This window comes from Diceros bicornis, chromosome 15 (assembly GCF_020826845.1).
Source record: "Diceros bicornis minor isolate mBicDic1 chromosome 15, mDicBic1.mat.cur, whole genome shotgun sequence".
NCBI lineage: Eukaryota > Metazoa > Chordata > Mammalia > Perissodactyla > Rhinocerotidae > Diceros > Diceros bicornis.
Window position 1 is genome coordinate 51,683,520 of NC_080754.1, and position 265,088 is coordinate 51,948,607.

Sequence of the window (265,088 nt, forward strand, 5' to 3'; positions counted from 1 at the left end):
AATGCCTAAGACAGATATAGTTTGCCAACCCCTTATTGAGAGTCCATACTGGCACTGTCCAGTAGAACTTTCTGCAATGATGGAAATCTTCTATATCTGCACTGTACAATATAGTTGCCATTAGCCACACACGGCTATTGTGTGTGCTAATTAAAGTGTGACTAATACAACTAAGGAACTAAAATTTTAATCTAGCCCTCCTTTCCATTTTTGTAGCCCTTATCATTTCTCCAAGGATTAATACAGTTTCTCAATTAGTTTCCCTATCTCCATTTTCACTTTCCTCCAATCCATCCTTCACAAAGCTAGAGGGATTTTTCTAAAAGCAAATAGGATCCTAGCAGTTCTCCAAGGTAATGGCTCCTGGAAACTTTAGAAAAAAGTTCAACCCGCTAGCATGCCACAAAAATCCTCTCCTTAGGAAATCACAAAGAGGTAAAACACCTTCCTCTGATCAAATAAGTGACGGTAAATTTCTTAAGAGTAGTCCCTCATCATACTTCGTCTCCTCTAACATTTCACACAGTGGCTTGCTGAATGATGCAGTGAAGAAAACTTGGCTTTGGGGATGGAAAGCTTAAATCAGAACCCCACTTCTAGTACATTCTACAGGCACTTAATCACCTTGAGCCTTGAGTATATTTCTGTGCTAAATTGGAATGATGATAACTATATCACAGCGTTGTTGTGAAGATCAAAAGAGTTTGTGGAAATCCTCTGCACTTAGTAAAAGGCTATACAAATGTTAGCTGTTGTTATAATAAATATTGAGTTTTGAAACGTTTCTGAAAAGCAATACTGGTCTGACTTTACCTAATATATGTTTTGCACAAGGTGACAATACAGATATAGGCCTTAGATGTTCAAGGGAAAGAGGGATGAAAAGGAACAATTTTGGCCCATTGATTCCAAACATTTCTCCGAATTATGCATTTTTCATCTTTAGGTCTAAGACTGTGCTTTCTTCACATTTGTTTTTCTAAACAAAAATTTCAGTAATACCAATAGACAGTTGATACTTGAGAAGTGAATGACAACGACATCATATGAGCACGTCAGAAAAGAAAGAAAAAGTAGTAATATCTTGTTTTTAAGCATCTATAGGGACTTTTCAAAGGGGACTTTCTCAGTGAGTTCTTGTAGGGGGAGTAGAAAAGGCATTGCTCAGTGAGGAAAATAAGGTAAAGAAACAGTGTCATCAGGTGGGGAATGGAGGTAAAGGGGCAATTTAGCTCACATAGGAAGTGTTCTTTTCTCTTCCCTAGGGAGATCCCGGAACACAAGATTCCTAAGATTAAGTATACTTTTCATTAGACCACAGTACACTTCATGATGAACTTATATCAATACTTCATTTCTCAGTTCTTAAAATTAGTGCGACTCCACCATTTTAAGAAATGCAAAAAGACGACATCACTGGCGATCAGTATGCTTTTTTCTGTGAAGGCCAGTAAAGATTTATTATTCCTTGAGCTTAAGGTTTCCAAAGCCCTTAATGGATCTGTTTCAGAACACTTATCATACTGCATGGATAGCTCTATAAAACCCATGCCACTCTCCAGATCAAGATTTCCTGAGACAGGGTCTTTTTATACTCATCTTTGTATGTTCGTCTCATCCTGCCTTATATAGTAAAGCACATTAGCAAACTGGTGGCCATTCCTGCTTGTTCCCTATGGTATTCAAGTTTGCAATTTCTGCTAAGCGCTCAGTAAATTCATGTGGAGGACATGAGTGATATTCATAGGGTAATCAGGGTGATTCCTTAACCACCCAGCTCATGGCATCCGGAACACTGTCTTCGAGCCTGAGAGGGACTGCTGGTTCGGACCTCCAGACTCCAATGCGCCCCCTGTAACAAGCCCTGCAGCCACCTGGCATTTCCTTTCCGTTTGAGACCTCAGCACCCAATCCTCGTAGTATTTTCTTCCATCTCGCTCTTTGCAGTTTGCGTAAACTTTGGTATATTTTAGATGTTCTTCAAATTTTTAATTTAACAGTCTTAAGCAGAACTTTTCATTTCTTGGTTACAGACCCCTCCCCAAGAGGAAGAAGACCCTAGGCAAGAGGAGGCGAGGGGCTGGAGGTGAGACACTGGTACCTCAACTGGGGAAACCTGGTCACTTTCCAGACACACCACGGTCTGAGGTGGGAGGGGGGATAAAAAGCCGAGGACCCCACGTGACCTCGGGGGCCCGGGGCTGAGTCGACCCCGCCCCTCCGCCCGCCGCCGGGGGGCGCATGCGCAACCCGTGTTAGTGATGGAGGAGAGAAGATGGCGGAAGCGGAGTGAGTGACTTGCTGGTGACTGATGTCGTAACTGGGGGGCGAGTGGGGGCAGCGACACGTACCCCGGAGGGGAAAGCTCAAGGCTCGTTCACGGGCAGTGCGGGGAAAAGGAGACTCGAGAGCCTCCTTGTCGTAGAGGAGCCCGCTTGGCCCGTGTCGGGGGGCGGCGGCGAACTGTAAGGGTTCAGTTACCCCCAGGCGGGAGCGTCCTTCCGCCGTCTGGTCCCGGCTCGGCGGGGCCCTGCGCGCAGGGTCACTCCTGGGACCCGGACCGCGGGGATCTTCCGGGAGATGAGCCCCGGTGGGCCCCTCAGGCGCTGTCATCCCTGCAAGTGGGCCCCGCGCCCGCGCCGGGGGCCCGCGGAGGCTGGGTAGGGCTGGGCGGGCACTGCCAGGCCTCCTTCGCGCTCCCCTCCTTCCCGCCCCGGCGCCACCCCACTCCTCCTCAGCGGGAGAACCGAGACGTGGGGCGGCTCACCGCCCTCCCCGGGAGGCGTGGAGAGGTGTCCCAGCGCGGGCCTTACAGCGCCGGGGGCTCCTGCGGGTCCGGCCCGGCTGAAAACACCCTGGAAGGAAAGATCTTTCCCTCGGGTCTCTGGCTGCAGTGTGGATGCCTCCCTAGAGGGCCACATTCTTGTGTGGCGGTGTGATGGTATGCTTAGTGTGCGACTCAAACTTAGTGTTTCTGCGTAGGCCTCTTGTGCACCAGGACTGCCGGCTCTATTTCGCAGGCTTACTATGCATAGACGGTGGAGTTACCAAAATTGTTCTTTTGTGTCAGATCTTCAAATGCAATAGAGTGGTTTGGCCAGTTCCACTCATCGATGTTTAGACTTGTGCCTCGAATTTGGATTCTCTGTGACCATTTTTGGTTAGTTACTGAACTGCTTACCATAGGGTTTGGGTTTGACTTCATAGTTGAGCAGAATAGCACTCTAAAAGGATCAGAATTTAAGTTGGCTTTGTGCATATCACTGGTACGTGGTTCAGAAGCGTTGTGACAGCCAGTAATTTGGTGAAAAGTTTACCTTATGTACCACTAAATATGTATGATGTTGAACGGTTACCGCGTGATGCTGTGATTTGATGATTGGAAGGCAGTGTGAAACTGTTGAAACAACAGAGAAGCGTAAAGCTGTATGAGTCATTTACTAATCAAAAAAGTTAGCAAGTGAAGAGTCAGCTTTTCCCCCAACTTTTTTCTTTTGCTTTTCCTCTTATTAAATCGAGATTTTTATCCATTTGAATCTGGAAGAGCATAGAGATACTATTTACATAAATGATGTAAAGAACAAAGAAAATTTGTACATAAAAGGACACCATATGGGAATAGTGTATGCATACACAATTAGTGCCAAATTCCTTTGTCTTTTCTTGAAGTGGAAAGTGTTCTTGTTACATTCTTGTCAATGCTGCTAATGTGAGGTGGGTCAGATTTCGCTTCTCAGAAGAAAAGATGGATAAGAAAGGCAGATAAAACCATTATATTCTCACCATTGTGGTGCATTTCTAATTTTACAAAACTACTGTAGTTCTAGTTCCTAACAACATTGAGGCCCTCAGAATTGACTTAAAATAAAATGTTGTTTGAATTTATCGGAATACAGATTCTGTATTTAGTGGAATTTTGTACCACAACAGTGAAGTGACTTTGTAATATTGAAGTGAAAAGAATCAGAAAGTCTGGTACAAAAATGTACTTTACTGTCGATACATGAGGAAAGTGACATAATTATGCGGTTTTCAAAATTTGGATCAATTTTGTGAAAAGAGATTTTTGTAAGGTAAAGTGGGGAAATTGTTGTCAGCTGCTTCTGTATTTCCTCAGTCAGAGTAATCTGATTATAAGTATAACTTAGAGTTATTAGATGAAATAAGGACCATGTTGTAGACTAATTAGGGGAAAAGCCAGTGTGAGTTAATAAAACATTTTTTTATTAACTTATTTTCTAAGAGAACTTATTTTTAAAGCAAAGTATATATGGTACCCCAAAACAAAGCTAATTAACACAAGTCCTTAGGCATCCTATTTTAATGTATAGATAAGAATGACTAATTTGTAGTAGTGTGGTCAAAAGAATGTAAAGAAATATTTTAAAGTACTCCCATGTTGCTTAAGTTTTTATTTTCCTAGATAGTTTATTACTTCTCATATCACCTGTTTTGGTTTCAAAACACTCATCTTCTTTCAGTAATGAAAAGATAAACTTCAGGCAAGGCTTTATCTGAGTTACATATCGTGAATGAATTGAATTCAAATTTAGTAGATATTAATTATTAACTATACTATATATTTGTGAAATACTTTTCCTTTCTAAGTGTGTATGTTGACTGTGTGCTATCTGTATTTTATGAGGGCCTTCTTAGAAATTTAGACTGTTGCTTATTATTTCTTTGGAATAATTAAATATTCTTTAAAGCCCATAAGATAATGCTTTTGCCAATACAAACCCTTTGTGTTATCTGCCAGATTTAAGGACCACAGTACAGCCATGGATAGTGAACCAAACCCTGGAACATCTTCTGTGTCGACAACAACCAGCAGCACCACCACCACCACCATCACCACTTCCTCCTCTCGAATGCAGCAACCACAGATCTCTGTCTACAGTGGCTCAGACAGACACGCTGTACAGGTATTTCGGTTATAATGATGGGTAGGCTAAGACTTAGGATGTCATTACTTTTTGCTTAAGCCAGATGAATTTATTGTTTCATATCCTCAAATGACTTACATGATATCCTCTAAATGACTACAGTTAGAATTGTTAATGTTTGAAACAACCAAAAAGTTATTTAATAATCATTCTATTGAGAGGGCTTATGTTTGTCAGCATTTAGCTGATAAAATGATATGTCAGGAAAATTATGATTGGAAGGTCTCTAGCTACTGCTGCAGTGTGGAGACACTCAACCTAGTGCCCCAGTATGCAGAATGGCTCTAGGTTTTTCTGGATTATTTTATATTTGAACCCAAAATATAGACTTAGGGAGATCTATTTGGGTCTGTAGATGTGTTAGGAGGTTTTGAACCCAAGTGACCTAGGAACTGTAGGAAAAGGGGCTGTAGGAAAAGTCTTAGGCTCTTCACTTATTTGAGAAAATTAAGTTTACTTGGTTAACCTTTATAATAATGCAGGTTGAGGTAATATGGTATTGTATAAAAAGGGCATGGACATTGCAGTCTGATATGTTCTTTGTTTGAATTCCATTTTCTTTATCACTAGTAGCTATGTAGCCTTGGGTGAGAGGCATAATCTTGAGCCTTAGGAAACTGTAAAATGAGGGTGAGACCACCTACTTCATTAGTTATTATGAGGATTAAAGGAAGCATCTAGAACTGTGTGGACCACATTATATATACCTAATAAATAATAATAGCTAGTATTTACTGAACAATTGCTGTGTGCCAAGCATTTGATAAATGCTTTACATGGATTATCTCTTTTAACCCTCACCACATCTCTATGAAGTAGATACTATTATTATCTCCATTTTACAGATGGGAAAACTGATGTTTTAAATAGGCTAAATAACTTTCCTAAACTCACATAGCTAGTAGGTTCTCTGACTTTAGAGTTGTGCCCTTAACCATTCTGTGAGTTCTTATTTTTTCCGTTATACCTGCTTACTGTCTCTAGAATCCCCATAATTGCATTCCGTCCTGAAAATAATTTACCTGTTTGCAGTATGGTCTTCTCCTTGCTCCATTTTCCTTGAGTGAATATCTCAGTATAATGGCTGTTGAACTGTTCTGTGGTTTAGGATTCTGAAGTTACCATGGGGTAGAATCAGAATTGTTGGAGACCCAGTCAGTTCAGCAGAAATTCAAACTGGATTGCAGAGCTTGTTTTTCATGTTCTTCACCTTTCTCTGAGGTGAGAGATGTAGGGAAGAGTATCTAGGTCTTTGAGCATACAAGTGGTGTGATATTTTAATATGCCGTTTTGTTCTTTAGTTTTTACCTAAGCTGTATGTGTTAATAAAAAATAAAGTGTTACTTGGAGATGTGTAGATATATCTCACAAATAGCACTAACACTAGTTCTTATGAGATCATAGAATTGCTTCTCTTAAAATGCAATCCAGTCAATATTTATTGAACTACCTAAGTAGTTTGTAATGCCTTCCAGCTTTGTTTTTCAGGCCTGTGAATTCTCTTTTCTCTCCTTGTTCCTTTAGAGGAACAAAATAAGAACAGTGTGCTGTACCTTTAACTTGTATTTAAAGAGTCTCTCTCCTGTGAGTATGGCATTGAATGGTAAAGACTGCTGACAATAGAAAAAAATTACTGCACTCTGACAGAAATGTGTCAAATAGCTTAGTCATTTGTTATTTCAGTTTGATTTTAGAATTTTGTTATGGAATTGGATGAACATGTATAGATTTACCTGACTAAAAAGACATATTGTTGTAATTCTAAATCACTTAATACTGGTCTATAGCCCCCTGCAACTAGGGGTCAAATGCCTACATTGATTTTGTGACAGGAGTCTGTAGCATGTATAGCAATCCATATATAGATGAGATATGAACACATGAAAGTAAACAACACAAGGAAATATGCTTTCTTGGTGTTTGGATAAAGAGATTCGTAGCTTTGTGGTTCAAGGTGTCCTGACTCAGACCCTCAAGCTGTAGGATTATGGCTCTATTACTCCCTTAGCTCTGTGAAAACTCTGTGGTTTGATGCTGAGATTAGGGTTCTGTACTGTTTCAGAGTCACTGTGGGCATGATGTGACTTTGGGATATGGTTGCAGAGGACTGACGTAGTCTGACTTAACCGGTTTGGACGGATAAAGGATTTTCCTCTGTTACTGGAATACTTGACTTTTCTACATTTGTCTGTTTGTGAAGTTTCAGACTCAGATTTTATATTTTACTAATAAATATTCACAGTAATAAACACTTTTTCAGGAATTTTTTTTTAGTAAGAATAGTTTTATTCTGTGTTGAAGCAAGGAATGTGACATTTAAAAAACATTGTAAGACATTTGAAAAAGTAATTATTTATAGTAATTTTCTTAAAGAGAGATAGCTTTATAGTTTTATGTGGTTATTAATACAGTGCCTACTCATTGTAAGTTTTTTCAGACACTTAAAGAAAAGTACAAATGAGAAGGTAAAAATCGCCTCTAATCTAGCTACGCATTGGTAGCCTTTTAATGTTTTCTTGAATATTCTTTCAAATATTTTAATATAAAAATGGTGTCTTACTCTATACACTATTTAGCAACCTGCTCTTTTCACCTAATGATATATTTAGGAATTTTTTTTGTTAATAAATATATCTGTGCTGTTCCATACAGTAGCGACTAGCTGCATGTGGCTATTTTTATTTAAATTAAAATTAAAATTCAGTAAAGTTAAAAACTCAGTTTCTTAGTTGCACTAGCTGCATTGTAAGTGCTCAGGAGACACACGTGGCTAGTGGCTACTATATTGGACAGCACTGATCTGCATTACTATTTGTCATGGCTGCAAGGTTATCTGTATTCCTCTCTGCACCCAAGCCCTCAATTCTACCAAGTTTTATCCATAACAGTTATACCAATTTACATTCTTACTAACAGTGTATGAGAGTATCTGTTTCCCCATTTAGTAGTAGTAGTCTTTTAAATCTTGATCCATCTGGAAGTTGGAATAGTATCTTGTTTTAATTTGTAAGTTTTAACTACTAATGAGATTGAAGATCTGTTCAAATGCTTATTTGGCCCTTTTTTCTTTTGTGAATTACCTCTACTGGGTAATTTTAATTTGTACAGATTAGTGACGCCTAGTGATATGAAACTAGGAGAGAACTATGTTAATAAGCTTGATGACATTGAATATTAAAGTAGTGAAATTTTAAACTGCCACTTGTTTTATACTTTGTTTTATGGGTAAGATTATAGTTTGACATGGGTCCAATTGACTTATCACAGGTAATTCAACAGGCATTGCATCGCCCCCCCAGCTCAGCTGCTCAGTACCTTCAGCAGATGTATGCAGCCCAACAGCAGCACTTAATGCTGCACACTGCAGCTCTTCAGCAGCAGCATTTAAGCAGCTCCCAGCTTCAAAGCCTTGCTGCTGTTCAGGTGAGACTGAAAGAAATTAAGAACTTATGATGCCAAAGTTGACATTATCTACAGATAATTACTGAAAATAAATACATTGGGTATTTCAGAGTTCTCAAATGTCTTGTGATTATTTTTTCTTAAGGAAATATAATAGCCTGCCAAATAGAAGTTAATTAAAACAACAATGGATGTGTTTTATATGTTACTCTGTTGCTAGCATTTGTCTGACTGCTTTTTAATCTACATTGCTATGCTAGTGTCATGGTTTTGTGTATAAAATTCTAGGTACAACAGCGAATACTTAGGGATACATGAATTGTATTTACATTTTAACAAAAAAGATTTTTTTTTTATGTAAGTAATTTACACTCATTAAAAACAGCAAACAGTATGAAATTGTTTATAAGAGGTAAAGTAGAGGTGTTCCTTTTCCACACCCACCGCTGTTTTTCACTCTTCAGTGGTGGCCACTGTAACACTTTACGAGGTATCCCTCCAGAAATTTTCTGAATGAAAATATGTATATGTACCTTCTTAAAATCCAGTCATACTATTTTTACTGGTAACAGGATGATTTTGTGATTAAATGCTTATTTTTAAAAAAGATTTTCATTATTATTCTACTGTTTTGTTTGAATAAAACTATGTGTGAGACTTAACCTTAAATCTCCTCACTAGAGGAGGATCTCAGTTGGCTGAACCTGAAAAAGGTTTATTTCTATTATAAACACATCCCCAGCTGTTGCTTCTTCTTGGTAGTGTAATTTTAAATAACATTGTGTTCATGGTACTAGTTAGGAAACTGAAACCCACTGGCACTTGATGTAGCTCTAGTTTCTTTTTCATAACGTTGGAGTGGTGATTCCGCTTCAAAGAAGACAAAGACGTGTAGAGTAAAACTGACAATACGTGCAGCTATTAAAGTAAGATTAGCTTTTGGGTCTTCTGTTTTCACCATTCAGCTTTTCCTTGATCTGTTTGGCTAAAGCTTAATCCATGTTGACTATAAAATGAATTGGTTCATACATAGACATTTTGACTTTTATTGTGGTTTTGTGGTATCCTGGTACCAGAAAGTTTTTAACTTCAGGTTTCTGTAGACATATTATAAAGATCTTATTATTTTAGGCAAGTTTGTCCAGTGGAAGACCATCCACATCCCCCACAGGAAGTGTCACACAACAGTCAAGTATGTCCCAGACATCTGTAAGTGCCCTAAATTTTTTCCTGGATTTAAAAATTTTTATTATTGCTTTCCAAAAGTAAACTGTTAAAGTTACAAAGCTGTTATTGTGTATTTGTTGAATGCTATTTAAGTAACAAGTGCCTGGAAAAAGGAATGATAAGGTGCAGGAATTCAGAACTGATGTTAAAATTCTGAAAACCTGAGTCTTGAAAATGCTTTTGTATTTCTTATACATGCTTTCCCACTGATTATGTTCAGATCTTATGTGATTCTAAATGATTGCAGTTTTCATTGTGTACTGAAAGCCTAAAATATACAATGCAGGGGTATTAGGGCATGCATTTGCTGTGATGTACTAAAGAATGTCATGTCCTTGGTAGATGTCTAAATGTTTTTAGCTTTTTCTGTGCAGTTCACAGTTTAGAAATTATACTTTTCAGCTCACACTTATTTGAGTTATCTGGGTCCAATTTACAAGTATCCATTCAAGAAAGTGTAATTTATTTTGAGACAAGAGTAAAAAGAAAGCTGATTTGCTATATTGCACATATATACTAGGAAATTGTGCAGTTTCCCAGTTAAAAGAACTTTATAGGCGTGACAATACTTGCTTAACTTTTTATTTTGATATAATTTCAAATTGCAAAAATAATAAAAAAAATTTTTATATACCCTTTACTCAGATTCACCAACTGTTAGCATTTTGGCTCATTGCTTTATCATTCTTTCTGTCTACATATATACATATTATCTTTTTATGAACCATTTGCGGGTAAGTTGAGACATGTTCCTTTATTCCTAAATACTTTGATACATATTTCCTAGGAACAAACTCATTCTTTTACGAAACCACATGAAAATGGTAAAATTCAGGAAATTTAACATTGATACAATGCAGTCTGTATTCAGATTTCATCAGTTGTCCCAGATTTCTCAACCTCGTTACTATAGACATTAGGGACCAGATAATTCTTTGTTGTAGGGGGCTATCCTGTGCATTATAGGATGTTTAGCAGCATCCCTAGGTTCTACCCACTAGATATGGACCTCCTCCTTCCCGCAGTGTGACAACCAGAAATGTCTCTAGGCACTACCAAATGTTTCCTGGGGGACAAAATTGCCCCTAGTTGAGAACCACTGAGTTAAACCTGATGAAGTTCTTTCTAGCTATTTTTTCCTGATCCAGGATGATAATATTTTGATACTTTGTAAAATTGACTCCAGTAGAGTATAGTTTGTAGGTTGTTAAGGAATTGAAGATGAACTTGTGCTGTAGTTAAGCTAAGGGTATGGTCTTTGCTGACTAAGTACATGTATGGTGAGCATATAGTTATTTTTCTAGCTATTAATCTGACATTTTTAATTAAAAAATTCTTTTTTAGCATGAAAATATCCTGAAACATGAATAAAATTAGCTAAAAAAGAAGTTACTTATGGCTTGAAAACGTTAGACTGAAGAAAATGAAAAATTTGAGTAATGTAATCTAGCCCTAAGCGTTAATACTATTGTTATGGTTATCAATGTCAGATATGTCTTTAATTAATACATTGGTAGTTAAGGAAAGGGCTGGTAGACATTTTTTTGGGCTGGTTAAAAAAATTATAGACGAATTCTTCTATGAAATACTGAAATAACATTAGAGTATATATGTATAGATATATGTGTTCTTGAAATTTTTTTTCTTTATGTTACTAAAAGGTATCCTTTTAAACTTTTTTTCTTATTATGATTTGATGTATATGACCTTCACAGAAATTACAATTCCAGTGATCATGCTTATTTTTTATGACATTGTTAGTGCTACTTGTCATAAACCAGGCAGCCTTTTACAATGAAGTATGGTAGAATCTGTGACTGGCTGGTGAGAGAAAAGAAGTAAGTGGAGAGAACAGATGCTCAGGAGAGAACAGATGCTCAGGAAAAAAAAAGGAATAATACATCGCATTTGTTTTATTTTCTGTCCTAGCTGAACAACAGCTCAAGTGAGTTGACTAGCAGTCCAAATTATGATACCCAAGGTGGCTTAGTAAATTTGGATCAGTCTCCAAAAGAGAGTCAGAGAATAGTAGCAGAAATCTCTAGGTAGTGATAATGATGAGCCATCAGGGGGTAGTCTAGTAGTTTTCAGAGTTTTGGTTATTTTGAGGTAGGTTTCCAGATAACAGTGAAAGCCATGGGGAAGAAGAGTCTAGGCTCCATTAAAAAAAAAGGGCTACAAAGTAGGTTGTAAAGTCACCAGCCAAAAGCTTAGGGTTTAGAGGAGGAGTGTGTCCCAGTGTGGAAATGGAATATTGTATTTTTAAAAATGGAGTCAAAAGTCCAGTCATACCATCTGGGGAAACTATATATGTGGAGAAGATTATTTTAATTGAATGTATAGATAGATAGTGGGCGCCAGCATCCTGTTTGTTCCCCTCGTTAGAACAGAAAAACTAATTCTAGACTCTTACCTGTAGCGAGAGTGGTGATTTTATTATTGATGGGCTCTAAAACTCGTTGGGACTGAGTCTTTAGGTTGGTATCTTTGTTCTTCAATTGAGTGGGACTAATATTTAGTTAAATTTGATTTGCTAAAATGAAATCTAAACCAATTAAAGCTCTTCTGCAAAAAAAAAAATCAAGTTAAAAAATAAAATGGTTGAAAATATATTTACACCAATTATGTCAACCAGTTTATATTTGTGAAATACTAAGGGCTCTTTTATATTAGTAAGATAAGCAATGAGAATTCACAAAAGACCTGCATTGGTAATTTTCAAAAGAAAGACTATTTTTGGCTTATAGACACGTGAAAATATATTTACCGTACTAGTAATAAAGAAATGTATGTAAAAACGACGACGTATTATTTTCACCTCTCAAATTAGAAAACAAGGGAAAACATTGAGACAGTATCCATTGTTGGCAAGGATGTGAGAAAATAGGGATACTTATATACTATTAGTGGGAATGTAATTGGTACAACTTTTCTGGAGGGTTATGTGGCAACGTGCATGAAAATTGAAACTGCATGCTCTTTCACACAGCACTCTCATTTTTAGTGATGTCATTTACTAAAAATGACATAGTTATGCAAATATGTATGGTTTATAATAGTGAAAAATTATAAACAATGTAAGTGTCCATTGAGGATTAAATAAATGATAGTTAATTCATACAGTGGAATACTATAGCTACTAAAAAATGCTGTATATATATATATACAGAGAGACTTAGATGTTCATTAGGTATTAAGTGAAAAAAAAATCAAGAATGTATAGTATGATCTCATTTAACTTATTTATTTAGGTTATTCTATTTTTCAGTTCTAAAATTTCCATTTGGTTCTTTATCATCTTCTATTTCTTTGCTGAGTTCTATTTCTTTGTTTCAAGTGGGCTCGTAAATGCGTGTTCAAAGCATTTTTATGACTACTTCAAAACCTTTACCAGATAATTATAATATCTGATTGTCTTTTTCATTCAGCTTGAGGTCTTTCTGCTTCTTGGTATGATGAGTGATTTTTGATTGAAACCTGGACGTTTTGAGTATTATGAGACTATGGATCTTATTTAAACTTTCTGTTTTGGCTGGCTTCTGAAAGGGAATGTGTGCCATGTCTTTACTGCCGGTAGGAGTAGAAGTTCACACTCCCCATTTGGTCTCCGTTGACGCTTGAGGGGGTGCTCGTCATAATTGCTTTGTGGTGGGTGAGAGGTCTGGCTCCTCACTAGGCCTCCACTGATGCCTCCCTGGCTAGGAGGGATAGGAGTGCTGAGTTACTGCTCCCGCGTTGTCTCCACTGATACTGCAGGAATGGGATGGGTTGGTAGTGTGGTAGTCTATTACTGCCTGCCTATGATGAAAGTCTTGGCTCTCTACCTGCCTTCTCTGACACTAACCTATTGGAGGAACTAGGGAGATAAGGGGGTGCCTTATTACAGCCCGGCGAGGGTGGAAGTCTAGGTCTTTGCTGGTGTGGGTGTGGCTGTGGTCACAGTGTGTTCTGTGGTGTTTGGCTGGAGTAGAGCAATTATTGTCTAAAAGTTTTCTGTGTTGCTAGGCTGTCCCTTTCCTAGTCCTTTGGCTAGAAAGAGCAGGCTTCTGTTGGGGCTTTTTTTCTGTCTGCATCCATTGGTGTTTCTGGGTTACCGACTTCTTTGGCTCCAAGTTTGGGTTATATGAGACAAGAAAACCCAGGGAGGGGGGCCGGCCCTGTGGCTTAGTGGTTAAGTGCGTGTGCTCCTCTACTGGTGGCCCGGGTTCGGATCCCTGGCACACACTGTTGCACTGCTTGTCCGGCCATGCTGAGGTGGCATCCCACATACAGCAACTAGAAGGATGTGCAGCTATGACATACAGCTATCTACTGGGGCTTTGGGGAGAAAAAGGGAAAAAAAAAAAAAAAAGGAGGAGGACTGGCAATAAATGTTAGCTCAGGGCCGGTCTTCCTCAGCAAAAAGAGGAGGATTGGCATGGATGTTAGCTCAGGGCTGATCTTCCTCACCAAAAAAAAAAAAAAAAAAAAGAAAACCCAGGGAGCTCACAACCACCTTGTTCACTGGGTCCCGAGGTCCCTAGCCAGTCTGCTTTTTTCCGAATCTTCTTATGTTTATTTTATATGTAACATCAAGGGTTTTTAGTTGTACTTAGGGAGAGGAATAGGGAAAGGTATGTCTATTCCATCTTCCTGGAGACAGAATTCCTGTCATTTAACTTATTTTTTAAAAGTTATCTCTATATATCTGTATGATTATGCAGAAAGAAAATCTTCACTATACAACAAACTGTTAATCAGTGGTTATCTCTGAGGAAGTAGATTGAAGAGCTTTATTTTGTTAATTTTTATATTGCCTAAATAAAACATGAGTGTACCTTGTTGTCTAAGAGACAGAGACTACAAATGTGTAGAGTAAAAGTGACATCCCCCTTCACTAGTCCCTTTAGCTCTGACACAGTTTTGTGTGAAGCTTTATCTTATTACTGTGCATTTCTATACGTAAATGTAAATAGATAGGCCTGTGGTTAATTTTATTTGTTTTAATGTAAGTGAAGTGCCATCATTCTGTCTATACCTTCTCTTCTAAGTCTTTGGGCTTTTTCAGCTGGAAAGGATTATGTGGCTGGAAATTGCAATCATAAGTCTGTAAATGACTCAAGGGCTGTTTGTATCTCATTCCTTTTCCCTTTCCTTGTAATTTTTTGGCCCTAGAATCTACATTAATTCCAGGTGTTTTGACTTTAATTCACTGTACTATTCTGTCAAAAGGGAAAATTATTTTTGATAGCTTTCTAGTTATGTTGCTAGACAAGATAAGTTTTTGAAGCCCAGTTTAGTTTTATGACTGTATTCATTCATACATTCACTCATTCATTCAGCAGATATTTATGGAGCAGTTAGTATGTGCCAAACATCCTTCTAGGTGCTGGAAATACAGCAACACAACAGACAAAATCTGTGTCTTCATGGAACTAGGTAGAGACAGACAGATAGTAAACCAGTATATAATATGTCAGATGGTGGTAAGTGCTATAGAGAAAAATACAACAAGGAATGGGAATGGGGTGAGGGAATTTGCTGTTTTAATTAGGGTGGTCAGGGAAAGCATTGCTAATAAAGATGGCATTTGAAGGAGGGTGAAGGAGGCAAACATGCTCCGGGAACAAAGGAGGGCAGTGTGGCTGGAGTGGAATGAGAGTGGGAGTATGGTTTAGAGATGACATTAGAGAAGTAATTGTAATCCAGTCATGAGGAGATTATAAAACCCTTGGGTTTTACTCGGCATGAGTTGGTAAGCTTCTGGAGAGCTATTTTAGTAGAGAAGTAACATGATCTCACACAGGTTGAGAGAAGGTTCTAGAGGGCAAAGATAGAAGCAGGGAGATCAGTTAAGTGGTTCTTATAATAATCCAAGAGAGAGATATTGTTGGCTTGGACCATGATGGTGAGAGTAGATGAGTGAAAAATGCTAGCCAGATTCTGAATGTTTATTTTTATTTTTTTTGGTGAGCAAGATTGTCCCTGAGGTAACATCTGTTGCCAGTCTTCCTCTTTTTGCTTGGGGAAGATTGTCCCTGAGCTAACATCTGTGCCAGTCTTCCTCTGTTTTGTATGTGGGACGTTGCCATAGCATGGTTTGATGAGCAGTGTGTAGGTCCGAGCCTGGGATCTGAACCCGTGAATCCCGAGCTGCCGAAGCAGAGCATGCGAACTTAACCCCTGTGCCACCGGGCTGGCCCCTTTTCTCCAATATTTTATAATAAAAATTTGGATATGTTTTGAAAGTAGATATGCTAACAAGATATGCTGATGGATTGAATAAAAGATATGAGGAAAGACAAAGAGTCAAGGATAACTGTAGTATTTTGGCCTGAGCATCTGGAACGATCTGCCAAAGCAGGTGTTGGAGAAGAAAATCAGGAGTTCCGTTTTGGACATTTTAAGTTTGTGATGTATATTGGACACCCACTTGTAGATGTTGAGTAAACACTGGATATATGAGTTTGGAGTTCATGTGGGAGGTCTGGTGTTCAGTGATGTCTTGTGTATCTCACTGAAAATTCAAGACACAAGAGTATATGATATGATGACTTTACTATCAATTGTGGATTATCATGAGAGGAAGTTTGGTAGAAGGGAGGAGATGAGGGGCCTGGGTTCTTGTCTTAATTCTGTGACTGACTGGTGGCATGACTTAGGGCAAGTCATTTAACCTCCTTGCACCCTAATTTTGTTTTATGTAAAATTAAGTTGTCTAATTAGATGATTTTTAGTCTTTTCATCCAGATGTCCCTGGGTCTAGATCAAGAAGGTTCAATAGATGGTGCTATGCACTGAATTGCATCTCCCCAAAATTCTTATGTTGAAGCCCTAAACCTTCTGACTATATTGGAAATAGGGCCTTTAAGGAGATGATTAAGGTTAAATGAGGTCATAAAGGTGGAGCTGTAATCCAGTAGACCTGGTGTCCTTATAAAAGAGAAAGAGACACCAGAGATCTCTCTCTCTGTGCTGTGGGAGGACACAGTGAGAAGGCGGCCATCTGCAAGCCAGCTCGCACCAAAAACTGAATCAGTTGACTCTGATCTTGAACTTTCCAGCCTCTAGAACTGCGAGAAATAAATTTCTGTTGTTCAAGCTGCCCAGTCTGTGGTACTTTGTTATGGCAGTCCAAGCAGACTAAGATAGATGGGCTCTAGGCCTTACCCTAAGCTTTAGACAGAGTGGTTCTGTGATCTCTTTGAATCTGGGAGTTCTGAATAAGATTGTGTTTGAAGAAAGGGTTCTATTAAAAAAAAAGTTTGAGAACTGGTGGTTTAAATGTTAATCTAAGATTTTGTCAGGTTTTCTTAAAAAAGTTTATATCCATTATAAAAAACACTGCCTGTCACATAGTAGGCATATAATAAATATTTGTTGAAAGGTGAAATTATAGGAATTATAATCAACTAGAATATATAATGTGTAATATTACTTCTTGATTACTGCAAGTAGATTTTCTCCAATGCATTTTAGGATATATTCTGATTGCCTGAAATTGTAGTATAGAAGAGAGTGTAAATCCTGACCTCAGTGATGAGATTCTTTTGTTGCCAGTTGTGGACAGGCAGCCAATTAGCAGCTATCTCCATTGTCCAACACTGCTAGTTGCACTAGGGGTACACATGAGTCAAAGTCCTTTCCTGCAGGGACACTAATATATATTTGAAAAAGTAGACATATCAAACAGTACACAACACAACAGTATATAATCAAGTGATAAATGCCGTGGGAATTACAGAAAAGAGATCTCTGGGGATTGGAGTAGTTGAGGAAGGCTTCTTCTATGGGACTTAAGCTGAGCTTTAAAAAATATGTATTTAAAAAATACGGCCCGGTGGCGCAAGCAGTTAGGTGCGCAGGCTCTGCTGCGGCAGCCCAGGGTTCACAGGTTCGGATCCCAGACATGCACCAACGCACCGATTGTCGGGCCATGCTGTGGCGGCATCCCATATAAAGTAGAGGAAGATGGGCATGGCTGTTAGCCCAGGGCCAGTCTTCCTCAGCAAAAAAAAGAGGAGGATTGGCAGATGTTAGCTCAGGGCTGATCTGCCTCACAGAAAAAAAAAGAGTACGTAGACTTTACAGAGAAGAGGACTCATCATGAGCTCATGATCCAGAAACAGCAGAGCTGAGTTTCAGGGATTTATTCCTGAGTGGGGTTCTGTGTTAGTCTCCCACACTCGTGAGGGTAATCTATGCCAGTATTCCTTATTGAATGCCTACTTGGTACTAGGCATGGTGTTCAGTGCTGAGGATTCAAAGTGAACAAAGGTCTTAGGGTATGGTGGGTACAGGACACAGACATGTAAATAGTCAGAGGCACTGTGATCAGAGTTTTGTTTTACTGGAGCATCTTCTAATCACTTACTTGTAAAGGGTATGTGGATGGTAAGAATCCTTGCAGGCCTAAAAATTCCCTCGCCATTGCTTTTTTATTTTTACATAAATTTTATATTGAAGATAATCTTTCTTAGGAAATTTGAAAGCAAGGACCATTGTTTTCAAAATTTTAGTGCTACTGAAGAAAAAACTGTTAAGTTTCATTATCATTCCTCCGGTGTAATTGGTTCTTTCTTTCTTCAGTCTTTTAGCTTTGCCTATTTCTCTAGTTTTTCTGGAGTTTTGTGAGGATGTGTCTAGATGTCATTGTGCAGGACACTTGGACCCTCTTATTGCGAAAACTAGGTGTTTAGTGTGCATGTATGTGAAACTAAAAAAGTTTAAAAAAATTTATTTCCCTCTATTTTCTCTGTTCTCTTTCTGGATCTCTTTAGTTGGATGTTGGTCCTTCTGGATTGATCCTTTATTTCTTTTATCTTTTTACTCATTTTCTGTCTTTATCTTTTTATTCTGTGTTGTGGGATATTTTCTTGCCTTTTTTTTTAACCCTTTCGTTTTACATTTAAAAAAAATTTTAGTTCAGCCATTGTATTTCCAATTTCTAAGAGAATTTTCTTATTCTTTTTGCATAGTATCCTGTTTTTCTGTTATGGGTGAAGTATTTTAGATCTCTGTTATGATACTTATCAGATTTTAAAACACTTTTTTTCTGTTTCCTGAATAATTTATTTTCCTTATGAACTATCTTGGTCTTTTTCAGTTCATGCTGCTGGTTTTGCTCTTGTAAGAGAAAGCAGTTTTCTCTTAAAATGCTTGGTTTTCTGCTTGTATTTAAGAGTGAATCATTACATAGATTAATCAAGGTGTGTTTCTTTCACTGCTCTGAAGATAGGTCTGCCCCTGGTAGACCTCTTTCTTTAGTGGAGAGGCTGATTAGAATTTCTGTATTTGCATGTGGGAATAGCAGTGGTGGTGACAGTGGGAAGGATATACCTTTGGCAGGTTTAGAATTGAAGGTATGCAGTAGGAAGCTGGCCTTTAGGCTGGGGAGCAGCAGTTTCAGAGTAAGGAGGGTTTTACTTCAGGGTCCAAATACCCACTCTAGAAGCCTGGCTTTTCCTCAGCAGTTCTTTGACTGGTTTAGAGAAGAGTCCTTTCTTTCTCGGTCTTGATGCCTGTTGTTCTAGGTTGGATGGGGTGGGGTTATACCTGGGTGGTGTTTCGTGGGTATATCTATAGAGAATCCTTCAATTTTCAGCCCCATTTCTTACCTCGGCTTCCATGTCCCTAAATTCTGGGTCTAAATCTACTCTGGTCTATTTCTCCCTATATTCTGGACCCCAGCTTCCTTCTCTCTGTTTCTTCCATCAGTATGATCCTATCCTCTTCGGGTCTTATAGAAATGTGATGAAATATCTTGATACACATGGCACCCTCCTCTCTCTTTCTTTTTGCTTTATGTTTGTTTTCTTTTTGTTTGATGTTGTTATTCTTTTATCCCCCGTTTTTAAAAAAAACATTTAAACGCACAGAAAAATGGAAAGACTAAGCAGTAACCCATGTGTACCCTTCATGTAGCCATCTACACCAGTTGTTAAGTTGACCATATTTGCCGTATCTCCCTCTCTATCTATACATATACTATTTTCCTGACCATTTGACAGTAAGTTGAAGACACCATGACAATTCAGTCCTAAGTACTTTAGCATGTATTGCCCAAGAAGGAGATTGTCTTACATGGTCACAGTACCATATCACACCTATGAAATGAAGACAATAATATCTAGTTTATGTTCCATATTTGGATTCCTTCAGTAGTCTCTAAAATACCTTTTATAGCCTTTTCTTCCCATCCAGGATTTAATTAAGGATCATACATTGCATATGGATGTCCTGTTTTCCTTCAATATAAAAAGGTCTCCCTTTTTTTTTTTTTTCTTTCATAACATTTGAAGAATCCAGGTCACTTATCTTATGGAATGTCCCACAGTCTAGATTTGTCTGTCTGTTTCCTCAGTCTTTTTTGTTGTTGCATTAACTGCTATTTCAACAGGTTTTAGTAGGTGTGCTCGGACCATTATCTTCTGTATGTTGTCGTTAGTGCCGTCAGTCGATTCTGACTCCTGGCACTCCTGTGTACAGCAGAGCGGAACCCTGCCTGGTCTTTACCCATCCTCTCACCTTCTGGTGCTGTATCAGACAATGTGCTGTCACTATTCATAGGGTTTTCATGCCCAGTTTTTTTGGAAGTGGGTGGCCAGGTCCTTCTTCCTAGTTTGTCTTAGTCTGAAAGCTCCACTGAGACCTGTCCGCGATGAGTGACCCTGCTGGTATTTGAAATACCAGTGGCATAACTTTCAGCATCACAGCAACATGCAGCCACCACAATATGATAACCAACAGATGGGTGGTGTGGTTCCCTGACTGGGAAACGAACCCGGGACCGGGGTGGTGAGAGCGCTGAATGTTAACCACTAGACCACCAATTATCTTCTGTATTTATTATTTCATAAACATGAGTTTTAATGGCTATATAATATTCTACCTTTTTTTAAAAACTATTTTCTTCTTGCTGGCAGTTTTAATTTTTCCTTTTTTTTTGCCATTATCAGTAAACCTGCATTGAATATTCTGTTACATATCTTTGTATACATGTCCAGTTGCTTTCTTTAAAAAAAATTTACTAAGAGTACACTTATTGGGTCAATGAGATTGTTTTTAGATGAAGAACCTTGAAAATTTTCTCTAAAAATGTCTAAATCAGATCAACCACATATCAGATGAATCCATTATGAATTTATCTGAGAGAAAATTACTTGCTTATTTATTATTACTGAGAAGCAGTCATTCTCAGTGTTCTATGGCTAATGTCCTCATCCTCTGTTATCTATTTTAGGAGGTACTTTAAGTTTTAAAACTCGTTGTTTTTGAGGATTTCTAAAAATATAATTTCAAATGATTGAGCTTAGAAGCCTATTCCAAAACTTACTGCTGGTCTAAAATAAAATTCTAGCCTGAATATCTGTATGGTTGTGAGAAGTTTACTGCATTCTTATAAAATATCCCAATAGTACAGAAAAAGTAAAAAAGTATTGTCCTCTTCAGCCTCCTTTCCCCTTCAGTCCTTCTGTCTCCTCAGTTTGCTGGATATGCCTTCAGATCTTTACCTATGCATTATGGACATGTATAGCATAAATAAATGTGTGTATATGTGTTTAACATACTTTTTTACACACTGTAAACACAGGTAGGTATTCTGCATTTTGTTTTTTAACTTAACAGTGTGTCTTGAGATCTTTCTACATTAGCACACAGAGCTCAGTGTCACTCACTTAAGCTACTGCGTGGTGTTGCACAGTATAGATGCGCTTTATCTTATTAACCTTCATGGCTGGACATTTAAAGTTATTTCCAATATTTTAATTGTTTCAGCATTGCAACTTTTCTTTCTAGGGTGTCAAAATCTGAAAGCAGTTGGGAGATTGTGAGGCTTTTTTGTGTTTTTTTCTGTTGTTTTTACAGCTTATATTGCAGAAAGTAGAAATAATGGTTTTCTATGATAGGATAGGCATTTTATTTCATTTCATTATTAAAAATGTGCAGTCTCTTAAAAAGGAAATCCTTCATGAGTAGCTATCATTACACGAAATTTCTGTATAGTATTCTACACTCCTAGATGTTTGAATTACTCGCATACAAATTCCTACTGAGTAATGAGGCAGGAATTTATATGTTGCTTTAAAGTGATAAAAACGATATGCTAAAGTAAACATTAAAAAAAAAAAGAAAATAGCATTTCCTCTCTGACTCTAAAGTTAATACCTACTTAGAAAAGACAAGAAATTTGAAAAGGAAAATATAAATCATTGCAAATTTTACCCCTAGTAGGCATTATTCACCTTTAACATTTTGGTGACTGTTGTTCCAGGGGGTAATGTGTGTGTCTGTATCTATATCAAATCTAATTATATACAGGTTTATGAGTATGCATTATTGTATGTATATACAGTGCAGTCACTTTTTTCTTAACATGTTTTTCACATGTGTGATATGTATACGTACAATCATCCCTCAGTATCCATGTATCCATGGGGGATTGGTTCCAGGACCCCCGCAGATACCAAAATCCTCAGATGCTCAAGTCCCTTATATAAAATGACATAGTCTTTTGCATATAACCTATGCACATCCTCCCATATACTTTAAATCATCTCTAGATTACTAACCAGACCTAATACAATGTAAGTGCTATGTAAATAGTTGTGACACTGTGTTTGGAGAATAATGACAAGAAAAAAGTCTGTACATGTTCAGTATAGATGCAACCATCATAGGCCTTTTGATCCGAGGTTGGTTGAATCTGCACATGTGGAACCTGCAGATATGGAGGGCTGACTGTACATGCACACAGACATTTGTATGCAGTTACACAAGTGGGATTGTACTGAACATGTTATTCTGCAGTTTTTTCACTCACCAGTGGGTCATAAAGATATTTTCATGCCTTTGAATACAAGTATCCATCTTTCTTTTAATTGCTGTGGACTATGTCTCTCTGAGGATATACCTGCTGGATTCTGATCAGTCAAATGGCAGCGAATGGGCTTTGACTCTAGGGAGTACTCTGGGCCAGAGACCTTGTGTAACCTCCTTTTCGAGGCACCAACAGGTGGTTGGGAGTTAAGTGGCTTTTCTTGGCAGACTTGCTTTTCTCTACTGACTCTTGGAATTAGTGCCAATGGGGAGAGAGCTTCCCGTAATAGGGCTCAAGGAGTGAGTTCCTTTATGGAGTGTGGGGCTTGAGGTATGAGGTGACAGGATTGACCAGGGCCTTAAAGTGAAAGGGAATTAGGGGTGTTGGGATGGAATTGACAGAGAAAATAATGGAAACAATTAAGGGCATCTGGTTCAGGTCAGAGCAAAGCAGAAAAATAGAAAAAAGTCTTATCAGCTGTGGAAAAGAAGGGACCTTTTTTAGTTGGGCTGGCTGTGGTGATGGACTTCTTGCGGAGATGGCTGCTGACCTACTTACCCTCGTGGGTTGGGCATTCATTAGTAGTAGCCTGAAATGTCACTTGCTGTATGGAACTTAAAAATAAACATGATATTTGTTCTTTGATCTCACAGTTTAGACAAAGTGGAATGTAGGTGGGTAGGAAGTTACTATTTACTTTTCTTCCTTATTTTCTTTTTTAAGAAAAAGAAAAGCATTCAGTTTGTACTTCCTGTTCTACTTCCTTAAAGAGCACTCTCAGGCATTTTAGCTGTCAGCCAATCATTTTTTTAAAAAGACTTTTATTATGTTTTTGTTTAAAGAGTGTTTGGTCTATCCTTACTAAAGTACCTTTCTTTCTTTCTTTCTTTTTTTTAAGAATCACCGACTGAAAAAAAGTGCCAAGGCATTATTATTGCAGAGTGAGCCAAATTAGCAAGCTATCGGGGTATAGGAAAGCACCCTGAATGCCAAAATCCATGGGTCCAGTTTTACCCTGCTAAGTGATTTAACCTTTGCATCAAGGCTTTATCCAAATTGTCCATTTGTAGAGTAGTGTAGAAAAAGAATAAGTTTTGGGGAGGCTTATTAATAATTTATTATATAGCACATCAAAAATAGAATTGAACTAATATCACCACACTATCTCTGCATTTTTACTCTGCTTTGTTAGAGGCTCTACCAAAATTGTTTTTTTTTCTCTCTCTCATACATACACACTCATGCTCTCTGTGATGGGTTTATATATTACATTAAAACTATGAAGTATGCCTTAAAATAACATGACATTCATTAACTTAACTTATTGGTTGAAGACACTTTCATAGATACTGGATATATGAAGATGAATAACACATGATCCCCTCCTTAAATTGTTGTTTGGAAGAGTGAGATAGAAGTATATGCTAGAAGTATATGGAAGATAACAGGCAAAAAGGAGGGGGAGTAGTCAGTTATATGGGATCTAGAGATGCCTGAAAAAGCTTATTAGAGCAGATGATTTTTGACAGGGAATTGTTCACTATATAGGCGGGGATGGGTGGGGTGGGGGGATAGATGCTCAGTTCAGTCCAGAGCATCATTACCAGGGCCATAGAGGCCTGAGGCATCATGACATTGCAGTTAGCTTCATATTGCTAATGTGAAGGATGTGTATGGAGGAGTGGGAGGAGATGATGCTAGACAGGTAATCAGGGGAGGTTGATTGAACATTATCCAGAAGATTTTTAAATGGTTAATTAATATTAATAAAGTCAAGGAGAGATTATCTGGCAAGTAGGAGGAAACATGATTCCAGGCAGGAAGATCAATTTGCAGCTGCTGAAGTGAACTAGCTGGAAGTTCCATGGGCCCAAACTCTCAAGCTAAGGGATTAAAAATCAAAATGAAAATGAGGAGAATAAAGGTGTAGAAATAATAAGGTTGACTGATTTTGTATGTGTGGTAAAGGAGAGGGAAGAATCAGGAAGACTCCTAGATAATTTGTTTTGGGGGCTTTTAGAAGTTGCCAGTGGCCATTTGAAGAGAAGCTGGTTTAAAAAGGAAGAATAATGAGTTTGGTGTTTGAACATGTTGGCTTTGAGTTGGTAAGAGACATCCAGAAAGATGTGTTGTAGGATCTTTTGTTTGGATCTGAAGCTCAGAATAAGAGTTTATCATCAAGGATTGAGAGTCATTAGGATTGAGTTGTTTGAAACTGTGAGAGTAGATGTAATAATCTAGGAATTCAAGAAGAAAGTGTTGAGGACAAGACATGAACATTTTGGGGTAGACCAGAAAGAAGAGCTGGTAAAGAAGATTGAGAGGGAATGGTCTGAAAAGAATTGACTGAATTTGTCAGATAGAGGGCATTGGTGATTATTGCTAATGGGATTTTAGTGGTGTGCTGGGAGTAAAAGTCAGATTGCAGAATAATTTTGTGTATTATATTAACTGTACTTATGCACTGAATTACAGATTTAAGTATTTTATTAAAATTAAGAAATACTTAAAAGATACAGAAAAATTTAAAGAATTAGTTAACCAACTCTTGTATAGCCACTATACAGTTTTTTTAACTTTATTTTTAAACAATTATAGATTCACAGAAAGTTACAAAAATAGTACGGAGAGGTCCTCTTGTATAGCCTTCACTTGGCTTCCTCCAGTCACTTGTTCAGTTTAACAAATGTCCTGGATGAGCGCAAATGCTAATGTTTTGGGATGGATTGTGGAACTGCAAGTAGTGTAAATTTGGATTCTGCACGCCCACATGGCACAAGCCTGGAGTTTTGATTCTCGGAGGAGCCTCTCTCCCTCCACTGGGAGCAGGGCAGATGGCAAGCTTCCTTGCTGCTTCTCAGGGCACAGGAGTGGAGCTTTTCCAGCTCCCTTTTCGCATATTGAGCAGCCGTTTTGAGGATCTTGGTTCAAAATAGGGCTTTACTTCCAGCGCTCCCCTGAAATAGGCTCAAAATCAGCTCTTCTACCTCTGTAGGCCGGTATTTCTCCAGAGTGCCTTAGTGTCACTGGCGCTTACGCCTCTGAGTTTCTTCCTCTGGCACCTGGGAATTTCCCTCTTCTATCCCCTTTTTTGAGTTTGGCTATATATTCTCATTTTTCATGCCGATCTAGCATTTCAGTGAGTGTATTTGGGCACATGGATGTATTAGTCCAGTCTGCCTTGTTGCTTGAATCAAAAGTCTAATAAACTATTTCTTTATTTCTTACTTCTTAATTTTATTCTCTGCTTTGTCCACAAAAAGGATGTGAGGTTGGATTATATTACTCTTGTTAAAAATATTTATTTTTAAAATGGAAATAATGCATATGTGTGGTATGAAATTGGAAAGATAAAAAAGGGTATACAAGACTCCCTTTTCCCTGTTCCTTACCTGCCCCACCCAGTTTGCTTTCACAGATAGTTACCAGTCCCTTATGTATCCTAAGACTACACTAGTTTATTCTTTAACAGCAGTTTTAACTTTAAAGTAGTGTTTATAATTTAATTTTGTAACCAGTATTCAGGATTTTCCCATCTGTTTGACAAGTAGCAATTGTACTTTTTTCTTCTTCTCTGAGAGTTTTTGAGGGAGAATGTTATACTAATTATATGTTACATGTATGTTTTTATATATGTGAATGGATTATCTGTGTTTTAGTTTTTGTTCACTTCAGAAACCCATCAGAACGTGACAGAATCCAACAAAATCTTGTAAACAATTTGAATGTTTGATTTGAATGTTTTAAGTTATTATTCGTAATATTAAAATAATGGACCTTAGCCCTAATTTTTGGGAGGTAGTGGAAGTGATACTTTAAGATACTGGAATCCTATTGAAACACATTGAAGATACCCTTAAAAAGTGTCGTAATTACTAACTAGTACATGCTATTGTTTGCATATGTGCAAATAATTACCCAAAGAAGTGAGAGGGTGTGTCTGTCAAAGAGGAAGCCCTCTCTTTTAGATTCCTTAGCCACAGTTTATACTACTATTGATTGCCTAACTGCAGCTTAGTGAAATTCAGTGACATGGAAGCAAGAAATGGAAGCCTATGACCTAATATGTTTTCTTCCTTAGATCAACCTCTCCACTTCTCCTACACCTGCACAGTTAATAAGCCGTTCCCAGGCTTCCAGTTCTACCAGCGGCAGTATTACCCAACAGACTATGTTACTAGGGAGTACCTCCCCTACCCTAACGGCAAGCCAAGCTCAAATGTATCTCCGAGCTCAAATGGTAAGATATGAGCAACCAAATTCTTTCAGTGTTTAAGGACTTGAGAGAAATCAAAATGTTTCTTGATTTGATGCATTGAGGCATTTTTAATATTTAAGGAACGTTTAACAATTTTTGTGTGTGTGTGTGTGTGTGTGCGCGCTTAGCTCTTGTACATTTATGTCATGAAAAATTCTACTTTTAATTGGTAGGCCTTCTTGGTGTAATTAGCACCATTGTAATGAATAGTAATTAGCAACTTTGGGAAGCTAACAGATTCTGTAACAGGAGTGATTATTTTTTAATATCAAATTTCATTATTTCACACCTTTTTTCACATTTTAACATCTCTGAAACTGAGATAACATTTTATAATTGATGGTATCTTACAGTCATAATTGGTTCTTATAGTGATACATAAAATCATTGTATATCTTTGACATCTTAGATTTGATGAAATAGTTGGAAATGTTAAAAACTTGGTTATTAACTATAAGTTAGAATTTATATTGTGGGATCTTCTGAAATCTGGGTTGGAGTTCCTAGTAATTTACCAGATGATTCTTAGCTTTGGTTATTCTCATCTCAAATTCTGTAAGGTGATTTGTGTTCTTTGCTCAGTTTGATCTTTTGTTAAAATAAGAATGTTAATTTGTCTGTTCTGTGTTTGAGTACCTACTGATTTCCTAATTTAACTTTTGAGCTTTTTTAAGGATTGTAGAAATTGGTTGACATTTACTTTATTTCATGTCTTTACAGGTAGCTAGACAAGAGCTTTGGGCCTAACATATATTTATTTATATTCTTTTTTGTCCAATGAACTGAATATATATCTGGATCCCCGCTAAAATTGCACAGAAAGTTTCCCATCATATTTCTAATAGGAAACAATGACATGACCCACCTTTTTTTTTTTTTTTAACAGATTATTCAGTAGTAATTAACATATTTCTGGGGTTATTTTCCCCATGAAATCTTATTTAATTAATAATATGCTTCAAAATTAGGCTGAGCCATTTGAAATGGTTGCTATTTAATCATTTTTGACTTCTAAAACTGGCAGTTTCATATGGTTCCAGCTAGACAGAACATCTTCTCTTTAGGTTTAGTGCTTTCAGCTGTTTGTACTGGAAATTACTTTCTTGTGAAAGTTATACTTTGTTGTTTAGTTCATTTAAATTTAGTATATAAAGAACTGAAGCGATCAAAAAGATTGCTTAATTGGTCATTTTAAACAGGAATGGTTTTTGAGGAACTGAGTAACTCTTGATGCGATTTTGAAGTAGAGCATTTATACATTCTTGGAAACAACTGTCATAATTTACTAAATTGGACTGGATAATTTCTGAGTGGATTGTACTGCCTTTTTAAATTAAATGGCATTCTGTTTCAATATTGAAAAAAATTTTGAAAAGAGGTGATAAGTAAATAAATTGTCTTTATTTTTTTTGATGTGAAGCTCTTTTGCAAGCTGTTTTGTTGCTGAATTTTGACTTGTGGCGTTTACATTTAGAATGAGTATTTCTTTACAAATAGTTTTAAAAACAAGAGCAACCTAGGTTTGCACTGTAGATCCTTGGTGACTGAGTGAAATATTATAGTGTAGTATGTGGCATAGTTAATCCTTTGTGGTAAAGAGGATTGAAAAGACTCTTTGGTGTTTCTTTTCGTGTTTCTCACTGAAATTTAATTTGTATTCAAGAGTAGTGACTATGGTTGTCTATTATAACTTCCATTTTAGGAATCCTGCCACAATAGTTTTGAGCTGGGAAAAGTATAATAGCTTATTTGGGGCAAAATTTGGTATGAGGATTTCATATTACCAAAATACATTTTCTTTTTTGAGCACTAATTTATTTTTCTACTCATCAAAATCATGAGCTATTTCAAAAATGTATATGATTTTTTTTTTGAGTTCTCTCTTATCAGAAACTTCTCTCTGTCATGTAAAACCTTTTGCTTAGGAGACAATCCTAAACTGCATTGTCTTTCTGTCACAAATTTCAGTCTCTTGCCGCTATACATTTTGTGTGGGACATGTTCTTTTGTCTTAGGGTATTTTTTTGGTTTTTCTGTCTGTACAGCTGATTTTCACACCCGCTACCACTGTGGCTGCTGTACAGTCTGACATTCCTGTTGTCTCGTCGTCATCGTCATCTTCCTGTCAGTCTGCAGCTACTCAGGTGAGCTTGTCTAGCTTCATAATGTGGTACTTGAGGTCTGGATCTCCGGGTTAAAGATAAGCATACATTTGTGTTTAAGTTACTGATGGTTTCAGTGCTCTTTGCCATACATTTCAGATTGAAATTTAATAAAATACAGTGAGAACTTCAAGAAAGTTTTTTTGTTCTATAGAAATTATAATACCATTAAACAGATATTTAGGTTATCTGACATCAGTGAAAGTTAATGAATTTTTGCTGTGACATTATATGTTTAGTTTTATTGTAAAGCAGATTTATTTCTTTTATTATGTGAGATGTATTCTTTTGTGTAGATTCCTTTGCAAGCAGTTACGTAATAACTAAGTCAAGATGGATTTTAAGTTTAAAAATGAATTAAATTGGGTAAATTTTAAATTTAAAAAATTGAATAGAATATTACTTTGTTTGGTACTATGGAAAAAATGAACCTTAACTTTCTCATCACACCATTCACAAAAATAAACTAGAAGTAGCATGTAGACCTAAAGGTAAAAGCCAAAACTATAAAACCTCTAGAAGAAAACATAGGGACTGTCTTTACAACTCTAGAGTAGGCAAAACCTTCTTAGGACACAAAAAGCACTAACCATAAAAGAAAATAATGACACATTGGACTTTATCGAAATTAAAAACTATTCTTCAGTGATGTTGTTACAAAAATGAAGAGGCAAGCCACAGACTGAGGGAAGATGTGCACAATACATATATCTGACAAAGGAATTGTATCCAGAATACATAAAGTGTGCTTACAACTCAATAAGGTAGTTAGCAATTCAATTAAAAATAGGCAAAAGATTTGAACACTTCAAAAAAGAAGATATACTAAAGGCCAATAAGCACATGAAAAAAAGCTCAACGTCATTAATCACTATAGAAATGCAAATCAAAACCACAATGAATATCACTACACACTTGCTAGAATGGCTGAAATGAAGGGACTGATAATACCACATGTTAGCAAGAAGGTAGAGCAACCATACTCTTGTACATTGCTGGTGAGAGTGTAAAATGGTAAAACCGCTTTGGAAAACAGTTTGTCAGTTCCTTATAAAGTTGAACATATGCTTAACAAGTGACCCAGCAATTCCACTTCTAGATGTTTACCCTGAGAGATCTGAAAACATATATCTAACATAAAGATGTATAAATGAATGTTCGTAGCAGCTCTATTCAGAATAGCCCCAGACTGGAAATAACCAGTGTCCTTTAACTGGTGAATGGATAAACAAATTGTGGAATGTTACTTAAAAATAAAAAAGAACAAACTACTGACACATCTCAGAAACATTATAATTAGCAAAAGAAGCCAGACACGAGAGAGTACATACTCTGATTACATATATGTGAAATTTCAGAACAGGCAAAACTAAGCTATAGTGAAAAAAATCGGATTGGTGGTACCTGGGGCAGAAGGTGGGGGAGATTGACTGGGAAGGGGCATGAGTGAACTTTTTGGGTGATGGAAATGTTCTATATCTTGATTGGGGTCGTGGTAACATGGTATATGTATATGTCAAAATTTATTGAACTAGTTCATTTTATTATATGTCAGTTACATCTCAGTAAAGTTGATAAAAATAAATTGAGTAAATTTTAAATTAAAATAATTGAGTAGGATATTACTTTATATGATACCATTTTGGTATTTTTCCATAGTAAATGTTTTAGACTACATATGGCAGAAATTGGTATATCCTAGGTCATCCTTGGCTTCCTGTTTTTAATTTAATAATCTGAATCTCCTGGTAAAACGTAAAAAATGAGATAGTAATATTCTTTGGTACTTTGCATGGAATCTCTTAATATATTATTTTATTTAGTAATAAAGGCCAGTTTTCAAAATCAGCGCACAAAGATGGTGATCAGTTAAACTCAGGTTTCTCCTAATGTGTTCTGTGGCCCTCCACAATTCATTAACTTTTTTGGACATTGGTTTCTGTATTTATAAAATGAGACCTTTGTCTTTGTTAACTTTAAGGTTCTTTCAGCTCTAAATTTTTATAATGTCTCTTTGTGGAATGAATTTGTTGAATTAATGATCTTTCTGTTTTGTTTTGGTTTTATTAAACTTAATAGAGCTAGACCATTATCAACTTCCAGAATATTTTAAATTTTATTTTTTATATATACTTGACTTTGTTCCAACTAAGATTTTGATTCATTTACAAGATGCATACAATAAAACAAGATAAAATAAATTGAAAGCATGCAAGAAAAAAGCACAAATAAGAATAGGAAAGTGGCATGGAGCTAGGAGTGAGGTTGCTATTCAGATTAGATGCATGAGATCGTGCATGGACCTTCTTAGTTGTATGGTTTTAGACAAGTTACCAAACATCTTTAATAGTCATAGATACTTGTAGCCTAAGTTGAAGAATGAGTAATGTGTATGTTTAGTGTCTAGAACATTATAGGCACTCATTAGTACTTTTTTTGCAAAGAGGGGAATAGGAAGACCTGCGTTCAGATTCTGACTTCAGCAACAACAATTGCCAGCCTTGTCACTTGCCAGTTGATTAATTTTAGAGAAGGTCGTAGTATAGCATAGTGTTTATAAGTTTGGACTCTGGATCCAGACTCTCTGGGTTCAAATACATGCTTTACGACTTTCTCATTGTATATCTTTAGGTCTTGCCTCAGTTTCAACAATATAAAATAAAAAAACAAAGTAATTAAAATGCTTCATAGAGTTGTAGTGAGGATTGAATACGTTAAATGAAAAAGAACAGTGTCTGAAACATAGCACTCACTAAATGTTAACTGTTATTATTATTACCTATGCTAAGCCTCAGTTTCTTCACTATAAATGGGAGTTAATAGCTCAGAGTTGTTATTAAGGAATAAATGAAACAATAATCATAAAGTACTTAGCGTAGTGCCTGGCACATAAGATATCACATGCCACTAATTACTATTTTTGTTATACATTGTCTAAAGACAAGTCTTGAATTTGGTTCTTAGCTTTCACCTAGCTAATGGTGAAGAAAGAAACACCATTTAAAGGATTTGCAGTTTTCAAGGTAAAATAAACAAGTTGTTAGGAAAATACAACTAACATGCTCTGTAGAGAACAATCTGCCTTGTGGATTCTCATGGAGAAAACATCTTACAGTGTCTTTAATGACATCTTTAATGTGAGCATAGTCAAAGTAACTTATAAAAGTGGCTCTTTGAGGTCCAGTTTGCTGTGATACAGGTATGTGGCTCTGTGATAATCTGACTTAATTCAAGGATGGACTGTGAGGAACAAGAGGGGTGGATTGACCTTTTGGAATTTCTCTACAAATGTTTTTCTTTGCTGTTCTTTTGAAATGGCAGTGATTGAGGATTAGGTGATGCTAATATTTTGAATATTCCAGTGATAGCTTTCCTTGAGTTCAAGGCTGTTGGTTTTGAAAAATCTGTGCTCTACTTTTTTAATTTTTAAACTTATATTTGCAGCTTTTAAACCAGTTTTTTTTTGTAATTCAGAAATACCAAATTTGAAATTTTATTTTAATACTCCTTAAGTGACAGATGTCAGTATAACAGTTAATTTTTCCTTAGTATTAAAATTTATTTATAGCATACTGTCAAAAATGAGATATTTGGAATATCTTACCCTTATTTACTGTTTTAAATGCTGTATCCTTTCTCCCCACCATGCAAAAAACAAAAAAAAATCTGAGTTTCAGAAAGATATCATAGGACTAAAAGTATGTTTATAGAAAAGTAAGAAATCTTACTTGTCAAGGCTATCTAGGAAATGCTGTTAGAATTGAGGAGAAAACATAGGCATTACGCTCTTTGACATCGGTCTTAGCAACATCTTCTCAAACACCACGTCTGACCGGGCAAGAGAAACAATAGAAAAAATAAACAAATGGGACTGCATCAAACTAAAAAGCTTCTGCACAGCAAAGGAAACCATCAACAAAACGAAAAGACAACCTAACAATTGGGAGAAGATATTAGCAAACCATACTTCTGATAAGGGGTTAATCTCCAAAATATATAAAGAACTCATGCATCTTACCAACAAAAAAACTACCAACCCAATTAAAAAATGGGCAAAGGACCTGAACAGACATTTCTCCAAAGAAGATATACAGATGGCCAACAGACACATGAAAAGATGTTCAAAATCATTAACTATCAGGGAAATGCAAATCAAAACTACAATGAGATATCACCTCACGCCCGTCAGAATGGCTATAATTAACAAGACAGGAAACAACATGTGTTGGAGAGGATGTGGAGAGAAGGGAACTCTCATACACTGCTGGTGGGAGTGCAAACTGGTGCAGCCACTATGGAAAACAGTATGGAGATTCCTCAAAAAAGCAAGGATAGAACTACCATATGATCCAGCCATCCCACTGCTGGGTATTTATCCAAAGAACTTGAAAACACCAATTTGCAAAGGTACATGCACCCCTGTGTTCATTGCAGCGTTATTCACAATAGCCAAGACTTGGAAGCAACCTAAGTGCCCATCAAGGGACGAATGGATAAAGAAGCTGTGGTATATATACACAATGGAATACTACTCAGCCATAAGAAACGATGAAATCCAGCCATTTGTGACAACATGGATGGACATTGAGGGTATAATGCAAAGTGAAATAAGTCAGAGGGAGAAGGTCAAATACCGTATGATTTCCTTCATTAAGTAGTAGATAATAACAACAATAAACAAACACATAGGGACAGAGATTGGATTGGTGGTTACCAGAGGGGAAGGGGGGAGGGAGGAGGGTGAAAGGGATAATTCGGTACATGTGTGTGGTGATGGGTTGTAATTAGTATTTTGGTGGTGAACATGATGTAATCTATGCAGAAATAGAAGTACAGTGATGTACACCTGAAATTTTTACAATGTTATAAACCAATGTTACTGCAATAAACAAAAAATTAAAAAAAAAAAAAAAAAGAATTGAGGAGAAAACAGTGCTTTGGATTTAAAAGCTAGAAACTGAGCTCTACTGCCAACAATGTGACGTTAACTCTTAGTTTCTTGATCTGCAAAGAAGGGATGCTATGATATAATTCATACAGTATTTGTTAGATCCAAATTAAATAATTGATGTGAGAGTATTTGGGTAATCCACTATAATAAAAAATGTAAGGTGCGAAATTAGCAAAAATATTTCATATGAGACCTAGACTTTTTCAAAAGTCAGAAAGTTTCCATAATTTGATCATAGGAAAAGTTGAGTGAAATGAAAGTTGGACATTAGAGTGCCCTAACATTCTTTGTGTTAGAAAGGGTGGGTTCTCCTGAGAAGTGAAACTCTGTCAAAGAAAACCAAATATGCAATCTTTCTAGTAACAGATAAATTAACTTTGTAATATACTTTAGGAGTGTAGTTTACATGTTTGAAATTGATTATAAATGTTTAAGCCAAGATGCCCGTAGATATTATAGCCATATTCTAAACTTTATCTATTCATATAAATAATATATAGTATATATTATATGCACACACATGCAATTTCTTTCAGAATTCCAGAAAACAAAAGGAAAATTAGAAAAAAAAATATTCTATAGAAATGCACTGCTGCAGGTTTTAGGGTTTATTGTGTCAAATCTTCATTTATTGTGAATATGCTTTTCATTTGAAGGAAAGTTTTCAAGTGTTTCAGACTGTAGTTCAGCCTTTGGTTATTATTATTGTGGTCTACTTTATAGATCATTTATGGCAGTTAAATTTTATGCTGTTTTTTCCCTTGCTTCCTGAGAGATTTTAAGATATTAGATGTTTGTTGAGATTTTTTTGGTTAAATATGAACAGATTTTAATGTTAGCCTAAGAAAACTGTAAATAGAACTAAATACTTAACAACAACAAAAAAACCATGTAAGGTATATTTCAGAATCAGATATAGGAGAATACTTCAGACTTGTGGAGTTTCTGTTATGTCTGCAGCACTGAACTGCAGGGAGTACAAAAAGGAATGTCAGATGAGAGCTTGCCAGCCAGTCTCAGTATTTCACAGACAGACATTAGTAATTCTATACTAAGCTAGACGTTTGTCAGTGTTATAGGCCAATATGATCTAAATTCTATGGGAAAAGCATTATAGAGGGGAGGAGAAATTATTTCTAACCAGGGACTTTGGGGAGGTTTCTTTGGGAGAGTGAATGGGATTTTTACTGGGCCTTGAAGAATGGGTCGGGCTTCAGGAGTCAGCGTTGGGAAAGAATGGCATTTTAGGCAAGAGTAACTTGAGCAAGGGCTCTAAATGAAGGAAGGTATGTTTGGAGAAAGGGTAAGGAGAACAGTTTGGCTAGAATATGAGTATTGGGACTGGAGTAGTGGAAAATGGGGCTCAAAGTGGTTTGGGCCTAGACTGAGGGCTGAGTGGCAAGCTGAGAAATCTGGATTTTATCATATTTTCTTTTTGCATTACATTTCAATGATATAGCACTTATTAGTCCACTTATATTCCTATGAAATATTTGACAAAAATCAGAAAAGACACTCCATATGGTCTCACTTAGAAAATTCTTTCGGTAGCTTAGAATAGAGCTGATTAAAACCTCTACTGCTCTGAAGTAAACATTTATTTAGCACTCGCTATTGGCTGAATACTGCATTTGGCCCTTAGAAAGAGAAGGTATAGCCTTTGAGCATCAGTTAATGATATAGTTGTAGAGACAAAACACACATGAACCTTTATAAAGAACATTTATAAAGCAGCAATATATCATTTGCTTTGTCAGTTTAGAATCTCTTTTACTTCAGTTTCCCTCCGAGGGCCAGTGCTAGCATAAATGTATTTGGTGCATTCATTCCCGATAGGCAAAAAGTTTGGCAGCTGTTAGAGCGGCATTTTCTGCCTTGCTGTTTGGAAATGTTATAACCTTCAGGTGAGAGTAACTGGGATGATGCTTGCCACCATCCAGACTTGCAGTGTGTTTAGAATAGCCCCGGATGTAAACAGGAGCCATCACATAAACGATTTTAAGGCCATGCACAATCTTTTCAGTTCCTGAGATCTCGTTCTCAAAGGCAAGTGAGTATTCCATAACAACAACACAATAACAAAATCCAGCTAACTTAAAAAAGGGAGTTAATGGGAAATGCTTTTCACAATTATCACAATGGTGTGGGTGATTTGATGAATTAGTTTTCTTAGATTAGTGTTCCCTTATAATCTCTATAGAGTTGGTAACTTTTTGTTGCTCTTCTCTCTTTCTGATCTTTATTAAGACAGCAATATTTTATCCACGCTCTCCTAATTGTATGTGGTAGCTTCTCACAAGTTTATGAGGTACTTGTAAGTAACCTTAAAATGTTTTACAATCTCCTGGCGTGGAGAAGTCAGAGTGAAGTTGAAGGAATTGCTCATTCTTCCCTACACACCCTGGGCCCTCCCACCTCTGCAACTTTGCTCAAGTTTTCCCCTTTACCTGGAATGCCCTTCCTCTTTTTCCCTTTTGTCTGTCTCCCAGCTGGTAACTTCAAAATGCAGTATGTTGCAAAGTAATATCCTCATATTCATAGTTCATTTGCAATCCATGTATATTCTATTTTCGCTTAGTTCTTAATGAGTCTTTCTTTCCCTTAATGTCTTTTTAAAAAATTGCAACTTAATTTTTAAGATATCATTGCTTAGAATAATAACTCCCCTTTCCTTCAGGATTAATCAGTTGTTTCAAGTGCTTGGAGCTTTATGTATGAAAAGCATAATATAACTGTGTTGTCATTGTTGTTATAATGATAATGATTAACACGTCAATTAATACCATCTGTTTCATCCTTATTTTTTGTTATGTGGTTCTTAGGTTCAGAATTTAACATTGCGCAGCCAGAAGTTGGGTGTATTATCTAGCTCACAGAACGGTCCGCCAAAAAGTGCTAGTCAAACTCAGTCGTTGACAATTTGTCATAACAAAACAACAGTGACCAGTTCTAAAATCAGCCAACGAGATCCTTCTCCAGAAAGTAATAAGAAAGGAGAAAGTCCAGGTCTGGAATCACGAAGCACAGCTGTCACCCGGACATCAAGTATTCACCAGTTAATAGCACCAGGTGGGATAAAACTTTTGTTGAAAATAGTTGCATTATTCATTTTCTTAGCAGGCAGAGCAGAATAAAAGATGTCCATTACTTGAACAAGAATGATACTTTAAAAACATTTTTAAATGTGAATTTCATAAGTTAAAAAAAGAACATCTTAATGTTGTAGCTTCAAAAAAGAGAAATCAAAAGAGCCCAACAGCTAAAACAAATTATAATAATAAAATAGATTTTTTTGGTCAATTGACATTTGATTAACATCTTCATTGTGTGCTGATCTCCCATTATATCGAAACCTTTTAGTTTTAAAACATATATTTGCCTGTAGTTTATTTAATATGCTTTAGTGGAACAAAATTAAAAGCTTTTTAAAAAGCAAGTACATTTTTTGTTTAAAGTTCTCATTAGTGGGAGGAATTTATCACTTTCTAAAAATAAGGATTATGCATAATTATTTTCCTTACCATGTTGCTTTTTTTCCATCTCTGAGAGGAAGATGTCAGGGAATCAACTAAGTCGTTTTCATTCTCATCAACCCTTGAATCCCATGTGTGCTCCCTCTGCTATCTACAGATAACCTTGCTTCGTGGTTCTCATGCTGAAAATGTTGGGGCCATCCAGAGTGAGTTTCCTTACTACCTCTTCTGTTCATCTCAGAATTTCTGAGTGTTGAGCTTTCTTCACTTCTGAAGAGATAAGGAATCATGTGCTTTCTTTTTTAAAGTTAGCACTTTTAGCTTGTGTCATTGATTGCATCTTTTTTTACTGGCTCCTGACCTTCTCTTGTAGTTATTACAGCACTTTTGTCTCTCTCCTGCTGGATCCATCCCTTTGCTTCTCAGGTATACTTAGGTCTCCCCTATTGCTAATATGTCTGCATGTGTTTTTATAGCAGTATTAACTATTGTTTATTGAAAGTATGTGTGTGTGGCATGCACTGGGCTAGACACCTCACGTTTCATTAAAAAAAAAAATTCCTCCTTTCATTCACCCTCATCAGGGAAGCTTCCTCTTCTATCCTTTTATAGCTGTATTAGTTTTTAAAGATTCATTTTACACTACTGAAGTTTGCTTTTTCTCCACCTAAACCTATTTCTCTTTTCATGTTTCCTCTCTGCTAATATTGCCAAGATTCTCTACATCACCCAATCTCTAAGTCTTGGAATTGTTTGATTCCCCTAGTTAGAAATCTCTCTTGACTCTGAACTTGTGTAGCATTTTTATGCTCCTTTGTGGTACTTTTTCTTTTATAGTTATCTATATACTTATTGATCTTAGCTTTTGTACTAGACAGTAAGGTCTTGGAGGGAAGGATAGTAATATCAGGCACTTATGTGTAAAGTACTTTACATTTATTCACTCTTTTAATCCTTTTTCAGGTTCACCTTTTCATCCTTTTGTCTTGCCAGCACTAAGCTGTGCCTTCTGTGTACTTATCTACAATAGGTAGACAGTAAATATTTGTTGGATTAATAGTTTTTTTTCCATTTGAATTTTGGAAGTTATAGCGCAATATTTTCCATTTATATTAATTAGGTATCACTGCTTAGAATTATTAAATCTGAATCTTAGATAAGTGCAGGCTTTCCTATAATGTGTAAGTTAATAAATCCATTCATAGTATAGTTAGATGTGAATTCTTTTTTATAAACATGTGTGCACCAGATCCTGCTCTCTCTATGGCTTGATAACAGGATTTTTGTACTGTATTTTCCAGAGTATTCTCAGCCTCAAACCAGCCTCTGGCCAGTGTTGATAGGAGTCAATGTGGAGCAGCAGTGACCCACTGTGCTTGGAATGACTGCTCAGGGGACAGTTTCTAGTGATTCCTATAGTTTTGATAGATTATAGTGGAGAGTAGGTTAATTTCCTTCTGCGGAGAATGCTACCTTCAGAGAAAGCTGGGAAGTCTTTCAGGGTTAGTTCAAGCAAAGAGATCTACTTTCAGATTTTCAGTCCGCCTGAACTCCCGATGCCTGGTTCTGGTTGACACTTATTCTTCCCCCTTTCATTGATGGTGTTTAATATCCTTAGAGTTGCTGTCCTCTGATGGCCAATATTTTATGTAGGTGTGGAGGAGACTACTAAGCTAAAACCATCAAAGAGCCTCAGGACAATTGCAATTCCAAATTCAGGTCTTACGTGTATGAACCAAACTCCAGTTTTCCATGGCGTTATTGATTAGAAACAAAACCAAATGGAAGACCCTAAGCCACGTAAACCTTTGCAGCTACCAAACTTGTAAATTCATTCAAGCCTCACCCTGCAGTTAGTCAAAGCAATTTGTATCTTCTGACAAGGCAGCAGCTATATTTTTCCACCTTTTTAGTTTTTCTGCTCTTGTTAGTAGGAAGTTAGCCTGAAGCTAAGATTTTTTTTGGAGATTCTTGAATTGGTAATTTCTCCTTCTCCTCAGTTAGAAAAATGCTTGTTCCTATAAGTCACTTTCAAATATAAAAAAATTTACTTATATTCTAATGTAGTGATAGTCTAATAATTATTATAATGGACATGATTATTGTTTCCTTATATGTATTTTTAGGGTGCTTAAATCATTTGATTTTCTTCATCATTTCTTGAAGGTAGAGTTCCCACTTGATAGTTAATAGTTCTATTTTTTAATTTAATTTAATTTATTTTTTTTTGCGAGGAAGATCAGCCCTGAGCTAATATCCATGCCAATCCTCCTCTTTTTTTGGCTGAGGAATACCGGCTCTGAGCTAACATTTATTGCCAATCCTCCTCCTTTTTTTCCCCAAAGCCCCAGCAGATAGTTGTATGTCATAGTTGCACATTCTTCTAGTTGCTGTATGTGGGACACAGCCTCAGCATGGCTGGAGAAGCGGTGCGTCAGTGTTCGCCCAGGATCTGAACCCGGGCCACCAGCAACGGAGTGCACGCACTTAACCGCTAAGCCACGGGGCTGGCCCAGTAGTTCTCTTTTTAATATATAAAATAAAGGCAAACTTTAACCAAATGTCTGGAAATTACCATGAACTATATTAAAGCTCAGGTTTTTTATAGCAGTTTTTAAAGCTTTTATGAAATTAGTTTAGTTGGAAAAAATATATACCATTTTTTGCAGACGTTAATTCAGTGTGTAGTGAAAAGCCTGTATCCGTCTCAGGCTGCCATAAAAAAATACGATAGACTGGGTGGCTTAAACAACAGAAATTTATTTTCTCACAGTTCCTAAGTCTGGAAAGCCCAAGATTAGGTCTGGCAGTGTTTGGTGTTTGGTGAGAGCTCTCTTCCTGGCTTGCAGATGGCTGCCTTCTTGCTGCGTCCTCACATGGCCTCTCATCTGAGTGCTGAGAGAGAGGATAGTGAGCTTTCTGGTGTCTCTTTTTATAAGGGCACTAATCCTTTTGGGTCAGGGCCCCACCCTTCTGACCTCATTTAACCTTAATTACTTCCTTAGAGGCCCCATTACCAAATACAGTCACATTAAGGGTTAGGGCTTCAACATATGAATTTTTGGGGACACAAACATTCCCTCCATAATAGGAACCCAGACTCAGCTAGGACTATGGGTTCTTTTAGACCCAGAACTGCCCCTTAATAACCAGGTGATTTCAGGCAAGTCAGTTAACTACTCTGAGTTTCTTCACCTGTAATATATTGGATTAGTATAGTACCCTGCCTACCTCGTGGGGTTATTGTAACTATTGAATGAAATAATGTATGTAATAATTTATAATAATATATTTATTTACAGTAATTAAAGAGTTTTACTACATATGTGAGAGAGGATGCCAATCATTAGTTCTCCAAATATAAAGCCACCTTGACAATAATAAAATGTTTATTAAAAGCAGAGAAATTAGCATACATGATATGATTCTCCAGGGCACTAGGGCTTTTCTTGTACAGAAGTATTATTTCAGATAGCCTCACGATATTTCTGTAATATATGTGCTTATCATTTGGACTTATGGACTAATATAAAATATATAGACTCACTTTGATTTCTGATCAAAGAAAAATTTAATCTGGGTGACAGGATAGACTATTAATTTATTGAATTATCAGCTCTAGAATATAAAAAAAGATTGCTTACTTGAATTTTTGTTCTTGTAAATATAAAATCCATTGTACTTCAAGAATATGGTAAATTTTAATTATAACTTAAAAAATTGGCCGGCCCTGTGGCTTAGTGGTAAGTGCGCGCGCTCCGCTACTAGCCTGGGTTCGGATCCCGGGCGCGCACCGACGCACCACTTCTCCGGCCATGCTAAGGCCGTGTCCCACATACAGCAACTAGAAGAATGTGCAGCTATGACATACAACTATCTACTGGGGCTTTGGGGGGGGGGAAATTAAATTAAAAAAAATTGAATTAAAGTGGGCCTTTGCTGTTATGCCTACAAAAACTCTTATTTCTTTATCTATAAAAGGGGAAGAATAATACCTACCTATACTACACGCATTTTGTGAGTACAAATGAGAGAGATGTGAAAACACCTTGAGCCCTTTGGAAGGCACTCGATAGAAATCCAAGATTTTATTGAATACTCTCCTATATAGAGTCTTTAGCAACACATTTATAAAGTGCTGACATAAAATTTTCAGTCTTAGTTTGAAGTGCTATTCTAGTTATGTGAAAATTATTTTGTTAGATGAAATTTTAGACCTAATTTCCTTTTTTTTTTTAACAATTAATGGATATTTGTTGAATCTTCTAAATGCCTCTTTCTTGAGATGTTAATCAGATGTTAATTTCCTTAAAGGTTCTCCAAAATTTTAAAATAATAACCAACCAAATGCAAAAATGTTTTAAAAAATTGTTAAAAGTTTTTATAAGGCCTTTGTCACAAATGTGGTTGAATATAAAAACAGATGCAAGATGTAATAATCTTTATCTTAACGTTCTGAGATTAAGAAAAATTTTTGCCCTGTCTTTAGATCTGTTTTAAATGTATATAATTTTTACATGATATTACTATTAAGCAATCTTTTCAGTTCATCTTCTAGTGAGCCCAGTTTCCATTCTTATTTAGATAGAGAGGATTTCACCAGCATCTCCCTCTGTGTAAACCTATGCACCAGTACACAGAAGAGGCATCATGATGGGGAAACTACTTACTACTTGATTTTGCTAATTCTTATATATATTATTCCCTGTTGTGAGTGGCTTCTCTCTGGAGAAAACTGAATACTATCACTTATAGATTACTGTAGGGTTTTTTTTTGTGGGGAGGAAAGAAGTAAAGCAAGATCCTTTGTTTAGACAGTGTAGACTTCTGATTGCCTAATTCTCTGTGCAAGCAAAACTAGTGCTCTCCTGGATTTGGAATGGCTCTTGAAATTTCATTTCTTAGTTACAGTGATTATTGAACTGTGCTATAGAATTCACACATGTGTTTTGCTTAACTGAATTAACTTTTTATACAAAACATTTTTCTCTTTCTGGGTCAAATAATACCAACTCTTCATCTTGGCTCAAATTTGGAAACTTATTTGGGAAGCTTCAAAAGTAATTACATTGACTATTAGTTGGAAGAATGTTTAGACGTAGATTGAAAAGGATGAGACCTTTATTTTATGAGTTTTAATATTGTATTTTTATTATTTTGAAGTTATATTTATATAGATTATACTTGTTCAGTGATACTTCCCCTCTTCTCCCCAAAGAAAGAATTCAAGTGGATAAACTTTGTTAAAAGTTAATTTAGATATTCTGGTGACCTCTAAAATTTAATAAGAATAAATCATGTGTAGATTCAGATTGATGAATCAATTGTTTTAGGCAGTTCTCTTTTGGAACTTATTACAGTACAGCTTATTTTATGAAATCTTTATAATTTTCTAAGGAAAAGGTTTCATCATTACATTTTCAAGACACTCTTGTCTGGAAGATTTGTAATAGATTTCTGATGATTATGACCTTCTGATATGAAAACTTTCCTCCTTTAGATTTATTTAAGACTTTCTATGACATTTTTAAAATAAATACTAATTGTCATTTTTTTCTCTCACAGCTTCATATCCACCAATTCAGCCTCATCCTCTAATAAAACATCAGCAGATTCCTCTTCATTCACCACCTCCCAAGGTTTCCCATCATCAGCTGATATTGCAACAGCAGCAACAGCAAATTCAGCCAATCACACTTCAAAATCCAACCCAAGACCCACCACCATCCCAGCACTGTATACCACTCCAAAACCATGGCCTTCCTCCAGCTCCCAGTAATGCCCAGTCACAGCATTGCTCACCAATTCAGAGTCATCCCCCTCCTTTAACAGTGTCTCCTAGCCAATCACAGTCAGCACAGCAGTCTGTGGTGGTGTCTCCTCCACCACCTCATTCACCAAGTCAGTCTCCTACTATAATTATTCATCCACAAGCACTTATTCAGCCACACCCTCTCGTGTCATCAGCTCTCCAGCCAGGGCCAAACTTGCAGCAGTCCACTGGTAATCAGGTGCAACCTACAGCACAGCTGAATCTTCCATCCCATCTTCCACTTCCTGCTTCCCCTGTTGTACACATTGGCCCGGTTCAGCAGTCCACCTTAGTGTCCCCAGGCCAGCAGATTGTATCTCCAACATCACACCAGCAATATTCAACCCTGCAGTCCTCTCCAATCCCAATTGCCACCCCTCCGCAGATGTCGACATCTCCTCCAGCTCAGATTCCACCACTGCCCTTGCAGTCTATGCAGTCTTTACAAGTGCAGCCTGAAATTCTATCTCAGGGCCAGGTTTTGGTGCAGAATGCTTTGGTGTCAGAAGAGGAGCTTCCAGCTGCAGAAGCTTTGGTCCAGTTGCCATTTCAGACTCTTCCTCCTCCACAGACTGTTGCGGTAAACCTACAAGTACAACCACCAGCACCTGTTGATCCACCAGTGGTAAGCCCTTGGAAGCTCTTTGACTTTCTTGCTGAACTGAAAGTAAAAACTATTTTCTCCCACATTATGTTATATTGCTAGATCGAAATTCCTATGAATTTAAAAAGCTTGAAATTTCCATCTGTCAGTGTCTGGCAAACATGCTGTATGGGCAAAAAAAAATGCCATTTGTTGTAGTATGGTTGCATGCTTGATAATTTGTGATGGTTATTAAAGTCCCTCGTTAATTTTATTACTATTTAAACAAATCCATCTGCTATCTTTACAGAGTTGATTTTTTTTCCCCAAGGGAATGCATTTGAACCAGTGTCATCTGCACAAAGTTTTTTCTCTTAAGGTGATTATCCTTCATAGATCCCTTCTGTTGGCTTGTATGTTCTTAAACGTATGATTTATCTAGCTAACCTTTTTGGTTGTATGCATTCTGAAGTCCTGGGCCTTTAGGGGCTTTTATTTCAAGGTGGAAGTATGCTTGTATGATGTAATTTTTTTGGTAAAATTATATTTTGTAATTAAAATTTTGTAAAAAACATTTATTCCAGGAAAGACTCCAACTTTGCAAAAATAGTTAACTGTAGACCATCTTTTAGAAGTATTAAACTTCTGATTTTTAGATTTCTACTAAGGGAAAATATATCCTTAAAATATTTTTCATTAAAAAGCTAAAAAAAATCTCAGTGGATGAATTGAGTACTGAGGATGAAAAAATCCATTGGGAGGAGTAAAAATTTTGAATAATTGAGATTGTGGTGAAATTTATCAGAATAAACCTCTAAAAATGGTGCGTGTTGCCTACAAAGGAAAATTACCCTGAAAAATATTTTTCTTTAAACATTCTCTAAAGGGCTTTTTAAATTTATAAAATAATTTACAATAAAAATTGAAATAAAGTCTCTAAATGTTTAGGCAGAATGATCAAATTCATAATTTATAACTGAGGAAAACAATCTTCTCAAAGATCAAACCTCACTGAAGAGATTTTATTATTTAAAAGTTAATAACCATTAGCTCAGAAAGGAAAGGAGTTTCAGAGTCTTTCCTTAATAGGAACTTTGGTTCTCAGGATGCAAATTTATAGATTCTTTATTCTTGTCATTCTGACTGATCTTAATAGGCATAAACAGATTGAATTTCACTCCTTATTCACTTTAATTAAAAACAGAACTTGACAAAAACAACAATGGGCATCTAGAAATCAGTTTTTCATTCAATTATCATGTCTCTATATTTTCTTTTAATGGATTTTTGAAGAGTTTGCAATGGATGTTGTAACATAAAAACACAGGCTTTGAAGTGTTCAGTACCTTCAAAGAAATCAAATTTAATTTAAATTTGGTATTCTCACTTTCTAGTTCAGTAGACTTCATTTTTAACAAGTAAAAAGTAAATTTCTCTGTATGCCTTATATTTTTCTAATTGTTTTTGTTAAGGGAAACTTTGGAGGAACATATTTGGGATAGAAATATCAAAAACATAATAACACTTTAATTAAATTAAAGCTAAAAATATTTAAGGTTTTATTTTGTTACTTCCTGCCCTCTTCTCTTAAAAACATTTTTTTTTTCATTTTATGTCATCTCACTTTTGGATTTTTTTTTTCCATGAAAATGATAACTTTCTTATCTATCACTGGTATGGTCATACTTGCTATAGATGTTCTCATGTTATTTTTCTTTTACCTTTGAGTACCATAGCCTATTTATTTATATTGCTGTATTTTTCTTTTACTACCTGTGATCAAATCTATTTCTTTTATCAAATCACATTTCTTTATGAATTACACATTTCTTCACATATTCGTGGTTGTTTCAAGTATTTAAAGGTAGAAAGAGAGATTTACTTTTTAAGAGAGGTAAAATTTTGAAAGATTAGTATGAATTATCAAAGTAAAATCAGTATGTTTTTAAAAAGATATATTTATAAAATATAAAATTGGTATGCTTTTTAAAAGATATATTTTAAAAAGATACAATAAAAAACTAAGATTTTTCATTGACATTTGGCTATAATAAGTAAGATGTGAGAGTGGATAATTTAGAACTAATAAATGTTCTACAGTTTATTTAGGAAAGGGAGACAGATGTGACTAATATACTTTTTTGAGGTAAATTTGGCAGTCATTGCTAGTTTTAGAATAGTTGTAGTTATGAGCTAAACAGAAATTGTGATGTGCAGTTTCCTGATGACCTTGTGAGCAAAACCTCTACTCCTTTGCTTTTATTCAATATTTTAGTTGTTGCACTTAGATTTTTTTAATGGTGATGGTGCCAGATGTCTGAACAGATCTGTTTTTCCTACTTCTTTTATTCATTAACTTATTTTGCCTTTACATGGGAGATTTGAAAGAAAGTATGTATAGTTAGGCTTGACTATAAATAATGAAAAGTATTTTACAGTATTCTTTGATGGATTATTTCAGAATATGCTATTTGTGTGATGCCTCTTTTTATCCTTTAAAACTGTTCCATTGTTTTTTAAAAATCAGAATTCTGTGCATGAACAAACTTTGATTCCTTAAAAGCTACTGTAGTAGGTATTTGAAAAACTTGACAGCATTAATATTAAAAAGAGAGTTTCTGCATTTTAAGAAAGGTAATGATCTTTGGAAGAAAAGTAATACCTAACAAAGGAATGCTACATAGATGCAATTGAACTGGTTGATGAAACTGTACTTGTCTAATTACCTCTGAATCAGCATCCCCACCACTCTACCAAATTAAGGTAATCACTACTACAGCAGATGCCCCTCATTAGAAGGTTTTTTTTTTTTTTTCTTTAACCCCAGGACATTTTTTTGGATGACTTTCCCTGTATTGGACATTATCATCATTTTTAAAAAATTATCATGAACAGACACTAGCAGCTATCATTGTTGCACTGTACAGTAACGAACGACTGCCTCCACTTCTGAGGATCCAGACACGAGGCAAGGAATCTCTCGTGGTGAAACAGGCTTCCAGATGCAGGGCTGTGAGCAAATAACTTTTAAAAACGTTGCCTACTTAGTAGCTGATTCAGATCACAATTCTGGATATTATATTTGATACAAACTTATCATTAACAACAAGATTTTTAAATTTTTTAAAAGGCGCAGAAGAAAGGATATTTTATTCTTAGTAGAGGCTTAGAAAGTTAGTGGTTTTTTTCCCACACTGTTGTGGTTGTTAGAGATGCCTTTGTAGATGAGACTTCGTAGTCCTTTATATAATACATGGTTTATGCTGGTTTAAGAAGTCTTGATCATTTTTATATTTAATTTTATATACTTCAAATCATAAAACTTTTTCAATGGTTTGATTAAAAATATATACAATATTAGATATCACTTAAGGTTTTTTATGAATGTTGTTGAAAAGTTTTTTGTTTTAACATTTATTAGAAGTATTAATCAGTTTGGGTAAGTAATCTTAAAAACTCACAACCTTTGTGAATTTAAGTAGTAAGCTTTGTATGTAAATGAAGGGGGGTGAGCTGCTTTGTGGCTTTGTATTTAGTAACCTATCATCTTCCGAAAATAGTAGTTAAATAAATAACGATGACAAATTAAAATATCTGTGTCAGTCTCTAGAAGTGGACTTTGAAAGTTTAGCTTTAAGTTTAATAAAAAATCAATAATAATTTAGTTATTTTTAGTTATATAGTTCCTTCTCAGAGTGCTTTTGAGTCCATGTTTTCTTCTTAAGTATAGTCTTTACTATTGGATACCAAGGTAGTTAAATTAAAGACTTAAAAACTTTGCTCTATAGGTATAGAACAATATTAAAGAACTAAAAATAGTGTGTCAAATGGCTTAGGATGGGGTGTGTGTGTGTGTGTGTGTGTGTGTGTGTATGAATTATTGCAAGGACAAATACTTTCTGTTTACCTGATATTAGCTTATAAAAATGCATTAGATTCTTGAGCAGATCAGAAATTAAAGAAAAGATGTAATTGCATACCTTTTTTGTAGTTAGTTGGACATTACTTTTCATAATTTAATCTTTAGTTCACATAAATATAATAAAGACGACCCTGGGATGTAGTCCTTTAACCAGTACATTTCCTGATATATTATGTCTCATTTTGGAGATTTACTTGGTGTGCTTGTGAAACATGTTAGTATCTATTTTGATTTTGATTTATGACAATTAGAACTTAACAGAAACAATAGTCAATTCCCAAAATAGTTATTCAAGTATATAAAATCAAAACATTTTTCTAATTCTCAAAATTAAAAATATGTTCTGACTTGACAATTACTTTTTCGAAACCTTAGTGATTTGTAGCCTAGATATTGATCCACAACTTGCTTTTAGTGAATATTGTCAGGTATTATGAAAAACTTCATTTAAGTGATTTGAAAGTTTTCCTTTCAACCTGTCAAGTAGTCATTTTGCCTTGTTTTTAAATTTAAAACACTTAGAATTTATTTTTTTTAATTAAGGTAGGAGCACCTTGTTAACTTTTTCTGGAAAAATTTTAAGGCAGTGTGGTTTGTTATTGCAGGTTTATCAAGTAGAAGATGTGTGTGAAGAAGAAATGCCAGAAGAGTCAGATGAATGTGTCCGGATGGACAGAACCCCACCACCACCCACATTGTCTCCAGCTGCCATCACTGTGGGGAGAGGAGAGGATTTGACTTCCGAACATCCTTTGTTAGGTGAGAAAATACTTAAATTTGGGGGAGTTTTCTATTAGATAAATGTTAGTGATGGGAAAAGTATTTTTTTTTCACTAGAGATGATACTAAACCAATTTGTTATGTAATTAATTGCAGCAAAACATAGATTAGAATTCAAGATTTTTTTTTTGATAAGGAACAATTAGAACAGTTGATGAAGAACCACCCAAATGAAAAACGTATTTTAGCCTTCTAATTTTTAGTGGTTTGTACGGATCTGTTTCAAAGGCCCATTCAGATTCATGTGTCAAGCTATTTCTAGCTTAGAAATTAGAATAAATCAAATATCTATCAAAAGATTTCAGTTATACTTTCCCCAAATCACAAAGCATTCTAAGTCGTATTTGACATCCTCATAATTGCTTGTGATCCAGACTGAGGAAATGCTTTTAAAAGTGTTCTTTTCCAGACAGTACTTAAATTAAGCCTCACTAATTCTTATTAGAGACATGGATTAAAACATTCTTGAGTTTAAGCATTCAAATTCTTATTCACTACTTCAGTGCTACTTATGAGTTCAGGTAAATCTTCTGTATGCTCCTCCTCACAATATCAAAGTGACTGTGAATCCTTGGTAATGTACTAAAACATTAGTATGACTTGTAGCCCAGTGTCTAGGTCCTAAAAAAGATATATTCTGTTAGGGTTTTTTTAATTTATGAATATTTTATTTAGATCAGGGGTTGGCAAACTATAGCTCAGATCTTTCCTGCTGCCTGTTTTTGTGAGCTGAGGATAGTTTTAAAATTTGTAAGTGGTTGAAAAAAATTCAAAAGAAGAGTAATATTTCATGTCATGTAAAAACTATGTGAAATTCAAATTTCCTTGTGTTCAACACAGCCACGTTCATTTGTTCAAATATTTATCTATGGCTACTTTTGCACTACTGTGGCAAAGATGAGTAGTTGCAGAGACCATATAGTCCTTTATAGAAAGTTTGCTGACCCCTGATCCAGATAATACTAATCTTGGCTCAGGCTTCGTTGTAAGTATTCTGTTCTATTCAGTATCTCATGGCCTTCGTGATAGTTTTCAGTTCAGAAGAACCACTATAACAGGCATGGAAACAAATTGTAATGGGACACTGACTTTGCTACTAAAGCTACCCTTGCTCTCTCTTTTCTTCAGCATGCCACATCTCTAACACTTCTCTTCTCTCCAGCTTTTATTCCCTTACGACAAGTGTGAATCTCTGGGAAGCATAGAAGGGGGAAAATCAATTTTCTTGCAACTATTTCCCCCTCCTCATAAATAGAAAACGTTTACTCAATAAAATTATATATAAAATATTTGACAAGTTTAATATTATTGCCTTTGTTTATTCAAAGTAATACCTCAAAAGATTTAAGAAATTGTTGAAGATTTAATAATCTTTGTAGTTTCTGTACACTGAAAATGGAACCTTCTGTACACTGCAGATTTCCTGGAGTTTTGATTTAAAAGCAGAAATATAAGTTTAATTGGATACTAACTTTGCATTGTCTCTGTGATTTAATTACCTAATAAGCATTATAATGGTACTCAAAGAAAATTTAAACATTTTTCAAATATTGGAACACAAGAATATCTTCACATTTTTTCCTCAGGAATATAGTCTGAGATCCTATCAAGAATATCTCTCTGGCTAAATTGTCTGAGTACAGTGTAGACTTTTGAATCTTCTATAGTTTACTATGAAGTAAATACTTAATACTCTTCTGTAGTGTATGAGGAAGAAAAGCAAGCACAGGTTGATGTTTAGAATAACTCTCATCAAACCGTGAAATAAACTAACCTGCAAAAATAGAAGAACTTGTTTCCATCCAGGATTCAGTTTTCATATATCTATAAAAATTCTTTAAAGGAAGATGCATCCATTTAAAAAGTGGAAAAAGCCCATAGATCTTGCTCAGAAAATGAGAGTGAATAGGCATAGTAACCTGTGGCAAAATCGTATCAGTTAATTGGGTTTTCTCTCATAGTTGTCTTAAATCTAGAGAGTACAATAATTGTGTTTTTTTCCTACTGTAATATGTTGCTGTTTCTTATGTTTTTGATTTTAACAGCTGATTATAATCTGGCAAGTAGTAACTATTAGCTTCTTCAAAAAGTCAGTAATTTAAAGCTGTTTTTTTTCTTTGCTGAGGAAGATTCTCCCTGAGCTAACATCTGTGCCAGTCTTACTCTATTTTGTATGTGGGTCCCTGCCACTACATGGCTAATGAGTGGTGTAGGTCCCCGCCCGGGATCCTAACCCAAGAACCTGGGCTGCTGAAGCAGAGCACGTGAACTTAACCACTAGGCCACAGGGCTGGCCGCAAAGCTCTGTTTTTAACACAATTTAGGACTATGTAAGATTGGCACATTTGTATGTATGATCTAAAAATTAATTAGAACATATACCAAGCAGTATTTTCTGAAAAAACCAAATTATACTTTATTCAGGTTTATATTTCTAAAGTAATGGAGTATCTGTGAACTATAAGGGACATTAAAATTTTATCTTATTTTTCAGTTCCCCACAGATTTATATTTTCCTTCCAACAGAAAAAATGCCTTTCAGTCCCACTTCAGAGTTTTTTATCTTTTATCTCTTACTCTAGAAGTATATGTGAAGATTGGGTATGGGTAGGATATTTGTGGAGTTTCTCAGTTTGGTAATGCATGTGTACAGTTGTGTATTTGTTCCCAGAAATTAGCAAACCAGCATTTTCTACTGACTTTCTTTTTTAGTTTTCATAAGGGATTGTGTGACTTTAAACAGGTTTTCCAGTACAGTTTATCTTGGTGGATTATTTGGTGAAACTAGGTTAATTTATGGCTATAACAGTGCTGTGATAAGGCACATAATATTGATCACATCACAGTTACTAAGTGTGAACTGTTATCTTTTCCATTTCTGAGACTACACAGATAAGATGATCACTATACTATTTTATTAGCTGAAATTTTTATTCTCTAGGGATTCTTATTCTTTCTTCTCTAACTGGGCTATATTTTGAGCATCTTTGATAGTGGTGTCAATCCTTTCATAACTGCTGGTGGAGAGGAGTTAGCATAGCAATTAAGAGCATTGTCTCCAGAGCCCCAGCTCCACTACTTATTAACTGTGTGCCCTTAGGCAAGTTACTTTATCTTTCTGTGTCTTGGTTTCCATGTCTATAAAATGGAGATTAAAAACAGTACCTACGCATAGGCTAGTTTAGAGGATTAAATGAGTTACAACCTGTAAGGCATTTACACAGTAGCTGGCATATAAGTGCTCAGTAAGTAGTAGTAGTATCTTTACACAATGCTCTTTTTTTGTTATTTTTCTCAGATATCTGTACTCACTGATATTCCTAGCTATCAGCTGGTTCCATCTTTCCACTTTAGTACATGCAGTAAAGGTTCTTCGGTGCTATCGAATGGGTAGGTAAAATCTCCATCACAGGCTGTCGGGTCTACTTATTGTGGTCCTCAGAGTTTGAAGGGGAGGAATCACAGTGATCCAGCCCATTGTTTTGCACTTGCCTGGTACTACAGTTGTTGCCCCAAATTGACATGTACAGTGCCACTGGAGAGTTGTAAAAAAAAAAAAACAAAACCAAAGAACATTTGTGCATGGAGTTGGATTAGCCTTACTGCTTGAAATAAAGGTGATCTGTGTAATTCATCAAAATCTCTAATTATTCTATGGATTTCAGGATCCTTTTTATTTAAGCATACTTTCAAAGTACATTTTTCTTCCATACCGTTTGGAATATATAAACAGGAACATAGGAAATTTAATATCTGTGTAGCTTAAAATTTTTTAAAAAAGCAGTTATTTTAGTAATTATTCTTAAATTGACGTTCTAAAACATTTTCATGTTTTATGGGACAGTTCTTTTTAACCAAGGTTGGAATGATAACTTTGAGCAAGCTACTCCCTTCTTCTGTAAAGTAGGGTTAATAGTAGTTTCTGTCTCATAAAGTTATTGTGTAGATTAAATGAGATAATAAAGTTCTTAGAATGGTGTTTTAAAGCACCAGATATTAACTGTAATTAATATTTATTCTTGAATTTTCTTTCATATTTGCCTGGGCAGAATGCTAAAGATCAAACAAAATGACTTCTTCTTTCAGAGCAAGTGGAATTACCTGCTGTGGCATCAGTCAGTGCTTCAGTCATTAAATCTCCGTCAGATCCTTCACATGTTTCTGTTCCTCCACCTCCACTCTTACTTCCAGCTGCTGCTACAAGGAGTAATAGTACATCCATGCCTAGTAGCATTCCCAGTATAGAAAACAAACCTCCACAGGCTATCGTTAAACCACAGATCTTGACCCATGTTATTGAAGGCTTTGTGATTCAGGAGGGTTTGGAGCCATTTCCTGTAAGTAGCAATTAAATTTGTATTTTTTAAATTATTCGTGTAGCCTTATTTTTAAATTTAGTCTATCATTGTCCTCTAATAAAAAGGTTGTAATCTTATTTCAAAAAGTTGTCAATCTTTTTATCTAGAATTTCTCTCTCTATGTATATCCTTTATATATTTCCAAATATACTTCCAGAATTTTAAGCTAGCTATTTAGATGTATAAACTAAGGAGAAAAATTTCAGGATATAAGGATACCAATTTTATAATTTTTAGAGAAAGATACTTGGAAGTTTACAACAATGAAATAAACTTTTCTATTTTATCTTTTTAAGGAGGCTGAAATGACACTTAGTATATTATTTTTTAAATGGTGTTTCTTGTGTAATGTGATACTTTGTAAGCTTTAACTTGAGTACAGAAAATAACTTCCCAATGACCTAATACTTCTGAAGTTACCAGGTTGACGGTTTAAAATTAGCAAGTAGATTTTCTCGTTTATTCTTAAATCTCAGCCTTCAGATTTTTAAAATGCTTTAAAATGTTCACCTCAAAACGGAGGTGCCATATCTATCACTAAAAGTCTTATAATCTGAAACTAAGCTGTATATAATTTGTATGCTAATAGCTAGAGATGAACATTTTTTCTTAGAAAATAAATCAAAGACAGGTGGCCAAAATTAAAGCCAAAATCAAAGACAAGAAAACAAAATAATTTATTTTGAAGGCCTTTGAATCATCTGGTTTTTCAGATTCATGGGAGATGAAGATCTTGCATTGTGATAGTTGGTTGCCTAATCGATTGCCTTTGTTTTCAGTTTACTGTGTGTATTAAACTTGGATCTCCTATAAGAATTCTGATCTAGTGAGTGGAGGAACCGTCTTTTCTCTCTACTCCTCAGTGTTTGGATCCTGGTTCAGCTGCAAACTGACTGTGTAACCTTTTTTCAAGTCACTCAACCTTTTTTGATTTTTGTTTTGCTCATCTGGCAAATGGAGATCATACTTTGTTCTTAGGGTTATTGTGAAGATTAAATGTGTATAAATTGTTCTGTGTAGTGCCTGGCACTTAATAGCCATTGCTATTATTATCAGTTATTACTAGTGACAATTACAACTTTTTTTTTCATAGTACAAAAGTAATATGTATTGTTCTTTAAATGGAAAGTTTGGGAAATGTACAGAACAAATAATCCCACAATGTGTATATTTACATATACATATTTTTTTATATGATCAAGATGATTATTATATATACAGTTCTGCTTCTTTTGCTTAGTATATCTTGAGCACTTATTTTCTCATATGATTAATAGTACTTTGGAAAGATTTTGAAAGGTTCAATAATATTCCGGTATGGACAACCATAATTTTTGTAATCCTTCCATTATTGTTGGACATTTAGGTTTCCATATTTTCACTGTTGAAATAGTCCCAAAAGGAATATCTTTGTATATAAATTGTTCACATTTTTAATAATTTCTTGAGCATAAATTCCTAGAAGTACAGGTATTGGATCACATTACATATGTATTCATAAGACTCTTGATAAATATTGCCAAATTATTTTCTGGAAATATTATGTAAATTTATTCATACACCAGAAGTGTGTACCCTTAGCAGCACTGAATATTAGTTTTTTCAGCAATAACTTCCGTAAATTTTACTTGAAACATATTAAGTATACTAACTGAAATGAACAAAATTTAAAAGTTTGTGGGTGATTATTCTCTAAAGTTAGATGTAGAAATTTCCAATAAGCTATTGTTCACCATGTGTGGCAGATATTGGAGACTTAACAAGCATTCTCAAATAGTGTAAGAGGTTCCGTTTTTTCAGATTTGCTGAGGGTTCACTAGTGAATCAGTAAATATTTTTGGTCTGGATTGTTTTTGCTGAAAACATTTCTAAAATAAGTAGTATTCATGTGTTAACCATATATACTGAACATAAATGAATAATTTTTTTGTTGATTTTAATGTTAATGTTTGAGGATTTTTCCATTTTTGTGTGTGTGATTATAGTGGATTAAGTTGCAGACTAGAGTCAGGAGACTTGAGTTCTGGTCCTGATTCCGCTTTTGTAAAGAAATCACCTAACCACTTTGAACATTAGTGCTCTTGTCTTTAAAATACATACAATAACGATCCATCCTGAGGAAGTAATCCTACAAATAAAAAGCTTTGTACAAGAAAAATAAATCTTAAAAGTTGTTGCAGAAAAAAAATAAATTAAGGATACTGGCTAATCAAAATTTATTACTGATTTCTTAAGACTTTTTTTTAACTACTTGCCTAAACTAGGACACTAGGTTCCATTTGACAGAGACTTTGAAGCATCTGTACTGCTGATGACCTGAAATATAAAGTGTTTTTGTCCAGATTGCCTAACCTTTTCTCAAGGAATAAAGCACTTAATGAATGAATCTGATCAGTTGAACAAGTAAATTATCACAGATAGCATTCATTTCAAGAGGTTTTTTAACCAAGTTATTTCTAAAAGTCTTTTAAAAGATTATTTCATTTTATTCTGTCTTTTATAGGTGAGTCGTTCATCTTTGCTGATAGAACAGCCTGTGAAAAAAAGGCCTCTTTTGGATAATCAGGTGATAAATTCTGTGTGTGTTCAGCCAGAGCTACAGAATAATACAAAGCATGCAGATAACTCATCTGACACAGAGATGGAAGACATGATTGCTGAAGGTTTGTGGATTTTACTTAAGATACCCTTTAAATTAACTTTGATTTTTACTGCTTGAAACAGAACATGGATTTTTATTCTACAAAGATTTTATTTGAAGTATTCACTTTTATTCTTACATAATACATGATTTGACTAAAATGGGAAAGGTAACCAGACTCTTAATGGCCAAATAATTAAAATAGCAAGATTGTTGTTAATTTGCATAATGTTAGCTTGACTCTTGAAGGAGTGTGGGTGGGGAAAGTTCCATTATATATGAAAGTAATGCAAAATTTTAGCATGAAAACAACCAATTCTCTGTCTTTCTTTTTCTAAGCAGACTTAAGTAAATGACTATTTTACTGAGTTTGCTTAAAAGTTTAAAGCTTATGGGTTATTTGGTTTTAGACTTTCCGTATTCTGATGTGTGATACCAGGTGGGTATTACAGTTGCATTAAGGATGTGCTCTTTATTCAAGAGGTGATTAAATTTGTTCAAAGAAAAATATCACTAAATCTCCTTAATGTCAAAGAATCCTTTTTTATAGACTTTGTTCTAATAGTGAATATTCCATAAAAGTCAAAGTGTTATACAAAATGACTGCAGGAAAACAAACAAATGCAAAAATGATATATTTTATCTTTTACTGACTCTGAGCATGGCCCTGCAATTGATACAGTTCAGTTTAATTGAATAGTATTTAGTATAGTCAGGGCTCTATAGTAGTGTATTAATTAACATCTGTGTCTGAGTAATTATCCTCAATATCTTAGTATATTTCATCTAAAATTAATTAGTCATTTTGCAAATATTGAGCATATACTGTCTGCCTGTACTTTGCTAAATTAAGCAAAATAGCATGCTAGTAGGCAAAATAGATATTGTCTTAGCCCAGTTTTCCTAATGCTTAAAACGAAGGCACCTCTGTCATTGTTGGTAATTTATAAACTGTTGCAATGTATTCATCACTGTTTTACTTTTATTTGAATAGCAAAGAATATGATAGTTATGATAGTAGTATAAAATTTGGTTTTTACTGTTAACTTACATTGAATTCAACTTGATGTTTTTTTATTTAAAATTAACCATGAAAAATTTCAAACATACATGTAATGAGAGAGCATTGTATAATGAATCCCCACTCACCCAGACTTAACAATTTCAAACATTATTTTGCCACACTAGCTCGCCCATCCCTTTTGTTTTCCTCCCTCCATTTCCTCCTCTCTTTCTCTTTCTCTGTTGCTTTTCCTCTTTCTTTTCTTTTCTTCCTTTCTTCTGCTTTAAAAAGAAAATCATGGGCTGGCCCTGTGGCTTAGCGGTTAAGTGCGCGCGCTCCACTACTGGCGGCCCGGGTTCGGATCCCGGGCGCACACCAACACACTGCTTCTCCGGCCATGCTGAGGCTGCGCCCCACATTCATCAACTAGAAGGATGTGCAACTATGACATACAACTATCTACTGGGGCTTTGGGGGAAAAAAAAAAGGAGGAGGATTGGCAATAGATGTTAGCTCAGAGCCGGTCTTCCTCAGCAAAAAGAGGAGGATTAGCATGGATGTTAGCTCAGGACTATCTTTCTCACACAAAAAAAAAATTATAAAAAGAAAATCATAGTCCTCATTGTATTTCACTGGGATATAGTTCATTGTGCATCTCTAAACAGTGTACATTGCATTAAATAACTATAATGCTGTATCACACAAAACAATAATAATAATAATTCTTTGATGTCTTCTAGTACCTGGTCCATACTCAGATTTCCCCAATTGTATAATTGTATAAATGTCCTTTTATAGTTATTTTGTTCAAATCAGGATTCAAACAATGTCTGCATTTTGCTTTTTGTTATGAATTTAATTTCATTTAATTCCTGAATATTTGCTTTTAGTTATGTGTAACTTTTATCTGAGAAAACTTTTCATTTGAGATGGAGTAGTGAAGATGAATGTGCAGGGATTTTTTTTTCCTTGCCTATATCTGCAAGAAGTGTATAAATGAAAGTACTATGCTAAAAAACATATATAATGTTCTGTCTTGTGTGCACATTAAAGAAAAATGGAAAACTGCTTAGGAGCTTCACAGCATTTTTCATGATACTTATGGTTTATAAAATAATAGACATACAGCACATGCTCACTGTGCTAGGACTTGAGAGGAACTTTTGATCTAGTAGGAACTAGTGAGTCTCCATAGCAGAAAGATAACTAAGGAGCAACATATGGAAAGTTTTACATGAATTATATAGACAGTAAGAACTTGGGACTTTAAAACTAGTTGAGATTATTGCTAGTTTGGTGAATTTTCTGTAGAGATGGGATTTGACCTGGGTCTTGAATGTGATAAAGCGTAGATTTAAGATAGCAAACAGGAAGAAACTTTCAGGTTAGAACACCGTGAATAAATGCACAAAGGATGTGCCAAGTGCTGTGTAACATCAGGAGGGGGCAGTGAAGAGTAGGCATTTGGGTTAGAGAAGTAGTGGGAAGTAAGACTGGCAGAGTCAGGTTCTAGAGTACCTTGGATATTCGACTAAATAGTTAGGAGTTATCTTGTCGAGAGGATGGTTGCTGAAGATTTTTAGGCAGGTGACATGAACAAGAGTGTTTTTAGAAACTCTGCTGGTCATCTGGAGGATGACTGTAGAGGTTTGGCATGTAATTGATACTTGCATTCACGGTGGGAAGAGGAAGGAAAGGATTGATGGAAGACAAGGCGAAGGGTAGTTTAACAGAACAAGCTATGAGAGTAAGGAAAAGGAAGATTTAAGGGTGGTTAATCCATGCAATGAGTGGTGAATAAGCCATAGAGAGCTAATGCACAGTGTAATGAATATAGACAATCATATTGTAACTACAATCATCAAACTTGCTAAGAGACTAAAAATTATCCCAACTGCTAAAAAGAAAGGATAATTATGCAGTGTGATAGAGGTGCTAAACATAATTAAAACAGCAATCATAATATATAAATGTATCAAATTAATATGTTGTACATTTTAAATTTACACAATGTTAAATATATTCGATACAAATAGATGATTAATCTATTTCATAGTGGAGATATATTTACATAAAAATGTGCCAAAATTTTAAATAAGTCATAATTTAATTTCCCAAAATAATTTTATAAAATGTTTCTATTACTGTATACCTCACTGTTTATGGTAAGCACTAGAGGGTGAAATGGTGAGGTCACTTATTTAGTGGCTTTGGTTTTAGTAGTATATATGGTTTAACTCAGTATAAAAAACGTAATGTAAAGCTTTTTCTCTTTTTAAAGGATAAACTGTGTTTGTTTTTTTTGCTGGGAAAGATTCGCTCTGAGCTAACATCTGTTTCCAATTTTCCTCTTTTTTCCTTCCCCAAAGCCCCAGGACATAGTACATGTTGTATATTCCAGTTGTAAGTCCTTCTAGTTCTTCTGTGTGAGCCACCAACACAGCATGGCAACTGACAGATGAGTGGTGTGGTTCTGCGCCTGGGAACTGAACCCTGGCCGCTGAAGCGGAGCGTGCCAAACTTAACCTCTAGGCCATCAGGGCTGGCTCTAAACTGTGTTTCTATTTGGACTGGTTCTATATCCAGAATCTCCAACCCATAGATTGTGATTTACCAAAACATCTTATGTCTGCCCTGATAAATCATCACACTGATCATGGTTTCTGTCTCATTGCCTCTCTCTTTGCTGCCAATCCTCAAGTGATCTCAAGTCTTCAGGAAAATTAAAAACTAACTCCTCCTCACACACAAAAATTGGGCACCTCTGTTAGTTAGGATATATGTTTAGCCACTCCGTTAGAGATCTAGAATAATATTTGATTAAGTAAGATAGAAGTTTAATTTTCTCTGACATAGCCCAAAGGTAAGCAGTCCAGGGCTCCATGGTGTTGGGACCTAAGCTCCCAGTGTCTCTTATGACTCTGCCATCCCTAGAATGTTGCTGTCATTTCCAAAATAGCTGATCTTCACAATCACATTTGAATCAATGAGACGGGGGAAAGGGCACCACTGGAATTTGCAAGCGTTTCCATTCTTGTGTCACTGGTTGGAAATTGGCCATACCTAGGGCAGAAACTGTAGTTTTTATTCTTAGTGGCCATATTCCTAGCTAAAAATTAGGATTTTGTTACTGTGGGAGAAAAGTGATGAATGGATGTTGGAGAATTACCAGCTGTCTCTGCCATGGAATCCCATCTTTGTTAGCTAAGCCAACAGTTTTTGAACTCATTTGGCTCTGTAATTTTTTATTCACAAATGTGAAAAAGTAGCCTTGGTAACATTACCAAATTTATGAAAATTCTGACCAAACATTCTAGAACAGGGATTTTTAAAAATCTGTTCACGTTACTCTCTTCTTTATGAAAAGTAAAATCCATGTTCTATTTTTGTTAGGTTGTTAACCCTTAGACCGTACCTGTTTGGGATCTCCCCCTCTCACCAGCAAAAACATTTCCTTCTCCTTGATATGGTATTCTAACCTGTCTTCAAGTGTTTCATATTGTTATGTTAATTAATAAAAAGTTTTGAAATAAAGCTTTCAGGTTAGTCTGGACATGGAACAACTTGAGGAATGGATTCTTGGGGGCCCGATTGGTGGCAGGGGTTGTTGAGTGAGAGGTTCTGTCTCCGGTACAGGCTTTTCAAGGTCAGGTCAGGTTACAAGCATGACCAAGTAAAAACAATACTCCTGCAAGTTATGACATCAGGTCCCAGGAATGTGTTGTTGGGCCACAGCTGTGAGAAAGCCTTCTCTAGGTCATTAGAAGGAGCAATTTTTATTTTACTTGTGTTGAGACTGTTTCTTCCTCAGTGCTACCAAATAGATGACTTTTGCTTATGAAGGTAGTCCTGATAATTTTCTTAAAGTGTTCATTTGCTAGTTCATGATTTGATCAGTCATGACAGCGTATTTGGATGTCCCTTGGAACTTCAAATATTATTTCACAGTATGTTTTTTAGTAGCCTTCACTTGCTTTAGCACTTTCCCATTTGCTTCTCTAGTAACATTAGGATAATGTGAGTGCTTGAACTTACTGAGAACATGTCATCAATGTCTGCATTTCAGAGTCCCTTTCTTCAGCTTAACAAGTCTTGGTTAAAGGAATAGCATAGAAAAGCACATACGGAGCTCACAGCTAAAAGCTTTTAGTTACTGGAGTGCTTTATTTACTTATTTTATACGACTTGGCATAGGAATTATGATGCAAGAAAATAGCAAAATATGGTGGATTTAAGAATTTAATAGTTTTCATTGAAATATTTCTTAAGCACTTATTACAGGTCTTGGTACTCTTAGTTCTTATGTGGAAAATAGGAAATAGATTGTCACTTTTTTGTGCCTACTTCCTATTGGGCACTCACTTAATCTTCACTGAAGTTCTTGGGAAAGGTATTATAAACCCCATTTTACAGATGAGAAAACTGTGGGTCATGAAGATTAAGTTGCTTGCTTATAGGTGACTCCTGCTGAATACCTGAGCATTTAGGTAGGAAGTTTCTTTGAGTCCTGTGGTATGGCTAAAGAATGTTATGGATATAAAGGTGGAGGAAGGATATAATATGGATTTAGAGGTGGAAGAACTAATAGCACCCTGACAAAAAGGACCAGAGGTTAGAAATTGCAAAATTATTTGTGATTTTTAAGATTAAATTATTTTTGTTTTAATAGGATATAACTAAAAGGGACTGTTTTATAATTAGATGTATACATCTTTATTCTATCGTAACACTTTGAGAGTGTTATTTTATTAAAATCAGACATCTCAAAATTTGACCTTCTTTTTTGAAGTCATCCTCATTCTCTCCAGTTTGAGTTATGTGTTCTCTGCTGTATGTCCCCATAGCACAGTGTACCAGCATTCATATCCTACACAGTGCTTTTTGAATGTTTCTCCTGAAGGGCAGTGATTTTGTCTCATTCATCTTCATTTCTCTTACAGTGCTTAATAAAGTTATTTGCACATTTTAGATATGCTGGATTCTTAGCAAAATGAACCTGTAAAAATGTATCATTTATTTATATAGGGAAAACTCTATAACATTTTTATGCAGGAGCAGGAGGGGATTGGTGGAGGGGTTGTTCTTGCAGGCTTTTGGCCTGCCACAGTGGCTGTGGACGGGAAAGTTAAAAGACTGCTCCTTGAAATTTCCTGGATGGTTTGAATTAGCAGCATCCACACAAAGTAGAGGCTAAAAGAAAATTTGCTACAATTAAATTTTTGGAAGTTTTTTCCTATGTTTCCTTCTTTTTTAGAGACATTAGAAGAAATGGACAGTGAGTTGCTCAAGTGTGAATTCTGTGGGAAGATGGGATATGCTAATGAATTTCTGCGGTCAAAACGATTCTGCACAATGTCGTGTGCCAAAAGGTATGTCTTTTCTTTTGAATTTCATAAAGCACAAACCAACAACCACTGTAACAAAACCAAAAAACTTGCAGAGTTTACCAGTAGTCAAAACTAGATATCTTTTTTTTTTTTTTTTTTTTTTTTTTTGTGAGGGAGATCAGCTCTGAGCTAACATCCGTGCTAATCCTCCTCTTTTTGCTGAGGAAGACCGGCTCTGAGCTAACATCCATTGCCAATCCTCCTCGTTTTTTTTCTGCCCCAAAGCCCCAGTAGATAGTTGTTATGTCATAGTTGCACATCCTTCTAGTTGCTGTATGTGGGACGCAGCCTCACCAAGGCCGGAGAAGTGGTGCGTCGGTGCACGCCCGGGATCCGAAGCCGGGCTGCCAGTAGTGGAGCGCGCGCACTTAACCGCCAAGCCACCAGGCCAGCCCAAACTAGATATCTTCATGAAGAGGAATAATATCAAATAGGCATTATCTGGAGCTACTTTGGTATTGAGTTATTAAATATTCCTCTGTGAAAATTACGTATTCATAACACTTACAGTGAGTCTTACAGCATAAGCTAATACTGAAGTAGCAATCTCCTGTGGTAAGAATAGGCTTAGGAGAGTCCCTCCTGTGACTAGACTGCTAGTCCTGGAGGTAGCAAAACAATATGTCTTTAATCACCTGATTGTTTTATCAATATTGACATATCTGAGTTTACTTTGTTTTGTTTTAAAATGTTTTCATTTGTTTTAACCATATCTTACTTAAGTTTCTAAGTGGGACAGTTCTAGCATAAGTTCTCCACACTGTTATATTATCAGACAGCAAAATATCTGTCTTTTCTAAATCTGTATTTTCAATAGTAATATTATAGGTAAATAGTATTAATAACAAAAGAAATGTTTAGTATCTTCATTGATCTTGTTGTCAGTTTAGTTTACAGTAAAAAAAAAAACCCTCTGGGCTGGCGCCATGGCTTAGCGGTTAAGTGCGCACGCTCTGCTGCTGGCAGCCCGGGTTCGGATCCTGGGCGCGCATTGACGCACCGCTTCTCCGGCCATGCTGAGGCCACGTTCCACATACAGCAACTAGAAGGATGTGCAGCTATGACATACAACTATCTACTGGGGTTTGGGGGGGGAAAATAAATAAATAAATAAATAATTAAAAGCTTTAAAAAAAAAAACCCTCTGATTCTGATAATAAATTCTAATATAGGTATTTACTATAGGTAAAGGTGAAGTATAGACTCAGGTTGATTATTTTGAAATTGGTTCTCTGTTCCAAAAAGTGAGTATTCTCTCAAAGATTTTAAGGTCTTAATTGTATGGATTTAAGGAATTTCTTGCTTGAACATATTATTTAGTATGGTGCCATTAAAATATACTTTAAGTAAGTAATAAAGTATTAAGTTAAATAAGTAATAAAGTATTTTCCTCCAAAAGTGAGTTCATTGGCTTCTCAGTTGTCAATCTCTTATTCAAATATTCTTTCATGTCATTGATAGTGCTAATCAAATTATGTAACTCCTGCATTAACTTGGGAGTTTTCTGGTTTGCATATACCACAAGAAAGAATAGTGGCTTTCTGATTCTAAGTGATTAAAATTTCTGAGGGAAAAGGACTGCCTTTCTGAATATTTTAAACTTCTTGACATTTAGGAATATTTCAGGACATTTTACACTATCATCACCCTTTTCCCAGAGATGATTGCTGAGTTGTCACATTATTATATCTTTAGGTGAATCTCTTTAGAGGGTTGGGGTTCTAACATAGGGAAATGCAGACGAGAGCACGGAGGAGAGGATAAATTAGGTCAGGGAAGAACTGCTGCCGTTTGCATGTCTGTCTAGTTGCCTGTCTTGGAGAGCTACGTATTTAGGGACTAAATAGCAAGTGTAGTCTCTCTTCTCTGTTCTTTAGTCAATGGGGAAAGAAGTTTTGTCAATTGATATGAATGGAAATCAGAAACCTACAGAGCTGAGCCCAGAGATGAGCATCATGAACACAGCAGGAGCTTTTTTTGAATTCTTTTAGGGTAAAATGAAGTGGCCATCAGGATACCTTTTTCTTTTTTATAGTTTTAGGGGAAAAATAGCCTATTCATTCTCATAGTACTCCTTACTTCCACCTCCTGATATTTTCTTAAAACATAGATGAAGAAAATTTATTTTGGTATCTGTATATTGGTCCTAGAATAGTTATCAATAGCAAAGTTTATTGGGATTTATTCCTGTCATTTTCCTGAGAAATCTTTGTAGAGCAAAACAGTTTTGAAAATAAGAAATTACATTGGCAGTTTTATATGTGTAAAAAAGGAACTACATGTATTTTTCTTAGCCTTTCTGTAACTTTTCAGAAATTTTGTTTCTTAGATTATTTCTTTTCATTCTTCTTTCTAGGGAAGGGGTTGGCAAACTATGCCCAGGCTGAATCCTTCTTGTAACCTTTTTTTGTATGGTCCCAGAGCTAAGGATGGTTTTTAAATTTTTAAGTGGTTGAAAAAAAATCAAAAGAAAAATAATATTTTGTGACACATGAAAATTATGTGCAATTCAAATTTTAGTGTTACTAAATGAAGTTTTATTGGGATATAGCCATGCTCATTCATTATTGTCTTTGGTTGCTTTTATGTTACAAATGCAGAGTTGAGTGGTTGTGACAGACACTTGTATGGCCCACAAAGCCTAAAATATTTACTATCTGGCCCTTTATAGAAAAAGTTTGCCCGCCCCTGTTCTGGGGCCTTGGAATCCAATAAATGGCATAGGACTCTTTTAAAGCTGTCATCATGCCTTATAAAGGTCTATCTTCAAAAATATTAGACCGTTTATTTTGATAAAATAAAAATCTTTCAGCCAACTTTAAAGAATTACGTGTTTTTGAGTTTCTTGAATGAGAGCTAAGAATTCCTTGTGTAACTTTGAAATCTCAACTTTATGTTTTCACTTTTTGATTTCAGTAATATTTGAGAATCTTTTACTGGCTGTTTGAGATTTCCCCCTCTCTACTATATTAGCTTCTTTTTAGTAATCTCTCTTCAGAAATGATTACTTGGGGAAAGTATCAGTTTGAACATCTAAATAGTTAATTCATAACTTCTTTTTCTCCTGGAACCTTGAATTATTTTGCTGTTATAAAAATTGGTTTTCCTATGTATTTTGCAGAAAGTTTCCCACTATTATGCTGTTTTTAGGAGAAAATATCAATACCTTGTTACAGGTGTCCAGTATTACATTGAGAGCTGTATTATGATAGATACAGAGGCCATTTTTTGACTGTTAGCATAAGTAAATCCATTGAATATTATGGTTTTACTTTCTGAGGTATTATAGTTCTTAATGAAGTGTATGGCAGTTACTGATTCACAATTGCACTTTGAAGTCATAATTAAATACTAAATGGAGTATCTCATGTATCATTTAATGATTTTTCTTACTTGAATTTCTTAGGTACAATGTTAGCTGTTCTAAAAAATTTGCACTTAGTCGTTGGAATCGTAAGCCTGATAATCAAAGTCTTGGGCATCGTGGCCGTCGTCCAAGTGGCCCTGATGGGGCAGCAAGAGAACATATCCTTAGGCAGGTCTGTAGAAACCTTGCTTCAATGTACAATACCCTTTTCAGAAATGCAAGGAAAGTGCAATGCTGTATTTTACTTGTACTACATTTTCCAGCTTCCAATTACTTATCCATCTGCAGAAGAAGACTTGGCTTCTCATGAAGATTCTGTGCCATCTGCTATGACAACACGTCTGCGCAGGCAAAGTGAGCGGGAAAGAGAACGTGAGCTTCGGGATGTGAGAATTAGGAAAATGCCTGAGAACAGTGACTTGCTGCCAGTTGCACAAACAGAGCCATCTATATGGACAGTTGATGACGTCTGGGCCTTCATCCATTCTTTGCCTGGTATGTAATTCACCACTTTGGCCTTAATGTTTTTCTTGTGCATTCACACATAGGAATGATGTTAGAGCCATCCACACCTGTTGCACAAAAGGGCTAGAGAAGTACTATGTGGATGTATTAATTAAGTGGCATCTGCTATTGAAATGTGATCTGTTTCCTCTTGCTTATTCCCTCAGCACAACTGGGTATTTCTCATACGCCCCAAGTCGATAAAAACTGACTAGTCCTGCTTCTGCTGTGACACCTCAGCCAGTGAAGATATTAAAGGTGCTCTCTTCTCTTCAGTCTGATTTCTCTCGAGAGGTCAGTAGAGAGATTGAGTCAGACACTTCTTCCCTTCTGCTCTTCTATTTTTCTATTCTATTTCCTCCTTATTTCCTAACTTAACTTTTTTTAAATGAAATAAGAGAGACCATAATTTTTTTTTACATTTTTGGAAGCTAATCAAGACCTTTTAGAATATGGTAAAATTTTGGTTGCTTTTTAAAAAAGCTGGTTCTTTTAAGGGAAGCTGCATTCTTTGATTCTTTGCAATGAGTAGACATCAAAAATGCTTCTGAAATTTGATATTTTAAGTAGACAACTAAAATTCAGTTATGATACCCCATTCCAATTTTAGGGTAACTTCCTTATTTATATTTTTCTGCTCTCTCATTTTGGCACTCTTTCCGCCAGCTTAAGTCTTTATGTTCTGTATCTTTTTTCTTTAATGCAGCAATAATCTTTTGTATCCCCTTTCTCCAAGGGGCTGGCTACTAAAAACAGCTACACCTTTGCTCATGATGAGACCCACACTGGTTATATATGTTAAGACAGTATATTTTTTTAAATCAGCAAATCTTATCATTCACTTTGACCTTATGAATATGGAAAACAAGGAGATTTTTTAATGTTGTACCATTTTGGTTTATTTGTAAATTGTACCATCTCTTGACCCAAGCTTTCCAGAAAAATACATCGCCTTTGAACTTACCGACAGACTTATTAAAATTAATCTAGCTGTTTTTGCTAATTACTCTTTCTATGAAGGTGACCACTGACTCAGAAGCAAACTTATAGCTTCTGTGCTCTGTGAGTGAAGAAAATATATTCAGAAGTATTACTGCTTTTTAAAAATATCTGGCAGCCATTTTACCTTATATACAGAACTCGATGAAGTTTTATTGAATTATTTTTTCAATAACTTGTAGAAATGCTAAATAAGTGTTTTTTTTTAAAAAAAAAACAAGATATGGTCACTTTTAAAGAAAGATGAAATTGTTTACAGAGGGGATACATTTTTCAGGGGATGATTTTTGAGTATGCACCTAAGAAAACTTAGATGTGAGTTAAGTGCTAACACGTGGGTTTAGAATCTGCCTTGCAAGTGATGTATTAGGGGGTGGTGAGTCTTCACTGGTTGTGGTTTTAATATTTAATGAAATAAATTTTAGTGTTTAGACCAGCGTAGGTATCTTGAGAATTAACGCTGCAATCTATACTGATCCCCTGGGGATGGACTTTGATTCTGTTGTCTTCAGAAGTAGTCTCAGTCTTCCAGATGGGCCGTGAGCTGTTAGCATGATTTCTCATTTGGAGGAAAATACTCCTTTTCTTTTAGGGAGGAGGATTGGTTCATATCCTGAGGGAAAGTAGTTGACCATATAATTAACAAATAACAGATATTGCTGATTCTTCTATTACTTCATATGCTTTTTTTTAGGGCTAATTTTCCTCAGCATCCATTTGCCATGAGGCTACTCTTGGCTGCTTTATCAGAACAAAGGCTAACTCCTTTGTCTCATTTTTGCTTCATTTGAGTTAAAAAAAATTATTATTGCTTCTAACTTGAGATGCTTGTCTTATTGAGTTCATCGAGACACTTAATTTTGTTGTCAATTGTTTAAAGAACATTACATATCATTAAAACGAGACTGATTTATAATTTATAATTGCTTGCTACTGTTCAGGAGTCTGCTTAATATAACTCTGCTTTTCTTTGATTAAATATTGGAGTATTCCCAAACAGTTTATTTGGAGTATTCCCAAACTGCTTTGACAGGGTAAATAACAAGCTTATTTTTGTGATCAGTTATATCTTCTTTCTCCAAGTTTTTCTCTGAATAATGCCTGTAAGGTAATTCTCATACCAGAAAGGTAAATCTCATACCAGAAAAAGCCTTTGTCTTCATTTCTCTATGCTTCTCTGGCCTTTGTAAACTTCCTTTTGAGCCTCTTTCAGCTCATTCAGGGCTGGTATTTTCTTTCTGAGTAGTCTACTCCCAAGCTTTTCTCATGGAATGAACAAGCTTGTAAATTTTGTAATCTCTTATATTTTCTTTCTTTCCAGTTGAGGATAGGCTTCCCTCTTTTATCAGGGCACTTATATTTACTCCTAGAGCTTGCTCTTCTCTTTGTATAATGTCATCTTGTGAACCATACTAGAGCTGGTATGCAATACAACCAAATCTCAGAGCTGTTAACAGAGTGAAAAATTCTTTTCTCCTAAATTTTTGTGCATTAAAAGTTCTCTACAGGAACGATTCTTTTTATTTTCAATTAACTGCAGTTATCTTCTTTGATGCTTCCTTGTTACAGTGAACTGCCTTTTGCAAAGATCAGTTTATTCTGTGTTTATTGATCTGTGGATCTACAGTAGATTTGGTTTCTTTGTAGGCATATAAAGTGGGAATCGTCTAAAAACATATGACTATTTACTGGTTTTTATAATACTAATACTGGGAGTTGTTTACTCTGTAGTATTGAGCGGCAAGTAGCATCTTTTCACCAGCCTTACTGAAGTCATTCTTTGTGCGGCGTGTTTTGTTTTGGGTTTCGGCTGGAAAAGTAACTAGACACTTGTGAGGTTCATTTGGGACCTGTGACCTTGTGCAGAGGTCCATGCCCGTCCTGACAGCTGCTTCTAGTGATGTGAAGCCAGCTGAGCTGACTGGTTGCTGCAGTTGGGATATGTTTTGTATATGTCCCTGGGGCGCCAGCCATTTGTAGAACTAGATTCCAGTATCAGAAACTCATAGAATATTAGCTCAGTATACCTTGAGCATCTAGAATTTTTTTTTTAAATTGTTTTTCTCTAATGAGTTTCTGGAAGTGTATTTGCTTTTGCTTTTTTCTTTTTCCTTTTTCTTTTTCAAGTCACTTTATTTTTTCATTTCTATACTAATGTATAGTATAACTGCCCTTTTTTGGGGTTGGCTTAAGTTGTGATCCAAAATTCTGAAGATAATGCATTCCTATTTGATCATGCTGTTTCCCAAAATGCTTTTTGTTCTTTATTATTTTGCTAATACATTTACTGTCCACCTACAAGAAGACATTTGAAGAGCGATCTCCTAATACAGAGGAACAAGAACATGCTGTATATTTTCCTCATGGAGAACTCCTTGTTTCTATTCCCAAATGTAGCTCTTATGGTCTTCATTACTTCTCATTGCTCCTGTTTTCTGAATCTAAGTAAGTCCTACCCTATCTTTCTCTCTCTTCTTTTCTTTCCTGTGTTCTTGTAAGTAAGACTGAAGAGAGAAGAACATTAGTTCTTTCATAAAAAGAAGGATGAAGTCACAACTAGATGCAAGATTAGTCAGTTTTGTCTGCCCAGTTTTGAGCTACCTCTGGGAAAAGAAAAGGGGCTTTTCTATGGTGAGTAATCTCATTTTAACTGTATAGTTTCTTTTATATGGTAAATGGGCAAAACCGTCAAAATTTTGCATAGGGTACTTTTGAAATGTCAATTTTAAAAGTCTGAGAAATTATTAAAAGGAAGAAATTGAAAAGCTGGCTGCTATATAGGGTACAGGAAAGATAGAACCAACAGAGAAGATAGGAAAAGAAATAAACCAGGAGAAAAGATGGCCGCACAGCTGAATACAGAAAAATATGTTTGTATTACTCTTACAGATAGCTCCTCTGTAGCAGATTCTATTTTTGTTCATTGTTTATTCATTTATTCAGTCCTTCACTTATCCAAAAGTACATGTATTTAGCACCTACAGTGCTTTGTGTTTGGGTTATAGAGGTGACATCATTATCTTCTATAAACAAGAGGATGATACATTTGCAATAGAAAGATAATCATTCCAACAAAGTTGTGGTATCCAAAGGTATAATGTAACCATTTCTGTATCTTTGTCTTTTCCCTTAGAATGCTGATTTGAATAAAATAGAAAGACGTTAAGCTGTTAGTTTTTATTCTTAATTTCATTTTTGTAATTTTACTGTCTCTTATAAGGAGGTTTCCACATTTTTTCATTTTCTCCTCTCTTGGCTCCTTAGTTCATTACTTTCCCTGTGATGTCTTTACCCTTGGTGCGGAAGTTTAGTGAGTAACCTGGCTGTGCAAAATTTGGTAGATGATAAAAAAACGTTTGAGGTTCAAGTAGATGCTAGCGTTCTTACCTGCTACAGCACCTGGTTTAGACTAAGAGCTAAAATATTGATTATTTGGCAAGAGATTAGCCAGCAAGCTCGTAATTTCAATGAGAAATAGTGTTTTCTTATCAAAGGGGAGACAAATCCAGTGTTACTAAGATTTGACGTTGAAATTACAAATGGAGAGTGTAATACATTTCATCAGCGTTGCAATAGATTGATACTACAGTCTTGATGGTTTGGTTATGTGTGAGTGAACAATAAAAATGTTTTAGATGTGCTTGGCAATTGAAGGTTGTAAATTAGAATAAGGTACAAATGATAATGAAAGTGGTACTCTAGTACTTGAGAAAATATTTCTAAATTGTTACTTAAATGGCAGAACATATATTTTATTCCTCTGTACCTGTGTGTGAAGGACATATTATACCAAGATGAGTTCATGAGGTATAATAACTAGTTAATCCAAACTTGTTATATGTGTGGCATGCTTTGAGGTGACACCATCTTCCTTTTTGTGAAAGTATGTTATATCTAGACGGATCAATCTGTACATTTTACCTGACTTACTAATTATTTCTGTAATATTTTTAGAACAAGAATTGTAAGTAAATTGCTTCACCTGGATTTTGAATTAATTCTTATTTTCAGAATATCAAGAAATACTCACTTCTTCAGGAGTGAACCCAAGACTACAATAAATAAATTTCATTTGTTTCTCACCCTGTATTTCAGATACTCAGACCCAGTAAGAGCATAACTGTGACTGTTATGAGTAACATCTAATTGTTGTGTATTAATTCTAACTTCCTTGCTCTGATGAAATTCCAGGCTGCCAGGATATCGCAGATGAGTTCAGAGCACAGGAGATTGATGGACAGGCCCTTCTCTTGCTAAAAGAAGACCACCTCATGAGTGCAATGAATATCAAGCTAGGCCCGGCCCTAAAGATCTGTGCACGCATCAACTCTCTGAAGGAATCCTAACAGTATCATGAGGCTTTGCAATAACAGCAGTTTTACTCTTCTTAAACAAACTTGTAAGGTAAAGGCTCAAGTTGGCCTAGAATATTATCACTTACTGTGATGGATAGCCAACCACATTGGGATCTCTGCATCAAAAGTGGACATTTCTTTTACAGATATGGTAATTCAACATACATTTTCATAATTAGCCAACATTGGTGAAATTAATTTCACAGGTTACACACAACATTGAAAGACTTGCTGTAGAGGGCCATGATATTTTTCAAAGAAACGTGTTATACTAGATAATTTTTTAAAGGTGATGTTTATCATTAATATAAAGAATCCTTTTAAAAGTAATTTAATAATTTACATTTCTCCTCTTTTGATTTGGTTTTCTTATACATTTTTCTACCCTATAAGTTTTCTATAGGTTGTCATGAGAGATATAATTTAGGAATAATTTAGTAGTCCAGTGACTGGAATTGTATGCAATGAGATATCATTGTGCATTTTAAAAAACATGTCTATTAGACAATTGCTTTGTCTATAAAAAAGATTGCATTCTAGCATGAATAATACTGATCTGGAAGTCAGAAGAGTTGGTTTCTATTCGAAGCTTGACCAAGAATTTGGTGTGACTGAGAAAGTTAGTTTTCCTGTAAGCGTTTGTACGTTTAGAGCAGTGGTTCTCAATGGAGGTCAGTTTTGCTCCCTGGGGAACATTTGGCAGTGTTGGGGGACATTTTGTTGTCATAGCTTGGGGGTAGTGAGGGAGGGTTGCTATTGGTACCTAGTGCCTGGAGGACAGGGATGTTGCCAAATATCCTACAATGCACAGGACAGCCCTCCACAACAAAGAGCTTTCCGCTCCAAAATGTTGGTAGTGCCAAGGTTGAGAAACTCTGATGTAGGAGTGATAAATGCTGCTCTTTTTCACCCCAAAGGATATTTTCAAAAGATAGGACATCATAAGGAATATATTACACAATGGAAGTATTTCAGATAGCATTAATGTTCTGCTGAAGTATTTTTCCCAGTTTTATGCATACTAGAAAAAGGGAAAAAAATCCATTAAATTGGCCTAAAAAATGAGGACTAATCTACAAATAATTTGACTCTTAGAGAGTACTGATTCACATTAATTATCTTTCACATCTCTCTGCGCCTCTGCATTGATGAAGGCACAATATGATTACACCTTATGAATCAGTTAGTGCACAGCCTTTGCTGGCAAGGCAATAGCTTGTTGCGGATATGTGGTCGGTCATTGGATTTTTTCTAAAGTTGAACATGCTGGGTCTAGCTAGAATGCACATTCCTTTTTCCTTGACTAAACCCTTGCATGCTTCCTGCAAAGCACTTACCAAGTGAATCTCTTGGATAATCAGATCTAATTTTGTATGTACACGTTTTAGGGGAAAAAATTTTGAAACAAAACCTTTCACTGAACAGTTAGTGTTCTTTTAGAATTATGACACTAAAACAAAATTATTGTGGGAGCTGTGAGAGCTTTATAGTCCTGGACTTGCAAAGTTTGTTTTAAGCTTTTTTTTAATCTTATCTTTACCACACAGTGGAAATGTTTTAATAATTGAAGGAACATACATAGATATTTGGCGGAAAGTCAATAAGTGGGGAAGAGTCCAGGGGTTTCAGTCATTGTCACTGCTCTTTTCAAAAGGATTGTGTTGAGCTAGTAGAAGACTAAAGATGTCATTAAAGACATCACAGATATTTATCTTTTGGCTTTGTGTACATTAGAGAATGTTGATTATTTTTATACAAAAATACAGCGGGTAATTTTTTTAATCTTAGATGCCTCTTGTTTGAATGTATGCTTTGTGGGATTCTTTTGTGTAGTAATGTTTTAAAAAAAGATGTTTACTGATAGTTATGTGTAGGATTAGAATGTGTAATATAGTGTAAGGCTCATGTTCCAGACCTACAATAGCTTGTAGTCTATGTTACATATTTCTTTATATCACATTTTTAATTACTGGATTCAAGTTTCAAGGAAAGGTAGGTACTCTGTAGTCAATTTTCATATATTAGCAGTTAATCTTTGTGACAGAGTTGTCACATGCTTGACTTTTCCCCTCATCTTGCAATTTAAGAACACAAGTATAGGCTAAGCATTGTAGGAGCACTGTATGGGGGATGGGGGCACAAAGGAAAATCTCCCCTGGAATTAAAACTTGATCATAGATAATCCACAAAGAATTAATACAAAATTGATTTTCGGGGGATAGACTCCCCTAGCAATAATGATTATCTCCTATAACTATATTATCTATAGCTTTTAAGGTGTTCACTTTGAACTGTTACAGGTTCTCCTTTTATTTACTCCCTCTTCTCGTATCAGTCATTATGTACTTACTGAAAGCCCCTTGTGCCTAGCACTGTGTCAAGTATCCAAGAAAGCTTACAAGAGAGGTTTCCATTTCAGAGCACCTTATATCTTAAACCTTATAATAATGTTAAGAATAGTCCAGATCTTCTGTTGTCCGCACTCAAAACATACCCAGAAAATATACTTGCTTTTTTCAAGTGAGTTGTTTTATTTAGAAATGGCTCATTTGCTTTCAGTTGGTAGTTTTCTTCATTGATGATGTTTCTTTCTAGATGATGTAACCATCTTAGTTTCAAAGCCTGTTATATATAATGGAAGTAGACAATAGCACTGGGTGTCCACCTCTCTCCTGAGCTTTAAGCATAGTTTTAGTATGATATAGGTGGGGAGAGTGCTAGTATTTTCATCTTCCTTCATATTACTAATTGTTTTAGGATTTTGAGTAAGGAGAGGCAATGACAAGCAGAAAGCTGACATGGGAAGTTATTCCTGCTTCTTTAAACTGATGCACTCTTTTCCCATTGAGGGAAAAAAAAACTCTACCAGTTTGAAATTTTATTTGCTTTAAGCCATGTGTTCTAAAGAAAGTAAACAAGCTGAGAGAGCTGGTTTGTAAAAACTTGATACATGACATGGATTTTCATCAAGCCTTGTGCAGGCCTGTGTCTGACACAGCTGTGCATCTTTGATAGAGTCAGGATAGTATGAGACAGAGTGCTGTCCCAAAACCCGTCACTTTTTAAGTGGCATGTAACTCTTTCCATGATGGTACTTTTAATTTGCTGTGGCATCCTCTAAACAGACATTTTTTTTTAGTCCCAGTTTAAGGGCTGTCATCTAAGTAAAGGAGGAGGAATGGGAGGAAAGACGTGCTAGTGAAGAAGCTTGAGAAGGGGAGAGGCAGACGAGAAGCCTGCCACTTTTTTAGTTAATTCCACTTCAACACTGAACAAATTTCTGCACTTTGCACGTTAATATTCATGTTTTACCTAGTTTTAAATAGAAATTATTTTTTTTTAGGTAGCTCACTGTTTATTTCCTGGTGTGTTGAAACACTTAGAACTATATGAAATAAGTATCGTGTCCATGCCTTTGAATATTTTTGACATGGTTAATCTTCATATATGCAGTGTGAAATTATAGTCAGACATTTATTCCAATACCAGTCTTAGATTGAAATCTGTCATAGTGCCCCATATTACTGACTTGTTCCCATTATTTGCACTTGCAAGGTTTTGGTACCACCATGACACAAGTATGGTAGGGAGGCAATATACGGATTGTATAGTCTTGGGTTGTGTTTACATGTGTGTAAACAATTTTGGAAAGAATAAACTATTATAGTTGTAGGTGAATGATGCTATCCTCAGAGCCATATCCATCCTCACAGCCATCGAATGGCTGGATATACTCTTAAAACATTTAAAGACATATTTTCAACTAGAAGAGCCTGGTTCTATTTTGTGGTTTGAAGATCCTCACCCTTAGTGAATGGCAGGAAGACACGCTGCCAGCGTGCAACTGGCATTGAGCTTCAGCTGACAGCACGGAAGGGCCTCACTCACCCCTCACCTCCCCTAAAGCCTCCTCAAGCCCCAAGGAAACTGCATGAAAACTTTCTTCTTAGACCTTTGCCTGAAGATCCTTAGAGAGGATTTCGTAGTGGGGTTAATTTTAGGGAGGTAACTGGGGCAGGACTTTCTAATACCTAATAATCACGTTTCAGTGCAACTTTTGGGCAGTGGAAACTGGCCCGTCTATGCACAGTGTTTGCTCAGTCTGTTTCCTGTGCACCATATGTGTAACTAGCTGGGCCTTGAGGAAGGGTTTCTAGGGGGAAGGATAGGGAAGTAGAAGAGGAGACAAATTAGGAGGAAAAGCATTGTAGACCCAAGAGGATAGATAGTACAGTTAACTGAATGAGGTCATGTAGTGTAGATATGACCTTCAGTAGTTCAAAATAATAATTGTAATGGTTGGATCCCATTATCTTATTGGATCCCATAAATTTTATTATGTCAAGATTTACCTGTAATCACACTCCTTTCACTCTTTCTATCAAGTGATCCTGCCTTTAGGAGCATATGAATAGTTCCAGTGATACATAAGTTAGTGATTTTTGACTTCTGAAAAGGTGACAACTATTATGTTATAGTTGGAGAACATTTGTCAAAAACTCAAAGGTTAATTGTTATGATTGAGTTATCAGAATTTAAGAGGAGAGAGGATCCATTTTCAGATACAACATAGTTGAATCAACCTTGTAGACTGTTATAAAGAAAGGCATTTTTAAGGTAGTATTTTATTTGTTAGGTTGTGTCTCAGTCTAAGCATTGGATGACTAAGAGCTATAGGCTTCTCTTTATTAATGTGGATTTCAGTGAACACACCTACCTCTCTTTCTTTGATGCACAGTAGTGTGGATCATGAAATGAACTGTTTAGTCCACATTCACCCATATTGGTATTTTATGAATCTATTTAGAAGCATTTGATTTCATCTTAAAAATTGTGATTCAATTTAGATAAGCACAAATATAGTATTAGGAAAAGTAAATATGCAATCTTATTAGAGTTTAATTTCAACCTATTATAAGCCGTACATCTTAAAAAATTCTTTGGGAAGATAGTCCTCTTTTGTTAGAAGTTCATAAAATGCATCACTATATAGTTTCCTTCACAGCAGCAATACAAGCCATTTCTTCAATAAAAAATGTTTAAAATTGTATTATCTTCTTTGAAAAGTTTTGTGAATTTTTAAGAATTTTAAAGTTTTACATATTATTTTTTAGAGCTTATTTAATCTATTTTAAAATAATACTATAGAAAGCTTTTATTTGGAAGTTGTAAAGCACTACTACAAATATAATTATTGCCATCATATTCCAGAGCAAAATGCTTGGCTTCTTCTGAACTTTCACTTTAGTACACGTACGTTAAATGGGAGTGACCGCCCTCCTTTTCCGGTCTGGAGCCCAGCTTCTCTAGTGGAAGCTCTCCCTGTCTGCTCTCACACAGCAACACACTCCTCTTAAGTGCCATGTTTATGGAACCTTTTGGGAAATGTTTTCCATGAATGTTGCATTTTTCCCGTTTTATAACTTGTAAACATTTAATTTTATTTAAAGACAATTTTAATTGCAGATGTTGGAGAAGAGGTACATTAGAAAAATATTTTTTTCTACTGCCTTTGAAAAGTACAGTTGCTCTCACTGATAACTGGTGGCGTCAGTATGAATCCATAGAAAGAAAACCTGTGCAAAGGTTTTAAAATGTATTGTTTAAAAGAAGTAATGAATGAATTTTAATTTGGAAAAAAAATCAATATAAATTTAAAATAGTTATGCTAACATGGCATACATAGTTTTAAATATAAGAGTAATGTAGTAAGTCCTTTTAGACCAGCTATTTAAATTGACTCCAGTAATCTTAAGGATTGATAGTAGCCATCATTTATTGGCTTAAAAGTTATACTTTAGGGAATATTATCAGTGTTAAATTCATATTTTATGGAGCTTTAATTGATGGAGGTGAAGAAGTTGGTATTTATAAAAGAGTGGTGGGGCTGGTACTGAAATAAACATCAACCTGTTTTAGAAAGAAGAAACTTTTTTAGTCTTGCCTCAAGCAAACCAGAAGTGTCCACTGCTTAAAATCTTTGTTTAGAATGCCGTGTTAAAAGTTGTAATTCTTGTTTTAGGTAATACTAAATAATATACTTAAGTAGTTAATAATAGATGAACATAATCATTAAATTAACAGACTAATGAAGATATAACACTGGCTGGGAGACTGGGGTTTTACTGCAGTTGGTGAATTAGCTGTGTGACACCTTAGGTGGTTACTTAGCTCTTCACCTGTTTCCTCTTCTGAGTCTGCAGTATGGAGCCTATACTACTCGAAATGGGGATTTTGGTTTAAATCATCTTTAAGGTACCTCCCAGCTCTAAAACTACGACTCTAGGCCACATAATGGGGTATTTTTAAAGTTGCGCCTACTTAATTCTTTCTCTCTTTAATGGTGTTCATTTCATACTTAAGAGCTTTTGCTGAAAGATAATTATTAAGGTATCCATTTCCTGGGTCACCTACAGTCTTTGTTCTCCTAAAGATTAAGGTAGAAAATTTATACAGACAAGCAAATGAGGCCATTTTTCTAAATGCTTCTTGCTAGTTAACCACTGAACGTATAAACACATGTGACCATAGTCATTCATTGACATTTATCCATGCATTTAGCAAACCATTTGAACATTTACTATGTGTAGTGTGGTGCAAATGACTTAAGGAACTAGTAATAAGTAAACAGAATCTTTCCAAACAAAATTTTGTGGCTTAAACAAACCTGGACATAATTATTATTACTTAATGTACTGAACGTAAAGTTGGAACTGAGAGGGACGTTTTTATGCTTTGGGTAAAGGATGAGGCTAGATGACATGTAAGGGGTCTACGTGAATTGCCTCACAGTTCCTACAACACATTTCACATATTAAACATCAATCAACCATATAGATTACACAATTAAGGGTACCTAACATTAAGGATTTACATTTTGAAACTGTTGTGACAGCCCCTATTTCTAAGAATTATTTTGATATGTGAATCTAATCCAGAGGTGTTGCTATGCAGGGTGTGTGACAGAACAGTACAAAGAAGCTGGTGCTGATTTACTATATATTTTTAAGTACAACAGCTTTACACCCAGTATTGGCAGTGAAGTAATTTTCTGAAACTGAAAAATCTGAAAGGAGATCGCTGAACAGGTTTGTTATTTTGTTTTAAAGCAAGAAAGATCACACAAAATAAATTTTATCCTTATTACAAATATCTACTTTTTAGAAAGCACACATATATTACATAGTAAAAGGGTTTCCTTTAAAAAGCAGAACTGGTAAACATAAAACAGTTCCATGCTTGAATTGACAAGTTATTTGAGGAGTAAACATTGAATGGGATGGATTATTGAGTAAAGGTTCCTTACCACTGGGGGATTCTGTGAATTATGTTGTTAATTCCTATTGACACAGCTTTACATAGTAATATCACTTGATACTAATGCTCTCCATAAAGATACAAAATGAAAATATCTAATATTATAAAGATCTTTTATGCATCATAGTCACAGCTTTTTAAAGCAGGAACATGTCCAAATACATGTTAGATTAGAATGTATAACAAACTGATTGAAATTAGGAACACTGACATCCAAATAACCAATCTGGATTTAAAAAATTTTCCCATTGTACTGGTTAAAATGTACTTTTAAAATGTTTTAATTCAACTAACTTTTCAAATATTTTATGCTGTTAAAATATCTATTGCATAAATACTTTATGTATTCTTAAATTTTAAAAAGTCAGCGGAGTGTGCAAAGATATAATTTCGGATGTCTAATTTCTGAGATGTTTAGCTAGATTCCCAATTACCTCAATCAAAAGCTTGGTCTTGATTTTGATTGAGGAAAAGTTAAAGTAAGTTTAACTTACTTTTTCCATAGGAAAAAAAGTTAAAGTAAGTTCCAAAAACTATCCTCAGAGTAAGGCATGAGCTCATGAAGGCTGGAGTTGTAGACAGCAGTGTGCAGGATGGAAACTGACACTGGTGGCAGGCATTTATTTCAAGCCTCTTTGTTGAATTAGTGCTTTTTGTCTTGTTAAAAAAAAATTTTTGTTGTTTTAACAAAGGCAAATTGTTGTGAAAAACTTTTTTTTTAATTTTTATTTTTGATGCTTCAAGCATGTGTTAACTTTTTTTTTTTAATTCCCCCTTTTGGTTCCTCCTATTGTCCTAAAACAGAACTTTCATATTATTAAAACCTCAAAAGCTGATCCTCCCAGGATGAACAGAGCATCACCAAGGGGAAAGAAAACATTTTTTATCTTTACAGAAAACGTTAACATTATATGTAGATGTATTCTTTACATTGGATATTGTATTAGAGTCCTCCTTACAGGAAATGAAATAGTTTTAGCACTCTTAGCATTAGTGTTCCTAGATTGATGTCTGTAGCTACAGTTTTAAAATGTATAACCTGAAAATGAAGTTAATTTTGCATTATAAGAGCACACCATGATCTATGTAAAAAGATTGTCCATTTGGTGTATTTTTTTAAAAAAGAGAAAGCACTTTCATATTAACAAGTAGCATGTGTATGAATTTTAGATTTTCATATTTGTTGTGTCTGTATTCAGTGAAGTAAAATTGAGCATTCAGATGTTTGTTGATGGCGACATTAACTGTTAAATTAAAGCACCTTATACTCTGCTGCTTAAACTTGCTTGTAATTGCACCTTTGTTACCCTGCACATTTTCACATAGAATATTGTTGTAACATTGCTTCATGTGGGTCTGGAGGAAGGTTAGTGGGCCTACAGGATCATTTATTTATATTGTTTATATTACAATAATATATTGTAGGTCAGTTGTAAGTTCATTTCTTTACAAATAAAAGCCTCTTCCATTTGGCTGGTCTTTTGAATAATTTTTCTTTTTTTCTTTAAGCTTATGAGGCATGGGGAATACTCTAAGTAAACAAACAAAAAGCTTAATGAGGGGGTTGAAGCAGTTATAAATTTTCCTGATTTAAAATCTGTAGAGAGTATAAATCTTTACTAATTGAGTACAATATACTTTAAAAATATCTCAATCCCATGTTATGGCCAATTAGAAAGCAGTACTTTCAGAGGAAAAGTAACAGAAGTAGAGGGGGCCAGGTTCAGACAATGACAGATTAAACAATATCTATGTATAGTTTAATTCACAAAGTGACTTGCGATTATTCTGCCGTTAAGATTGCTCTATGCAGTAGTTTTCAGCCAGGGGCAGTTCTGCCCACTGGGGGAACTATGGCAATGTCTGGAGACATTTTGATTGTCATGACTGGGGAAGGAGGTGCTACTGGCATCTAGTGGGTAGAGGGCAGGGATGCTGCTAAACATCCTACAATGCAGAGAGCAGCTTTCCACAGCAAAGGATTATCCAACCCAAAATGTCAAATAGTGCTGAGGATAAGAAACTTAACTTTACTTTTACAGTGTGGTATGTTGCCAATGTGATTGTGATTTGACATGCAAGTATGTGACATAGAAGTTATAACTGAAAATGAACCTGGTATGTCATGGAAAGAGACCTAGTCACTACTCCCAGTTTTGTAAGCTGAGCAACCAAAACTTTTCTTCCAGAATAGCTGCATTAAGAACAGAGATATAGGGCCGGCCCCGTGGCTTAGCAGTTAAGTGCCTGCGCTCCGCCACTGGCGGCCTGGGTTCGGATCCTAGGTGCGCACCGACGCACCGCTTCTCTGGCCACGCTGAGGCCGCGTCCCACATACAGCAGCTAGAAGGATGTGCAGCTATGACATACAACTATCCACTGGGGCTTTGGGGGGAAAAATAAATAAATAAAATTATAAAAAAAAAGAACAGAGATATATTTTTAAAAATAAGCTAAATTTAAATTGAGCTAATCTTCCTCTTAAAGAATATTTATACCAAATCATTTTAAGAAAACCATCTTAATTTTCTTGCTCTGAATTTTCATAAAAATGTTTATTAAAGTTCATATCTTAAAGTTGGCAGTGAATCTCAGGTTTACATAACAGTTTGCATCCAGTAGTTTTTTGGGTAACACCAACATCAGTATGGCCAAATGTTAACTCGTTTCACTTCTGTGTTAACAAATGAATATTTTTAACATGAGTGTTCCTGAACAGGTATAAAAATTTTCTTGGATTTTGTTTAAAAAAAAAAATATCATAGTCCCAAAAGACACATTCTGAAAAGGTATTAAAGTTAGGTGAGGGGAAAGCTTCAGTTCAGTTCGTTCCTTACATGTCCTGAGTCATCATCCTTTCTTCTTCACAAAATTATGATTCTTATTGTAGTTGTAAGATTTTTTTTTTAGTTGTAAGTTTTAATTAGTTTTAACAAGGAAACATTAAATTATTATTGATATAGGCTTTTCACTTTGCTCAAGATTATGAATTATAAGTGGAATGAAGCAGCATTTCCAGTTGACAAATGGATCCACAGGTAATGCTATGTCTCGTAAATCAAGCTTGTGACAATTAAACCAATAAACGGTAGCAATGAGAAAACTATTGACAAAGTATAACCATGGAATGTTCATCTCAATATATGCTGGAATCTGTACTTTAAGTAAAAGGATAATTACTTGAAGAAGTACAAATGGTAACCAGGTACCAAGAAAACAGATAATGAACTTAGGCAAGAGTATTTTTTTAGAGTTCACAGTATAACTAGAGTGGGATGAAAAGGGAAAATATAAGATAGTCTCATTCATATAGGAAGTTACCCTCATAGCCTGTATCAAGGTAATAACTTCTGACCAAGAGGTTGTAAAAGCCATAAATAAAATCACCACAATGAAAAATGACAGCCAGTAACTCTGACTGCTAATGTAGAAAGGACATTGATGAGAATAAACGTTCTGTGCCTTTAGGCTTTGGTAGATAGTTGGATCTCCTAAAACATAAGCAAGGACTGAAATCCAAATTAAAATTACTGTAAAAAAATAAAAGAATTTTTGACACTTAAATGGAAGCTTGGTGGTTTTAGAGAAATTCAAATAATAGTCTATACAAGCTATCAGGAAAACTGGATAATGCAAAAAGCCATAAGTAAAAGAAATAATTTGAGTGAATAGGCAGATGTGGTATGTAGTAAACCTAATGCCTAAAAGTACAAAATCCCTGAAATAGGATATAATGGAAATGTTTACCAAAAGTAAAAGATCGATGAACGTTAGTGAAATGCAAAAGTACTCCATAAAATTCTGATAGGTGTTTTTTCTTCTCATTACTAATGTGAGGATATTTAATAATATTTTCCCGAGTATAATCAAGAATAGGAGACAGTTTCCATCTAGGGGCTGATTTGTTTGATGTAACTGGTACTGAAAAGAGCAGTTGTCTGAAGAAAGAGCAGTCATATTTCTAGTTAAATTTCAGAAGGCTTGCTGAAATACATACGATAAAACACTGCTTCCCTTTATTTTCCATCCCTGCAAAGAAAAGTGAAAAGAAAACCTTGATGTTATTTTGATGCTATCTCTATTTTAAAACTTTACAAAGCAAGCACCTCTATTCTCAGAAATCTGATTTAACCCAATCCTTTCCCCCAAATAAATATATAAATAGGAATTTATATTTTTCATGATACTTAGAGACTACAGAATATGATCAAGAAGAATTAATGTGTATACCTTGGTCATTTTTTGAGACCCAGATGGTCCAGAACTTTAAGATCTATAACCAAAATATTACATATAAATTACTAAAACTTCTATATAAGTACAGGTTTTAATAACTTGTAAAAAGACATAGAAAAATACCTTTATCTACCAGAGCCAAAACACAGGCTCAAAATAGCAACCTGATAGTAATTCTCAGAACAATCACTGAGAGCTGTTAACCCAGTCCCACTCTGACTCCAGACAATATGACCCCACCCCCGTTTGTCTTTTTGTCAGTGAAATTTAGAGGTAATGCTTATGAGGCCCTTTAGTATAGCAGTTTTCAAAGCTTTTTAGCTGCAGGATCACCATTCAGATTAAATCTCTAAAGCTCAAAGATATAAAACAGATGGTTCAGCTGAAAATAATGGGGGTATTTGTAAAGGGAAGAGATAAAGATTTATCTTCTGGACAGGATCTTTCAGATAGCACCTGGAGAGATGAGAGAATACAGGGAAGGGATAGGCATCCACTGAGCATGGATGCCTGATAATATTAAGAAGTGCTAGGTAAAGGCAAAGGAACAGAGTTGAGGCTTGAGTGATAAATGCATTCAGGGGCAGGAAAAAGAGAAGGTGACAAAAGAGAAAGAAATCAGGAAAGGAAGGAAATTAAAGAAATTTATCCTAAAAAAAACCCCAAAGTTGTTTCTGCAAGACTGTTCAACCACAGTGTTTATAAATAACCAAACCAAACCAAACCCAAACAGTAACAACAAACCCACCCACGGATGTCAACAATTGGAGATGGGCTAAAAATGATACGTGGTACATACATCCTTATGATGTACTGTTGTGCGGCCATTAAAAATGTTTTTCGGAATGGGAGGAAGACAGTTTCACTCTACCTTTTCTATACTTGTTAAATGTTAAGCCTTATGAATTTGTTACATGTTAAAAAAAAGAATATGATAAATTTCCACAATATGTTTAGTCAAATGAGCTGCAAAATTAGGCAGCAACATGTCATTTAATTTTCAAGACACTATACATGTATAGAAAAAGACTAAAAAGGGTACACAATGAGTTATTAATATGGTAGTATACTTACAGGTTTTTCTGAATATCTCAAACTTTAAGGAAAAAAATAAAGGAGTATCAAGTCTGTGAAGTGAGAAAACTGAATTTGCTGAAAGGCAGATAACTGATGATTAAATAATTTCAAAGGAGTAGCGACGATATTGTCTGAGGGTGAAGAAAAGAAATCAGTGTGGGAGAGGGCTATCAGTTCTGTTGACCGATTGAAACTTAACTTGACAGAGTTCAACTCTTCTCAGCTAGGCCCTGACTTTTGAGCTGTTTCATTGTCCAGTTTTAGCAAGAATTCTGCTAAGTCAGGGTAACCAGAATCCCCCACCCTCTGTAATCTGATCAGGTTCTTCATCCCCTACCATACTCCAGGTGATGACCGATCACCCTGGCCTGCCGTCAGCAAGAATCCTGTTAGGTCGATTTAGCCAAAATCCCCTTATACCTGTTGTTTCCTCAATAATATTCCATCCACTGACCCCCACCTTGCTCCTTGGCTATAAATTCCCACTTTTCCTTATTATATTCAGAGTTGAGCTCAATCGCTTTCCCCCACTGCAAAACCCCATTGTAGTGGTCCCTACACCCATTGCAATGGTCTTGAATAAAGTCTGCCTTACCATTCTTTAGCAAGGGTCATGAATAATTTTTTCTTTAACATACTCTCATGGCCATAAATCACGTCATAAGCTCACTTATTAAGGTACACAAATTATATATTTACCCACACATATTTTTATATATATCTTTATATATGTAAAGATAGTTATAAAAAATCATACAATACCTATTTTCACAACCGTAGGTATAAAAGAACCAATGAAACAAGTTCTTTTGTACACTCAAATTTTTTTCTATACTCAAATATACTATATCGTTTAGCGACCCTCGCCTGAAAAAGTTCCACGCCAGACTTGATATACAAAGGCATAGAATCATGGCTATCACCTTCACAAATACCACTGGCCTTATAAGTGGTGTTGCTTGGATAAGAAGCCTAGATGGAATGATAAGACCATACGAAGTCCTCCTCCTTGTGCCAAGAAAAAAAACAGGCTTAGTTTTAAATAGCAAATGTTGGTTTAGAATGGGGGTGAGTAAGGGGAAATAGCGTGAGTTCATATTTCTAAAGACTCATTTTTTTTAAAAAGTATCTTTAAAGAAATTTTTAAGAATTATCTGTATAAAATGATTTTATCCTTTATAACTTCTATCCGAAATTAAATAAGTAAAGCTAAGGAATCCACGTTTAAGTAGGCAACATCCGAGGGATGTTTCCCAAGTTTCCATTTCATCACTGACTCTCAGAGTGGGTACCAGTCGGAAGGCCAGAAAAGCAGGCTAGTCCCTGGAGGAGGGAAGTAAACCTGAGTGTCTCCAAGGGGCTATGGAAGGTCAGCAAAGGAGGAGGAAGTGGTGGTGGAGGAGGAGGAGGAGGAGGAAGAGGAGGAGGAGGAGGCGGAAGAGGAGGAGGAAGGAAGAGGAGGAGGAGGAGGAAGGAAGAGGAGGAGGAGTAGGAGGAGGAGTAAGAGGAGGAGGAGGAGGAAGAAGAGGAGGAGGAGGAGGAAGAGCAGGAGGAGGACGAGGAGGAAGAGGAGGAGGCGGAGGAGGAAGAGGAGGAGGCGGAGGAGGAGGAGGAGGAGGAGGAGGAGGAAGAGGAGGAGGAGGAAGAGGAGGAGGAGTAAGGAGGAGGAGGAGGAAGGAGGAGGAGTAAGAGGAGGAGGAAGGAGGAGGAGTAAGGAGGAGGAAGAGGAGGAGGAGGAAGGAGGAGGAGGAGGAGGAGGAGGAGGAAGAGGAGGAGGAGGAGGAAGAGGAGGAGGAGTAAGGAGGAGGAGGAAGGAGGAGGAGTAAGAGGAGGAGGAAGGAGGAGGAGTAAGGAGGAGGAAGAGGAGGAGGAGGAAGGAGGAGGAGGAGGAAGAGGAGGAGGAGAAGGAGGAAGAGGAGGAGGAGTAAGGAGGAGGAGGAGGAGGAAGAGGAGGAGGAGTAAGGAAGAGGAGGAGGAAGAGGAGGAGGAGGAGGAGGATCAGCTACAGCTACCAAAGAACTAACTGCAAGAAAGAAGATACACAAGTCTGAAATGGAATACATAAGAGAATCATAAAACTGGAAGAAACTTTAGAGACGATGGGGGAAAAGGCCCAAGGAAGATATGCAACCTGAGGTAATAAGAAGCAATCAAAAGGAAATATACTGGAAAATGAGTTTTTGGTTATTTTACAGTAGTTCCTGAATACCATGATCATGGAAACCAATGAAAACTTCCTTAGATGATACCAATTTTATATCCCACTTCCCCCACATACCACTAAAAGTATTCTGAATTCCAGTATTTTTCTTTAAATATCTCAGGACAAGACAAAAATCCTTTGATAGGCTACCTGTCCCAAATTTTCCCTTGAAAAATGTTCACATTAACTACAGAGATTCAGGGATTTAGAAGTTATGATTCTTTTCCTGAATGATTTTTTTTAACTACTTATGAATCAACTCATATGCTTCATATACAACTTAAAAAGGTAATGTGGAAGTCCTTTTCAAGGCATCTTTGGGCTTGCTTTGTAATCTGACCAGTTGAGAAGTATCAGCAGGGCCTGAGAGAAACAAACCATGATTTCTTTTCACAGACCAATCTCTGCTTTTCTAATTATAACCCTATTAGTTCTTAACAACACTTACTCCGCTTTCTCCAGTAGGTCTTTCTTGGCTGATGATCTTCCTATTTTATTTCAGTTTTACTGCCTTCAATTATCTTACTTTCGGTTCCCGGCATACCATGTAAATGTGTGCTGTGTGAAAGATAGAAAACAACAATAACCATCATTAAAGCCGTCTTAATAACTGGAGTTCAGTCTAACGGACTCCAGATCTGCTTAGAAAACCTGTAACTTTCTGTGGGATTAGAGCCAGTAACTGCTTATATTCTTTCCAGCAAAAGGAAGAAAGGGGATACATAGATTGAAAGTCCACCCAAGACCCTGAGATGCGGGTGCATATAACACGGCATCTATTTAAAGAAATCTCGCTTACATTGCAATTTTCACTCACAGGCTTCAGAGTCTAAACTAGCTGTTCTCAAACTGTTTGGTTTAAGGATCTTTTGACACTTGTTGCATGTTAGCGTAAGTAACATTTTCTTAAATGAAAAATTACTGTATTTTCCCAAACAAAAAAATTTAGTGAGCAGAGTGGCATTGTTTCATATTTCACAAGTTGCTTTAGTGCCTGGCTCAACGGTAGACAGCTGACTTATCTACATTTAATCAGTTGCAGTATCACACATCATGTAGCCTTTGGAAAGTCCTCTGTACATTCATGCGAATTTGAGAGTAAAAAAAGGTAAATAACTTCATAGTATTATTATGATCAAATAGTTGTTATACAATCTCAAAAGTTTAACAAAACCATCTGCATTCAACAGGAGGATGGGAAGTGAGCACAGTTAATGTTCTGGTCTACTGTCATACGGAAAGTGCAATCAGCGCTGCAGCGGGATTTGCCGAGCCTGATGCATGGACAATGCCTGTGGGAGAAATAATGCACTGAGCCCTGTCCAGGGTTTCACATACCTTTCATCTAATCCTTACAACAATCTGAAAGGTATATATTATTTTTCGCCATGAGGAAACAGGCTTAGAGGTTAATAAGCACATTTCCTGAGGCTGCACAACTGATAAGTGTTGGAGCTGAAGTTCAATCTCAGGTCTGGTTTCAAAGCCCATGTTCAGTAAGCCACAATTATGGCTCACTTCACAACTGGAAATGTAGACAAGCATCCGATTTATGTAAGTGAAAGAGCTTTCCCAAAAGGTAGCATCCGAATAAGAGTGACTGTGTTTACTGGTACCCAAAGGACTATAACTAACTGACCCATTTGGATAATGTAATTTAATTCCTCCAAAAGGTAAATATAAATAAACTTTTCAAAATGCAGCCCTTGCTGATGTCAAAATTCAGAGAAAAATACAATATCCTTGAACTCTGACAACTTTTAAGGAAACAGATGTTTTCATTTATTTACACAGTATAATTAGATTCAATATAGAAAAAATAAGGAAATATAGAAAACAGATTTTCATTTAACTTATTTTTAAAAATGGGTAATTTACATGGTATAAAACTCAAGTTACAGAAGTGTATAGTGAAAATGACCCCTCCTACCCACTCTTCCAACACCTCCCACCCCCACTCACCACTGTCCAGTCCAGTTTCCCTCCCTAGATAAAGCCACCATTACCAGTTACTTGTGTATCTTTCAGAGATATTCTGAAGCAAGGTTTTAAAAAGAAATTATAAATTTCCATGTTGTTAAGGCAACTAGCAAGAGATCTTGATTTGCTCTTTCCCAGGTCCCATTTATACACTGATAAAATCAGGTAAGGGCGCAAAGGTAGAGCACAACAAAATAGGAATTGTGATCTGTCAGACCACAGAGTAATCTCCAGCAACCCAAACATAAGGATGGCCACGAGGAAGGTCCGTGGGGCCAGGCAGGAGGACAGGAAGTAGGGTTATCTCAGAGGAGGAGGATAGGTGAGTTTCACCTTTTTCCTGGGGTGCAGAATTACAGTGCTCACTCATATCTGCTTCTAGGCCCATGGGAAGATTTTAGTTCCTTGACCCTTAACAATTAGGTGGGCCCATGTGGCTAACGGGCTATGAGGCCAAAACATTTAATTGCAGATGAGAGCCCTTCAGTGTCCTCTCCCCATCCCTGCCACAGGCAGTGAAGAGGCCATGTGTTCCAGATGGTCCAGCTTATGATGGTGGAGCCTCTGTCAACCTGGGTCCTTGTGACTGTGGAGAGCAAGGCCCCTGATGATTCATGATGGATGGACAGTGTGAGCAAAAATAAGTTTGTTGTATGAAGCTGCAAGGATTTTGTGATTATTTGTTATGGCCTATCTTGACTAATACAATTCCTTATAATCTCTGTACCCTTTGAAATTTTTTTTAACAGTTAGCATGTATCATTTATATTATTAGAATAAAAAAAAGCTATAGTAGAAAAAAGAACTTTGAAAAGCAACAATGCAAATGTCAGAAAATTGGTAAAATCAAAATTCAGTTTTCATATGGATACATTAATTGCTTTTGAATTGTATTGTTCTGATTTTCTCATATTTGCCTATATTGGAAAAGAAGGTCTTGATTCAGTGACCTAAGTTACCACCTTAAGAAAAAGAAGGGTGAATTAAACCCAAAGTAAGCTAAAGGAAGGATATAATAAAGAGCAGAAAACAATAAAATTTTAAAAACAAACAGAAAAACCAATGAACCAAAAGCTGGTTCTTTGGGGGAAAAAAAAAACACAATAAAATTGATAAACCTCCAGCCAAACTAAGAGAGAATTTTTTTTTCAAAATTAGGAAAAGAGGGGCCGGCCCCATGGCTTAGCGGTTAAGTGCGCGTGCTCTGCTACTGGGGGCCCAGGGTTCGGATGCCGGGCGCGCACCCACTCACCGTTTGTCCGGCCATGCTGAGGCCGCGTCCCACATACAGCAACTAGAAGGATGTACAACTAAGACATACAACTTTCTACTAGGGCTTTGGGGAGAAAAAGGGAAAAAAAGGAGGAGGATTGGCACTAGATGTTAGCTTAGGGCTGGTGTTCCTCACCAAAAAGAGGAGGATTGGCATGGATGTTAGCTCAGGGCTGATCTTCCTCACGAAAAAAAAAAAAAAATTAGGAAAGAGAGGAACTCACTACAGATCCTTCAAACATTAAAAGGATAATAAGGGACTATTACAAATAACTTTATTCCAATAAATGAGACAACTGTGATGAAACAAATTTCTGGAAAGACACTACCAAAACTCATTCAAAAAGATCCCTAAAAACCCCTATTAAAGAAACTGATTTTGCACTTAAAAACCTTCCCACAAAGAAAACTCTAGGCTCAGATGTTTTCATCGATGAATTCTACCAAACATTTAAGGAAGAAATACCAAACTTAAGAGAACAAAAGAGGAGAAAGACAGCTCCCAAGCCATTTTACAAGACCAGAATTACCCGGATACCAAAACCAAAGACATTTTAAGAAAACTACACTATAAATCAACATCCCTCAACAACATAGTCACAAATCCTTAACAAAATATTATCAAATTAAATCCCTCAATATATAGTAAGTAATATATCCTAATACATCACAGTCAATGCAAGCTTGGTTTAACATTAGAAAATCGATGTAATCACCATGTTAACAGAATAAAGGAGAAAAACTATACGATCATCTGAATAGACGTAGAAAAAGCATAAAATCCAACAACGGGGCTAGCCCGGTGGCACAGGGGTTAAGTTTGCACGCTCGGCTTGGGCAGCCCGGGGTTTGGGGGTTTGGATCCTGGGTGCGGACCTACACACCACTCATCAAGCCATTCTGTGGCAGCATCCCACATACAAAGCAGATGAAGATTGGCACAGATGTTAGCCCAGGGACAGTCTTCCTCAAGCAAAAAAAAATCCAACATGATAAAAACTCTCGCAAACAAACAATAGAAGGGAACTTCCCAACTAGATAAAAAGCATCTATGAAAAACCTACATCTAACCTCATGCTTAGTGATGCAAGAGTGGCTATTTTCCCCCTAAGGCCAGGAATAACGCAAGGATGACCACCCTCCACTCCTACTCAATATTTTATTAGAGGTCCTAGCCAGTACAATATGGCACTAACAAGAAATAAAAGGCATGTAAACTGGAAAGAAAAGAAGTAAAACTGGATTTAATCATGGGTGACGTGATAATGTACTTAGAAAATCTAAGGAATCTACAATAACAGCTACTAAAACTAACAAGTGAATTTAGCAAGGTTACAGGCAAATTTTAAGAAATTGTATTTCTACATACTAGTGATAAACAATTGGAAAATGAAATGAAAACATTTACAATAGCATCAAAAATATGAAACATTTAGGGATAAATCTGATAAAGCACATGCAAGCACAGTATTCTGAAAATTTAAAATGTTACAGAAAGAAGATCTAAATGAGTGAAGACATACTATGGACTGGAAGACTTGGCAAGTGTTTTGTAGAAACTGGCAAGCTGATTCTACAATTTATATGGAAATATAAAGGACCCAGCAGAGCCAAAATGATTTTTAAGAACAAAAAAGTTGGACAACTTACACTACCTGATGGTAAGGCTTGCTATAGGGTACAGAAATAAAGAGAGTGGGATCAGCATAAGGGTAGTCCTATAAATCAATGGAACAGAAGAGGATCCAGAAACAGACCCACACATTTATGGTCAATTGATGTCCAACAAAAGTGCAAGGTAATTCAATGCGGGAAAGGATAGTCTTTTTTAAAAATGATACTGGAAAGTGGATATCCATATGGGAAAAATTAACTTTAATCCTTAACGTCACACCATACATAAAAATAAATTCAAAATAGATCATAAGACTAAATGTAGAAGTGACACTGAAATTTCTAGAAGAAAATAGGAGAAAATCTTTGTGATGCTGGGTGGGTGTATTAGGTTCCCAGGGCTGCCAAAACAAATTACCACTGGGTGGCTCAAAAGAACAGAAATTTATTCTCTCACATTTTTAGAGGCCGTAAGTCTGCAATAAAGGTGTCAGCAGAGCCACGCTTCCTTTGAAGGCTCTAAAGGAGAATCCTTCCTTGCCTCTTGCAGCTTCTAGGGGCTCCTGGCCTTCCTTGGCTTGTGGCAGCATCACACCAATCTCTGCCTCCATCTTTACATGGTCTCCTCCCCTGTGTGTGTCCTCTCTTCTTTTTGTAAGGACACTGGTCACAGGATTTAGGGCCCACTCTAATCCTGTATGACGTTACCTTAATTACATCTGCAAAAACCTATTTCCAAATAAGGTCACATTCTGGGTGGACATGAATTTTGGAGGGACACTAGTCAGCCCACTACAGTAGGTAGGCATAGCTTTCTTAGGACATGCACGTGTACTCATGCACATATACAAATTGATAAATTAGACTTTGTTAAGAAACAAACACTTACTTCTCTGAAAAGCATAGTTAAGAAAATGAAAAGGCAAGCTACAGACTGGGAGGAAATAGTCACAATAAACATTTGACCAATGACTTGGATCAAGAATATAAAAGGACTCTTACAACTCAATAAGACAATTAGCCCATCAGAAAAACGGGCAAAAGATTTAAATAGACACACTGGGAAAATGAAAATGAAAACCACAATGAGATAGCACTGCACACCCACTAGAAGAGCTAAAATTTAAAAGACTGACAAAACAACGAGGCCTCTCAGACACTGCTTACAGTTTGGTGGTTTCTTACAATGTTAAACGTTCAATTACCATTTCATCCAGTAATCCTACTCCTAGGTATTTACCCAAAAGAAACGAAAATACATGTCTCCAAAAAGACCTGTACACAAATGTATGTAACAGCTTTATTCATCATGGCTCCAAACTGGAAAATTCCATATATCCATGAGTAGGAGAATGGATAAACAAATTGTGGTATATCCATACAATGGAATAGTTCTCAGCAATAAAAAGGAATGAAGTACTGATACATACTACAGAGGGATGAATCTCCAAACACGCTGAATAAAAAAAAAACCTGACACAAAAGCGTACAGATTGTGATTCTAATTATATGGAATTCTAGAACAGCAAAACAAATCTGTAAGGCCAGACCATCAGACAAGGTGGGGCAAAGGGGCACCAGGGAACTTTTTGTAGAGATGAAAATGTTCTATATTTGGATTGGGGTGGTTGGTCAACAAGGGTATACAATTTTCAAAATGCAAACTGTACACTGAAAATGAGTGTGTTTTATTATTTTTAAGGATGTTCATTTCACAGTATTGGACATAAAAGCAAAAACCTGGAATTAATTTAAATATCCAACAATAGGAAATTGGCTACATAAATCATGAGACAACTTCTAATGAAAAATGGCTTTTTGAATAAATGCAATTACCTCTATTCCCTCTCACAATGCCACTAAAATAACAGTAAATTGAATTTGTACCTGATTCTAAAATGAACAAGCAAACCTAATTTGTCACATTTGAGGACACTAAGGAGCCAAGTCACTATGTGTTTAAACTAGTAAATACAGGGAAAGAACCAAGCATTTTTCTATACTTACTGTACCACTTGGTGACAAAATAGTGGGGGGCTGTTTACTTTTATAGGAGTACTTTAACTAATACGTGAGTAAGGAATAATAAAATTTGAAAATCACCATTTGGCAACCCCTGATGTACTGAGGGAGGCAGCCGACAATCATCCCAGCTATGCACATCCACAGGGACAGATGGAAGGACGCACCACTGCCTATGAAGCAGACTTGCCAAAAACTTAAGCAGCTGATCAAGCCTGGAGATTCGACTACTTATTTCCAAAAAACAGAGGACAAAAGAACATGTTAAATAACTACCAGATGCAATAAGCAAAATCCAGATGGTAGTCAACTCTATAGGATAAACAACTTGTTTCTTCAATAAATTGTATCAACAGCACAAAAGATTAAATGAGACTTAAGATATATCAGCAAAGTGCACTGTGTAGAACTTAAGTGAACTCACTGAAACAAAGAATTACATTTGTAAGACAACTGGAAATTTGAACACTGACTGGAAATTTGAGGATATTAAGGAATTATTAATTTTGGGCATGATTATGGTATTTTGTTATGATGGACTTAATTATGTCCCCCCCAAATTCATATGTTGAAGCCCCGAGTCCCAGTACCTTAGAATGCGCCTGTATTTGGAAATGGGGACTTTAAAGAGGTAATTAAGATTCAGAGAGGTCATATGGCTGGGCTCTAATCCAGTCTCACTGGTGCCCTTATAAGAAGAGGGGATTTGGACACACAAGAGAGACTCCGGGGATGGGTGCACGCAGAGGAAGGGCCATGCGAGGACTCAGCAAGAAGGCGGCCATCTGCAAGCCCAGGAGAGGCCTCAGGAGAAACCAAACCTGTTGAGGCCTTGATCTTGGACTTCTGGCCTCCGGAATTATGAGAAAATAGATTTCTGTTGTTTAAGCCAGTCTGTGGTATTTTGTTATGGCAGTCCTAACAAACTAATACCTGTGGTCATTTTTAAAAATTATTATTAAAAAAAATACACACTGACGGGCCGGCCCAGTGGCGCAGCGGTTAAGTGCGTGTGCTCTGCTGCGGCAGCCTGGGGTTCGCAGGTTCAGATCCCGGGCGCGCACCGACGCACCGCTTGTCAGGCCATGCTGTGGCGGCGTCCCATATAAAGTGGAGGAAGATGGGCATGGATGTTAGCCCAGGGCCAGTCTTCCTCAGCAAAAAGAGGAGGATTGGCATCAGATGTTAGCTCTGGGCTGATCTTCCTCACACACACACACAAAAATACACACTGAAATATTTACAGATGAGGTACCTTCTCTGGAATTTGCTTCAAAATAACACAGTATGTGTGTTTGGTGGTGGTGGGGGTTGATGGGAGTATAGATGGGGTAGTACAGAGCATGAGTTAATGGTTATTATATTTGTATGTATGTTCAAAATTTTTCATTTTTTTTTAAAGGCACAAACCTCCAAGGACAAAAGATTGTGATAGTGGACACCAGCAAAAACAAAAAATCCAGAGGCTGGAAAATGAATGGTAAATAACTTAGCAGCTTGCCACACAAAGCGTGGTCTGAGGAGCAGGAGCATAAGCCTTACCTAGGAGCTCGTTACACATACAGGATCTCAGGCACCAGGGGACCTTCTGAATCAACCTGCATTTTTAATAAAATCCTCAGGTGAATCACATATACTAATAATAGACTGAAGAAAGCCAGCAGTGGAGAAAGCACAGCGACAACCTAGCTTAAGCCTCAGGGCCCTCAAAAGGCTCAGGAACTGTTGGCCCAAGTAACTTTGGAAAGGGATGCTAAGAAGGGGCTAAAAACAGGAGGATTCGCCATAAATGAAGTAAACAGTTAGATCACAAATCCCTTCCTGGACTCAGTGCAACAGGTGACTGTCTCACCCCAACTAGAGAACAAGAACGGAGGTCTTCTCCTCTGGCAAGGGTGATTGTGGGAAGAGTTGAAGATAGAGGGCTACCATGCTGAAAACAGGGAGACTGAGTAAAAATACACATATTAAAAGTTGAGACCTCCCCAGCCTTCTTCCCCCCACTTGGATTTCAGGAATATCATTATCACAAAACATGAAGATCCAAAAATCCTTCTCTAGGGATCAGCCTGGGAAGAAGTGTCTAAAGATACTGATGTTAAGTCTTCTCTAAGGAAACATCCTAGATAAAGCCCTCCTCCTAAGAATGACTAGATATCCACAGACCCCCAGACATTCAGAGAAAATCTCTCCTACAAAATGTCAAACTCACAAGCAGAAAAAAAGACAACTTGGAAGAAAGAGACAATGCTAGAAGAAAACTTTATTTAGAAACTCATTGTTTTCAGGGAGAAAATATTGCATGCATGAAACAAGAAAAGGAGGCTATTTATAACAACAACAATAACAGAAAACAAGAAAGCACTCTTGGAAAATAAAAATATGATGGTGGAAATGATAAGCTGAACAGAAGAGTTAGAAAATAAGTTCAGGAAATTTCCTAGGAAACGTAGAACAAGAAGATAGAGGAAAGGATAAGAAAACTAGAGAACCAAGCCAGCAGGTGCAAAATCTGAATAACAGGAGCCACAGAAAGTAAGAACAAACCAAAGAAAAGGCTGTAACATTTTCTAGAACTGACAGTTTTTTAAGAATGAAAGAGTCCATCAAGGCCCACCTTGATGGAAGAAAACAGACCTACATCAAGGCACATCGTCAGAAATTTCAAAACAGTGACAACAAAGAGAAGAGATTAGCAAGAGAAAAAACAACAGATTTAATACAAAGAATTAAGAGATGGGATGGCTATCCTGTAAGTTAATGGAAAGAATAAAGCATTTACCCTGTCTTGTATGAGACATACTACTGGGTAACCAAGTAGTAGATGAAGGGAAGTATCTCTCTAAAGAGTGTTCCAAATTATAAATAAAAACAAACCGCAGACTTAGAACTCCACCATTTTGCAACCAGCTCTTCTCCCTCCACCTCGCGCCCACGAGTGAACAGACACAGACATTAAGTACCTGTTGCTATCATCACCACCACAGGAGAGACACCAGACATTCTGTGCCTCCTACAGACCAAACCTGAGTCTGATCAAACCTCTGGATCCAGCTGCCAATTTGCAGGAAAGAAAGAGGACACAAAACCAGGAACAACCCAGATTTCTATCAACAAGTGAATGGATAAACAAAACAGTGGTATATCCATGCAATGGAATGCTACTCAGCAACAGAAAGGAAAGAACTATCAATACGTGCAACAACAGAGAGGAATCTCAAAATAATTACACTGACTGAAGGAGGCCAGGCAAAAAACAAGAACGCATGCTGCATGATTCCATTTATATAAAATCTTAAAAAATACATACTCATCTATATGACAGAAAGCAGATCATCAGTTTCCAAGGAGATAGGGAGGGGCAGGAGGGAGAAATTACAAAGGGCCACAGGGAACTTCTGGGGGTGACAGATGTGTTCACTACCCTGATGGTGGTGGTATTTTCATGGGTGTAGACATATGGCAAAAAATATTCAATTGTACACATTAAATATGTGCATTTTATTATGTGTCAATTATACTTCAATAAAGCTGTTTTTAAAACAGGAAAGAAAGACAGCAGACAGAGGGACACCCTGAGCTGCACCATGAGTGTGCAAAGAGCAGAAGTCACACGGGGACAAACTCCAAAGGGCAAATGGTCCAGTTCTTCAACAGATGAACAAGGGGAGCAAAGGAACGGAGAAGTGATCTATAGAGTAAAAAAAGAGACTTAAAAGACATCTCAAATAATTTTTTTAAAGGGTAAGACTAAAGTCTCCAGGGATATACATTTGGGTGATAAAATGTGTGGGTGATATTTTTTAGAAATGCAAGAAAGTTATTACTCTATGAGTCAAGTTATTTGGGGGCGAGGGACTGGGATAGGAGAAGTCACCCAGAAGGAGCTTATGGCACAGAATTCTAGTTCTTTATCTGAATGGTAGTTACAATGGTGTTTGCTCTATGATCATTCATTAAGCTATACATTTTTGTGTATGGCTTTCTGTATCTGTATTTTATTTTTCAATAAAAAGATAAAGAAAATAAAAAAGAATCAGGATGAGGTCAGGCTCTTTAGCAACACTGGAAGCCAGAGATAGCTTTGACTTTAAGGGATTGATAAATTCAACCAAATAAAAACAACACTTCCTGGCATAAAAACCATAGGCAAAATCAAAAGAAAACAACAAACTGGGAAAAAACATTACAAAATATTAATCTCCCTAATTTGTAAAGAACTGTTGGAAATCAAACAGGAAAAAGATCAAAAGCCCAATAGTGAAATAATAAAATGAGCAAAGGATTTGAGGAGACAATTCACAAAAAAAGGATAAACGGGCTTTAAACATAGGAAAAGATGGTCAGCATCACTTACAAAAAATAATGTTTGCCTCTTAAAGGCTTATGCACCCCTATGTTCATCGCAGCATTATTCACTATAGCCAAGACATGGAAGCAAACCAAATGTCCCTCGACTGATGAGTGGATAAAGAAGATGTGGTATATATATACCATGGAATAGTACTCGGCCATAAAAAAAGACAAAATTGTCCCATTTGCAACAACATGGATGGACCTGGAGGGTATTATGTTAAGCGAAATAAGCCAGAAAGAGAATGACAAACACTGTATGATTTCACTCATATGTGGAAGATAAACCAACACATGGACAGATAGAACTGTTCGGTGGTTACCAGGGGCAAGGGGGGTGGAGGGCTGGGCACAAGGGGTGGAGGGATGCACTTATATGGTGACTGACAAACAATAATGTACAACAAAAATTTCACAATAAAAAAAAGAGAACAAAATTAAAAACAAAATAATGTTTGCCTCTGAAAAGATAGGCAAACCCCACAATTCATGAGCAGAGTACATCTGTGAGGCTGCAGGAGTGTAACTGGTTTAACTCCTGTGACAAGCCATCTGGCAATGTCTACCAAAATTACAGACAGACAAACATGTCCTTTGAGCCAACAAGTCCACTCCTAAGTAATCCTACAGATTTACTTCCATGCATTAAAATGAAGTGTTTATAGATTATTCACGGAAGCACTGTTTATAATAACAAAACAATGGACACCATCTAAATGTCCACCACTAAGGAAACCGTTAAATAAATTATGACACATCTACCTAATGCAAGACTGTGCAGCTGTCTTAAAAACGACACATCTCCGTGATGCACTGCTAAGGAGAAAAACAAAGAACAGTACATAGAACAGACCACCATTTGTGTAAAAGGGGGGAGGAAAAAGAATACATAGTCAAATATATTCCACATATGCATAAAGAAACTCAGGAAGGATGCTTAAGAAGTTAGAAACAATGGTGACATGGGTGGGAACTTGGCAGATGGGGTCATGGATGGGATGGAGACTTCAATATATACTTTTTTCCTACTATTAAAATTCTCCTAACCATGTGAATGTATTAAGTATTCGAAAAATTAAATACACTGAATAAGGAAAAACCAAATAAGTTATCTACAAATTGGTACAACTCTCAATTATACAAATGATTTAAGTATCCAGTTTACTTTAAAAAGCTTTTAAGTCTTTAATGAAAAAAGTTAATTTCCAATGTAGAATTCTATACAAGCTAAATGGTCAATTAAATGTAGATATAAAACAAAGCCATTTTTAGGTATGTGAAGTCTCAAAAATGTTTGCATCACATGAAGTTCTTAGGAAGGCATACTCCACCACAGTGAGGGCATAAACTAAGAGAAAGACACAGGATCCGGGGAGCAGGGGATGCGTTGGAAGAGAAGAAGAAGGATCCCGAGGCGGGAGAAGAAAATCTACACACCACATGTACAGCACACAACCCAAGTGAGAGTAGGGCATATGGCTCTGCGAGAAACTTCCACAAGATGGAAATCAAATACCTTTGAATGTACTTAAAGAGATTTATAGAAGAGGGAAGAGTTTGTGGTTGAATTAATGATAAGAATAAAGAAACAAAGAAGAAAAAAGACCACTCAAAGGAAAACAAAGTTGTTCAGGAAAGGAAACGTAATTGTTATATATGACATTGATTAGCTGTGGATAGTTTTTGCAGAGTCATAATAATACTAACACTGAATACTGATCTAACCACATCATAACATAGTTATATCAATAGCATGGGGTCTAGGGATTGTTCATGGGTAGTGATGGTGGTAGTGGGGCCTGCCAGCAAGGCGGAAGAGGCCTAAATAATCATCTTCCCTTTAGGAAGTCAACAGGTAATGCTTAAAGTGAAAACCGTAACTTAAGCATGTTACCGGAGGTACGAAAGTAAATACCATCAGTCAGAGGAGTTGAAGTTGCCTGTGGGGAGAGCAGGCAGAGAAAAGGCTCTTTTTTTCCTCCTGGAATAAGCCTTATGACCCAATCAGATAGTCCTTTGAATAATGTACCTTTGTTACTTGGGTAAAAATTAAAGTTATATTTAAAAAAGAAAACAAATTTCATTTTAAAACTAAAGACTGTATTTCACCTACTTTAGGGTGAACTGTTCTCCAACATTTTTCCTATCTTTTCTGTCAGGACTCTGATGGCATCTTACGATCACTGTTAGCCGGACGGTGGCTGTGAGGTAGCTGTCTCTGCCCATGCAGGAGTGAGCCCAGCAGTTATTCCTGGTGCCGCGACTGGGCGGACGCAATCACTCCGTGTTTTGGTCAACCACAATTTAAAGACTATTTGAGAACTCCTGGTGGGTGTTTGAAATCTCTGTTGGCACCTTCTGGTAAGATCAGGAAGCATCAGAATTTGCAGCTTGGAAGAAAATCCCAGACATAATAATGGAACACTCTTTTTTTTAAAAAAAACAGCTTTATTAGAATATAATTCACGTCATACAATTCATCCATTTAAAGTGTAAAATTCAAAGGGAGTGGAGCAGTTCTAAATGCCGTACCATACAGAGTGTTTGATGGCACAGCGGGTGGTACTGTGGGGAAAAACATAGGTACTGAAGACTAAATTGAAATGCAATTCAGAAAAGCTGGACATTTAATACGAAGAAGTTTAGGACTACCATAACCAATTTATTTTGCTTATATCTTCCTAATTATGCATATACAAAAAAGATATGCCAAAAAAACTATGACGAAATAAGTCTAAAGGAGCTTTTCCAGTAAGTATAGATAACTCTAAGTCAAAAAACATAGCATCATAGTTTGGCAGGGTATTTTTCTTTTTAGTGGTACATAAAATAATGATGTCTTACAATTGATGGCATGTTAGACTGGATAAAATATGGTAATAAAACTCCTAAAATAAAAAATATTTTTTAAATCAAAAAAGAAAACATACAGAGATATTATATAATTATTTAAAATGTCTTTGAGGACTACTGAATGAAATGGAGAATTGTCAATAATATAATATGGAGCAAACAGAAGAAATATAAAAAACCATGATTGGTGCAATTCAATATTGTTTAAATATATGTAGACTGGATGGAAATATACCAAAGTTTAATAATCGTTATCCTAGGTAGTGTGGTCTTATAAGGCTTCATTTTATCTCTATATTTTCCTACTTTTCCTACCATGACTTTTGATTTGATGATTGGACAGGTAACACCTTGAGACTATGCAGCTCCATCTTCCTAAATAAATACAATACCCTTATTTTACCCCTGAAATTAAATAGTGACATAATTATATCTAACAAACAGTTTATATTAAAAATTCTGCAACTGTCCCAATATTATCCTTTACAGCTTTTTAAAAAAATCTAAGATCCAATCAAGGATAAAACATTGCATTTAGTTGTCACGTCATTTTAGTCTCTCAATTTAGAATAGTTCCCCTGCTATTTTTTCTTTTTGATCCTTCATGCCACTGACATTTTTTTTTTTTATTGATGTTTTAATGGTTTCTAACATTGTGAAATTTTGGGTTGTACATTTTTCTTTGTCCATCACCACATATATGACTCCCTTCACCCCTTGTGCCCACCCCCCACCCCCACTGCCCTGGTAACCACAGTCCAGTTTTCTCTGTCCATGTGTTGGTTTATATTCCACATATGAGTGAGATCATGCAGTGTTTGTCTTTCTCTTTCTGGCTTATTTCACTTAACATAATACGCTCCAGGCCCATCCATGTTGTTGCAAATGGGATGATTTTGTCTTTTTTTATGGCTGAGTAGTATTCCATTGTATATATATACCACATTTTCTTAATCCAATCGTCAGTCAAGGGACACTTAGGTTGCTTCCACTTCTTGGCTATGGTGAATAATGCTGCAATGAACATAGGGGTGCATAAGCCTCTTTGGATTGTTGATTTCAGGTGCGTTGGATAGATTCCCAGTAGTGGGATGGCTGGATCATAGGGCATCTCTATTTTTAATTCTTTGAGGGATCTCCATACTGTTTTCCATAGAGGCTGCACCAATTTGCATTCCCACCAGCTGTGTATGAGGGTTCCTGTTTCTCCACATCCTCTCCAACATTTGTTGTTTTTTGTCTTGGTGATTGTAGGCATTCTAACGGGCGTGAGGTGGTATCTTAGTGTTGTTTTGATTTGCATTTCCCTGATGATTAGTGATGTTGAGCATCTTTTCATGTGCCTATTGGCCATCTGTATATCTTCCTTGGAGAAGTGTCTGTTCATTTCCTCTGCCCATTTTTTGATCGGGTTGTTTGTTTTTTTGTTGTTCAATTGTGTGAGTTCTTTATATATTATGGAGATCAACCCCTTGTCAGATGTATGTTTTGCAAATATTCTCTCCCAGCTGGTTGGTTGGTTGTTCATCTTGATTCTGGTTTCATTTGTCTTATAAAAGCTCTTTAGTCTGATAAAGTCCCACTTGTTTATTTTTTCTTTAGTTTCCCTAGTCTGGGTATATGCCACTGACATTTTTGAAGACTCTAGGCCAACTGTCTTGTAGAATATTGCACAATCTGGATTTGTCTCATTTTCCTCAGTATTAGATAAACACTTTTTGAAAGAAAACTATTTAGATTATGTATCCCATTATGACAATTTGTCTCACTACTGGTCATGTGAAGTTAGATCAGTTGATTAAGGAGGTGTCTGCCATATTTCTCTACTGTAGGGGTATTTTCCCTGTTGTAGTCAGTAAGTAACCTGCAGGGTATCACCTTGAGACTATGCAGTTCCACAACAAAGTTTCCCCTAATAGTTTTAGCATCCATTTATCATCCTTGCCTGAATCAATTACCATAATGGGAATTGCAGAATAGTGATTTTTCTAATTCTATGATTCATTCTGCTTTTATGAGCTCGCAATTTTTTTCCCTGGAAATATAATATGAATTCATGGATTTGTTTTTATTCTGCCATTGTTATTCTTTTGAATGCCTAAATCTTCCCAAATTCATCCTGTCAGAGTTCCTTCAAGTTGGCTCCTGTGTCCTCTTGACACGTCCCAGTCTCTAAGCACTTGTTTGCTTTCTGGCATCTTGTACTTCTGTTGACCCAGCGTCATTTTTTCAAAGAAGCCTAGTTCCTTTCAGTAAAAAATGGTATTTAGAAAGCAAAACCTGGGCACTAGGTGTGCACATTGCTACTGGGGTGTCATTGTGTCTAGGCCCTTCTAATGGACAAGGCTAGAAAAAAAAATTTTTTTTTAAATCAAGAGTTCATACTGATAACCTCAAATTCAAGGCTAACATCACAGTATTATTCCTCACCTTATCTCATTCTATATATATATTTTGGGGGGTGAGGAAGATTGACCCTGAGCCAACATCTATGCCAATCTTCATCTATTTTGTATGTGGGTAGCTGCCACAGCATGGCTTGATGAGTGGTGTAAGTCTGTGCCTGGGATCCAAACCTGTGAACCTGGGCCGCCAAAGCAGAGCACATGACCTTAACCACTATGCCACCAGGCCAGCCCCTCATTTTATATTTTTCTCTCCCTTCTCCCACAGTGAGAACCTGATTCCCGACTACACTAGTATATTGATTTATCTAACTACAATACATACTAAATAGTTTTCCAAGTTACTACACTGATACCATTGCCAACAATTCATCACATAAATAAAGTGAACATTTCTTTCCCACTCTTTTTGTCCCTAGGCTATATCCCACTACAGGTGTAAAGTCTGAGCATTCTGTTAAAAAGTTAACTTTTTTCCTTTGTGCTTACGTAATCAATTTGATATACCGTTTTTTATTATTAGTTGCTCTTTGTATACTCAATTACAGGATTTGCTTTCTTTTCATTTAATTTTATATAATTGAATATGTAAAATATTTATATGGTTCAAAGTCAAAACTATATAAAAAGGGATAGTCAGCGGGCCGGCCCAGTGATGTAGTGGTTAAGTTCAGGTGCTCTGCTTTGGCAGCCCGGGGTTCGCCGGTTCGGATCCTAGGTGCAGATCTACTCACCGTTCATCCAGCCATGCTGACGTGGCATCCCACATAGAGGAACTAGAAGGACCTACAGCTAGGATATACAACTATGTACTGGGGCTTTGGGGAGAAAAAAGAAAAAGAGGAAGATTGGCAACAGGTGTTAGCTCAGGGCCAATCTTCCTCGAAAAAAAAAAAAACAAAAAAACATCGAAAGCACTTTAAAAATAAAAAAGGGATACTCAGAAAAGTCCCATTTCCATCCTTTTCCCTTCCACCCATATTCACCCACCCCTTATCATTTGTTTCTGGTTTATAGTTCCTAAGCACCTTTCTGCAAAAATGATTTGTGGAGGTGTTTCCTCTGGAATAATTACCAGAAGTGAAACTGCTAGGTCAGAGTAAATGCTTATATACTTTTTTAGATACTGCCAAATTCTCCTCCACAGGAACTGCTGACTTTTATTCTTGAAGGATGGTTTAACTAGTATTAAATTCTAAGTTGAAAATATTACTCTCTTGTGTTCTAAATTCTATTGTTGATGAGAAATCTGTTGTCAGCTTAACTGTTGTTTCTTAGAAGTATGGCAGAAACAGTTAACGGTTCTTAAAATTTGTGTCCCCTTCTTTTTCTGAAGCACACTGCTGACCTATACTTATATTTCCCAGTCTCCCTTGCAGTTAGATACGGCCACATGACTGATTTCTAGCCAATGGGATGTGAGCAGAAGTGACATAAACCACGTCTGGGCTGAGCTCATTCCCCCTTCCTGTGGGCAACAGAGCAACTCTGAGGGACTCATGGTGAAGGTGGCAGAGCCACCGCCAGCTGGGTCCCTGAGCACGCAGAGCCACCCAATGGACTTGAAATACTCACCAGGACTGTAACACGAGAGAAATAAACTTGTACTGGATTTGAGCCGTTACATTTTTGGTCATTTTTACAGCACTTCAGCCCGTTCTACTTAACACAAAATACTTGTAACTGGTTCTTTTCCATATCCCTCCCCTCTTGCTGCATATGTACCTGCTTCTATTTCAAAATTTATCCACTGTAAGCCTCCACTATATCTTTTGCCTGCTCTCAGCCTCATGTAAGTATTCTTCACCAGAGCACCAACTTATGAAATGTGGTATTCTGCACATACTCGTATTACAGTTATTGATGGCTCAACGACCTGGTGATTCACCATGCCCAGGTGCTGCTTCTGCCAGGAAAGCCAGTCATTCTCCAATCTGAACTTCCTACTTACAAAATTAATTAGCCTTCACTTGACTCTGTCCAATTTATAAGTATCCAATTTATCCAAGTACCCAAATATCCAGTTATTTTGACTTCTGTTTCCAGTATTTCTGACACACAAACATATACACAATACATCACTAGTTGTGGATTAAAATTGATTATGCAGAACTGGGTCCCAGAGTGATCTCTGAAAGGTTAGCTGATAAGAGCTATCCCACACCAGCACCTTATCCTTGATAATGTCTCTGATGACCTTCCCACCATGTAACTATAGTATCACCTGAGCTGAACTATGTTTCCCTGGGTTGTTGATGATTATGTTATACATAATCAAATCAATAGCATGAGAAAGTCAAGATATATGCGCCCTGCTTCCTCCAGATCCTTGCAACATTCTTGAAAAAATTAGGTTACACTGATATGATTCGGTTTTCCATACAGCTACCATTAATTTTTACCCAATGTTTGCTTGTAAATTAAGCTTCTGGTGATGTATATTTTCACATATCCCTCCCTCACCATATGACTGTGTCTTCTTATTTACTGCAAATTCTACACATATATTCACCTCTTCATCATTTTGGTGAGAATAGATAATTAATACAAGTACAATGCTCAGAGTTAAGGAGAAAGGAGTTCCATACCTTGTATCAGTCATTCAGTTTTTGCTTCCAAATTTTAAGAAAGATATCAATAAACAGGAATATACCTAAAGAAGTCAACAAATATGGGAAAGAGATTCATAAGAGCAATAGTTAAAAGGTCATAAGAATGGGAGTTGTTCAAAAGTGAGATATGTTAGTTTGGGAGCTAGTGTTTGTACCACCACCAGCAATGTCCAAATATACATGGGACGACTGCTTAGCAAACATGCTTACAAAAGGAGTTTAGTCTTCAAAGGACAATTTGAACTAGAGATTGCTTCCTAGTTCTCAATGATCATCGTCAAATTTAGTCTTGCTCTTAAGCAAAGGAGGGGGTTAAAGCATACAATGACCTGGAAAGCACCAATCAGAAATCTGTGCTCAGTAGCTCCTGAGCCCTCACTCGAAGTCCCAAGCTGCTGAACTCAGCTCCTGGGATGACTCAACAACCAGAGAGATGAGTACATGGCTCAAGCTCAGTTGTTCACGGCTTCTAAAAGCATGGCTCTGTCTGTCATTGCCGAGAAAGTGAACCATGCCAATCACCTGAGGGAGATCCTTGTCTCAACATCACACAATCTGGGATAACCTACCCAATCAAACAGCATCTAGCTCTCCCAAAAGTCTTTGCAACAGCATTCCAGACCTAGACCAGCTTATGCTACTACCATAAACACTCACCTGTTTTGTTTCCATTCCCTCAGGATTTGGAAAATATAACATACACATCTCCTCAGGTTGATTTTTTTTGAAGTATGACACTAATGGTGGACGTTTCAGAGATTAAGAGAAGTTTTTGGGGGTAGATAGACTCCTCAAGTAAAATAATTCTACCTAAATATATATGGGGCTTTTTAGTTGATAAAGTATTTTATGGAGATTATCTGATTGAAAGTGTCTGGATCATGCTCCTGAACCTACCTACATTCCATGAATGATGTCAAGATGTTCAAGTGTTAAATTGAATAATAGTGGTCTTTTCCCTACTGTGAGGTGAGGAGAAAGTGCCAAAAGATGAAAAAGAGACATATTCACATGAACAGAATAAAGGAAAACAAACTATATGATCTTGAGAGATGCAAAAATGCTTTTGACAAAATTTAACACCCATTCATGATAAAAATCTCTCAGCAAAGCAGGAATTGAGGGAAATTTCCTTAACTTGATAAAGGACATCTATGAAAAATCTACAACTACCATCATACTTAATTGTGAAAGACTGACCACTTTCCCCTTAAAATTGGGAACAAGGCAAGGATATCTGCTCTGATAACTTCTATTCAACATTTTAGGATATCCTAGCCAGTTCAGTGAGGCAAAGGGAAAAAAAGGCAACAAAGATTAGAAAGAATAAAGTAAAAGTAAAGTATTTGTAGATGATGCTTATATATACAGAAAATCCTAAGGCATCTACCAAAAACTTACTGGAATTAATAAGTTAATTTAGCAATTGCATATTATATGCAATTTAGCAAATTGCATATATATATATATACACACACACACACACAAAATTTGAAAATGTAAAAAATACCATTTACAATAGACTCAAAAATATAAAATATATAGGAATAAATATTTAAAAATATGTACAAAACATCAATGCTAAAAGCTATAAAACACCACTGAGAGAAACTAAAGAAGACCTAAATAAACGGCAAGATATACCATGTCCACAGATAAGAAGATTAATATTGTTAAGATATCAATGCTCCCTAGATTGATAGATTCAATGTAGTCCTGATCAAAATCCAGCCAGGCTCCTTTGTAGAAATTGACAAGCTGACTCTAAAATGTATAAGGAAATGCAAAAGGCCAGAATAGTCAAAAAATTTTGAAAAAGAACCAAGTTGGAGGACTTACACTACTTCATTTTAAGACTGATAAACTATAGAACTGAAGACAGTGTGGTTCTGGCTCAAGAACAGACAGACAGACAAACAGAACAGAGTTCAAACCACTTGATTTACAACAAAGTATCAATGCAATTCAATGGAGGAAAGGAAAGTCTTTTCAATAAATGATGCTGGACCACCTGGATAACTCTATGAACAAGAAGGCTCTAAATCCTACCTCACACCATACATACAAATTAATTCACAACGGATCACAGGCCTAAACATAAAAGATAAGACTCTAAAGCTTCTAGAAGGAAAACAAAGGAGAATATCTTTGCCACCCTGGAGTAGGTAAAGAATTCTTAAGCAAAACACAAAAGCACCAACCATAAAATAAAAAATTGATAAACTGAACTCACTAAAATTAAAATCTTCTGCTAAAAAGAAAACATAAAGGCAAAAAAACCCAAAAAACACTGGGAGAAAATATTCACAACACATATATCTAACAAAGGATTTGTACCCAGACTACCAGACTGGACTATCTATCTATCTATCTACCCACCTACCTACCTACAAATCAACAGTAAAAAGACAACTCGAAACAAAAATGAGAAAAATACTTGAAAAGACACTTAAAGGAAAATGTACAAATGATCAATAGCATGTGAAAAGGTGTTCAACATCATCAGTCATCAAGAAAGAGCTAATTAAAACCACAATGGCATACAATTTCACATCCATCAGAATGGCTAAAATTAAAAAGACCAATACAAAGCATTTGAAAAGATATGGGAGTATAAATTGGTACAACCCCTTGAAACAGTTTGGCACTTAAACATTCACCTATTCTACGATCCAGTACTTTCAATCCTAGGTATTTGCCCAGGAGAAATGAAAATATATGTCCACAAAAGGACTTGTATGACAACAGCAAATGCTGGAAACAATGTGGAGCAATGGGAACTCCATTGCTGGTGGGAATGCAAAATGGTACAGCCACTTTGGAAGACAGTTTGGCAGTTTCTTACCAAACGAAACATACTCTTATCATACTCCAGCAATCGCGCTCCTTGGTATTTACCCACAGGAGTTGAAAACTTATGTCCACACAAAAACCTACACATGGATGTTTATAGGAGCTTTATTCATAAGTGCCAAAAGTTGGAAGCAACCAAAATGTCCTTCAGGAAGTGACTGGATAAACTGTCATTATTCAGCACTTAAGAAAAACAGAGCAACCAAGCCATGAAAAGACATGGATGAAACTTAAATCCTTAAATGCATGTTACTAGGTGAAAGAAGCCAATCTGAAAAAGCTTGATACTATATGATTCTAAAAATATGACATTCTGGAGAAGGCAAAAACTATGGAGACAGTTAAAAGATTAGTGGTCGCCAGGGGTAGAGGGGAGGGAGCACAGAGGATTTTTAGTATCACTCTGTATGATACGATAGTGGTGAATACATGTCATAACACATTTGTTCAAACCCATAGAATATACAACACCAAGAGTGAACTGCAATGTAAACTAGAGACTTTGTGTGATAATGATGTGCCAATGTAGGTTCAAAAATCGTTAACAAATGTACCACTCTGATGGGGGATGTTGATAATAGGGGAGGCTTTGCGTGTATGGAGCTAGGGGTATATGGGAAATCTCTTTGGGAAATTGTACCTTATGCTGAATTTTGCTGTGACTCTAAAATTGCTCTCAAGATACAGTTTATTTAAAACAAGCTTGTTATGAGGCTAGACAATTATTTCTTAGATATGTAATTAAAAATACAAACCATAAAAGAAAAGAAATCCATAACTCAGACTTCATCAAAATTTAAAACTTTTTTCTTTAAAAGGCACCATTAAGAAAATAAAAAGAGGCTTAGCGGTTAAGTGCGCGTGCTCCGCTACTGGCGGCCCAGGTTCGGATCCCGGGCGTGCACCGACGCACCGCTTGTCCGGCCATGCTGAGGCCGCGTCCCACACACAGCAACTAGAAGGATGTGCAACTATGACATACAATTATCTACTGGGGCTTTGGGGAGAAAAAGGGAAAAAAAAGAGGAGGACTGGCAACAGATGTTAGCTTAGGTTAGACTGGCAATAGATGTCAGCAAAAAGAGGTGGATTGGCATGGATGTTAGCTCAGGGCTGATCTTCATTAAAAAAAAAGAAAAGAAAAAGATGAGTCACAGATTTGGAGAAAATATTTGCAAATCATATATCGGACTTGCCCGTAGAATTTTAAAAATATTTTTATTTTAATATTTTAAAGAATATTCAGAAAATTTTGAAACTCATTAAGACGATGGTGACCAATTAAAAAATGGGCAAAACATTTAACTAGACACTTCTCCAAAGAAGATATATGAATGAATAATAAGCACATGGAAAGGTGCTCAACATCATTGGTCATTAGGGAAATATAAATTAAAACTGCAATGAGATACCATCACACATGCATCAGAACAGTTATAATCAAAACAATTAACAATATTGAGTGTTGGCGAGAATGTGGAGAAATCAACACTCTCAAATACCGTCGGTGGGACTCTAACATTGTACAGCCACTTTTGGAAAACAGTTTAGCAGTTTCTTCAAAAGTTAAACATAAACTTACCATATGATCCAGTAATTATACTCCTAAGAATCTGCCCAAAAGAAAGAAAAATACAGATCCACATAAACACCTGTAATGAACGTTCATAGAAACATTACTTATAATAGCCAAACCTAGAAACAATTCAAATGTCCATCAACTGGTGAATGGATAAACAAAATGTGGGACACCTGTAAAATTGAGTATCACTCAACAATACAAAGGAACATGTTGCTGCAGCATGGATGAACCTCAAAAATGTTATGCTTAAGTGAAAGAAGCCAGATAGAAAAAACCCACACATTCTAGGAAATATCTAGAAAAGGCAATAGACAGGAAGTAGATCAATGGCTTCCTGGGCTTAGGGGTGGGGACTGACAGTAAACTGGCAAGCAGAAACTTCAGGGGTGACCAGAAATGTTCTAAAATTAGATTGTGGTGATGGTTGTACAAGTCTATAAAAATCATAGAACTGTACACCTACAATGGATGGATTTTATGGCATGTAAATTACACCTCAATAAAACTATTTTTTTAAAAAAGGACTTGTGCAAGAATGTTCATAATAGCTTTATTCATAATAGCCAAAAACTAGAAATGAACTGAATGGTCTTCCAAGGAGAATGGATAAATAAATTGTGGTATATTCAAAGAATGGAATAGTAGTTATCAATAAAGAACAACAACCTACTGAAACACACAACATGCATGAATCTCAAAAACATTATGTTGACAAAAGAAGCCACTTCTGTCCTCCTATTGCATACTATATTCCATTTATAAAAGAGTCTACTCTGTATTGTATTCTATTTACATGAAGTTTAAGAACAGGCAAAGCTCACTTATGGTGCTAGAAATCAGAATAGCAATTGCCTCTGGGGTAGGGAGACTGCCTGCAAAGGGGCACGAGAGAACTTTCCGGAGCATGAAAACGTTCGTTCTATATCTTGACAAGAATGTTGTTTACATGGGTGCATAAATTTATCAAAATGCAACACTTAAGATCTGTGCATTTTTCTGTACCTCAATACATTTTCATTAAAAATGCCAAAAAAAAAAAGACTTACTATTAGACAAACTCTGAATCAATCAATCACACTTCCTTCTACAAGGTATGGGGAGTGTGTGCTATTTGGAAATCATAACATGTCAAACAGTTAATATAAATGAGTGGCTAATGATTTAATACTCATTTTTAAATGTTTTAATTATGTCGTGTCATACACACATATATATTTAACATATCTATGTTATGACACATAATCAAACTCATTTATCCTTTGTATGTTCACTCACTCTTTACTCGAAAAATATTTATGGAGGGCCAAAAATAAAAATATATTTCAGGCATCCAAGTTCAAAGTGTGACTCAATCACAAATACAATGCTGATATTTCACTTTTTCTTTATGTCAAAAGCTGAGTGTACCTTTCAGAATACAGTTTACTTAACATGAGTTTCTTGGTCTGCTCTTGGGAGGAAAAAGTGTTAGATAACCTAACAGTCCCAGACTTAGGAAGCAAAAACAAGTTCAGTGCTAATCAGGTGCAGCAGATTCAGGACTAGTAAGCGAGGTTGTCATTTTAGGCCTCCACTAACTGCAGGTCCACGTGCTCCACTTCCCGCCCCCTCCAGCCACTGGAAGGTGAGGCTAATTGTGCAGATACACCCCGAAGGAAGCTGCTGCCTGGTCAGTGGCATCTATTACAACTCAGGACTCAGGCCAGGAGGAAGAGAATGCCACCACAACATGCAGCCATCCACCCTTCCGGTAACTTCCCCTCCACTCCCCAGGCCCCTTAGAGTCAAACCTTAGAGTCTGCTCTAAGCCACACCTGCTGGTGTGATGATGAATGAGGCATGACCCATGCTCCCCAGAGACCTCTACAGACCACACTGCCCGGCGCCTGGGAGGGCCGATGTCAGGGCACTTCCTAGATGCCTGGTGCGTTTTAAAGAGTGTTTAAATGTTCATACCTGTTGTCCCAGTATCTCCACTCCAGGAATTTATCCTAAGGAAATAATCAGAGTTGAAGGAAGTAACTACTGCCTGAGCAGCTCACTTCAGCATACTTATAATAGCCCACAGAACACTCTCCTACCCCAAAAGAATCAAAACTGAAATGCCTGACAGTAGGGAAGCAGTGATATGAGTATGATAGTCATAAGATAGACTACTATCTGCAGTCATAAAAGACAAGCTTTTCAGAAAAATTAAAGAACTGGAAAATGCTGACAATACAATAAATGACAGAAACAAGATAAAAGCTGTATATATCAGGGCTTCTCACAGGGGGATATACTGGAATTCCCCCTGCCTCCCAGAGATTCTGCTGATCCCTGAATCAGTGTTACTGAGGGTAGCGTGCCCTTGTCCTTAGATAGTCTAATGGTATGGGGGATGGGAGGCTGAAAACCAGTGATATATAGAGTATTATCCCAATACTGGGTAAATAGGAAAAATGTATGTATATACACATAGACCAGAGGTAATTAATGACAGGCCATGTGTGATTGGTAAGGTCATGGCCTTGTAGACCAATACTTCTCAAACTTGAATGTGGATCTTGTTAAAAGATGGATTCTGATTCAATATGTCTGGGGTGGACATAAGAGTCTGCATTTCTAACAAGCTCCCAGCTGATGCCCGTGCTGCTGGTCCACAGGCCACACATGGAAAAGCAAGGCTGTAAATAGCCCAGACCCTGGAGGGAGAGCCCACCTGCACCCACAGTGACGATCTCTGGTTGGTGAGAGTATGGATGCGCACTTACTTTTTACACTCTTTTTATTATGTAGGGGAGGAAGAAATTTTCCTCTACCCTTCCAGATTCTTCTGGCTGGTCTAAGAGTTAAATGGACATGAGACAGATTAATAAGAGAAAATCAAATTTAACTGCATACATGTGGGAACCCCATATACATGAGAAGTTCTGAGACAAAAGGGTACAAAATGAGGTATAGATGCCATCTTGAGCTAGGGAATGGGAGAGGAGAGGAGGAGGGCAACTCACAGGACGATAAGAAGAGCAGATGTTCAGTAATTAGAGGTTTGCCCTGCCACACAGACACTTCATAAAAATTTATTTCTGGTAATAACTCTTTTTATGGGCAAGTCTCCCAATTTAAATTCTTTAAGAGAGAGTTAAAAGTTTCTCTTGAGCCCGCGGAGTCTCGATTGCCTTCAGCTCAAAATATTTCACATGCCAAAGTGGCACATCCTGGGGAGGCCTGTTCTGAATCTCTTCATTTACCAGATTTTCCACAACGAGAATTTATTGCTTTTGTAATCAGAAAGAAAACTTTTCACTATTCAAAACCTTTGAGTCAGTAATTATAGTAGTAATTCTTATAGGAAAATCCATCCCAAATCATGTGAAATGGAACAGAAAAGTAAAAACACTGTCTCTACTCACAACACTTCTGACACCAAATGTGTGGGTTTTTCCACAGCAAGCAATTCTGACACTAACTACCCAGAGTTAGTGAAGACTCCATAGGCTAAGGGCTCAGTCCCACAAGACTTCTTCCCACTTCAGATGCCAGTCACAAGTGCCAGGTAGTCACCTATACTTCCACCAATGGGCTATAAATCAGGGGTTCCCACAACCCCCTCCTCAGGTTCAATAATTTGCTTTAACGGTTTACAGAACTTAGGGAAACACTTTGCTTACTATAACCGATTTATTATAAAGGATACAACTCAGGAAGAGCGAAATGGAAGAGATGCATAGGGCAGGGTATGGAGAAGGGGTGCAGAGCTTCCATGCCCTCTCTGGACACACCACCCTCCCAGCACCCTGATGTGTTTACCAACTCGGAAGCTCTACAAACTCCGTTGTTTAGGGTTTTTATGGAGGTTCCATTACATAGGCATGATTGATTAGCTCAATCTCCAGCCCCTCTCCACCCACTGGAGGTGGGGGGGCTGAAAGTTTCACCCCTCTAATCCTGTGGTTGGTTCCTCTGGCAATCAACCCCCATCCTCCAAGAATCACCTCATTAGCATAAATTCAGGTATGGTTGAAAAGGGCTTATTATGAATAACAAAAGATGCTCCTCTCACCAGGAGCTCTGTACCAGGAACCAGCGATGAAGAACAAATACATTTCTTTCTTATTATATCACAGAAGCAAAGGTTTATGTACATTCAACTTAGAATGATTTACAATATCAGAAAATGAGCAACCACCTAGGTCTCTAATATTAAGAGAATCACTAAAAAAGGCTGAAATAGCATGTAACTATTATAAACGATATTTGTAAAGACATGGAAAATGCAGTGATAAATTTTAATCACAGTATGACAACTTTGTTAAAATGCTAACATAAAAATGAATTAAATGTTTATAAAAATGTAAAAATTTATTAAATTTATAAAAAACAAAAGCAAATCAAAACAAAACAAGATGGGAAGGAAATATGCCAAAATGTTAATGTCTTTGGGTCCTTGGATACTGGAGTCTCAGATGACTTTTTTCCCCTTCAACTTTCCAGAACAAAATAAAATTGAGAGGAGGGAAGGAGCCTGTGCAGGATTAGGAGGCAAGGACACCCATGGAAAATGGCAGAGGCAGCGGAGACAAACTCATTCAAGGGCTGGTTAGAAGGGAGCAGGCTTGGGGGCCTATTAGCTGGGGGATGGGGTCGGGGTGTGGGGGCTGTTCCATATCTCACTGGAACACCTGGCTGGGAGTGGAGGAGGAGAAAGGCAACTGGTTTAGTGAAGGTCTGGACCTGGGGCACGAGGAGGAAGGAGTCCAACAGCCACTGCCTCTCCTCCTCCCTGAACCCCCGCTGAACATCCATTTCTCCCATGAATGAGTCTGGGCAGCAGCTGTCAAGAGGGGTGACCTCTGCCTTGGCTGCTTTGGGGGACTAGGAGGGGACAAGCTGCCCCTCCACCCAGCTTCCCTGGCCACAATGGGTGCTTTCCGCTTCCTGGGAACGCCTCAGCTATCAATCTCTCCCTTTCCCTCCCCAGGATGTCACCAGTCTCCATGATTCCTTAAGGGCATAAGGAATATGAACTCATGTGACCCTCTCCGATAAAGTAAAATGAACAGCCCATTCCTATGTTCCCACTTCTGGGCTCACTTCTAGCCTGAACCTCAGTTCACTTTTCTACCTCTCCTGACAGGCAGAAAGGCAATAAAAACAAAAACAAATAAACCTGCACCAGTGGTTAAAGATCAAATTAGATAGCCCTTTTAAAAATTATAAAATGCTATGTAAATATTAGTTAACAGTATCTTTATTATTTCTCCAAGTTAAAAGGTAAACCCGCCAGTGTACCTATTCTGTGATTTCTCCACTACAGGGCAAGTCGGCCACAGCACTTCACCGTGCCTGTGTCAGAATTTCCTAAATTTTCGTCAGCCCCTCACAACATTCCTGTGAGGTACGCCTATCCTTGGATGCACAGGGGGCTCAGTCGGCCACGAGCGCCCACCCAGAGGTGGCAGGGACCCCCGAGTCTGCCCATGCTCCACGCTGACACCAGCCTGCTCTTCCTCAGTAAGGTGGAGTCTGCAGCCGCATGCAATGCCAGGGGACTCCATCTCCTCTCCAGTCAGTGCGCATTTTAATCCCCAAACAACAGAGCCAAAGCCCTGGGTTCAAAGCCGCAGGTCTGACCCGGTTCTCTTCATCAGTGGCAAAGCTGCTGCTGCACCAAACACCCTGTTAAGACTCGTGATGGAGGATGTTTCCCGAAGGCCACGAGGCAGCCCAGACAGGCAGCCACAGTTCACTGTGAAAACAGGGAGGTCAGAGCTGGAGAGCGTTTCTACCCTGTAGCCTTTCTTGGAAAATTATGGGGGAGGGGCCGGCCTGGTGGGTAGTGTTTAAGTTCACGTGGTTCATGGGTTCGGATCCCAGGCGTGGACCTACACACTGCTTATCAAGCCATGCTGCGGTGGTGTCCCACGTACAAAATAGAGGAAGATTGGCAACAGATGTTAGCTCAGGGCCAATCTTCCTCACCAAAAAAATAATAAAATTAATAAATAAAATAAAATTATGGAGGAACAATCACCCAAATAAAGGCCAAAGCCAAGGAGGTAGGGCTCTAAGAACAACAGTAATAGCTAACCCACAGTGAACCCTTATTCCATGCCAGGCACTCAACGTGCCATTCAATCCTCACAGCCTGGCGAGGGAGGTATTATTATGACTTCCATTTTACACAGGAGAAGACTGAGGCACACAGTGGTTAAAAAAAAACAGGGCAAGGTCACACAGTAGGTGGTGGAGAACCAGAAATAAATCCAGCCATCTGGCTAGAGTCCACACTCAGGAGCACTCTGCCTCACTCATGCTTGCTCTGGCCAACAATCAGCCCCCTTTTCCTGGCCATCTGCCTATTGAATCAGGGAGTCAGGAATCACCCACCTGAGGGAACCCACACCCACAGACCTGAATCCCAGAGTTCTCCGAAAGGATCCAATCAACCGCTGGCCTGGCAGTTACAAATCACCTCAGCCTCTAAACTTCCTCCAACCAAACGAGGCCTTCCACGTGCAGCCCTCCTTTGCTGCTTCTCCCTTCGTACTGAGGTACGCACACGCCTAGACTGTCAGTTCTAGTGACAGGCCTCAAAATAGCACCGGACATTTCCTCAAAACCACTCCACAAGGTTCCATTTGGGCTATTTCCTCTTCCCTTTCTGGGCCTCACCCACACCACACCCACAGCTGCGAACACTCAGAATTCAGGGGAAGGAAACAAAAGATCTAAACAGAAGCTTCAGCTGTAATGCAACTCCAGCTACAGTCCGAGGCGAGAACGTCTGTCTCATGACCCGTAATCAAAAGTTTCAAGACGAGGAAATGAGGCCATCCTTGGACTCGCAACACAGAAATCTCTCAAAGGCTGGACTCTGGGCGCCTCAGTTCCTCATCCCTCAGAGCTTCCAGACGGGGCCGTGCCTAAGCAGTGCGCAGGGCAGTCTTGTCACAGCTAGGGAGGGGTGGGCAGGGAAGGGAGGGGGGAGCACCTCTGCAAGACTTGAGAGCCCTCAGAGCAGCTACAGAGAGCCAACGCACAAGCTCGGGATCCACTCAGATCCCAACGTCAGGCTGCTTAACGAGGGAGGGCTCCATGGTGCCCCACTCCCACAGGACCCATTTTCCCACTCACAAAGAGTCAGTGGTTTGGGATTTTCGAGGCGCTCCTTTTCTCTGCTCAGCCTGCCCACACATGTACTCCAGTTTTGCTGTATCGCAGGGTAGCAAACTCTCAAGTTCTATGTGAATGAGTAAATGAGGCAGGGTGTGAGAAGAATGATGGCATACCTTGTATTTTTCTGACATAGAAGCCCTACAGAGTAAACACACGACTCTTCATTCCCTCAAAACAATACACTCTTTCCCATTCTTTTTGGGACAAGAGCTTCCCAACCTACCTTTTGTTATCCCATTTTGGATAGACAGACACGTGGAAAGACCTCTTGCTGCAAGAGAAACAACAGAGCAAGTGCGATGGTCCCCCACCTGAGAGGTGGGGACACTTTAGGGAGCGGTGGAGACCAGGGAGAACTAGAGTACACTACCCTTCTCTAGTGAGACGGCTGCTCCAGTACCACCTTCAGGAAGTCTTGGGGTCAGAATATTTGAAGTCTCCCAATTTTCAATGTTGGTTCAGTTTTCTTTTTAACTCTATGCTGGCCTGAAAAAATATCTCTGTTGGTTGGATGTGGCCTGTGGCCCCCAGTCTGTAACCAGGGCAGTTGAGTGTGGTAAAAAGATAGCTTGCCTAGACCAACTAACCAACTCTTAGGTGTGTAGCTTTAGTGTGCCAACTCTTTAGTGTGTCTGCTAAAGGTAGTGTGGAACCGCACAGAGGCTAGAAATAAAGTAAATTCTAAGATCCAACAGATTTGAATTTGAACCCCGGCTCTCCTTTTACTGGCTGCAAGACCTCGAGTGAACTATTGACCTCTCTTAGCTACAAATCCATATGCAAAATGGGCTGATAATACCCAACTTAGAGAGATTTGTGAGAATTAAAAACATGTGTGTGTGTGAAGACTACAAGGAACTCTTAATAAATGTTAAATTTCCTTCCCCCATATCTCTAAAGCAGCAACTTGGCAAGTCTTAGCTTCTTTAGATTGCAACCTTCTCACCTGTTAAAAATTAAAATAATCTTCCAGCACCACTGCTCCACCTCACGGGATGGGATGAAGTGATGGAGATAAAAGCAAAGTGCTTACAAACTAGAAGAGTAGTATTGACTAGACTGCCAACACGCTTACCTCTCCTTTCTAGGCCAACAAAGCAGCCATTTGCTTTTCTAATGTGTTTACATCCTTCAATAACGCGATGTGGGGAGAAGCTGGCGTCCCATTTGTGGTAATTCCTTAAAGTGACTCTCAGCAATCAACTCTCCAGAGTCCTGTTCCACCAGCCTCACACAGAGGAGAGTCAACGTGAGGTCACTGCCTGGTCACTGAAGGCCCCACCAAGTTTTCTCTCTCCACGCTCTTGTTTTAGAGAACAGAGGTAGAAAATAAAGTCACTTAACAGTTGCATATTTCTTTTATTCACACCAGGAAAACTGAGTCACAAGCAAAATGATTTCGTGTAAGTACCATCCTGAATTCACCATGATATTTTCCAACTGTAAGGGGATTTTTGTTGGTTCTCTCATCTTCCGTTACACCGCGATGAAACTGGGACATGCTTTCGCATTTTCTCAACCCAATCTGACTTGAAGCATCTTCACAACTTCCACACTAGCGGATCAACACGGGCAAGGTCTAGACTGAGGGGATTCACCTAACACTTTGACTTGCAACTACCACAGATATCATTTATTTGGCTTGTTTTCTCTTAAAAGCAAAGAGGCATTAAAGTCAGTTCCACTGAAGCTACCAGCAATGTGAGTTTATCTTTCAGGAGTTTGCCTCCCCTTCCTCCCTCTATGGAACTCTAATAGCCCCTGGAATAATCATCACTTTTCCAAAATACTAGTCAAGCATGACAGAATGAGTAGGAATTATATAATAAATCCAGAGAGGGAAAAAATGAGCAAGTTGGATGAATACATAGATATTACTCCCCGAGTCCCTCCTCTTCAAAGCAGGTTCTTGGAAAGAAAAAGAACAGAGCAGAATTTTCTTAGGAGTCAGTTCCTTGCTAAATATTTACAGGTCATGATGCCTGAGGCAAACAAGGTAAGGGTGTGAAATGGGCAACACACAGATCAGATCTCTTTCACATAGTAAGTAGATCTCCACTCATCGTGTGATTTGTTTTCATAATGCACTTTTTATTGATGTATACAATGCTACCGGAAGTGTACACATATCCTAAGTGCATATGGATGTGTTCACTACTCTGAGCTCTGTTTTTGATGAGCATAACTTGGAAAGGATTTGGGCAGCTCAGAAAAACGGCTAACACATTTTACACAACCTGTCTGTTTGGAGACAATTCAACCTCCAGGCTTGCTAATATCCTTTGTACAAAAAAAGCTGACCCAGCATGCACCTGCATCAACTTGATTCGCTCAGCTTTGTCACATTCAGCAAACACCCTCTGCCTTCTGAGCAAAATAAAGCCACATCCCCAGCAGTGAGAAAAAGAAGACGTTTTATAAAGAGTCTGGAGAGGCAGCCTTTATACCCAATTTACAAATAGTGAGGGTCTGTGCAAGGCCTTGGATTCAGAATCACTAGCGGTGCCTTCCAAACCTACCTTCTACAAAAAGAGCTCCACAGGTGGTGGTGGTGTTACTTTTAAAGGAAAATGCCAAACACACAAAAGTAGAGACAATCGTGTAAGGACTTCCATTCCCGCACATCCTTCATCCAGCTTCAACGATTAACAACTCAGGGCCAATCGCCTCTCATCTGTTCCCCCCTCACTTATCCACTAGCAGCACTCCCCAAAACTGGATTATTTTGAAGCAAATCTTCAACCTATATTTCAACTTCAGAATGTATTTCTAAAAGACAAGAGTTTTTTAAAAAACTATAATCATGATACCATTACCAAAAGTAACTAAACAAAACTAATATCCTTAATACTATGAAATAACCAGTACAAATTTCCTCTCTCGGCTCCATTTTTTAAAAACGTTTCTCATCAAATCGGGTTCCAATGAAGGATCACACACTGCATCGCCGCGGTAAGGTCTCTTCAAAAACCACGGGTTCCCTCTCCCCGTGATTCTCAGGGCAGCCAGGCTAATCCCCATTGGCAATTCCCAATAATTCTATCCCGGGGATACCACAAAGAAACTCCGGTCTTAGAGACTGTCGAAAAAATAATATAGACATATATTAATTAGCCGTTTTTATAATTAAAAAAGTAAAAAAAATAATCTGCAAAGCACAAGCTAAACGATTTGACCCGAAGCAATTAGCAGTTCGGAGAGCCACACACTGATTCACGTGTCCTTGGCAACTCTGATCCGTGTGGCTTTATCTCAGCGGTTTGAGCAACACCCGGCTTACCCAAGCGGCTTGCGCAAGGTGGGGGCGAAGCGAGCGCGTTTCCTCGCAGCTGGACCTTCCTCCGCCGGCCGAGTCCTCGCGGTCGGAACGCGGGGGGCGGGCCAGCCGCCACCTCCCCAGGCCACCTGCCCAGGTGAGAAAAAGAGCTCCAGCCAACGAGTTCCGGAGGGCGGTCCCAGGTTATCCAGAGAGAATTCTGAGCCAGCCAGGCTGGTCACGGAGGAACCGACCGGAACACCACGGTCTCCGAGAACAAACAGCCCTGCAAAGCCCTGGGGCTTAATCCCAGCGCCCGGCGCGCGCCCGGGCACCGTCCCCAACGCCAGAGGGCCAGGAGAGAGGACGCAAAGTCCGCCCCGACTACACGTGCGTGTGTGTACGTGCCTGTATACACCCACCTGTGTGTGCCAGGGAGGAGAGTGAAAATTACATACACCCATTTCTATACATCACCTGTTTTATAATGTTTAAAAGCTACCTCCCCTGGAAATGGGGTGCGAGGGTCTGGGTGCGAGTATTCTCCCAACTCCGGCCATCAGGTTCCATCCCGGCCCCCTCGGTCCCCAAACCCACGACAGATCCCAGGCGCGAAGGGTACGCGATAGCCCCCAGCCGAAGCGGCCAGGCTGGGGCGTCTGTGGCTTTCAGCCAAGAGCCCCGGCCCGCTCCACGCTCTCTCCAGCCCCAGGAGAGAAACCCCCGCCTCTGGATCCCCGAAGGGGAACAGCCCTCCGCCCCGACGCGCAGAGCGCCCACCGGGGGAGCGGGGGCGGCGCAGGTGCCGCTGACCCCCCGGACCCCGGGCAGGAAGCAGCAGCGAGCCGCCCGGGGTCGACCCCGCACTCACCAGAGGCGCGGCGGCTCCCGGCTCGCGCTCCGCGGCCCCGGCGCCGGGCGCCCCAGCAGACTCGCGGGGAGGTCACCGCCCGGGCACCTGCCGCCCGGCCAGGTGACCGCCGAGGGAGGGGCGGAGGGCCAACGCTCCCGGGAGGAGGGGTACGGGCCGCGAGCACGGCCCCCGAGCCCCCGCCCCGACCAGGAAGTGTGGGCGTCCGCGCCGGGCAGCTTTTGAGCGCGCACGCCCCGCCGCGACCCTGGCGGGAGACAGGTCGGAGGGCGCCGCCTGCTGGCGGGGCGGCGAGAGGTCACGGAGGCCGCCACCCGCGACCCGCGGGAGAGGGGCTGGGGTTGAGGCTGGCAGAGGGGATGCCCCGGGGGTGCGGGGTGGAGGGGGCGGGGAGCGGGAGCCGCCTGGCGCTTAGTGAGACCCCCTTCCGCGGGCCAGGCCTTGAGGCCCCAGCCCAAGGAGTTCCCATCTCCCCAGCAGGGTGGGCAGGGCGCCATTGGCGGTTGTTTCCAGAGGAGGATATATACAGGGTGACAGAACTTGAAACGTGCATGCTACTAAGCAACCGCCTGTAGTGCACTATGAATTCAGATTTTTAAATAAAAATCTGCAAATAGCACATTTGCAAATAGCACACTTATATTGCATTGTCTTTTTTCCGTCAACAGTGCTAATGTGTTATATTTATTCAACGAATATTTGTTGAGCACCTACGATTTGCGAGTCATTTAAACATTTAAAATATGGCACAATTTCCTCTTCTTCCTTTTCCTGCAGAGCCTTGAGCAAGGAAGGTGGCTTGGGCCTTTCTTAACCTCCCAGAAAGCCTGGCCTGGCCTTGCAAGGAACTTAGTAAACGCCCGCCGAGGGTGTAAAAAAGAACTGAAGGGTGATAGAAGTAACTGAGGAGCGGCTTCACCCAACCTGGGGAGGTCAGAGGGGAATTCCTGGAGAAGGGGAGATGTGAGCCGAGTCAGGAAGGACTGCAGGATTCACCAGGATGTGAGGTGTTGCAGCCAAGATTCCACAGCGGGCAAAGCCAGAAGCAGAAAGCTGGGCAGAGTGCGTGTTCTGATAGAGGAATGGCCAGTGAGTCAGGACAGCTGAGGAGGAGACGATGTGAGCTGAGTTCGAGTAGGGGGGTGGGGTCCAGATCATGCTCCTATCAAAATTAGAGCCACCATCTATGGAGTGTATAGTATAAAACAGAAGCTGGACATGTATCACTTCAAACTAGGCTCACACCAACTCTTTCTTGTTATCGAAGGTTATTACTCCCCTTTACAGAAGAGGACCGAGCACAAGGGGAGGTGCCTTGCTGGTGACAGCGCTGGGAGGAGATGACTCTGAGGAGCCAGCCTGCACCCTTAATGCCTCTTTCCAGGCCGATACAGGAGGCTGAATTTGTCCTCAAATGCTCCCAGCATCCCCAAGTGCCCACTGCTCTCCCCCTACTCCCAAAGCCTGTGTCAACAACTGCCCTCAGACCCCTCCCGTCTAGAAAAGACTCCGGGGCATAGGGCTGTGCCCCCCAGACTCCTTCCCAAGGGGAACGCTGTCTCAGGGGCCGGTGGAGGGGCTGCGGCAGAGCCCCTGGTTGTTCCTCAACATCCATTCTCTCCTCCTTCCATTATAACGCAATTGAAGCTGAGCCCGGGGCTGCTCAGAACAAAGACTTCATCCCCTGCCTCTCTTGCAGCAAAATTCCGCAGCGGGGCCCAGAGCCCCTAGAATCCACTTGATCCAGTAGCACTTCTGAGGCCGCTGTTCCTCCGCCAACATCCTCCATCTGTCAGATAGTCTTCATGGGTCACACACTGCTTACTGCCTCCTCAACAGCCATTCCCCCTTCTTCCTTTCTAGAGAACACAGATCTTGCTCCCGCAGGCAACGTGCTGCGCCAAAATGCTCACCTTCCCAGAGGGCCTTGCGGGGCAGTCACATGACTCGATTCTGGCCAATGAGATGTAGGAAGCAGTTGTCTGGAGAGTCCTGAGGGTTTTCCTCTCCTGACGCGGCCATCGCTGCTTTTCTCCTTCTCGTGGTCTCTCGGCTCTGAGGCTGCTGTGAGGGTGGAGGAGGAGCAGCCGTTTTATGACCACGGGGCCACACACAAGAGAAAAGAGGGAGCAGCACCCACTGCGAACTGCCTAGCTCCAGACTTCTTATTACATGAGAAACATCATCCCCTTGCTTTAAAGTGCTCTTGGTCAGGGTTTGTTACAAGCAATTGAATGCAATCCTGATGGATACACGATTATTTCCAAAGAAAAGCCTCAAAAATCAGTCTAGCCAACCCTGTCTAATACAGAGTGTTATAGCAGAAAGAGGGTGGGTTTGGGCACGAGACAATCCGAGTATGAGTTTCAGCTCCTCCATTTATTTAGCTAATGACCTTGGACAAATTGTGAAATTAGATTACGTGTTGTAAAATTAGAAGTTGTCATAAAAACACAAGACAGTGCCTGGCATATGGTGAATGGTGAATAAATGATCATTGAGATCATACTTATCTAACAGCTTTTAGCCTCCACCCAATGGATACGTGGCCAATATGGAGATTCAGAATCACGTATCTACTTCCCGGTTTCACCGCTGAGATGAATCTCTCTGCCTATTCAGATCTTAGATGCTTTGAAACAGCAAAGTCAATCTTAAAGTTTCAGTAAAAACCCCCACTCGCCTAGCGTCGTTTCCTTATTTCCTAGACTATATCTGCTCTACTAAACAGGTTAAAAAGGAAAAGAATAGAAGCACATGCTTTGTAGTGAGCAGTCGTGAATTACTGGTATACTGGTTTACCAGGTACAGGCACATATTTCTGTTTGACTCATAACCCTCTTCTAAATAAGAAACTTTAATTTCAATGCTTCTAGGTTTGTATTTTTAATTACCAAACAAGATATTTTAATGGGCCGAAAACATGCTTTTGTTACAACTAAAACATGTCCCTGTAAGCCAAAATAGAATAGCGTTAAAAATTAGTATTATTCACTTTGCTTTTTAATTTAAAAAATACATGCTTTCAATCACTACAGAAGTTTTAAGTAAAAAAAAAAGCTGTATCATAATTTATTTAACCTATCTTCTATTAATGGACGTTTAGGTTATTTCCAGTTTCTCTCAATTACAAACAACATTGCCTTGAAAGTCTTTGTCCCGAGGCTTTTGCCCATTTGTGTAATCTGTCCACTTCTCCCCACCCCACTGCTTCCCCCTCTTCTTAAGCCACCGTCCACCTCTTGACTGGATTATTGGAATAGCCTCCTGAATGGCTCCCTGTACTTGTCTTTGCCTTACTTCAACCCATCTGCAATGCAGCAGCTCAAATAGTCATGCTAAAATGTAGGTCAGATATTATCCCTCTCTGCTCAAAACTTTCCAGTGGCTTCTCTCTCATTCAGAGTAAAAACCAAACCTTACAATGGCCTATAAAGCTATACTATCTGCCCTCATTGCCATTACCTCTCTGAACCATCTCCTTCCACGCTCCATTCTCCGCTCCAGCCACACTAGCCGCCTTGCTGTTTTTTTTCAGTGTGCCAGTAGGCCTCTGCCTCACGCCCTTTGTACTTGCTGTCTCCTCTTTTTGGAACTTTCTTCTTCCAAATACGGCATGACCTAATCCTTCACCTCCTTCGGGTCTTTACTCAGATGAGAGTCTTCCCTGACTACTGATCTCAAATTACAAAGTGCCTGATACCTCCTGGTCCCCTTCCTTGCTTTCTCCTTTCCCCTTAGCACTTTTCACCTTCTAACATACCGTATCTTTTAAGTGTTTACCTTCTTTACTGTCTGTTTTCCCTCCGCCCTTCCACCCCAGAATGTGAACTCCTAGAGGATAAGTCCTTAAGATAAGTTCCTAGAAGTACAACTTCTGGGTCACAGGGATTTATGTTTAAAATTTTAGTCAACACTGCCAAACTGCCCTTCTAAAAAGTTGGAACAACATTCCTACCAACTGTGTATGAGCCTGGTTTCCCTCACACTCACCACTTTGACCACATACATTATCTTTCTTAAATTTATTTGAACAGTTTATCAGTCAGAGTCTTAATGACAAACAACAGAATTCACTCTAGCTAACTGAAGCAGAAAAAGGATTTTTTGAAGAGAAGCTCACAGAATCTCTGGGCAGACCAGGGAGCCAGATGCGCTTCTGCAGGCAGGAATGATGCCACACCATAACTCGGTGGCTGCTCCAACAAATGCTCGCTGCTGGTGCCTCTGGGCCCACACGCCCAGCCTGCACTCCTAGACCACTTGGTTGTTTCCACTGACAGTGTCAGCTCTGCAATTCATTCTGCTCTGTAATGATAATTCTTGCTATTGTTTACCTCAGTTTGATATTTAAGTGGATTCATTGCTCACCAACAATCCATTAAGGCAATGTCTTTCCCATTCTTGAATTCTTGATCTTGAACTGTCTTTTGATTGTCTAGATGTTGCAAGTAACTTTTCCAAGAAGAGTTGATGGGTGCCGTGTTTTCTGAGTCATTTCTCCTCATATATTTCATCTCTAATCTTTGTCTTGTCCTGTCTTTACCTCTGCCTTCTATATTTTCTCAAGCCGATCTTCCAAGTCATTGATTCTTTTTTCAGACATGTCTATACTTCTTACTGCTTCTATTGTGGTCTTCATTCCAAAGTGGTTTCAGTGTTACATTTCATTTCTTTCCTGATTGATGCCATTTTGCTTCATCTTCCTCTCTGATCTCTCATATCTCCTCCTGAAGCTCTTTTGCCATGAATCGTGGTTTCTTTTTAAATTCTTTGGAAGTGAAGTATTTTCTTAAATATTCTTTAATACTCGTCTCTGCTTTTTTACTTGTGCTATGCATCTCACTTAAGTTGCATTCTTTCTGTATTTGATTCATCTCTATATGTGAACAGTTATATCTGAGTCTGCCTTTTGTTCAAAAACAATTTGGAGAGGGTCAGTGGAGTCAGCTGGTGTAGTTGGCAACTTCAAAATGAAAAAGCTGCCTCAGAATGCTCTTTCCATGTCATCTGTGTTGTCCTTTTTCTCAGTGGGGCAATTTCCCTCCAGGTGAGCAGGTTGCCCAAATAGGAGGTTGCTATGGGCAACCACAGTGATTCCTATATAATAGGTGTTTTGTCTGGTGTGTTTCTGTTTAGCTACGTTTAATGGGCTCTGGTTGGTGCCTGCAAAGCCAATGTTGGTCTCCTCTCCATTGTCCCTCCCACCTCCAAGTGACTTCATTAAGTTAGAACCTGGATCCCAGAGAAAATAAAAATGACATGCGTTCAGTTTTATCATCAGCCCCACTGTCCTCAGTTCCCACTTCCCTCTTGGTCTGCCCACACTGCCATTGCTCTTGAGTTTGTTTTTGTTTTTGGTGAGGAAGATTAGCCCTGAGCTAACATCTGTTGCCAATCCTCCTCTTTTTTTGCTGAGGAAGATTGGCCGTGGGCTAACATCTGTGCCCATCTTCCTCTACTTTATATGTGGGATGCCACCACAGCATGGCTTCATAAGCAGTGTGTGGGTCCACGCTCGGGATCTGAACCTGTGAACCCCGGGCTGCCGAAGGGGAGCGTGTGAACTTAACCACTGTGCCACTGGGCTGGCCCTTTGGTTTTGTTTTTAATGGTTAACATTTATGGAGAGGTTAACATGGGCCAGGCATGATTCTAAGTGTTTTACATGTGTTACCTCATTTAATCCTTACAACCAACCTAGATTTTATGATCCCCATTTTATAGACGAGGAACCCAAGGCACAGAGAGATGAAATAACTTGCCCAAGCCACACAGCTTGTAAAGAACAGAACCAGGATTGGTGCCCAGAGCCCCTGCACTTTACCATACTTGTTGTAGTGAAGACCCTCTCGGGGACCGCTAACACACTTTCTGCACGCTATAACCTTGCTCAAGATCTGAAGAGTCACATTTCTTCATGACCTGGGTTTTGGAGGTTGTAGTTATTTCCCTGTTTGTAGATGGACTTGTCTAAGCTTTTTAGCCTCCTTATTTTCTCTTCTTCATGTCAATAGATTTCCTGGAGAAGCTCAGCATATACATGCTGTACTTCAACTTCTACCAGAAATCTTTAGTAGCATCATTTTCAAGTAAATTGCAAAGTAGCTGTTGACTCCTTTACCCTGGGCTCCCTGGGGCTGCTCCGTCCAATACAGTGGGTCACTGTTCACATATGGCTATTGAGCCCTTAACATATTGGTAGTCCAAATTGAGATATGCTGTCACTATAAAATACACACTGCATTTCAGGGACTTCATACAAAAGAAAGAATTTAAAATATCTCAATAATACTTTTTTATATTGATACCATATTGGAATGATAATATTTTGTATATATGCGGTTAAACGAAATATAATATTAAAATTCATTTCACTTGTTTCTTCTTACTTTTTACAACGTGGCTACTAGAAAATGTAAAATTACACATGTGGCTCATATATTTTGACTGGACAGTGCTGCTCTAGGGTTTCTTTTCATGCAGCAACGGCTTAGGCAAGACAGGGAGGCAATGTGGATCCACAAACAAGTGACTTAATTACATTGGTGGTGAACATGCCGGGGTCGAGGAAGAACAAGAGGCAGAGATGGTACACTCAAGACACTTGACAGGTAGACCCACCACATTCCCTTGTCCACAATCAAAACTTTCCCCACATGGTGCATGATTGTCTGCCTGTGCAAGCACCGCCAATAATCCATGCTGCTCCGCCTGTCTTTTCTGTGGTCAAAACCACACAACCTATACCTCTTTCTTGTTCCTATTGTCCCAAGTGTCTTGCTGACCAAGTGATGTTTATTTATTATATTGATTCCATACGTTCTACATTTTACCAACAGAACATAACTTTCAAAATATTCCCAAACATGTTGCTTCAAAATAAAACAAGAGGGGTAGAAGTCGATGACAATATAAATGAAACAGATTGGCTATGAGTTGACCATCGTTGAAGCAAGATGATGGGTATATGGGGGTTCCTTGTACTATTTGGTCTACTTTTGTATACGACTGAAGTTTCCCTTAATAAAAACTGAAAAAAATTCCAAAATATGCATAATTAACACAAAATCTCTTTTCATGGTTCAGGGTCCACATCTGCAATTTACCCTAAAAATTTCTCCCCCCCCCTTTTTTTTTTTTGTGAGGAAGATCAGCCTGGAGCTAACATCCGTGCTAATCCTCCTCTTTTTGCTGAGGAAGACCGGCTCTGAGCTAACATCTATTGCCAGTCCTCCTCCTTTTTTTTCCCCCCAAAGCCCCAGTAGATAGTTGTACGTCATAGTTGCACATCCTTCTAGTTGCTGTGTGTGGGACGCGGCCTCAGCATGGCCGGAGAAGCGGTGCGTTGGTGTGCGCCCAGGATCCGAACCCGGGCTGCCAGCAGCAGAGCGCACGCACTTAACCGCTAAGCCACGGGGCCGGCCCATCTCCCTTTTGAAGTATAATAAATTTCCTTTTGGTCAGAACCCATCTGTAGGAGGTAAGCAGACAAGGTACACTGTTCAATGAAGAGGACAATGCAGAGCTTTCAGTTTGGCTGAGAAGACAGACTATGTCCATGGCAGGCAGTAGTTTCACAACTTGAGAGTTTCTAGTTTATGTTTCTCCATAGGAAAGATTTGGTACAAAGTCCAATCCAACAGTTAGTGCCTTGGGTCCACAGGAACCTGGCCTTATCAGTAAAAGGTTTTTCAACAGCTGCTGTTTTCCTATGAAAATGTGCACAGGTAGCTCTGAAACCAGGACACCAAGTGGAAAGCACTGATGAATTGGAAGGTGTGCTTTATTTTGTTCTTTCTTGCAGTTCTCAAAGAATACTTGTCAGCCCCAGCATAGCATGTAGGGGACTCCAGAGGGGACTCTGCAGTTTCAAATCCTGGGTGACTTAGAGTTACCTAAGTTTTTAATGCCTTGGTAGTTTTTTTCCTTTTTTTTAATCTGCAAAATAAAAATAATAAGGCATATCTCAAAGGGTGTTGTAAGGATTAAATGAAATCATGTCTGCAATATGCTTTGTACCATACCTGGCCCAAAGGAAGGACCCAGTAAATGTTAGCTGTTGTTTTTACAGCAAATTCCTGTTTGTTCTTAGTTGTTTGACACTTTACAGATTCTCTGGCTAATTAAATATTCTGGTTCCTAAATATAAAACATGAGAAATTACCAATTTTCAAATAATAAATTACTGTCTTTTCCACTAGACTCAGCTCTTTGAGGGTTGGATCTGTGTATTGTCCGTCTTTGAATCCTCAAATGCAGTGTGTAGCATAATGTAGTTCATAATCTTTTTAAAATCTCATGTTGAATATAACAAAATACACTTAAAATTAAAGGTCTGAGCGTTGTTCTTGTGGTTATAAAAGGTTTAGGACACTGGTATATGAGCAATTTATAACATGAAATGGATGTGGCTTTTGTGTTTACCTTTCTTGGGGACCTCATTCAACAAATATTTATTAAGTGCCTCCTATAAGGAAAGCATTGAACTGTGGACTGGGTGCCTCAGCAGGGAATAAGACACACAGTTCTTATGCCCACAGAGTTTATTTTTTAAATACAGGGGAGACAACTTTGCATGGCTACTTACAAAATTATGATGTATATTTGGAGGAGAAGCACAGGGTATTGAGGAAGCAGACAAGGGTGCTTTTGAGAAATGACGTGCAGGGTGACAGCAGAAGTAGGAGTAGCTGAAGCTGAGCAAAGAGGATGAAAGAGGATAAAGAATGGGCTTTCAGGGCACTGAAAATAGCCCAGCATGAAGGCCTCAGGACCATAAGGAGACAACATAAAATGCTGAAGGAACTGAGAGAAGGCTGGTTTGACTGGGGAGTGGGAGAGGAAATAGCAAATTGTGATCTGTAGTTGGAGAAGTCAACAGGGATCAGATCATGGCAAGCCATGTGAAGGATTTAGAATTTTATTCTGAATGCATGGAAAGATCCCCTCAAAAAGCCATGTCTTCTGGAATTTGATTCAGATATTCTGAGAACATTGGAGAAAGTATGTGGGGGTATACGTGAAATAAAATTGACCGTTCACTGATCATTGTTGAAGCTGTGTGATGGGTACGTGGAAGTTTAGTATACTCTCTGTTTTTGTGAATATTTAAATTTTTCCATAGTGAGAAAAGAAAAAGAAATCCCTCCAGCAACAATGAACGGAAAGAATTATAGAAGAGTAAGAGCAGATGTGAGGATATTTGACTTTACTACAGACCAGGTGAAAGAGAAGATAGTCTTGAACTAAGGTGGCGGGAGTAGGATTTGAGGGAAGTGGATAGATTCTAGTGACAATTAAGAACTCGAATAGATAGAATTTGGTGATTGATTAGATGTGAAGAAGAAGAAGAGGGAGATATCACGAATGGGTCCTTGTTTTCTGGCTTGAGCAATTAGGTCGAGAGGCTCTCATGAGGATGAGTGACCCGCAAAGGGAGGATTCTGGTATAGTCTTAATACTTCCTCCCACTAACACTGTCTACCATCTCAAGGTTTAATGTAATTCAACATACATTTGCTGCATTCTTACTAAGTGCTAGGCACTATATTGGGATATATGGAGTGGGGTAAAGAAGAACATGCAATTATAAATACAATAAGCTACCATTAATTGAGTGTCTGTGATGGGAGAGGCATTTTACATACTCATTACTCATAGTCTTCACAGCATCCCTGCAAAGTAGATATCATCAGGCCCATTTTATAGATGAGGAAACTGAGGTTCAGAGAGTCACAAAGCCCAAAGTCACACAGCAGGTGTCTGAGATGGAAGTCAAGCCAGCTTTTTTGGCTCCAAAGCCTGTGGTCTTTCCACTATATGATATTGCCTCACAGGAGTGCTGAGAAGGCAGATGAAGATGTTCCAAAGAAAATTCTATCAATTTCACAGTTTTTCTCAGATTTGTACTGAGGCTGAAAACCATAGTTTCCAGATCCAAAGGGATTCTAATGTTAATATACTGCCTAGAAATCAATATATGAAAATTCTGAGACAGGTCAAGCCAGTTCATCACCTCCATCATAAAGAACCACAATTATCTCTTAATCAAGTTAAACTATCTTTTCCCTGATGATATCTTTAGCCCTTTGGATCTAATTACTGGAATAATGTTCCAGAGTTTTATGTGGTTCTTCCCTGGAGGACACGACCATTATTGTTTCACGAAGAGCAGCAGGCAGGACATCTAGCACTTTCTCTTCTCTGCTGTGACTCCAGTGACTGTAGAAAATGACTGTTTTGTTAAATATTTGTATGCCTAGATTTATTTATTTTTTAAATCTAGGCAATTATTTAGATAATAAAATATATCCCAATGTTAGTTTGTTTCAGTGACATAAGGTGAAATGTGGGGTCTTTTTTCCCCTTAACTGTTTTTATTATGGAAAATTTTAAATATTTAAAAAAATAGTATAATGAACCCTCGTGTTCCTACTACCCAGCCTCAACAGTTATTAACTCATGACAAGGCTTGTTTCATCTATACTCACCCATTTCCTCCCACATGTTTTGTTCAGAAGCAAATCCCACATGGATCATTTCATCCATAAATATTTTAGTGTGTATCTCTAAGAGATAAGGACTCCTTGGGGGCCGAGTGTTTTGTCAAGCATTTCCTGAGACTAGTTTGTGGGAATATTTGCCAAGAAATGGCTCAGCTGTTTTCCAGAACGCTGCACTTAGAGAGGTGGGGAGAGAGGTCAGAGATGATGGCGCTAGTAGGCGGCTAGCCTTTCGGATAAGTGTGTGAGCAGCCACTTTGGGACCAGGGCCCACCAGGGACAGTCAGTTTCATACTTCGTGAAAACCAGGACTTCAAATCTTGGTCCCCACTCTTCCTTGTTAGCTCTCTCCATTTTTGGTGAATCTATTGATGTTTCTTCCTGAGTCTTAGATGGCGTTTTAATGACCCCAGCGTAGAAACTCAGCAGAGGTGGCAACGTGGTAACTGCCTTTTGAAGCACCTGCCTGGTTTGCAGCGTCCTTTCACGAGGGCCGGCTCTCCTTAACTGGACCAGTAACAAGGCTATTCAGGAATGCTGACTGTAAATTCCTCGAGGGTACAGTCTGCATACATACTTGTCTCCCCACAATACCTGGCAGAGTGCTTAGCACATAGTAGGTACATAGAAAATGGTTGTTGAATAAAGGAAGGAAGAAAGAAAGAAAGGAAGGAAGGAAAGAAAGACTAACTGACAGAATGCCAGAGCTTTAGAAATGGTTAAATGTGACAATAAACAAAGCAGCAAGGAAAAAAAGATCTATGGAGAGTGTGGGCGGCAGACTAAGGGCCCCCCCAGGATGTCCACGTTCTAATCCCCGGAACCTGTGAATATGTTGCCTTATGTGGCATAAGGGACTGTGCAGGTGTGAAAAAGTTAAGGATCTCGAGGTGAGGAGATTATCGTGGATTATCTGAGTGGGCCCGATGTCATCACCAGGGTCCTTATGCATAGAGAGGGAGGCAGGAGAGTCAGAGAAGGAGATGTGAAGACAGAAGCAGAAGGTGGAGTGACAAGCTCTGGCTTTGGAGATGAAGGGATATAGGCATCCCCTAGAAGCTAGAAAAGGCAAGGAGACAGAAAACAGCCCTGCAGACACTTTTGATTTTAGCCCCTGAGACCCATTTCAGACTTCTAAACTTCAGAACCATAAGATGATACATTTGTGTTGTTTTAAGCCACTAAACTGGTGGTGATTTGTTACAGCAGCCCTAGGAAACTAAGTTTGGACAGTCTCAGCCTTAGGCTCTTTGCAAGGTAAGTGATGAAGCCATTACAAATCAAGGCACGTGGAAAGTGTTTAGAATCTGTTCCTAAGGCAATCCTGTTGTGTCTACATTAACAATACATTCTGAATCTCCCCCCTTTCCCCTCTCCACACTGTCACCTAATGCATGCCACGCTCCTCTCTTCTGCCACAGCCTCCTGACTGCAGTCCACTCTCCACACAGCAGCCAGAGGGGCCTTCCCGTCAGAGCTTCAAACCTCCCCTCTGCACCTGGCATATAAGGTTCCTCGTGCTCTGCCCTGTCGGCCTCTCCTACCTCCCCCACCCCACACTTCTCCTCACTCAGGAGGCCTCATTCTGAACAGGCAAGGTTCCTTCTTACCTGTGGCCTTGGCACTGCCGGTCCCCTGCCTGGAGCCATTTCCCAGGATCTTTGTGTGACTGGACCCGTCATTCTAGGACCCTTGCTGTGGTGAAGTGGAGGGCTGAGAGTCCCCACAGCTGTCCTGCCCATGTCTTGGAAGTCGTATCTCATGGATGATTTGGTCTTAGATCTCTGGATTCATTTTAAAAAAGCAATAACCAACTGAAATTGAGTTAAGCAAAAAGATGAAATACTTTGGCACGTCACGCTGAAATGTCAAGGGATTGGCAAGGTTTGGCATAGGCTGATCCAGGAATTCAACGATGTCCCCAGGAATTGGCTTCTCTCCATCTCTCTTGTCTGCTCGTCTGTGTGTTGGCTTCATTCTCAGGCTCCACATGGTGGCAAGATGGCTACCAGGAGCTCCAGCCTCTCTGGACTGATAGCTGCCTCACAGGTCCTGGAATTTACCCTGGTTAGACTAAGTTGGGAATAACTTAAAATAAGAAGTGACATTAGAGCTTGAACTTAAAGGAAGTGTGAGAACTTGTGAATTGTTGGTGGGATAGAGGAAATAGCCTGGGCAAAGGCAGAAGGATATATGAGAGCTTGGTGTTCAGGGAAATCCAAACTCCAGTTTGTCAGAGGCCTGTGTGGTGGGCATCAGAGGAAGTGAATAGTGACGTTTCCAATTTTTATGCAGAATTTTAGACAGCATCCATACCCAATCTCCATAGTTTTGGCAAAAACCTTTCCTTCTTATCTACCTACTTCATTTGAATTCTTTTTTGAGTTGAAAATGTCACCAAATAAACTGCAAAAGCTTGATTGACATAGGCTCCCACCCCCAGAGTTACCAAGTTATATTAAGTTCTTAGGAAAAGTAGCCAATGAGTTCATATTTCCAGGTCAAACGCTTGGTCCTTTTAGAAAAGATGAGTGTCACTGGAAGTTTCCACCCTGTTGGAAGGGGATGATGGAAGACCTGGGAGTGATGTCTGTCTTTAAACCTAGTGTGAAAATTAATAAACAGAAACCTCATTAACAATAGAGTTGGGAGGCCAGAAGAGAGAACTCTCACCCACATACCACTCAACACACACTACAGACCCCCAACAGGAAAAGAGGTACCTGGCATCTCTGACAGGAAGTGATACTACTTACTACCCTGGCAGAAGGAAGGAAGAAATTCCTCCTTGCCCAGCAACAGCTCAGCCAATGAGAGGCTGCCATAACTCAGCCAATGAAAACTGCCATATCTCAGCCACTACACTTTGAGCTCCCAGCCTCCTCCAATGGACTCTTCCTTTACAACAGCCCCTCTCAGCTTCATAAAAGAACATTTCTCTCCTTTGTTTCTCTGGACTTGTGGTGGTTCACCATAGACCATATGTCATGAATTGCAATTCTTTGTCGTTTCAGAATAAACCCATTCTGCTGGTAAAATAACTGGCCATTTATTTGTTTTAGGTCAACGGTAGCAAGGCCCTGATTGTCTGTCTGTCTTGCCTTTGGCTCCCCTGGAAGCAGGTGCTGAGATAAGGATTTGAGTGCATGTAGTTTATTGGGCAGTGATCTCAGGAAACATCAATTGAATGTGAGACAAGGAAGGTGTTATGGGTTGAATTGTGTCCCCTCAAAATTCATATGTTGAAGTCCTAATGCCCAGTACCACAAAATATGACCTTACTTGGGAATAGGATATTGCACATGTAATTAGTTAAGTTAGGATGAGGTCATATGGAGCAGAGTGGGCCCTAATCCAATATGACTGATGTATTTATCAAAAGGGGAAGTTTGGACACAGGCAGGCACACAGGTAGAACACCGTGTGAACATGAAGGCAGAGATCAGAGTAATGCTTCTACAAGCCAAGGAGCACCAAAGATTGCAAGCACACCATCAGAAGCTAGGTTAAAGAAGTGGAACAGATTTTCTCTCACGGCCTTCAGAAGGAGGCAACACTGCCAACACCTTGATCTTGGACTTCTATCCTCCAGAACTGTGAGACAATAAATTTCTGTTGTTTAAGCCATCCAGTCTGTGGGACTTTGTTATGGCAGCCCTAGCAAACTAATTCAGAAGGGAAGGTGCCAATGAAGGATGTGTTATCAAGCAAGTTATCAGTGTGACCAAATGGATCTTAATCCCAAATGGAGAACTCTGCAGACAGTGTAGAATGTGCACCTCAAAATTATCCTGCCAGATACAACTCAACAATAAAAAGACAACCCAATTTAAAAATGGCAAGGATAGATATTTCCCCCCAAAATATATATGAATGGTCAGTAAGTACAAGAAAGATGTTTAACACCTGTCTAAGTCTGTCTGAGCTGCTGTAACAGAATACCACAGTTCTAGAGGCTAGAAGTTCTAGAGGCCAGAAGTCCAAGATCAGGATGCCAGCATGGTCAGGTTCTTGGAGAAGGCCCTCTTCCTGGTTTACCGATGGCCGTCTTCTCATTGTATCTTCATAGGGAAGAGAGAGAGAGAAGGCTAGCTCTCTTCCTCTTCTATTAAGGACATTACTCCCATCATGGGGTTCCACCCTCATGACCTAATTACCTCCCAAAGTCCCCACCTCCAAATACTATCATATTAGGGCTTCAACATATGAATTCTGGGGAACACAAACATTCGGTTCATAGCAACACCTTTAGTCATTAGGGAAATGCAAATCAAAACCACAATGAAGGGCTGGCCTGGTGGCTTAGCGGTTAAGTGCGCGCGCTCTGCTGCTGGCGGCCCAGGTTCAGGTCCCGGGCGTGCACTGATGCACCGCTTCTCCCGCCATGCTGAGGCTGCGTCCCACATGCAGCAACTAGAAGGATGTGCAACTATGACATACAACTATCTATTGGGGCTTTGGGGAAGAAAAAGAGGAGGAGGAGGATTGGCAATAGATGTTAGCTCAGAGCCGGTCTTCCTCAGCAAAAAGAGGAGGATTAGCAGGATGTTAGCTCAGGGCTGATCTCCCTCACAAAAAACAAAACAAAACAAAAAAACACCACAATGAGATACCACCTCACACCCATTAGGATGGCTAATAATAAAAAAGATGGACAGTAACAAGTGTTGGTGAGGATATAGAGGAATTAGGACCCTCCTTCATTGCTAGTGGCAATTTTGGTGCAGCTGCTTTGGAAAACAGTTTTCCAGTTCCTCAGAGAGTAAAACATAGGGGCCGGCCTGGTGGCGTAGCAGTTTAAGTTCATGCGTTCCGCTTTGGTGGCCCGGGGTTCACCAGTTCAGATCCTGGGTGCAGACCTACTCACTTCTCATCAAGCCGTGCTGAGGTGGTGTTCCATACAGAAGAACTAGAAGGACTTACAACTAGGATATACAACTATGTACTGGGCTTTGGGGAGGAAAAAAGAAAAAGAGGAATATTGGCAACAGATGTTAGCTCAGGGCCAATTTTCCTCAAAACAAAAACAAAAAACAAAAAACGTAAAACATAGAATTATCATATGACCCAGCAATTCCACTCCTAGGTATATACGCAGGAGAACTGAAAACATATGTCCACGCAAAAACTTGTACATGAATGCTTATAGCAACGTTATTCATAATAGCCCAAAGCGGAAACAACCCAAATGTCCATCAATTGATGAATGGATAAACAAAATGTGGTATATCTATAGACAATAAATAATAATATCCAGCAATAAAAAAGAATGATGTACCTGATCTATGCTACAACGTGAATGAATCTTGAAAACATGTTAAGTGAAAGAAGCCAGTCACAAAAGGCCACATATTGTATGATTCCATTTATATGAAATTCTCAGAAAGACATAGAGACAGAAAGTAGATTAGTGGTTGCTAGGGGCTGGAGGGAGCGTGGAATGGGGAGCAACTGCTAATGGGTACAGGGTTTCCTTTTGGAGTGATGAAAATGTTCTGGAATTAGATAGGCGTGATGGTTGCACAACTATATGAATATACTAAAAACTACTAAATTTTACAGTTTAAAAGCATGAGCTTTATGGCATGTAAATTATATCTCAATAAAAAAATGAGAGATAAGATCTTTAAAAAACCTATCCCACCTGAGGGAGGAGGGAGCTGGAATATTTACCCACCAGCTCCCAACAGTCATTGTTTGAGGGCTGCTCCTGGGATGTATTAATTCCCTGGAACTTGTGGCCTGATTTGTACGTGGACTCAGGAGCTGGAGAGAGAGAGCCTTTACAAATGTTGGAGGTTGGGCCCCGATATTTTCAGGAACTATCCATTCCAAAAGTGCGGAAAGTTCCCTGTGGGCTCATGGGCAAATGCTACTTGCCTTCTTGGGTTGTACAATATTGACTTCTTACTGCTCTGTCCTCACACAAATCAAAAGTAGTCCCCCCACTTGGAAGATGGAGCATTATATAGTGGGGGCTTTCCAAGAAGTGTTTATGACAATTCATTTTGAGCTGATCCACAGTCATTTTAGCTGCGAGCAATGGAAATCAACCCCGGCTAGGATGGCTATAATGAAAAAGAAGGACAATAACGAGTGTTAGGGAGGATATGACAAACTGGAACCCTCATTTATTGCTATAAGAAGAAAGTGAATTTATTGTTCAAGTCTGAGTGGCTCTGAGTTTTACTGGAAAAGCTGGAGAATCAGGATCAAACAGTGGGCTGTAGCGAGAGAAGGCACGCTGTCAAGAGCTGAAGCCGAAGTCACGGCACTTTTGTTTCCAAGGTAAGATCCTTCAGCAGGGTAAGCTTGAAATGGCTGAGATCTCACACAGCAATTTCTAGATGAGGGTAGGATGAGCCAGAATTTTGAGTCCAGGACGACCTGAATCCACAGTCCCACACTCTTTCTTCTACACATTTGCAATTTCTTTATAAGGAAAATGGATACATGATGGCAGAAAGGTAACTGTGAGTGAGGATGCCAATAGGGACTTGGACAGCGTCCCCACATGCCAGTTGCAATGTAAATGGTATTATTATTAAAGGCAGCCATAATCTGCAATCATATCTGTGTCTCCAACAACTAATTGCTGAAGTTGCCAGGCAATTATATTTGCCAGGAACAACTGGTCCATGGTGAGCAGGTAAATAATTTACACCCCGGAGACAATCTCCTCAAAGCTTGTGCCCCTCCTCCATTTTGTCTAAACCTCCAGCTTGAGTTTTCTGGTCCTATTCCGTCTGCCTCCGTTTCTAAAGCTCTTCCTTCAATTCATCCTTTTTTTTTTTTTTTTCCACCACGTGGCTCTATGTGTCACCAAACCCTCCTTATTTTCAGTCATTTTTGTGAAAGGCCTTTAAATGCTAAGCTGCTCTAGAAGAGCAGCTCTCATACTTTTTGGTGTCAGGAGTCCTTAAATACGCTTAAGAATTATTGAGGATGCTGAAAAGCTTCTGTGTCTGTGGATTATTTCTATCAATATTTACTGCATTTGAAATTTAAAAAACAAAAATTTTAAAAATATTTATTAATTAATTTTAAAATAACAATGAAAGAGATTACAGGTTGACATAAATAACATGTTTTTATGAAAAATATATTTTTCAAAACAAACTTGCGAGAAGAGTGGCACTATTTTACACTTTTAACAAATCTTTGGAACGTCTGGCTTAGAAGAAAGCTAGATTCTCTGATCTGCCTCTACATTTATTCTGTTGCCATATCACACTGGAAAACTCCACTATACGTTGTGAGAAAATGAGCAGGGAAAGGCAACAACATCTCAGCATTATAACGAAAATAATCTGACCTTGCAGATCTCCTGGAAGAGGGCGACTAGGACTTCGCAGACCCTATGTTGAGAACTGCTGCCATTTTTGGTGCTCTTCACTCCTTCGTGTAGATCCGTACTTCCGTCTGGCACCATTTTCTTCCTGTGTGAATAACTTCCCTTTTACATTTCTTGCAATGTGGGTCTGTTGGTAATGAATTCTTTCAGTTCTTGTATGTTTGAAAAAAATCTTCATTTTGTCTTGATTTTTGAAAGATATTTTCACTGGGGTAGGAGAATTCTAGGTTGACAGTATTTTCTTTCAGTATTTTAAAGGAGTTGCTCCCCTGTCTTTTCACTTGCATTGTTTCTTCTTGTTGTTGTTGAGATATAATTGAAGTATAACATTATATTAGTTTTTGGGTGTACAACATAATGGCTTGATATTTGTATATATTGTGAAATTATCACCACAATAAGTCTGGTTAACATCCATCATCACGCATAGTAACAAAAAATTTTTTTGTTACATTTTTTTCTTATGATGAGAACTTTTAAGCTCTAATAGTTTAGCAACTTTCAACTATACAACACAGTATTATTAACTCCAGTCATCAGGGGCTGGCCCTGTGGCTTAGCGGTTAAGTGTGCGTGCTCCGATACTGGCGGCCCAGGTTCGGATGCCCAGTGTGCACCGACGCACTGCACCGCTTCTCCTGCCATGCTGAGGCCGCGTCCCACATACAGCAACTAGAAGGATGTGCAACTATGACATACAACTATCTACTGGGGCTTTGGGGGGAAAAAAAAGGAGGAGGATTGGCAATCGATGTTAGCTCAGAACCGGTATTCCTCAGCAAAAAGAGGAGGATTAGCATGGATGTTAGCTCAGGGCTGATCTTCCTCACCAAAAAAAAAACAAAAACAAAACTCTTTAAAAAAAAAAACAAAACTGTAGTCATCAGGCTGTACATTACACCCCAGGACTGATTTATTTTATAACTGGAAGTTTGCACCTTTTGATCACCTTCACCCATTTCCCTCACCCCCCACCCCCTGCCTCTGGCAACCACCAAACTGTTCTCTGTGTCTATGAGTTTGATTTTTAATTTTTTTAGATTCCACACATAATTGAGATCATACGGTACTTGTTTTTCTCTGTGTGACTTATTTCACTTAGCGTAATGCTCTCAAGATCCATGCATGTTATTGCAAATGGCATGATTTCCTTCTTTTTTGTGGCTGAATAATATTCCATTGTATATATACATATATATACCACATCTTCTTTTTAAAGATTTTATTTATTTATTTTTTTCCCCCCAAAGCCCCAGTAGATTGTTGTACGTCATAGCTGCACATCCTTCTAGTTGCTGTATGTGGGACGCGGCCTCAGCATGGCCGGAGAAGCGGTGCATCAGTGCGCGCCCAGGATCCGAACCCAGGCCACCAGCAGTGGAGCACGCGCACTTAACCGCTAAGCCATGGGGCCGGCCCTATACCACATCTTCTTTACCCAATCATCCATTGACGGATACTTAGGCTGCTGCCATGTATTGGTTATTGTAAACAATGCTGTAATGAACACGGGGGTGCATATATCTTTTCAAGTTAGTATTTTTGTTTCCTTTGGATAAATACCCAGAAGTGGAATTGCTGGGTCACATGGTGGTTGTATTTTTAATTTTTTTGAGGAATCTCCATACTGTTTTCCATAATGGCTGCACCAATTCACATTCCCACCAACAGTGCACACCCTCGCCAACACTTGTTATTTCTTGTCTTTTTGCTAATAGCCATGCTAACAGGTGTGAGGTGATGTCTTATTGTAGTTTTGATTTGCATTTCCTGATAATTAGTGGTATGAGCACCTTTTCCTGTACCTGTTGGCCATCTGTATGTCTTTTTTGGAAAAATGTCTATTCAGATCCTCTGCCCATTTTTTAATTGAATTGTGTGCTTTTTTGCTATTGAGTTATTTGAGTTCTTTATATATTTTATATATTAACCCCTTATCAGATATATGATTTGCAAATATTTTCTCCCATTTGGTAGGTTGCCTTTTCATTTTGTTGATGGTTTCTTTTACTGCTCAGAAGCTTTTCAGTCTGATGTAATTCCCCTTGTTTAGTTTTGCTTTTGTTGCCTTCACTTGCATTGTTTCTGATGAGAAATCTGCTGTCACCTTTATCTTTGTTTCTCTGTATATAATCTGTCTTTTTCTCTTTCTGTATTTAAGATTTTCTCTTTATCCCTGCTTTTGAGCAATTTGATTATGACATATCTTGGCATAGCTTTTTTTTTTTTTTTCATGTTTCCTGTGCTTGGGATTTGTTGGGATTTTTGCATGTCTAGGTTTAAAGTTTCTGTCAAATTTGGCCATTAATTCTTCCAATGTTGTTTCAGATACCCCCCTTACCTTTCAGGGATTCCAATTACACACATATTAGGCTACTTGAAGTTGTTTACAGCTCATTAATGCTCAGTTCATTTTTTAAAACTTCTTTTTCTTTTTGTGAGGAAGATTGGCCCTGAGCTAACATCTATTGCCAATCTTCATCTTTTTGCTTGAGAAAGATTGTCGCTGAGCTAACATCTGTGCCAGTCTTCTTCTATTTTGCATGTGGGATACCACCACAGCATGGCCTAATGAGTAGCATGTAGATCTGGGATCTGAAACTGTGAACCCTGGGCCGCTGAAGCAGAGCACGCGAACTTAACCACTACGGCCACGGGGCCGGCCCCTAAAACTTCTTATTTTTAAATAATTATAGTCTCACAGGAAGTTACAAAAATATACATAGAGTCTCTTATTCTCTTCTCCCAGTTTCTCCCAATGGTGTAACTAGTGCAATATCAAATCCAGGAAAATAACATTGGTACAATTCTGTTAACTAGGCTATAGACCTTATTTAGTTTTTACTATTTTTAACATACATTTATTTGTGTTTGTGTGTATAGTTCTATGCAATTTTATCTTATACATAGAGTCATGTAACTACCACTGCTATCAAGATGTAAAACTGTTTTATCAACACACAAGAACTCCCTTGTGCTACCTTTTTATATTCAACCTCCATCTCTGTCTCCTGGTAACCATTAATCCATTCTCCATTTCTATTGTTTTGCATTTTGAGAATATTACATAAATGGAATCATAGAGTATGTAACACCTTCAAATTTACCAGTGAAACCATCTGAACCTGAAATTTTCTTTGTGGGAGGGTTTTAAAATACAAATTTAGTTTTTAAAGATAGATATAAGAGTATTCAGGTTATCTATTTCTTTTTGAGTAGGCTTTGAGATCATTTGTATCTTTCAAGGAATCTGTCCATTTCACCTAATTTATGAAATTTATTGTCATAAAATTGTTCACAATATACTCTTACTATCTCTTAATGTCCATAGGGTCTGATATTTCTTCTTCTTTTTTTTTTTTTGAGGAAGATCAGCCCTGAGCTAACATCCATGCTAATCCTCCTCTTTTTGCTGAGGAAGACTGGCTCTGAGCTAACATTTATTGCCAGTCCTCCTCCTTTTTTTCCCCAAAGACCCAGCAGATAGTTGTATGTCATAGTTGCACATCCTTCTAGTTGCTGTATGTGGAACCCGGGCCACCAGTAGCGGAGCACACGCACTTAACCGCTAAGCCACGGGGCTGGCCCTTTTTTTTTTTTTTTTAAATTAGCTCAAACATTCCAACCTTTATAATCTTTTTTTTTTAATTTAATTTTATTTTTTTCCCCCTCAAAGCCCCAGTAAATAGTTGTATGTCATAGCTGCACATCCTTCTAGTCGCTGTATGTGGGATGAGGCCTCAGCATGGCGGGAGAGGCGGTGTGTCGGTGCGCACCCGGGATCCGAACCCCGGCCGCCAGCAGCGGAGCGTGCGCACTTAACCGCTAAGCCACGGGGCTGGCCCTCTGATATTTCTAATTTGTGTCTTCTCTCTTTTTTTCTTGATGAGTTTGGCTAGAGGTGTACCTATTTTAAATATTTTCAGAGAACTAGCTTTGGTTTCATTGATTTTACTCTACTGTTTTCTTTGAGACCTCTTTTTCTCTCTATGGTTTCCTTATGCTTGCTTTGGGCTTAATTTGTTCTTTTTTCTAGTTTCTTAAAGTAGAAGCTTAGATTTTTGCTTTGAAATCTTTCTCTTTTTCTAATGTAAACATTTAGTGATATAAATTTCTCTGTAAGCACTGCTTTGCTATATGCCCCAAATTCTGATATGTTTTTGTCTTTATTTCCATTTGGTTCAAAATATTTTCTAATTGTCCGTTTGACATCCTCTTAGACCCATGAGTTATTTAGAAGCATGTTGTTTAATTTCCAAACATTTGGGGATTTATCAGATACTTCCATTTTAGATTTCAATTTTAATTCTGTTATCGTCAGAAAATTTTATATGATTTCAATTCTCTAAAAAATTTTTGTGGTCCAGAATATGGTCTGTCTTGGTGAATGTTCCATATGCACTTGAAAAGAATACGTATTCTGCTGTCATTGGGTAGAGTGTTCAATAAATGGAAGTTAGGTCAAGTAGGTTGATAGTGTGATTCACTTCTATATCCTCTCTGATTTTTCTGCCTACTTGTCCTGAGACAGGAGTGTTGAAGTCTCTAACTGTATTTGTAGAACAGTGTATTTCTCCCATCAGTTCTAACAGTTTTTGCTTCATGTATTTTGAAGCTGTGTTCATGTGCATGCATATTCAGGATTGTTATATTTTCTTGATGAATTAATGCTTTATTATCATATAATGTCCCTCTTCATTGCTGTCCGCTTTGTCTGATATTAATAGAGGCTCTGCAGCTTTATTTTGATTTGCATTTGCATGGTACATCTTTTTCCATCCTTTTCCTTTTAGTCTATCTATGCATTTATTTTTACCCAATCTGACGACTTCTGCCTTTTACTTGGGGGTATTTAGACCATTTACACTTAGTGGCAGCCTTAAATCTACCATCTTTCTAGTTGCTTTCTGTTTGTCTTTTCTGTGCTTAATTCATTTTACCTTCTTTCCCTGCATTTTAATTTGATCAATTAAGTATTTATTATGTTTTTATTTAATCTTCACTATTGACTTATTAATTATACATCTTAAAAATTTTTTTGGTGGTTGCACTAAAGTTTATAATATATATCTTTAACTTAACACAGTGCACTTTCAAATAATATTATGGCATTTTTTGTTGTTGTTCTTAGTCTGCAGTTAGATGAGGTTTGCGCAAGAATGTCAATCAACTATTTCACTAAGCACATTGTTTACTTCCTGATTTTTTTCAGATCAAGACTTTCATGATGAAGTAAGCAGTATGTTGATTACATTTTTGCACAAGATCTCTATGTTGTTGTGGTCTAGTAATAAAACAGTTACAGACCAGCACTGATCCTCTGACCACATTTGAGTAGCTGGTCTATGCCACAGGCAAGAATATCTTTAAAGATAAGGACACATGTCCTTTTCCACCAGTACCTGATGCATGATCTAGAGCCCAGAACCTTCCAGGAAGGAGCAGTCTAGTCTTTATTCAATTACCTCAAAGTACATAAAGGATATCAAAGTAAATAGCCCACAGCAACTTTGCCTGAAGACTTCTTTTCTCTTATTCTCTAACACTCCACAACTTTTGTTTTTGCTTTAAAGTTTTCATTGTAGTATAATCTACACATAGAGAACCACACATATCATAAATGTACAGCTCAATGAAGTTTCAAGAACTGAATACACTAGTGTAACTAGCACACGGATCAAGAAAGAAAATATCACCAGCACCAAAGAAGCCCTCCTTGAGCTCCCCCTTTCAGTAACTGCCCCTCACCAAGGGTACCACTGTTGCAACTTCTAACAGCATAGATTAGTGTTGCCTGTTTCAGAACCTTATAATGAATAGAATCGTACAGTATGTCCTCTTTTGTGTCTGTTTTTGTTTGTTTTGCTCAACCATTATGTGTATGAGATTCATCCATATTGTTGCATGTAGTTGTAGTTCATTCATTCTCACTGCTGTACAGTGTTCCATTGTATGACTATTTCACAATGTGTTTATCCAATCCTCTGTTGATGGGCATTTGTGTTGTTTCCAGTTTTTAGCTATCACAAATAATGTTGCTTGGATACATCTTAAAGAAGAATTTTTTGTACATATCTTTTGAGGCATTTCTGTTTGGTATATTCCTAAGAGTGGAATAGCTGGGTCATAGAGTTGGCATATGTTTATCTTGAGTAGATACTGCCAAACAGTTTTCCAAAATTATTATATCAATTTATCCTCCTGCTGGCAAGGCATAAAAGTTGCATTTGCTTCACATCATCACCAATACTTCAGTTTTCTGTCTTTTATTTTAGCCATTCTAGTGGGTCTGTAGTGGTGTCACATTATGGTTTTAATTTGACGACTACTGATATTGAACACCTTTGCACATGTTTATTTGAGAACCATTTCAGATGCTTACTTGGGAAATGCTTGTTCAAGTTTTTTGCTTACTTTCTTGTTTGGGTTATCTGCCTTTTTCTTACTGATTTGTAAGGGTTCCTTATATATTCTGGATACAAGTCAGATATAAGTGTTATATATATCTTTGCTTACTTTGTGACTTATTTTTCACCTTCTTAATAGTGTCTTTTGATAAACAGAAGTTCTTACTTTTAATGTAGTTAAATTTATCATTTTTTTCCCTTTATGGTCTACATGCTCTTGGTGTCCTGTTTAAGAAGTCTTTACATACCCCAAGGTCGTAAAGATATACTCCTCTTTTCTTCATAAAGCTTTATTATTTTCTTTTCATATTTAGATTTATAATCACCTGGAATTTATTTTTGAGTATGATATGAAGTAGGCATCAAGATTAATTTTTTTCCATATGGATAGCCAATTGACTTGCATTCTCTCCCCACTGGACCTCAGTATCATCTTTATCATAAATCAAGTGAATATAAATGTGTGAGTATTAATCTTTTTCAAGGATGTCTTGGCTTTTTTGGCCCTTCTATTTCCATATGCCTTTTAGAATCAGTTTATCAATTCCCATTTTAAAAAATCCCTATTGGGATATTGATTAGAATTTAATTGAATATATAAATCAATTTGAGGAGAACTAAAATCTTTATGATATTGAGTCTTATCATTCATGAAAATGGTATAGTAATCAATTTATTTATAACTTCTTTAGTTCATCTGAAAAATATTTTTAAGTTTTCAGTGTAAAGAAGCATTAATTCAGCACGATAACATTTCTTGCACATTTTGTTAAATTTAATCCCAGGTATTTGACATTTTTTGATGCTATTGTAAATGGAACTATTTAAATTTCAGTTTCTACTTGTTTGTTGTTTGTATATAGAAATTCCATTGGGCTTTTAATCTATTATGTATTAAACTTTATCTGGTTTAATATATGGTTTGTGTTCCCAGTTCCAATGGTTTGTCTGTAAATTCTTTTGTGTTTTCTCTGTCTATAATCATGTCATACAATTTCCTTCTTTCCAATCCTTATGCCCTTTATTCCTTTTTCTTTCCTTATTGCATCAGCTAGGACCTCCAGTATGATATCGAATCGCAGACACTCTTGTTTCATTACCAGTCTTGGTAATAAGTTTTCAATAATTCATCTTTAAGTGTGATGTTTGTTATAGATTTTGTAGGTACTCTTTATCAGGTTTAGAAAATTTTCTTCTATTTGTAGTTTGCTAAGAGTATTTTTAAAAATTATGAATAGAGTTGAGTTTTATCAAATGCTTTTTCTGAACATGTAGAAGTGTTGATATGATTTTCTCCTTTTTTTCCTGTTACAGTGAATTACATTGATTTATTTTCAAATGAAAAATCACTGTTGCACTTCTAGAATAACTCACCTTCTTTGTGTGTGTGTATGTGTACATATATATATATATAACTATATATATATGGTTATTCAAGAATTGCAATGATGGTTTGTCATTTGAAAAAATGTATGTAAAATGCATCACTGAATTTGATTTGTTAATATTTTGCTTAGGACTTTGCGTATATGTTCATGATAAAAATTGATCTATACTTTCCCTTTTTTCTTACATCTTTGTCAGATTTTTATATCAAGGTTATACCAGCCTCATAAAATTAGTTGGGGAATGTCTTCTCTTTTTCTATTTTCTGGAAGAGTTTGTATAAGATTTAGTATAAACAAGGAGTCCACTTGGTTTGGAAGGAGTTGACCCATCCTGGTAGCAGGAGTGGGCACAGAATCCAGGCCTGGCTCATCTGATCATCTTCTGCCCTTGACTCGTGCAGATGATGGGTAGCCCATGCCAGGTTGATGAAGTGTAAGACACAGACTTTTACTGAATATACTGGGAAGCACACATTTTCGCTTCTGGAGCTTTCGGTACTGGAGAATGGAAGAGGAAAGTGTAATGAGATTGCCAGATATTGTTAATTACTGCAAGTAGGTGAAGGGACACATGAGGTTCATTACCCGACTTTTCCATACATTTGAAAATTTTGTAATAAAGAAAATTTTAATACAAAAAAAAGATTGATGTTATTTCATCCTTAAATGTTTGGAAGAATTTCTATGATGTCAATCTGACCCTGGAGTTTTCTTTGTGGGAAAGTTTTTGAAAAATTGGATTAAATTTCTTTAAAAGATAAATCACTATTCAGATTTTCTGTTTTTTTCTCATGTTCATTTTGGTAAGTTGTGTTTTTCTAGAAATTTGTCCTTTTCCTTGATATTATGTAAGTTCCCCCATACTCCCTGCGAAGTATGCTGTTGTCTCTCTGGTTGTTTTGCTTATAAAAATTTCCCTGGAGCATTTCTGGTGAATCAAATTCTACACTTTATTACACATTACAAATGTACATATGTATGTAAATGCATAAACTGTGCTTCATCTATTCTAATATGTACATATTTTCACATTTTAAAAACTCACAAATGAGGATGTGTCTCAAAAGAACCATCAGTGGCTATAATTAATTGTCATTACCTCTGCATGGGTGAACTTGGCCATAGCTGTTCACACTGCCAGATGGTCAATTGAGTTTTTGTATTGTTGGTTCTTAGTCTGTTGACTTTTTGTTGTTGTTGTTGACTTTTTTAGTAACTTGAAGGAAATTCAAATGATTATGCTGTGATTCAACATTGGAATGAAAAGTTACTGGTATGTGAATGTATGTTGATATTAGCAATTGTAAATTTGATATTAGTGAAGCAAATATTTATAATTGGAGAAATGATTGCAATTCTGTATTTTCTTGCAAAACAAGAACCATGTGCTCTCTAGGACCTAAGAAAGGAAGATACCACAAGTGGACGAAGCTGGGTTACATCTTACTATTGAGTATATGCCATATCACATGTCAAGCAATGCAACTGAAAACAGAATAAACCACCAAATCTTTCAGAATACATGAAATAAATGTCAGAACAACACAGGGTATACAGGTGGTATACAAAATAAGGGTATGCTTTATAACTAATGGCTTCTTAAAATCAGTGAAATATGGTGGTATATATGTGAAGGGTAAAGACAGAAAATAATGCGTTTATTGGCCACTTGACAGAGAAGATATCTAAAAAGAGAAGGTCTATGTGGGTTAGAATTGAAATTACGGGTTCCAATCCTTCACATCTCCCTATATCTTTGCCCTTTGCCATGTGACTCTGTACTGAGATAGCGGATATCTCCCACCCCTTGACTTTGGGCTTGACTTTGTGACTTGCTTTGGCCAATGGGATTTTAGTGAATGTGGCTTAAGTGGAGGCCTGACCTGCACTCGAATGCCTGGGCTTGCCCTCTTGTGCTTTTGCCATCACCATAAGAAGAGCTTCCCCTGCACGGCTGCTGCCCCTTTGGCCTGGGCTCCAGAACGAGCACATGTGGAGCAGACCTGAGTCCAAGCCACAGTGAGAAGTCAAGCCCAGCCAGGTTCACAGCTTGGAGCAAAGCCACCTAGCCAGGTCCAGCCCAGATCAGCCAATCACAGCTGACCCATAGGCATACAGGCTGGCTTTTAAAAAAAATTAGTAGGCTTTTTTTTTAGAACAGTTTTAGGTTTACATAAATACTCAGCAGAAAGCACAAAGAGTCCTCAAATACTCCCCCCCTCTGTTATTAACATCTTGCATTAGTGTGGTACATTCGTTACCATTGATGAACCAATATTGACACATTACTATGAACAAGTCCATCGTTTTCTATTATGGTACACTCTTTGTGCTGTACAGGTCTATGGATTTTGACAAAGGCATAATGTCATGTATCCACTGTTGCAGCATCATACAGAATAGTGTCACTGTTGTAAAAATTCCCTGTGTTCCAGTTGTTTCTGCCTCCCCCAAATCCCTGGCAACCACTGATCTTTTTACTGTCTTTATAGTTTTGCCTTTTCCAGACTGGCTTCTTTCACATAGCAACTAACATTTAAGGTTCCTCCATGTCTTTCCAGGGATTGAAAACTTATTTCTTTTTTACTGCTGAATAATATTCTATTGTATGGATGTACCACACTTTGTTTATCCATTCACTGATTGAAGGACATCTTATTTGCTTCCAATTTTTGGAAATTATGAATAAAGCTGCTATAATCACTTGTGTGCAGGTGTTGGTGTGGACATTAGTTTTCAACTCATTTGGATAAATACTCTGTACAGTAAGCCTATGTTTAGCTTTGTAAGAAGTGGCCAAACTGTCTTCCCAAGTGGCTGCACCATTTTGCATTTCCACCAGCAATGAACGAGAGTTCCTATTGTTCCACATCCTCATCAGTATTTGGTATTGTTGGTCATTTGGGTTTTAGCCACACTAATACACGTGTGGTGGTATTTCATTGTTGTTTTAATTTGCATTTCCCTAAAGACACACGATGTTGAGCATCTTCTCATATGCCTGTGTGTCATCTGTTTATCTTCTTTGGTGAGGTGTCCAGACCTTTTGCCCATTTTTTAATTGGGTCATTTGTTTTCTTATTGTGACATTTAAGAGTTCTTTGTACATTTTGGATACAAGTCCTTTATCAGATAGGTACTTTGCAAATATTTTCTCCCACTCTGTGACTTGTATTTTCATTCTCTTCATAGCGTCTTTCACAGAGCAGAAGTTTTTAATATTAATGAAGAACAACTTCTCAATGTTTTCTTTTGTGAATTGTGTTTTTGGTATTATATCTAAAAACTTATTGCCAAATCCAAGGTCCAGGTTGGTTTTTTAAAACCACTAAATTATGAGTGATTTGTTACACAGTATTATTATTATAATAGCTAAAATTGATAACAATCCTTTAAATTTATTCAAAGCACAAAATCCAATTTAAATCATCTTTTCCCATGCAAACATTTCTAAAGAGGCAGCTAATGATTCTGCTTATTATATTTCAAGGCAATCACTTCAAGTCCTGAAAGACCAGGAGGTGAGAGAGAGTTAACTTGTTTGACAGCTCTGATTTTGACTCAGCTCTCCACTTCTGGAGGTCACCAGAACCGTTTCTGCATTTGCCCTTGGGTGACAGTGACATTTTCCTGTTGCTAAACCTGAATCAGCTGTCCTGTCCTAGTCCTGCATTCCCAAGTTTCTAACCATTATCAGCTTCATAGTTCTGCTAATTTCCTGCTGTCAATGTCCAAATGATTTCCTTACACTTTCCCCACTCCACCCTCCAACAGGGCATTTATTCTGAAATGTGGCAACATCCTATCTTCTAAGGTGGAGTAAAAATCTCTGATGTTTGTTTAAATTTCAATTACTCTTATAGCTGATTTGGAATATAGAAAAGACCAGAACTGGTTCATATTTCCAGAAAATTATTGTCAAACTTGCTGTACTCCAAAAAGAAAGCGCCTGACTATTATGGCTGGCAGGTAGTTCAACCAGATGGAATGAAAAGACATGTGTAACAAACTTTTCAGGCATTTATGACACCAGCACATTAGGATAAAGCTCTGAAAACAATGCAGCTCTCCACACAATGATATAGAAAGATTCTCCAAGACGTACTGTTAAGTGACAAAAAGTAAGATACAGAATAGAGGATATAGTGTGTGCCTTTTGGGTAACCACAATGGTGGGGGGAGAAGGAATGAGTGAAAATAAGAACCTACATTTGTATTTTGTTGTACATGTATTAAGAAACTCTAGAAGGGTATCTATAGGGAACAGGGTGGAGTGGGAGGGGAAACTTGGCAGATGCAAGGTTAAGAAGGAGATTTTGTAGACCTTTTATAATGTTTGATTTTCGAACCATGTGAATATAATAAAAAATTAAACTTAAAAAAGAGACAGAGAGGAAAAAGAAAATGCTCTTGAAGACCCCTGGAATACAAAAGCTGGTGAGGTCCCCCGTGGCCTCTTGATTTCCTCCCTCCTGTCTCTCCTGGCTGTGGTTCCATCAGTCAGACACAGTCCATCTCCTCTGTGTGTTTTCAGTTTCTCTCTCAAGCTTGCCTTCTCTCTCAGGTGCATGCATGTTCTCAATCTCATGCTGAACAAGTTTAAGTGTTTCTCGTCCTTGAGAAAGGGGGCTCTTTTAATCTTGTTATCCCCCTGGTTACTTCCCTATTCTCACTACTTCCTGTTCATTCAAGCTACTAATAGTGGAGACAAATGCAGCAGGGAAGTGCACTGGGCTTTGCAAAATGGGGGAACTCACTGCTGGCTGGCTCTGTCTCAGCCTCTGATGAAATTGCTCTTGCAAGCCCTATGCTGATATCCATTTTGCAAAGTCCAGTGCACTTCCCTGCTGCATTTGACTCCACTATTAGTAGCTTGGTCCTTGACTCTCTGTCCCTTGGCTTTGATGACAGCCTCCTTGATGGGCTCCTCCTTCTCTGTCTCCTCCGAAATGGTGATGTCTCCAGGGTCCAACTTTGGCTCGTTGCTCTTCTCCTTCTCTCTCTATCTCTGCTTCTTGTTGTCAGTCTCACTCAGTTTCATTTTATCCACCAGCTGACAGTTGATCTGATGTCTCCAAAAATCAGCGCTCTAATACTCTCCTTCCTCTCAATCTTTACATTATATCAATGGCCTACTGGATATTCTCATCCAGACGTCCTATCTAAAACATAACATGCTTGAAACTGCACTATCTTGCTCTACCTTCCAAACTAGATGCTCTTCTAAAGACCCACTGTTTTCTTTCGGTTTATCCCGTTGCTCAGGCCAAAAATCTGGAATCATCTTAGACTCTGTCCTCTCTCTCCTACACAATCCATCTTTGCATTCTTTATCTTCTTAGCCATTCGTCATCTGCCCCATCTCAACCCTTCACACCACCACCCTCATCCAGGCCTGAGATCATACAGGCTTGAGCCAACTGGGAAACAGAATGGCAGTCAAGAGACCTTGTAAATACTTCATTAAGTAAAGGGATATTTTTGAAGTGGAATGAATAGAATTTGGTGACTGATTATACATGGGGACTGGGGATGACTGAATTTCTAGTTGGGCCAGTTGTGACTTGAGGTCAGTACAGGCACAGCCCTGCAGGGACGGAGAGTGAAGTTCCATGTGAGACATGCTGATATTGAAGTGTCCATGGCACTTAGGCCCAGAATGAGAATCAAGGCCGCAGCAAAAGGTTTAGGCTTACATTTGGAGCTAAGGAAATAAATATAATCTCCTGAGGGAGTGGATATAATTAGAAGGAACCAAGGAAGGAGTTTGGGGAGCTCCAACACGTAAGAGGCAGACAGAGGAGAAGTGGCCAGAAGCAGAGAAGAACTGGGAAAAAGCCATCTCCTGGATGCTGAGGGGAGGGAGAAGTTTGAGAAGGTGGGAGGTGGGAGATTGGTGGCTGATGGTGATGAATGATGCAGAGATAAAGTGGAGTGAAGGCTAGAAAGAGGCTATTTGGTTTAGCAGTTGGGAGAGGCTAGCTTACTATCTGGGGGACTCTGCCTCTCACTAAAAAGCTGAGAGATAAGGGTGAAAGTTCTCCCTGGCCCCTGGCTGAGAGGCCAGACCCATAACCCAAGCTCAGCCAGAAGGATGCTCCCACCCAGGACCTTGACTCTTGAAAAACTGATGCAAAGAGTTGGGGCAGTCAGATCAACCAAGCAGAGGTGCGCTGGGAGGATTCAATGGCAATGAAGACCTGAGTAGCTGATTCTGGTGGCTGGGTTCTAGGCTGCCAGATATTTCTTGGTTCCTTCGTGTTTTCTAAGCATACTTTTCCAGCCTTCCCTTCAATCTTGGGAGCCATTCAACATCCTTCCCCATAAATCCCATTTCTGCTTCCTCCAGCCAGAGTTGGTTCAGTTCTTTACAACCAAGAACTCTGAGACACATAGAGATCCCAGCAGCAGTAATTGCAGGAGAATGTTGGGCATAGAAACTAGCTCGCAGTAGGTTAAACTGAAGTGGAGAATAAGAATTCTTAAAAAGGACAAGGAGTGAAGGAAGGGATAAAGATACTTGAGAGAGAAGCAAAGTGGACAGAAGTTAGTTGTTAGAAAAGGGAGGTCTGAGCATATTTGTAGGCTGAAGGGCAGAAACCAGTGGAAGAAGCCACTGGAAAAAAATTCCTTTCTTCTTTTTTTATTTTTATTTTTTGAGAAAGATTAGCCCTGCGCTAACATCTGCTGCAGATCAATCTTCCTCCTCAAAGCCCCAGTATACAGTTGTAGAGTTTGTAGCTCTTCTGTGGGGGACGTCGCCTCAGCACGGCTTGATGAGCGGTGCATAGGTCCGCCCCAGGGATCTGAACCTGTGAACCCCGGGCCACTGAAGTAAAACGTGAGACCTTAACCGCTATGCCACTGGGCTGGCCCCAATAAATTCCTTTCTTACCGTGACTTTTAAGGTCTTCTGCAATATGATTCCCATCTGGCCTTCTACACTCAATCCCCAATATTCCCTATGACTAAGACAATTGAGACACTTAATATTTTCCACAAAATGTCTGCCTTTGCTTTTTGTTTGTTTTTACTCAGGATATAGCCTTGGCCTGGAATATTTCCACAGATCATCCTATTAATCCCACTGGTCCTCCAAGGCTGAAACACCATCTCAAAGCCTTTTTCTTTTCTTTTTTTTTTATTTATTTTTATGTTTCCCCCAAAGCCCCAGTAGATAGTTGTATGTCATAGCTGCACATCCTTCTAGTTGCTGTATGTGGGACGCGGCCTCAGCATGGCCGGAGAAGCGGTGCGTCGGTGCGCGCCCGGGATCCGAACCCGGGCCGCCAGCAGCGGAGCGTGCGCGCTTAACCGCTAAGCCACGGGGCCGGCCCTCAAAGCCTTTTTCTGATCCCTCGAATGAGTGTGATTTCCTCTGACTTTAAAATTCTCAAAGCACGTGTACCTCTCGTATCTCTAATCAGATTATGCCCTTGTGTATAGTTTATTGCTCCTCCTTTTAAGTGTGAGCCTCACGGCTGGGATTGTTTTCCCTGCCGCACTCACACAGCACGAGGATTGACACATAGGAGGTGCTCAGCAAATACTAGTTGAATTCACAGTGAAGGGAACAGAAAAATTCTTAATAGGGATTGAGCTACAATGGTCAGAGAGTTCTCAGGAAATTCTTCTTCTAGCCGGGAATCCATCCTCAGTGGATAGCGGCGGCTCTCTTCATCCAACGTTAGACTGGGCAGATGAGGAAATGGAGTTGCACTTGGAGTTCCAGTCTGAGGGAAACCTCACACTCATCTGTGTAGCTCTCTCTCCCATCCCAGACGGGATTAATCACCTGTGCAAAGAAAATGAAGGAACTGCTGCTACACACAGTACGGATCTCACAATGTTGAAAAGTCCAACACAAAAGAGTACGTAATATGGTTCCATTTACATGAAGTTAAAAACCGGCAAAACTAATCCACAATGTCAAAGTGAGCATGGTGGGGCGGCGTTCTAGTGTTCTATTTCTTGGTAGAACCAAGGAGTCTTGGTTCTCGGCAGAACTTGGAGGAGTCTGGTGTTCTACTTCTTGGTGTGACTGATGTCACATGGGTGTGTTCACTTTGTGATGTCACTGAGCCATACACTTATGATTTTGCACTTTTCTTTAGCTATGTCACACTTTATTTGAAAAGTTTACTTTCAAGTGTTTTCTGTGCATGTGTGCATTTCTTAATTAATTATCCAATTAAGCTGTTCTAGCAGCAGAACATCAAAAGGCAACAGGAAGTTGGTCACACACAACCTTCTTTAAATGCACAGTTCTTGGCTGCCGTCATCTGCAGGGGGATCTTACGTTGCTACAAGAGGGACTGAGTTTTATAGCACAAATCCATTTGAAAAAAAAATCCTGTAATTACATGTTGTATCTTGAATAAACAGCCTGGGGCCGGCCCCGTGGCATAGTGGTTAAGTGCGCGCTTCGCTGCTGGCGGCCCGGGTTCGGATCCCGGGTGCGCACTGATGCACCGCTTGTTGGGCCATGCTGTGGCGGTGTCCCACATAAAGTGGAGGAATATGGGCATGGATGTCAGCTCAGGGCCAGTCTTCCTCAGCTAAAAAAGAGGAGGATTGGCATCGATGTTAGCTCAGGGCTGATCTTCCTCACACAAAAAAATAAATAAATCAACAGCCAACAGGAAGGAAAAGGAATTTTTCTCAGCAGCACAGAACAGTATGTTGGGTTGTTTCCTCTCTGTGATGTGGGGGGAGAGTAAACAAAATGAGCATCCTGGTGGATTTTATTTTAAGCAGGTTTAATTTTAACCATAATAAGCACAAGATACTTGAGAGAAATGGAATGCTTATTTCGCATTGTCCCAGATGAGAAAGCTCTGTGCTGGAAGCCTCTATCACAAAGAGGCCCGAAGAGTTATTCTTTTGTTTCTCTCCTTTCTACTCCAGCAGCTAATGGTTATTTTTCACTTGGATTTGTGAACTCCTGGAGGGCAATATACCCAATTTTGGAAAGCATCTGTTGATGGTAAAAAAGGAAACACAGGGACTGAGTGATGGCAGCCGTAAAATCCTTGCTTGCTGGGTAAGTGCTACGTCCTTGGTCTTCTCTTTTCACCTCCCAGTCTCGCCTCCATGATCTCTCTCTCAAAGCCCCATAGCACCAGTGTTTTTTCTCTATGGCACGTAAGGTTTGGCTCTGTAGTTGCCTTACCACTCGCCAGGCTGGAAGCTTTCAGGTGGCAGAGACTAGCTCTTGGCGTGCAAGAGGGGTCTCCTTCTGCATCAGGTTTGTCTTGTACAGGCAGAGGCCAGTGGCTTGCTCCTTCCCTGGACTGTGAGCTGCTTGAGGGCAGGGACCACAGGTTCCTCATGTTTGTATTTTCATTGTTTGGTACATAATAGGGGCTCAATAAGTGTTGGCTGAATGAAAAATAGAAGGGATGGTGGGTTAGGTCTCCCAGTTGCAAGATTCTTCAGATGACCTGCCTCCTGAATGCTGCAGAAAACTGTAATTGCCTCCCGAAAAAGCAGTCTATGGTCTATATTGGGGGTCTAACTGGCATTCCTTCTGTCCCTAGTGATCACTGTCCTCCTCTCAATCTCCACGGGGTGGAATAAAGAATGTGCAGTGGCAATGGGGATGAAAATTTGAGCTTATTGTCCACTAGTTGGTTCCCCTGCTACAGGGAAATTGTTTATTATTGTGGCTTGGCATTGATGGAACTTTCAAAACAAACATTTCATTCTCCCCTCCAATACTGTTATTTAACAAGTAACTTTGGTTGGAGACTGAGGAAAGTACTAGACATCTTCAGAATTCTTGCGTATGCTGTTTTTAAGAAATAAAATTTGCAATCCGTCCTTTGGAAAGAGACTAAGTTGGGAGTAGGGTGGAAGGTGAGGTAGAAAGAAGTATATAGGAATTTGAGAAGTGGAGAACTCTGAGGGTTCTTTTATTAAAGGCCAGTGAGAAAAAAAGTTATTAAGAATAAGAATAATCTTGTAAACCTTGCGGATTACACGCAACTAGAGAGTTGGGTTGGCGATGCGACCTGTCTTTGCGTAGCATCCACCGCCTCTCTACAGTTGTGAAGTCTGACAGATGCTGTATAGACTCTCTATAAATGCAGACCAGTTTCCACATACTCATTGCTCTTGTCCTCAGTTGTAGACTCATTTGCTTGTTAGCGATCTTTACTTTTTCTTTGCAGTGCAAAGTGCCATAATCGCAAGAGGTGAAGATGTATATTTGAAGATGTGGAAAAGTTAATCCTAAAATCTTCCTCTTCTTTTTTTTTTGTGAGGAAGATCAGCCCTGAGCTAACAGCCATGCTAATCCTCCTCTTTTTGCTGAGGAAGACCGACCCTGAGCTAACATCTATTGCCAATCCTCTTCCTTTTGTTTCCTTTTTTCTCCCCAAAGCCCCAGTAGACAGTTGTACGTCATAGTTGCACATCCTTCTAGTTGCTGTATGTGGGACACAGCCTCAGCATGGCCGGAGAAGCGGTGAGTTGGTGCGCACCCGGGATCCGAACCCAAGCTGCCAGTAGCGGAGCGCACGCACTTAACCGCTAAGCCATGGGGCCAGCCCTAAAATCTTCCTCTTCTAATCCCCTCCTATGTTGATCATCAAACACATTGTAATGTGAATCTTTGTAACATGCATTTGGAATACACTTAGTCTAAGGTTAACATAAATTCACATTTTGAGCTTGAAGAGCAGAAACACAATTTAAAATCATAAGCTAGTCAATGATTTGTTCTTCTGGAAAAATGGTAAGTCCGTGGTTTCACACAACACGTTCTTTTTCCAGACCATCAATTTTTGCATATTCTAAGTGCAAGGTATGAACCCATTTATTTAATACCTTTTCCCATTTCAGTGAACACACAGACGCATATCATACACATAAGGGTTTAGAAGGATATATATGAGTTTTAACAGTGGTTGTCCCTGGGGGGTAGGTTTGGGGGTTTTCTGTTTCCTTACTTTTGCTTTTAAATATTTTCAGAGTTTTCTCTAATAAGAAAAGATTTTAAAATTATTTTAAAACAACAGGTGGGGAGTTGTGGTTAGTACATGTAAATCTAAGAACTGTTAGAAATATTCAGAGAATTAGATGGTCCAATAGCCACACCATTCTTCCGTCTAGACTTGCCCCCATCAGCCCATTTCCATGTGGTTAGTGTAGTCTAAGATGCAAATTTGATCGTGGCAATGCCCTGCTTTGAGTCAACTCCCTCCAAAGGTACTTTCAGTGTCACTGTTCATACTTTTTATGCTGTGTAAGTCAGTCATCTTTCAGTTCCAAGTGACAGAAACCTCACTCAAAATAGCTTAAGAAAAAATGAGGGAATTTGTTCGCTCCTGTAATTGAAAAGTCCAGGGTTGGCTTTAGGCGGGGCTAGATCTAGGAGTTCAAAGATGCATTAATATCTTGTCTTTCCTGGTTCTGTTTTTTTCATGTTGGTTTTATTTTTAGACAGGCTCTGTCCATGTGGAGGCAACATAGCCATCAGCATCTCCAGGCCCCAACGGTCCTTAGAACTGGAGATCCTGAGGAAGTGAGAGGACTTGGACTGGCCTGGGTTGGGTAGTGCGCTCTTCCTTGGGGCTAGTCACCCCAGAATGGAATGAGGAGTACTACAGAAGGGGAAGGGGTGCTCCCCAAAGGAAGGGATTCTAGGCAAACCATAACCTGCTGCCTACATCCCTCTCTACACTCATCTCTCTCCTTTCTTTTTTTTTTTTTTTTGTGGTTCTGCAAAGACCTTTACTGGATGGTGCCTTCCAGAGCAGGAGGACACACGTCCACGCGGCTGTGGTCAGGCTTTGGTCCCAGCTCTACGACCTCAGTGGAATGAAGTCTGGGCAAGACTCCGATTGCATACGCTCAGCACGGCCAGCGGATGGGCTCCAGCACACTCACTTCTCCGGGGGCACGCACTTGAGCAGCCTCTCCATCAGGTCCACGTGGGCCAGCGGCATGCAAAGGCTGTGGTAGCGCTTCAGGCCCAGTGCATCCAGGGCGTCCCCCTCGGTGCACTCGGCCTGCAGCAGCCCCAGGCAGGCCTCCCACTTGTTGCTGACAATCTTGCCACAAGTGAAGCAGCGCACAGGTATGATGATGGCGGCAGCATGGCAGCTGGCCGGTTCTGCGGGCTGTCTGACCACAGGCCATGCTCCATGATTCTCTAGACTCATCTCTTTTCTAGTTGCACCTGAACTGTTTTCAGTTCCAGGAACATGCCGGACACACTCTTGTCCCTTATTTTGTATTTCTCGCTGCATTGGCCCAAAATAACCTTCCTCTCTTCCTTACCTAGCAAACTCATCCTTCAAGATCTAGTTCATGATACTTCTACGGGATGTCTTTCCTGATCCTCCCTATCCGGGCTGGGTATTCATTGACGTGATTCCATAAGCATGTCACAGATATGCTTGACATCACCCTGCACCCTGATGCAACTGTTTGCGTAAGTACTTGTCTCTCTCTCTCTCACTAAACCAGCTCCTTGAGTTCAGTGATTGCACAATGCCTGGCACATAGCAATCACCCAATAAATGCTTGTTGAATGACTAAAAGATAACCTCAGTGTCAATAAGATCTTGCCCTGCTTATTTAAGAAGTTCCTACAAAAAATCTTCAATTTTTGTTCAGGAGTAAGATATAATAAAACCTTATACAACACACGTAACTTACTAAATATGTGTTAACGGAGTAGACATGAGATGCGAATGATATACTAAATTATGCTAAATTGAGTATCACTGGCCTTTGAATACGGTGTTATAGTCCTATTTGAAATATCAGTGGATCTGATTAGCTAAGTCAGAGGTTCTTAACCTGGAGTTAAGACCTTTAAGGGAGTTAAGGATAGAATTCAGAGGACATGTGAACTTAGGTGAAAAACAATTGCTTTATTTTCCATAGACTATAACTGAAATTTAGTATTTCTTTGATTATAAATGCACACAACAATCCAGAGTTGTGTTAGGCAGTAACTGTGACTTTGTCAGTAAGAGAAATCAGGTATTTTCATATCATGTTACAGTTGTTGCAGACATCTCAATATACAGTTTATGCTACTTCAGTGTCACAGCAGTTACTAAACTCCCTGCTGGGTCTGGTTATTAAATGAACACATATAGTTCTGTAGCACACATTTGCAGATCTTGATAACTTACACTTCAATATAATTGGTTTTCTTTGTAATCCCATGCATCTTATTTTCTGCACTTAAAAACATTATTCTGAGAAACAGACCATGGCACAAAAAAGTTGAAGTGATCTAGGCATTCACTTAGAATGAAACAAGACCAAAGCGTGACGCTCTGACTCCAGAGAAACAGCCTGTCCTGCCTCTTTTCTAATGCCACACCAAGGAGAGATCACAGGCCTCTTGGACAATCCTAAAATGACAAATCTAAGAGAAGATGTCCTCACTCAGACTGAAAATTCTATCTCGATGGAAAAGCCATGCAATTTATTTAAGTTTCAAAGAGTCTCTGGGCTAGGTTGGAAAAGTTAAGTAAATGCATTTGGACCTACTCAAAACCTCACAAATAAATGCTGCAGCCATTGGCTTAAGAGCTTGCCAAAGACGACAAATTCATTCCTTTGTGTAGTTATCTGCATAGATATCCACTAGAACAGGATTTTGGTTATCAAAACTCTTAGGACATGCTCCATAAGGTTGTGAGATCCTTTCTAATGTGTTTGGTGACAAGGACCTGTCAAAGAGGTAAACTCCTCATTGGAATTCTTGTTCTCTAGGAATTTCTCTTTGGTTTATTGGTCTTGGTTCCAACAGGAAACACATGGTTCTTAAATTAAGATACTTTGAGGAGATGCTATGGTGGGTGGGTGTAGAGGAGCCACAAGAGGAAGCACAGTCGCTTCAGCGACTCCAGGCTAGTATCAGGAGAGCTGACATCACCTCTGTGCCAGAAAGGAAGAGAACAGGGAGTGGCAACTCGAAGGAAAGTGGTAAAGGCAAGTTGGGAAGAAGTAGTGACCTTTTTCGTGTGTGTGCACGTGAGGAAGATTGGCCCTGAGGTAACACCTGTGCCAGTCTTCCTCTATTTTGTATGTGGGTCACCACCACAGCATGGCTTGATGAGCAGTGTGTAGGTCGGCACCCAGGATCCAAATCTGTGAACCCCAGGCCGCCGAAGTGGAGCACGCGAACTTAACCACTATGCCACAGGACCGGACCCAGAGAAGTGGTGACCTTTGACTGCTGAGGCAGTCCCACTGGGGGAGAGCCAAGAGAACAGACACCTTGACCATCCTCACATCTCTTGCCAGGACGCTCCTCAGCCAAATCCACCCAGAAGTCAGGAGGCAAAGGACCCACTGTTGTGGTCCATTCATCAGCCTTATGGGCAGAGAGCAGAGTGGAGCTGGAGAGGTAGAGAGATCCCGCACATCTGGCAAAGCCATACCATTGCACTCATCACACTATCTGATGGTCCAAGAGGGCAGAACTGTATTTTTTTATTCATGGCTGTGCCTACTAAAATTTTGGCACATAGTAAGTGCTCAGTATTACTGAACGATTTAACAAAGAACTGAAATATTGCTGAAACAGAGTAAAAGCAAACTACTATACACAATTAGGGAACTATTTACTTTCAGACAGAGCAGACATGTAAAATGCTATGGAATACTGGAGCATGCTTCAGCAATAAATTCTGTTCTGCAGATCAGGAAGATGTATGTCACAGTTTCATGTATAGTTAGGTACCGTCGACCCTCATTATTCATGGATTCCGTATTTGCAAATTTGCCTACTCTTTAAAACTTTTGTGGTGATTTCACAGTCATCCGCAGAGGAAAATCTGACTTGCCCAAAGCATGTTTCCAGTTGACGCGGAACAAGGTGATATGCTGCTTTCCTGTTTCATCTCTTGCACTGTAAACAGTGTCCTTTGCTCAATTTAGTGCCATTTTTTTTACATTTTTGTGTTTTTTGTTGATTTCACTGTTTAAAATGCCCTCCAAATGTAGTGCAGAAGTGCTGTCTAGTGTTCCTGAAGTATTTAAGAAGGCTGTGATGTGCCTCATGGAGAACATACATGTGTTAGACAAGCTTCAGTCAGGCATTAAGTTACAGTGCTGTTGACCGTGAGTTCAGTGTTAGTAAATCAACGAAACAGAAAGACACCTAAACAAGAGTATGTATTGACTGGTTGATGAAAATGGACCACAGGCTCACAGAATAGCCCTCTATTTCCCCTAGGAGCAATGATTCAGTATTTGTTAATTCCACGTTGGTAGTGACTTTATAGAACCTAACTACCACGAATAACAACAATCAACTGTACTTGCTGTTTTCCAGTTCCTAATAAAGATTCAAAAAAGAAAACTCAATTTACAAAAGACACAAGATGATTTTTCTATAGTCAGCAGCTAATTGGTACTCATAATGTAAAACTAGAAAGAGGGGAAAACATTAAAATCCATCACCACTGCATCATTTCCATGTGATATACTGAAATTTATTACTTTCTGAACAATATGTGACTAAATTCAAATTATTTTAATTAAAGTAGTCTAGAAGGCCACATAGTTTGAAAATTAAAGAAACTAGTGGGAGGGAAAAGGAAAAACAATCTATTTAATACATTGACTTTAAAAACAATCACATATGCATTATTCTTATTATCTGGACTCAGTTGGTTAATTCAATCCTGCTTAGTTAGGCCAATTTATACCCATTCCACAATAAATCCTACATTATCCAAAAGCTTCATGCTTCTACTTACAGTAGCACAGCAAACCTGAAGCTTCTTTCTAAAAAAATCATCATTCCATTGACTAATGTAAACAATCCTCCATGCTCTGGCATAAGAATATTTAATGTTACCCAAAAAGACAACCATCTATTCTTCTGAGGGATACAATAGTGGCAGCTTTTTGATTTTTATATTTGTTTAAAGTATACAACCTTCAATAGTAAAAGACACTGAGCTGAAATTTCTAACTCACTTTCTAACCATAGTAAGAATAACATTTCCCCCAGTGACCACCAAATATTTATAAAAATTTGTACTAACATTCTGTATGAATCCACAAACATCAATAAAAAACTGACTTTCTTGCCATGCTCCAAATGTCTTTAAGACTAGACATAGTACATATATTATAAAGAGCTTTAGGATAAATATTGAGCGCCTGGGTATTATGATAGTAGTAAAGGTTAACTCATTTTTATTTCTGAAAAACACTTTTGGTACCATTATCATACCCCAAAACAGGTATTAATGCTACTGGTGATTAAGCAGCTCAGAAGCTATAATTCTGCATGCCCTTACTGTGGAAATAAAGCAGTAGAGCTCTGAAAATGTGAGAGGACAACACCCAGGCACTTAAATCCAGGAACATGTGCTAGGAGAAAACTTTTAAAATGACTGATTGCAGCCTTGATAAGAGTTGCATTAACATCAAATAGTCACATTTCTGTCCACTTACAAGAAAACTATAAAGAAGCAACCAAGCCATGTTTAATAAAATGTGTCAGTATACAGAAATTGTATTTCTTCACAACTAGAAAAATTTCACATCTTTAGTCAAACACTTAGATGGCAAACAGCCTAAAGAAAAATAAAGACCTACACACATCACGTATTTCAACTACAAAGCAGAATGCTCTCACTATGACTGAAGGAAAATAATTTAATATTCATTATCAGTTTATAAGAGTATAACTCCAAGGAATGACTATGCTCATAAGTAAACACAAGATTTTTCCAAATGATTTGTAACTAAGGTTTGCAAGACATAAAATCAAACTGCAAAACTAGTTCAAAGCAATGAGTCCAATGGTTCTCTTACGTTTTCTTTTATGTTCTTTATTTTAAATTGATATTTGAGAACAGTAAATTATCTTTCATAGCAGTGCCTCCTGGTCTGATAAAACAGGACCCCATTTCTGACTGTAGAGATTTAAGATAAATCAATATGAACATTAAGGCATACAAACAGCTACTTGAAGTCTGCTCTTATTTAATGAGGATCGTTTTAACTCATATTCAAATACATGGAATGTTGGCACAAAACTGAAGCTGCTGCAGAAAGATCACAGATGTTCTGTGGGTTACTGAAACTTCCATTTCTCTAAAAACATACTCTTAAATGGTCTCAATTTTACAAATTTAAGTGTTGAGAAAATGTCTAAATAATAAGTAACAATTAAAATAAAACATTTATTTGTAAATTATGTACAGAATACATTTTACTTTACGACAAGGAAATGGGAAGAAGGAAGAAGAGCCATCACCTTTCAACCAGTGCTGTCTGCTTGCTTGCTCTGTTGGAGATGACCGTGTTTCTCTGAATGAGATGTACAAATCAGTTTGGATTTCCTAAGTTGGAAAAGCAGAATTTGTAGCTAAACTAAAAATGTTGCTGATTACCAGTTGGCTTGTTTCCACAAAATGCTTTTGAATCCTGCTAACTCAGAATCTTAAAATTTCCTGGTATAATTTTATAATCAACAAAAGCTTAACTATCCAGAACGAGTTTAAGAATTTCATCTTAAAGAAACCGCGAAATGGCTACATAACTACGCATAATCTGAAGTGTTGGTGTTTCTTTTTTATCCCTTTTAGTTATTTTGATTAGTCTAACAGTAAAAAGCCATACAACTATCAAAAATGCCATTAACCTAAATGTCATTGTGGAAAGTACATCTTTGATAACTATCAAAATGAATGAGACCTACTTACTGTAAAATTATCAAATAGATAAAACTTATAAATGGCTTTAGACTATACCAATAGTAGTATTCTATGAAATGAAGGACTGAATATAACTGCTTGGATGTCAAACACATTTCAGCAAATGAATTTAAAGAGTGCCACAAAAGTCATGTGTACATGATGATGATGATCAGCCAACATAGAAAATCCAACCTCTTGCACTTATTTAGTCTCCAAATTAGTCAGATTATGATTTTTCATGTGAAGATTGAGTTGTTTCTCCATCATTGTCTTCTTCTTCTTCTTCTTCCTCTTCCTCTTCACAATCCCCATCTGTTTGCTGTTCCAGTTCCTCTTTTGTGATCATTTCAAAATCATTCCCATTGCCACTACTGTGTTGGGATCGGTCATCTTCCCTCCTGTCACTGTCTGTGTCTGAATGCCGTTCTCCACCTGAGCCTTCTGTGCCTTGATTTCCTGGTCCTACTTTTCCCTCCTCATCTTCCTTTTTCTCACTGTCTGACTTTTCCTCACTGTCAGACTTCTGCTGCTTTTTGGTTTCAGATTTCTCATCTCTCTTTAAGTCTGCTTTCGGTCCTTTATATTCATGTGTGTACAGAGGCCTGAAGGAGTCAATGAAGCCCACATCAGCAGTCAGATTTGGCAAGAACCAAAAGTGGTGCCTTCCTCCAGTTATGAGCCAAATGATGAGAAACAGAATGCAACGAGCTGTGGGAGAAAAATTTCTCTAATTGAATAATTCAAGCACTGATTCAGACAGCAGGGAATATTTGTTAATAAAAAACTGGGAAAACACTCAAAGTTGTATTACTTGCACTTTACATGCACCTTAAATATGAACAAAGTAAATCCTGACTAGTTTAGCAGCTACCACAGTATTCTAGGCACAAAACATTCTGCTCTGATCTTCAGGACATAATATGCTACAATGCCACTCAAATTACTTCTACGTTTTCTTCATCTGGGTGCTGTTCCATGGATATATGCTTATGATTTATGCATTTTTCTATGTTATAGTTTAATAAACATAGATGTGAGTTGGATGTTTAAGTATGCATGAGACCACAGCATAATAAAGGAAATAAATGCGAGTAAGGGATGAAGGATATCTTAAGCAGCCTTTAAAAAAGGAAACGTAGGGCTGCATTATGACTTCCCTAGACCCCAGGCACTTTTGTCTAAGGCAACTCCTCCATAAAACAATACTAAAAATTATACTTTTTACAACCATATTGGCATAAATACAAATATAATCCTGCATAGGTTCATTATTATATACATGTGTATATATTATTACTTCTGATTGTAAAAGAAATGAAAATGAAAACATTTCCATGAGCCCCTAAATATATCTGGGTCCAAGGCATATGCCTACTCTGCCTAAAGGACAATTCTTCTAAGTAAAAACACTTCTGAACAGTAAGAGAACAATTTCCTAAAAGTTACAATTTCGTTAATTAAGTAATTATGTAATTTCTGCTTATTTAAGGACCAATCCTCTCCCAAAATTAGGAAACAATACAATGCTAACGAAAGACGGATTGCTTAAATAAATAGGGTTTGAGGTTACTCTCTTAGAGCAATATACGACAAAACCGTGGTTAGATAATAGAACAATTTGAGAATTTTAAAATTTACAGTAATGAGTCATCACAAACACAAACCCCAAGATTCCATGTAGTTTTCTCTTAACCTACCAATTATATAGAGCTGGGTGATTTTGTTTTTTTTTAAAGGTCATAATGATTATGTGAATGTTATGGACTAATCAATTATGACAGGTTTTTGGTTTTGTTTTATTTACAGACAATTAAAGCACTCTTTTCATATAAGGCCTGAAGAAAGCTCATTTATGCTTCTTCCATTATTTTGTATGGAGAAATAAAGGGAAATGGTTATAGCTGACTTGACTTTTAAGAAGCAGTAATTTCTATTTTCACAAAAGAACATAAATGTTCTGAAAGACTCTGTACACATTACTATCTTTTGTGGTACAAAGAGAAAAGGCAAATATGTTTGAAATTATCATTTAAGAATAAATTCCACTGATAAAAAGAAATAATGAACATCTTTTAAGGAGGATGCACATTTTTTTCTCCAAATAGGATTATTATGCTATGTCAGACTTTACAGGGCCGTTAGGACAGATAGTTCATAACATGAAATCTTGCCTCAAATCCAGGAAAAAGCAATATAGAAATGGCACAAATAAAATCTAAATTCTCAACATACATAAATTGAGTATAGCAGAATTCTAACATGTTTTAGAGTTTTTCTCTCTATGACATTAGATTACCAGGGGCAAAAGGGGAAGAATCATGAGAAAACCACTGTGACATGTACTGTCACACTATTCCTATACTAAAAGTGACTCATTTAGAAAATTGCCAAAGGTCTTATTTTAAATGGCAATATTAACAATACATATTCCAAGTCACACCAAATTTAATTTTGACCAATATATAACACTTCATAGGACAATATAAAAGAAATATCCAATTTTAAGTGGGCTACAGATCAAAATTATTTGAAAGTATATTTGGAATTGCATTTTCTAACAGAAACAAAATGCTGGGTTTGTTTTCTGGTTTAATTCACAAGGCTATTTAATCCACAATGCATATTTAAAACCACAGTATATTTAAAATGAAAAATTATAGAAAACACTACTGAACAAACAGTATTTTAAAGAGCAAAACAATATAGTAACCATAAATTATTGTGAATACTGGTTTAAATAAAAGATAAGCAAGTGAGTTAATTCTATTCAGTGGAGTTAAACCTTTGGTGAAATTTTTCAAAGAGCTTCTAAATTTTTAGGAATTTGAGAGCCAAAAGATACCAATTTGATTATATCTAATGTTAAATCAAAGTTTATGGCTTCTTATTCTTGATGCAGGTAGTACACCACCACTGGTTACTTGCTTCACAGTCTTAGATATTATTTCTTGGCCTACAAATGTACTGTGTTATATGCAGAAGCATCAGGGGATTTTCTCAAGGTGACTAAGCTAGAGGAAGGGAAAAATGAAAGGTAGGTGGAGAAAGCTTCACACAGAGTGAGAGATCACAGAGCAAAAAGGAGGCCATAAATATGATGAATTAAATGAAAATACTAGATGAGTTCCCAGGTCTATAAATGGTGGCACCAACTCAGGACACCATGATGTCCAGGGTGAAGGGATGTGCAGAGGGAAATTGCTTAGGGCTACAGGAGTAATGCTTTATAAACACAAGAATCTATTATACATCATAGAACCTCAGAATAACATTCCTCCAGTTCAGATAATCTTGGTCAAATTATGTCCTCTAACAACAGATATTAGGCCAATAATGTGGATTTTTTTTTTCTTTTTATATAGAAATACAATATCCTATATGTCTTCGTGGAAAAGCTGATTTGTCATTTGGGGAAAATAATCAGAACTTAGTAACATATACCAACATAAACTCTAGATGGATCAAGGAATAAAGACAAGTTTAAAAATCACCAGACAGCTTTAGATAAGCTGAGAAAAATTCCTATTTCTTTCCCAAAGAGAAAAATTAAATTAGACTTGTTCACTCTATATGGGAAAATCTTTGAAGACTAGGATTTTAAGTAAAATAATATTTGTTGGTTTTTTTCATGGTAAGTAACATGCTCATTGTATAAAATATAGATAAGTTAAAGAAGAACACTAAAATTATTCATTACTATCACCACTATTTATATTTAGGTACATTTTCCTCCAGTCAGATCCTACCAGGCATTGAGTATTTCCATTAAAACAAAAATCTTCCTAATTAAATAGGCAAAAAATACCTCATTATCTTAATTTTATTGTTTGATTACTAGTAATGAGCATTTTTCATGTATTTATTAATCACTATTTTTATATTGTTTTATTTTTAGCTATGAAAGACCTTAATCATCCAGAAATGTAAAAAAAATTACGCTTTCTTGTTTCATTTTTAAAGAACATTTTAAAATTCCTTAATGCATTTAGAATTTATTCTGGTACCTGGGTGCAAAATGATTTTTCCCAATATGGCAAATCAACTGTTTAGAATCATTTATTGAATACATACATAGAATTTAAATATTTAATACACGTTTCATTTGCCTTAAGTAAAAATATGAAAATGTTTTACTGAAAGTATTATGTTTAATAAATAATGAACCACTGTAAAAATATTAAAGTCCTTGTGGTAGCTACACTTTAAAGCATATCTATGTGTAGATTAAGACATATCAAATCCTTTTTCTTCAAAATAGACTAAATCTAATCAAGCACATATACTACTTCAAGCCTGAGTCAGTTTTGGGATATGACCCAAAAAGTAGGTCCACATACTTTTTGATTTGCCTACATTAATTTTGCTATTAAGCTTTACTTGAAGCTCCAGATTATAGTCCAAACTGCTCAATATCTACCTTCCTGAGGTCAGTTTTACTACTAACGATACTTACCAACAGCAAGGAGAAGAATGCTGGCTACAAAACAGCCTGCGCCCACACTGAGGTAATAAACCCCCACTCTCATTTCTGCTGGCCAGAGAGGGAAGAGGGTGGCTGCTATCACTGCAATCACTGGCACAAGAAATGACACAGTTACACAGGTAACTTTTAGATTAAAAGTTAAATGGCCTGGCGGCAATATCAGTGAATATATTCCTAGAGGAAAAAACTGAAACATGTACGTATTGGAACATACAAAATTGCCATTTTTATAGGTAAAAAATGGTCAATTATCAGCCTTTTCACATAGTTCAACCTAACATTTTAAATACAATTCTTAAATTAGGTTAGGATTTTTCTAGTATGAATTACATATGATTAGAAAAAAGTGCTGTCTAAAAATGTGAAATTGTTAGCTCCTTAAATGATCAACTGCTGCTGTTTTCAAGCAATGCCTACCTTATTTTTTGAACATAAGGTACCTGTCTACTGAATAGGGGAGCTTAAAGAAACAACAACCAAACAACAAAACTAACCAAAAAATGATTCCAAAGATCCCTCTTTGGAGATTCTGATTCGGGGCGGAGCTCTGACATCTACAGAGTGGAAAAAGCTCACCAGGTGATTCTGATACAGGTGGTTTTTTGGTAGTTAGGGAAACTGTATACAAACATCTCTGTTTTTTCCCTAAGACTACATGGAATAATCAGAAGAAATTAGAAGGCTCGTTATTAGGCTTTTAGAGCAAGAGAGATCAGGATTCAAATTCTAGCTCTATGATTTATAAACTAAGTAACCTTGGGCAAGTTATTTAACCCCTTTGAGGCTAAGTTACCTTATATTTAATATGTGCCTGTTCTTATTTTTTAAAGATTGTTGTGAGGATGAAATGAAATAATGCATGTAAAATATTTAGCAAAGTGACTAGTACATAAAGTCATCAATAGCTATTAGCTATCTGAGTTGGATTTAATTGAGTTTCAATTCTTAACAGTTATTTTGAATGAGATCTTATGATATCATATTAATCAAGCTTGTTTATTTAACTATCTATTTTTTTCTACCTGTTAAATCATTCTCTCCTCCTCCCTCACGCCGCCTCCCTGAACTTACAGGAATAACAGATACCCATGGTAAAAAAAACAAACAAAAAACAAACCAAAAGGTGAAGACTTCATCTAATTCTTGGTCCACTTCCCAGAGGTTAACCACTATTTTCTTATTTGTACTCCCAGAGACTACCTATATATAATTAAAACTAGCTATATAGACTACTTTTTCCTACATAAATGAGCTTATACTATTCTTACTCTTTTACAATTTTTTTTTCATTTAATCTATTCTAGATATCTTTCCATAAGTACATCCTACCTAATTCTTTAAAAGTTGCATGGTATTCTAGTGTGTAGTCGTACTGTAATTTATTTCACCATTCTCCTATTGAGGGACTCAAATTATTTCCAGTTTTATCCTATTACAGACAATAGTGCACCAAATACCAATGTAATATACATTTGTGCAACCGTGATTACAGCAGAGGACAAATCCCTGAACTCCAATTGTTTGGTTAAAAACTACAGGCATTTAAAATTTGAAAGATATTTGCTAATTATCCTCCTAATTATAGTCTGAGGGATTTGGATTAGAATAGATGACATGCCAAAGCACACTCTTGAATAGATACTTTGTGCAACTTTATTAAGAACAGCACTGGGATAAATTCCTAGAAGTAGAATAGCTGGGTCAGTGTATACATATTTAAAATTTGAAAGATACTGCCAAACTGCCCTCCATAAAATCTAAAACAATGAGGGGCCTGCCCTGTGGCGCAGCGGTTGGGTTTGCGCACTCTGCTTCGGTGGCCCGGGGTTTGCAGATTAGAATCCTGAGTGCGAACATATACACCGCTACAGCGTCATCCCACATACAAAACAGAGGAGGATGGGCATGGATGTTAGCTCAGGGCCAATCTTCCTCACCAAAAAAAAAAAAACCCAAAACACTAAAACAATGAAAATACCACCAATTCTTGGAGAGTGTTTTTCCTAAGTGTTGGACTTTTACTAAGATTAAGTACTATCAAACTTTGTAATCCTCTTAATCACTGTTGCTTTAATTTGTATTTATTATGAGTGTGATGAAGTATCATTCATGATTACAGATCACTCCATTTCTTTATCTGTGAGCTACCTTTACTATTTTTCTACCAGACTGATAAATCTCTTAAAGATCTCGGCTTTAACGTGCTGCAAATATTTCCCTCAGTTTATCATATTATCTTCTGACTTGAAATAACGTACACCTTTTTAAAGTAATTATTTTATGTTAAATATTTTTATTTATGGCTTCTTCATTTTTATTTTCCTTTCTAAATTTTAGAGATTGTACTTACCAAGAATTAATCCCATGACAAATGTTTTAAAGTGAACTGGGTCATAGATCCACACAAATACCTAGAAGAACCAAGAAACACCAGTGCTTAAAGTTCTAAGGTCACATTAGAAAGTTAAGCTTAATTCTATATTTTAGATCCTCTACAACAGTCACTTCCAACTTCCTAACATATAAGAACTACTTTCTAAGGTAAACAAATTCCAAAGACCTTTCTTCACTAGCAGTGTTTCTTTTGGTATCCATTCAGTTAGAAAATAATTTTAAAAACTATAAATTCTGTAATGTAGTTAAGTAAATTTCTATGTATTTACAAGCATTTAACAATTTGTTCATGTGTGCAAACCATTACTTATTCAACCTAAAAACCAGCAATTGTACAACCTTTTCGTCCCTAATATAACAATGTACACTGGCATGAGCAGAACCAGTTTGGGTTAAGAGCACAGTTAAGAGAGATTCCAGCCAGGCCCTTCCAGATTCAGCAGCTCTCAGGTGCATTCTGTTCTCTCCCAGTCAAGAGATGCAAAGAACCATTATTAAAGATCATGATTAGGGAACATAAAGATACTATGACTCCCTGCAATAATTTCATTGCCTACTCTCCCATGGAAGGTCTGTAGCCCATAAGCTGGGAATCACTGCTTTAAAGCTTAATTTACTTTATACAACAGACATTTACTTCATTCAGAACAATCAAAACCCTGTTCAATCATCATCCGTAAAACTCCTAATTTCATCTCTTAGTTTCTATAAATAACAGTACTACTCTTCCATTTCCTGGTTCTGTTTTGATCAGAACTCTTTGTTGCTGTCTTTTTGATTTTGTTCTATTTCTAACACTGGGGGTTTCATTCCTCTTTTTTAACTCTGCACATTTCCCCTGGAAATCAGATCCAGAGACATCACTTCTGCCAGTTAGCATTCTAAAAAGACAAGTTTTTAAAGACATTTCCCACCTTTAAAAGTCTGAAGGCATGCTGCTTTCTACAGAATAAAATATAGTCTTTTCAGGAATGCAAGCACCCATACTTTTGCTCAGGCTGCTTTCTTCACCTAATAGACCTATAACTCCTTCCCAGTGCACCTGGTAATCTGCCAGTCATCCTTCAAGACTCAGCTCAAGTGTTCAAGGTCTCCAGACTCTCCTTATCCTCTCTTGATTAAATTAACTATTCCTAATTGGGGTTCTCCCATCATAACACTTACCACACAGTAATAGAGTAACATGTTTAAAAGCTCGTATCTTTGCTAGACTATAAGAGCTTCCAAGAAGAGAATTTTATCTTATTTATCATGCTATTCCCAGCACCTATATAAAAATGTCTTGGCATATAGCCAATGCTTGATGTTTAATTGAAGGTATTTGGTCTCCATGTTAGGAAAGACCTGTGGTCCTCTATTACAGTGGTTCTTAACCAGAGGTTCACAACAGAATTACCCTGAGACATGTTATACAAAACACACACACAAACACATCCCCTAGATTCCACTCTACAGCATCTCACACAAGTCTGTCTGGAATGAGCCTAGAGCACATGCTTTCTGAAAAGCTTTCCCAAAATTTCAAACTCATAGCTCTAGGAACCACGACTTTATATATACTACTTTTGTATTAGGCATAGCAAGAAGAGATATGTCTTGAAATTCACAACAATTCAATAGCCAGTATATAAATAATGTTTTGCTATCAGTTAAAAGACTAAATTAAACAGTCTTCAATGGAAGGCTACCACCACACAAATCTCCCATTACAAAAGAAATAAAAACGAGGGGCCGGCCCAGTTGCACAAGCGGTGAGGTGCGCGTGCTCCGCTGCGGCAGCCCAGGGTTCACCAGTTTGGATCCCGGGCGCGCACTGAGGCACCGCTTTTCAAGCTATGCTGTGGCGGCGTCCCATATAAAGTGGAGGAAGATGGGCATGGATGTTAGCCCAGGGCCAGTCCTCCTCAGCAAAAAAAAAGAGGAGGATTGGCAGATGTTATCTCAGGGCTGATCTTCCTCACAAAAAAAAAAAAAAAGAAATAAAAATGATTTCCTTAAGTAATGCATCATGCATTAGGCCCCTAAAATAAGGTGTCTGACTATAAGAGGCAGAAACCAGTAGGTGTCCCTCATTAAGCATTCTGCTCTTCTTTCTTTGATAGTAATGGAAATCCTGCATTTTGGTTGGGCAAATGACAACCCAGTGTAACAAGCACATTTCTAAGACTTTATTACAGGTAGACATGACCATGTGACGAGGTTCTGGCCAATGGAATCCAAGCAAAAATGAACCTGCCAACTTCCAAGGTGTCCTTAAAGAGGAGGCCTGTTCCTCATTCTCCTTTCCTCCTTTGGATGCAGATATAAGGCCGGTAGTCATTTTGGACCATGACGTAACATTTACTAATTGCCTCACACAGGAGGAAGAGCTTGGATCCACCATGGAGCTGCTATATCTGTACTGCTTACCCTCAGATTTCATTGACGAGAGGGAAACAAGTATCTATTCTGTTTTAAGCCACTGTTATTTCAGGTTTCCTATCACTCACAGACAGCTGAACCTAATTCTGACTGGTCTTTTATAAATTGTTTATAAATCTAAATTCAGAGAAATTACTGACTTTTAAAAAGAGTCGATTTTATATCTACATAGTTAGATTTATCTACATTACTTCTTTTCTTCGTGAAAAAGGCATCAAAGATAATTCTGAAAATTCCTATGGAAAACTGGATTTCTACTTATAAGCCAGATACTCTCACCTCATTTCCATCCAGAAAAACTTGATCATCATGTGGCTCAAGCTTGAATTTTTTCTTAGTTTCCTTCTTTTTGGGAGTTCCTGGAGTTTCCTCCTATCAAAATCCAAGTTGAATACAAGAAAAAAACACAACAAGCAAAAACCAGTAAGACATTCATACAGTCAAAAAAGTTTCACTATTTGAGACAGAGAAATCAAAATTCTCAACTATGGTATTTATAAAAACTCTAATATGGTTATCTTAAGTGGCTGTTGCATAATATTTCAAAAGTGCTCATATGTCAGTAGTGATCATGTGCACATAATGATTTTTAATTTTTACTTAATTTTAGTTGAAATCACCTTTTTGGATTCTTCCTTTTCGCCGTCTTTTTTTTTTTCTTTTTCCTTTTTCGTCTTTTCATCCTTTAGATTTTCTTTCTTGCTCTTTTTATCTTCTTCTTTTCCACTTTCAGCTTTTCCTTTTTCTTTTTCTTTTTTTATGTCTTTATCATACTTCATTTTCATTACTTTCAGTGCCCGGTGAAAAAACTGCTTCTTTAAGAGCCTTTGGAAAAAAAGGTATGACATTACATTCCCTACCAATTACACAGATACAGAGTAAAAAGCAAAAATATAATGAAGCAAAGGAAGACATACATTGGCAATCCACCAGAGAAATTACAACTAGTAAGCCCATGAAAAAATAGTCAGCCCCACCTCTAATCACAAAACTGTGCAGTCAATTTGATTATATAAAAGATGTCAACCTAATTTTCATTTTTTAACCATGTAATTTTGATATAAGAGATTATAGGTTTGGAATTATCCTTATGAAGCTTTTCTCCAGGTTCATTAAGAATAAATCAAGGCTCTGCTTTATTTAATGTTATCTCTCAAATTCAAGAGCAGACATAGAAAGAAGAAATTAAATATAACAATTTAAGAAATGTTAACAGATGAAAAATGTGCTCATGATTTGACTGATGAAATCATGTCTTCAGTTGTCTTTCTCAATGTTATTTTTTTCTCTCCATGTACTTCACTATTTAGCCTGCCACTACACTAAAAAATCTTCAGTTAAGTAATGAATAATTGAATATGCCAAGGTGAGACTCAGGACTCTAAAAACAACACAGTATATCAAATTGAAAACTGTACAATATATTCAGCAAAACAACACTATGTATTCCTTGTTTCACTAACTTCTCTCAATACACTGTTCTTCCCTCTACTTAGCAGGGTTTTTTTGTTTGTTTACATTCCTACGTCAGAGCTTTTATACTGGCTGTTCCTTTTGCCTGGAATGCTCTTCCTCCAAATAAGCATGTCCTTTGGGTTCACTCCCTCACTCCCTTCAAGCCTTCCCTCAAATGTTACCTTCTCAACTAGGCTTACTCTGTTTAAAATTATAAACCTATCCCCCATCCTCTCTCCTGTTTCCTGTTCTCCTATCCATAGCATTTATCTTCTAACTTAATAGACAATTTATGTTACGTCTGTTTGCCCCCCTCAACAGACTGTAAACTACTTAAGAGAGAGATTACTATTTTATTCATTTCTTTATCTGATGAGTTTAGAAGCTCATTAAAATTAAGTCAACCTTGTAGTAGTTCCTTTCTAATCTTATAATCCTACTCAAGAAATTCAGTTGCCTTTATCTTTGTCATCTAAAGGCCATCTTTCCAAATTTTATGTTCCAGTTTCACAGTTCCTGACATGTTCCTTCATTCCAGCCTTGATAATGTACAACTACCAAAACGTAACCTAGCAGCTAGGTCTCACTGCCACCATCTGTGCCTGTTAATGGTGACTCTCCACCTTCCTACCTCCACTGGTGCCTGCTCCAGCACATCACACCACTTGTTAACTAGATGCCTACTTCCTGCCCAATGACCACTTATTTCTGGTCATTATGTTGTGCCCTCTGTAGCACCTGTGTTTTGCCTGCCTAGCTGTGCTTCTTTCTTCTGCCCAATTAGGTCCACTCTATGAACATCTCCACAAAGCTAACTTCTAGGTCTCCTCATTCAGGTTTCTACTTGCTCAGAATATAATTAACTACTTATGAGTGGAAACAGAGATTTAAGTGAGAGTTAGCCCTGAGCTAACACCTGTTGCCAATCCTACTCTTTTTGTATGTGAGCTGCTGCCACAGCACGGCCACTGACAGACGAGTGGTGTAGGTCCGCGCCTGGGAACTGAACGTGGGCCACCAAAGCAGAGCGCACCGAACTTAACCACTAGGTCACCGGGGCTGGCATGAAAGAAACTGTTCTTAATAAAGAAATAAATAATTAATATTTAAGAGTAGTGGTGGGTATTTAAATATGAAGGAGGATTTTTAATTTTTACTCCAGAATGTCTTACAAAAATTTATAATGAACATATTCTAAATTTTTTTTGTTTGCTTCCATGATTTCCAGATTTTCTATCAGAAACATTTATTACCTGGAACATTCATTAATATGAAAACAAAAATACATCCTTTCATTGTGTGTTAACTGAAAACCAGCATTTTACATCGCAGTTCATATTATAGATCTTAATGCACTAAGAGTACATGTGTACACATACAGATAACTTGAGTATGCTCAAATGGTAATATGGTGTAACTTGGATTTTCTTCTGTATCATTTTCAAAGTTTTCTCAAACTTACTTTAGTGGAAAAAAATTGGTGTTTTTTTTTTTGCTGAGGAAGATTCACCCTGTGCTACAATCTGTTGCCAATCCTACTCTTTTTATATGTGAGCTGCTGCCACAGCATGGCCATAGACAGACAAGTGGTGTAGGTCCACACCCAGGAACCGAACCTGGGCCGCTAAAGCTGAGCATGCTGAACTTAACCACTAGGCAACCGGGGCTGGCCTGAAAAAAAATGTTCTTAATAAAGAAATAAATAATTAAAAAAAATAAACCACAGAACTTTAGGAGAAAAAAATCTTTCCCTTGATGAGTAGATACAGAAGGGCACAGAACCAGCAGGAATGTTCACTTCTGTCACCTTTCCTGCACAGCTGCCCCACCTCCATGACAGAAAAGTAGACTATTAACCAATCAAATTGCTGCTGAAAAGTTCACATCCTGGTAGATGAGTTCTAGTACCACCTCTACCATTTAACTAGCTGTGTGGTTTTGGGTAAGTTACTTAATCTTAGTTTATTTCTCAAATGGGGTATCTATCTCATAGGGGTTTCTAGGACTAACTGAGAAGCATATAGATTGTTCAGCTTGGTACCTGGCAGATAACGTATTCAATGTTAGTCATTATTATTGCTATAGCAAAATCTTGAATTTCATTTAATAGTTATCAAATATGTATATGGAATATACAGAGACACAAACACATTTGGTTTCACAAATCATTACATTATAGCATCATTCCACTCAGTAATAAGTAGAATCATTGATTTAATTCCTTGATAGGTCTTTAGAGAATGTCTACTTCACCTCACTCTATGCTTCGAAAAGCGAGATGACATTTACTATTGTAATAAAATCAGCGCCTCCATTTATTTAGCTTTAAACACATCGCACGGTACAAATCACTTACACAAGGCTGACATTTTCACAGAACTACTCACACTTCCCTGTCTCAGTATGTTCTGTGCCCTTTGCCAGGATCTCTCTAACAGACTAGAATATGTGCTTTGGAGGTAGGGATCAAGTCAACAGTCATCTTTGTATTCCTGGGGCCTGGCATATAATAGATATTTGATAAATATTTGTTCAATAAACAAATGGATTAAAAGCAGCTGTAAAAAGTTACTAAATTGCTTATATTTTTCCTCACTTCTTAATTTTTTTTTCAGGTTTAACACTCAATGCCAGACTTGTGTTCAGGACTTTCACCCCTGTGGCAACGATGACATTTTATTAAATGCCCACATTGTGTTAACTGCTGTGAAGTGACACAACAGTCCTACAATTGCCTTCAGATTTAGCTGGCCTGAAATTTAAAAAAATAACACATATGCAACAATTCTAAAATAGTTAAAGGCTAAACTGTATGATATTATCTTTATAAATTCTGTAGAAACAGATACAAAGATTAATGTGGGCTGGAGGACCTGAGGAATACTACATGGTAGAGATGAAACTGGAGGGATATTTATTGTGAGAGAAAGGCAGGATAGAGGGAGAACCATTTGGGGAAGGTGGCAGATTATGATCAAAGAAAGACCTGCGAGAGAGTGAGCATGGTGAATGAATGAGAATGAGAAGGACATTACTGGACCAGGCGATTGGAAACGCAAAGTCATATGGAGAGTTAGGATGGTGCTAGATGAAAGGCTAAAGAGTTCACACCTGAAATAGGCCATTAAGAGGCATAGAGCATATTAGAAAAGTTGTTTTGTCTATCACCCTACACTTTCCTGTTTTCTTTTGCTTTTCCTCAGACTCCCACAAGCCTACTTTAGAAAATAAGACTAGACAAGTGTCCACCTGTGGTTTTGTCTGTGGTCAGGCAGGAACCCGTGAGGGCTGGCCATCATGAGGCTGCTATGCTTGTACTACAAGCGGCTTTGAAGAATTTAGGTAGTTATGCTTCTCTACTTCTGCTTTAGTGCAGAAAGGACACAAACAACCTGGCATGAATGGACTATCATATACAACGAAAAGTAAGTGTATCTCTAGGATGTTCTCTTGCACTCAGGTCTTTTGAGCTTTTCATATAACAAGGTATCAAGGCTCCTAAGAGGCCAAGAAATGTGGATTAATACTGGCTGCTCCCCTCAGAGGTTTGGTGTCAGAGATTTAATATTCAAATAGTATTGACAGGGGCTGGCCCTGTGGCTTAGCGGCTAAGTGCGCGCGCTCTGCTACTGGCGGCCCGGGTTCAGATCCCGGGCGCGCACCAACGCACCGCTTGCCCGGCCAAGCTGAGGCCGCATTCCACATACAGCAACTAGAAGGATGTGCAACTATGACATACAACTATCTACTGCGGAGTAGGGGAGAAAAAGGGGGAAAAAAAGGAGGATTGGCAAATAGATGTTAGCTCAGGGCCGGTCTTCCTCAGCAAAAAGAGGAGGATTGGCATGGATGTTAGCTCAGGGCTGATCTTCCTCACAAAAAAACAAACACAAATAGTATTGACAGGTGAATCTTTCATCTTAATTTTTGCTTCATTAAATGCATCACCATTTTGTTCAAGGAGATAGTATAACATAGCAGTTATAAGCATGGACTACGGAGCCAGACTGTTGGATTTAGAATTCTGGCTCTGCCACTTACTAGCTGTGTGACCCTGGTTAAGTTACTTAACTTCTCTGTTCTTGCATTTATGGCATCTCTTAATCTTTAAACCATATATAAAAAATAAATCTATTTTGAGGCAGGCAGGGAAATTTACACTTTGGAGTTCTAAATACACAAATGACTGTAAAGGAAAATACCTACTGTACCACTGTTAGCTCATCCCTGCCTCAACAATGAAATTTTCATTGTTTCTGAAACGTCCCTTAGTGACTCTAGTTTTTGGCAATTAAGAATTTTAAGAAATATTTGATAATTCTTTAACTTCATAGCTTTAGAAATCAGGTTGTGAAAGAGTGATTTTCAGAGGGGTCTCATGTGGCTTATACTTTTTTTTTTTTGGTGAGGAAGATTAGCCCTGAGCTGTTGCCAATCCTCCTCTTTTTGCTGAGAAAGATTGGCCTTGGGCTAACACTGTGCCCATCTTCCTCTACTTTATATGTGGGACGCCTGACAAAGCCCAGCTTAATAAGCTGTACACAGGTCCACGCCCAGGATATGAACCTGTGAACTCTGGGCCACTGAAGTGGAGCACGAGAACTTATCCACTACCCCACTGGGCTGGCCCTTCATGTCGCTGATACTTTTAATGCCATTAAAGAATATATTAGTAAATGCTATCTGTACCACCCTACGACATACAAAACAATTTAAAATGGCAAATTCCCACTGATAAATTTTAGTGTCACAAAAACAAAATTTGGTTTATTAACATCTTAATAAATACGCTTAATTATTTAAGTAGTAAGCCAAGGGAAAAAAATGGAAACAAAAACCGGCATACTTCTTTCCAAGTAGAAAGTGATTTTCATATTATCACTCACCATTAAAAGTTTTTCCCAAAGGAGACGTACCTATTATGAACAACATGGATATTACTAAACTGTCTATACTTCATCTTGGAATCAAGAAAAGGTAGATGTTGCAGGTGCTTTGATTTTACAAGGAATGCATTAGCAATCACTAAACAAAATAGGGAAAGGAACGTGGCTAATGGCTCAACATGTAGGCACTAAAAAAAAAAAAACGCCGCACCAGGGACAATAGGTCTCTTAGGAATCCTTGCCAAAGTTTTGGAAAAGACTCTCTAACTGTTTGCTCCAGAAAAGAAAGAACCTTTTTGTTCACTGTAGTCACTGATATATGACTTTTATTGCTGATCTTTCAGTTCAGTCGGCCTGGCAAATGTACAAATGTAATAGAAGACAAATAAAAATGATAAAAATATGACAGTCTAACACCAAACAAATGCATTCCAGAGGTAATGAAGAAATCCAGCTTGCATGTAAAAGCTATGTTTGAGCTATGTTCTAATATCACTATGTTTAATGACAAAAATGGGTAAGGAGCTTCAGGAGTATTAAATTACTATTTACGTTATCCTTCACCAAGAAATAAACACTACCTGTTGCAGTAGTCAACCACAGACTCCCTTGTTGTAAATAAAGCTTCCTCTCCTTTCTTGGCCTTTGCCCACTTTGAATCCAAAAGGCAATCCACTGCTTTTGAAGCTAAAGAAGAAATTTATTATTTTAAATTTAGTATACATGAGAATTTATGTCTACCTAAATTATATTTTATAAGGCAAATTTTAACCTCCTGTCATCAGAAACTAAAACCAAGTACAACAGAAAACGTAGTCTGATATGATCATGATAAACACTTCCTCAAAACCTCAATTCGTGAAACATATCAATAAGCATCTTTTTTAAAAAAGTAATGCAGTGAAATAAACAGCATTCAAAAATACTAACTAACGCAAGATAAATGGGAAAATGTTCTGAACAAAAAAATTCAAAATGAATATAAATATCACCCTTAGCAAATAATCACAATTAAATGCAGGATAAACAAAACAAAAATCTTCCTCTCCCACAATAATAGAAATTCTGTCATCAAGCTTTACTGTAACCTACTGAGGCATAAGCTCTGTGAACAATCTACTGCAGTCACTAGAAGAAGCTAAATATATTGGGTCTGAAGAGAACAGCATGTTCATTTTTCTAAACTTGTAATGAATATCAAAACCATTAATCATAACACTAAAGAAAGAGAAGATAAAGGAATTTCTTCTCTATAATGGCAATTCAATCTTAATTGATGAGACAGGTAAACTCAACCACTATTTATAAGCCATAGGGCTCTATCATAGATGACAATAACTTATAATGAGGTTGTTTGGATTATGTGAAGAACCAAAGCTCCTAAGTTGTTTCCTACAGACTTGTTTCGCTCTGGATTCTACCCCCGAGTTTTACAAAAAGATTATCTTTAAGTTCATATACTATCTGAACAAAAGGTAGTATTAACACTGAAAACAAATCCTATTTAAAAAATTTCCAACAATGTTTTCACGAAGCATTTTCATCTTTTTATCATTGACATTTTCAATCACAAAAAGAAAGAATAGGATAATCAATTGCCATATGCCCATCACCCAACTTCACCAATCACACTTGGAAAGCACTTTTTAAATGTCTACATATCCCAAATTTGGGTATCTTTATAAGATATGTACACTAATATAATTATACTGATGTAATCCTACCAATAAAATAATCAACCCGGTGACCCATCATATTGGTGGACTTCGTTGGACAGTTGAATCGAAGATATTTGGCTACAGCCTTCTCTTCTTTAGATGGTTCACCAACTTCCTGCAAAGTAAGAAGAGTAATTTACTAGAATCATTTACTTGAGAAATTCATGCACTGAATTTACAGATCTGTTCTGCAAATCTTTTTAAGAGGAGTATACGCCTTTCTTTCAAGCTTTCTCTAGAGCAGACCAGGTAATGTACACAAAACACAGAAAGGAGATTTTTTTAAATTATATGTTTTTCAAATACAAGTTGATAGGGCCAAAACCTGTCTGCCTCTTAGCCCTAGCTAAAAGGTATTTATTTTGAGTTGTTTTTCCAGTATGGTAACTACTTCGTTCACCTATACTCCTGCCTGGTCTCTTTTTATACGCCACAAACCAATAATTTAAACGATTAAGAGGCTGCCAATAATGAGTGCCCGAATGTCAAGGTAAGTAGACACAGGTGCCATAAATAAATGTTAAATAACAGCCAAAGCTATGTACCCTGAACAACAGACCATAGGGGGAGTTCTCAAATTAACCAAAGATAGATAGCTGTCTGTCCCGGTGTGGCAGCCATAAGAACTACTATCTGAGATACTGAAGATCTGTATTCCCTTCCCTCTCCTCTGTGGTTGCAGATCCAGATACTGTCTAGGACTCCTTTCTCATCTTGTCTTTCTTCTCTTCTTCCTTAGCAGGGGTAAAGCAAAAATAAAAATGCAATACACAGATAAATTACAATCTCACTTGAAGAACTGATTAATGGAAGTACACAGACAAAGAGTTTCGGAAAGGCTGCTTTAATCCTTCCCTGTTTTCTTTCTTCCATTCCTTTCTCCAATTTTTTTTATTACTTTCTTCATTCTTTATCATTCCCCATCTTCCTTTTATTTCCTTACATTCTGAACTACTTCTTTAATTTCACAATTCCTCCTGTGTACTTATTCTCCCCATCCATATATTGAAAGAAATGAAGGCAGTCTACATTTGTATACATCTTATATACATGCTTTTAGAAGCTGTCTTATTGTATAAGCTATTGAAACAAAAGTACTGTCTTCAATTACATGTTTAAGCACAATACATAGAACACTCAAGCAATACTTCCAGCAATATATAATCTAAATGGGAACGATTTCAGGAAGGGCTGTTTCTTAAAGTGCCAAATAATAGTAAAGAATTATCTGCCAAGAATGTAGGATGCTGAGAACAATTAATGCCCAAGACAGTTATGTTTCAGGCAAGACATTCTAACAGCACAAAATAGAAAAAAGTAATCTACCTACATCACCTGTCTTAATGTCAGTTTTCCCACAAATTTCAGATGTCTGAATTCAGTTACATTTGATGAAAATAAGGAACAATTAACAAACCAAGGTTTCAGCTTTAGTTTTATCCTGAAAAGGAGTAATTTGTTAGATGAAGCAAAAGCCTGTGCTTTGGTGATTGAGTCACCCGGCAGCTACTTCTCATATTTCTTCCTTTGCATTTCCCAACTTCTCTACTTCCAGTAGCCCAATTAACTGTGTGTGATTCTTATACTCTGCTACGACCTCATTTGTGGGTTATTATTTGTGGCAATAAAAATTAAAAGCCCAAATCATTCAATCCAAATGAAGACTACAGTAAAAACCAAATATTCATATGAATAAGAAACCTTTAGGAGGCCGGCCCCATGGCGTAGCGGTTAACTTGGGTGTGCTCCGCTTCGGTGGCCTGGGTTCGCAGGTTCAGATACCAGGCGCGGACCTAACACCACTCGTCAGCCATGCTGTGGCAGTGACACACACACAGAATAGAGGAAGGCTGGCACAGATGTTAGCTCAAGACTAATCTTCCTCAAGCAAAAAAAAAAGAGGAAGATTGGCAACGGATGTTAGCTCACGGCGAATGCTCTTCAGCAAAAAAACAAAAAAAACAAAAAGAAAACCTTTAATTTTATATATAAAAATATGTATCACAGAAAAATAGAATCTTCAAAAACTGCAAATTCAAAATTTAACATTCCAAGTTCACTAACACCTACAAGGTTCATAATGATTTAATTTGGGGCCTAGCCACAAAACAGACTTTCTGATACACTAAAAGGTGAAAATCCTATATTTCAATTTTTGAAATCACACTAAAATATATTAATATATGTTAGTATCATATGTTAAATGATAATATTTAACTGCATTTCTAGGAGCCTCATCTATTAGTAAATAATATCCTATGTATTTGTGGTACAGCCAAAGTAGTAATACTACAAATAATTGAAAATAATGAGATACTCTAATTGGTTACAGAAACCAATTCTATTTTATAATCGCATTCATATATGCTCAACTTTTTTCCTCATTTGATACATCTGTTGTCAATTTAAAGGTTTCTCTAATTAACTGATAATGTGTTACTGGAATATGTTTGATTAAAAATGATTGTGGGGGGGGAGTCTGAATAAACATAAATCATTCAAATACATACTTACTGAGTGTTTACCCTATAATCATCTTTGGGTACTACAGTCAATACCAAAAATTTGTAAGGCATGATACCTACACTTTGTTAAAACTATCCAAAACAACAATTGTTATTTCCCAAAATGAGTGGCAGAAAAAATATTTTGTACACAAAGGAGTGGCATTATCAGTGTGGAAGAGAACAGCTATAAAAGATCTCTTGGAAGAAGCAGCTGGATTTTGAAAAATGAACAAGTTTGGGGTAAACTCAACGAACAGCATAAACACTGTGGCTGAGAATGAGTACAAAATTTGGCTCCAGCAGAGACAAGTTAGGAAGCATTGTGAGGTTAAGTATGTACAAGTAGAACAGGGCTAACGAGTCTTCAAGGCAGTTTGAGAAATTTCAACTTTACTGTGTAAGTAACAGAAAGACCATTAGTAGTTTTTGAACAGAAGAACATAATTAGAAAAAATGACTTAGACACATTATTTTGGTGCCTGTGTGTACAATGAATTGGGAAAAAAACACCCAAGGCACTAAATTAGTATTCAAGTAAGATGTGATGTGATACTGGATTAGGGATGGGAAGGAACTGAGGATATTTGAAACATTTCAAATGTAGAACAGATAGGACTCAATGATAAAGGATGAATGAAATGGCTAAGTAAAAGACGTCAGATTTCTAATTTGATCAACTGAAAGGATAGTTTTTTAATAACAGAAATTTGGGAGGAAGGTGATTCTGGGGAAAAAACAATCATATAAACTTTAGGCATGACAATCTACACCCATACTAACACTCAATTAAACCATTTTACTAAACACATGCAGAAATGTACTAATCTACTGATTGTTGACAGAGGCATCACATGTAAAATCTGATATCAGGATACACAAGAAACTGGAAAGTCCATTCTAGTATTATATAATAGGAAATCTGATACTACATGAATCCATAACATTTTTAAACCTCACTTTAACAATTAACTTCAAGTTTACCAAACTCTTTTGCACAACTGCAAAATAGACTCAAGTAATGTATTTTCGTTCCTTTCCCCTCCTTAGTAAAGGCACTACTAAGCAACAATGAACAGAAGAGACCCAAAAACATGGACTTGGATAAATCTCTCCCAATTACACATAGAGTTACTTATCCATTGATACTTCCTTAAAGTATCAGTAACTTCCCTGGAAATTGTGACTAGAAAAGTAGTGAATTCTTGCAAGACACTGGTCTAACAGAATTGATATCTTCCTTGTTACTTCTTGAAGTTCAAATCCTTCAAAAGTTTCTATTTTCCTTTGTGAAATATTATGAAATGTTCATTATACCACATATAAGTTTATAAGTTGTACATATTGTAGACTGTCTTTAACAAAAAGTACAGAATTTTTGCCATCTGCTGGGCCTTTGAAGCCAGAAAGAAAGACTGCCATGGAACAGTACCAAGAGAACATGACCACAGGAAGCTAGTTATACAGAAGATCCTGCCATCGAGTCTTCACTCTCACTGCTCCCCTGCTGTAGCCTAAAGAGAGGATAAAACAGTCTTTCTCTTCCTGTTTATACATTAGACTTTAATACCTCCCCTTTGTTTCCTTTGATGTGAACAAATCTTCAGAATATTTTCATAACTTTTCTAGAAACCTTCTAACAAAAAGTGAAGGCCTTTTGTAAACAGCATCACACACTAATAAAGAGAAACCAGCTCCTCAACTCTCAAGGAAGAGAACTTGATAGGTCAATGAATGGGCTCAAGTGTCTTAGAATGAGTAAGTGAAGAGCCAATAAGGTTTGAGGCTGGACTGCCATCTTTCGACCCAAATACCAAGATGCTGGCTGCCACAAGTCACAACCCCAAAAAAAGTACATAAATTGAAAGTTTGGTTAGGACACTCTTTTTAAATTATTTAACAAATACTATTTTTACTTTAGAATACATCAACACTCAAATACTATCATGAAATAGGTGTTACCATTTCTAATTATATGTTATTTTACTCAGTACTTAAGACAATCTTTCCGAGAAAAAATATTAGATCAAGAGTCAGTAAGCCATGGACAATTTTACAGAATTTCTGATTTAGAAGAATTTTTTTAAATTGCTATAGTCAATAGAAATAAGCTTAGTTGATTTGCTGAGTGAACTGAGCAAAAAAGAAAAAGGTTAGTTTACAAATTATGAATTCGTATCTTCATACAAGCAGTATAAAATATTTGTGAAAATGTAAACAAGTCAGCTAAATAAAATCTGAAACCTGGAGGGAACCTTAGATAAATCATTTGCTTAAAGTCACACAGCATGTTACTAATAAAGCTTGACAAAAGTCTCTGTATTTTGACTAGGGCAGTGCCCTGCTGTAACACCGTCCTGCTTCAGTCCTATTGTAAGTCCTCCATTAAGCCTCTGGGGGCAGTTTTCAGACTTAGGACTGGCTTCCTGGGTTCTTAGGACTGGCTTCCTGGGTTCCTTCTCTTTTCTTCAAAAGAATCCCAGAGAGTCAGACTGTACAGTCACAAACTTTCTCTTTTCTTCCCTTTTCTGAAATTAAGCATGTAGGCCCATGATATATCAGGGTTTTATTGTCAAGGAGACAGATGGGTCCAACAAAATTAACTGAGATGCAGGTTATAAAAGTTCTAAGAATTAGTAAGCTATTTAAATGTTCCAAAACTCAACTGGATACTTTACACATAAGCAGAATACTAAATGGGATGATTCTGTCTTTAGTAGGGACAAGTTATGTTATGTCTTTATGTTACACAATTTAATATAAAGATTTCAGGATTAAAGCATTAGGACAATTTATTTTTATTTTATCAATGGTGAAGTGGAAAGAACATTCAACTGAGAATTAGAAGACTTGGTCTAAATCTGGTTTTACCATCCTGATGAGTGACCCTGGGTCAAGTCACATAACCTCACTGAACCTCAGTTTACCTGTGAAATGAGGGTGATGGCTTAGATCAGTAAGTTTTATATCTAGTAATACTTTTAGATCTAGGTCCTAAAAGTAGCTTAAAGGACCACGGGGTGTGGGCATGATGATAGTGGGGTACTGAGGGGATAGCGCTTTGGGCCCACCACCCTGTCTTTACATAAGAACAGCATTTGTGCAAAAAGATTCCAAACAAACCCTACTATTTGAAAATTCTTTTCAATTCTAAAATTTCATGATTCCAGGATTCTAAAGCAACCTTCCTAGTAAGTAGCACTTTGTTAACCTATAAGCACTTACTGTATGTTCTTAAAATTTTAGATAATTGCATTTCTTAAAGTTATTTATTTTCAAATGTTTCATTAATTTGGATTGAGATCATTCTCATTTGAGAATCTCAATCATTAAAATTTCCCAAAATAATGTCAATGAACACGTAGCTCACTTCTGGTTTTCAGTGACCCGTAAGGTGAGTCCAAGAAGGAAATGTGACGCAATAGTCCTCTTGTCTCCAACTTGGATGGGATACCAGAATCTGAAATTACACTACACTAGAAAAAGCAAACGAATTAGCTATTTTTTTAAACCCTTAAACTTGTTTGTATCAACCATTTCCCCCAATGTACAAATTACAATTCGGGGTCACTTGAATCTATTAAACATAAAAATCTTTTCTAAACATGAAACATCAAGGAACAAACAACAGGAAACTCAGTTGATATTACAGACCTTTTTGCCCAAAAGTCTTACAATAGAATCTTTTCTGTAACTTAAACTCTGAACTTTGTCATTACATTTGATCTTTTTGTTTAAAATGATGCCAATATTATAGTTTCTGATTCTCGGGGGGGGGGGGAACACAAGGAATTTTATAAGATATTGTATAGTTTTATTAATTTGTTAAGACTGTATAATAGTACTCCAAGCAGCTCTCCCAAGATCTCTACAACATTCTAGCACAACTACATAAAAAACTTCAAGGATGGGAAAAATAAGTGTTATTTCTTTTCTTTTTTTTTTTTTTATTGACGTACAATTGACTTGATTTCATTTAGCAGTATGCCAGGTTGATTTTTAACAATGGATCCTCACATATTTATTTGTTCCTCAAATAAGCAATAGTAAGTAAATGGCTATACTTACAGAACTCACAGTCTAATGGTTTATTTACTGAATAGATAGCTGTTAATCTTTCTTCAGCATATCAGAGTGCTTAACAAAAACCAAAACAAATCATCCCAAACCCTTCATCCTTGGGGAGGGGGGAAGAGAAAGGAGTTATGTGCCAAGAACTCTTTTAAAACCTTTAATAACAGGTCATCGACTCACCTATTTTTCAAAACAACCTTACAACTCTATCAGGTTCGTTCTTTCTTTTTTTTTTTTTTGAGGTCAATATCCCTTCTTACAGATTTGGAAATTGAGGTAAAAAGTTAAGTAACTTGCCCAAAGTTACACAGCTAATAATTAGTGAAACAGGGTACAAACAGGCACAATCTGGCTCAAATTTTAGCTCCCAGCCACTACCACTACTATACAGCTTCTTAATCTACCTTTCTCTTTAATATAAGATCACAACTGAAACAAGAGCAGCTATTCAAAAAATCAATCAGGATCATCTTTACGACAATATTAAAGAGCAGCTGAAATTGTAAAAACACTGTGTATTAAGGGGCATAAAATGTACTGCACATGTAAATAAGTGTACATTAAGTATAATTTGACCAGTAACTTTAATATAAATTCTAATAAAAGTATTACACATTCACACTTGTAACACTACATTTTGAAAGACTAGGAAAAGTACAACTAGAAACTTCTTCCATAATAACCTTAAGCCCTGGTTTTAGGACCTGTCTGACTTTGGGGGAATTTGTCTCTTTCTTATCCCCTTCTGTACTCTGCTAGTTAACTACCTGCTTATTTCTGCCCAGTTCCAAAATTCCAAATTTACTGATCACTGGCATCTTCTTTTGTAGTAGTTCAAAGTTTTCAGGAGAATTTTAACTTGCATAGCACAAATCACCTGTGGTGTAAGCCAACTTAAGTGATGAATGTTTTTTTAAATGGAGAAATAAAACATTAGATAGAAAAAGTCATTCTAGGCAGTGAAATAGTAAGGAACAGAAAGACAATGAGAAGTGTAACAATTTGTGATTATTATATTAACTTACAACATGTTATCAATTTATGGTGACATATGGAGGTTTCTAGGCACATGAGCTGAGGAGACAACGGACTAATCAACATCCCGAGTTTAAGATGTTCCACATATTTAACCCTCGTGGCAAAGAGCAAGAACAACAGGGGAAACTGTAGGGCAGAAATGCATAGATATGACATGCATGTGGAATGAGGGAGGGATGTTATGTAGGTTATAAGGATGACACAGTGGCACAGGAAAGGTTTCTGGGCGCGACCAGCTCGTTGCAGTACCAACACGGTTGTGTTTATTTACACTTGTAGCCTGAAAGAAAGCCAGAAAGCTCCAAGTGGACTATGAAGTTAATAACACCGAGGACACAGGAGAGTACACGCAGCTGAACATCTGGACAGGCAGATCGCTGCCTGGGCCCCCGGGGCAGCTGACCAGACCCAGGTTACTCCCCCTCCTACGGTCCTATTTGCGCACAAAGAACCGGCTGCTTTAGGTCAGTCCTCCGCCTCCTTCTACCCTAATTACCATAGCCTTAATTTCGGGATCGCTAAGGCGACAGGATGGGGTCGAGAAGGGAGGGAGGAGCCCGGGGAGGTCGGAGTCTGCGCTGGGGAGGAGGCTGACCTCCCAGCGGAGGCGCCGGCCGGAGCGGCCACAGGAACCCCAGGCCGGCGTCCGCGCATCCGCGGCGGCTTCCGAGCGCGGCGCCTCTTGCCTTCCGCCGCTGCCCCACCACCTCCGCCTCGATCTCCGCCTCGGCCAACACCGCCCCCCCTCAGGCCCCTCACAACGACGCAGCCTGCAGCCGGAGCCTCGCGGCGGAACCCCACCCCGCCTCGCCCTCGGTTTCGTTCGCCCTTCCAGGGGCCTTTCTCCCCTTCTTCCACTCCTGAGCGCCCTGAAGCCCCTACCCCAGAGCTCGGCTTTACTACCTGGATCCGCTTCTTGTGTCGCCTGCGTTCCGCCATGTTGGCCGCTCCGCCCGCTTCCCTCTGACGTGGAGCGAGGAGGGGGCGGTGGAAACCTCGCGAGAGCGCGCCGCGGGCCCGTTATGTAACCTGGCGGCTAGCGCCCGGGACGGGGGCTGCTGCCGAGAGGCTGGGGGCCGCTGGGTCCTGGGGGCCTTGGCGGCGCCTTCTCTGCCCTCTTCGCTCGGCTCCGTTTGTTGCGGTAACTGGAAATCGCTGGGACCAGAAGGATGTTGAGAAGTGGATCAGAGAGCAGGAGGGCTGGAAAGAGTCCTTCGTTCTGAAACCTGACTGAGCATCTGAATCACCTGGGAAGCTACTAAAATACAGATTCCCGGCCCCACCCCCCTCAGGGTTAGTACCTTTGCGGTGGGGTCTTTCCTAGAGGGATTTACTGAGATCTACGGAACTCTAGACGTCCCTAACTGTGGCACTTCCAATATTCTCAACGAGCCTCGCCCACTTCCCACGTGTAAATTCTTTTAACCCCATTTAAAAGATGAGAAAACCGAGATAACTGAGGGGCAGAGATACGAACTGATTTATCTAAGGTCCCACAGTTGGTAAAGGGCAGAGCCGAGATCTGGGCCAATTATCTTTTTCCACACAATGAACCGGGTAGTACGGCTCATCTAAAACAAACTTCGGCTTCTCCATTCCAGTTTTCACATTGCTTCTCCAAACTCACCTTTAGAATCCGAGAGTCCGAGAGAACCCAAGGAAGTACAAGCAACTAGTAAGATGAGTAGGAGAAAGGTTCCAAGAAGTTGGGCGTGAAGAAGACTGCAGGCTACTTCAAGGAATTGCTATTATAACTATTGTTATTTTAGAGCCACCTAGGACAAAGAGAATGGGCTTAAATTGCTAGTAAGTGTTTAGATAGGAAGTCCCATGACTTTATAGAGATTTTAAAGCATTTTTAATTGTGGAAAATACAGAAAAATAAGATGAAGAAAATAGGGCCGGCCCCATGGCTTAGAGGTTAAGTGCTTGCGCTCCGCTGCTGGCGGCCAGGGTTGGGATCCCAGGCGCACACCGACGCACCACCTCTCTGGCCATGCCAAGGCCGCATCCCACATACAGCAACTAGAAGGATGTGCAGCTATGACATACAACTATCAACTGGGGCTTTGGGGGAAAAAATAAATAAATAAAATTAAAGCTGGATAGCTCTTTAAAAAAAAAAAAGATGAAGAAAATAAAATTTTGTAATTCTACCACCCAGAGATGTTATCAGTTTATTGTCTAGTACTTAGTCCTACTTTGTATGTATATGTGTGTATAAATATGTATATATATTTGTATTTATATATTTTCCCCTTACCCAAATTGAGATCATACTGCATATGCTATATGGTAGCCTTTTTTTCACTTAATGCTTATGTCGTAAGCATTATTATATCATTAAAAGACTCTTCAAGTTTTCAATATTATATATGTAACCTAATAGCAATTAAATATGTAATTAAGGCAACTCGTGGCAACTTGATGCCTAATCTTTTATAAAATAAGATAATGAAAGTTCTTTTTGGGGCTATGCAATTCTGCACTCCAGGGACAGGATCAGCAAGCCATTTAGCTCCTTTCCCCTCTATAATCTATAATTAGGGGGTGTCTGGTCAGAAGGAGGGTGAGAAAAAAGTGATAATTCTTACCAATTAACCTAAAACATAATATAGAATATGAAATATCTTTATTTCCTCAGTCCCTCTCCCTGTCCAAAATGATGGATCTGTTTTGTACTGTTTTATTTGGAGAACACTGGATTCTTTTCATAGGAGATCTGGTCAATAAATGAAAATATTATTGCATTTAATAGATACTGCCTGCTAGATGCAAAATGTTAGGCTAGGACTATGATGGGGAACAAAAATCTTTTGTGGACAATGACTCCCTCTCAAGCTCCTGCCCTACCACCTTTTTTCTCAGAAGAGCTTTAATTTACTGTATCCATGTTCTCACTGACAATCACTCCTTAGACTACAACAATTTGGTTTCTACCTCCACTGTTCATTAATAATTCTGGTCAAATCCAATAGCTTCTTTTCAGCTAGCATTTTATTCAGCGTATGACAATATTGACCATTCACTTCTTGATTTATTGTCCTTTGGCATTTATGATATCAGTTCTTCCTTCTGATTTCTCTTTGGTTCCTCTCTCTTTGCCCAGCTCTTGAATGTTCCTGGCCGCCATGCTTTCATGCTCAGCTTCTTCCCTTCTCTTTGCATTATGCAATCTGAGAATTCTCATTCATGCTTTCAGCTTAAATCCAAAATATAGCATAAAAGTTATTTCCAGCTGTCCTCTGAATATCTCCACTGAATGTCCAACTAGAATTACCATTTCCCCAACAAAACCTGCCCCTTTTACTGTATTTTAAAACTGATAACTGCATCATTGTTCACTCAGTCACTCATGCTAGAAATCTTGGAGGTATCCCAACCATGCCTCTCTGCCAGTCACCAATCTGATTGATTCTACAACTGAGATGTTTGGAATTCTTCCCTTCCTCATCATTCCTACTGCCATTGCTTTGATCAGGTCTTTATCATTCCTACCCGAACTATTGTTGCAAGAGCCTGCTAATAGTTGTCCCCAGCTCTACCCTCCCTACACTGCAGACTGTCTTCTACTCCCTTGTTTACTTCCACCCCATGGCTCCCCAATTGTGTACAGCAGCGTTAATGATGGCTGATGTTCACACACATATAAGTCAAGTGTCAAATTTCTCTGTCTTCCTTCCGTTTAATATTTATACAAAAATAGCTCAAACACTCTTCCCAGCACCCCATTTATATCATTGGTGGTGGTTGTGGGGAGTTTCTCCTAGCCACTTCTTGCTCTGATTTTGCTTTGAATTTGCAGTCTCACTCCTGACATTTGACTGTTACTTTCCCGAATGAGGAGCATTTCCCCCTTCTTTTCTTTTGCCAAAGCAAAACTTCACTTTGCCCCTGGGCTCTGTCACTTTTTCTTTCTAGGGCTCCCTCTGAAACCCAGATTCTCCTGCGATACGGAGGAGAGAAATTAAAGTCTTCACTTTTTACTGGATTCCTTAGGGCATATAAATTTAAAAACTCATTACCATGCTCTGCTAAACAAAGGGTTCTTCAATCTGGAGCCCCTCTCTGGAGGACTGATGAATAGGTGGGGACTTGAAAAATTCCGTTTCCTGGGGCCTACCATCCCAGTAAGTGGAAGGGAATAGTAGACAGAAATGTATTCCCATTAATCAGACTTATGCAAACTGGAAACTGGTACATTCAGTTTTTTTTGTTTTAAATAACATTTTTTCTGGGTCCATTTTATTTTATTTATTTATTTATTTTTTGCTGAAGAAGATTCTCCCTGAGCTAACATCTGTTGCCAGTCTTCCTGTTTTTGTATGTGAGCCACAGCCACTGACAGGTGAGTGGTGTGGGTCCATGCCCAGGAACCGAGCCTAGGCTGCTGAAGTGGAGCATGCCAAACTTAACCACTACGCCACCAGGGCTGGCCCCATTTTGTATATTTGTTTATATAAACAAATATATGTGACTAAATCAAAAAGAAAAAATTACAGGGAAGTATAGCAAATCATGGCCCGGCTGTTTTTGGAAATGGTTTTTATAAAAGCATTTAAAAATATGTAGTTAAAGCTGTGATCGCAAAGAAAAATAAATAAATTTAATATAAATGTATTTAATGTAAAATTAAATACAGGATTCCTAATTTTATTTGAAAATTGATTTAATATTTTAAAATGAGTTGATTCTTTAGACTTCCACTCAAGAAATAGCATAAATAAGACAATTGAGTATGTATCATTGAAAAACAAGCATGGATATTTTGTTTTGAAAAAGAAAATTTTTTAGCATGCTAAAATTTTTAGCTTAAAAATATTAAATATTTTTATGTTTAACATAGTATAAAAATCACTTTGTCTTTTTAACTGAAAGGGTAGTTGTTTTGTCATTTCAAACAGAAATGTTAGCAGTATCATTCTCATTCACATACCGGGTACTCAGGGTTTCCTTATCTTTGCCTTGGCGCAGGAACAGTTTCAGTTTTGTGTGATACGGCTATGGAACCATCAGCCCCTGAGGCTGTGAAAGCCTAGTTGAGTTTACCAGAATGGCAAATAATGGCCATGAGTGACTCATGGGCACATGTGAGATTCCTGAGGATTCTAGAAAACTTCCAGAAATAGGGACACTGTTAAAAACTGGGCCTCCTACATATAGTTGAGCAAGTGGGAGTGAGGTACTACTGAGATTTAGATATTATATCAACTGGGCTTTATTTGTACCTATTAAGACAGTGAGACACCAAGATTCTACAGTTAAAACAATAATTTGTCCTCGCCTACTTGGTCTCCAGAGCACACACGTTAGTTATTTTCAACCTGTAAAACAAGCAGATCTTCATGAAATGTCTTCCTGTTGCAAATGAGTAATAAAAATTGCTTCCTCCTCATTCAGATCTTTTTCTTCCATATGACTGTAACTGTGCTAATCGAAAATCCAGATGATGAACTTTAAAAAGTTCATGAATAACCCAGAGGCAATTATGGCTACTATGCAGCTGAGTGCCCATCTACCAGAAAAATCTTATGTGAGGGGAATCATGCACAGTCATGACTGAAAACCTTAGAGCTGTTAGCCTTTGTCTTCTAGGAGCTTGGAGGATTCAAGAGGCAAAGTAAAGAATCTGAGGGAATGTGTTCCAAAGGAACATGGGATTTGCTATTTTGTGAGCATGCTGGGTGTCTTCTATTTGCCTTTCTAGATCCCCTCTCCACCCTCCTCCATTACTTTGTGATCCAGAGGCTACATGAGTGGTCTCCCTCCTCCTCTGACTTCGGGTTAGATTCAGCAGATGGAGAGCGCTGACAGGAGATCGGAGGGTGGGAGGAGAGCTCAAGTTATTTACTCTGCTGGTTTGCTTCCCTGCTGGGAGGCGGTGGTCTGGCTATGTCCTTGCTTGAAGATCACAGCTCTTGGTAGGTGGCCCTCTCTGTTCAGATCTCTCAGTTGGGGTTCTGGAAACAATTCCCTCCCCTTGGCCCTTCAGGTTGAGGCATGGAGTAGGCTCCCGCTGCTACTGTGTCCACAGGCAAAGAGCTTTCTAGGAAGAAGAGTATCAGGAGAAGCTGGTTGGAGTGTGCAGTCACATGTAGTTACTCAGAGTTAGCGAGATTCTCAGCCAAATCCCAGGACAAGGGGAGCTGGATGCACATCGGCTCCCGGACTCCCCGCCTCATGAGGGACAGGACCCACTGGGAGCTGAGGCCACGCTGGATGCTGGTGGGCTGGATGGATGAAGGAAACGCTCGGGTCAGTTCTCTCCTCTTCCAGGAGTAGAGACTGAACAGGTAACTCCAGCAGGCATTTTTGCTGCTTCCTAGAGGAGAAGTATTACAAACGAAAACTATGCTGATATTTTTCGCCTATCAGACCAGCAAAGATCAAAAGTTTAGATAAAACTGTGTTGAAGAGAGTGTGGGGCAGCAGGCACTCATTCATTGCTGGCAACAGTGTCATATTTTGTTACATTAAAAAAAGTGTAATATGTAATACATTAAAACAAGTGTAATACGTTAACAATTGCATAAAAAGGGGGTAAAAAAAGAATACATAGACATTTTTGTTTGTTATGGGAGGGCAGTTAGTGGCTGGAGGACAGGATTGGAGCTGAGGTTTTTCACTGTATACCTTCTTGAGCCATGTGACCACACGCACTAATTTTTTTTAGCTATAAAATTTAAATTTAGAAAACAAAAGAAGTAGGAGGAGCAGCAGAGACTGCAGCTGAAGACAGAAGGCTGCTGTACTAGCCAAGGTGGAAGCAGCGTTGTCTCCCTGCCACCGTAGGAGCAGGAGGGCCCAGGTGGTGAGCGGACATCCCATTTGGCGGCCACAGGAGTGATAACCCGGTCAGCAAGGCCCAGCCTAGACCCCAGGAATCCAAGACAACACTTCCAACCAGGCCCAGCACAGTGGTGCTACAAGCATAGCGGCAAAATGTCCAAAGCTAGACAAAATAAGTAAGAATTGAGTGCATTTCACCCATATTAGGAATGAACAAACCTGTTCTGATTGATCATTTGGAAAAAGCAGACACTGTGGAGGTGGGGAGCTCCAAAGCTTTGGTACCCTGGAGTGGGCAAACTTCCAGGAGCTGGGTTTCCCAAGCATGGTTCCTTCTGCTCCCCCTCAATCATGCTTAACCTACCTTCTGCCTAGGCAGGGTGAAGAGGCACGTGCAGGAAGGAGACCTCAGCATAACCCAGATCATCTTGGAAACATCTCATTTCTTAAACGCTCTCAAGGAGTTGGTATGGGGTTTAAAAACGGCTCTGAGCTTGATGGGAAGGAAGGGGTAGGCAGTGATGGTTCATACTCCCTTTCTGCCCAGACACTTGAGTTACGGATCATTTTCCTGTCTCAACCTGTTTTAATACTAGGATTTCTTTTGCTTCGGTTGTTAAGTTCCCTTATCAAACAGAATTCATCATTCACAGATCAGTGAAGAGCTGTTCTCCACTTGTAACCTTGGAAATGGGGGATATAGGGCCGGCCCCGTGGCTTGGCGGTTAAGTGCGTGTGCTCTGATGCTGGCGGCCCTGGTTCGGATCCCGGGCGCGCACAGACGCGCCGTTTCTCTGGCCATGCTGAGGCCGCGTCCCGCATGCGGCGGCTGGAAGGATGTGCAGCTGTGATGTACAACTTTGGGGGAAAAATAAATAAATGAAATGGGGGATATATTTCAGAAACGACACAACAAAGTGTGAAGCCGTGAAACAAGAAAGGGAGCCTCAGACAGAATTACAACAATCATCTGAGAATATGAGAATTAATAAAAGCCACACGTAGAGAGATGGTTTTATTATTTTCTGTTTTTCTTTGTTGGTTTTCATGCGTTCAACTTTCCCAACTCAGCTGCAGAAAGTGTTTATAGGCATGAAAAACACGTTGGCTAGATTTCCTACAAGACTTTCAGTTTTTAGAAAACAAACAAACCAAACCAGATTTTGTCATACGAGCACCTCAAAGCATAGTTCATGGCACCTTGCATCACTAAAAAAATAAAATAAATATTTACATACATGTATGGATAGGTAGATAGATATATACCATAGACTACTAACTGCTGGGGATCCTACAGGTCATAGGTCAATGCCTTCATTTCACAGATTAGAAGAGGGAGGCTTCAAGAAGTAAAATGAGAAAAAAAATGACCGGGTTGGAATTCAAACTTAGATGTCCTAGCTCCAAGTTAAAGGCTCCTTCACTTGTGAAGCACTCCTTTTAAAGAGGGGTTTTCTGGTGGAGTCAGTAAATACTGTACTTTCCTGATGGTTTCAGGTAAGTCTCAATACATGGTATTCCTTTGGCAGGCACAGGGGAACAGAGTGTAGCCACCGCTATATTATCTCCAGCAGCATATGAGAAAAAGTAGCTGGTGTGGACATTCAATTATTGATCCTTTTACTGAATACCTACTCATGCAGGACTATGTTAGGGTCTGTGAGGAGTCAAAGATAAATAAAATTAATGATGTGTAAAGGTACTCAAAATAATATTTACAATAAGATCCCAGAGAGAGAGGAGAGAAGGAGTGAGCGAGATTTGACTATGCACCAAAATGTTTACAATGGTCATTTCTTTTTTCTTTTCTTTTTTGGTGAGGAAGATTGGCCCTGGGCTAACATCCGTGCCCATCTTCCTCTATTTTATATGTGGGACGCCTGCCACAGCATGGCTTGATACACAGTGTGTAGGTCTGCACCTGGGATCTGAACCCTGGGCTGCGGAAGCGGAGCTCATGGCCTTAACCATTATGCCACTGGGCTTGCCCCCATTGTCATTTCTTTTCTTTCTTTTTTTTTTTTTTTGTGAGGAAGATCAGCCCTGAGCTAACATCTGCCAATCCTCCTCTTTTTGCTGAGAAAGACTGGCCCTGGGCCGACATCCGTGCCCATCTTCCTCCACTCTACATGGGACGCCACCACAGCATGGCTTGACAAGTGATGCGTCGGTGTGTGCCGGGATCCGAACCGTTGAACCCTGGGCCGCCACAGCAGAGTGTGCACACTTAACTCCTTGCCCCACAGGGCTGGCCTCGCCCCATGGTCATTTTTTTAGTGGGGGAATTAAGGGCTACTTCCTCCCACCTCCTTTTTTTTTTGTTGTTAATCCTAAATTTCTACATTCTGTGTAATAAATATGCATTGTGTTTGGAATAAGAAAAAAAGTTATTTTTAATTTAAAAAATTGACTAAGGCATGCTGTGTGGGTTGTTCAGAGAGCCAAGTGAGCTATGCTCAGCTGTCCCTGAGCCCAAGGCCAAAGTGTCGTTGGTGGTCTCCAGTCTCCCCCAAAGCTGTGGCTTCTAGAAAGCTCTGGCTGGATGAGAGCACGGAGGAGGACGGGATTGCTCCTGTATTCAGGTGGCCCTAACTTACCCCATCTGCCTCCTCTAGGCAGTGAGCACTTTGAGCTAATTCTCATGGTCACCTTACTCTCTTGCTTGTTACACCTGTCCATGCTAAATGAGGGACGAGCTGCTGTCATGGGATAGCATGGAACAACAGAGACACACTCATCCGTTACCCTAGGAAGAGATAAATGAGAGAGTCAAAAACATTTAAAAAATCTTTTTCTAACTTAGAAAGTGTGAAAGATGATTTTTTTTTGAGGGAAAGTCAGCTGTGTTAAATCTCATAAAAGTGTTTCAGTTTAATGGGGCAATTGTCCATTGTTCATGGGGAAAAACAATTCAAAGTACTTGAAACAATGGGAAACTTTTAAGCACACTTTATCTTGTTTTTTAACTTTGATATTATAGTGTCATTAGAAACATTGTGTACATAGTGAAAGTCTTTAAATTTCAAAAAATCAAAACTGTTGTATGTTTTGCTGTCTTTGGTTACTATAAATCATTTACTGGTAGTGCCCTTGGTCTTCCTCAGTCTCTATTATACGAATTCGGCAGGTGGAGCCAGCAAGCATCTGGGAACAGACAGGTACAGCAGTTGCTATACCATCTCCGGCATCACATGAAAGAAGAGCTAGTTTGGACTTTCCATCATCCATCAATTTACTGAACACCCACTCTGTAAGGATTGTGTTAGATACTCTAAGGAGTAAAAGATGAAAAAAGTTAATGATGTGCAAAGATGTAAATGATGAACCAATTGTTCATTTTCCCTTTAGGTTCCATCTACTTCTGTGGAGTTAGTTTTTGCTTTTGGCCTCTGAAGCTCTCATTTATTTATCTCAAACGTTAACAGAGTGCTAAGATAGGATTCAGAACGACTGGGCCAGGAAACCACTTTCCTCATTCTTTGGTGTTCTTAACAGCAAAACGGAGCAAGAAAACTTCCTCTCATCCCTCCTGCACACAGATTTAATTATATTATAATCAAGGTAACAATTTGATTAATAAAGTCCCTTCCAGTTCTAATAGCCTTGATGCCATCATTTGAGTCACCGCAGGAGCCTGAAGCCAGATATCTATATTTTTCAGTTACATGATTCAATAAATTCCATTGATGATTTAAATCCATTTGAGTTGGGTTTTCTAATAGTGTGTGTGTGAGTCAGGATCCTGGCAGGACACAAATGGCACATTTGAACAAGGTTATTGGGGAGGATTTATGAAGGACCGTTTACACTGGTGTGGCTGGGGTTAAGGGACCAACAAGAACTAGCAACAGCCAAGAATCTTCTCATCCCTAGGCCTGAAAAAACAAGGGGAGGGGCTGGTTTCCCAGAATCCAGAACTTAGGAAGAGCCACAGCTGTAGCTGCTGGAGAGGGCTACCTGACAGGAGCTGCGGCCTTCATGAGGAAAGCAGCCTTGCAGGGAAGGAACCCAAGGAATAAATACTCTGACCTCTCTTTCCTACCACTCCTTGCTCTCCTGTTGGTGGTTCCCATTGGCCAAACTCAAGTGGAAGCCAGAGGGAGAGGAGGGCATCTGATGCAGTCTATTGAAGCCAGCTTCATAAGACTATTATCACATCTAAAAAAAAGACAACGATTCTTTAATAGCATTGAGTATTCTCAACTGTGTTCAAATTTCCCCAATTGTTTAATTTTTTTTACAGTGTATTCAGCAGGGATCCAAATAATTGTATTGAGTGATTTGAATCTTTAAAATTTTTTTATTCTGGTAAAATATACATAACATAAAAAAATTTACTATTTTAACCATTTTTAAGTCTACAATTCAGTGGCATTAATTACATTTACAATGTTATGCAACCATTGTTACTACCCGTTTCCAAAACTTTGATGTCTGGGTGATTTGAATCTTTAATATCTTTTAACCTATTGGTTTTCTTTTTCATTCTCTCTGTTTTTCCTTGTAATTTGTTTGTTGAAGAATATCAGGTCATTTCTACTATACAGTTTCCCAAAATCTGGATTTTGCTATTTTCATATCTGTGGTGATGTTTAACATGTTTCTCTATCCTCTGAATTTCCTGTATACTGGTTTTTGGATCTAGAGATTTAATTAGATTCGGGTTAAATTTTTTTTTTTAGAAAGACTGCTTCATATGGAGTGTCATGGACTTCAATCAGGAGGCATATAATGTCTGGTTGTTTTTCTTTTTGTGCAGTTATTTATGATCGTTGTCTAGATCCTTTATTTTTTAGGGGTGCAAAATAGTGATAATCGAATTCTATTATTATGTTTTAATAGCTGTAATACTTCCATAGAGGAATAAATATGGATATTTATTCAATTTCTCTAAACAGACTATTTCATAAGTCAGAAGACCCTATTTAGCAAACACAATTTTATTGTGACTGGTTTTCAAACATAAGAGAGGATTTTTGGTTGCTATTGTGTGTTTTATTCTCACAAAGGGTACAGAGTATGCTCAAGAGTAAAGTAGCATTTAGAGAAATGTTAAAAGTTTAGAGAAAAGTTAAAAAACTATTTCTATATGATAACATAAGTAAAATTTTCAGCCTCCAAAATAATTTCTGTTACTCAAGTGAGTCTTGTGTTAAAAGGTATCCTGGAGTCATTAACCTGGAAAGAAAGCAATCTTAGTATGGACAAGCAATTTTGGTCTCCTTGTCTTCCAGCGAAGCGTGCTGAGAGCTGAGAAGAACCTCCTGTACATATGTCCTCTGGTTCTTTTTTTATGCATGGATCTAAAATTAAGCACAGCGCTTTTCTTGGTGATAGTAGGTGCCAGGATGGTATATCAGAACATTTTTCTTACAGCAACATTGAGACACATCTGTTCAGGTGAATCAGGTTCCAATGCAATTGACTCTCTTAACAGGAATAAGAAGCTCGAAAGTCAGCATATGGATTGAAGCACAGGATCCCTTTGTCACTAAAAATATCAATTAGCTTTTCTTTTTATCCCCCACCATAACATCTGTTAACTCACACCTGGCGTCTTGTGAAACTTCTGCATGCTGAAAATTATAGCGGGTGAAAGGTCATGTGACAAAACTTCTTAAAATTTTGAAAATTGGAGGAATTATTTCTCTCTCTCTCTCTGTCTCTCCAAAGAGAGTAAACTAGCAAGTTACAAGCATATTTGATAGTATAATATAATTTTATGTCGGAAAAAACCCTCTGCTGTTTTCATGTTAAAAATGAAAGAAAGCAAAGCTCAACTAAATTAGCTTGGTTTGTGGGGAAATGACATCAAAACTCACCTCCCAAATCAAAAAGTGAAGGTGGGTAGCATGCTCCATATGTTTATTGCTGCAATTTATTTGTTTGTTTTAGCTATCTATTGCTGTGAAACAAATTACTCCAAGATTTAGTGGCTGAAGACAACACATATTTCTTCTCACAGTTTCTGAGGGCCAGGAATCCAGGAGGGGCTTAGCTGAGGGCCTCTGGCTTGGGGCCAACAAGCTGTGGACAGGATTGTATAGTCATCTCAAGGCTTGATTCAGGGAGGAGTTCCTTCAACTCAAGTTCCCTCATGTGGCTGTTGGCAGACCTCAGAAAACTCATTTCCAAGTTCATTCGTGCAGGCCTCTCCACAGGGCTGCCTGGAGACATAGGAGCTGGCTTCTTCCAGAGTGAGGATTCCAGAGAGAGTGAGAGAGAGCACCCCAGATAGAAACCACAGAAGTCACATCCCGTCACGTCTTTCACATCCTATTCATTAGAGAAGAGTCAGCTCACCCAAAAGGGGAGGGGATGACACAAGGGCACGGACACCAGGAAGCAGGGATCATTGGGGGCCATGTTAGAGGCTGCTTACTACAGTTTCTTTATTTTAAACATAAATTTTAAAAATAGAAAATACCTTCTCGTAGATAGAAATTCAAAACATACAAGAGGGTATGTAGTAAGTCTTGCTCACACTCCTGTCACACACTCCCCTCCTTGAGCAAACTCTTTTCAGTTTCTTTTGTATCTTTTCAGAGGCCTTCTGTTAAATGTGAAGTTGAAAGTGTGGGACTCCACAGGGTATGAGCAGAAACCCACTTTAATCTTCTCTCCTCCGTCTTGCCAATTCAAGCCTGCTTTGCAGAGATAACTCTACCCCAGGCCTCCGGTGAAATCTGAGGTGGGGACTATGACTTTTCATCTCCCTCTCAGATAATAAGGAGTCCTCCAGTTGTTTTTAGTCATAACATAGTGTCATGTCAGAAAGAAAATGCTGAGTAATAGTCAGACGCTCAATTTTAAGGTTAAAGCTTCTGCCCCTCCCTAGCATGGGCCTGCATCAGCCTGGAAGCCTGCAATGAGAAAAGGTGGAGGCCTGGTGGTCAGCTTCTTTATTTCTCTATTTTGTACTTTTCCCCTTTCTCTTCAACCTTCTTCTGACTCCACGGGGTTGGCTTTGTCTCTTTCTGGGGTGAGGGATGGGAAATGAGTGAAAAGAGGTAATGAGCTCTTTTTTTCAGTATTGGCTCTTTTGTCTTCTTCATAGATTTCCTCGTGGAAACATCCAACTGTAGCTTTTTTGATGTTTGCAAATTCTCTCCTTCATTTAGCAGTTGTTTCCAAGGATACGCCTCCGGCCACTTTGTGCTGAGGTCACTTCAGGAAGCCTCTTGGGCAAGGCCTCCTCCAAGACAGCTCCAGGAGGGCTGGCTTTCTCTCCCTCTCAGCCTCCATCTGGTCCTGCAAAACTCACACACCCTTCAGAGTATCCTAGACTCTTTGGAAAACTGATTAAGACTGTTCGTGCTTTTCAAGGGTTTTAATTTCTCATGGTATCTTGCTGGATTCCTTTAGGAATTAGTATATCCTGGGAACAAGGAATGTCCAATGTATCACCCCAGGAATTAGAATCCAAAACAGGGAATGTCTCTGCAGGTTGATCAAATGCTTGTTTTGTATGGGTAGGAAGTGAAAGACTTTTCTTGTAGAACATACTTTCCACATGCTGAGATACCTTTGAAGACAGAATAATTATAGTAATTAAGTCTATGAATTCTTTCAATAACCCAGGGTACTCTGCTTAGCCACAGATGGCAAGGAGCCTGAGGTAATTTCAGGCATGGGGCATCTATACAGTTGTAGGGGACATGTTTCTAGGACATGGTGGGCTTTTTCTTTCTCTTGGAATCATATAGCGTTTACTGCTGTAAAACTAGATATCAAAGTGGGAGTAACTTTGCAATTCCCGTTCCTGGTTCTACTGTGTTTCGTCTGCACATGCATCTATTTCCCTCTGAGTTCACTCCACCTCGCCCTTTTCCAATGGTCCCCCAAAAGGTCCCACAGACAACCCCACTCCACCTCCACCAACACCCAGCCAGGCCTTCTCCCGGCTGAGGCTGGAATTCTTTAGGCAGCCTCAGCGCACAGCTAGCCTTCAGTTGGCTCAGTGCTGAGACATAAACGAGGCTGCTCTGGGTCTTGGTGTCCCTGTGCTAACCACTGGACTCCTCCACAAACCTGACCCTGAATGGGACCCAGGAGATTTCTATGTGGTTCACATTGTCACAGCTCAAACCCAGCTTTCTCCATTCTGGGAGTTCTCAAATTCCAGTAACTTTTTCTTCTCCTACCCCTTTCCCTGTATGCACAGTTCTGGCCCACCTTCTAAGTTTCTGTTCTGGAGGGTGGGTTTTCTTCTTCTTAGCAGGGCTCACTGACATGGAATTTTGCCCTTGATTCCCATTTTGGAGATTGCGACTTTGTTATCTTATCCACTGATGAACTCCTGCCTGCTCACCTCCTGGGTCTTCCAGATGTTACTCAGAACCTTCCAATTCTACTGCTTCAATTGGATCCCTGGACATTCCCAATCCCAAGGACTTTACAACTGTTCTTTTTGGTTGAACATCTGGCATCAGCTGGACCTTCCCTCCCAGGTTCTGTGGGAGTCCTGTCCTGTTATGCTGGCAGATGGAGCCTGGGATATAACAGCTCAGTTGGGCTTCCTGGAGGCACTTATACATATCAGGTGGGAGTACAGGAAATGACTACAGCCTCGTGAAAATGATATAGGGGGGTAATGCTAACAGCAAGTGAGGAGAAGATTAAGAATGACTTGGAGTTGGCCATGTTATAAGGACCAAAAAAAAAAAAGCCAAAGTGATAAATCAAAGCCAAGGAAAATTTGATTTGAGAAAAAAACCATGCAGTGTCATTGTAAGTATGCCAAGAGATATAGTATCCTCACTAAAAAAATAAACAAATTATTTAAAAGTGAATACCATATTGTACCAATGTTAATTTCTTAGTTTTGACAAATGAGCCACATTATGTAAGATGTTAACATTAGGAAAAGCTGGGTGAACTCTCTGTACTATCTTTGCAACTTTTCTATATCTAAAATTATTCCAAAATAAAAAGTTGAAAAAAAGAATGCCAATGGAAACATTAAAGTATTTGCACTAGAAATAAAGAACTACTTTATCCTAAACATTTTAGGCAAATAAAAATGGTTTTTGAAGGGCATTCTGAAATCTCAGCTCCTGGCATAAACATGCATTGAGGTAGATAGTGTCCTGTATAAATTCTGGGAAGAATTAGTTGATGCTTCTAGGTTTCACTTTTAGGAAACTCATTCTTGGAACAAATAATTACTAACTACTATGGATCTTGCATTTCTAAGGATACATCAGGCAATAAAACACAAAGACCTCTGCTCTCATGGAGCTTACATTCTCGTTGGGTCATGGGAAATCAACAATAAACATGAATATAACAAATAAGTAAACTATATGGTATGATTGCAGGTGATGGGTGCTACGGGGAAAAAGAGAAGAGCAGAAACAAGGACAGCAGGAAAATGTGTGGGGGCCGGGCATGTGCAATTTTAAATAGGGCGCACCGTGAAGCTTCATTGGAAAGATAGAGTGGAGCACAGATGAAGGAGATGAGGGAGCAGAGCAGGAGGATATCAGGGGCAAGAGCATCCCAGGCAGAGGGAACGGCCCTGTGGTGGAGCATGCCTAGATGTTCAAGCAGCTTCCGGGGGCGAGCGGGTGGGCAAAAGCAGTAATTGAAGGGGAGAGAAGTAGAAGATGAGGTCAGGAAGTTAAGGGTGGTTGTGGGTGGGGAGGAGTGCAAATAATACAGGACTTTGACTTTTACTCTGAAGGCAATAGGGAGCTCTTGCAGACTTTTGAGCAGAAGAGTGACATGATTTGTCTTATGTATTCAAAGGATCCTTCTTTCCTGCTTTGTGAATAGGCTGTGTGTGGGCAAGGGCAGAGCAGGGGGAAGAGTTAGAAGGCTAATGCAGTAACCTAATGAGAGACGACGGTGCCTTAGTCCAGAAGGAAGCAGTGGAGGTGGTGAGAAGTGGTGTGCTGGAGCTGGCTTGTTCCTGCCCTCAAGAGCCAGTTATTAAATTTTTAGGAAATCTGCAATCCAGTTGTTAAATATGCCATTCTTTTTTTTTTTTTTAATTTTTTTTTTGTGAGGAAGATCAGCCCTGAACTAACATCCGATGCCAATCTTCCTCTTTTTTTTTTTTTTTGCTGAGGAAGATTGGCCCTGAGCTAACATCCGTGCCCATCTTCCTCTACTTTATATGGGACACCTCCACAGCATGGCTTGACAAGCGGTGCATCAGAGCGCACCTGGGATCCGAACCTGCGAACCCGTGGCCACCGCAGCGCAGTGCATGCGCTTAACCACTTGCCCCACTGGGCAGCCCCTAAACATGTCATTCTTAAAAATTAAATTATATGAACTCACAATTAAATAAATTATATTGAAAACTAAAGTAATACCCAAAACATCACTTCTTAATTGTTTTTACCTAATTATTTTACTATTATTATTTATTATTATCTTGCTCTTGAGGTTGTTTACACCTGTTTTATCCGTATGGTGAAAATACTCTCAAATGGGGTGCTGCTGTGTGTCTCTTCCCAATTCTGTATCAGTGACATTACACTAGGAGTTTGTCAGTCACTCTGGGAGTATTTACACTGCAGAAATTGACAAATGCTACAAATCAGCGTTCAGTTTTGTTTTTAAAGAGAGCTGGTTGTTAAACATTTACCAGCACACTGGTGCCTTCCCAGAAACGTGTACCACCACGCCATCCAACGTTTTCAGGTTCCCTCCCTTCTATCATGTCCCCACCCACAGAGGGGAAATGCTTAATAAAGAGGTTCAATAGGTATTAATAATATTGCAACAAAATAAAAGTAACATATTTCTCTTAAGCTTCATACCATTAATACATATTTAGTTATGCAAAATCACCTACTTGGGATTGGATCTTTAGTGCCGGCCCTAGCTTTAATCCCATCGTGCTTCGAAGATGCTCCTCTGTGAGTAATGGTAAAGTTTCTCCGTCAATTGCGTGATCTTTAAATACCTGATTAAATATGAAAGGTGTTAACTTTGTCTACATGTCTTTTTTAAAAAAATTCTTGTTTTATATATAGATATTTTAGTTTTGGAGGAAACATTAAGACTGCTTGAGGATGACACAAAAATTCATAAAATTTCTTATTTTCAGTTACTCTCTCTTCTGTGCTCCAGTATCACGTTGTTTGTGCTCTTTAACAACCTTTGGAGTGGTAAGTCTCTGTTTATAGGACTCAGTTGCAACCTGGAATAGCTATCTGAGGTCAGGGCCGTACCGCCTTTGCCCACGTACCCGTAACGCTGTGGCTGGCACACAGCAGAAGACGTGCAATAAACATTGCTGGACAAATCAATGAGCAGGCAGATAGTCTGAGAAAAGGGATGCAGGTAAAAGACATCGCAGCAAACTTCATCTCTCACATTTACAGGTGCAGTGCCTTCCGTCCACTGCCTCCCCCTCACAAGAACAGTAAAGGGAGGAGAGGAAATGCAGGTGAGAGCTGTGATGCTGGAACTTTCCAGCAGGGCCTGTTTGCTCCGACTGTGCAGTGGATGTGACCATGCCCTCCTTTCTTCCAGAAACGAGGAAGGCTGCTGGTGGACAAAGGTTCCAGGCAGATAAAGAGATGGGTAGAAAAGACTGGGCAGATGGGTAGTACCGTCATCTCACGTTCGCCCACTTCACCCTGCCTGGCAGTCCTAATCTGCCGAGCTTTCTCTGCCTTCTAGCTCAAGCTTTCTTCACACTCCTCAAACTTTAGACCCCACAGAATCCTCCCTCATTTTCAGCAGATCATATAACTTCCTAATTAAAAAAAAAAGAAACCAGTAGATAAGAACTTCCTCTAATTCTGCCCAACAAACCTAAAAACCAACATTTTCTCTCTCTGTCCTGATACGGTGGAAAAGGGGTCCCTCACTGTTTAAAAACAATCTCTCCACCTAGGCTGTGGGTCCTCACTCCTCCCACCTTGGGGCTCCACTCAATAGACAATCCCCTCTCTTCACCTTGGCTGGCTCTTTCCCATTGGCATTTAAGTCAGTCTCCACGATCATTCAACGAGCAATAATAATGAAAATACGCAAACGCTTCCTCACTCCATCTCTAGATACTGCTCCATGTCTCTCGGCCCCTTCCCAGCCCAGTTTCTCAAAAGAGTTTTCATGCTCCCTGTTTCCATGTTCTTACTGCCCAGTCATTCCTGTCTCAAGGAGTCTGACTTCTACCCTCACCAGCCCATTAAACCTGCTCTCCTCTGGGTCTCTGGTCTCTGTTCTTACCAAGCACATGGATATTTTTCGGTCCTCATATTTCTTATGCTCCTGACTGCATTTGACGTTATTGACTACGCCTTCATGAAAAATGCTCTTCCCTTGCCTTCGTGAGGCTTCTCCGTCCTGGGAACCCTCTGCCCTTTCCTTTGCAGTCACTTTTGTGGCTACCGTTTCTTTGTTCATCCTTATGTGTTAGGGTTCTTTAGGCTTCTGATTCAGGTCCTCTTTGGTCTTCCTGATTCATCTCAGTCTCTCTCTTGGCTTCAGTGAGTGTCTCTCTACATACTGAAGGCTCCCTAATGTATACCTTTAACTTAGAAGCTGAATTGTGCCAATTCTATCTCTTAGATAGTGTTCTTATCTGCCCATCCGATTGCTCCTATCCTGGATCAAACTCCATTATTGCTCATCTGAGGAAGCTTCCCCATTAGTCTTGTCTTCTTCAACCTATTTTCATAAAAGCAACCTGAGTGACCTTTCTGAATTATAAACCCAATCATGCCACTCCTGCTTAAAATCTTTAGTGCCTCCAGGATAAAGTCATAATCCTTCACTGGGTCTTCAAGGCTCTTTGTGACCTGGTCCCTTCTCCCACTTCAGTCTCCTGTCTTGCCATCCTCATCTCTCCCACCTTGGCCCTGGCTCCCTAGTCACTGGGAACTACTCTCAAAATCCCAGCTGTGCTAAATTCTCTCTGGCTCCTGGTCCTTGCCTGGAAATTGCTTCTTTGCCTCCTTCCCACCTAACATCCCCTCAGCTGGTAAACTCCTCACCGTTAGGCCTCACTTTTGATGCCTCTTCCTTCAGGAAGCCACGAGGCCATCCTGTGTGTTCCCACCATTCCTATACCTGCCCTCTCATAGCACGGTCACACTGAGGTGGAATCCCTTCCTGGCGTCCCTCTTCTGGGCTATAAGCTCCATAAGAAAATGAAACATATTTGTCTTGTTTCCACTATGTATTCCTTGCCTCGGAACTGGCTGAAAAATAGAATCTTCTTGGGAAGATTCTGTACGAGGAACTTTGTGTTCTAATAGATTGTAGTTATTTACAACCATATTTATTAAGTAATTATTTCTTTTCCTATTTTAATTAAGCAAATCATAGAATGGCTAATATGAATTAACTTAATTTGGGCGAAAGCAAAAAAGCTGAATTTGAGCTAGTCTTGTAGCCTTATCTTGGGAAACTGTACAATCTCTCTTAAATTTTTTTAAATACCAAGAATAACTTAAGGATCCATGTTACCACATTTGAGAACTCCTTGGGGCCCAGGTACCCTTGACTGGAAACCATATGGCCCAGTATCCTCAGTGTAGAGTAATTATAATGGAAAGAGCTAGGTTTGTGGTCACATACACATTTTTCAAGTATTTATTCTTTTAACCACCTTGATGCTTAGTTTTGCTCAGCTGCAAAATAGGGTTAATACCTTCTTTGCAGAATTATATAATAGATTAAGTTTAGGAGATAATCTAATTGATGTGCTTAGTACAGTACCTGGCATATAGTCTGTGCCCAACGAAGAGTAAGCATTATTATTAAGATCTTTTATAAATGAGAGAACCAAGGTAGCAAAGGTTAAGTGAATTGCCCAAGAAGCACAGCTTGCCAGTGGAGAACTTGTAAAATAACATAGAGTTTATGATTCTGATCTAGGATTTTCCCTGCTTAATTCCATTGCCTTTCAAAAAAAGTAGTGCCGAGGAAAATAGTTAAGTATATTAATGGTGGAAATTTTGCTTAATTTCTCTTTCCTTTGTAGGGATTGCAGTGGGCAGTGAAGGGACCATGAATGAGCATCCAAAGAACAAGAAATCACAGGGATACATTTTCAAACAGAGGTAGGTTGGCAGCCAGGGTCTGAAATGTGTGCGGGTCTAACCCTCAGCCATGGCAGATGAACCCTGGGCCTGACGCAAAGAGGTAGAAAATGCCACTGTCACTCAGAAGATGTCCCTCCCATTCATTCTCACAAGAGCAGTTTAGGCTAAGGGCACCAATATAAATGTGCACATATTTTTGGTAATTTCAGTTATTTTTAAAGAGAGAATATTTTATCTGCTGAGTTCTTTGAACTAGACATTTACTTAGAACGAACAAAACGTGTTGCAGGGTCTCCTGGGTGTCCCTAATCATTGAGCCACCAACCCTCTCTCTGCTTAAAAGAGCTCATTTGCATAGGGGCTTTGGGTTTCAGTTGTGGTTATTTTTTTCTTAATTTCGTTTCCTACCTACAGGAGGCAGGTGGTGGGAGGCTGCTGAGTAGGCACCTAAGGCAGAGGTGAGGAAGAAGAGGACTGGGGTGGGTGGGAGGAGACAGTGGGGGTAACCCCAACTAGTCCCAGGGGCTGTGAGTAAAAACTGACTGGAACATTTTAGACAGGGTCCTTGTGAGAGTTGTGCACAAGCTGTGCTTCTTCAGGGCCTGTTGCGCCCAGACTGCACCCAGGTGCGTCCAGGGCTTCCCCTGTTTCTGTGCAGAACACCATCACCGAGCACGGTGGGGTCGTGCCCAGCAGAGCAGTGGCATTCTGGCAGTTGATCTCCCCAGCAGTCACTGGTAGGGAGTAGACTTTAATGAGGAAACAAGAGCAGGACTTGATCATAAACATATTTGAGAAACACCTAGAAATAATTGCACCATTTCTTGGGATGGGGAAGGGAGCACTGACATCCTGTTGGGGAGAGATAATGAGTCAGCAAAGTTTGGGGTATTCGTGTTTATGTGACTTCTGTGTACCCATAAGAGGACCTTTGGGGTGATAAAGTATGAAATGCATATAATATTATTTATTACAAGAGTGGTTATTATAAACTGCACTTTTATGACTGATTAAGAATAATGAGAGTTCAAACAGATTCAATCCATCAGAAGTCAGCAATCACGTGTTCATTATACACAGGGTTGTGTGTTTCTGGCTGTTATCAGAATTTGGTAACTTCATTGTACCGGTGGTTGATGCGGTACTTGGTAAATGGCATAGAATAAATTTAAAAAGTGGTTAACCCATAGTTAATGACTAACAATAAAATAATAAGGTTATACTCATTGAATAGGAGACAATAGGACAAAAATTTTTATCAAGTATGCAAAAAGACAAAGAGGGTGACTTGAAGAATACAACTTGCCTCATAAGTAACTTGTCATTCTGGTCTCTCTAGCAGCCTCTGATATAATGATGAAATTAGCATTTATTGAGTACTTACAAGGTGCCAGGCACTCTTTACTGCTTACAACAATCCTCTGAGAGTGTATTATACTATTATCCCCATTTTACAGATGAAAAAACTGAAGCACAGTTCTAGAAGAGAGGCAACTTGTTCTAGATCACACGTCCAGAAAGTGGGAGAGCCAGGATTTGAACTTGTACTTTCTGGTTTCATAAGCCATCCTCTTAATTACTACTCTCTATATCATTTTTCCATAAGTCTCATAAACAGAACAAAAAAAGAAAGAAAAAAAGAAAAAGAATTAACAGCATTATACCGAAGGAAAATATTATTACAAAACCAAGATTTGAAAAAAGTTATCTCTAACATCAGTTAATTATGATGTCATTAAATCATAATGTCACTTCCTTGCTTTCTTTTCCTTTAATATATAAACCAAAGATAATGATTCCAGATTTAATAGGCACATTGTTGCTTGGAGTTGTGTTATTGAATCCCTTGAAAAAGCACACTATATGCATGAAAATGTAGCATTGACATAAACTTCAACAAGTTGCCAAACCATCATTTTTGTCACCAGTTTTCCCATAAGAGTAAAACTAGTCTTTCCAACTGTCCTGACAGTTCATTATAATTTAAAAAATATTATTTATCTACCAGATTGAATGTGTGTATGCAATTTTGTATATTGCCCCAGCATATAGAATTTAAAAATAATTTCCTGCTTTTCAGATCTATTGCCTTCTTGTCCTTTTTAGAATAAAGCAGATATCTGTTACCTATTTTGAGTAGCCTAAAACTTCTAGGACAGAAGTATGTGCCCCAAAAATGTTTGTTATATGGGCAATTAGGAAACGGAGTAAACATTTCTCATTTTTTTTGGATGTTTGGCCTCTGAATCTCCTAATTTAGGGGGAATTCCCATCTCTTAGAGTCTTAATGGAACAGAAACTAAAGCCAGACACTGGCTTTCCCAGCCTACCCTGCAGCTGGGGTGTGAGCACATGACCCAAGCTCCACCATTCAGAGGCTCCTTTCCCAGGGTAGCCAATGACGTAAAAAGGGGAGATTATTAGGAATCCTCTTTAGGTGCAAAATGCAAATTTGACAGAACTCATTATGAAGGAACTATATTTCAAAGTATCTTATTTTTATGAAAATTCTTAAATATTTAGTCACCTGAGCATAGTCTGAACAACCTGGCAGGCCACTAATGAAGTCGTGCACGTCATTCACGGTCCATTTCTGAATATCTTCATCCAAAGACAGATTTTCCCCAGTTGTAACCAGTGTGTGTGTTCCTTTAAAGTGGAAAGGGAATTATTTTGTGGTATAAAATTTCCAGGGAAAAGGGGGAAGTGCACAGTTTTGTGTATAGTTACAGTAATTTCCTCACATTCTATTACCACAGAGTGGTCCTTTTATATAGATCTATATATAAACTCCTTAAAAGGCATTAAGAGTTACTGAGAGATGTTTTCTAAAAAGCTTAGCTGCCTCCTTTCTTTTCTTCCTCCAAAGGATCTTTAATGACAGCATTATCGTAAATAAACAAAGAAATTCCAGAACTGCTCCAGCTTCTCTCAGATTCCAATAGAAATGCTCTGTGCATTTCACTCTCCAGGTTAACACTACCATGTTCTATGATGTTTTGTGATTTATCACACTCTCTAGGTGATGCAAAAATTTAGCTACATCTTCATCAAAATGGCAATTTAACATTTTGTAAGGGAAGCAGTTGGTACGGTGGCTAGATTACAGACCCCCCAAATCCCTGTGTTTTAAAATATTTTTATCTAAAGAAGTTCTAGAAAACTATTCAGTGTGTTTTTTTGGGTAGTGCATTAATACTTTTAGGTTAGAAGGTATTATAACAGTAATGGGCACTGAAAGTTAATGCTTCTGTTTAATCATCTATTTTTTTCTACCCTTAAATACAAGGGAGATGGAATTCATGCTTTTAAGCAAGAAGCCTCTCTATTATGTGTTGAAGAGATTAACAGTACTTTAAATTAAAATTTGAATTAAAAATTCTGGTAGGTTTTCCTATCCTTCCTCATTCTTACCTTCCTAGCCTTTGCTGAAAATTCTCTATATAGCAATCTATAAATAGAGACAAGTTTCACTGACATGGCTGATTGGAACTAACACATTAAAGTGTCTTCAAGAAGAGATAATTCTAAACAGGATTAGGAAAAAGAAGGATAAAAAGAAATACAATGGTTACAGTACACCATATAATAACTTAAGAGACTTGATGACCTGCGGTTCATGAGGATCTGCCATTGGCCATTGGCCCCTGGACACCCACCTGGCAGAGGTGGTCGAGGAACTGGGGGGTAAAGCCCAGTCTTTTCACTACAGGCTGCAAAAATCTGCTCTGAAGCCTTCTCTTTGTCACTGTCCCAGGCCTTTGCTTCAAGGAGAGCACCGCGAGCTCCCCAGGGCTTTCTATGGGTGATCTCCAGCTCTCCACAGGTGTTGGCAAGAGCTGTGCCTGGCTTTTCATTGGTTTTGCTGGACTTCTGATGGTTGAGAGCTTCAGTTTCCGGGTCTTTTGCATACTCATCCTCTTCACAGGGAATAGCATGAGTCTGACCTAGGGTTTTCTCTTCTGCTTGACTTTTGGAACTCTCATTATCACTGTCTAGAACTTTCTGATTCCCTGTACCTCTCCTGAGACGACGACATTTCTGGCCCCAGCTCTCTAGAAAGCGTGGACCAGTTGTCACTAGCATGGGGTTCCCCTGAAGGTTTCTCAGGGCACTTCTGTGAAAATGCAGGTCACTGGCAGGGAGCAAGCCTCTGCCATGGTAGGCGGCTGGGCTAACTGGGATACTGGAGCCACAGAGGAATGGTAGCCCTAGGCCTGCTAGTCTCTTGGGATTAACTTTTTCTATTCTCCTTTGCTGGTAAACGGCATGCATTTCCATTTCCATCCTAAAAACAAAACAATATTTTATACAACCCAAGAAAACCATTAGAAATATAATTTTAACCGCCCTCTGCCTTCCCTAAAGTAGCACCTGTGATTTCCTGTGTATCTGAAGTCTGTTAGGTGGAAACACAAATCCCCCACAAAGCCACTGGGAAGGAGAGTTTGGAGTAAGATCTGAGGGTGAAGGGTTTGGCTGACTTGCACAATGCAAGTCCGAGGCCAGTCTTTAGAGCATTACCTCTAACAGACATGGCACATTTAGCCAGGGTGGGGATAGTGCAAGACAGGGCTGTTTCTGGGCCGGCCCGTGGCGTAGCGGTTAAGTGAACGCGCTCCGCTGCTGGTGGCCGGGTTGGGATCCCGGGCGTGCACTGACGTACCGCTTGTCAGGCCATGCTGTGGCGGCATCCCACATAAAGTGGAGGAAGATCAGCACGATGTTAACTCAGGGCCAGTCTTCCTCAGCAAAAAAGAGGAGGATTGGCATGGATGTTAGCTCAGGGCTGATCTTTCTCACCAAAAAAAAAAAAAAAAAAAAAAAAGAGCTGTTTCTTGCCAGAGATTAATCTTCAAAGAAACTAATGTTCTGGGAAGAGGTTTTTAAAACCCTGCAATTTTAGTGGAACTCAAGAAACAATAAGTCAATGCAAGTCTCAGCTATTACAAATTAACCCAAGTGGAGGGGTGAGGGGAGGGGGAAGGGGGAGGACTCGTTAGTGTGTTTGCTTACTTTGCTAATTGGTCATCATTTGGACCCCTTAAGGTTCAGTGGCGAGAAAACTGACTGATGCCTTCTCTCACCCCCCAGCCATACCCTAGTCGTTATTGCTGTGCTTCACTACTGCTGAAGGCCACTGTTGGGCTGACATGGGGCTGTCTGGGCTCTGAGGCTGTAGTCTGAAGGGGGGTTGGCAAGCTTGGCTCTTATCTTTGGGCAGAATTGAAGTCATTTAAGACAGAAATGCCAATATGAATTTCAGAGGAGTCACAGCTAGGCATTTTAATTATGAGACATTGACATAGTATCATGATCTGTAGACTTAGCTTCACTATGTAATTTCTAATCTTGCTTTTATCCGTCACCAACCTGTGTACGTTTGCATATGTTTCCTGTTGTAATATTCCTGAAACACTTTTTGTAAGTAATCAGAGTGTGTGCATATATGTATATATGTATATAATCAGTGTATATATATATACACAAACATAATATGTACAAATACAATATGCAAATATAATGAATGAATGTGTATATAAAGGTGTATATATATATACATTTTATATATAAAACAAATGAATAAACAAACGAATGAATAGAAAATAAATAAAACAACATTGCTACGTTACCTGGCAGTATGCTGCCTCTGAATCATTTCATTCCTTCTAGCCATTGCCTTTATGGATTCAGGTGGTAAAATGCCCCAACCTTAAAAAAGAAAACCACCATGCCACCCCACAAACAAATTAACAACATCCATTTGAAAATAATAAAATAAAATATGATGATTTATGACAGTATCTGCAGAAAACCACCAGTTGAGCACAATGCTGGAAACTGTATCAGATCGTTGCTGTTTAGCATTTTAGAGCCGCTTTGGTGATGGTGTGATGACACTAGATAGTTTTTTTTTTCTTTAAGTATGGGTCTCATGATAGGCAACGTTTTCCTGCCATACTTCAGAAGGAAAAAAGATGAAATGGACTATGATCTCTTGATCTCCTGCCTTGGAAGTAAAAATTGATAGCTTTTTAAATTATTTTGGTACAAGAGGAATTAGTTGACCTTTAAAAAAAAACAACTAAACGCATCTCGATGCACTGAAATACCTGGAAATAAATGCATTGATTTAAGTGGATAAAACATAAAGTTCTCTCTGTGGACTTTTTTTTTTTTTAATTTTATTTATTTATTTTTTTCCCCCAAAGCCCCAGTAGATAGTTGTACATCATAGTTGCACATCCTTCTAGTTGCTGTATGTGGGACACGGCCTCAGCATGGCCGGAGAAACAGTGTGTCGGTGCACGCCCGGGATCCGAACCCGGGCCACCAGTAGCGGAGCGCACACACTTAACCGCTAAGCCACGGGGCCAGCCTTCTCTGTGGACTTTTTGATATATCTGAGGCAAATACTTTTTCCAAAACGATTTCAATGGAGTCAGGCCACAATTACATTCTTTGTTTGTGTCAACCTTCCAAGGTGTCTTGAAATAATGGCAGCATCACCAGAATTCAAGGCTCTATTCTTGCCTGGTAACTTCATGTTTTTATGGACTTTTTCTTTTTCTGGACTCCTAATGCACTTACAGTCTATACTGATGCTTCTCAAACCGTCTATGGTGAAGGACCATTATTTTCTTTTTAAATTTCCAACCCATCATGGATCAATACTTTTAAAAAATACAATAAAATGATTTTTTAGAAAATGGAAATTAAAACAAGGACAAATACAAGCACAGTTTTTAAAAATTATTAGATTAACAGACATAAAATGGCCTTGTCAAATTGCTGTAAAAGTTTCTAAGCCCTTACTCTCTGCTTATGCATTTATTTGTACAAACTCTTCACAGACCAGCACAGGTCTACAGACCACACTCCTATAATAACAGAAGCACAAATTGTGCTTAATATACATAGTTTTGTTCAATGATAGTTTTACATGTGTAAATCTGTTCTCCCCAACAAGAAGGTAAGTATCATGAAGTCTAGAAGTGTTTCTTATACTTGCTGTGTACCAAGTGAGTAGAGCTCATTAAACTCCTATTAATAATAACCTATCTTGAAAGAAACCATATTACATCTATCTTTTTTTATGAGATTCTTTGTCATTTGTAAAATTCAGAGGTTAGATGAGGTGACCTCTAAAAATCCTTCTAACTCTGAAGTTCTATTTTTTATTTTTATTTTTTTGCTGAGGAAGATTTGCCCTGAGCTAAAATCTGTTGCCAGTCTTCTTCTTTGCTGCTTGAGGAAGATTAGCTCTGAGCTAACATCTCTGCCAGTCTTCCTCTATTTTGTATGTGGGTCACTGCCACAGCATGGCCGCCGATGAGTGGTTTAGGTCCATGCCCGGGAAACAAACCCGGACAGCCAAAGTAGAATGTGTTGAACTTAACCACTAGGCCATGGGGCCAGCCCCTATCGCTCTATATTTTTATAGTTCAATGGCTTCAAGATATCCTCCTTTAGACAGCTGGCATACATGAAACTGCCAGCCTATGGTGTAATGCCCAAAGATGCAGAGAAAGTCTGCATGAGAAGTCCAGTGTAGAGGGCACCATTCTAATTACCTGAATTTTAGGACCCTCTGAAATCTAGACTCATCAAACCTATTCCAAGTTTCTTTCTCTTTCCCAAAGATGACATCAAATTTAGTGCTAATCCAGTTATAATAATCTACTCTCAACCTAATATCCCAGTTTTTTAAATAGATCTCTGCCTTAGCTTATATTTTGCTAACTTACATAGTAGCTCAGTTTCCATAGGGCTGAGGTCCTACCTTGGCATTACTTACTCTCCTACACCTCAGCCTTGAGGTGGGAGACCTGACTTATGTCCCTAGGACAGGGGGTCAACCTGCCTGTTTGTATCCAAATATTGGCAGTTTGTGGCTTCTTCATCACTAAGAAGGACTCTGAGTCAGCAGTGCAACTATTTCGCTGGTCTATTTATTGGTTGCCTATAACCTTGGGCTGTACATTTACTGGATTCTTGCTGCTAGATGGGGCTTCCATCCAGGACAACTGTCTTCTTTGGTCCTAGGACCACTCCAGTGGGTGTGTCTAGTTTCACATCTGGCCCTTGCTTAGATGCCCAATCTCATCGCAGTGGATCCATGCACTGAAGTAGGCAACATGCTAAAATCCAGGCAGGCCAGTGTCTTCACTGGACCTGACAACAATCATGTTTCGTTTTGTATCAAGATTTTCACTCACATTGTTCCTAGCTCTTAAGAGTTATTGGAATTGAAGAGCACGGACAAACAGAAACTCATGAATATAGTTTTGGGGAGAAAAGATGTTTGATCTTCAATATGGTGAGGAAATTCTCACTTCCTATTCTCTCTTGAGCTCCCACCAGTCGTGTTTTCACTGACACCACTCTACTGACATTGCTCTTAGCAAGATCACCAATGACCTCCACATGGCTAAATCTAGTCATATATTTATGCTTGGTCTTCGTCTTACTTTATCTGTGAGCGGCATACTTGACACAGTTGCTCACTCTCTCCTTAAGACACTTTCTTCCCTTGGCTCCCAGCCCCCTGTACTTGCCTAGGTGTCCTCCCACCTCACTGTTTCTCCTTCTGTTTCTCCATTGCTTGTCCCTCCTCATCTTCTCGACCCTGTTGGTATGTCCCAGGGATCATCCTTTTAACTTCTATCTGCGCTCCTGCTGCAGATGATCTCATCTAGTCTTGTATATGCTGACGACTTCCAAAATTATATCTCCAGGCTGTCTCCAGAAGTGCTCCCTGACCTTCAGCTGCTTTTCTGACATCTCCCATTGATTGTCTATTAGGCGTCTCAAATGCAATGTAAGCAAAACTGAGCCTATGCTGTCTCTTCCACCCCAAGAACTCTGTTCCTCTCACAATCTTCCTCAACTCAGTAAATAGCAGTTCCACCTTTCTGATTGCTCAGACCGAAATTTTTGAGGTCATCCATAACGCCTCTCCTTCTCTCACATCTCATATCTAAACTGTGAGAAAATCCTCTTGTTTCTACCTGCAAAATAATTCCTATTTCTACTGTCACCACCCAGGGCCAATCCATCATAATCTTTTGACTGTTCTAATAGCACATTAACTTTCATCAGTTTATCCCCAGAACTTTGATCCTGTCAAGTTTGTCCCCAACACAGCAGCTAGAGTGATCTTGGTAAAATACATCAGACCGCGTGACTCCTTTGCTTAAACTCCTCAAAAGCTTCTTGCCTCACTCAGAATAAAAGGCAAGTCCTCGCTATGACCTACCAGGCAATATATAAACTGCCCCAACCCCCTTTAATGTCAGATCTCATCTCCTCAAGGCCTCATCAGTTCCTCATGTGTAAAATAAGACAGATAGTAATAGTGCAGATTTTCATGTTGTTCATCAGTAAGTTGATAATTGGGGGAGTTAAGCAACTGACACTTGGTCACACAATGGTGGAACCATGATTTAAACCTAAGTAGCAACTGCAGAAACTGCAAGTGTAACCACCATACAGTTCTGCCTCCAAAATTTAGCAGTAAATTTGACCGCAAGCTTAATGCCGCCACCCAGTTCACAGCGGCTCCACAGATGAGAGCCATCTATTGCTCATACCTGAGTAGACACGGTTGGACAGCAGGTTCGGCATATTTGTATTTGGTAGACCAGAGGATCCAAATTGGGAAGGAACACAAAACTGTCTTGGGTCAGTTGGAGGTACAGTGGAAGGCAATAAATCCCTAGGGAAAAAAGATATAAAGATAAATAAAATGAAGATGAAATTGTACAAAATTTCCATTGCATAAGCACTGCGATTTTTTTATTGCTTATGGGATTCTATCATCTTTTCCCAAAATGAAGTACAAAAGTCCTGCATTCTTGATTGCAGACTCTACTCTCTATTATTGGTGTAAGTAGAAATATGGTAAGAAAAAGGAAGGACTACTAAGGAAGGATTGACCCCGCTGACAATGCAACAGAGAAAGCAGGAAGGGAAAGTTTTAGAGATGTCTGGAAAAAAAGATCTAATCAAATCAATACTGCTCTCTTGTTTTCCATGACCAACATACTGTTCTGGCCACACCATTCTTTTCCCGTTTAATGGACGTACTTTGGCTTGGGTTTTGCCATCTGGGATCAGTGTTTGACTACCTCAGCGGACGATTTATTTCTTTTGCCAAACTTCAGTGGTCTCTAGAAGTCCAACTTTATTGTTCAGGCTCCATGAACAAAATAAATAATGGCTTTTACTTCCTCCTCAGAATGTCAAAATATTCTAAAGAAGGGGAGATAGGAAACTGCCAGAGTGTACAACTTAAGTACTGATAATTTCACTTTTATTGAGAAGAAAAAATTGTTCTATCACAGGAAATCCAGGGACCTAATTGTTACGGACTAAATTGTGTCCCCCTCTTCCCCTCAAATCCATATGTTGAAGTCCTAATCTCCAATGTGACTGTATTTGGAGAGAGGGCCTTTAAGGAGCTAATTAAGGTTAAATGAGGTCATAAGGATGGGGCCCTAATCCAGTAGGACTAGTTTCCTTTTAAGAAGAGGAAGAGACATCAGGAGAAAGAGGCCATGTGAGGATGCAGGGAGTAGGCGGCCTCCCTGCCTCAGCAAGCCAAGGAGAGAAGTCTCACCAGAAACCAAACCTGCCAGCACCTTGATCTAGGACTTTTCAGCCTTCAGAACTGTGAGAAATAAATTTATGTTGTTCAAGCCACCTGGTCTGTGGTATTTTGTTATGGCAGCCTGAGCAGACCACACCAATGTTTGCACTTGCACAATGCTTGTCACATAGTAAGTGCTTGTTAGCTATTTGCTGAGCGAGTATGTCAAGCAAGTCTCAAAGGGTAAGTGATGGGAAGTGTGTTGAAGGGGCAGCCAGCACGGTATCTTGACATAAATTACTAAACCACAGTTCACTGAAACAACATTAGACAATAAAACAACACTGGGGTTAACATTATTCAAAAACTTAATGATTATCCATTTGCTCCTTTGGCCAGAGTATTATATTGGAGAGAAATACCTATCCATAGTTGGAGGTTCAAATGGTGAGGGAACCAGTGGGATCCTCGGCTGCCCTGAGGCTGTCAATAAAGGGTTCAAGGCCATCATTGGATTTATCATCAATATCTCTCGCCACTGATGGAGTTCTGAAAAGAATCAGATAGATATGTTAACAAATAACTCTATTTTTTGTGAACTATTTGAATTCTTCTTGAACGTAATGAACACCTTTTGTATTTTCCCAACTCTTGGGAAGACTAGCTACATCAAGCTTTTAGTTACATGAAAACTCCTCCTTTGTAAGCACCAAATACAATTGTCGAAGTCAGTGTTTTATCAATGTGTTCTTGGAATCTGTTGCAGAGTCCACAGGTAATACCATACCACACCACACTGCAAGCAATAGTAAAATTAAACCAGCTTTGCAAGATGCCAAAAATACCAACTTCCTTTCTTAGACCTTATTTTGATTTTTATATATCCAGAGGTACAGATGCATATGTGCTCCCATATGTTCAATCTTTGGAAAAATATTCCTATTTGGCTGATAAGATTAAAACAGAAAAGAGAAGGGAAATCTTCTTAATGGCTAAAAATATATCTAATTAAAGCGGATATAGGCTGACTGCATGAGACTGCATCTAATTAGAATAAGTGACCAAGTTATATCCAAACACACCTGAGCATAAGCATTCATAAATTTGTCTTCAGAACCTAGTGATTAGAAAAAGGGATCATTGCTAAAGGGATAAAAATTTGCCTGATATTTTCTTGTTAATTATTAATATCTTTTGAATAATTTTACATATTAAACAAGTACTAGTCAAACAGGTCATTTTAGCTTCTCTTTCATTCTCAATTGTCACTTTTTAGAAAAAATCTGAGATACCTACAACTATGTTTGAAAAAAAAAGAAAATGTTCTGCTTTTCAAAGTAATGATCTTTCTTTCTTGTGTGCATATTGGATTTAATTTTGAAAGTAGTTAATACATTCATATGGTTCAAAAACTAAAAATATAATAGTATTTAAATTAACAATTACTTCTTTAGTGTCTTTTCGGACCTAAACCTACTGATGAAATTAGAAATTCAAGTCCATGCATCACCGAACATTGGCTTTTGCCATTCATATATTTTTTAAAACATTCTTTATGTGGATTTATTTTCACTGTATTTCTGTGAGGTCAATATAATTTCCTCTCTGATACCGGTCTTAGAGCGTCTAGGGACCAGTCAAGATTACAGTAAAAATATCTGCTGGCCATGGTGAGAATGCCAATGAGGAACGGAAACTGGGTACATGTCAGAGACAGGCTTGCAACTCTGGTGAGGACGCTGCTCCGTGGTTCGAAATCTCAGGTCCTCCACATGAGGTTCAGTGCACAGCTACCTTCTTCCTCCTAGTCCATTACACAGCAGAACAATGTGGGACACAACTTGGTCTTTCATTTCATGAACTTTGATTTGTGTCATGAATTGACAGTCTCTGGCAGAACTTTGAACTTACCCATGAATGAGATAGAATCTTTGAAGCTATAAAATATAGTGCTCCTCTTGCATTTTATGTGATGCCTGAGACAAATCAGGAGGAAGGAGAAGGAAGAAAGGGAGTGAGGCAGGATCCCTCCAGAGCAAGCATTGCCTAAAGGCTGACCATCCTACTTCCTCACACAGGTCACCTTAGGGAAATGCCATGGAGATTAGTCACCAAAAGTAGATGAGACTGTCTTACTTTGAGTTTTCCCCAAAGCAGGCCTGAGACATGGACTTGAGTGGAGGTAGTTTATTTGGCAGGTGATCCCAGGAAGCCCACATGAGGGAGTGGGTGAGATCAGGAAGGGAAAAGCCAATAAATGGTGAGTTAATGTGTGAGTTTCCACTGTGGGCAACCCTGTGGGGACTCTCTAAGAAACCTTGTGGTACACACCTCAGAATTGTCCAAAGGTAAGACAAAGAGCTGGCCATTTACCCATTGATCTCTGTCAGCCGCTGGTAGAGGGCACAATTCTCTCCTGCATTTGGGTTATGCCTGAGCTAGATCCAACAAGCTCCTACGGTGCGGGAGAAAGCCTTGACTGAGAAGCTGAGAGATACAGGTACTTGAGATGGGAAATGGCCTCCATGGTTGCAGGTGAGCTTAGAAGGGGGCCGAGGGGATATGGGTAGGGCAGCAACCTCGTCTTGTGCTGTTGAGGCAATGTAGTTACCTTCTAATGTCATCCCACTAGATAACTGGCACAAATGCCTTTCTTCTGGACTACCAGGTTCACCAGGCATAGGCATATTTCTACGAGGATCTGTAGGGTCCATTGTCTGCAACAACACAGCAGGATTTTTTCCACCGTTAGTCATGCATTCAGTGAAATAAGTGGGGAACTGAAGGATATCAGGCCAATGGAGATGAAGAAATGAGGCGTTAGAAACAAGTCTCATCTAGTTTACCATTAAAGCCCTCCTTGGTACTATACCTGTTCTGGATTCCACGGTGCTCGGGTCTGGCTTTCTTTTTGCAATGCCAGGGGGGTTGAATGTAATCTGTAAAATTTTGTTACAGTTCTCATATGGTAGTTTATCATTTTTTAATCAATCCACCAAATTGTTACCCAAAATGTAAACTATTCCCAAGTCTAGGGAAATGTCCCTATGTGGACATGGAGGTCCTGGGGAGGACAATGGGTCATTGACATCTGCCACACCTGAGTGTTATGGCCCTGGGCTCCACTTGGCTTCCCTAGTTTCTTTTCATACTTGAACTTGTGAGCAAGCGCTTATTTATTTATCACTATCATATCTATTGGTGCCCAAATTTTCTTTAAAAAAAATCACTGCCTAGTGCTATAGACTGAATGTGTCCCCCCAAAATTCATATGTTGAGAGATGATCCCCAATATGATGGTATTTGGAGATGGAGTCTTTGGGAGGTGATTTAGGTCATGAGGGTGGAGCCTTCATGAATGGAATTAGCACCCTTAGAAAAGAGACCCCAGCGAGCTCCCTCAGCCCTTCTGTCATGTGAGGACACAGTGAGAAGATGGCCATCTATGAACCAGGAAGCAGGTTCTCACCACACACTGAATCTGCTAGTGCCTTGATCTTAGACTTCCCTGCTTCCAGAGTTGTGAGAAATAAACTTCTGTGTTTATAAGCCACCCAGACTGTGGTATTCTGTTATAGCAGCACGAATGGACTTAGACACATTTTTCTCATGTTATTCCTGTTATCTTTTATATGACCTAAATTATATATAAATAATAGTTATATATATATATATTTTTTTTTTAATAGACTTTATTTTTAGAGCAGTTTTAGGTTCACAGCAAAATTGAGTAGACAGTAGGGAGAATTCCCATATACCTGTCCTCCACACATGCACAGCCTCCCCCACTATCAAGATCCTGCACCACAGTAGTACATTTGTTATAACTGATGGACCTACATTGACATATCACTAGCACGCAAAGTCCACAGTTTACCTTGGGGTTCACTCTTAGTGTTGTACATTCTATGGATTTTGACAAATATAAAATGATATGTACCCACTGTTATGGTATCATACATAGTTTCACTGCCTTAAACTAAATTATATTTTAAAGCAAATACAATCGGACTCTTTCAAGGGAATATTCTGGGGTTGACCAGATCTTTCACTTCATCAGTCAGGTAGATACTTGAAGTTCCAAATCTATGTTTCTACAGACTCACCATTTTGGGGTTACTGAGTCAGAGGATCAACCCATGAGTCTTTAAATATTAACTTTCACATTTTCAGAGTATCCTCTTCTATTTTAGAAACCTGTAGACAAGTTATGAACCAAGGTCACTTTGCTACGGCAGATGAAATGCTCTTGAGTCAAAGTGTAGACTAGGATCTCTTTTAAACGCAGAGCGTGCCTGGTAATCCCCGACGCGGGAATGCCCTGGTGCTTAGGTTTGCATTCAGGCTGGGGTTGGATTTCTCTGCCCTAGAGCTCTAATCCTGGATGCCCAGCACTTTAGCAGGATGAAGACTGCTTAATCTCTCTCTTCAGACTCTTACCCTCAGCAAACCCCTCCAGGCAGCACATGGACGATTTAGCTAGTGCTAATTCTGTCTCCACTGATTAGGCAATAGCAGTAAGACACGAACTTTGTGAACTAAAGCCCTTGCCAAATCAGCAGATATTCACTGAGTACCGCTCCTACTAGGAACGCCTGCCTTGTGCACAGTAGCCAGCTGCCAATTGCATTATATTTCAGTCTCTCATTGGCTTTACTATGACCATTCATTAAAGTCAGAACAATGTGAGGTTGGCCAACCCCGAATTTGAGCAATTATATACAGAGTATTTGTTGCGTGTATGATGCATGAATTCTGGGATTATACTTGTGAAGATAAATTAATTTTCGATAACTGCTATATTTGGTAAGTTTTTACATTTGAAAGGTAGATCGGTAGAATTAAATGTTTCTATAATTCTGAGAAAAATAAATATAAATTCTTAAATTAAAACTGGAGGGAGATATCTTTAGAGATATTGTTTTAAAGTATAAAACAACCCTCAGTAACTTCACATATTCATTATTCTAGGTGTCGTATATTAATGTGAGTTCTGAAAAGTGTTTTAATGCTAAAGTGTAATTCATACTTCCTTCAGTATATTTTCAGTTCTTTTTTTTTGTGTGTGAGGAAGATCAGCCCTGTGCTAACATCTGCCAATCCTCCTCTTTTTTTTGCTGAGGAAGATTGGCCCTGGGCTAACATCTGTGCCCATCTTCCTCCACTTTATATGGGACGCCGCCACAGCATGGCTTGCCAAGCGGTGCATCTGTGCCCACTCGGGGTCCAAACCAGTGAACCCTGGGCCGCCACATTGGAGCGCGTGCACTTAACTGCTTGTACCACCGGGCTGGCCCCTATTTTCAGTTTTTTAAAGTAATAAATGGAAATCTTTTTTAAAATTAGGAAGGCTAAGGGAGCTGCCCAAAAGAATTTCATTATCAAACACTTCTAGCAGAAAAATTAGCTGTGAGAAGAGACATTATGGTAATTTCTCACAGCTATAGTTAGAAGTGTGAAAAGTCTATTTTCATATCCAATAAAAAAAGATTTTTAAAAAATTATATAAAATATTGTGTAATTGTATAAAATAAAAATAATCGTATTGGGATTCAAAATACATTTAAGACTAAATGAATAAGTTAGCATAAAATATTCCACTGTTTCTAATTGTAGATACATGTTTCTTGAGATTACAAAGGAATTCTAAAATTATCCAAGCACTTATTTCAAGTGGAAGAAACAGTTACATTTAAAGTATCTTCATCCCAAATGTGCTTCATGGTCATTTATAACATAGAGGACAAATGACATTGCCCCTTAAAATCTGAGTGGCTGATGTCACCTTCAGCCCCCATACCACATCTGCAAGGCTTCTGCCCATTTCTGGAGATTTCATCCTTGTGGGTGCCCTGGCTCTGAGTTTATGCCCTTGTGGGTCTCCCAGTCTACACCACAGCTCACCTCTGTTAGCTGTTCCCTCCTCTTGGCTCTACACTGACTCAGACTGTAGTCCATTTCCCTCAATCTCCACATAAAACCACTCACACAAGGCAACATGTGTGTGTAGCCTACTTTACTGAGGTCTTGGCGCATTGGAGGCGGGTATGTCAAAAACAATTTAAAATTGAACACTAGACTTTTCCATTGTGAAATATTCCTTTGGGCAATTTTGACAGTTCAGGCTCCGGCTTCTTGTTCTTTTTTTTGACCGTCTCTCAGTTGGTACTCTAAAACAATTCCTCCCACTTTGTCTTACAGGGGCCTCTCTAGCCCCACTCCCCTACTCTGCTCTGAGCCTTTCCTCAACGGGTCTTCCACTCTGGGTCTCTCCATATCTCCCTCCTCTACCCACCTTTGCCAAGGATAGGGGAGAACTTGAGAGATTTCTTTTCTACTGGGTTTGAATTATGCCATTAACAATCCCACTTTAGAAGGCAGCTAGCCTTAATTTTGGTTTTAAATAACAATAAGCACTCTCTCTGTTATACTGGCACAGTATAAATGAAAATGAGGTGCCACTGTAGTGGCAAGTAGTACTGCCAACAAAGACAGTTAATACCGAAGCACTTGGCAGTGGCCCTAAAATATATTTCACCTTTGCTAAAGGCATATAGTTGAGCACTTTTCTAAACACATCACATCACAGGGCATCCCCTGGAAAGTGCTGAAGTGCTGAAGACAGATGGCACATGCATGCTTCCCTCATCTCTTATTTCTTTTCACTCGGGAAGCTCATTGTCATGAGATCCATCCATGCCTTCTTGAAATGTAAAGTTCTAAGTACATTTATAAATATTATAATGAAAAGAGATAAACTTTTGTTATCATTAAGCAAGTAGAAATTATGTAATTTCTTTTCTACTTGCATTCAACATAATTTACATGCTACTGCAGTTTGTATAAATTATGTTCACTTTCTTCAAAAGATTGTGAAGCAAAATCCATTACATACAAATTTGTACATAGACAAGTGAAATTCCAGTGTCACACATATAACTGAACTGAATTTTAGATATTTTAGTTAGTTCATTTCAAAAAAAGAGTTAAGAAATATTAACATAGTTTTTTTCATGATTATCACTGATTGCTGTTCAATGTTTTTTTCCAAAATTTTCTACTCTGACTTTTCATGGTCTATACATCATGACAATTTTTAAATACAGTTATCTCCGGTAATGGGAAGCCATTAAAATAATCATGAAAAGTAAATGTATAGTAACACACAGAGGCAGGTATTTAATCAAGTTGAAGACCGTAAAACACTTAACAATGAATTTATATACAACTTTGAACTGACTTTATCTTAAATAAATTTCTCTTCACTTCTACTTAAAAAAAAGAAAAAAAAACTAAAGCAAGACAGTATTTATTTATTTATTTGGCAGGAGCAGTATATCATCTTTACTCTTTAGTAACTTCAGCCAAATAAGAATTCATTAGCTAACATACTGTTACTAATGGGGCCAATAAAATTTATAAATAAATATAAGCATTTCTTTATAAAAACTTATTTTTCCAAAGTGTATTGTGTCTTATTTTTATAATGTACCCAGTGATTTGGGGAAGAATGCTGTTGATAGTATTTATACAAGAATATTTCCTTACGTCTCCGTTTTTCATTAGACCCGTATAGAACTATATTCCTTTTAAGATAAAATTGGCCTTTTGTTTTATATGTGCAAACATTTTATTAAAAGTAACTAGCCTCAGTTTGGACTAATCAGTGTGTAGAATTGTATACTTACATGCTCTATGAAGGCTTCTTGGTTTTGACATTGCTCATGGAAGAACCAACCAAAGACTTTCTGTCTTTCAACTGCACAAGCTTCTCTGACTGCAGGTTGAAAAACACATCTGACAGCTGTTTCAGGCTGTCTTAATTAATTCACCTTGCCTTAAATACGAACTCAACTAAGTTAATTAGTCCTATTCACGACAGAAACGTTGCCCTCTGATATCCTCTACAGATAGGCTGAAAGACGTTAAGCCCCAGGAAAGCGCACTGCAGTGTACATAAACCTGTCTCAGAGTTTAGCCTTCATTTAATCCTTCCTTAGCCTTTAAGATGCTTTGTGGGCATTCACTTAATGCCACTCTTCAATTTGACACAAAAGGAAAATACTATGCCAATAAGTAATAAGCTTTTCTTTGGTGGAAATAGAACATATTTCATACTTCCAATGGGTTTTGAGTGGAAAAGTTCCTTTAGCAACTAGGGAAAAAAACCTGAGTTATTTTCCACAAAGCTGCAAAATTAAACAAAAGATGGCAGTCTATTTAAGGAAGAAGGTTCTAGAATTGACAACTGTACTTTAATTCTCATAGACATTGGGGAAACTCTTCATAGTCTGTGTGAAAACTGTGACCTATATAAAGCAGAAAATACGGAATTTTGAAAATGTGACCCGTTTTATTTTCTAGAGAAACACTTATAGCCTTGAAAAAGAATATCCATATTTTTTTATTCCTAGTAATTTACTAGTGGAAAGTACAAAATAAGAATTCAATATGAAAAAACTTAAAGTCATGTTACAAGTAATGGTTTAGGCTTCTAGTTTGAAAATAACTTGCTCCTTCGTTGACACACATTTTTATCGTTGGCTGTTGAGGTCATTATAAAAAATACCATATGGGATGGAGTGATTTCACTCAAAGGTTATTGTTCATAAAGCAGTGGTCAACAGCAGGGACTTCGATGACTAACAGACCCAGTCAAGTCCCAGGCCACCATTTATGAGCTGTACGACCTGGCCAAGTTATTGAACTTCTCTAAACCTCAATTTCCTTAACTCAGAAGAGCCTTATAGAGTTTTTCTGAGATGTACAGGTGACAATGTAGACAAAGTATTTGGATGGTTCCCACTAAATGTTAGCCATTATGTGGGATAACTACATTACGTGGAGTCCTCCATTGAGGATCCACGGGAGAAATTTTTCTCAGCCAGTAGTACTACGAATAATTGGCCTTTTTCCTGAGAAATCTGGCCAAAACAAAATCTCAGGAATCATGTAACTAGTGAATTTCTTTCTTTGCATTGGCTGCTAGGAAGCTAGGCCCAAATCTGTAACCTGCCTTTAGGCATGCATTTTAAAATTAAAAATTGTCTGTGGTTTCCTCTCGCTTTTCCTAACACTATTTTCCCTTTTCCTTGATTTCTTTACTAAACTGTCTCTCTTATTGTATTATATGTATATTTTTAATTTTCTGCTAATAAATAATAAGTACATATAGATTTATCACTCCAGTGTTCCTCAAATTAGAAAAGCCTGTGTCTGAGAGCCTTGTTTATAATACATTACTCAACGAGAACTTATAAATGCACTGTTTTCATACAAGCAACATCCTAAAGAGTAATTAGGTTCCTGGGCAGCACGTAAGCACCTATCGAAGCTCCAATATGGAGCCACCATTTATATTTTTGTTTCTCTGGAAAGGTGATCAGAGGACCAGTGGGGTTCATGAATGACATGGTTTCTCCTGATCCAGCGGGGACGAGTTTCGGATCCCCACTTGCAGGCGTTATTTCTCTACACGAGCTCCTGCTATGAGGGTGGGGCTGAGACTATGTTAAGGAAGAAAGGAAGGCTTGGAGCTCTGACAGGTGGAACGAGGGGAGTAGGAGAAACAGTGGCTTCCGGAGAGTCTGGGGCTCTGATTGGAAGTGGGAGAGAAGAGGTAGAAGCTTCTGGTATCCAGTTAGCACACACTAGTCTGGCTGTGCTGATTGTTAAAATACTGAAATTGTCCTACTCTGGTTGGAAAATAATCACTGCCCTGAAAATAGCCACTCCCCCCAAGAGCTCCCTGATCCAGTTGTTCCATTATCTGCCCTGCCTCACAGTACAGCATCTAAGGGGATAGCTTCTAACACATCAGGTAGCCTGCAGGTCCCTTCTCTAGCACCTCAGCCAGCGTCCGTTCAGACTGGTCAATACTGGGGATGACTGCCACTGAATGAGAGAGAAAGATGACAGTGCTAACAAGGAGTGGGTTCTCTGAAAGCGATGATGGCCAAAGTGGAGGGGAATGGAGGGCTCACAGGACCCTGGCTATTTGGGGAATAGTTGGAAGAAGCTCCACAGGGACAGAGGAACAAGTGAGGGTAGGACAAGCAATGGCCGTGGGTTTATTGTTAATCATTCAGGAGTGTTGTGAATTCACACCCTACACTCAGTACAAAGAAAAGTCTCTGTTTTCCTGCAGCTCATCTAGTCTCCTTTAAAAGTCTTACTCTCTGGATAAGAGGTAAGAGGTGAGAAAACTATTTAGTCCAATCTGGTAAATTCAAACCTATCCAACAATGCAAAGAGACAGCGTTTCTTGGGTAATTTAGTCTCTTCCAAGGTTACATGGTGTCTTTTAGATTTTTTCTCCTTCTCCCTTTCTTCCTTGAGATGGCACATGATTTGGGGGGTGGACAGCCTGCAGTGTCCTTGTGGTGGAGGTATGGGGAAGGGATCTCAGAGAGTGTTGAGGGACCATGTATGGCCCTTCGGCTCTCCTGGTGCAGCTACAGGTTGGAGGCTCTGCTGGCTTCTGACAAGCACATCGTACCTGCTGACCCAGCATCTGACCCAGCAGAGCCCCTGAGTTTGGCCACCTGGCTTGGGTGGTCCTCCCTGGAGCCCTGACCACAGAGTTATTTTTGGCCTGGTGTTGGTGACCCACTCTAAGAAGCATCCCAGAGGCTCTGCTACTTTTATATCACTCAAGAGGATGCAGGCACTTCTAGGTCCCTCCTTCCACACCACTCAGGGTCATTCAGGAAAGCTAACTCAGGCTCTTGCTCTGCCTGGTCTCTTGGCAATCCTAGATTGTTCCAGGGCACCCTGCCGGGAGGTCTTCTTCCAGGAAACCACATAAGACATGAGGCAAGTGTCCTTCTGTGCTTAGCTTTCTTGTCTACTCATCCCACACAGCAGCCCTCTCCTGGACTCTAGAATACTCTGGTGTCCCTGGAATCCAAGGGTAGGCCACTTTCTTCTGACTTGCTGGGACTTCCCTGCTGTACAACTGTGAGCAGGTCCTCCAGTCCTGGCTCTTGACATGCTAACCAACCAACGGGGATGATCTGGAATTGAGTTACCCATTTTCTCCTCACAAAGTCTAATTTTAAAGATAAATGTCTCCACACTTAGTTGAGGTGTGTGAAAAAAGGAAGTGTTAGACTCAAAGCCAGCCCAACCCAGCCTCCTTGATGACAGGGGTTCTCACAACCTCCCCACTGCGGCAACAAGCCTCATGGCTCCACCTCTGAGCCCTAAGAAGTGGCTGCCGCCTTTATAGCTTCACATCTTGTATCAGCCCCATCAATTTATTTATTTATTTATTTATTTTTAAACTTTATTTATTTATTTATCCTCCCAAAGCCCCAGTAGATAGTTGTATGTCATAGTTGCACATCCTTCTATTTGCTGTATGTGGGATGCGGCCTCAGCATGGCTGGAGAAGTGGTGCGTCGGTGCGTGCCTGGGATCCGAACCCAGGCCGCCGGCATCAGAGCGCTCGCACTTAACCACTAAGCCACAGGGCCGGCCCCCCATCAATTTAACAATATAAAATTAGCTTTTAAATTTTGTTTATGACTAAAGTTCTTACTGACTTACCATCAGTGACTTCTCTAAATGAGGTAAGAATGCACTGAAAATAAAGACTGCTTTAGAACTATTTTATATCATCATTAGTTTTGATACTGAAACACTTTTGATCCACCATGCACTTGAAATTATTTTCTCCTGTAGTGTTGAGAGCTCTTTTCCTGGAAGATAAGCATTTAAGTATAGAAATTAAATGTAATAGAATTTATTCCAAAGGCATTTTTTCATGTAAACAAAAGACTTCCAAAGAAGGAATAGTCCTTTTTCACCTGTACTTCTCTTTCTTTGCCGAGAATGTAGATGATGATTATTTCATGATCTAAGGAAATTGTGAAAAATTGAACTTTATGGAAAGTGTGACAAATTGAACTCCTTAGCTTAATGAGATTGTGATTCATTTTTTAAAAATATGGTTGCATTCAATAAATTATTCTGAAATTGTTATATGCTGTTTTATAATGCTTCTAACAATTAACAGAAGACTGCATTTGGTATAAGCCTGTACAAATAAAAGTATTTGCTTATGCAAATAATTGAGTTAGAAATAACATACTTGACATCCACATGCATATATTCACATCTATGAAGTATATTATTTTTATAATTCCATTAAATCAGTGAATTTTTGTTCATCTCTTGCTCATGTATATTGCACAAGTGGATGACAATTTGGAAACGGTAAGATAAGAAAGATAATCAACAGAGGCTTTTATTTCCTTAGATACTCGATTTAATTGTCATTTTCCTTAATTTTAAAAAGTCTCACTTTCCTTAATACCCCCATTCAAAAATAAATAATTACTAAAATTTAGAAAACCACGAACCCTGAAAATAAAAATAATACTCAAAAATTATTTCCTGCGTGGCAAAGTGCTTTTAAAACATCATTTGATCTTAAAGAATGCTTTTTAATGGCCATAAAATGTGGAGCACCATAAGAACTGCATGCTGAAGACACTGTTCTTGCTTCTGGCTTATAACATGTGCCTTTTTTTTTTTTCAAAGGACACTTGCTTCTGCCACATGATCCCCTGTTCTTCCTCTTCACTCCTGATAAAGCATAAGAACTAAGCACGAAGAATACTTGACAAGGTATAGAAAGGAAAGCAGAGTAGGAAACAGAAAGAAATAACATTTCATCTTCAAACAGGAAAATTAATTTAAAAGGATCATTCGTTAAAACAATTGCACTTGTAAACTGGTTGTTGGTGGTGATAATTTCTTTGGTACTAAGATCGCAGGATAAAAACTCCTCCAGGGGATTTGAACCTAGGCCACTCAGCCATACCACAAAAACTTCTGGAATTGAGCACATTTTTGTTATCTTATATAGGTATTAATTGTAATGGAATCTGATCTCCCCAAATTATTTGCATTTCTCTAAATAATAAAACTACTCCCAACAAAAGATGATCATGGAAAATGGGAGCTAGAGTTACCACGCTCTCGTGGCTCTATAAAATATTGAGCTCTTTTGCTGAGTGTCATTATGATTCACGGGTAACATATTTTTACTGCCATTAGAACACTTGCAAAATTAAGCTAGAATTACCTCAGTTGACTGCTGTTAGCCAAAGCTCCAGGATCCGGTGCCAAAAATAAATCCTTGTAATGATAGACTTCAACAGTTATACAAAGCAGGCTTCTAAAGATTGGTTTCTGGAAACTAAATATTACTTGCTGTGACGAAGGGCCTATCATTAATAGATATCTAGCCCAGACCAGGTAAAAGGACAGATTTTTTTTAAACAATGTAACAATGTTTACAGAAGTAGCATAATAACATTGATGATATTATTTTTTTCTTACAGTCTTCTTTTTGGTAAAGAGTCTCTGTAGTTTTATAAATATATCCCATTCATACCTAAAATATGTAGTTTTTTTGGAAGGCAGTAATAGGATTTGATCAAATCCTCAAAAGGTGCAATAACTGCATTTGATACATGGTGGGTCATCGATGTAGTGGCCCTGGCTCCCTCACTCCTCAGAAGTGGTCCCCAGCTCCCTCACTCCTCCAGCTTAGTGCTCTGACTCCTGGCCTGAGCAGTATCCTGTTTCAAAGCAATTTCACATGTCAATATTTTATACCTAAATAATGAATCACTTTTATGAGTGCCACATGGCATGAAATAGCTTTTTTGTTGTGGTGGTGGTAAAATACACATAATATAAAATTTACCGTCTTAACCGTTCTTGAGCATACAGTTCAGTAGCAAGTTCATTCGCATTGTTGTGCAACCAATCTCCAGAACTCTTTTCACCTTGCAAAACTGAAACTCTATACCCGTTAAGCAACAACTCCCCATTCCTCCCCCTCAGCTGCTGGCAACTACCATTCTACTTTCTGTTTCCACGATTTTGGCTATTCTGGGTACCTCAAGTAAGTGGAATCATACAGCATTTGTTCTTTTGTGACTGGTGTAATTCACATTGACACATGAGACGTGACACATTTTTAAAGGTTTCATCTAGACTATTAACATTTTCTCCATCACCTTCTTAAGTCTACAATCAAAACAATTTATCAAGCTCTGATTCATAGCATTTTCTGATTTCTGTGGCATCCATGCTCCCATTACAGCTGATTTCAAGCGACCACCATCCCTGAAGAGACACAGTAGCACACCGTTATACGTTGTTTCCATCAGAATGATAAGTAAATAGAGACTTAAATAACCTCAAAAGCATAGAAAATAGACAAATGTGGTTAAAATAATTAGGAAGTGATGAATTTTGAGTGTGTATTACCTTTATTTTCATATAATTGATTCAACTGTGCGTCTATATAGCTTGATTTTAATAATGGCTGTATTTAACAATCAACTTGTGAAATTCCTAAAAATTTACTAATCAGCTCATGTGAGTTGGTACAGGCTGGCCCCAGCACATCACTGCTTACACCACCTCTGCCCTCAGCCATACACGCTCTTCCATCCCCCAACAATGTCAGCATTTTGCTTGGGTCTCTAAAATAGTGTATAACTTTGGCCTTTCCTTAAAATTTTTCAAATAAGTCTCAACTAATGGATATTCAAAGTCCTTCTGAATCTGGCCCCTGCACACCTAATCACACCTTGTTAATGTGAACCTTGTTGCACTTCTAGTCGAGCCAGGCGCCTCACTGCCCTGCTCTTCCCACAGACCTTGCACATTCTTGACTCTGGGCCCTGCATCCTCTCAGTTTCTCTGGAAAGCCTTCCGCGTTCTCACTCACATTTCATCCTTCCTTCAGGGCCAGCTCCAATTCCATTGACTCTACAAAACCTTCTCTGGGTACCTCAGTAATTTCTCTTATTGCTTTATTACACTTACAACTTCTACTGTAAGATGCACTCCTTAATAAATTATTGTTTTTATGATCTTTTATTGTAGTCACACATTGTTCTTAATTTCCCAGTTAGAATGTATACATTTCCAATTAGAGTGTAAGGAAAAGACTCACGTTTTATACTGCTTGAGTAACCTCCCTATGTGTATTCACACATTCAAAAATGTTTATTGAGTGTCTACTGTGTATCAGGGGCTGTGCTAGGCATTAGGAATAAATTTGTAAAAGTCTTTGTAAAGGAACAAGACACAAGTTTATCTTTGCCTATCTCAACGACAAGGCACACACTAGGCATTAAAAATAATTAATTAGATTAAGTTTAGGGGTAAAGTATAGAAATAGAACCACTGCATTTCAGAGCTAGCAGGGATCTCAGACCAAGGGTTCTCACTGGGGACAATGCTGCCTCCTCAGAAGCCTTTTGGAACCTGTGGAGGGTTTTTGGTTGCTCACTTGTTCAGAGAATGTTATGGGATTCTTGTGTGGTTACAGGGAGAGGGGACCTCCTATGATGCGTGGACAGTCCTGCTGAACAAAGAATTGTTGCCTCACACACAATTTTTTTGTGTGTGTGAGGAGGACTAGCCCTGAGCTAACAGCCGATGCCAATCCTCCCCTTTTTTCTTGAGGAAGAGTGGCGCTGAGCTAACATCCGTGCCCATCTTCCTCTACTTTATATGGGACACCGCCACAGCATAGCTGGACAAGCGGTGCGTCAGTGCGCGCCCGGGATGCGAACCTGCGAACCCCGAGCTGCCGAAGTCAAGCACGGACACTTAACTGCTTGCGCCACCAGGCCCCCCCCCCCCACAATTTTAAAGTGTTTCGCTGGGCATTCATGCAAGATGAATTATAATAAGCAGAGCTTAGAACTGAACTCCACTTTACATGAAACACAAACCTTTCTGTTGTCAACTTAAAAGCAAATTCACCTGTTATCTTACCCTCAAAATGAGTTTATTTGGGAAAAGCCAAAAGAGTTGCAATTTGGGATGTGCATGCTATGGCAAACCATAGGCAAGACTGGAAAACAAAGGAGGGGAGCTGCCTTTATAGAGAAAAAGGAAGAGAAGGGAGGGGCTGTTCCAAAAGAAAGTCCATTGGGGGAAAGTAACAGTTCAGGGCCGCAGCGACTTCTCATTGGCTGAGCTTCTCATTGGCTGAGCTGTGGGGTTTCTCATCCGCTGTGCTGTTGCTAGGTGGTGAGAGAAATCTTCCTTCAGTGGTAAAGTAGTTGTATTTCTTGTAGAAGATGCAAGCATCCCTCTGTCCCTGTTTGGTGTGATTGATGCTGCATGATAGGGCATGAGAGCTCCCCTTCCTGACTCCAATTTAGATAAGGTTTCTTTTGCTAATTTCCACATTCTTGTATGGTTTTTGACATACCCTGAATTTTCCAGGTATTCAAATATGATATAAGTTGAGGGAAAATTGCTTTCTTCTGTTCCAAACTTTATTAAGAGTGGTTCATTGTTACAAAAAAATCACCTCAAGAACAGCAATGCCATTCATGCTGAGTCACCAAATCAACACAACGTATCATTCTGCTTTCTTAGTCATCATATGTCTATATCTATATCTATTTCTTTATCTACATAAAATCTCACAATGGAATGTGTACAATATACTAATTTAGTTTTGATTTCAAAATGTCAAATATTTTAAAAGTAAAAAATATTCCCTTGAATATTAATAACTATTATATTAAATACAATTTAAATATATTGATATATAATAAATTAAGATATAAAATACAGTAATATAAACATATTTAAAAATTAAATAAATTATTTTCAATATAAATAGGTATAAGCAGTTGTCTTTCCTTTTTTTTTCAGTTGTGGTAACATTGATTTATAACCTTATATAAATTTCAGGTGCATATCATTATATTTCAACTCCTGTATAGACTACATCATGTTCACCACCAAAAGTCTAGTTGCCATCTGTCACTATACAAATATGCCCTTTTACCCCTTTCACCCTCCCCTCACCCCTTGGGTAACCACCAATCTATTCTCTGTATGTATGTGTTTGTTGTTCTTGTTGTTGTTTTTATGTTCCATGTATAAGTAAAATCATATGGTATTTGGCTTTCTCTGTCTGACTTATTTCACTTAGCATAATGCCCTCAAGGTCTACCCATGTTGTCGCAAATAGCAAGATTTCATCTTTTTTTATGGCTGAGTAGTATTCCATTGTATATATATACCACGTCTTCTTTATCCGTGCATGTATCGACGGGCACTTAGGTTGTTTCCAAGTCTTGGCTATTGTGAATAATGCTGCAATGAACATAGTGGTGCATATATCTTTTCGAATTAGTGTTTTCATGTTCTTTGGATAAAAACCCGGAAATGGAACAGCTGGATCATATGGTAGCCCTATTTTTAATTTTTTGAGGAATCTCCAAACTGTTTTCCATAGTGGCTGCATGAGTTTGCATTCCTACCAGCAGGATACAAGGTTTCTCTCTTCTCCACACCCTCTCCAACACTTGCTATTTCTTGTCTTTTTGTGTGTGTGTGTGTGTGTGTGTGTGTGTGTGTGTGTGTGAGGAAGATCCTCTCTGAGCTAACATCTGCCAATCTTCCTCTTTTAGCTGAGGAAGACTGGCCCTGGGCTAACATCCATGCCCGTCTTCCTCCACTTTATATGGGATGCCGCCACAGCATGGCTTGGCAAGCAGTGCGTTGGTGCGCGCCAGGGATCCGAACCAGTGAACCCCGGGCCACGACAACGGAGCGCGTGCACTAAACCGCTGCACCACCGGGCCAGCCCCTTTTGTCTTTTTAATAATAACCATTCTGATAGGTGTGACGTGGTATCTCGTGGCTTTGAGTTGCATTTTCCTAATAATTAATGAGGTTGAACATCTTTTCATATGCCTGTAAGCCATCTGTATATCTGCCTTGGAAACATGTCTGTTTGTATCCTCTGCCCATTTTTTGATTGGGTTGTTTGTTTTTTGTTGTTGAGTTGTATGTCCTTCAGTATAGTTGTGTTAGAGTATTTGCATATCAAAATGCATATGACTTTTTTTTAGATTACTTTTCCTGCTTTTCTCCTTTATGTTACAGTTAGAACATTACCTTGATTTTTTGGAAGTGTGTAGGCAGGTTATATTATCTACCAGTTCCAGTGCAGGATGTTGAGGGGGTGTTCCAAAATGTTTGTTATGAGGAGAGGGCTTTGGGTGTGAGGAGATGAGAACCACTGCTGCTGCTGGACCAACCCCTGCCTGAAATCAGGATGTGTTTTTATCTCTGCTGCAGCCCTTGTTTCATTGCTGTGTGGTTTTGCTTACCTCCTGCCTTCCTTGAGAGCATTGCACCCCTGGGGCTGGGTCTGTGTTCTCTTAAATCTTGGAGGCCAGCACACTGAAATCAGGTAGGAACATCTGTGATGAAACAGATGCCAAAATAATGGCGACTGCAAAGCACAGTGGAAATATTCAGCAAATAAAACAGGCGCTTGCCTGACGTGTCATGTACAATATCATTGTAAAGATACTCATAAGGGTGGTATCTGGAAAGGATAATAATGACTAAAGGAAATAATGTCTTTGGAGTTGTGTGTAGTCTAAGAACTGGAGTCAGACCCCAGGGGAATCAAGCTAAATTTTAGTGCCTCTAGTCCTTTCCACCTCGTGTCAGAGTTGTTTCCTACAAGAGAATGGAGGTTTAAAACTCGTCACATAAAGGAAGTTTCTAAATACCTTGAAGTTTTGAGTCCAGGTTTAGAAAATGATGAGAGAGAAAATGCTTGAAAATATATCTGGAAAGTATTGAGAAAAATAATAATAGTAATTATTATTATTATTAAACACACACCACTGCAGCCTCCCCATGTCTCTCCCTCCCCCCTCCAAACAACACCCACGAACACTTAAACACATTAGTCACCATTTTGCACAAATACTGTTTTGTTTTCATTTCTTTGTAGTGTCCCCCCTTAGGTCTCTGGTTAAAAATGCAGCAGAGATTCACAAAACATTAGTAATCAAATGTCTCCAATTTTTATTACCTAAACAAAATCACCCTTGATATAATGGGACAAAGCCTGATCAAAGATATGTGCTTCGTGCCCTACCCTGGGGCCATAAACCCAGGTTCTCTGGATTGGAAGAAGAAACACGCTTCAGAGGGAAAACAAGTTGCAGCTGGTCACCCCGCTGATTAAACACGGAGTGTGAGTTCCACAGCCCACCCACCTAGGGAGTGAGCGCCAACTCCGGGACAAGGGGAACCAGCCTGTGAGCCAACACCAGTAGGTCAAGGAGAGGAGAAGTCAATTGCAAATAGAAGCAACTGCTGGTCTGTCAGGTGATTTTTCTGGGATGAATTAGGAATTCTTTAGGTACAGCGTAAATATAAGGAGTTTTCTCTTTTGTCCTTAGAGTCAATGCATCAGTTTTTCTTGACGCTAGTTTTTCATACCTTCTATTTACCTGCTGTTGCCCTTCTAAAGACACACTAAGAGAAGCAAGGGTGAGATCTTACCTTTCCTATCTATTAGTGCAAAAATGGTATTTCTGCCTCTACTCCTGCCTTAGAAACCATGGCAACAGCCTTTCTACTGGGCAGCTGCACTAGTGCTTCATCCTTGTTCTCATGAGGAAAAGGCTGCCGGTGTCACCGCCCTCAATCAGAGAAAGCTCCTTTGGATTCGAGTCATTCCAGCCTTGTGTTTTGGGACACAATTCCAATTTTGTGGACGTTTTGTTTTATTTGGTGAGATTGACAAGCTAGCCATGTTCTATAGAATTGCTGAAGGTGTGAAGAGAGGGCGAATGTGAAATGTAACATTAGGAAATGCCCCTCCATCTTATAAAATGCCAAGGAAATTCAGCAGTTCTGCCCCGGCCTTTGGGAGAGACATGTCAGCAGGTTTTTCATAGATAATACTGATGTCAAGGTGCTAATTTGAGTTTAGAGAGAGAGAATTCTTTGTCTATAAATGCAGGCAGCTAAGGCCAAAGGAGGTATCTTTGTTCCTTCAGCAGAACAGAGCCTTAGCGCGCGAGAGCACCTCGGACTTAACACTCACAGTAATAATGGTGCTGGCTGACATTCATTGAGTGGTTACTCTGTATTAAGCCCCGTGTCATGTACTTCTTACACACTATCTCATGTATTCATCACAATGGACTTGTGAGGCAGGTAGTGTTATTACTTTCATTTTACAGATGAGGATGCTGAGCCAAAGATGCAGTCAGGCTCACATTGCTAGTAAGAGACATAATTGGGATTTGAACCCAAGTCTGCCTGGCTTAACAAGCTTCTCACCCTGACACATGGCCTTAGTTGGGAGTTGAGTGGATTGGAGAACTCACTTTCTTTCACTCCCCATTTCCACACCCCCGGACTGAACCATTGGAATTTCTGCACCTTTTCTTGGTTCTCTTGCTCGTGGTCCTGTCTCCCCACATTATTCATTTTCTCTTGCAATCGAGGGCTCAGATTGCAATTATTACTATTGTCTGGTGACCTGGAGTATAGCTGTCTGCTCTTAGAAAACACATGGTGAACGTAAGTTTCTTAAAGTTCTATGCTAATGATGCTTGGCACTCTTTGGCTAAGGGAACATGAGGCTGTAGCTGTCATCTTTCTTGCTCTAATTTTGGAAGCACTGTGATTAAGAACGTAGCCACTCTAGCCGTCAGTCTACTTTACATATCTGAAAGGCTTTCCTTTGTTTGCTTGCTCTCAGCACAGACTCCAAACGGCAGGAATGATGGTTATGTGAAGGTGTTTCTCATATAGTGAGAGCTAGATGCACGCCTGGTTTGCACATTGGCCGTGAGAAGTCTTGAGTATCCTGGTGGGTTACTAGGACTCCCATTTGCATGAGAGCTCCTCAGGGTCTTGGAAAAATGGGGTAGTGAATTTTGGGAAGATACAAACTCCTAGAGCATCGAGATACAGAAACTCAAACAAAGACATGGTGAAGGCTGCCCTCAATTTAGGGGGACCAAGGTACCCTGAAAAGCAGAGAATGTACCATGTCTTGAATGAGGGAAGGAAAATTGATCCCTGGAGAAGAGTTCAAGGACAAAATGGGAGAAATACTTTATTACTTGTCCACATTTCTCTAGATCTGGATGCAAATTCCTCTAGATCCAAATTCCTCAAAGGTAGTAGGCTACCTTTTGAAAGTATATAATAGACAGTGTAAGGCCAGGCCACTGGGAGTTAGGCCAAAAAACCTGTGTTTGCTGGCAGGGGAGAAACTCTTCTTCAGCCTTAAGGATTATTGCAGTGAAAGAAGAGAGAGCAGAGAACCAAATGCCAGTGATAGGAAAGTAACAGACACAAAACCAGGCCACCAAGATCCAGAACAGGTAACATTAACCACAGCTGTGTTGAGAAAGCTTTAGGAGCAAGACCGAGAGGGCTGCCTTGGAGCCAGTAGGAAATGGAGGAGAGCTTGGGGCCTCATAGCCCAGTGACCTCCCTGGAAAACCAGAGTCCAAGCTAGTGCAATTGTTCCCAAGGACAGGGAGGCCTGGGGAAATAAGGGTCACCCAGTGTTATGAGCTGAATTGTGTCCCTCTGAAATTGATGTTGAAGTCCTAACCCCCAGTACCTCAGAATATAACCTTATTTGGGATAAAGTCTTTATTGAAATAATCAAGTTAAAATGAGGTCATTAAGATGGGTCCTAATCCAATGACTGGTGTCCTTATAAAAAGGGAATTTTGGACACAGACAGGCACACAAGGAGAACAGCACGTGAACATGAAGGCAGGAATCAGAGTGATGCTCCTACCAGCCAAGGTACAATAAAGATTGTCAGCCAACCACCACAAGCTAAGTCAGAATCACGAAACAGATTCTTCCTCACAGCCCTCGGAAGGAACCAGTCGTGCTGACGACACCTTGACCTTGGACTTCCAGCCTCCAGAACTGTGAGGCGATAAATATCTGTTGTCTAAGCCCCCCAGTTTGTGCTACTTTGTTACAGCAGCACAAGGAAACTAATACACCCAGGAAAGCCCTCAGAGCACCAAGTATTGGAATATTTTACTTATAACATCAGAGAACCAAAGGTGTCACTGAGTAGGGCCCAAACAGCTCAAAAGTATTTGTTTTAACTCAGTTCTACTTCAAGACCCCAAAAGTTTCCAAAACATCTGATGTTATTCAAAGATGTTTTTTTCAATTATGTTCCATTCGAGGAAGAGATACAATTACCAATTGCCCTGAACTTATCCAAACCCCACTGCAGGAGTGACGCCAGCATACATAGGCCAAGAAGTGTCCAAAAAGTTACCCTTTGCTTCATTTTAATGCTAAGATCTCCACCTCAAGAGGAGCTTAGACCTTATTACCATAACGTGTGATGTATGTAAAAGCATGTTTTCAAACTGCGCCTGTGCAAGCTTGTGCCCACCTCTACATGTAATGACAAAACTACCCTTTTGAATATTCATTCCCTACAGAAAATAAAAGGCACCTGCTTTCCCTTGCTCGGGGAGCCACAGCTTTGGAAGTGATTTCCTAGTGGTCTCCTTATTTGCTGCAAATAAAATTTACTTTGTCTGACAACTACCTCTGGTGAACGATTTGATTTCAACTCACCAAGAAGCGAACTCACATTGGTTCAGTAACAAAGGGATGGCAGCTCCCACTAGCACAATGAGGTTATGTCCCTTAAACTGTGTTCTCCATCCAGGCTGTGTTCTGGTGAATGACCAGAATGTCCTCTCCTCTGAAGGGCACGTGTAAATCCTATAAAACACTATATGCACAAATATTCATTCAATGAACACTTACAGGAGATTACTATCTGCCCTTTAAGATTTAAAAAATGTGACAAATAAAATCAAGGTAAACACTCAGTCATCTCCTTTTAAAAAATGTTTTAATGAACAGATCCACTGAAACCCATCTCCAGCATTGGCGCCCTGGCCTGTCCTCCAGAAGTAAGGCTGGGGTGGAGAGGAGAACTGACTTAGCAAATCGGGGCATACAACAAGGTTTCATTTGTTTCAACAACAGTTCATGGTTCCTGTATGAAATATTTAATTGAGAGCTTTCTAGAGTGGAACTCCTGTACAGAACAATGATCAAGATAATCATGGCCTCTTTTTCTTGGCTTTTCCTTAGAAGTGACATTGGAACAGAGATTCTTTGGTCCATTTAATCTAATTTTGTTGGATTCCACTAGAGCAATTGAAATTCTTGTCTCTGAGGAGCGTTTTCTCTGGTGTGTGGTTTAGGAATACAAAGGAGGATGGTGGTTGGACATAAGCCTTAAAAAAACCTTTTTATTATGAATAATTTCAAACATACACTAAAGGAGACAGACTAGAACTATAAACCTGATTGTATCAATTATGTAGCTACAACAGTTACAAACTCATGCCCACTCTTGTTTCATTTATGCCTGCTGCTTCTCTTGCCCGCGTCGGAGTATATTGAAGCAAATGCCAGCTATGATATCATTTCATGTACAAATACTTTGGTGCATATCTCTAAAAGAGACCTTAAAAAATTACCATGAAACCATGACCACGCCTAAAACATTAACAGCATTAAATATCATCTATTGTCCAGTCAGTGTTGAAGTTTCTGCGATTGTTTCAGAATTTTTTAAAAAGTTGATTTGTTTGAATGGGAATCCAAAAAACGTCCACATGTTGCATTCGGTTTTATGTGCCTTGAGTTTCTTTTAAGCTATAGGTTCTCCTCTCCCTTCTTTTTTCTTGAAATATATTTGTTTAAAAAAACAAGTTATCTTTCCTGTTGAGTCTCCTGCAGTCTGGTTTTGCCTATTGCATTCTCTGGTTGTTGTTAATGTGTTCCACAGACCTCCGTATTTCGTAAAACCTGATTATAAGATTTAGATGTTCGATCTGACTCAGGTTTGATATTTTGCCGGGACTGCTTTACATAAAGAGGCATATCAGGAGGCACATCGCGTTCAGTTCTCTCTCTCCCTGTGATGTTAGTGGCTATTGATAGTCATAGCCTAGATCTTATTTCATTTGGGATTTGCCAAATGATGATATTTTAATTCTACTATTCCTTGAGTGTAAGGGTACAGCTCACACAGGAAAGGCAGATTCAATGCTTGATTCTTTTCAGAATAATTGGTTGGTTCACTAACATCCTCCAAAGGTGACCGCTGAGTTTATTTTAAAAATATTATGAAACCATGACTATTTAATTTACTTAATATGTTTTAATCCATTGTTTGCATTAATGCTCAAATTGTCCCATCTTTGGCCATTTGGAGCTGTTTCAAGTTGCTTTTTGAGTCTTGGACATAAGCTTTTTTTTTTTTAAAGATTTTATTTATTTATTTTTTCCCCCCAACGCCACAGTAGATAGTTGTATGTCATAGCTGCACATCCTTCTAGTTGCTGTATGTGGGACGCGGCCTCAGCATGGCCGGAGAAGCGGTGCGTCGGTGCGCGCCCCGGATCCGAATCCAGGCCGCCAGTAGTGGAGAGTGCGCACTTAACCACTAAGCCACGGGGCCGGCCCTGGACATAAGCTTTTTAACTGCTTTTGGGAAAAGGGCATAGAGACCCTTTCCAGAACTTTCACTCATAGAGCAGTGGTGTCTAAATTTTTTTGATTGTGAACTCCCATTGGAAAATATTTTCAAGCATGAATCCCCTCTATAAGTTTATTTATAAATTATACACATGTAGTATTATTTAATATACTATATACATAATAAAACACCTCCAAATAGAAATTTTAAATAATAAGATAAAGTTGAAATAAACGATGTTATAGAAATGATTGCTGCCTAAGAGGCCAGTGGATATAGCTCTCTTGGCCAACATGACAGAGCGGGAGAAGAATCTCGGGAATGGCAGAGAGCTCCCCCTTTGCCTGGTGAGAAGCCCGGCATGGTAAAAGAGACAGCCTGCTGGCCTCCAGCACTAGGGCCTGGAGAGCTCAGCCCCGTTTCCTACCAAGAGTTTGGCCATGAGCTTGGCCGAGATTCCTAAAGTGTCCTGGCACTCCACCAGACTCTTTCAACATCCAACAGTTTGGTGAGCAGGCCTGAGTTGGTGAATGTTCGGGAGAGGAGACACACAGGCTGGCTTGGTAGATGTGGAAACAGAATCATATCCATTTTCTCTCTGAGAAGGAAAAATCTGAAGTTAGAAAAGTGTAACTTTTTTTAAAGAAGGGAATCAGCTCTCGTTAAAAAGAATTGATACAGCAAATTACTGTAGAAGTACTTTTTCATTGCCTTTCTATGTTGATAAACAAAGCCAAAGGATGAACAAATATTTACGTATTTGTACGTAATCTTCGTTAGGCTGCTAACGAAGGACTGGTTTAAGGAATCTGGTTGAGACAAACTCTCAAGTACAGATTTTGCTCCATCGCAAGTAGCAGATCTCCTCCATTGTGTTTTTATGATATTCAGTTTAAAATGTGAGGACTCTCTTACTGCCAAATTGTTTTGATATCCATCTAAATTACAAACCTTCGTGTTTGTCATTAACTCTGAAACATGACTAGAAACTCAGAAAACGTTGGAAGTAATGGTGGTTTATGCAAGGAACCTGTTATCTTTTCAACGTATCCGAACACAAAATCAACTCTGACTTTTCCAACAAAAAACAATCTTTTGTTCTCCAAAACAATAAAAAAGCCAGAATAGTGTTTAGCTTTTGAACTGGTGGCCACAATTCCTTGCTTCTCTTTTGTAAAAAGTTTAAAAGCAAATTTGAATAAAATAAAAATTTCTCTTCTGACAATTTCTAACTTTAAACATGGAATTTTGCTCATAATTGGCAATTGTAGGAAAGAAAGTTAGGAGCTAGAAGGACTTGAGAGAGTAAGATAATCTTTAAGAGGAAGTAGAAACTTCTAGATGGTTCGTCATCTGAAATTTTACTCTGAGGTAGTCATTCCTGGGAGTTAAGGATTGCTGACCCTAGGAGAATACAAATCTGCCTGGGAAGCAGAACCTCGTGTTGTAAACATTTTGTGTGAATTAGTTGTGTTTTCCTACTCATTGGAGGGACCTAGGCAGAGACACTTTGCAACTTTTGGGTGACAGTCTCTTCAAACAATGGGAAATTTTTTCGCCTACTGATTTTTTTTTATATGAGTATTTAAGCCCTGTTTTTGTAGTGCCAAACACTCTTACTGAAAAATAAAATTTGATCAATTTTAGGATCTATACTAGAGATTTATCCCAAAAGTTCAGTTCTCAAAATTGGAAACAAAAGGTCCAAACGGAAAACTGAAGAGCCTTTATTTTATCACAATCACCTGAAAGGAGAGCTGGCTTGCTCTTCAATTATGTGATGTTATCCTATCTCCCTTACTGCTTCATTTGGGATTCTGACTGATTTTTCTACCAATACTCAGCATCACCGATTTACCCAAAAAAAGGAGACAAGTAGATTACATCATTATGGAAAACTCGCTCATTCCGTTTGATTTCCCAGCTGGATTAGGTCTTTAGAGGCCCCAGTCCTGGGTGATGAAGAGAGGACAGTGCTCTCTTTACTGCGTAAACAAGTAAAAACAATTTCAAACTATAAAATACTTGTGGGGAATCCAGCAAGGGATTTACATTTCCCATGATGACTACTTCAACTTTTTTTCAAATATCAAATATTGAATTTTTTAAAAAGAAGTTTTTTGGTGCGTCTCTTTTGCTGAGCAGCACGTGCCTGGTCTTCCCCTGCGCTGACCCACTCCCGTGTATTTTCACCACAAAGAACAACTTGCTCTGTAAAGTTGGCTTAGTGCCAAGATGCCAGTCCCTTGGGCACAGGCTCACCAGTTAATAAACAAGTTTTTATTAAGCGTTTGCTAATGCCCAGCATTGTGGTAAGCACTGCAGGGAACACCAGGACTTACAAGTATGAAGGTGGTATTTCATTCAGGGTTGGTAATTGGTAGAGAGAGATGAGTTACAGAAAAATGAGGCGACAACCAAATATCATTGTTGGACAACGTGGATCTGGACTTGAGTATCTGGTAGGTCCTTTGGAAAGAAGTTGGACTTGTGGGTTGTTTTTTTATTACTTAAATTTTATTTTATATTTTGAGTAAATAATATATTCCCAAGGTTTAAAATTCCAAAGATCTTCCTTTCTCCCCGTCCTTCAACTCCAACTTCCCTCTTGAAAGGCAAAGTTACTGCCTTTTTGTATGTTTTTTTCAGAAATCTTTTATGCGTATATAAACAAATGTGAATAGATATTTCCTCCCCCTTTAGAGTAACAAATGGTAGCTACTCTGCGCCTTGAAACATAGGGCGGTAATAGCGATTAAAAGCCAAGTCTCTCGAGCCTGTGTTCCATCTTGGCTCTGTCATCTTTGACCAGTGTGACCTTGAGCCAAAGTCACTGAGGCTGTCTCCTGATCTCTAAAACGGAGGAAAATATGAGTACCTGCCTCTTATGGTTGTTGTGAAGATTAAGCCAGCCAATATATATTAAATGCTTAGAACAGTGCCTGGCATGTAGAAAGCACTGTAATATATGTTAGATATTACTATTTCACTTAAAATATCTTGGAGATTGTTCCATATCAGCACAAATAGAGGACTCATTTATTTACCTATTTATTTATTTATTTATTTATTTATTTATTTATGTACAAATGCTTACTATTTCACTGAAGGACATGCTATATTATACTCAGCCTTCAATGATGAATAATATTTAGAAAATTAGGAAAACGGGTGTTATAGGGCTTTCAGGAGCTAGAACAAAAGTAGCTAGTTATCGCTACACGCCTTTAATTGTGTAGAACAGTTAGAACTCTCTCACATACTGCTGATAGAAATGTAAAATGATGTGATCATGTTGGAAAACAGTTTGGCAGTTTGGGAATTTCTTATAAGGTTAAACACACATCTGCCACATGATTCAACCATTGCACTGCAAAGTATTCACCCAAGAGAAATAAAAACATATATTCACACAAAGACTTGTACACAAATGTACACAGCAGCTTTATTTGCAATAGGCCAAACCTGGAAACAACCCAGTGTCCATCAACAAGTGAATGAATAAACAAGTTTTGGTAAATGTGCACAATAGAATCCTACTCAGCAACAAAAATGGGCAAACTAATGATAAATGCAACATGGATAAATCTCATAATAATGCTGCAAAACAATACATACTGTATGATTTCATTTATAGAAAACTCTAGAAAATGCAGACTAATCTGTAGTGAACAGAAAGCAGATTAGTGTTTGAGGACAGAAGTGGGAAAGTGAGAGTGAAGTACAAAAAGGCACAAGGAGACTTTTGGGGGGATGATGAACATGTTTATTATGATAGTTTCACAGGTATATACATGTGTCAAAACTCATCAAATTATGCACTCTAAATATGTGCCGCTTATTATGATAAAACATACCTGAATAAAATTGTAAAAGGAAAAAGAAATTATATGTATTCAAAACAAGAGTTAAAACACCCATAATGAGCTAACGGAAAAACCAAAATTTTTTCAAGGTCCAAATACAGTTAATTTGAGCAAGCATGCAAATTTAGCATAATACAAAATAATGTAAAAATCATTTGCATTTAGTTCTTATTTTGTGCTTTTCCTTTCTTTCTCCCATATCCGAACTAAGTATGTTTGTTGTGGAGGAAAAATCTTTCCTTCTATGTTCTTAGCTGGGGTCCCTGTAACAAAGACAGATTAATAAGAGAAAAACAGAAGTTTGTTAACATGTCTATCTCATATATGCGTGGGAGAAATTTAGGGAAAGAGAAAGAGTAACTAAAAAAGGTGGCTTAGAATTCCTGCTTATGTAGCATCTGCAACAAAGAACAAAAAATTTGTGGAGAGGGCCGCCCCGTGGCTTAGCGGTTAAGTGCGAGCATTCTGCTGCTGGCGGCCTGGGTTCAGATCCCGGGCGTGCACCGACACACAGCTTCTCCGGCCATGCTGAGGCCGCGTCCCACATACAGCAACTAGAAGGACGTGCAACTATGACATACAACTATCTACTGGGGCTTTGGGGAGCAAAAGGGAAAAAAAAGGAGGAGGATTGGCAATAGATGTTAGCTCAGGGCCAGTCTTCCTCAGCAAAAAGAGGAGGATTGGCATGGATGTTAGCTCAGGGCTGATCTTCCTCACACACACACAAAAAGTTTGTTGAGAAATAACAGGACAAAGGAAAGCAGTTTTAGGCTTGCAAGGGTGGCGAACTGTGGGAAGGTAAATACACGGGAGGGATCGCAGATCCCTCTGGTGCCATCTCGGGCTGATAGTCTAGAGTCGTCTCCAGTAGAGGAGAATTTAGATCCTGACTTTAGGCAGAATGGGGGAAGGGTAGAGAGAGCTTTCCCTGTGTTTGCTGCTACTTAACTGCCTTCAGCTCAAGATAATTTTTCTGTCAAAGAGGCGTATTTTGGGGTGACATACTCTAGTTTCCTCCATCTTCATTACTTATTTGGGGAATTTTTTTCTTTTAATTGCTTTGTTGAGTCACTTAATATTTACTTATTGTGTTAAACTGTTTTTTTCCCCCTTAAGTAGGAGATGAGAAAGAGCTTGATTGGTGTGTGCGTGTGTTGTGTGCTCTTTGAGGTGGGATGTGTGGAGAGGCAGCTAGTAAGCGGCAGGGATGTCTCAATTCAAAGCCATTGCTGTTTCCCTTACATCAGGGATTCTCAAACTTTTTTGGTCTCAGAATCCATTTTGCTCTTAAAATATATTGAGTGCCTCAAATTTTTGTTTGAATGGGTATGTATATTAATATTTACTGTATTAGAAATAAAAGTAGAGAATTTTAAAAATATTTATCAATTAATGTCATCTAGCTTCTGGAAAACTTCACTGAACAGTCATCAGAGTATGAGAGTGAATAAGGCAGATAGCATCTTAGTATTGTTATGAAAATTGTGTTCACCTCAAAGACCTCAGTGAAAGAGTTTTTGTCTACCCAAAATCTCTTCTCTGGGAGAGCCCTTGAGCCCACGTCTTGTAGGACCACGTTTAAGTCACAGCATACAGCTGAAAAATCTATCCTGTTTTACAAGAGTACCATTGAAAGGGTCAACAACTTTCCAGTTTTACAAAATATTTATCAGACAAAGCAGCTGGAGCCTCAAAAATGCTAGGCTGGAAAAAACGGATATGAGGCCAAAGACTACAAGAAATGTTTATATACCTAATTAATATTTCCCCAAAGCCTTAAAGAACGTATATAATACTGGATTTAAAAAATCTTTATGATGGCCAGCCTATTCTGAAAATTGACCCACTAAATAAAACACCTGCAGCTGCTTTAGCAATCAAGGGAACAGTCCCCTGACCGCATTTTTCTTGAATGGCAACAGAGATTCCACTGTTTCCTAGACGACAACAGTTAGTCATTAAGGGCTCTTTGAGGGCAGAACATGGTCTTCCAGTCCTGCCCAAACCAGTGGATTAATTTAATGTAATTATGTAGCAGAAACCCAGTATTGTGTGTAAATGGTACTGCTCGTAGCCACAGAATTTGGGAATTGGTGGTTATTGCACCTCCAAAACGTCTAACTTTGTTTAATGTATAAATTACATAAAGCCTATTTAAGGAACAAAAAAGTCAGTAGGTTTTGGTTGTGCATTAGTTCTTGAGGTTAATTGCATACTTTCTCAGTGGGGGAAAAATAAAATACGTTAAAAACCAGAGCAAAATCCTGATGGCAAAATCCCTCCTTTCCCAAGGAGGGGACTCCAGGAGTTCTTGCAGATTGTTTCTCTTTCCATTCAATCACGTTTAATTTCATCCTGTCAGTGTAGTGTGGAAGATGTGTGATTAATAGGTATAGAATGTTACTCCTGAGGGCTTTGCTGAAACTAGTGGTACAGTACTTTGGAATTAAGGAAGGAGCTTGTTTTCCAAATTTAGAACAAGGTAACTTAATACCCATTGTGGGGATCAAAAAGCACCTACAAAAGTATAAATTGTTTCATCATCAACAAGTGTTTATTGAACCCCCACTACGTGCTCTGCCAGCAGTTATCAAAGTGTACTGTGTGGGCCACGTGCAGCATGTACCAAAGTATGAGGTAGGTCCGCCCTACTCTGGAGTTTTACACTCTAGTTGTAGAGATAAGCACACAAGGTAATATTAGATCAGAACAGAGGTGTGGCAGATACATTATTATACACTCATGCACCACATAACAAACGATCTTTCAGTCAATGACAGACTGCATTTACGTGGTCTCATAAGATTAGTACCATATAGCCTACGTGTGTAGTAGGCCATACCATCCAGGTTTGTGTAAGTACACTCTACAATGTTTGTATGATAACGAAATTGCCTAACGACAAATTTCTCAGAATGTGTCCCCGTTGTTGTGACACACGACTGTATTATTATTATATTATATTATTTTTATCATATTAGATCAGAACAGAGGTGTAGCAGAATGTTCAAAAGGCTGAGAGTCCCTTCCACTATAGACTGAATGTTTGTGTCCCCCCAAAATTCCTATGTTGAAATCTAATTTCCAGTGTGATGGTATTTGGAGGTGGGGTTTTGGGGAGATGATTAGGTCATGAGGGTGGAGCCCTCATAAATGCCCTTTGAAGAGACCCCAGAGAGCTCCCCAGCCCTTTCTGCCATGTGAGGACACAGTGAGAAGACAGCTGTCTATAGACCAGGGAGAGGGCCTTCAGCAGACACGGAATCTGCTGGTACCTTGGTCTTGGACTTCCCAGCCTCCAGAACTGTGAGAAATAAATTTCTGTGTTGATAAGCCGCCCCGTCTATGGTATTCTGTTAGAGTAGCCCAAACAGACTAAGACAACTTCTGTCTGGGATTGCCCCAGAAAGCTTTGTGGATATGGTGTGATCTGAGTACTCAAGATCTGGAAGAATATGGTCCATGTGATATTATTAACACCAACGTTATTATTCATGATTATCCTGGCCTGAAACTAGGTTTGTGGTTATGTCAAATGTTTGACATACCTGGTATAAACTTCTTTACATTTTTCCCCTGAGATTTAAAGGAGAGGACCAAAGAATGTCCACTGTGAATTTTGCTAATGAGTTAAGTGTAAATGATTCAGAAACACAAGGGTTTTATTTCCCTTAAAATAAACAGAGACCCCAGACCAGGGGGGAACTATGCAGCCCAATGTAGCTTGCTGTTTGCCGCAGGAGGCGTGTTTGGGCAGGGAGTGAGGTTGGGGGGACCATTGGACCAGGGTCTTGGCATGGTCTTCTCTTTGTCACATGTTGAGCCAATTGCTGTCAAGGACACTTTTTGCTGTTGAGCAAATTGATGATTGTTCCCATTTTGTTTGATTAAATAACTTTCTCAGAAAGAAATTGGACGTTATTAATTAGATGTTTCCCTGGAAAAATTTAATGGAATCAGTTCTGGTTTTGGTATTGTGTAGTAAAGAATCTAACCTTTGCTACAGAAAGAGGTCTGGCCTTTGTCCTGAGCTTCTTGATAGGACGGTCTTTGTTTGCCCGGGGGCCTGGGGCCAGTCAGATAGTCACAATGTGATGTAGGTGGGGCTTTGAGTCATGTGGTAGCAGCTGACCTCCTGAGGGGCTAGAACCTGAGATCACCGACTGGATGGGGCCCCAATAAAGACTCTGGACACCAAAGCTTGGGTAAACTTCCTTGGTTGGTGATACTCAGTGCATATTGTCACACATCAATGCCAAGAAAGTGACAATGTCACCACTCCATGGGGAGAGGACAATAGAAGCTCAGCATTTTGTACTTTCTTGGGCTCTGCCCCCATACTTCTTCTCTTGGCTGATTCTCATCTATATCCTATAGCTCTGTTAAGGTGTACCCGTAGCATAACAGCTTTCAGTGAGTTCTGTGAGTTCTTCTAACTCCTGAACTTGCAACTGGTGACAGAAGTGAGAGTAGTCTCTTGTGTGGACTGTTTTCTTCTAACTTCTAGATGTCCTGCAAAAATCCCTACCATCTCAGCTTTACTGCCTGAAGTCTGTCAATCCTGGTCTATTATAATAAAGTGCAGGCTAGGATATTTCTCCCAACATTTTGGTCAGGAGAAATCACATCAAAATGAAGATTAAGGGCAATTTGGGAAAAGAGGACACATATACACATGAAGATGTCCATTGAAGTATTTATCATAAGAGTGAAAAGAGAACTGATTATAGAAATTATGATATTCTATAGACTGGATATTATTTTAAAATCAGATACATATGTGCTAATATGAAAAGTTCTCCAAAATAGTTTATTAAATTATACGAGCAAGGTGCAAAGAATTACCCTTTTTTTTTCCCCCTCAGTAATTAACCCTGAAGCAAAGGGGTAAATGCTTTAATGAAGAAGTAAGGGACGAAGGTTAAACAGTTTTCTTTGAGGGGATGTGTCCTAACTTGGGCATGAGGACTTGCTTATTTGGGACTAGAAGAGTGAAACAGAGAAGGAGGAAAAATGAGTCCAGAGCGTGTGTGATTTTTTAAATATTTATTTATTTATTTATTTTCCCCCCAAAGCCCCAGTAGATAGTTGTATATCATAGCTGCACATCCTTCTGGTTGCTGTATGTGGGATGCGGCCTCAGTATGGCCGGAGAAGCGGTGTGTCCGTACACGCCCAGGAGCCGAACCCGGGCGGCCAGCAGCGGAGCGCGCGCACTTAACCGCTAAGCCACGGGCGGGCCCCAGAGCGTGTTAAAGAGGGGGTTATTCCTATGGGCAATGGTGGTTCACTCCCTCTGGGGACCCTCTGAGGAAATGTATAAAACGCCTCCACAATTGTCAGTCCAAGGGACAGAGAGGGGAGCGTGCATCTGCTGCATGCACCCCAAGTCCCCCCTTGGCCAGAGTTTGTGCCGGGGGTGCTAACTCCCTGGTACTTCCAGGATTGCACCCACAGTAGAATGTCTGGGCAGCGTCCTCCAGCACCCCTCAAGGTGGTAGCAGAGAAGAGCTCCTTGGTTCAGCCAAGGCAGAACTGTCAGGTTAGGCCTGCACATGCCTGGTTGTCACAGCAATGGCCAGAGCAAACTGTGGGCTGAGAGGATGTCAGATGGGACACAAAGATGTCTGACGTGGAGTGGGATTCTGGCATTAATCCAAATGCTGGACTTCCTAGAAGATGTAGAATTTCTGGAATCCCAGGTGCAGTTATGACCTGGGGAAGACTCGAAGTCAGATCTGAGATGCCCGGACCAAGGGGAGGCCGCCACCGGGTTTAGTGCCCTGTGCCAACACTTCTCCCCTGCCACTTCAGCAGCATCTTCTCCACATCCACTGATGGCAGGCGCTCTCTCCCCTCCATCGCTGTTGCTGGTCTTGTTGCTGTCTTTCCTCTCTCAGGCTCTCCCTAGAGAAGCCCAGGCCTGGCAGGGAGATCGATACTCCACTCCCTGAGACCTATCAGGGTCTCAGCTCACCTTCCACATCCCCCAGAGACCCTGACTACACACTCACTTATGAGGAGCTTTCTTGCCTCTGATTGTTTTATTGACTGACCACCGATGCTGTATTTAAACATACATGGCCATGAATTTAGGTAATATTTGGGGGATTTACATCTTGTTTTCTCAGCTGGAGGGTTAGTTCCTTGAGGACAAGAGTCGTGAATTGTATTTCTTTGCACCCATCAATACCTGATAAAGGAATTATAGGTAACGTTCAATAAATGTGTGGCTGACTGTGGAAATAGCTGCTCTTGGAGCTTTGCAGGCCCCATTCTGCAAAGCTCCAAGAGCAGCTAATTTCAAGGCAAATGAATGAGAGCACCAGCACGCCCATGGCTCATGTGTAACAAAAGGACTAAATCTGCTTGTCCTTGTTAAGGCAATGAATAGATGATGAGCCAGCTTGGGTAAGCAAATTCTCTGATTGACCAAAGTTCATTTTCACAGGGACTTTTCTGTTAAAGCCCTGAGCTTAGGCCTGCCAAGATAAGAACGCGCATTAGCCAGTAGAGAACATGACAATAAAAGTGAAATGGGGAACAATATGCCTGAGAACAAAGACTATAATGTGCTTGCTTTAGGAAGTAAAACTCAAGTCACCAGTTATAGACTAATCAATACTTCGCCCTACCCAACCTTAATGTTCAGGTCAGCTTCTTGGGTAGGGGGCTGCAGCAGACTGGTATTTGCAGCTTTTCTCCTCTTCTGGATCACCTTTTGCAATGTAGGTGGCCTTGTGACTTGCCTTGGCCAAGGAAATGTTCATGGAAGTGGTTCATGTCACTCCCAGGCAGAAACATTTAAGAACCAGTGGCCAGCTCTCCCAAGCTGTTTTCCCTGGCTGCAACAGTAGTGGGAACAGGTATTCAGAAAGAGATGCAACAAAATTGGAGCAGGAAGATGGAGTGCATTCATTCAAACTATACTTACTGAGCACCGACCATGTGCAAAGCACTGTTAGACCCTGGGAATATGCCAGCACACAAGGCACCATCTCTGCTCTCGTAGACTTTCCTGCCTGGCAGGGCAGACATCTATTTTTAACTTCTATAAATCAGTCTTTAACTCTGGCTGTGACTCATATTATGAAGGGAGGGAGAACATGTCAAGAGAGCATGTAACATGGACATCCTGAGGTCTGAGATTTGATAGGAGGGTTGATTTAAGAACAAGTAAGAGTTACCAGTTAAAGAATGTTCTGGGCTGGGGTTCTGAGGCAGAGAAGGGTGTAATAAATCTGAAGAAGAAAAGGCCTGTGTGGCTGGACAAGAAAGTGGGGGAACAGTCCATCAGGCTCATGAAACACGTAGATACCACATTGTATGAGCCTTGTGCGCTTTGTTCAAGATTTCAGTCTCTTGTTCTAAAACTTATTTGGGCATTCTTGAAACAGTTAATGGTCACATATCACTCTCCTTTCCTTCCTTTCTTTACCCCAGCAGTCCTCATGGAGTGACATTGAGCTCCATCTGGTTGGGAGAGACATAAGCAATTATGGGAGAGATTGAATATGTACCCCTGTCATAAGGTCACTGAGTGGCGTCTCCCACTCCTCCAATAGCTACCACCACCTTCTGCTGTCCCAGAGTATCGGGCAGTGTTCATCAGCAGAGACCAGGATCTGCTCTGGTTCAATTGGTAGAAAGGGATTTGTTACAGGTATTATATCGCTTATGGAATCATGGAGAAATGGATTCTAAGTTGTGTTTCCAGGAAGAACTCCCAAAGCCACCCCACACAACTGAGCCACCAAGAAAGCTGCCCTGTCACAATGAGGATGCTGCCTGTTGAACCTGGAAGCAGCTCCCATAGCTGCTGGCTCGAAAGCACACACATCAGGAAATTGATGTCACATGACCTGCCTCTCTCCCCATGTACCTCAGTTGCCAATTCGAGGCTTGCACAAACGCAGGGGATCAGCAGGACCTACATCACATCCAGATCCTAGCTTCGGGGTAGGTGGGAAAAGTTGTTTTAACTTTGCAGTCTCTGCAGCAGGGAAAACCTGCCGGAAGAGGGTTAAAAGAGCCTTTGAGTGTATAATTCATGGTGTTCGTCACACCACATGTTAGAGGAATCAGGTTGACAAGAGACATCCCCGCTTTTGAAAGTCTTCCAATTCTCACTTTAGTTCTTCAAAACCCTATACTTTTCTAGTGCCGCTCTCCTTGTCTTTCTATTGTCTTTTCCCCCACTGAGACTAAAACCACTGTAGAAGTATGTATTTCTCCACTTCTTTCGCATTTGCTTAAAGCATATGCATTTCTGTCTACCTATTCCTTGCTGTAGGAATATTAGAAGCTGTAAGAGGGCAAGTTCTTCACAAATGAGCTGTGTCAGAACCCAGCACTGTGTTATGTATATACATATACATGCTTGTTATACAAATGCCATTTGTCTCAATGAGCTCCTCGATAAAGCAGTTGCTCCAGACCTTTGGGGAAGGTTTACAAGGGAGCATAAGTAATGCCGTTGGGACGAGCTACATTGAGCCTTCAGCTTAAGGGCCAGACAAGGACAGATATTTCAAACCTCTCTGGGCCTATATTCTTTCCTGTGACTAATTGGACGGTGCTTTTACAACTCTCTAATTCTCTTTGCATTTCCTTGATCTTAGGCTGCTTTTGTGATCAGGATATGTCTAGATGGACCTTCGATTCTCAGGATTTTGTGTGAGTCTTGATGTTCTCCTGGTGCTGGGCACAGGGGAGGTGATATCCAGGTTAGGAAAATGTTGGGAGCATCTAGACCCATCTGGGACTTTTTGAGCTCAAATGGATATGTTCCTTATGTTGCAATTTGCCAGTAAGGAGACAAGTTCAGTGCAGGAAACAATTGAGGACCAACATCCCCAAAATGGGAGTGAAGATCACATGGGCAGGCTTATTAATACATCCTTCACTATAACTCACTGCAGAATAAGGGATGCATGGCTGTGTGATGACAACAGGGGACTAAGTGTTAGGGCCTGTGGAGAGGCCAGAAAGGTGTTGGCTGCACCAAAGATTCTGCACTCAAGATTGGTCTCTGTCCTCTGCTACCTTGGGACCCCAAAGAGGCCTTAGGTACAAGGCAGGGCCCCACAGCAAAGAGAAACCATCATTCCTACTCCCTGGCAGTCATTTCTAGATCTTCCCATGAGCATCCAATTACCCCTAATGGTTGGAAATGTTGAGGTAAATGCCAGCTACCTAATAGTCCTGGTGGTGATGATGGTTATGATCATGATGATATCAGAATCTAACATTTATTGAGTTCTTGGTATATCACAGACACTGTAATAAGCATCTGATGTGTATCATCTCATTTAATTATCACAAAAATACTCTGCATTATATGTTATTATAACGTCTATTTTACAGAAGAAGATATTAAGGCTTACAGCTTATGGACGTCTAGGATAACACAAAAAAGAAGTAGCTGAGAGAAACCTAAATATAATAAGATTTTTGTTCAGGCAACATATTTCAACTCATTTATTCTTTTGTCTACTATTTACCTCTGCATTTCTAAATAAAACTTATATTGTTATTAACAGTATTAAATAACACAGTTATACTGTTTCAATTTAAGCTATTATCTATTGTCTTCCTGGTAGGGCAGACAGGATTTATTTCTGTCACACCTCTACAAATTTTCCCTTCCCATAGCTCTGCAATATGGTTATTCTAGAATTTTGTTTAATATAATATCTACTGTTTATATTGTTATGGCCGTGTAAAAATTGTTCACAGCTTAACCACAAAGTATGCAAAAATGTGTATATTTTTTTCTGTAGCTAATAATTGCTTCATTTTTTTGGTAATAGCTTTACTGAGATATAATTCACATGAAATACAATCCACTCATTTAATGTGTACAATTCATTGGTTTTTGGTAGATTCACCAAGTTGTGCAACCTTCAGTACCATCAATTTTAGGACATTTTAATCACCCAGAAAAGAAACCTCTTACTCTTTAGCTATGCACCCTCCTGTGTCTCCACCCCCTCAGCTGTAAGCAACCATTAATCTACTTTTTGTCTCTATTTATTTCCCTATTCTGGATATTTAATATAAATGGAATCATATATGTGGTCTTTGTGTCTGGCTTCTTTCACTTAGCATCATATTTTCAAGGTTCATCCATGTTCTAGCACGTTATCAATACTTCATTACTTTTTAGGATCAAATAATATTCCATTGTATGAAATCACATTTGGTTTATCCATTCATCAGTTGATGGACATTTGGGTTGTATTCACCTTTTGGCTAATATGAATAATGGTGCCATTAACATTCATGTACAAATTTTTGTGTAGATGTATGTTTTCATTTCTCTTGGGCATATACCTAGAATAGAATTGTTAGGTCAAGTGGTAACTCCGTGTTTAACTTTTTGAGGAGCTGCCAGACATTTCCAAAGTGGTTGCACCATTTTGCATTCCCACCAGCAGTGTGCGAAGATTCTGATTACTCCCCATTCTTGTTATTATCTGACTTTTTGATTCTAACCATCCTACTGGGTATGAAGAGGTATTTCATTGTGGTTTAGATTTGCGTTTCCCTGATGACTAAGGATGTTGAGTGTCTTTTCATGTGCTTGTTGGCCACTTGTATATTGTCTTTGGATAAACGTGTATTCAGATCATTTGCCCATTTTTAAACTGGGTTGTCTTTTTATTATTGAATTGTAAGAGTTCTTTATATATTATAGATACAAGTCCTTTAGCAGATAAATGATTTACAAATATTTTCTCTCATTCTGTGAGTTGTCTTTTCACTTTCTTGATAATATCCCTCAAAGCACAAAATTTTAAATTTTGATAAAGTCCAATTTATCTATTTTTTTTCCTTGTTGCTTTTTTTTCTTGTGTTTTTGGTGTCATATCTAAGAATTGGCAAATCAAAGGTCACAAAAATTTACCACTGTGTTTCCTTCCAAGAGTTTTATAGTTTTGGCTCTTACATTTTAAGTATTTGATCTATTAAAGTTAATTTTTGTAATGGTGTGAGATAACGTGAAACCTCATTCTTTTGCATGTGAATACAATTGTCCCAGCACTATTTGTTGAAAGAACTTCTGTTTCCCCATTGAATGATCTCAGCACCCTTGCAGAAAATCAGTTGACCATGGATAAATGGGTTTACTTCTGGACTCTCAGTTCTATTCCGTTAATCTATATGTCCATCTTTATGCCAGTAACACACTGTCTTGATTACTGTTACTTTCTAGCAAGTTTTGAACTTGGGAAGTGTGAGTCATCCAAATTTCTTCTTCTTTTTCAAGATTGTTTTGACTATTTTGGGTCCTTTGAGTTTTCATATGAATTTTAGGATCAGCTTATCAATTTCTACATGGAAGCCAGCTGGGATTCTGATGGTGATTGCATTGAGTCTGTAGATCAATTTGAGGAATACTGCCATCTTAACATATTAGGTCTTCTGGTCCATGAACCTAGGACGTCTATTTATTTAGATGTTCTTTAATTGCTTTCAACAATGTTTTATAGCTTTCAGAGTATAAGTTTTACACTTCTTTTGTTAAATTTATTCTCAAGTGTTTTATTATTTTGATACTATTATAAATGGAATTGTTCTCTTAATTTCATCTTTGGATTATTCATTGCTGGTGTATAGAAAATCAATTGATTTTTGTATATTGATCCTATATCTTTGACAAACTTGTTTAATACTTCTAATAGTTTTAATTATTGTTACAGTTTAAAATTTGCTTTCTTGTACTTATTACTAATTCACCCACAAATTCTGACAAAGCTTTAAAACTCCCTCCAATATGGCCAGATGAATCAGAAATTATTCCCCCCTCCCTTTGTTTCACTAAACTAACCCTCTTATTTATTTATTTATTTTTCCCCCCCAAAGCCCCAGTAGATAGTTGTATGTCATAGCTGCACATCCTTCTAGTTGCTGCACGTGGGACGCGGCCTCAGCATGGCCGGAGAAGCGGTGCGTTGGTGCGCGCCCGGGATCCGAACCCCGGCCGCCAGCAGCGGAGCGCACGCACTTAACCGCTAAGCCACGGGGCTGGCCCTAGGATCTTCTATTTGTCCTCATTGTTTCAAAATTTCATGAAGAAATGCTTTGATATAGGTCTTTTTTTCTTCTTCATTCTGTTGATGGCTAATCAGGAGGCAATTTCAATGTAGAAAGTCACACCTTTCAGTTCTTGGAAATTCTCTTATATAATTTTTTTTGCTTTTGTTTTTTCTTCTTTCTTTCTGGAGAGAATAGACTATTATTGGTAGTTTTTATTGTAGCTATTTATTTTTAGTTGTTTTTATAATATAGAAATTATACTCCATTCCAAACTATGGAAAGTGAAACCACGGATAAGGGAGGACTACTGCACAGATGTTGGTTTGTCTTTGCCTATCTTCTATTTATATCCTTTACTTTCTTTCTAATCCTTTTTATGTGTAGGGCAGTTTTTAAATATCCACAAATTCTTTGATACTCCTTCTTTCAAAGGGTAGAACCTAATTTCCCTCATCTTGACTGCGGGCTGGACGTAGTGGCTGACTTCTAATGAATGGAATATGGTGGAAGGGATGGTGTATGACTGGGTTGTCATAGGTATCACAGCTTTCTCCTTGCTCTCGCTCATGAATCATGTGCTCTGACAAGTCAGGTGCTATTTTGGGAGAATCCCTCACACAACCCACTGAAGAGGCCCACCTGTTGTATCTCAGGGGAGGAGGGTCAGCCAGGACTGCTTACCTGGCTCAATGACTTTCCCATTGTTATTATAAAGAGTTAAATGATATTGCCTTGTGGTTTTTTTGTTTGTTTGTTTTTTGTAATGGGAAAGATTTGCCCTGAGCTAACATCTGTTCTCAGCCTCCGTCACAGCATGGCTACTCACAGAGGAGTGGTGTGGTTTCATGACCAGGAACCGAACTTGGGCTGCCAAAGTGGAGCATGCTGAACTTGAACCACTAGGCCATCAGGGCTGGCTCTCCTCATGCTTTTTGAAACTACCTTCTCTGCCTTTTCTCCCACTTTATCTGACTCTTCTCTTGCCTTTGCCCATAGTGTCTCTGTGCTGCTCACTTTAGATTCTACACCCAGCAGATTCTCCTCTGTGAGGGACTTTGTCCTGGAAAGGAGATTCATTTGGTTAGTTCTGAGATTTAATAGGGCCTAGATTGTTCCACACCATCTAACCTTTCTTTTGTCGACACCCTTAGAACCCCCTTCCAGCTCTGGCACTGTTCCCAAAAAATCTCAATTAGCTTTCTCTGCTGAGTAGGGACATTTAGATTTGGGGATAAGTATCTTTGGCAGTTTGATTAGGAGTTTGCTGGCATTCAGTGCCCCCAGAAGACCCTTTGCCTGCCCTCTTGCCCACTTGCTGATACCATGTGGGTCTCGTTGCTGTCTGTTAGTCAGCCCTTTCCTTGTACTTGGGAGTTCACAGGATACCTTATTACTTTTACGGTAGATAATTGTTGTGCATTTGTTGTGGTGGTGATTGGTGGAGCATTAGGTAGATTCAAAACTCCACCGTCGCCACTTTGATCTTGCATGGAAACTATCACATTTTTAATTTCTAGAAGTTCTTTTGTTCTCTGGATTTTCCCTCTCCTACGTCTTCTGGTTCTTGATTTGTGGACCTTACATCATCTCTTAATCCTCTAAGTATAATAGTGATTTAAAAAATTCTTTTCTGCTCCCTACCTTGTTTTTATTTTCTCTGAGTTCCCTTTTTCTTATAGTTTCTGCATCTCATTTTCATGTCAGATTCTTTCCTCAACTATCTTGACCTCTTTGGCCCTTCAAGCAGTAGGCATTATATTGAGATCTCTGTGTATATATGTAGGCTTTGTTAATCAGTGGGCTTCTCTGTAATTGCTTGGGCAGAGACAGATTCATATAGCTGAGGGACTCTCAATAGTGAATATCTGTAGGTCTTTTCTCTAGGGCTGGTCAGTTTCCCGAGATAGGTATCCTCCCATGTACCTCTATTGGGTGAGGAAGGAGAGTGGTTAAGCTTGATTGCCAATGTGTTCTTAGAGGAACCAAAGGAGGAATAGGGAGCGGTTGCATGGTTCCATATATAGAGTTTACTGAACCTCCTTTTCCAGTAAAGTACTCAAAACATAACCAGTGTCTCTGAGTTCAGATCTTATGTTTCAACCTATCCCTCAAATAAACTTTCTATCTTTTCCATGGTGGGGAAAAGGCCATCTCCCGTCTGCCTTTCCCTGGGTTGAGAAATGGAATTTAATGTTTTAACTTCTTAAAAGTTTTTAACTAATCATCCTGTCTTCAGCCCCACCCATACCCACCTCTTCCTTCAGAGTTACCTGGTACGATTACTGGTTCACTTACTGAGCCTTTTGGGATTCTGACATTCAAAAAATTTGTTCCCCCACCCTTGCAGGCACTCAAGTGTGAAGTCAGTCAAACTCATCCCCAAACTCATCACTCCCTAGACTCCAAAATTTTGTTGACATCCATCCAGTTGTCTTTATCCTTATAGATTTATGAAGTGTTTGTTTTTTAATTCCTTAATTTTTGTTTAAATGAGGTTCAAAAGAAGTGGAGATAAACACATGTTTACCTCTACCATCCTTTTAATAGAAGTTCTGTCGCCCTTTTAATAAATTCCTTTTCTGCTTAAAATAACTGAGAATAGTTGTATTAACTAAAATATTAGAAATATGTCTACAATAATGCATTTTCAGGACAAAAGTTGAATAGGGCTGAACTAAACCCATCAGACATATAACTCAAGACACGGCATGCCACCAGAATGCTTTAGAACTGAGTGACTGACGTAAGTTTTTTTAAATTACCTAGGATTTTTTTTTTTTGTGAGGGAAATCAGCCCTGAGCTAACATCCATGCCAATCCTCCTCTTTTTCGCTGAGGAAGACTGGCCGTGGGCTAACATCTGTGCCCATCTTCCTCTACTTTATATGGGACGCCGCCACAGCATGGCCTGACAAGCGGTGCATCGGTGTGCGCCTGGGATCCGAACCCTGGCCGCCAGCAGCGGAGCGTACGCACTTAACCGCTACGCCATGGGGCTGGCCCCCTTACCTAGGATTTTTACTTTATATGTATTAAAACCTATTTAGACATATTTAAGCATGGATTTTTAAAAATCATATCACATTTGTACGTACATAAGAAGGAAAATAAAGACAGAAATTGATTAAGGTATTCCTAAAACTTCTTTACATTTACAGTCCTAGTCCTCTGAATCACATTTTTTAATATATATATTTTTATTTTTAATTGTGGTAAAAAAAAAACCCTCACATAACATAAAATTTACCATCTTAACCATTTTTTTTTTTTTTTTTTTTTTTTTTTTTTTTTTTTTTTGTGAGGAGATCAGCCCTGAGCTAACATCCGCCAATCCTCCTCTTTTTTTGCTGAGGAAGACGGCCCTGGGCTAACATCTGTGCCTATCTTCCTCCACTTTATATGGGACGCCGCCACAGCATGGCTTACCAAGCAGTGCGTCGGTGCGCACCCGGGATCCGAACCAGCGAACCCCGGGCCAACGCAGCAGAGCGCGCGCACTTAACCACTTGCGCCACCGGGCCGGCCCCACCATCTTAACCATTTTTAGGTGTACAGTTCAGAAGTGTTAAATATATTCACGTTGTTGTGCAACAGATCTCCATAACTTTTTCATCTTGCAAAACTGAAACTCCGTACCCATTAAACAGCAACTCCCCATTTCCTCCTCCCCCTAGTCCCTGGCAACCACCACGATACTTTCTGTTTCTGTGAATTTGACTACTTTAGAGACCTCATGTAAGTGGAATCACACCATATTTGGTTTTTTTGGCTTATTTCACTCAGCATAATGTCCTCAAGTTTCGTTCATGTTGTAGCATGTGTCAGGACTTCCCTCCTTTTTAATGAAGTAGGTTTTGTGGAGAAAGAAAAAGGCATCTCCCTTTAACAAGCAACACTGAAAATATAGTTCACTCTGAAACACTGATAATGTAGTAGATATCAAAAGCAACTGCTCAATTAACGTTGTTGGGTTGAAACGCCAGCCCTTAGTTTTCCCAAAGGGCTCTGAAGTGAATGCCTCTGATCCTGGGAGAAGAGACAGACCCTGGTTTTTAGCTGCTGTCTTCTGCTTGTTATGCTGTGATCTGCAGATTTTCCCAAATTCCGTTTCCAGGGTTTACCATCACAAAGAAAAACCCGGTGCAGAGATGAGGGGAAAAAGGTGTCAATGCAAAATAACCAATAACCGTTCTATATATAAGAGAAATAAGGTGAGTGTACTTGAGCCAGAGTGAGGATTATAACCTGGGAAGGCCTTAGAAAGCATTATTGGAGAAGCAGTGTTTTCAGTACAGTCTTATATCTTTTTAGAACAAACATACATTAAACACCGGGGATACATTTTCATCAAAATTTCAAAGAGGTATTCAATTGCAAATGAGCAGGTCAATGTGACCGTGATGTCGGGAAAGGGACTAATCTGGGTGTTACCAACAGGGCGTAGGAGGGGAAGTATGCATTCTTATCTTAAGAGAGTGTATTCTTTACTTTAATGG

The 265,088-nt window shown here is 38.7% G+C and overlaps 4 protein-coding genes across 15 annotated transcripts; 1 reads left to right on the forward strand and 3 right to left on the reverse strand.

Moving 5' to 3' along the window:
• Positions 1-2,259: 2,259 nt before the first annotated feature.
• PHC3 (polyhomeotic homolog 3) lies at positions 2,260-79,719 on the forward strand. Of its 6 annotated transcripts, none has more exons than XM_058556358.1 (16): positions 2,260-2,289; positions 4,760-4,925; positions 8,214-8,369; positions 9,480-9,557; positions 26,456-26,614; positions 28,678-28,776; positions 36,568-36,814; positions 42,784-43,655; positions 43,945-43,992; positions 48,141-48,294; positions 52,402-52,652; positions 55,177-55,336; positions 61,572-61,686; positions 65,111-65,243; positions 65,335-65,566; positions 70,766-79,719. In XM_058556358.1, the coding sequence occupies exons 1-16, from the start codon at positions 2,276-2,278 to the stop codon at positions 70,918-70,920; spliced, it is 3,039 nt and encodes a 1,012-aa protein (XP_058412341.1). In that variant the 5' UTR covers positions 2,260-2,275; the 3' UTR covers positions 70,921-79,719. The 6 variants fall into 6 exon arrangements, with proteins under 6 accessions (XP_058412341.1, XP_058412342.1, XP_058412344.1 ...); XM_058556359.1 differs by having other exon boundaries at positions 8,226-8,369; XM_058556360.1 differs by lacking the exon at positions 2,260-2,289 and adding an exon at positions 2,689-3,160.
• Positions 79,720-80,782: 1,063 nt separating this feature from the next.
• Positions 80,783-120,794, reverse strand: GPR160 (G protein-coupled receptor 160). Of its 6 annotated transcripts, none has more exons than XM_058556376.1 (5): positions 120,597-120,794; positions 119,750-119,874; positions 86,211-86,320; positions 82,477-82,519; positions 80,783-82,275 (listed from the first exon to the last, which is right to left on the reverse strand). In XM_058556376.1, exon 5 carries the CDS (start codon positions 82,201-82,203, stop codon positions 81,190-81,192), a length of 1,014 nt encoding a protein of 337 aa, XP_058412359.1. In that variant the 5' UTR covers positions 82,204-82,275; positions 82,477-82,519; positions 86,211-86,320; positions 119,750-119,874; positions 120,597-120,794; the 3' UTR covers positions 80,783-81,189. The 6 variants fall into 6 exon arrangements, with proteins under 6 accessions (XP_058412359.1, XP_058412358.1, XP_058412355.1 ...); XM_058556375.1 differs by lacking the exon at positions 82,477-82,519 and adding an exon at positions 83,557-83,690; XM_058556372.1 differs by lacking the exon at positions 82,477-82,519 and adding an exon at positions 99,117-99,393.
• Positions 120,795-161,695: 40,901 nt separating this feature from the next.
• Positions 161,696-189,900, reverse strand: SEC62 (SEC62 homolog, preprotein translocation factor). 2 transcript variants are annotated; one of them, XM_058556369.1, is made up of 8 exons: positions 189,817-189,899; positions 181,304-181,412; positions 180,161-180,266; positions 173,859-174,063; positions 173,518-173,610; positions 170,774-170,834; positions 168,394-168,513; positions 161,696-164,648 (listed from the first exon to the last, which is right to left on the reverse strand). In XM_058556369.1, exons 1-8 carry the CDS (start codon positions 189,850-189,852, stop codon positions 164,167-164,169), a joined length of 1,212 nt encoding a protein of 403 aa, XP_058412352.1. In that variant the 5' UTR covers positions 189,853-189,899; the 3' UTR covers positions 161,696-164,166. The 2 variants fall into 2 exon arrangements, with proteins under 2 accessions (XP_058412352.1, XP_058412353.1); XM_058556370.1 differs by lacking the exon at positions 168,394-168,513 and having other exon boundaries at positions 189,817-189,900.
• A 13,132-nt stretch (positions 189,901-203,032) lies between these two features.
• SAMD7 (sterile alpha motif domain containing 7) lies at positions 203,033-220,813 on the reverse strand. Its single transcript, XM_058555590.1, has 7 exons — positions 220,728-220,813; positions 219,308-219,432; positions 215,348-215,426; positions 213,374-214,002; positions 212,242-212,363; positions 206,510-206,620; positions 203,033-203,227 (listed from the first exon to the last, which is right to left on the reverse strand). The coding sequence occupies exons 1-7, from the start codon at positions 220,811-220,813 to the stop codon at positions 203,033-203,035; spliced, it is 1,347 nt and encodes a 448-aa protein (XP_058411573.1).
• Between the last annotated feature and the right edge of the window lie 44,275 nt (positions 220,814-265,088).

Excerpts from the sequence above, each read along its gene's own strand:
- PHC3 (XM_058556358.1), top strand. Across the intron at positions 26,615-28,677 it reads TGTATCTCCGAGCTCAAATG|CTGATTTTCACACCCGCTAC; the intron begins GTAAGATATGAG and ends CTGTCTGTACAG. Across the intron at positions 61,687-65,110 it reads ACAATGTCGTGTGCCAAAAG|GTACAATGTTAGCTGTTCTA; the intron begins GTATGTCTTTTC and ends TGAATTTCTTAG.
- SAMD7 (XM_058555590.1), bottom strand. The coding sequence starts at position 220,813 with ATGGCCTTGAACCCTTTATTGACAGCCTCAGGGCAGCCGAGGATCCCA. Across the intron at positions 212,364-213,373 it reads TCCTCGACCACCTCTGCCAG|GAACACACACACTGGTTACA; the intron begins GTGGGTGTCCAG and ends TCCACTTTAAAG. Across the intron at positions 203,228-206,509 it reads CACTAAAGATCCAATCCCAA|GTATCTCAGCATGTGGAAAG; the intron begins GTAGGTGATTTT and ends CTGTCTTCAAAG.
- SEC62 (XM_058556369.1), bottom strand. The coding sequence starts at position 189,852 with ATGGCGGAACGCAGGCGACACAAGAAGCGGATCCAG. Across the intron at positions 173,611-173,858 it reads AAAAGGAAGAATCCAAAAAG|GAGGAAACTCCAGGAACTCC; the intron begins GTGATTTCAACT and ends GGATTTTGATAG. Across the intron at positions 170,835-173,517 it reads TTTTTCTGGATGGAAATGAG|GTATTTGTGTGGATCTATGA; the intron begins GTGAGAGTATCT and ends TGGTTCTTCTAG.
- GPR160 (XM_058556374.1), bottom strand. The coding sequence starts at position 82,203 with ATGACTGCTCTTTCTTCAGACAACTGCTCTTTTCAGTACCAGTTACAT.